Source organism: Oryzias latipes, chromosome 11 (assembly GCF_002234675.1).
Source record: "Oryzias latipes chromosome 11, ASM223467v1".
Lineage (NCBI taxonomy): Eukaryota > Metazoa > Chordata > Actinopteri > Beloniformes > Adrianichthyidae > Oryzias > Oryzias latipes.
Genome location: NC_019869.2, coordinates 25418521 through 25672894, shown reverse-complemented (window position 1 = coordinate 25672894; position 254374 = coordinate 25418521). Strand labels below are relative to the sequence as shown.

The window sequence follows — 254374 nt, the reverse complement described above, 5'->3', positions numbered from 1 at the left end:
GCCAGGCCTTTCTAACGGCTGATGAATAAATCCACATTGTTGCAGCTCCTATGGAAACTAATCCTAAATACTACATCAGGAAATGATGTCATTTCTAATTCAACAGTAAATAAAGTTTGTAGTGAGATTTGACTTAAAGTTAGTAAAAACACCAACAAAACAATCATCTGATAAAATATGTAATAATAACCAATGATTAGATCCCAACATGTTTATATTTCTGAATTTATAAAACATTTAAAAAAGGCATAATAATTTGTTCATTTTGAATTCTTCCAATTTACTTCTAAATAGGTTTGCATGCATTTTAGTAGATCTATAGGTAAAGCACGTTTTATTTATTTTTTGGTCTGTTTTCTGTTTCATTCATCTGAAGATTAAAGAGAAGCACGAAAAGATTTGCTTAACCCTTGTGCTATCCTAGGCACGTTAACGTTGGGAGTTGGGTCATCTGGACCCACTAGACAGTGCGCTGAACCTTTTTTCTTCAATGATTTGTGATCTTCACTGGTGTCCATGGATTACATGAAATCTTTCCACCTTTATCCACCTTTGTCATGGTAGGGAGAACACCTCAATGGAAGGGTGGGGGTCATCTAAGATAGCACATGGGTTAAAAAATGGTGAAATTGTTGAAATTTGTGCTCCCACTTTGTGCTTACAATTACAACAACAGTAAGTTTGTGACTTTTACAGTTTTAAATATAATAATAAATTGATATATTTTCAAAATTTCTTTGCGTTCTTGATCAATCCTCATGTACGTTTGACCTCATTTGACGTTTTCTATGGAAAACGTCAAATGACACATCCCGACTGTCTTGGTTTGTGTGTGCACAATTCTTGATTTGTATTTTATACAATACTTTGTATACACTTGAGTATCAAAAACGTACACATAAAAAATGCAAAAATCCAGAGAGTCTATTTTCTCTCCATATTATCCAGAATCAAAAGAATCCTGTGTTCCTGTAAATGACCTGTGATATCTGTGCAAACAACTGGCTGCAGTTCCCCTGACTGCCTGCAGGGGGCACCGGAAGTCCAAATCTGCTTGAGTAATGTTAATAATAAACTTTATTTGTATAGCACCTGTCAAGATAAAAATCACAAAGTGCTTCACGGTAAAACACAGAAAATAAAAAAATGAAGAAAAAGCTCTTTTAAAAAGATAGGTTATTAGCTGCGTTTTTAAAGAAAACACTGAGTCTGCAGATCTGAGGCTGAGAGGAAGGGAGTTCCAGAGGGATGGGGACACTGCAGCAAAGCTCTGTCACCTTTAGTTTTTAACCGAGTTCTCTGAACAACCTGATCTCAGGGACATATTGGAAGTGTACGGCTGCAAAAGGTCTTTTATGTAGACTGGTGCTTGTGTAACGAGTGTTAAGTTTATTAGTGTAATTCCACCAAATCCATGGTAAACTGCCGTTTTCATACATTTGCACCAGAGTATTTCATCTGTCTGAGGGTACTTGAACTCACCACGAGCACGCTAGCAGGTGCTAATGAACATGCGCACTTAGACTGCTGGGAGCCGTGGCTGAGGTAAGACGTGAATCGCCGAGTGTCCACCCTTATTAGTTTAGTGTGTTACACTCATAACTCACAAAGTTGGGAATCGTGTGGTGTCAATTTTACGTAATTTGTGTTTTTATTTATTTTTGGCTGCTCTATATCAGCAGATCTGCACTGCTTCGCGTGAACTAGTTGAGGTTCGCGCCATTTTTCTTTGATGTTTAAATTAACTTTTCTTTCTTTCTTTTTTGTTCATTTTTCAATTGTTTAAGGGGGAAAAAAATCACACAGAAGAAACTCCAGACAGCATTCTGAATTTGTATTTTCTGTTAACCAGGTACGGTGCAGTTTTCTCTTTTTATCGTGTTCTTTTTGTATTACTTTACATGCTGTGGGGGGAGGTGCTAATAAGCATGAGCACTGAGACTGCTGGGAGCCGTGGCTGAGGGGGAAAAAAATCACACAGAAGAAACTCCAGACAGCATTCTGAATTTGTATTTTCTGTTAACCAGGTACAGATTAAAAGAGTTTGACTCGGCATCCAAGTGTGGTCTCTCATTCGCCTGAACACAACGCAGAGCGGAAAACTCCACCAGTTACATTGGTGCCGTGACCTCTTGGATTCCAGAAGCATCGACGTCATCTCGATCACCGGGAAGATCATCTCATCACTGCTTTTCAAGTTTGTTTGGTTTGGAGTGTTAATATTTTGGACTTAGTGATTTAATTAGGTCGAGTTGAGCATTTTTTTTTCGAATTCTGTAGTGTCTGATATTTTTTCAGTCCTGTTTTATTTTGGTTTCTCGCCATGTTTACGACACATAATCCAGACGTTGATGAATGTGTTTCTGATGGGGCGGTTAATTCGAATGTGGGTTTTGGGAGGGGATGGTTTAAAGATGTTACTGAGACTCCCCAGGTAGGAGCGTTAAGAACGCCGAGGTTGAGCTCTACTCGTGTAAACCCCCCCTTACATGTTACAAACTCACAAGACACAGACAGAGCTGAGCTCAGCATTTTAATATCTGACCTGGCTAATCAGATTGGTCAGTCTATTGCTGCTCAGATTCAGAACAATGTTGGGAGTTCTCCTTCACAGTCCCACAGCAGTTTTCAAACAGCTCCAAGTCATCCTGAGCTGAACCTGTCTGGTGTCAAACTTGTAATGCAGTCTGATGTTAAGGAACCACCAATATACAGAGGTGATGGGAGTGACAAATGCTCAGTTTATGAGTGGGTTCAGATGGTAGAGCTTTTTCTGTCTAAGAAAGAATTTCCAGTTCAACAACAGAAAACTGAAGTTTTAACTAAGTTGTTGGGAAAAGCTAGAGATGTAGTGACAGTGACTTTACGTAATCTTCCATTGACTGACGACTCTCAAACACCTGCTGTTATATTCGACTTATTAAAGCAGCACTTTGGTGAGCTAGCCTACTCTGCTATGCCCATGGCTGACTTTTATGACACCAAGCCACTCCCCACCGAAAGTGTGATGGACTACTGGATCAGGCTGAACAAGGCCATCGACGTTGCTGATGAATGCCTGCGGAGACAAGGTAGAAGTGTGGTGGACCCAGGCAGGGAGGTGTCTATGATGTTCATTAAGTATTGCCCAGACCCAGTCCTTGCAAACAGGCTGAGTTTTAAATCTGCAGAAGAATGGACAACTAGTGAGGTTCAGGAGCGCATCACCATGTTCCAGCGGGAGAGTCGGGCTAGAAACCGCCAGTTCTCCACCTCGCCAAGGGTTGTGACTAGTTACCCCCAATCTGCAGCTGCTGGTGAACATGCATGTGGACCAACAGAAAAAGCAAACATAACTTCCAGTGCTCAACTGTCAAGCATGCAGGCTCTGCAGCAGTCAGTCCCTTTGCTGCCGTCATCTGCCCCACCCACACCACAGTTTTCTTCTGACCCAACAATGAATGCTTCTACCCCTGTCTTGAACCAATCTTTGCATTTGGAGGGTGTACGCTCTCTGACACGGTTATTGGACTGTTTGGTCGCTCACCACACTCCAGCATCATCAGGTTCAGGTCAGCATGCAGCCCCTGATCGCTTTCCAAGATCCTGGAAAATATGCGGTGATGCGGCTCACTCGACTCTTTCACACTGTAGAAGAAACAATCTTTGTCTGGCATGCTTCTCTCCTGGACACTGGAAAAAGAACTGCCCAAGACGGAACCAACTGCCTTTACAGAACCGTACTCAGACCTGTGCTAACCAGACCCAGCCTTCGGGAAACTAGGACACTCACGCTCGGAGAGGGGCAGTGTGAGTGATGAACCAAAAACCCTCATTGCTGAAACAGATCTTGAGCTTGTCTATGTCAACGCATGCTCCATCGCTCCAGAGGGATACCAAGTTGTAGTTCAAAAGACAACAGAGGTTCCAGCCTTTAGCGAGTTATTCTATGCCCAGGTTCAGGTTGACAATGTTGAACTGAGAGGCATGATTGATTCAGGGTCTATGGCTTGCACAGTGAGTGAAGGAGCAGTATACAAACTGTTGGAGGCAGGAGCAAAGATTGGAGATCCAAAGTCGGCAGAGCAAGTTCTTCTGGTCGGTTGTGGCGGTAAGCAGACTCATCCAAGGTGTATATATGACTTTACGCTCACTATCTATGGGATGAGGTGCATTGTTCCTGTCTTGGTTGTTCCTGGCCAGAGAGATGACCCAGTGATGAAAGTCTTCCGGGAATTCCCGGAAATCCGGGTTTTTGAGCAAACCGAACGTACTTTCCGGGAAATAAAGACCTGATCTCTACGGACAAATCGCTTTCCGGATTAAAAAATGGTCTGAAATCAGCTAATTTTAGCTTTATTTTCTATATTTCTCCGCAGATCGCTTCCTCTATGGTCGTGGCCATCTCTCGTCTTCCCGGCCTAATTGACCAATGACGGGACGTTTTAGTTGCTTTCGGATGCGTCGACGGGTCTGATTGGCTCTGTCTGCACCACGTGGTCAGCGTGACTTGCTTCCCTAGAGACCAAAACTGGCGGACCCACGCTAAACTTTCACAAACACATCTGAAGAGTTTGCGATCAAATTTGTGTTAAAATAATGGCAGGCATCGTCATTATTGAGCGTGGTCACGACCTCAGTTGTGAGAAGACGATAAAAAACAAATTGAAGTGGTCTTGGCTGGAAAAAAAAGATTTTTAAGGTAGTGTAGGTCAAATACTTTTTTGTGTAAAATAATCTCAAAACCACATTTTGAAATAATTTCAATTTTAGTTTTGAGTTTCAGTTTTTATTTTGAATACATTTCTTTATCTAATTTATTTGTATTTCCTAATTACCACGATTTAGTTCAGTATAGTTGACATTAATTATAAGTATTTGATGGTTTGGACCCGCACTCCCTTAAAAAATAATGTTTACAATGTTTAGCTTAGTTTGTATGTTTGTTTTGATATTTCCCAGATTACTTAGTATTGGTGTTAAAGAATTGATGTATTATGTTATAGAATTATAGTTTAAAGCAGATCCCGTATTTTGATGTAATTATAGTTTGAGAAAACAGTGCAAGTGGATGTTGTACATCAGTCATTTCTAAAGCAGAAATAATGTATAAATAACTGAGGTATTTTCATAGAATATCATAGTTACTGGTGTTCTTTTTGCCATTTGGGGCTTTGATGTTACTATATTTTAGCAATTGTATGTTTTGCAGCTTTAAGGAAAAGCGTAGATTGTAGGATTGTGTTACTTTGAGCAATTTTCCAAATTCTTTTTTAGGACCAGCAAGTCTTTAATGGAGAGTCAAACTAGGGGTTTGAATGACAAATCATGATGCTCCAATTAGTCTTAGTTTCTTGATAAAGAAGTGAATAACTAGCTGCCAGAATGCACCAGAATGCATCTAAGACCACGTATTTTTCCAAAATTTCGCTCTGTGCCCGCCATATCGCTCAAAGAAAAGTTCAGGGATTTTTTCCTGACTTTCATCACTGTGACCTCATTATTGGTTCAAACGTTCTGAAGAAGTTGATGAGTGTTCTTAAGAATGACAGTGGGTTTTGGAAACATGTTTCCAACGACTGCAAACACTCTCTTCCTGAATATGAACATTTCCTTGACATGATGTCCTGTTCAGTGAGATGGAGGGGGGCGGACGCTCCTTCCCTCATTGGAACAGTAAGGTTGCCTCGTGCAGTTACTCTTCTTCCACAAAAGGAACATTTGGTGTGGGGGAAACTCCCAACCTTCTCTCCTGTTTCACCAGGCAGCACCATCCTGGTAGAGCCCTGCTCTTCTAGAGCCAGACCCAGGAACATGTTGGTGGGACGTCTCGTCACCAATGTATGGGGACAGATGGGTTCCTTTGAAGATTACCAACCCTCTTACCAGACCGGTCATTCTCAGACGAAATTCCAAAGTTGCTGATGTCTCGACGTGTGTTGCCATTGAGGATTTCAGCCTGAGCCAGAATCATTGCACCAGTGAGGTTCGAGATTGAGAATCCCAACCTAGACCATCTGTCTCACAAAATGACCTTAAAGCCAAGCTGAATGAACTGGGATTGAGGGAGCTTGACATCGACTCCTGTCAGGCTAGCTCTCGCTCAAAGGAGAAACTCGTGGAACTGATAGAGCAGTATGAAGACATCTTCTCACGTCATCCCCTGGATTGTGGTGAGGCACAGGGTTTTGTTCATCGCATCCACCTGACAGACGAACGACCCTTTCGCATGCCATATCGCAGGGTGCCTCCAGCTCATTACCAAAAGCTACGTCAGGTTCTGACAGATATGGAAGAGAAGGGAATCATCCGCAAATCAGTTAGCGAATATGCATCTCCTCTGGTCATGGTCTGGAAGAAGGATGGAAACTTACGTATCTGTACGGATTTCAGATGGCTGAACGCACGGACACTAAAGGATGCACACCCGCTCCCTCACCAGGCTGACTGTCTAGCAGCTCTAGGCGGCAATACGTTTTTCAGCACAATGGACTTGACATCAGGGTTTTATAACGTCCCCATGTGTGAAGAAGACAAGCACTACACCGCTTTCACTACCCCTGTTGGGCTATACGAGTACAACAGAATGCCCCAAGGACTCTGTAATAGCCCTGCATCATTCATGCGCATGATGTTGAATATCTTTGGAGACCTCAACTTTACCAGTCTACTCTGTTATTTGGATGATCTGCTAGTTTTTGCTTCAACTGAGGAAGAAGCTCTTCAAAGACTGCATGTTGTTTTCCAGAAGCTGAGGGATAACCATCTCAAGCTGAGTCCAAAGAAATGCCATCTTCTGCGCAGATCTGTCAAATTCTTGGGACATTTTATTGACCAAGAGGGAGTATCTGTGGATCCTTCCAGAGTGGCTATGATCTCCAACATGCCCAAAGAGTCTCTGATGGATGTTGATGGTTCTACCCCCTCCGTAAAAAAACTGAAGTCCTTCTTGGGGATGGTGTTTTTTTATCAGAGTTTCATCCCTCGGTGTTCAGCTATTGCAAAACCTCTGTTCGCTCTCACGGCTGGACAGAAGCGGAAGAGCAAACACCCTCAAATGAGAAGAGGAGTCGGGACATTCAGGAAATTGACTGAAGCGGACTGGACTCCAGCTTGTGATGAGGCTTTTGAGAAGCTAAAGAGTGCTCTCTTGAACTGTGCTGTGATGGCCCACCCAGATTTCAACAGGCCCTTTATTCTCTCTGTTGATGCATCCTTAGACGGCCTTGGTGCAGTTTTATCTCAGCTCCCTGTTGGTGAAGATAAAGCCCGTCCAGTTGCATTTGCTAGTAAAACCTTAAGCAAATCGCAACAACGATACCCTGCTCACAGACTCGAGTTCATGGCCCTGAAGTGGAGCATCACAGAGAAATTCAGTCACTGGCTTAAGGGGCACAAATTCACAGTATGGACCGATAACAATCCTTTGGTCCACGTGCTCACCAAACCAAAGTTGGATGCTTACGAACAACGGTGGGTGGCGAAGCTTTCAGCCTACGACTTTGACCTGAAATACATCCCAGGTCCTAAAAATGTTGTGGCTGATGCTTTAAGCCGTGAACCTTTTGCCTCACCCGTCAGTGACAGACTCTTGAAGGAACCATACAGCAGATTGATCCAGGAAGCTGATGGGGCTGAGGTTAACATGGTGCAAGATGCTTTCAGACTCGGTCTCCAACATAACCAGGAAGTTCAGCTCTTGCACACCACCATCGTTCCCACCCCAAACTCAGTTCATTCTCCGGAGGTTAAGGCAGTTTTCCAGCACCATGATCACTGGCAAAGAGGTGCAGAAACTCAAGCTGTTTGTCTCCTTCAACATGTGCAATCACTGCAGCACACCGATCCTGAGCCTTTGCCGTCTTTCACCTTGAGTGAAATGGAGGACAGTCAACGACGGGATGTCACAGTCTCAAAGCTGCTGCCATTTCTCATCCGCAAAGTGCGCCCCTCGAGACGTGAAAGGTCTGGATTTAATCCCAGCCAACTAACTCTGTTGAAATCCTGGGAGAGACTCGTGGTCAGAGATGGACTTCTGTATAGGGAAACTAAAGATCCAGCAACCAAGATGAAGAGGCTCCAGTTTGTCCTACCCACTGATCTCAGGAAGAAGGCCTTGGAAGGTGTCCATGATTTAGCTGGTCATCAGGGCCAGGCTAGGACTCTCCATCTTTCTAGGCAGCGGTTCTTTTGGCCATATATGGAAAGAGACGTCTCTGAATATGTCCGGTGTTGCCCACGTTGTGTTCTTGCCAAGACTCCAGAACCAGCCGCGCGTGCTCCGCTAGAGAGCATAAGGACCACTGCTCCTATGGAGCTAGTCTGTATTGACTTTTGGTCAGCGGAGGACAAGAACAAGCGTTCTGTGGAAGTGTTAGTTGTAACCGATCACTTCACGAAGATGGCCCATGCTTTTCCTTGTCGCAACCAGTCAGCGAAACAAGTTGCCAAAAAGCTCTGGGATTATGTGTTTTGCATTTATGGCTTCCCTGAGCGCATCCATTCTGACCAGGGGGCCAATTTTGAAAGCGAACTGTTGTCTGAACTCCTGCGTCTGTCAGGTGTGGCTAAGTCTCACACCACTGCCTACCACCCTATGGGCAACGGAGGAACAGAGCGTTTCAACCGCACATTAGGCAACATGATCAGAGCACTCCCTTTAAGAACAAAGCAGGAGTGGGCTCAGCAAATCCAGACATTGACGTTTGCTTATAATGCCACTGTCCATGAGACTACAGGGTTTGCCCCTTTTTATCTAATGTTTGGTCGTGTTCCCCGTCTTCCTGTTGATATAGTGTTCCGGTCAGTTCTTCATGACTCTGATGTGACTGATTTCACCACCTATTCAGCCACACTTCTCACAAACCTTGCAGAGGCTGCAAAAGTGGCACAGCAGCACGCCGTGCATCAGCAAAAACATCAGGCAAAGGGGTACAACAAAAAAATCAAGGGTGTTGCCCTCCAGATTGGCGACAGAGTGCTCCTAGCCAATAGAGGTGAACGTGGCAAGAAGAAACTGGCTGACAAATGGGAACCTACAGTCTACACTGTTGTGGCCTGTCAACCACAAATTCATGTCTACAAAATACAGGATTCGAACGGACGCTGCAAAGTTGTCCACAGGAATCTGCTGCTTGATGTAAGCTTCCTTCCTGTTGTTGAGTCACAACATCTTGGTGTTGGAGCAACTTCGGAGGGGTGTGATACAGAAAGCGTGGATCTGAGTGACCTGAATAGCCTCCTACATGATTCTCCGGAAGAGCGGACCGCTACTTGGGTTTCGTCTGGGTGTGACAACAGCATCATCGGTGGTTCAGTGAAAACTAGTCTGGGATCAGATGCGTCTGGTTCCCACAGTGTTTTGGGGGACCTTGAAGAGGATATTACCCCTGATCTCCCACCAGTCGTTGCCGGTGCTGATGGTGACTCACCAAGAGCTGATGTGACCAGTCCTCTGACTGACACTAGTCCCTTACTTGACTCAGGACACGAAGAATCCAACAGTGACTATAGATCTGTACCACCAGTGAGTTCAGCCCATGTTCCAGGGTACTTTGTTTCTAGAACGGGTCGCGTAGTTAAACCTGTGACCAGATTTATAGAAGTCATGATGCAGGAACCTGTGTGGGTGTGACTTACAGTTTAGTTGGGTCTTTTTCTTTTCATCTGCTGTTGATGTTTGTGTATTATGACATTTGGTTATTAATTTATTTTGACCAGTGTAATTAGGGATGTAGGCTGCATCTCTGTATTCTAAAAGGGTTAACAGACTTGATCAACCTGTTTACTTCTTTTAATCTGTTAAATCAGATAGTTTCTCTAAACTGATTCAAGAATTTGATTCTTGCGAAATTGGTCTCTGTTTCTTTGCACGAACCTGGTTCTCTGCCGATGTGTTGTGAATATTTGGTGGAATTCTAGGAGGGGTGAATGTAACGAGTGTTAAGTTTATTAGTGTAATTCCACCAAATCCATGGTAAACTGCCGTTTTCATACATTTGCACCAGAGTATTTCATCTGTCTGAGGGTACTTGAACTCACCACGAGCACGCTAGCAGGTGCTAATGAACATGCGCACTTAGACTGCTGGGAGCCGTGGCTGAGGTAAGACGTGAATCGCCGAGTGTCCACCCTTATTAGTTTTATTTCTTTGTAAATTGTTCATTAGTGTGTTACACTCATAACTCACAAAGTTGGGAATCGTGTGGTGTCAATTTTACGTAATTTGTGTTTTTATTTATTTTTGGCTGCTCTATATCAGCAGATCTGCACTGCTTCGCGTGAACTAGTTGAGGTTCGCGCCATTTTTCTTTGATGTTTAAATTAACTTTTCTTTCTTTCTTTTTTGTTCATTTTTCAATTGTTTAAGGGGGAAAAAAATCACACAGAAGAAACTCCAGACAGCATTCTGAATTTGTATTTTCTGTTAACCAGGTACGGTGCAGTTTTCTCTTTTTATCGTGTTCTTTTTGTATTACTTTACATGCTGTGGGGGGAGGTGCTAATAAGCATGAGCACTGAGACTGCTGGGAGCCGTGGCTGAGGGGGAAAAAAATCACACAGAAGAAACTCCAGACAGCATTCTGAATTTGTATTTTCTGTTAACCAGGTACAGATTAAAAGAGTTTGACTCGGCATCCAAGTGTGGTCTCTCATTCGCCTGAACACAACGCAGAGCGGAAAACTCCACCAGTTACACTTGGCTATTGAGAGCTGTGTATGCTAAACCAGGATTTTAAAATGCACTCAATAGCGGATGGGGAGCCAGTGCAGCTGGATTAACAACAGGGGTGACGTGTGAAAACGTGGATGAATTAGTAAAAAGCCTTGCAGCAGTGTTCTGAGCAACCTGGAGCCGTTCTAGAGACTTTTTCTTAAACATGTGAAGATGGAGTTGCAGTATTCAAGACAAGACGAGATGATATAAAAGCGTGGATGAGCATCTACAACTCAGAACGCAACACAATTGGACTCAGTTTAGCAATGTTTTTAAGCTGATAAAAACAAGAGCGAACAAGTGACCCGACATGAGAGTCAAGGAATAAAACCGGGTCTAGAGTCACCCCGAGGTTCCTGACAGACGGCTTGATGGAGAAGGCAAGAGGACTGAACCACTGGACTATCTGGGGGAGGCAACTGTCATCAGCACAGACTAGAACCTCAGTTTTAGCTTCATTTACACTGCAAATTTTGTCAATCTACCTAAGATTATCAATCTTAAAACTAGCTGTAAAATCTTATTGATCTTAATTTTAGATAAAAACAGCAGCACGTGTAAGATTATTACACTTGTTTTAAGAAAAATATGCATTACCTGTCTTGATCAGTTTGTAAATCTAGAAAGTAGTCATTTTACATGCAAAACAAGAAAAAAACACTGCAAGCCTGATTTAAGGACAGGAAAACGTCCTAATTTAAGTTTATTAAACTTGTTTTAAGACAAAAATATGCATTACCTTTCTTGATCAGTTTGTAAATTTAGAAATTAATCATTTTCCATGCAAAACAAGAAAAAATACTGCAGACCTGATTTAAGCACAGGTTAAGGTCTTAAGTTTATTTTAGATGTAACCATATTATCTGATATCCAAAAATGTACGTGAATACTGATGTTCAATAGCTCATCCAATATTTATAGGATAAACAATGGATAAGTATTTTTGTTTTTTACTGCAATATCGTCATCAACATATTTGATCAAAACACTGATTTTGAAATGATATGATAACCAAGCTTGTTTTCAGCATTTATAAACGTAAGCAAGATTAGGTATAGCTAGTTCATAAGCAAGAAGGTCTCTGTTAAAACAGTGTTTCATAAACCTGGCTTCATGACAATGTTGTCTGTCTTGTCAACAATCCATTGTTACCACAAAATCTTTTGTGTAGGTCCAAAAGTGAGTATTGTTTTATTCGCAGAAATGATAATTAGTGACCTTTCACATACATATTTGTTAATATTGAGAACAAGCCACTTCACTCTAACAGCATGGTTATCTGATTTAAATTTAAATTATAAACAGTACTTTGCAATCCACAGATGATGCAATCATAATTCTACCGCGCTTGGTTTGGGTAATACCAACTATTTTGTGCAAAGATCTATTTTGAATCGAAAGATTGTACAAATCAGACAATGATTATCTTCCTTAATCAAAGAAGTTATTTGTTATATCAACCAAGGTTTACGTAGAATAGTTGATCTTTTAAAATATGTATTTTTCATGTTTTTTCGTAATTTTTCAATGGAACATTCCGGCGGGTACAAGCAAAAATGGAAAAGTCCATTGTGACCAAATGAAGGGGGATTAATATGTTCAGAAGACTTGCTTAAGATAAACTACTAGAGCCAACACGTTATATGCTGTTTTATAACTTATTTATTTTCATAATGATGGCATAAGGAAGTGTAACACAAAAAAATGAATTTTATTTATTGCATTTTTGGGATACCCTTTGAGTATTTTTATATTGTGACCGACCCAGCGCCATCTTGTTACATTTGCGACGTACATCTGATGATCCAGAACATGACGAGGACGAACAGGAAAAACAATTAGGAATATAATATTCGGCGGACAAGATAAAAGGAGGTAAGCTATATTAAATTATATGACATAGAATAAATCACCATTACGCTCCACGCAGCTGGTAAAGATTATAAAGTGGGTTTAAACATCTTGAGAAGCAGGCTAACGGAGCAACTAGCTAGCTTGCGCTAGCACTATTTTAGCTACTCCGTCACTTTTTTGTAAGTATCCTGTATACATCATAAATATACTTTAAAATACAATTAATGAGATTTTGGTTCTGTTTAAATATGTTAAATTAATTTTTTGTTTAGTAAAAATGTATTTCAGTGTTAAGAAGTATGCTATTGTAGTAAGCTAACTTGAGTTATTGCTAGCCCAATACTGCTCAACTGTAACTCAGTTTTATGCTAGGGTTACTAGATTGGGCAGTTTCCCACCCAAATTGGCCAATTTGAAAGACTGTTTGTCATGTATGCTTGATGATCTTAAAGTTAGAATGAAAACTTGCTGTTATTAACAATTGTGACTTTAACATTTTTAAGTTTGAGAGTTACTATTGTTGGCAGAAATTAAAACACAATTTTTGATCACTTCTAGTGAATAAGGATAGTATGCAAGTACAAGCTAGGCATTATAAAACTCTGCAGGAAATGTACAAAAAGTAGAAGCCCAAGCTGATCTTAACAGTTTTTTGATCTGGAGTTTCAGGCCAAACGAGCTTACATTGATTGTGGAGCCATAAGAGGAGATACCAGAGCTTCATCCATCGTGGATGTTTATCCAGAGAACTGCATCATGTAAGTATTATGTAAAAAGTATAAAGTAAAATTTTAAATGTATATATATTTTTCATCACTTGGTTTGTCATTGCAGGTGCCTAGAGAAATGCATAGAGTCCTTGCTCCCCACTATGATGAATTCATTGAGGAAGTCAGAATGTGATGGGAGGATTGCTGCGCCAGGGTCATTTTACAGAGTATGAAAGAAGGCAATAAAGCCACCAATCAACAGGGATAAAAGTAAGTTTATGCCTTTTTGATACATGTAGTTAGATGCGTGAATGCTTCTTCTCAGAAAACACTAGGTTCTATGTGTTTCTTCTTCAAGAAGTAAAATTTAATTTATTGTGTTTCAGTGGAAGCCAACTTTGCTCTGGTGAAGGCCCTTCCCATTCTCTTTCCCCAAGTGGCACCTCCATCAAAGAAACTGGGGTGTGCTAGTGAAGCTTTACTGCATGTTCAGGAGGTAAATTTTTATTTTTGCCCTAAGCAGATACATAAAGAAATTACTACATTGGAGATACTAAAGGAAAAACGTTTTTTCTGCTTTATAGTCAACAGAAGATCCAAACGTCTTCATCCAGAAGAGAGGTCTGTCAAGTCCAGTCTTGGTGTTAAAAATTGTAAAAACTGCTTTGGTTCCTTCATCGTGAAGATTTAAACATCTCCTCTCCTGCAGATTTTGGGACTTTGCTGCATGTAAAATGGAAATTTTACTTTCACCGTAACCCTTGTGCTATCCTAGGCACTTTAACGTTGGGAGTTGGGTCATCTAGACCCACTAGACAGTGCTCTGAACCGATTTGTGATCTTCACTGGTGTCCATGGATTACATGAAATCTTTCCACCTTTATCCACCTTTGTCATGGTAGGGAGAACACGTCAATGTAAGGGGGGGGTCATCTAAGATAGCAAAAAAAAAAAAAAGACAGCACAAGGGTTAAAAGAAGGCTTTGGACCAGTTCAGTAACTTTTCTTCTAAACCTGGTGAGACTGTTCTGATGTGTCTCAGTCAGGAGTGGCCTGACATGAGGAATCCAGCATGTGTGCAGGCTCTGAATGCACTTACTCAGCTTAAGTCCACTCCTGGATATGCTCTCTCAATGCTTGAACGGATTCCTTTAATGGTTGCCATGGTTCTTGTTGATGCTGCAGCTTTTCCTACTTGTTTGTTAGTGAGCTTGGATGCAGCTTTCTGTGAACAACCAGCTTGTTTGACCGAGCCATTTTTGAGGCTTTGCCTGTGAAGGGTGTCACCATGACGCCATACTGACCAGACTGAGAGACCATATAAAGGGCCTATGTCATGCTTTTCTTAAGATTTTCAGAGTAAACTATATCTATAGACATGATAATTTATTACCTTTGGAACAGTAAAGAACATTTTTTTAAATAAAGTGTTAGCCTAGAGGTGGGGCTGGCAGTGCAGACTCTTCCTGGAAGCACTGGTCAATGTCAGCTCGTGAGAACCCACTCGTTTTTCATGTATTGGGAGGGGCTGTTGCTCTGAGAGCATGTTTCTATGTGTGAGTATTAAATACACTTAAAAGCTATAAAAGTTGATTTTGCATGATATAGGCCCTTTAAAGGTTCAGGAAGCATTTGCTGGTGTTCTGAACACATTATCTGATACCGTTAGTTTGCTACACTGACTTTACAATATTCTAGCTATCTGAAAAACAACATTTTTGGTTTTCATTAATGTAATACTTACAAGTACAAGAAAATTACTGCTTTATAATCTATGTTAAATAACGCTAACTAATAAACAAAATGATTATATCATTTTTTTTTGTCTTCATCAGGCTCACGTGAACATGAGAGTTTTGAACATGGAAGCCCGAAATGCATAGACTTTCATTTGGACGTGCGTTGCCGAGGGCAGTGACTCATCAGTCTTTACCAAAGACTACTCTTCCTGGGGTCCACATTTTAGGAGATACTTGTTTTACAAATTAAGTTACCTTTTCGAGAACCAGCAGAGAATAGCCTCTTCTCTGCTGTTTTCAATTACAAATATTATTTTCTGCAGCAAACATAAATCAGCCGACACAAAGCATAAACAGGCACCGACAGGCTGGGAACTCCTGCCAGAAGAAAGATGACCGCATAGATCCAGGATGGGTATGTCACCGATGTCAAAGCTGGGAACACTTCCTGCAAAAAATACAATAAAATTAAAGGAATGAAAAATGTTCTGGAATTTGTTCGTCAATGGTGGTACACCATTGCTTTTATTGTGGGCTAATATGCCAGAGAAACAATGTAAGCAAAGATGAGCAGAAAACAACGTACAGAGCCGGCATCCCAGACCAAATAGGTGAGCGTTTCTTGAGCTTGAGTCACCAGGTAGAAAACCAGAATGACCAGGACAGTTAAAGGACTTATGACTCTCCAGGTAACCTGCCAGAAGATGTTTGGCTTATGCCCAACCATAAAGGCAATGTCCTCATTGAATCTGGAACAAAAGAAGGGACAATTCTCATGTCAAGACCAAAAGAAAACTGTAGTCAGTAACTTGGAACTGGAACAAACCTGTCTATGCCATAGATGTAAACGACAGCTATCATCTCAAACAACCCAATGGTCAGCAGTGGAATAGATCCAGCAAAGTTGTCAAAAAGAGCAACCCAGTGGATTCCTGAACGCTGCGCAAACAGGAGGCTGATGATGAAGGAAACCACGCAGGTAAGTCCTGAAATGGATACACAAGGATCAAGGGAGGTTTGTGTAACAAATGTAGGGGGAACATTTCCAAAAGCAGTTGAGTTACCCGTCAAAGCCTCTGGGGGAAAATTCTTTGGGATCAATTTCAGGTCCTTTAAGGGGACCACCACTCCCTCGATGTTGCCAAACAGAGATGAGAGTCCCAGACAGAGAAGCATGACAAAGAAGAGAACAGACCAGACGGGGGAGCCGGGCATCTTGGTGATGGCCTCGGTGAAAACTATAAACGCCAGACCTGTTCCCTCCACTCCCTGAACAAACAAGCACAGAACAGTCGAAAGGAGAGAACAAAGACCGCATCGGGGGGGCGTATGCCCTCATCAGAAAGATCACCTCACTCAAAAGGATCTGCAGGTCACAGGTTTGGATGTCCAGACCAGGAAGGACATCAGGATAGGAAACATTCAGACTGCTTAAGGTTGCATCATAGCTGCTTGAAGTGATGTTCATCTCAGGAAGATCAAAGGCGTTTGTCAAAGTCATGATATTGCTGAGGAAACAAGTAAGGAAAATTATGAAAGGTCATGACCCAATGGTTGCCATCTTGTTGAGCGGTAGACACTTGTTAGAATGACAGACCTGGTTATTAAAGTGTACGTAGAAAGCTGTACTTACTCACTGATACAGGTGTCGAATTTCTCAGTGGCTCTGAATCCGATTATGGAGTATGTGACAGTTGCAGCATAGACTGAAGTGAGGCCAGTTACAACAGACAGAATCACAGCATCCTGCACACAGTTGTTGCTGAAACAGAAAATATTTCAAATAGTCAGGGATTCCTGTCAGTCTGGGTGAAGGGAAAATGTCAGGTTTCCAAATGAACAGTCTCTTACTGAACAGGGTTGTAGCTTGAGAAGGAGATGAGTCCTCCCCATGCCAGACCAAATGCATAAAAAACCTGGGCACCTGCATCTAGCCAAGTTGAGGGTTTTATCAACTCCTTCACCTGTTCAAGAAGAACATTTAGCTCTAAATCCAGCTGTGGGGTTTTTCTTTATCCATGCTTGAAGCTTACGTCAGGTATAAAAAGGAACTTGATTCCGTTCACAGCGCCTGGAAGAGTCAGTCCTCTGATCAGGAAGATGGCCAATACAATGTAAGGCAGGATGGCTGTAACATAGACCGCCTGCGGTGATGACACCAAACATCGGTTAGAGGCAAAACCTGAGCATGTTTCCTTACGCTGTGAGGTTTCAGTTGTCTTTTATTTGGAGATCTGGGTCCATAGATTCCTAATCAATAGATCAATTGGCTGGGCTGCACAATGTTGTAGTGGTTAGTGTTCTTGTATCACATCGAGGAGGCCCTTTTTCAAATTCTGACTTTGCTTTGTGGCGTTTGCATGTTCTTGTCGTGCATTCTATCTCTGGAATGCACACCGGTTTCCTCCCACACTCCAGTAAGGTTCATAGGTTGATTGGTGACTAAATTGTCCCAAGGGATGAATGTGAGTGTAACTGGCACTGTAATGACTGACAAACTGTCCAGAATAGACCCTGCCTTCATCCAACAGCAGCTGGGATAGACTCAGGCAAATCTGTGACCCCAAAAGGGATCCATTGGGTTTGAAAATGGATGGATGGACCAATAAGCCTCTTGGCTGTGAAGACAGCTTCCATGACACACCTATGAACTACTCCCTCTTATGACATGGTTCTGGACATTCCTCTTTTAAGTTATTTATGTTCTAAAGGTGGAAGATGACCGACATAACACTTCAGTGGCCTAATGGACAAGGCACTGGACTCCTAGGCCAGTTATTGGGGGCTTAAGTCCCTTCTGAGGTGCTTCAGCTGTAGCAGGCATTAAGGATTACATACATTGACCTTCTTGCTGGTGAAAGCGATGGATCATTACTGATGCGTGAAAGTGAAAATTGGGACAGAAACTTATTCCTTCAGTACTTTTATCAACACTTTGCATCATGAACCTTTGCATTCCAAAACTTCTCTGTTATTAAAAAGATCCAAATTAATCCTAAATTGCTGCTCGAGCGGTATTTTGTGTTTTCTGCATAATTTTGCCAAACACAGCCTTCTCAACAGCGTACCTGAAGTTACAACTGTGCAATAATCCAAGCCAACAGTTCAACATATGTCCTACAAGTAAACCGAGAAGCTTAGATCTTCTCAACATTTTCTGTAAATCGTGTGGTACAGTCTGTCACAGTGCAGAATAGACCAAGTCAAAAACAGACAGGCATTGAAGCATCAATGACTTTCTAGAATGAAGTATCCTAGTTAGCACTCTGAAGCCAGAGCAAAGCATCTGCACAGATCAAACACTGACCCTGACAGGATTTGAACAAGCAACTTTTTGTTCAGGAGTCCTGTAGCCAGACGTGCTACCATTACACCAAAGAGCCCATAGAAGCAATTTGATTTCTACATGGTTACACACATTCCATTGGACAGAGTTTGATCCTATTTTATCTGTTTCTTTAGTACATTCTAGCATTTCAAGCTCACTACATAATAGACATGTTTAGGTTAATGTTGACATATTCTAAGGGTCAGAATCCCACTGACGTTCTGACTTGTGAGGCCTTTCCACACCCATGTCGGTCAGTGTTGTTCCTTTGATCTCTGTTATACTGTATGACAAGGTCTTTTCATCTATAGTTCATCTCAGTGGTTCTTATTGGCCTTTATTTTCAGGGTCTTTACAACTGTCTAACTGGCTTTTCAACTAGGAACTGCTGACTGTTGCGGTCTGTCTTGGCCGTGCCTTTTTCCTTAAGTGGTACAAGTCAGCATCAAAAAAGAAAAAGGTCACATTTGAAAAGCAGTCGTTGAATTGTTGGCCTTCTGTAAGTAAGTCTCCAAGATGAAAGAAGACAAAGAGCCAAGAAGTTGATTTCAAATAGAGAAGTGGTGCTCTTGTTCACTCCAAATCAGAGCAGCAAGGAAATTTACCCTGTCAGGGGCATCTTTGACACATCAAGGGCATTGACTGGATGACTACTATTGTTTGCAACCATCTATGAGCTGATGTTGGATGAAAAGCTACCCCTGATGTATGCTTTTGTGTGAACAATACCACACTAGCTGCATTGCCATTGTCCAGATTTGCTTCTACGCATTTAATTATTAGCATAAATGGCGTATACTTATGTGGCGTTTTTCTACCTACAAGGCCCAAAGCGTTACAGTCACAGACCCATTCACCCAGTCACACACATTCACACACAAGTTGAACTTTGACCTATCACGGATTCAGGTGTAATAGTGACGAATGGGTAGCGTCCTTTTCAAAACACAGAAGTGCCAACCGTTAGAAAATTGATCATGAAGGACCAATTAATAATTGCAGTTTGTGCCCAGTGCTTAGCGCTCTTGCCTTACAGCAAGAAGCCCCCCGGTTTAAGTCCGTGCAAGGGGACCTTTCTGTGTGGAGTTTGCATGTTCCCCCTGTGCATGCGTGGGTTTTCTTTGGGAACTCTGGCTTCCTCCCACCGTCCAAAAACATGCTTCACAGGTTAATTGGTTACTGTAAATGTTCCCTAGATGTGAATGTGAGTGCCCTGCTACAGACTGATGACCTGTCCAAGATGTTCTCTGTCTTTCTCCATGTGTGGCCGGGATAGGCTCCGGCAGCCCCGTGACCCCAAAAGGGCCAAAACGGGTTTAGAAGATGTATGAGTTTGTGCCCTGCTGGAATTTTATGACAGCAAGTCATCCATTTATCAGAATGTGTTAGTATCGGGCTGCGACAGTCCAGGGTCAACATCAAATATGCTAAAAGTGTGTTCAAGAATGCATGTTTAGCACATTCTTGAACGTGCATCCCATGCCCAGTGTATATGTAGTATGAAGGTGATGGTTCTTGACTCCAACTGTACTTGTCGACAGCATCCAGCAAGTGGCAACATGTCCTTCTTTTTAAAGCAGGCAGCCATATTTCACACTATTCACTCATTTGTGAGGTTTGTTGTCAGTATCTTTGATAGCTTTCTCACTTATTGTGCTACATGAAAGTGTTCACTGTGCACGAGATTGTGCCAGAATCCTAAACCAAGAGCATCAGAAGACATGGGTCATGTGACTGAGATCTGCTCAACATATGCTATCCTGAACAGCTATTAGCTTCATCAAAATGACTGATGTGAACAAACTATTTCAAACCTTTCCTGAAGTGCTGATCCCCCTGATACAGCAGATGGCCACAACAGTCCAAGCAGCCAACAAACAGATCACAATGGGTGGATGGAGGCCTCCAGAGTCAGCTATTGAGGCGGTGCTATTCAGAGAAACTCTGTAGAAGTAGTAATCCACAGTGGAGCTCCTTTGGCACTCTGAGACAAACTCTGGAGTCAAATACGCAAATATACATAATTACTAATACATTAAACAGGAAACAGTTGGGTGTCAGTTTCCATATAAATACCTGTTTTGCTGTCATTAAGGGGACACTGTGTCCATGGCAGTGGCTCTTGAAATGAGTTGAAGAGATACCACAGAATCCAGCCGATCAACGTGTTGTAGTACAGTCCGACTAAAAAGGACACCAACATCGACGCAATACCTGGGAGGCAGTATTACAAAGTGAACACCTGTGAGAAACACCTTTTGTTTTTTAGTCATGGCAACTCACCTACTCCAGTCAGGTAGGGGCTGATTGCCCTCCACACCCCCACACTGCCTTTTCTCAGGCGCTGACCAATGGCAAATTCCAGCAGAAGGAGAGGCATACCTTCCAATACTAGCAGGATCAGGTAGGGGATCAGAAAGGCTCCTGAAAATAAAAAATATACAGCACTGCACATGAGTTTTACGCAGGTGTGGAAAAAATAATGTAAAGAGTGAACGCTGTCAGAAATGGAACTTTGAATCATTTATCCTCAAAAAATCAAAAATCTCATTTATATTTTTTTGTGTACACTTTGACTTAAAACAGCATCAGTTCTTCCTAGGACACTAGCTCACAGTTTTTGAAGGAACCCGGTTTTTAGGGTGTTCCAAACATCTTGAGTAACTCCAGAACTAAGTCATGTTGGTAGACTGCTATGTCTACAATCTTCAATGTTTCTTTGTGCTTCTTTCAAAAGCTTGGAGAGCACATGTTGAAAGCCTAGTCTGCTTTAACCCTTGTGCTATCCTAGGCACTTTAACATCGGGAGTTGGGTCATCTAGACCCACTAGACAGTGCGCTGAACCTTTTTTCTTCAATGATTTGTGATCTTCACTGGTGTCCATGGATTACATGAAATCTTTCCACCTTTATCCACCTTTGTCATGGTAGGGATAACGCGTCAATGGTCATCTTGACCCCGTAGGACAGCACAAGGGGTACACAAAGGGATGATGGGAGGTGAAGGAAGGCTTACTCCACTCTAGCAGTCTCACCTTCAACTCAGAGGGGAATTTTTAATCAACTCCTGCCACTCTGCAGAAACTATGACCTAGAAAACAACACAGGTTCTTTTGGCTAAAAACAGCATAATTATCATTAAAAGCCCACTGGGAACGCTTTATCAAGAGTGGATTGTTGTAGTAGACCGCTCTCTGAGACTATTCTTCCTGATAAGAAACCGAAATATCTCAACACTATTGTCCTCCAAGACTATAAAGAGCAGACTGTACCTCTTCAGGAATGGTCCATTTTTATCTCTTCTTATGGCACTAACTATAAATAGCTATTTACAGTGGCTGATAGTAACTAGCTTGATTCACACTTTGATTTGATTTGATTTGATTTATTGGTTCATTTTAAGCATTATTTGTAAACAATACAACAAAAAAATCCCACAGATAAAGAACTCATTTCAGAAATAAAGAAATGCATTGATAAACACAAAAAAAGAAAAATTACTGTAAACGTAAGCAGAAAATCACAGTGTAAGCACTCAGAATCATGAATAGAAATTTTTGCAGTGATGCAAACAAGACACACTTAGGTCACATTTGATTAATTAAATATGGTGATTGTTAAATAAATTCAAGTAGAGTTTGATTTACTGTTTAAAAGAGAGTCAGAGGAAAGGAACTTATATAATCCCACCCCTACTGAGGTAATTCATTTTATATGTTTGCACAGTTCTGATCAGGTCAAGTGCAGATCTTTCATCAAGTAACTTTTGGATTATCCTCAGAACATATTCTTTCATAATTTCAGTAAATATTATGAATCACACGTCATTTAATAGAAATGTTAGATTTAGAATTAGAAGACGGATCACTTTAATACAGAAATCATTGATACACATTGAAGATCAAGTAAAGAAAATTGATAGCTTATTGAATGTAATCAGAAACACCATCTAGTAATTTCAGGGAACATTGTTAACCTTCACTCATTGATTAACAAAGATGATCTCATTGGTTGTCATCAGAAAAACATGTATTATTTTACAATGTTAAGGTTCACACATCCATGTTTGTTGATCTTTAACTCCTCTTATCTTCATACTGTGTGACACTAAGTATTCTTTATACATTTTCTTGAATACAAAGTTTGAGCTCTTGAATTTTCTCCTTCTGATCAGGGAAGTGTAAAAAGTTCAGAAAAATTGACATGATTTTACATTAAAAGTACGGTGGCCCTGACGTACAAATCACATCAACAAATCACTTGGCGGAGTTGGTTTGATTTGATCTGAATTTAGAATGATCAGAAACTGTTTGTTTGTTTGGCAGGTGGTTTGAGGTGTGTGTGTCTGCAGAAAAATTGTCTTTACTGAATGTTTTGGTTACAGTATTGTTACATTTTGAACACTAAACCTTAGATTCATGTGTTATTTTTAACACCTTCATCAATGAAAAGCTTTTATGGATACAAATAATCTTAGTTTTTAAATGTCTTTTTTAGGTAAGATTAGGAAATTGTGTTTTGTAGAAAGAATCCTTTTATTATTTATTTAAGAAAGAAATTTGTCCATATTTATTGATTTTTTAATGTAATATTACTGTAAAAAACAACGAAACATTGTTTTAGCAGTCGAACAGTTATTAATTCGTTTGATTGGACTAGATGTTGTGCCATCGAACACTGAAGACAACAGTAATGTGCAAAAAAATCCCCTAAAAAGACATTATGGCGCAGCTGCAACCGATCATAAGGCGTCCACAGAGAGCATGGCACTAATATAAATGCAGTCATATTTCTAAACATAAAACTGACAGCATGTTGGCTTTAATGTGGACACACGTTTGCACCGCAGCATTCTTCTTCTTCAAATCTGATGACAACAGGAAACGCTGCTGTTGACTTATTCTTTTAAATCATTTCTTATTTAACCTAAACACCAGCGCATCTGAAAGCCGAGTAGTATTATTTGTTATCCTGTAATATCCTTTGTTTATAGACTATTTTTATATTGTCTTATACCATTTATATTGCTTTGGACCCTGTTGAAACTGGTAAAATAATTGATCTTAGATTAATAGGGTCTATGCAAAGCTTCAGCTGATTAGCCCTGATGCGTTTGAAAGATTTATTTTATCCTGCAGCAATTTATTGCTGAACATCAGATTGAGCCTGAGAGAAACGCTGCTGCCTCTAAAGGACCACAACAAAACCATGAGTACTGTACATGCAACTCAGTGACAGATGCATTAGCACGCTCTTTCATGCATGAAAGAGTAACAGATTCAACTTTTTGTTTAGCTGTAGGCACAGTCATTTACTTTAAGGTAAGATGGTCCAGTTCCCCGTTGAGATATTTTTTAGTACTTTTGGCCTTTTGGCACCTCTCCAACAATGACATAAAATACACACAACCAAAGCAAAGCTCCTGCAGGTTTCTAATGAGCATGTTGACATGTTTGGATTATTAATCAATCAATTACCTCCTCCATGGCTTTGGCACAAGTAGGGGAATCGCCACACATTTCCCAGCCCAATGCAAAAGCCCACGCAGGTCAGAATGTACTGGGCTTTGTTGTCCCACTGGGGACGGTCCTTGGCCTCCTTATCCATCTTCTCCAGATCAGTGTAGCTCGGGATCCGCAGATCCAAGTCAGGGTTTGGTAGCACCAGTCTCATGGTGACATGTGCAGTGAAGCTTGGCTGCAGCAGTGCATGGGGTTTAAATGTGCACACACCGGAACACTGAGCTCAGCTATCTCCACACAAATTTATGATCTTTTACTACTGTCCCCACAGGCCATAGATTAACCAGCGGCTCGTATTTATTAATTGGCTTCCTATGCAAAAAGGAAGATAGACTAAACCTCTGTTTCATAGGAAAGTTCAGAGCAAAGGTTGCTTTTTTAATGATTATCTATTTGAATCTGTCCAGCTGCTTAAAAGGAAAACCTTCAAACCCATAAAACATTTGTGGCCGAAGCTGCTTTATACAATTTTTTAAATATTTTTTTAGTTAGACGGCCTGAAACAAAAACAAACCAAAAAAGGTTGGGTTTTTTTAGTGACACAACTTTGGGTTGTTATTTAAATAGGATACTATCTAAAATGTATGTAGTACATGAACTCAGAAATGTTTACAATGAAAAGAGGTGCATGAAGGACATTTATGATGTAGGAGAAATACTGTAATTAGAAAAATGGACAATCTCTGAGAAATCACAACATTTTTTGTGAGTTTAGATTCTGTGAAGAGATGAGACTAAAGTTAGACACAGTGATGCTAAATATTTGACAAATTCAAAATTCATTTTTTTTCTTTTAATACTTGTTAATGGATCCGCAACTGAAGTTCTTTGGGGAGAGGAGAATCACTACTTTTTCTACTTTTTCTTTTATCTAATAATCTCCCTACGGCTAATTTAGTCATTTTGGAATATGTTCATAAATTAATCTTTTTCTGTAGGCCCACTGATATTTATTTATTTATGTATTTATTATTTATCAGGACAGCAGAAGCATTGCTGCAATGCACCAGTATTAGCTCAAAGGCTGTTTTTTTCATCCGTAGTCTCGTAGCATAATACGTTAGTAAAACATTCTAAATAGTTAGCATGTTAGCTCACTGCTACCAAACAGCAAACCTCTCAAATGTGGCAGCAGCTAACTGCCCCATCCACTTACAAAGGTGCTCTGCACAGTTAAAATAAGTGGATCAACAAAGAGGGTTTTTTTTAAGGAAATTTTAATTTGAAAAAAAAAAACGGCAATATACAGATAATGTTTGTGACACATAGTAAAAACAATTGTTTCTCTGGTTTAGACATAACATTCCCTCTTCGATGCGGACAAACAAAACAGTAATGACAGTTTTACCTGAGGCTGAAGAGTAATGTGGCACTGTCTGACATAACCGGAAATCACAAACAGTTTATTTATCCCACAAGGTTTCAGGTTTTCAATATTGAACAGTAAGCAACAAACATGAAGCTAAAATACATTTTATTAAAAAATACATAAAGAAAACATAAATTGTTCTTCCTGTACAAAAATCAGTCAGTTATTTTGTGTTTGTGCATTTCCAACAATTTTTCTTTTTGTTAAACGATGTTACAAAATCAATCTGTTCATTTGTTTCAATGCAGGACGTTTATTCATGACAATGTTCTGGGGTTTTTTAATCAAATCTGGAACTTTTTTGATCTGCTTTTCCTCTTCCAATACTAAAAGCTGAAAAAATAGCAACAAACAAAATTCACTTCACGTTAAATACTAAAGGCTGTGCTGTGTCTGAAACTTTTGCTCATTCATTTTTATTTTGGAAGTGATTGTGTCCAATGTGTCATCTCTGTAATCCTTCTTCTTCTTACAACATTTATTTTGTATTAACTTGAAAAGGGCATAGAAGGGGATGCATAAACAGGGGATGCCAGCCAGGATGACGATGATGGCGTAGATCCAGGACGGATAAGCACGCTCTTCCAGGGCAGGAAAGTTCTCCTACATGGTGAGAGGACAACGGTAAGAAGACAGCTGAGTCCATTTTCAGAGAAAAACAGGGAATGATCTGCACCTGATTGGGAGCATATTTAGTAAAAATGTTGCGGCGAGCGCACTCACCGACTTCTGGTCCCACACCAAATATGTGGGAGCCTCTGTGACCTCCGTAACAAAGTAGAAAATGAGGATGAAGATCATGATGACGGGGCTAACCACCCTCCACGTCACTTGCCAGAAAATATTTGGTTTGTGGCCGATCATAAACTCAATGTCCTTGTTAAACCTGTTCGGAAGCAATGAAAGAAGAGGCATAATGTGTCTGAGTGTGCTTAGGAACACCCATAAAAAATAACCTTGTCACTTTATCAGATACAGAACATTAAACGGGTTAAAGATCACTTTGGTTCCTGCTTTCAGGATAATTTCACCAAAAGTTTTACAATACTTTTACAATACTACTGGACTAACTTGTAATGTAACAGCAACCAACTCAGTAATATTTGTAGATCAAAATATACTTTTGGTTAAAAAAATTGACTTATGCAATCTGAGTTTACATCAGCTTTGTTTTCATAAAAGTTTTACAACCAATAAAAGAGAGCTTTTCCTCTGTGCCAAACTATGACTTTAAAAAAAGACCTTTATGTTTTTTGAGATAGATATAACATTTTAGGGTTATAATTTTGTAATAAAAACATGTTTTGAGTCCATATTTTAATGTTTCTGAGTGGATCGTTCTTTAGTTATGGAGCCCATTAAACCTTTGATGTAAGAAATCTCAGCAGGTAATGAGTGAAGCAAACGGTTAGTTTTCCTGAGCATTTAATTATTAAATGAAAGTATATCAAGGGTGCTACTTATGATATAAACTTACAACCTTCCAGGTTTATCAAAATGTTAAAGTAGTGGATTTTTGGTCAAGAAAGACGGTTTGTTTTCTGTTCTTAAAGGATTTTTATTCTGGGCAGCAGTGGATGCAGTTTATATCTGCCAGAAACAACATATGAGTTTAAAAGTTTTTTGTTATTTACCGAGGGCACGTTCATGATCAGTAAGTCTGTGTTTTTAATCAACTCCACTATCCAGTCAGGGAGTCTTTCACTGGCCAGACGTCTGTCAAAGAAAGACGTTTGACTGGGGTAACATAGATCTGTGTTCAGTAGGATGTATAGCATCCACTGTCTTATCCACTTTATTTCACAGGCTAAATATTTCTTTCTAGCATGAGTATACTTAAGTCTCAACAGCTTACCTGTCCACACCGTAGATGTAGATGACTGAAATCATCTCACAAAGCGCTATGACCAGCAGAGGAATGGAACCTGCAAAGTTATCAAAAAGAGCCAGCCAGTAGTTTCCTGATTGGAGGGCAAATATGAGTCCAAGACCAAGGGAGATAAAGCAGGTTATGCCTGTAAGAAAACACATGCGAGGCTTTGTTGTCACATTTACAAGCTGGCTCAAAATATTTCACTTCATGCTTTCAGACATTTTCTAAACCTGCTTAACCCTTTAACACCGGAGATGTTGCTGGAGACATCTAAGTAAGAACTACCGTAAGTCTTCCACCATTTCTGCGATTAACTCAGCTGATTCTGACACGGAGAAAAGCGGCTTTTCATTTACGGTTTGCACAAAACCGCTTTTCCGTAGGACAGTCATCTGTTTTACACTAATTGTGTAAACAACGTTACTATTGTAAAGTGTTGCATATCAGCACAAGACTACTTTTCTGCGCTTCAGAATCCACTGGACATACGTTAAATGCGTAAACGGTTAAAGAGTTACGGTAGTCAAAGGATTTGAACCAGAGGTCCCCAAATCCAGGACTTGAGGGCCGGTGTCCTACACGTTTTCCAACCGACCTGCTATTGAAGCTCCTTACTTGCAAAACACACCTGATCCAGGTAATCAGCAGCAGATAAGGCGGAGTTTCTGGAAAACCCGCAGTAGGCCGGGTATGACACTCCTGATGTAAACAATGAATGGCGCTAAAGCTCCAGTGTTAAAGGGTAAATTCCTTTCGGGGTCACGGGTTGTTGGAGCCTATCCCAGCTCCTGCAAGGTAGACTCTGAATGTTCACCAGTCTGTCACAAACCTTGTTCATTTTTAGTCAGTAGATAAAGAAGAATTACCAGTAAAAACTTCTTTAGGCCAAGTCTTGGGTAACACCCTGAGCTCCTGCAAAGGCGCCACTACTCCCTCGATGTTGCCAAACATGGTTGATAGGCCGAGACAAAAAAGCATGATGAAGAAGAGGACTGCCCAAAGAGGCGAAACTGGCATCCGGATGATGGCTTCTGTGAAGACGATAAAAGCCAACCCTGTGCCCTCAACGCCCTGCGGAAGCAAAGGTTTTAGACAATCCTTCTCATGAAGGTATTTTCTTCAACTTTGACAGAAATGAGCTGACCTGGCTGAGGAAAAACTGCAAGTCACACGTCTGCAGGTTCAATCCTTGGATGATGTCTGGACTGGTCTGGTTGAGGTGAGTCAGAACCTCGTTGTAGTTGCTTTCTGTGATGTTGTCCTCCGGGTAGTTAAAGGCGTTCATCAGCTTCAGAATGTTGCTGGTAAGTACAAACATCAGTTTAGCCTCTGCCTGCTGTACCCGTCGTCAATATGCGTGGCTGTAAAGTGTTGTGTCAAATCCGAAACTCACTTTCCGGTGCACTCGTCAAACTTTTCCGTAGCCCTGAAGCCAATGATGGAGTAGATCACGGTTGCAGAGTAGACGGAGGTGCAGCCATTGATGATGGAGATGAGAACTGCGTCCATTTCACAGTTGTTGCTGTAGGGACATTTCCATTTGATGTAAAGTGTGACTCCTTGAATTGAGCTCACTGTCTTCATGCACAACATTTTACTCACTGGACAGAGTTATAGCTGGAAAAGGAGATGAGGCCTCCAAAAGCCAAGGAGAAGGAGTAGAAAACCTGAGCCCCAGCATCTAGCCAGGTTGCTGGATTCATCAACTCGTTGACCTAAAACATGAATAAAAGAAAAATGATATTTAACATCTGTAGACTTTGCTGATGGGGATGAATGAGTCACTAGTTTTTGGTGAATTTTCTTGAGTCAGACTCAGTTTGGAAGAGAAGCATTAAGAAAATGGCTGCTGCTAGATAAGTTAGATGGCATGAATGTGTTTCACATCAGTTGGTTTTATTGCCTGCTGTGTATACCGGTGCTGTTTATGACACGTGAAGTAGGATAATGGTGTATCCTTAAGGTGCACTGAGTTGCCGTTTTCTTTATCAGCTTTTATTGGTCTTGTGCTGAAGGTTTATGGCGGATGGATAAATACGCTATCTTTTGTCTTTCGTGATGGTTATCTCACGTTTCTGCACACCTCAGGACACCGCGTGTTCAGACAGGTGGAGCTGTGGAGAAAACCTGACATTTCTGAAAACCTTCTGCCTCACACTTTTAGATAATATTAACACTACAGACAGAGTGAGGTTACGGAACGTCACAAAATGCTTCTTATGCCCCTTTAAACAGACGCATCTGAAAGTATGGGTGGAGATGGATGTGATGTGTTGCTGTGGTTACATACAGTCAAAATATCGACAAACATTCATTAGTTATCAAAATCCTATCACACTTTTTTGTACACAAAGTTGCAGCTTTGGGTAAATCTATGTGAGAACAGTGCCTACATCTGGCGTGAAGAGGTACTTTATTCCATCTGTAGAGCCTTTGAGAGTCAGTCCTCTGATGAGGAAGATGGTGAGGACCACGTAGGGCAGAGTCGATGTGACGTATACAGCCTGAGAAAGACGAGAGAACCGTATTATCCAGAGATGAATACTTAACACCAGCAGGTATACTTGAGGGACACCAGCTGCTTTGGAGATTTCATACCTTTCCAGTTGTCTCGATGCCGCGGATGCAGCAGACGTAGAGTAGAGTCCAGGCAGCCACCAGGGACAGAACCATCCACCACTGCAGGCCTCCAGCCTCCTCAATGGCTGTGGAGGTGTTCAGAGTCTCTCTGTACCAGAAGTAGTCAACAGTGGAGCTACGCTCACACTCCTCCAACAACCCTGCAATGACAGCAACAGTTTAAGTCTAAAATGACAATCATTTAGAAAAAAATCCCTTGTGGTATCCTTGTTCCATTTCATTTTTTTTATAATGTGAATTTATGATATCTGGGTTTTAAATCAGGGTTTAATTCCGAGGGGTTACAATGAGCTTCATCCATTGTGGGTCCTTCGGCAAGACTCTTCACGCTGCTGACTAACCAAGGTGGCCACAAGGGGGTCTAAGTCTGGTCTCCCTGTGCCAGTCCCCAGCCTGGGTTGTATCAGGAAGGGCATCCGGTGTAAAAACCTGCAGGAATGTTCTTCCTTGTTGTTCATGTGGTAGATTGTTGGACATTGTGTTGGTTTTGGCCTTGACTCTTCGCAGACAGAAGAACAGTGAAATGATATCCTTTTAAACTCAAATTCCAGCCCAAAAAAAATAAAAATCTGCTTCTGTGCTGCTTAAAGAAACTTTCTGCTCTTGACCTCATGACTACGCCGTCATTTGTAAGTCCGTAAAAGAACCACAAACCCATCCAAAAAGATCTAGACCTGGCAACGTACCTGTTCTGTTTGCGTTGAGCGGACACTGGCTCCATGGCAGAGGATTTTGGAAGGAGTTGAAGAGATACCACATGATCCAGGCCATGATGGTGTTGTAGTACAAACCCACCAGAAAGGACACAAGCAGAGAGGCAATTCCTGTAAAGATCAGCGGTTTAGTTCAGCGTGGCGTTTGGCTGGATGTCATCTTGAACAGAGGATTTAAGGTGGATCCAAAGAGTACCCAAACATTTTTAAGGCAGAGAAACCAGCATCTGAACCACGATCATTTCCTGGAACTTGATCTACAGAGTAAACTTTTTTATACAACTATGGCAAATATGAAACCATCCTTGAACATCAAACTTCGTGGACCATCATGGTAGCTTAATGTACATTCTTTTTATTTCACCCACCGACTCCGGTCAGGTAGGGGTTTATGGACCTCCATACCCCCACGCTGCCTTTCCTCAGACGCTGACCAATGGCAAACTCCAAGTGCAGCAGCGGAATGCCCTCCAGAACCAGCAGGATGAGGAACGGGATCATGAACGCCCCTGGAAAAACCACATTCATGTTTGTGCCGAGTCAGCAAAAGGGTTAGTGACAGAATGTTTGACATGATGCGATCAAAAGTTGACTTTTGACTTTCATCTTGAAACAATGAGTTGATTCTCACTCTGAAAAGTTAAAGTAAACACATTAAAATAGATGTTTTTAACCTCTTCAGACCTGGCATCCTCATGTGTTGACATCACATTCTGCTTCACTGGAGCCCTACATATGTTAGGTCACTTATTAGCTTTGGGTCCTATAAGGTTAAAATAATTTTCTTTCAAGCATTAATATTCATATTCCATTGTTAGAAACTTGCTTCTGAAAAGTAATGTTTTTTTCTTTTTTTTTCTCTAACAAACCTGAGTCTGAAATCAGAAGATTTCCAGATGCTGTGAGGGTTAAAGATGGAATTGTATGAAAGTACACACTCTGCTTTGTTGTCATGCCAAAAACAACACAGAATCCTCACATTTTGGTTGAAAATACACTAAACAGAACCATGTTGCAGCGTAACAGTTTCACAGAGGAGCTGCACACTTTGCTTTTTTTTTCTTTCTTCAGTTTGGTTTAAGAAGATGGAACTGGAAAATAAACAGCAACATTTTTTTTACATGAATCTGGCGTCATAACATATGACCGCTACTCCTTCAATAATCTGCGTGCCCATAAAATCTCTGATCACTGCAGATATTTTCCATGTTGATGAATGGCCTCTTATCTTCTCACTCCACTCTTACGGCATTAATGAGTTTTCCTATTTATAGCAGGAAATATTATGACCACAATCATGATGTCACGGTTTCCTTGAAGCCTTTAACATATTTTTTTTTTGCAAAAAGAGAACATTTCAGGTCAAGAAATTATGATTTTTCTTCATTTATGTTCTTTTGGTAGTCATCTCCTTCATCTATCCCTGCTCACCTCCTCCATGGCTCTGACACAGGTAGGGGAACCTCCAGACGTTTCCCAGCCCCACGCAGAAGCCCACGCAGGTCAGGAGATACTGGACCTTGTTGTCCCACTTGGGTCTGTCCCCAGCCTCCTCCTTCTCCATCCTCTCCAAGTCTTTGTGGCTGGGAATTCGGTCATCCAGCCCGGGGTTTGGGAGCTTTAGCTTCATGGTGGCTCCAAGTTTTGCTCTGAAAGTTTGATGGTTTGGTTCTGCAGATGTGCAGCTGGTCCTTCTTCTTCGTTGCAGACAGGGGCAGCAGCTCTCAGAGGCCTCCCTTCCTCTCTGAGTCCTCTACCTGGTCTGTGCTTGCTGGGGAGGGACTGTGGGATTGTCACTGCGACCTGTGGCCCCTCCGCTGCTGCTATCGGCATCTCATTGGTCCCTGGCTATGCTGCAGAGTCAGCAGCTTGGAGTGGTAAAGGCACAACCTCCTTGATAATGGTTCTCCCTCTGAGGAGGTGCTGTCGCCTGCTGTCTTTAAAAAACACATTAAAAAACAGCAATCAAATGTATTTGCGTCAATTAAACCTACATTTTTTTCTCACATTTATTAGTAAATGTTTTCCTACTTTATATTACAAACATGGGTGAAGTACTGCCAAAGTAAAATACATATAAAATATATTAGTTGTTACAGTGAAGAATAAAAAAATCAATTTTGCATTAATAAATACTGTGTCGTTGTTGAATATTTAAAAAAAGTTTCAGTTTGTATGAAACTTTGCTTTGAAAAAAGAGTTTTTTCACGTTTTATCAAAGAAACACAAACAAATCCACCTTTGGAGCAGAAACTGAAACTCTGATGTTTGTGTGAAATAAGTGAATGGTTAAAAAGATAAGAAGTGGTTTGGTTGATAATACCTGTGTGGTTAGAAGTCAACGCCCTTTCAATCAGCTGTAAATAATCTCAGCACGTTGGGACTTTTATTGTCTTTTGCAGTTGTGACGCTCAACATTCCTGTGGAGCAGATCCAAACAAAGCTCACGCTAACATCATGTTGGGTTTTAGAGTTCTGAGGCAGAATCCCAACATTCATTGTTAAAAAAGAGAGCTTTATCCCTTGTGCTATCCTAGATGACCCCCCCCTTACATTGACGTGTTCTCCCTACCATGACAAAGGTGGATGAAGGTGGAAAGATTTCATGTAATCCATGGACACCAGTGAAGATCACAAATCATTGAAGAAAAAAGGTTCAGAGCACTGTCTAGTGGGTCTAGATGACCCAACTCCCAACGTTAAAGTGCCTAGGATAACACAAGGGTTAAAAGCTGTGACGTCTCCATCAAACCAGCAGGGAAGCCCTTTGAACGTCAGGAGAAAGCTCCACGTTTAGTCGTAACCTTTCACAAAAATCTGTGACCGATGGTTGTTATCGGTCAGAATACACACAAACTCATGATTTCTTCTAGTGTTTGACTAAACCTGAAGTCTCCCCTCCAGCTGGATTTCCTGCAGTTTCTTTGGAGGCAGAATTAATCATTTCAAGATGGTTTTGAGGCCCAGTGAACACTCACTGAACCCTCAAAGCACTGAAACGGAGACTTTCACAGTTCATAGTCCTCCATCAAAATGCCAGTTCTGGTGGTTTCAGCAACTCTGAAGCTGTAGCTGGATGAACGAATTTGCAGGGAAAATCTGTCAGGAGTTAGGTGAAGCTTAGGTGGAAGTTTGCAAAATTGCTGAGCATATAGTGACTAGTTATGCAGCTGGATTATTATAAAAAATCTGTTAATCTGAAATTATCATCGAAGACCCTGAATTAACACATCTCAGTTTTTTAACTCTAAGAAACTCTATGTTTGAAGAAACAATTTACACTTTATTAGGTCCAACTTGTTAGTACTAGGTTGGCCTCCTTTTTTACCCTCAGAGAATCATTAGACCAAACAAGGTTTTTCTAATCTTCTATTGTCCAGTTTTGGTGATTCTATGTGAATTGTAGCCTCAGTTTTCTGTTCTGACAGGAGTGACACCCAGTGTGGTTTTCTGCTGCTGTAGCCCATCTCCATTCTGATGCTCAGTTTGAACTGCAGCAGATCGTCTTGACCATGTCTTCAAGCATAATGCATTGATTGCCATCTGATTGGCTGATTAGACATTTGCATTAACAAGCAGGTGTGCCTAATGAAGTGGCCGTATGTTAACGTCCCCCTCAAGTTAACCTTCATCCTTAACAATCCAGGACTGATCGCTAACGTTTTTTTCAAACTAAAGTGAAGAACCTGCTTTATGGCCTTCATTATCAAGAGCTCGTGCGGCTGATAGTTCTGGCTGTCGTCACTGCAGAGATCCTGAGGCTGATAGGGAAATGCTGAATGTCCCGTCAGGTGGAGAACATGAGAGATCACCATGAGTCAGCCCAACCTGTGGATCTGTGGGAATAAATCAGTCAGATCTCCTGTTGTCTTTTACCTTCACGGGGGACGTTCAGTTTCTACATCCAAATTTGTAAAGAAATGTGCACTTTTCTATTTTTTTTCTTCATTTATTTAACTTGTCCTGTCCAACAGCTGGGCAGACAGATGAGAGCTGAGGGCCTCTTGTGTTGGACATATTTTACTTTAACAAGAGGGGTTATTAATCTTCAGACAAACCAGAGGTATGTCTGAATAAACCCCTTTTGTAATTGAGGCCAAACTTTATTCATTTCAATCATGTCTGAAAATCTTTAGTGTTGGACCGGACGGAAAAGGAAAGAGGGGAAGAAGAGTGAGGGATGTTAGAGAGAGGGGGGGGGGGGGGGGGGTTGGAGGGTGATAATAGGAGGGGGGGGATAAGACCATGAAGCAGCATAGAGCAGACAGGTTTACTGGTTGTTTATCATTACGGTAAGGTTCAAATGTAGTACAAAAAGGGCGGGGCCTGTTCACACACACACTCAAATGTTATCAACACACCTGTTAGCTGCAAAAATGTCCACATGTCAACATGTACACTAAACAGATAGTGTTCACACGCATACTTATGCCTTAAAACCAACTAGTGTGAAATATTTCAGTCATTCAGTCATGCAAACTATTAGTGCAAAGGTGAGCTAACACCTGTGCTCAGGTGAGTGTTTATGTTCTTCTAAAATGGATGGTGGAACGTGAAAAGAAGGAGAAGGATCGCCCAGCCACCCCCACACCCAGACCCCCGCCGCAGCAGCAGCGGCAGCCGGAGCCCCCCACCGCCACACGGCAGCAGGCAGGGGACAACCGCCCCCCGGGCAACCAAATCCGCCACCCAGGCCAGGACCAGCAGGACCGCTGCGAGGCCCCCAGAGCCAGAGAGCAGGGAAGCACGGGGGAAAGAGAGCGGCGCCCCAGCCCAACCAGGAGAGCAGCCCCCCTGCCGCACCGGAAGAGCCCAACGCAGGGCCCCACCCGAGAAGGGCACCCACAGCCCTAGACGAGCACCCCATCACCACCCAAGAGTTCCGGGCATCCCCCCGCCCAGAAGGGGTGTTATAAATATGGCCCGACCAGGCTCGGCCACTGTTGGAAGTTTGGCGGGGCCCAGCGCCCAGGGGCAAGGACCAGAACCCACCCCCAGGGACACGGACACCCCCGGCTCAGGTGTAATGTGAACCCCCCCCCCCCGAGCGGAGAGAGCACCGCCGGGCCCAGGAGACCGGCACCCAGGGGACACGGCAGCCGCCGCCAAGGGACCCGTACCCCCCACCAGGGAAGGGGTAGGGGACAGATGGTCCTAGGTCCCACCTTCCTTGCAAAATGTGTGTGTGCGTGTATGTGTGTTTGTGAGGGTGTGTGTGTGCATGTGTGTGTGTTATATATTGGAGTGTATATTTTGAGGGGGAAGGGGTGTGTGTACTAAGGGGGATGCAGTTAAAATTGGCGGGTAGGGCACTGTGGGGACATCTCCTGATTACTCACAGTGATGTCCCCTCACCCTCCCCACCAAGGGGCCCTAAATGTCTAAGGTGCGGTTAAAATTGGCAGGTAGGGTGCTAAGAGGACATGTGCTGCTTGCCTGCAGTGATGTCCAAGCACCAAGCACCCCCCCTACCAAGGGCCCTACATGTCTAAGGTGCAAATAAAACCGAAAGAGGGGGGGCCCACTCCATACGGCAACCATAGGAGGGGGGCCACTGGGGGACCATGGAAGATATTCACTTCCTGTGACGTCATTTCCGGGTGAGCTATTCCCAGTGCTATTCCCAGTGCTAGCTCTGTGACTGCTGTCCTCTTGTTTGGCATTAGCCTTACTACTATTGCTTACTCTAAGGGTTATCTGGGTTAATATTCACATCTAGTACCTTTTATTAGCGAATTCACCACTGTTAAACCGCTTGCTGTTCACTTTTCTCATTTTGCTAAATAAACCACTTCTCTTTACTTAAACACCGCTAGCCTTAGCTTAGAACCTAGTATGGCCACCACCACTCCTTCCGCCTCTCCTCCTCTCTCCTGCCCCATGTGCCATATGTTTAGTGATGATCCTGCCTACTTTAGTGAAGATAGCGGTAGGTGTGTTAAGTGTAGTCTTGTGTTAGACTTGGAGGCCAGGCTGGAGCAGTTAGAAGCGCGGCTCCGCACAGTGGAAGCTAAGCCGGCTAGCCAGGTCGTTACTCGTAGCGCGGGCCGCGCTACCAGGGCTAACTTAGTTAGCACCCCAGCGCCCTCCCAACAGCCGGGAGACAGTCAGGGGTTTGTACCGGTTGGGAGGAAACATAATAGTGCTAAACGCAAAAACTTAGAGCACCCGAGACTCCACGTTAGTAATAGGTTCTCCCCCCTCAGCGACACACCCGCTGAACACTCAACTCTGGTTATAGGCTCTTCTGAAGTTAGAAACGTGGAGCTCCCAGCGGCTACTGTCAGGTGTTATCCGGGGGCCAGAGTTGGTGACATCGAGGGGAACCTTAGGATGTTAGCTCAGAGTAAGTCCAGGTTCCGTCGAGTCGTGATTCACGCAGGCGGTAATGATGCCCGACGGAGACAGTCAGAGGTGGTTAAGTTAAACGTAACTTCGGTGTGTAAACTGGCTAAGACGATGTCCGACACTGTAATTTTCTCTGGTCCCCTGCCGAACTTAGTCAATGATGAAATGTACAGCCGCTTTTCATCATTTAACCGCTGGCTTTCTAGATGGTGCCCAGAAAACGGCGTTGGTTTTGTGGATAACTGGAGCGCGTTTTGGGGGAAGCCCGGTCTCATGCGGAGAGACGGCGTCCATCCCACTCGGGACGGTGCCGCTCTTCTTTCTAGAAACATTTCTGCTAGCCTTAGTCTGTTAACCTGACAATCCAGAGACGAGACCCGGGCGCAGAGCAGCAGTGTAAAACGCTCCTCTGAGCCTCCCTTAGGGTTAGTGCCGGTGCAAAACCCATGCAGGGAAAGTCAAGCAGGTCCTAGCTTTAGCTTATGTGCTGAAAGACAAATGAAAGGAGCGCGTCATAGAAACCTTACAGTGACAGACAGCAGTTCTCACAAGCAGAATTATGATGTCATTAAATGCGGTTTATTAAACATTCGATCCATTTCCTCCAAGTCCCTCTTAGTCAACGAGTTAATTACTGATAACAATCTTAGTCTTTTAGCCTTAACAGAAACTTGGCTCCATCAGGATGACTATGTTAGATTGAATGAAGCAACCCCCCCCACTTATGCTAACTATCAGAAATCCAGGATTTCAGGGAAAGGAGGTGGTTTGGCAGTAATATCACAGTCTAGCTTACTTCTCAGCCCTAAAGTTAAAAATGCTTATAATTCATTTGAAAGCATCATATTGTCTTTAAGTCACCCAAACAGGAAAACTCGAAAACCTGTTTTACTCATAATTATTTATCGCCCCCCCGGCCCATATTCAGAATTTTTAACTGAGTTTTCTGACTTCCTATCGACTATTGTCTTAGATTCTGATCAAATTATAATATTAGGGGATTTTAATATTCATGTTGATGACCCCAGTGACTGCCTAGGAAAGGCTTTTGCAGCTTTATTAGATGATGTTGGTTTCACCCAAAGTGTGAATGAACCCACTCACTGTCATAAGCACACCCTGGACCTTGTTCTAACCCATGGGATAGAGATCAGCCAGCTGAGTGTCCTTCCTCTTAACCCCATCATTTCTGATCACTTTCTGATTACCTTCCAGTCTACACTGGAACATCCTTCTGCCCCAGTGAATAAGAAACAGCTTAGAAGAATCTTAACTGACCGTTCTGTGTCTGAGTTTAAACACACAGTTCAGCCAGTACTTAGTGATATTCTGAGAAAATACTCTGAGACCAGCTCCCATAGCATCAGTCCTAGTATAAATGACCACTTTGTTAATGATGCCTTACAAGCCCTCAGGAGTACACTCGATGTTGTTGCCCCCCTGAAACCTAAGTTCGTTAGATAAAACCGAGTAGCACCGTGGTTTAACGCTGAAACTCGTTCTCTTAAACGAGAAACCCGTAAGTTGGAAAGAGAATGGCGCCGCTCCGGTTCAGAGCAGTCTCTGGATATCTGGAAACATAGCCTATTAAATTATAAAAAAGCTCTGCGTAGAGCTAGAAGCCAGTACTATTCAACCTTAATATCAGAGAATGGAAACAATCCAAGATTTCTTTTTAGCACTATAGCTAAATTAACTCGCAGTCAGAGCTCAGTAGAACCACATGTTCCTGTTTCTTTCAGCTCTGATGATTTTCTTACATTTTTCGATAGTAAAATCTCAAATATTAGACATAAGTTAAATCAAGTTATTCCTACTATCAGCCCAGAACAGGCTGAAGCGGTAGAAATGGAGGCATCCATAGAAACCTCTGTAACATTAGACTGCTTTACTGCTGTGGATCAAGCGGAAATAACATCAATTATTACGTCCTCCAAATCCTCAACGTGTCTGTTAGACCCAATTCCCACTAGACTTTTTAAAGAAACTTTTCCCCTAATTAATGATCCCATATTAACAATGATAAATGCCTCTCTGGAAACGGGTTACGTGCCACAGTCTTTTAAATATGCCGTTGTTAAACCTCTTCTGAAAAAGCCCAGTTTGGATCCTAGCATCTTGGCCAACTATAGACCGATATCAAACCTGCCCTTTATTTCTAAAATCCTAGAAAGAGTTGTAGTTAAGCAGCTTTACTGCCACCTACAGGACAATAGCCACTTTGAAGACTTTCAGTCGGGGTTTAGACCTCACCACAGTACGGAAACTGCACTAGTTAGAGTCTCTAATGACTTGTTATTGGCCTCAGAAAAGGGACTACTTTCTATTCTGGTCCTGTTGGACCTCAGTGCAGCCTTTGACACTATCGACCACGGTATTTTACTCCATAGATTAGAGCAGGACATAGGGATCAGAGGATCTGCTCTCCAGTGGTTTAAATCCTATCTGTCTGATAGGTATCAGTTCGTTAATGTAAATGGCCATTCCCCTCAGTGCACTCGAGTCAACTATGGAGTCCCACAGGGCTCAGTCTTGGGACCGATCCTGTTTACGCTTTATATGTTACCCCTAGGAAACATAATCAGGAAACACAGCATTAATTTTCATTGTTATGCCGACGATACGCAGTTGTATTTATCCATGAAGCCTGACCAGAATGACCAGATAGAGAAACTGAACGCCTGCATCAGTGACATCAAGACCTGGATGACAATTAATTACCTCCTCTTGAACCCAGAAAAAACTGAGGTCATTATACTTGGTCCTAAAAACCTCAGAGATGCTCTGTCTGCTCAGATAGTCTCCCTGGATGGTATAAGTATAGCCCCCAATTCCACAGTTAGAAACCTTGGGGTTTTATTTGACCAGGATTTATCATTTAAGGCTCACATATCTCAGGCATGTAGAACTGCCTTTTTTCACCTGCGGAATATTGCTAAGATCAGAAATATACTTTCTAAGAGTGATGCTGAAAAACTCATCCATGCATTTGTTACGTCGAGGCTGGATTACTGTAACTCCTTGTTAGCAGCGTGTCCTAAGAGTTCCTTAAGAAGTCTCCAGCTTGTTCAGAACGCAGCTGCTAGATTGTTAGCTGGAACCAGCAGAAGAGATCACATCACTCCTGTGTTAGTTTCACTTCACTGGATCCCAGTTGATTCTAGAATTAAGTTCAAGATCCTCCTGTTAACCTATAAGGCCTTACATGGAATGGCCCCGTCCTATATTAAGGACCTCATAGTCCCTTACCAACCAATCAGAACACTTCGCTCGCAAAATGCAGGACTGCTTGTGGTTCCTAGAATTAGTAAAAGTACGGTTGGAGGTAGAGCGTTTAGCCACCAAGCCCCTGTCTTATGGAATAAACTCCCAGCTCATATAAGAGAGGCCGACTCAGTTTCTACATTCAAAGCTAGACTGAAAACATTCCTCTTTGGACAGGCTTATTGTCAGACTAGTTAGTATTCAGAGATTATTTAACTTAATGTTAATTTGTTTAAATTAAACTTAATAATAACTATTTCTTTTAAAAGGCTGCTAGAAGTTGAAGCTGGGGTAACTATGGTGCTCTGGGGTTCTGTCCTCTTTCCTTTTTTACTTCTACCCTTCCTCTCCTCTATTCTTGATCATAATTTATCATTTAGTTCTCCATGCCTCTGTTTGGTGCAGTGCGATTCATGTATTGTCCCTCTTTTCCTCTCCCCTCCTGGGGAGTGGGAGTGCTTCCAGACTCCAGTTGACTCATCCGTGCTCCAGTTCCTGACCGTTTACCTCGCCTTTGCTCCTGCTCCTACACCTGGCTGTGGATCCTGCCTCTGGCTCATCTCTGGCTCGTCTCTGCTCTGTACCTGACCGTTTACCTCGTCTCTGCTCCTGCTCCTACACCTGGCTGTGGTTCCTGTCTCCGGCTCGACTCGCGCCTTTGACTGTCCCGATAACCACGGCTGGATGAAGCTCGTCTGCTGGACTTTTATATATGTAGTTGTAGATTTAGATAAGTTAATTCTTCTCTAAGATTTCTGGTAAATCGCCTGTCCGTTCTGGGGGAGGATCCCTCCTTCATGTGGGCACCCCTGAGGTTTCTTCGTTTTTTCCGGAATCCGGTTTTTTTGGGAGTTTTTCCTTACCGCGAAGGGGGGTCTAAGGGCAGGGATGCCAGTATAGCTTAGTCAGTTTGTTAGTTCATTTTAGTATTTTTCTATTGAACTCTTTGTATTCGTGATCCTTTTGATTTCATGTTTTACTTCGAAGCCCATAGAGACGACTGTTGTTGTGATTTTGGGCTGTACAAATAAAATTGAATTGAATTGAATTGAATTGAATTAGCCCCCCCCAAGGCGCATCGCAGGCTGAACCCACCACCCCTTCACCCTAATATGAGGTTATATGAGGAAGGGGGTAGGTTGGGGATATGAGAAATGAGCACTTTTCTAAATATTAAAGACTTTACCTCAAAGGGACAGATGATAAACCCAGGTTATAAAGGAAGGAAGCGGTCCGTTCTGCTTTCACCACGTTCATTTTTTACAGTCTTTATTTTGGTTTTCAGACAGAACCTCCGCCATTCTCCTCCTGTCTCCAGATCAGGCAGCTGCTGGTGGAACAACAACAAACAGGCTAATAACGTCGTTTATGGTTCATTCATTTGGAGCGCACGAAGCTTGGAGTCAGAGTCACAATGACTCAAGTGTTCTGCCTCCAGGCCATAAAAACACTTGCTGATTCAGAGGAGAATTGATAAATATTTAGACGGGTCGTAAGGATTTACCGAATGCTTTGTCTTATATAACAGGCTCCGCCCACTTCTAGCTTGAGTTAGTCACCAATATCATATCCTTTTTTCATATCATAAATTTTTTTCTCATTAAACTTTACATAATGTTCTGAAGAAAAGTAGAACTTTTGTCATTTTCCTTGATGATTGGGTCTGGTTTCATAAAAGTTCACTTCTTCTCTGATTCACTTCTTAAAGCTCAAAGTAAAGCAGATAAATCCTGATGAGGAAGAGGAACAGAAATAACCTTCTCAGCTCATCACTGATGATGAAGAACAATGATAAACACCAGCTCTTCACAGTTCGCAACAAAAAAACACATTTCAGAACTTATAACTTAGAAACATTTTTATTGAGAACAGAAATGATTTAAAAAAAACTGTTATTAAATGAAATATTTACAAATGTTATCTTCACTTTTTATCTCCTGGACATATCTGTTTCCCTCTGACCTGAACAGAAATGGTACATTTTAAACGTCAGGTTTCTTGTTTCTCCTGTTTTCTTTTGGGTTTTCGGGTTTCTGATTTTTGTTATTTATCAAAGGTTTTTACCACAGGTTCATCTCCAGCGTTTGGATCCTCATCCAACCACAAATCCTCACATCTTCTCCTCTAAAGAACCGTCGCTTTGCATTCATCTGGTTCTGCGTCAGTGTTACAGACACCCAGTGTCAGCTCTACGTTGATGTGTCCTTCACCATTCACTCCTGTTTTACATCAACCTTTTCCTATTTCCTTTTTAGCCTTTTTAGTTTGTGGAAACTTTTTTTTTAAATTCCTAAACCCAAAAAACTTTAAAATGATGTTTAACATTTTTTATAATAAAGAACTGGTTCATTTTTTCTCAGTGGCTTTGATGCAGTTCTTACTGCAGTATTACAGTTTACGCCACTGCTGAAGGCTTTCCTAAAAACAATCAGTGCAAACTGCAAAACATGGCAGCTGACCGACAAGAGATTCACTATCAAAATGGAAAGTCAATCAGACAAAAGCAAGTCAGCAGCTCAAAATGTGTAGTTCATGCTTCTAAAGCAAATCACTTAATCAAAATGGATCATCTTCAAAAGCAAGTATGTATGTCAGTGACAGTGTCAGTGTCATGTCAAGTCCAGCATCTTTGGAAAACCAAGTCCAAAGGTTTGAACATGTTTCTATTGGGACAGATTTCTCGGGAAGTGATTCCCAATGTCATGTCGAATGAAGACAGCCATGGAGGACATTTGGAAAACTACAATTCAGTCCAAATCAAGACACTGAACAAAGACTTTGGCTGCAGTCAAACGGGGAGAATGCATCATTCTTATTCTACCTCTTTAGTTTGTCTTGCAATCCTTTTTGAATGTGCAGGAAAACAAACAAATGTAAACATACCAAAGACTTACAATAATGCAATGTATTACTATTTTCTTTAGTATTACACTACTGTGTCACAAAAATCTGAGCTACAGTAGTAAATTGTGAGTCTACGTGGAAAAGGTTAGCAGGTCATGTCCCAATGGAAAAGTTTGCAAACCCCCCCCCCCGGTAACACGGGCTCCCAACTAAGATGTTATGAACTCCCCCACCACACGGAAAGTGAGTCGCCGGATCTGAAGTACAGGATCCTCCCAGCCGCCCTCGCACCAGGCGCCGGCCGAGGTCATGGCAGGGTCCAGCGTGACCACCACCCTCCTGGTGTGTTCATATGCCAAGGGGGTGCAGTTAACATTGGTGGAGTGGGTCAAAACAGAGGCCTCTGTCCTCCAAAAACGGCATCCCATCATCAATAACTCATCAAAAACCCTTCTGAAAAATTGCGGATGCTTTGAAAAACATTTATTAATGAACTTTAGGATATTGCCCAACATTAATAGTTTTTTCTGTTCATTCTATCATAGACTGTATCATAGTGTACTTTATAACACACATTAGGAGTGTCGCTCTGTCACTTGGTGCCTTAAAACCAGGAGTCCGTGTTTCCTCCTTCATCAGTAAAGTGATAGAGGGCATCTTCTTCCAGAAGAGGCCGGTTTCATCCATCACTCCTTCATCCAGATGATATTTATCCTCCGCGATTATCTTCTTCAGCGTGTCAGGATATTTTGCGGCCGCTCATTTCACCATGCAGGGTCATGAACTTATAGTGATTCAAGGACCGGTGGAAATATCTGTGAAATCCCCTTTAGCAGGAAGCCGACGGGCTGACGTGGTCTTCATCTCCGCTCCCCTCCTCCCCCACAGCACCTAATTGGGACACAAAAGTCTGATATCGACATCTTGAACTGAGTTTCTGAGTCACGTGACAAAGAAATCTGCAAACATGTGAAATGCAAATACGCGGGGAACACAGTTTAATCAGTTTTGACAACTCTGATAATAACAAATTAATAATGATTATTAGCAAGTCCAAAGAGAGCATTGTGCAGAGACTTGTATTTCATCTACTGCTTCGTGTCCAAAAGCCTTTGCTATTTCAAGAGATGAACATGAAACAGCCACATGGTTGCATCCTAATGACTGAAGGTTGTGGAGGTTGCAGTAACGGTTGTGCAAAAATGCACCAAAGCGACTGAGAAAAACTGTAAAAGCTTTGTGTGAACTTAAATAAAGCTGCTGTTTTTAAATCATTAAATTCAGATTTAAACAAATAAAAGTCATCAAAACAAACAAAGCTTTTAATCTGAAGCACATAAAGGTATCTGGAGCCATAAATCTGCCAAATCAACTTTACCTGGCAGCACTGACTCACTCCTGTGGGGGTGAATGTTTGACAGAAAGGCCTGCATAGTGCGATGACACATCAGGGTTTTATAGAGTTTCTTCCTGAGGCTTTACAGCATGAAGGAGATAATCATTCAGTCCATTTCTACATATTATGTTTTTTTACAGCTAAATAAGATTCCCTGCATTTTTATCCCTCCTAAAGGAGATGTTTGAGATGTTCACCATGACAGGAAGTCTGCATGAGGAGCTGCTGGGACTTCCTGTTGTTGGAAAGCATCCTTTCTGATGGTGTCTTTCAAAAAACAAACATTTTCCATAAACCTCATCTTCACCTTTGATCGGACAAATCCTAGTAAAACATGTAAAACCTGATATCAGCACCTGAACATAAATATAGTTAAAATCTATTAAAAAACATTGATTTCTTTACCTTAAGAGCAAAACTGTGTGTAATATCAAAGTTCAAGTTAGAGACGAGTGGAACGGCCTGTCATGTTAAATTTCTGTAACAGAGATGGAAGTTAAATTAAGACAGAAAGATACAAATCATCACAAAATGAAGAAAAAGGCATTTCCTGTGACGGGCTGTTCAAAGGTTGCAGGAATAGCTGCCAACTTGAAGAAATTAGTCAAATACTCAGCAGCTTTGCTGGACTTTGTCTCCTGTCACTTGCTGTAAATTTGCTGTTACACAATCCAGGTCCAGGAGGAACTTCTGACTCCATAAACGATGCCATTAAAATGACACATTTAACCCCAAACATGATGTTCTGAAAAAACATTTGAACTGTGTTCTTTAGTCTTTGACCTTTGCTCCTGTTTTCTCCACTGAAGATGCGTTCCTGTTTAGATAAGACAACAGTCCAGGTTGATGTCAGCGTGTGACAACACGACCCTTTGCTCTTGGAGCTGAGAGCCAAAGCAGATTCTGGATGGAGATGCATCTCAGCGCTTTTTCTGTAGACCAGGAGAAAAGTTCAGGCCTCAAAGTTCACAAGTCTGCTTCTCTAACCACACCGACTGATGATCAGGACATCAGGGATCTCTGGAGAACAAACAGAAAGTGTCTCTCCAGGCCTCAGACTGAAGAATGGAAACTTCAGGGAGAAAGAAACTTTCTGCACTCTGGTAGTTTTTGACAAATGTGCAAAAACTGTTTTTGTGTATCGATGGAAAATAAGGTTTTTTGTCTAAGCTGGTTCAAATTTTTCCTTCTTACATCCAAACTTGTACTTTAAGCAGACAAAAGTGCATGTGCCTTATGACTTCTGTCCACCAGAGAGAGCTGTTGGTAAGGGCCAGAGTTGGGAGAAATCAAGAGTACAGTTTTACAAAAATTACAGATTTTATGCTGGTGTCTGGATTCGGTCAAGAGTTGAATGAACAACTTTCTCCAACTATGAAGCTAAAACTGAGGTTCTAGTCTGTGCTGATGACAGTTGCCTCCCCAGATAGTCCAGTGGTTCAGTCCTCTTGCCTTCTCCATCAAGCCGTCTGTCAGGAACCTCGGGGTGACTCTAGACCCGGTTTTATTCCTTGACTCTCATGTCGGGTCACTTGTTCGCTCTTGTTTTTATCAGATAAAGAAACATGACAGAAGTAATTTGCTGAAAAATCCTCTAAATCAGGGGTGTCAAACTCATTTTCACTGAGGGCCACATCAGCATAGTGCTTACAGTTGCATATAAAACATATGTTTGCTTGTTACTTTAGCATAAATCCTTTTAAACTTTGTACGCTTGTTAAAACCCACATAACTCCATTAATGAAGGATCAAACTGTCCAAGTGTATAAAGAAAAATAACATAAAACTGAGCAAGAAAGAACATGTATTACACGTGTAACATTTTACAAAAAAATGCTGCACACAGCCTTGAATCCAACTGATGGTTTGATGACAACAATTTGTCTGCATACAGATCTGCAAACAATGAATAATTACAACAGCAGCTACACATAAATAATATGTAATCAAATAGAGAAAAAAATTTATTTTAAAAAAAGCTTTTATGCTCTCGGGGGCTACATAAAATGACATGGGGGACCACATTTGGCCCTCGGACTTTGAGTTTGACACCCGATCTAGACTGACGATCAAGCGTCTGCAATGCGCTCAAATAACCACAAGATGTCGCTATTGTTTAATATAGAAAACATTATTTGGATTTGCAGGTAAGATTGCAGAAAACATTTAAATTAAGTTGAAATAAATTTCTCACAAAAGTGTTTAATGAGATAATATATTTTGCTAGCCCATGCTCCCATGCTGTTTTGGTCATTTAAAAAATAAATGTAGGGGAGTTGAAAAGTAAAAGAAATGCAGATTATCTTTTACCATGCGGCTCTTCTGGCCTTGATGTATTTTATTTATGAACATTTTGTAGGACTGTGATTAATATGACTGTCAATGATTTGAAGAGTGGATTAGTGGAGGTCAGAACGGAGCTGGTAGAGCCGGAGACGGAGATCTGAGGGGAGGGGTGGAGATGAGGGGGGTAGAGTCAGGAGGAGGAGGTGGAGGGGGGAGGATTTACTGGGACTCAGACAGACCGCAGACCGGCTGTCCCGAGCCGCGCTGATCCCCCGCTCCACCTGCGCGCCCGGGCTTGACAGGAGAGACCGAACCAGAAGGACGCGGTGAGTCCACAGCGCGCGCAGCGAAGCCTCATCCCGCGCGCACAGACGCGCCATCCAGCCGGAGCTCCCGACGCGCTCGGGACGCACGCTCGGGGCGGCAGGGATCCGCGTCCAGCGCCCTCAGCGCCCCTCCGCTGTGCATGGACGCGCCATGGCCACGCTCGTCTGCAGGGTTCAGTTCTTAGATGACACCGATCCGTTCAACAGCACCAACTTCCCGGAGCCCACGCGCCCGCCGCTCTACACCTTCAGGGAGGACATCCCCCTCATCAACCAGCTCGCGGGCATCCACCGGCTCCTCAAGGCTCCTCACAAGGTAGGACACCCCCCCCCCCCCCTCTAAGGCTCTGGATTCCATAACCATCATCAGGTCCTATTCTGAGACCTGAGCCGTCATCTCCAAGAACCGCAGCCAGAACCTCCTCTGCTGGAGGTCACGTGACCTCTTGCACCCTGAGACCTTTCCCTTCTTTAGCGTAAAAAAGTGAATCTCTGCCCCCGGCCTTGTCTGTAAGTTTATTTGGAGGTGCGGGTGGGGGGTGGGGTGGGGGGGGTTGTTTACCATAGAAACAGGTGGCTGCAAACAAATGAGTGCAACCTGACGCCTCCTTTATTTACATCAGACCCAGAAAAGGTTTCAGCAGAAGCTTCAGGAGAAACCAACTTCATCCAGGGGCGTCTCACCCTGAAGAGGGATTCAGGAGGACATGATCTTCTACATCCGTGTGCAGATGAAAGCACAAGGATTTGCAGAAATAAGGGGGACGTGCTGAAAAAAAATGAATTTTTAAGTGCAGGCCCTCAGCAAAGTGGTTTTTCCAAACCAGCAGATCTTTCTCTGCCCGATCTTTAAAAACCACAAAACAAACGAAAAATGTCCCACTGCACAGAAAAGCTTATGATTACAAGCTGCACGCGGACAGATGGCCGAGCCGGCATTTGTGTTTGCAATTTACTTTCCATTAGGAGGAAGACTGTGCGTAATGGCAACTGGATATCAGGCTGAGATTATAGGGATGAATTGGTTTGGTTGCAGATTTGCCGTCAGAGCATCCACATCCAGACACTGTTGTGTCTCAGGGTTTGGTGTTGGGATCTTATAGGAAAATGTGAGAATGATCATGATCATTCTTTTCACAGTTTTTTTCTTTCTTTGCTTTAAAGCTGTTTTTCCTCTCTGGGAAAAGTTTGCCATGTTATTATGTTATGATGGTGGAGCTCATGTATGGCTGGGCTGCTTGTAAAGTATAGGTCACTTCTCCCAGAATTCCTGTGGCAATGGCACGGATCCCTGCAACACTTTGGGAGCTGTGGTTTTCCTGACCTCTCCCTCCACCTCCTCTTCTGCCCTCCAGACCATGCAGCAGTTCAGACACACACGTCTGTCTCAGGATCTACAGAAAGACATTTCTGCTTCCTGGTTAGTTTGGTTCAGATTCGGGTTCATGGTCTGCTTTGACGGCAGAAAGCTAGCATGGCACAGACAAAAGAGGTAACTGCTTGAGAATGAGGGCCGTGGCTCTCCTGCAAGTGAACCCTGGTGTGATTTACTGTAGGTTCAATGCACTAGACCCAAGACAGGAAGTGGAGCAAAAACAACAAACTGTAAACACTAGAGATGCAACACTGCTCAAAATAAAACCAAACGATACGTCTACGGATCAATACGCAGTTATGAACGACGTTTTATTATTATTCAGTACAATAATGATGATGTGCTTCTCTGTAGGTTGTTTGCTATCGTTAGCTATTTGCTCATTTTTATTAGCCACACCAGCCAGATCCCTAGAATCAGAGCAGCAGAGCTAGTGCTAGCACTGCTGGCTAAAGCTGAAGACAACAGAGACAGTCATGGAGGGCGGAGTCAAGAGCAATAGCTCTGTAGCCGAGAGGCAAGTGTTTGAGAACGTGCTGTCTACTTAGAGATCTGCATTGTGGAGGTACTGTATTTGTATTTTACAAACACATACATACACACAAACACCCACACACAAAAAGTGCGTCGTCTGCAGCTTTGCTACACGTCCAACACGAGCAGCATCTCCAGCTTCACCATCCTGCTGTGACGTAAAAGTGGGATAACCGAGCAGGAAACACTACAAACAGGAGTCTATCACAGAGGCCTTTCAGTTAATACCTCCTAGAAACACAAAAAAGTCCTACACTATAGGGATGTTTAAGTGCTTTCTTTATTATACTCATGTTTAATGAACATTTAATTCAATCTAGTTTTATTTATGTAGCCCAATATTACAACATGGTTGTCTCAATGGGCATCATTAATTGTATAAAAAATGCAATCATTCATATAATACAAACAAAATACTAAACTTAACCTAAACAGACTAAAATAAACTGGGGTTTGTGACCAAATCCTGTCAAATGTTCTGCCTTTCTCCTTCATGGACTCATTTCTCAGATTTTGGGAGTTGAAACCCGCACAATGAACTGGCATTTTGCAAAAATGTGTTCAAATGCATGCAGTGCAGCAGTGACTTGACCTCACCAAGATGGCGGTGCTCTCCTCCCAGGAGGAACCACGTGATGTCTCCTCTAGCGATATAACTCATTGCACACAACAGCATAGTCCGCTAGCTTGATGCTAACGTATAATGGAGTTTCCCATAGGACAACTAATGCTAACGCCATGTCGACCTAAACATACACTGCTGACCAGCTTTATATACTCACAGGCATGAATTTTCCAATCTCTTTTAAGGGATTTTTTTAAAGTAGCCATCTGTGGTCTAGATCAGTGTTTTTCAACCAGTGTGCCGTGGGAGATGGTCAGGTGTGCCGTGGAGAATTACCCATTCACTGATCCAAAAACATTTCCCATCTCCAGGATATCAGCTCTGTGTTCATCCAAACAGGTCCTGATAAAACACTGAGTAGTTAGGAATATGACAGATCATAAAATAATTTTTTCTTTGTGTTTATTTGATTCTATTAAAGACATTTTGAGAAGAATGACGGTACCGCGATTTAGCCGTAGTTTCAGCTGTTTTAGGAAAAGTCCCGCCCCTTTAACTGTCTCCACCAATCATTCTTGGAGGCTTAATCACATGTCATCAGTCTGACCAATCAGAAGTGGTTAAAGTCTTCACTTCCTTGTTCTGATTCTGTTCATAAAGTCTCTCAGTTCTAACAAAAATACCAGCTAAAGCTCGTCTTTAGTGGTGTAGCTTTCCACAGAATCCGGTATCAGACCGTGGAACAAGTGAATAAAACAATGAAGCTCAGAGAAGCGATCTGCGGCAGTTTTCGCACTACATCTCCCATGATGCATTGGGTTAAAGTGACAGCATCTCAGCGTAAAATGAGTCTTCCCTGTTAAACGTCTTGAACCACAACGAACACACATCAAACAGTTTGAAATCTTCTTGATGAAATCAGAGGTCAACAGTTTAGTTCTCCTTCCAGGTTTGTGTTCATTAACAGCCAAACATCCCAGAGTTTGGTCCAAGTCATCTTTCTAACTGAAACACTTTTCTAATAACGTCTGGATTATTTTAGATGTTAGAAGAAGTAATAACAACATTTAAGAAACAGGATTAAGGAGAAGAGGCCAACAGACACAATTAAACTAAATTCAAACGATTTAATTATCTAAAAAGAAATAAAACATTTTTGTTCAAATTTTCAAAGACTTCATCTTTGATTAAGACAAAAGAAAAACTAATAAAACTTCAACATGTTCACTTTTTGAGTAGCTACAATAAACATAAATATAATGTTGGTTTTATACAACATATTGTGATCATATTGTTAAAAAAATTGCAGTTGCCTTTGCACCAACATTGAAATAATATTTTAAAAAAATCAGTATTTAGAAAGAATATATTTGTTGTTTTTGTGAGATTACATAAAATTGTCTTTTAATAAACTTAAGGGAAAAACAACTACCAGGATAAAATTTCATATAATTAGTTGAAAATTATTACTGAAAACTAAAAACTTTTATTACATCTTTTAGAAAAATAGCCACAATTTCCAGCTTTTTATGACACAATTGCCACAAAAATGCATGTGAGATTGTGGAGGGACTGTACATCAAGACAGACTATGAGTTTCTCCTTCTTTCATTTTGGGATGCTGGTGTGTTGTGGGATTTTTGTCAAGGATAAAGTGTGCCTTGGCTCAAAAAAGGTTGAAAAACACTGGACTAAATCACAGAATATCTTGGCCATCAGAACCTAATTATATTTGGTGGAAAAGCTTCTTTTTTTTTAAATAGTCCTCATAACGTAGTGTACTGAGAGACATCAGTCCCTATAAAGCATAAAAACAAACAAACACACACACACACACATTATTAATGTGTAGAAAAATAAATAAACCCATGAAAACCTATATGACTAAAACTGCTAAACAACGATTTTCTTTTCATTTCTGAGGCTGCACCTAAAGTTCATCAAAGATTTCAATGGAACTGTAAAAGGGAAACAATATGTCAGGTCAAGGATTTCCTCTACAATCACATTTAATAGTGCCAGGAACCCCCCTGTCCATCTGCTCTTCAGAGCGCCTGTCATGAGGGTTTTCCTACTGTTGATCACTAGCGGTTGTTTGTGCATGGAAGTAATTACACCCCCTCATTCTCCAAACCTGTTGTCCTTCATTCCTACTTCCATTAAACCATTGTGACCAAATCTAAACCGTCTACATCCATTTAACCAAGAGTTTCAGGAAGAGACGCCCTCAAGGAACACGCTGCTAACAGTTGGTTTTACAGAGAAATTCGGTGTTCAGAACGTATTGTTTGAAGGTTTTTCTGTGTGATCTATGGCTGCGTGTGCAGGAAACTGAAATGAAGGTCAGTGGAGCAGATGGGGAGGTGATGATTTAAAGGAAACGAAGAAAGCTTAAGGGAAAAAAACAGAGTAAGGTGAAAGATTCTTGCAAATGCTAAATAATTTCAGGAGGATGGGGAGGAAATTCTTGTCATTATTTGTTCTGAAAAATTAGGGTTAGTGGGGCAGGGAATGATTAAACCCCCCACTGCCCCCCTCCCCGGTTTGCTCCAGTTGGAGGTTTGCTGGAACATAAATAAAATTTGAATAACAAAGACAGTGACTCTTGGATGACAGCAGGTGGATGTTTCTGACTGTTGCTGCTTTTATGCTGAAAATCCAGTTTGTTGCTCTTTTAAAGGCAATGAAGTGAATTTTTGATTCTGGATTAATTCTAGGAAGGTCGTTTCCTTTATAACAAACAAAAAAAGGTCAAATCTGATGCCCCTTTTTAGGTATTATTACCTAAAGAGGTATTATTAAAATTATTAGGTATTATTAAAACAGAATCATAAAAATGTTCTTTCTCTAAGCAGACCATTAATGACTTCAACCAGCAACTTCCAGGAACAACTAAAAGTATTTTTCCCCCCATAACTTTATCTTTTATGTGTATTCCCTCACTAGACTGCTTGATTTGCATTAGAATTTGTCTCCTCACTTAGTCCACTTCCTTTGACAGGTGTAAAACTCACCTGAACCCTGTCTGGGGCCAAACCCGTGAACCTGTTAAAAGCTTCCAACAGCACTGCAACAGACCAGTGACCTGTTCAGGGTTAACCCAACAGTATCTGGGTTAGGCTCTGGGACCCCGAAAGGGGTTAAGTGGGTTTAAAAGATGGAGTATTTCCAGCAAATTCTGAAGCAGAGAAACACAACGTTGTCATTACAATATCAGGCGGCCACAGGGCGGTGGCAGCCAGATCACTGGCCGGCAACAGTTCTGACTCAACGATGTTTTAATGTCTCTGGACGGCGGCTATCCATATCAAGTGCCACTGACCGCCAGCCACCTGGTAGCCCAGTGGTATATAAAAAGTGGCAAACATCATAATCTTTAGACAACATTTTCTGACAATCGGACGGTGGCAGTGGGATGGCAACACGGGGTAAGGGGGGTGGCTGGAGGGTGACAGTCTTCAGACTGTCAATCAGCTGAATATCATGGTAAATGGTGTATACTTATATAGCACCTTTCTTCCTACAAGGACAAAGCGCTTTCCAGTCACGGACCCATTCCCCCAGTCACCCAGTCACACACACATTCACTCACTGGTGGCGGTTCTGCTGCCAAACACAGGCGCCCGCCGACCACCAGAGGCAAGGTGGGGTTCAGTGTCTTGCCCAAGGACACTGCGACTCATGGGCGTGCAAGGCGGGAATCGAACCTGCAACCTTACGATCATTGGTCGACTGCTCTACCGCTGCACCACAGCCGCCCTAATATCAGAGGATTTTGGAGATCTTGGGGACCCTCCTATCAGTCAATTATCGCACTGCTGCTTTCCTGCCACCCACCTGATGCTGTTGTGGAATCGGGTAAGCTCCAAATGTGCCTGGGCACCCGATGTCAACAAATCGACCTGCCGGATTCGCTGAAAAAACTTGCATTTAGGTGGTGGCGTTGTGGCATTTTGGGATATGCGACCTAAGTTTAACCCTAGTTCTATCTTAGATGACCCCCCCCCCCCCTTCCATTGGCGTGTTCTCCCTACCATGACAAAGGTGGATAAAGGTGGAAAGATTTCATGTAATCCACGGACACCAGTGAAGATCACAAATCATTGAAGAAAAAAGGTTCAGAGCACTGTCTAGTGGGTCTAGATGACCCAACTCCTAATGTTAAAGTGCCTAGGATAGCACAAGGGTTACACAGCCACAATAGAGGAGTGAAAAAGCCACATGTGCAGACCCCTGAGCTTGGTGGGTCAACCCAACAAGTTAATCTCTTTCTGTAATGTGACTGAAAATAAATCTGACAGAGGAGTTACGTTTTTGTTCCAACAGGTTGCAGCTAAAGAAGAAAAAAAAACTTAGATTAGGATTCAGAGTCCTTTAAAGGTGAAAAATTAAATAAATAACTACACTGATGAGTAGAAAAGAACTATTTAGTCGTTAAATGTTTCCTAAACCAAACATTTTGATGTTTACTTTTGATGCTGACTAAATCCACTGCTGTACTTTGGAATAAAATATTGTTTTGCCATTGCTGTGCCCCACTGGACGCTCAGCCTCCTCGGACACTCCCTCTCTTTGGCCTCAGGGTGCATTCTGCCTCAGAGCAGGGTAAATATAGCCGGGTTATATTTGTGTCATGAGTCGTCCTGACGGGCCGTCTCGCTGCTTCCAGCGAAAAGGGAGAGACAGCAGCAGCAGGCGTGTGATCTGCGGTTTGTGCGGCACCGAAAGTGACATCAAGCCTCTTGAACGGAGGATCAGGAGGACATTTGGCAGCGCAGCAAAGGCTGAGCTTTGTTATTCCCTATTATATCACTAAGCTGTTAAATGCCAGTCTGTGAATCAGGGATGTTATTCCCTCAGAACGTGTGACCCTGAAAACGTCTGTGTCAGTCTGTGCAGATTTATGACGGGCAGCTGGCCTGAACCTCAACAGGGTTTCTCATTACGCAGCACACAGGGACCCGACCCCGCGAACTAACAAACAGGTGTAATGTTCATAATGTCGGTGAAACTAGGAAGCAACAAATGAAAGCAACAATGAAACGTTTCTTTAAAAAAAAGTAGGCATTTTAATGGGCTAATGCGTTTTTATGTATTATATTTTTGCATTTCAGTCTTAAGATCTTGTCTGAATTTTACAAACATCATTGGTTTATTCCTTCCTAATTATTGTTTCATGTTCAGCTGATTCATTAAAGTCCCACTCTGATCATCTTTTGATTTATTTTCAAAGCGTTCCCATTGGTCTTTTAATCATGATGAGGCCATTTTAGCCAAAAATCCAAGAACATAGTTTCTGGATAGCAGGAGAAATTCACCTCTGAATTGTGGGCGGAGGGGAGGGGCTTCCCCACCCTCTCCCTGTAGTTGAGAGCTCTCTGTTTACATTCCCTCCCTGTAGCTTACAGCCGCTCACATCCCCAACCTAACATTACCACTTCAAACAAAAATGGTGATCGCTATTGGAGCTCTCAAGCCGTCCAGTTCTGATCCAGATTCCAGCTCAGAGCAGGAAAACAAAGACGTTCATGGATCCATGTGCCTGCAGGTGGATGATCAGAATGGAGCGGAGCAAGGAGACTGTAGCCCCATCAAGTGTATTTTCTACGTCACAAATAGGATCTGTTTCAAACTGTATTTTTTCATCTGCTCCTGATTAATAACAATTTCAATAAAGAAATACTGAGAAATGCAGTTTTAACCATAAATTCTTTCCATTATGAAAAAAATGCTCCAAGAACAAGTTAAGAACACCTGAGACACTATTTTCATGGGAGTGGGTCTTTAAGGTTTCATTCCCTCAGCTGCTCTGTAATGCTTAAAGCAGATCCAGACTGCAGACGCTTTTTTCTGTATCTGTCCTCACATGTTTAAAGTCATAAACTAGATTAATGTTGCAGACAGTAATCCCTTTGAAACTGTAACAAGTATCTGAATACTCGGATATTTATGATCTGTTCCTGAAAATTTAAGTACAAATATTTGTGACGTCTAAAATTGCTGATTCGAGACCTTTATAAATACAGTTTTCTGTAAGAAACTTCAAACGTTGTGGTTATTGCTCCAAAACTGCAAAATAATGTTGGATTTTCAGCATATAAACCAAACAAACTGTTTGAACTAATGTCACCAGAATAAAAAAAATGTCTGTCTGTAAAACTGTAGATTATTTTTGTACATATAGAAAAGAGAAGTTCACTTAACTAAAATAAGTCCTGGTAAAAAACTCGTTTTTTTAAACATAGTCCACAATTTGAACCAAAAATATAATGAATGTTTACTGCAGAATATTAGGAAAGTGTGTTGATCAAAAATGTGACGTCATGTGAGGAGAAGCTCATAGTGTCTATAAAGCGTTCATCTAAAGTTGTGGAGATTTTTTGTTTTTTCCACTAAAGATAAAAAGTCAGTTTATGAAACATGTTCTTCAGAAACCCTGTTGTCAGTTTAGATGAAAGGACTGTGAGGGTTTTCTGTTTGCTCCTCTTTGATTTTGATTTATTTATTATTCATTTCTCTCTTTCTGAATCGGATTGCAGCCTAAGTAATGATCCACAGTCGCCTGAAAGAGTGTGAATAAAAAAAGAATCCCTGTCTTGATGTGTGGCCTCCTCTTCCTTCTCTTCCACAGCTCGATGACTGCACACTTCAGCTCTCCCACAATGGGACCTATCTGGATCTGGAGTCCTCCCTGGCCGAGCAAAGGGACGAGCTGGAGGGCTTTCAGCCCGACGACACTGGGTGAGGCTGGCTCACATGCTCCCCTTTAACCCCCCATTAAGAAGGGGAGGTCCTGCGCCCTGCTCACACACACATTTTCAGAGTTTCTTCATTCAAATGAGAATCCTAAACTGCTGGACTTGAATTTCTTGGACGCAGAAGTTCGTGGAAAGAATGAGGAGTTGTGGAAAGCAGGTCAGATGTGTCCTTCTTTCCACTGCAAGGATTCTTCTGTCAAACTACTTTAATAAAAAAATATTTATTTATCATTTTTATTATTCCATCAAAGACAGTTGGGTTTAAAATGTTAATTTGAATCTTGACTTTAGTGTTTTGAGAGGAAAGTGGATGAAAAAGGGGTTTTGGTTTGGTTCTGTGAGGAGGATTTTCTGGAACTCCGAGGACTCCTGCTCCTCACCGCGGAGCAGCCGGTCTAAATGGGTTTAGGGCGAGCTGTATCTGATCCTTGCTTTAACACTTTAACGTTATAAATAGATCCACTGCTAAGCATCAGCCTCACGCTGGATCACAGGCGGCCTGCTGCTGCGTTTCAGACACTTTCTAACAATCAAAGCTCCATTTGTGATGTTTTGAAGGGACAAAAAAAAATGCTTCTGTTGTGTGTTAGGATTGTCAGGGTGCTGGATTCACACGTAAATCCCAGAGTTTAAAGCAAAGGGTGAACTTGATATAGAACTGACCTGATAAGAGCTGTCATCATTTTGTTTCTCCTTTAGTTCATGGTTTTGGTCACGTTCACATTTATACCAGTTCCTTCCAAAAGCCCAGTCTCCTGCATGTTGGTTCCTTGATCCACTGGTTCTTGACAGACTGATGGTACTGAACAGGATTTCTGAACGAAGGAACATTCCTAGATGGACACCCACTGACCTCTGATGAAACTGCAGATATGTCTAATCTCTCTTGCTTTAAAAAAAAAAGAATCTGTTAATAATAATGGTGTATTTCAAACAATTTTCTAAACTTCCATCCATCTATTTTTTAAGAAATTATATTCCTTTAGGGGTCACAGAGCTGCCAGAGTAACACAATCACTCTCACACATACTAACATTCTCACCTTGGGACACTTTAGATCAGGAGTGCCCAACGCCAGACATGGAGGGTCCAACGTGTTTTCCATTTATCCTGCCATTGAAGCTCCTTATTGGCTAAACACACCTGATCCAGGTAATCTGCAGCAGATAAGGCAGGGTGTCTGGAAAGCTAGCAGGAGGCCCTCGAGACAAGGAGTTGGGCTGCCCTGATTTAGAAGAACCAATGAACCTATGAAGCATGTTTTTGGACCGTGGGAGGAAGCTAGATTCACAAGACAAAATCCAGGCATGCACGGATTAAAACCATAGCCATCTCACTGTAAGGCGACAGCACCAACCACTACGCCATCGTGTTGCCCTCATTGAAAGCAGAAAGCCATATTCCTTTTACCCTCGTTTGTATTCAAATGTAGGCTCTTATTGTGGCGCTAGACGTCTCACTTGATGGTCAAACAAACCAAAACAATAGATCTGCACAAAAAATTGCAAATTTATCGTTATTGTGATATCAAGTTGTAATTGATCCTTTATTTATCCCACAATAAAAGAAAATTCTCTCCACATTTTGGCCTATCCCCTGGGGGGGAGCGGTGAGCTGCACGCTAGCCGCACTCGGGGGGGCAACAGCTGGCTGGGGAGAGCGGGGATTGATCTGCCGACCCTTCGGTTATTGGACGACCTGCTCCACCGCCTGAGCTAAACTGCCGCCCGAAAATGGGGGCTGAAAATATGAATAATGCAAAAGTCAGTGAAAATTGAAACAAATGGTTACCTTAAATGTGCTTAAACAATCTTATGGCAGCTTGAAGCATTTAACGAATCATATAAATCCATTTATGGATTTGGCCAATTGGATGGACTCCTTCACATCATTGACCAATCAGATGGATGCCTTTACATCCATTACCTATCAGATGTACTTCTTTTATGTTACATATTTGCCTCCTATGGAGACGAGGGTCATTTGTATCACAAGTCATATTGTCATTGCAATATTGATCACTAATATAGTTTAGCCCTAATGCACACCTTTCAGTTAAAATCTGGTGTATTTTAGCGGGGTGTTTGGACAGGTTACTGGTGTACCCACTCTTAGATCTATGTTTTTTTTTTTACATCTAAGACAGCAGCGCTTTCTGCATCTACTCTGGAAAAGTACAGACACACTTTGGACCTTTTTGCTCGCAGTTGTGGTGCCATCTGCATGTGTTTGGGGTCACTTGCCAGCAGAGTGATACCTGTGTTTCAGTGAGAGTGTGTGGGTAGCCCCTCCCTTTCACACTGGATTGGAGCAGCAAAGGAAAGCAGTGAGGAGAGGGAGGAGAAATAAAGCCTCTTCTTTTAAAATGTCAGCGCTGTTGCCATGCTGCTGCACCGGCACATTGAAGCAAAACTGATAATGTTAAAACTTAAATTAATGAAGTGATACCGGTACATTACGGTTCTCTTGGCTCTCATGGTCTCATGGCTCTCATGGCTCTCATGATTCTCAAAGTATGACTTTTGCGGCTCTTACACCTCTCATAGCTATCATAGTCTCATGACTCTCATGACTTTCGTAGCTCTCATTGTTGTCATGATTCTCATTTTTCTCATGGTTCTCAAGGTACTCATGACTGTCATGGTTCTCATGGTTCTCATTGCTCTCACGGCTCTCACGGTTCTCACAGTCTCATGACTCTCATGGCTTTCGTAGCTCTCATGGTTCTCATGTCTCTCACAGTTTTCAAGGTACCCATGACTTTAATGACTCTCATGGTTCTCATGGCTTTCATGGTTCTCATTGAAGGCTGGGTAGCTCGGTTGGTAGGGTAAAAGGATTGACACGCGGTAAACCAGGGTTCAATTCCTGGGGGGGGGGGGGGGTTGAACAAGCAAGCAATTGAATTGGTGAGCAGTTAACACCACCCAGTAAGGGGCCCTTGGGCAAGCCCCTTAACGCTACTGCCTACCAGCATGAATGTGCATGAACGATCCCGGTGATGGTCAGAGGAACCGTGGATGTGAACTGGCAGCCACGCCTCTACCATCACCAAGTATGAATGAAGAGTGAATGAATAATTGACACACTGTAAGCGCTTTGAGCGTCTGGAAAAGCACAGATAAATCCAATCCATTATTATTATGGTTCTCATTACTCTCATGAATTTCATGGCTCTCACAGCTCCCATGGTTCTCATAGCTCTCATAGTCTCATGACTCTCATTGTTTATGTGGTTCTTATGGGATTGTGGCTCTTGTGGTTTCATGACCCCCTCTGCACTCTTGGCTCTCATGGTTTTCAAGGTACTTATGACCTTCATCGCTCTCATTCTTCTCTTGACTTTCATGGCTCTCATTGTTTTTGTGGTTTTTATGGCTCTCATGACTCTCATGGCTCTCGTGATTCTCATGATTCTCATGATTCTCATGGCTCTCATGATTCTCATGGCTCTCATGATTATCATGGCTCTCATGATTCTCATGATTCTCATGGCTCTCATGATTCTCATGGCTCTCATGATTCTCATGGCTCTCATGATTCTCATGGCTCTCGTGATTCTCATGATTCTCATGATTCTCATGGCTCTCATGGATCTCACTGCTCTCACGGTTCTCATGGCTCATAGTCTCATGACTCTAATGGCTTTCGTAGCTCTCATGGTTGTCATGGCTCTTATGTCTCTCATGGTTCTCAAGGTACCCATGACTTTCATGGCTCTCATTGTTCTCGTGGTTCCTCGTGGCTCTTCTGGCTCTAATGGTTCTCATGGGTTTTGTGGCCATCTCTCTTGATCTCATTAATCTCACAGACCGAGGACAGTATTTGAGCTGCCCTCGGCCTGTGGAACTGCAGTAAGGGGGTACTTACTGTAGTCCTCATGTTTTAATCAGTTTGTCCTTATTTATGTTAAACGATGGAAAACCACAGAAACTTTTTTTATTTTGCTCGTGATTTTATGAAGTGATTTACTGTGTATCATCAGTTTGGTCTCCTACAGAAACCAAGTCTGACTGTCATTAACGTCTTTGTCACACATTTAGAGACAAAAAATCTTTGTTGTTTGTCATCTTCCTGACAGATTGTGTTTATGTTTTATCTGTTTCTCAGCAGAAAATGAGAAATAAGAAATGCTTCTTTGTTTGGGTCTAAGTGTTCCTCTCTGTACGGGTTTCTTTCTGAGTGTGTTACAGATAAAGTCACCAGGAGAACACAAAGACTAAAGGATGAATGCGGGTTCTCTGTATAGTCGTAACACTAAACCCCCATGTCTGTGTTTCTCACTGTTCTCTACCTTAACATCTGTGTGTGTGTGTGTGGTCCTGAATTTGTGTGTAGATGTGCATATGTTAGTGGCTGTGCTTCTGTGTATGTGTCTGTGCATGTGTGTGTCCCTGTTTGTGTGACGTGGGAATACCTGCGACTGTGTGTTTCTGTGTGTGTGTGCCTTTCTGTACTGTGTGTGTTGTTGCCTCATTGCATCAGTGTGTATTCATCTTTGTATGTACAGTGTGTGTGCTCTTAGAAGTCTTGTGTGTAAATGTGTGTTGATTCTATGGCCTGACCTTTACCCTACATCATTGTTGTTACCAGAGTTTATCTGCATTTTCTGGATCAACAGACATGAATTATTTTACAGTTTTATTACCCTTATTGTTTCTTGTCTTGCTGGTTGTTGGTTGATTGTGTTTATTTTTTGCGTCCTGCTCAGGTCCAGGGGGAGGAAGCACAGTGTCATTCTACGGACTCAGCTGACGGTGCGCGTGCACGCCTGCATCGGTGAGTATGGCGCCCTCAGACAGACACGCAACACCTTTGTATCTCTCAGACATCAGCAGCTGTTAGTGTGTCTTTTGATTTTTTTGATTTGAAATGGTTTATTTCAAGCAATTAAGTAGAAATAATACACAACAGCAATATAAACATCAGTTATACATTCATACAGTAACTAATCAAACTTAGGATAATTAGACTTCACTCAGAGCTGCGACCTCCCACTCCCACACAGATTTAACCGAGGCGTCAAACTTCTCTGTATATAAAGATGCTCCCTTATCTCTCAGTAAGCGGTTGTGTGACTGTGATAATGAACTGCAAAAGAAAAGACAGTGAAGATCATCAACACCTCTGCTTCCATCCTGATAAGTCTGTGGCATTTAGGAAAATCTCACAAAAATCTGAAATGTTGTCATTTTAAAAACTTTTTAAAGTCATTCTTCAGCTTTTCTTTGTTCTTTTCCTAGTTTCATTTGAACAGTAAAGAGCCTTTTAAGCATGAGACAACCCAACAATAAACTTCCAGATTGAAGCACGGCTGAGAACCGAATACTATTTAAACCAATTAAAACCCTGTTATCATGATGGGGGGGTGCAGTGGAAGGGCCGTCCACCTCTGATCCGAAGATTGCAGGTTTGATTCCCGCCTTGGCAGCCCATGTGTCAAAGTGTCCTTGGGCAAGACCCTGAACTTCACACTGCCTCTGGTGGAAGGTTGGCGCCAGTGTTCAGCAGCGGAGTGTGAATATGTGTGTGCGGGGGTGAATGGGCCCGTGACAGTAAAGCGCCTTGGGCTTTCGAGGAAGGTAGAAAAGCGCTATACAAGTATACGCCATTTACCATTTACCACTCATCTTTATTCTATACCATATTGAAGCTAAAGAAGGAATTTTTGCACATTAAAATGGTTTTCCACAAATGGATTTAGCTTAGCATCTTTCAGCTGTAATTCTGCGTTAACACCAAATGCAACGTATGCAACAAACACACATCCGCTGAATCAGTGTGACATCTGTCAAAATTTCTTGTCCAAAAGACTGTTCGTAAACCTGACACCCCTGAGGTGAATTCCTGTGTGGGAGGAGCTACAGCTGGTCTTTATTTTAACGCCTCATTGTTACATTATGGAAGGCACGGATGAGGTGGAGAGATCAGGTTAATTTATTCTAAAAAGTTCCACAAAAGCATCGGTTACCGTGTCTTCATGTCTGAGTTCATGAGATTGTTCAGAGACTCTCAGAATGGTGAGCTTCATCATCTACTGCAGGAGCTGCGTCTGAACGACGGACGCTTTCAGCAGTACTTCTGTCTCTCTGTGACCCAGTTTGATGAATTGCTGTCCCGCATTAGTCCAAGGAAGGAAAAAATACAAAGAAGAATACAACTTTTTATTATTGTCTCCATGCAAATAAGAAAATATCATAAGGTTCAGAAGAAGAACGATCAGATTCTCCTCCATGTTTCCTGATTGGTTGATGGGATACTAATATTCATGTTCAGATATGTGAACTCTGGAAACATTGTAGCAGAATTTTGGCGGCTCCGCGTTGGTGTGGCGTCTGAAAAGCAGTGCTGTTTGGAGAATGCACCGCAGGTCTGATGCGCAGATGGCATTCAGTGTAAATGCAGGATGAAAGTTTGACCAAAATTCCACATCTGAACTATCTTTGCTAACAAGCAGTCATTGGTTGTGTCCAAATTCCTCTATAGTGCACCTTACAGTACATTTGGCCTGTTGTCAGGGTGTCTGAATCTACAATTCCAAAATTCAGTTCCCTAGAAATTTACCAGCAGTCTCTGCAAAATAGTCTGAATATAGACCACAATGCATTGCGTTTGAACAATTTATCATCTGAAAAAATTGTATTTCAGTTTATGTTTTCTAAATCATATACATTTTCATCATCAGAACCCAGTGGATTCATGATTAGTGGTTGGTTTTTACTTCAGGAAGTGGATAACGTCACATTTGCCGTAAAAAAAAAAAAAGTAGTGATCATGGTGTCCGAGTCGCTATTACATGCAGGGTACTAGATAGTCCCTCGCTAGATTGTTTTTTATGGACGGGAGGGAATTCCGACACAAACACAGATTTCTTAATTTACAGAAAATACAAAATAAAAGCAGTTGTTCTGATCTGCCTGTGAACGCTGAAGGAATTATTCAATCAGCCAATCTCTGAAAGATCTGAGGAACCACCTCAGAGGAACGATGGTAAAGTTCCAGCTGAACTTAGATCAGGAGGATAAATCGTTCAGGAAACTCTCCGATCGGGTTTAAATTGAAGTCTTTTAAAGAAACAGAGACATTTTGTGTCCTAAGTTGACTTCCTTTGGACGCTGCGTCTGTGTCCTTGTCTCCAGCAAAAGGATCTTACTTGTCCTTCCTGGGTGGGAGTTTCTCATTGAGGTCCCTCCATGACTCGTCTGCATGGTCGACATTCTTCATGCCAATGATAGCTCAGCTAATTCTGGATCCCACAGGGAAGGCCTGTGATTGGCTGAAAATGTGACGAGGTGGAAGTTCTTTGGATGTCAGGGAGAAAAACACATTTAATTTCTGAGGTTTTACCTTCAGCTTTTCCTTTTCTGTTTGTCATTCAACATTTAAGGTGGTCTGATTTTAAGGTTTTTGGGCCACTTCTTACATTTTTAGATTTCTTTTCTAACAGGAAACAAATGTTTTTCAGTATAAAATGTAACTTTTTTATACATATAAAAAGATGACCTCACAGTTGTTCTTTGGCGCCTTAGCAGAAAGAAAACCTTTTAAAAACACTTCATAATTCTTCCTGTACACGTTCATCATTTTATTGAACTTCTTGTCTTTTGGGTTTTTGGTTGGTCCTGTTGTGGTCCGTGTGCAGAGAAATTCAGTTTGAATGTTTGAATCTGCTGGGACCTCAGAGGAGGCCCTTCAGAGGACCCGGGACATTCTGACCCGGGTCCTCTGAGACTGTCCTCCCAGAGGAGCTGGGTGACGGAGGTGAAGGAGACGTTTACCTTGATGCTGATGGTTCTTCTACTTTTACTCTAAAAGAACCGAGGGATAAAAATGATGTAATTCATGTCTTCATTAGGCAATCCTGAGGAATTCTGTCGTTTTTAAGCTCATGATGACGTTAGATGAGTGTTTTTTTTCCCCCTCAGTCGTCCGGCTGCTCAAAGCTCCGCCCTGTAATTTGCATAATGGAAGCAGAAGTGAGTGAACATGTAAATGGATGCAGACATTCTGCTGAATCAAACAGCTTTAAAAGGTGCACAGAGATCTGCTGCCCATTTACTTTTTAAATCCCCCCCAGGACTGTTGATCAGATTTTCAACATAAGAATCTGTCACACAATTTGATGCAAAGAAGACTGAGCGTCACTGACGGGTGGAGGGGTGTAAGTGATGTGTTTGTGGGGGCTTTGTGTGGAATTTTTCACATTTAACCTGCAAACACGACACAGTCAAAGGTGAGAAGGATTTTCCCGCCGTCCAGTGATGCTTTCTTAAATCTACAAAGGTGAAAAAAGGTTAGCAGGGCTGTGAGAGTCGTGACTCTGTGGGGAATTTCTCCACACCAGCGTGGAAGGATCCAGTTACTCGCCATCTTTAGATGAAAGCAGCCCTGTTGTGTTTGTGTGACTGTGTGCGTGTTTGTGTGTGTTATTGAGGTAATGAGTTGTTCTGTTGTGATGAAAGGAAAGACAGCATCAGCTAATCCGTTAGCACAAAGACTGCTCTGCACTCAAAGGAATGAAACATTAGATTTTTAAAAAAGGATTGTCAACCGGACCCACAAAACTATTTTGTTTAAATTTGAGAAAAAGTGGATGACTAAAATTTAACAAACTGTCCTGAATAAGTACTACAGTACCCAGTTATAGTAAGTTTACATAGTGCTATTATGTAAAATGTTAATTTAACATGTCCCCTGCCTTCCCCCACACGAGGCCGGGATAGGCTCCAGCAGCCCCTTGGCCCGAAAGAGACAAATGGATTAGAAGAGGAATGAATAAAAAAATCAACACAATATTGTTTTTAAATTCAACATAATATATTTAACGTAATAATGAGTAAATTCAACATAATGATTAATACACATCCTGAAAGCCGGCGCTGCTATGGTCTCTCTGAGGGACAGGAGGACAAAGAGGCAGCAAAAGAAACAGGAACGGTCCAAAAGCAGAGCCATTCATGGGAAATACTGGACGAGCCAGGTGTTGAAGCCACACCTTCATGGAACAAAGCTGACACCTGAGTTCCAAGACACCTGCTGAGATAAGAACCAACCAGGACTCGCTGTAGGATTCAGAAGGGATCCTGGAGCGACCTCTGCCTCGCTGGGCGTCATGGCTGAAGAGGTGGAAGGTGGTGTCATACGCTCAGCGTGCTGCTCTACCTCCACCCGCGTGACACGTGTGTTTGCTGAAACGCGTTAAAGGGCAGAAATCCATACATTCTTCTAGTCAAAGATGCTCAGGGTCCATTTACTTGCTATAAAACCTTAAAATCCGTCTGAGGCGGTAAAAATATACACCTTGAATCCATCTGAGGGGGTAAATATTGACACCCTTAAATCAGTCTGGGGGGGTATCCCCTCAGACTTTATGAGTGGAGAGCTGCCGTTGCTGCTCAGAATCCGTTTGGTGGTTTAGTCCTCAAATCCAAAACGTTGCTCTCTGCCACTCTTGAATATTGGCTTTGCAGTACTTGTATAGTGCCAAAATAATTGTGCCCGTGTATCTGAAGTAGCAGAACACAAGTTGCACTTCGATTCTATTGGACCACCTTCAGCCTGCAATTAAAATATGTTTCATTCAATTCTAAATCATTTCAGAAATTAAATGGATATTGGGTTTGCTGAATAGGCCGCCAATAACTTTTGCTATGATAAAGACTTTATCATAGCAAAAGTACCAATGTACATTACTTCATCATGATGTAATGTACATTTGTCACATTTATTAACCTCTAAAGCACATGTGTCAAACTCAAGGCCCGGGGGCCAAATGTGGCCCTCCATGTCATTTTATGTGGCCCGTGAGAGCATAAAAGTTTTTCATTCCTTAAAATAAAAATTGGTGCGTATTTATTCATATCTAGGGGGAATCAGACTTGAAATATTGCATTGGGCAACTATACATTAGGACTTAAACACTGTCCATATAACCTAACCTGACAGAATCAAATGTAAAAGGATTTATGCTAAAGTAAAAGGCAAACATGTGTTTCTATGCAACTGGAATTTGACACCCCTACTCTAAAGCCATCATAACTGTATAAGCAACAGTAAAACCACATTTATGTTAGTAAATATTGTAATGACTGACCGCCACTACAGTATGCACATAATTAAAGCATTACATTCAATAGAAACCATCACCGTTACTTAACTAATCAGGGCTGATGACAAGACGCCACCAGGGAAAATAACAGTAATGAGAAACTGAGGTTGTGCTCAACGTCACATTCAGCAAGTCCAGCATGGCCAGCTGAGCTCCCGATGAGAAAACGGTCAGACCCCCCAACAGAATGTGCTGACTTTGATGACGTCATGGCACCATGAGACGTCATGGTCGTGTCAACCACACAAGTAAGCTTTAAATATTGAGCACCATTGAGTTAAATTTGAATAAATCTTGATAGAGTTTAATACTTTCTAGTTGAATCAACTCCAAAATGACATTTAAGTTGTGTAACAGTTTTTTTGAGTTTACAGTGTGCAGAGAGGAGGGGCTGCATCTTAAGGTGAGCGCAGGTTTGCCTTGCAGTTCCTTTGGCCACCTTAAGAGACATCATGAAAATAGAACGTACCAATGTCGTGTGTGCGGTAAGTGTGAAGTATTTCTAATGAAAGTTAGAAGCACTACTGACTGTGCGCACAAATGTAGTACGCACGGGGTGTGCACACAAACTAAACACACATTCAGATTTCCAACAGTCAGGCAAGGAGCATCTTCAACAGAAGATGTCAAATGCTGCCGCTCTGCTAATCGGCCCATTAGGCCTAAACCTGAAGAAAGATGGCAGAGGAAGAGACAGACAGGAAACCATCCTCTCCAACAGAAATCCTAGACAGAGAAACAATCCTAGAGAACTCGGGCCTCAGTCCTAACAATAGTTAAGATTAAAGGTATAGTCGTGTGCCCCCCACCCCCCCTAAAAGATGGTGCCCACCCAAATGTCTGGCTTGTTTAAATGATCTCCTCTTCTGGACAGACCTCCTCACACGGCTGCAGGAGGAGGAACCTCCTGCACTGGTACCTTAAACAGACGGCATAAATAAACTGATAACAAATGTAAATAAAGTGAGAGTGTGTGTGTTTGTGTGTGTGTTTGTAGGTGTGTGGGCTTAAAATAAGCACAGAAGACAAAACAGATCTGTTCAGCTCACAGAAATGTTGTTTGAGATAATTCATGAAAAGAATAAAAATAGAAACTTAAAGTAAACAACTGTGGGGGGAAAAGTGTACAGCGGCTATCAGCATCTGAGCTGTTTGATCTTGATTAAAACATAATGTGAGAGAAGATTTCAGATTCCCAGAGGGTTAGACCTCCCCCCAGCCATCTGACACGGTAATGAGACAAGTTCAGATGAAGCTTTGGCATCTTTTTCAAAAGTGGCTTCAATCTCCGGCATTAACTGGGCTCTTTCTGAGAATCCAGGGGGATAAAGGTGATGCTTGCTGACAGGTAATGAGCGGCGCTGCCGGTGGAGCTGCAGGTCCTGCATGGAGCTCACACTCTCTCCTCAGATTTAAATCTCAGTTGTTCCTGCAGTGAAGGAGCCTACCAAGCAAACCAGCAGCTTTGTAGCAAGACGATTCATGTGAAGTCTACCATGTGAACCCCCCCCCCCCCCCCCATTCTATTCCTGGTCCCTTTAGCTGACTGTAGACACAGATATTTGGAGGTTTTGCTGGAACACGCAGACTGAAGTGGATGCTCACTGGTCTACTAGACCCGCTGCTATCGATGGCGCTTGCTGATGTGGTGGGGGGGGGGGGGGGGGGGGGGCACAGTGGCAGCAGACTGATGAAGATGCTGCAGAGCAGGCTTTGAATGCACTGTGCTGTGCTGGGGAGATAAGGCAGCCGTTTGCTCGTGGGACAACAGTGATGGTGCAGTCAGATGCTGCCGTCTGGTTTCTGTCGTTTCTTCCAACCATAAACCCCGTTCGTCTTTGATGAATGTGTGTTTCTTTTCTGTTTTTTTTGTGTTTTTTTTTAACGCCAGCTCCGCTTCGTCTGCTTTCCCTGACTCTGCTTCATTGTTCTCCAGGGTTTTGGTTGAAAGAGTTTTGGCGTGTGACGCTTCAGAAGACTTCAGAGTCTAAAGGATTATTTAGCTCATGTGATGTTTGACAGGTTTAGACCCATCACTCATCGACGTTTATCCCCCCAGAGCCGTAATACCATTCATTCCTCGTGTTTATAGTTCCTTTGTTTCCTTTTTTCACTAATACTCTGAAAGCTAAACATAAACACTTTATGCTTCTCTATCGGTTTTTATGATTCAGGGAAAAGCGAAAGGAATGTGTCTGGAATAGCTTCCCCTCCACCCGGACGGGTGCCCACATGGGTCACGCTTTAGTTACTGCGGTGGGAGATGGAGAGATGACCTGACGAGGCTTTAGGGAAGGAGGCGTGGACGTGCCGACATAACTCCTCAGCAGCAGGAATCACTAAAACACATCCGCTGTGAGGAACAGGCGCACTGACTTTACAGGTCAGCAGGGGTTCAGTTTCATTATTTTCTGGAAATAACTCAGCAGCTGGATTTTCCACCTGAGATGTAAATAAAAACACTGGAAATTCTGGCTCAGAGTCTCCGTTTCTCATCTCAGAGATTTTTGATGGGAATAGGGTCAGAGGAGACGTTTAATGGAAGAGGAGACGTTTAATGGATTGGAAGCCCTGGTCAAACTGGAATTCAAAGTTCAGTGTTTTCTGGAGCATTTCTTGTTACTTCCTCTAAATCGTCTCCACCAGATTTTGTTGAAGACTGAAGAAGGTTCACAAACTTTACAGTCGGTGCCGTCTGGCAGGTCACATTCTCCCGGTGTCCACTAAACTTAGGGTGTGTTCAGACTGGACTTAAAGTGAACCAGAGTTCATTTCCCATTATAATCTGGAACAAATTGTCAGTCTGAATACACCCAAGCAAACCTTGGTCCGGGCCCAGGAACTAGTCTCTGACCCATCTTTGGAGGTGGTCTCGGTTCGTTTCCTTTTGGACCGAACTCCGGTTTGCTCTGAGATTCTTCCGTCTGAATACAATCCATCCTCGGAGCCGAACAACTGGACCAAAATGGCCACCGTAGCCAAAATCAACAGAGTAGAAATGAAACAACAGATGAGCTGCAGACAAATATAAAGCAATGACGGAATCCAACTGTTCACTTTTTACAACGTTTATTTTAACACCACTGGATATTCCTCCCACATGCTTTTCTGTGTCTCATGATGCCTTCGGCACTGCAGTGACGTCATTCTAAAAGCGACCTTGTAGTTTCCTTGACACATTTCTCTTAACCACAATGCCATAACACCACAAAGATGAGACACAGCAACTCATTGAAATGCGGTCAGATGAATGCAGGATCATTAGAACAATTTTTAACGTAATTCAAGTTCTTTTCACTGTTTTCCCCACAATCTATATGTCATAAACACTTATCAGCGTACCTTCATATGTCTCCTCATCACTGCAGTTGCTAGCATCCTCTGAGTTAGAGCTCAGTAACCGCCTTGCAGCAGGTCTCTACTGTATCAAAGGAACAAGGAAACAGTGCTGTTGATGTTCAAAGCTGGTAATTGAAATATAAACTTTTATTAGATTACTGTCCCGATAAGAATTGTAAAGCGCAGAATGTCCATCTCTCTCGTCTTCTCTGGCCAATGACTGCAGAGATCTCTAGTCACCTGGTTTTGTTTACAAGCTTTGGCCTGGAACAGAATGGTTTGCTTGACAGCAGTCTGAATACAGACCAAGGTTCAGGACTCGATCCAGAACAGAGGATTTTTCCAGTCTTATGAGTCCGTTTTAAACAGACGGTAGCAGACGTTCTCCAGCTCAACAGCCGCACCAGTGAGCCCGTTCCCGTGCCTCACCAAGTATCTAATTGGATTTATGGAGTCATTTTGTGAATTGATCAGATTTTTTGTGTGATCTTGTCAACAGATAATCCTGTGTCTTTTTTCGAACAAGGACGTCAGACTTCCAGTTTCAGCGGGATTCTTTTTCCAGCGGAGCGGCAGTTGCTCCCTGTGGATGTGGCTGGGTTTTCCCCAGGCTCTCGTTACGCTGACAAACATGCAGAGGCCAACTGTTGTGCTGAGGCCCAACATGCTGCCGTTTGCGGCGGTTTGGTCAGCCGAGTTTGTGTGAGTTTATTGGAAGTGGTGTACAGATACACCAGCGTGTAAGCATCTCCTGTGGACGCTTTCACAAACCCCCAGCTGATCCCGATTAATCCGTTTTGAGACTAATTCATGACCCAATGAAGCACAAACAGGACAACCCGCTTTTGGCATCTTTTTCAGCCACAGGGTTGTAGGTTGGATGTTTTTGGGGTTGTGAAGAAAGAGACAGAGAAAGGCTTCCAGAGAAATGGTAAATCACTTAAAGCAGGAACACAAGGGAAAAACAAAGAAAGGAGGAAATGCACCTGCCAGACGAGGCTGTTAAAGTGGACCAGCAGCTGTGAATGTTTGGCCCCGTTGGACTTCTAAATTACTGGTATCAACGCAAAAAGAGGAATGTGTTGGCAGTGTTTTCAAATCCAGGTGACAGAACTGATTGAGGCTTTCCTACATTCACCAAGGCCACATCCACATGTGTTTTCAGTGGCGTTACGCGGCCTGTTTTTTTGTCTGTAAGCAGCTTACGGGACACAAACACACAGATTCTATTCTTAGTGGGACTTTGCATATAGACTTTCATTCGTCTGAACAGGCTTACTCCACCCTGAACATATACAGCTGATCTCTAACCCCAACCTGGACCTGATTTCAAACCACAGCTTACTGTAGAGTTCACTGCTCCTGTCCTTCCAGCTCCTGAAGGCTGAAAACATCGGAACCATTGATGAGAACTGGAGCGAGTCAGTGTGATGTCATCCACAGAACATAGTTTACTTCCAGCTCCAATCAAAATAAGTCGATTCAGTCGCCATTTTTACGCGAGGGGAAAGCTGCCATGTTGGAGCCAGACGACGTCAATAAGCAGTGATTGGTCCGAGTTGGTCTGAGTCATTGTTTCACTCAGTCCAATTCTTCTTTACAGTCAATGGTCTGACTCCAGGTGCACTGGTTCACTAAAGGGACATACATTGAGATACCTGGAAATTAGGTGTCTTGGGTTATCCATCTCTGCTCTAAAACCAAAGCAGACATGTTTCATTCTTGACATCAATCCTCACAGCGTTTGACCTCGTCCAGGTTATACCAGCAAAGGTCATAAAGGTACTAGAAGTATACTCACTAAAGCCCAAAGCTCTATAGGTATTCTAACGAAGCCATTGCATCTGATGCACACTAACCGTCACCATGGTAACCTCCATTCACACCTCTGACAAAAACACACACACAACTGTTGACCTTTTCTTCGCATCAGACCCAGCCTGTGGTCGTCCCAGACAGCTGTCAAAAGCATCTGCAGGCGCACGGACGCTGTCAAACCCTTAAGCTGCACTAATGAGGAGCGCAGAAGCTCTGTTCTGCCACAGGAGGGAACAAGGTGTTTGTCACCATGACGGATCAACATTGTGTCTAATGAGGCCTGAAAAATATCAGAGCCACTAAACAGGAACATCGTTTGCATGGATCCCTATTTGCCTGCCAGTGCGTATATCTCAGTATGCAGCTCTTTGTGGCGTGGTTTATGTCCTGCATCGCTGCCAGCTGTGTCAGGAAACACACAACATGGGAGGAGGATAACAGGCGTGCATCCAATGAGTGATTTCTGTGTCCTAATCCACTCACATCCTCCACTCTCCCTTCTGTTTACTGACTCCGCTCTGGTTTCATCCCTTTTCCTCTGTGTTTGCCTTTCTGACTTGTTTGGGTTTCATGCCTGCTTTTGTCAGCCTTCTTCTCTCGTCTGCCGACACGAGAAAAGCAGGTTCTCTTTGAAGTTCTTTGGCTTCATTCCACAGGAAGAAAGAGTTCAGTGCTTCAAATGCCAACGAGCAACAAGCTACAGCCCAGAACGTAGAAATGCAAGCGCCTTCTAACCAAACTATTATTGCTTTGCATTTTTCCTGTTTGCACATGCTCAGTGGATGCCGTTAGTTAGCGGAGGCACCAGCGGTGAGCGTGAGAAGTGGACAGGAGTGAGAGTGCGTGAGTGAGACCCACAGACAATGAGTGGGGGAAGAACAGAGGAGAACACTGGGCACTTGTCTCACACACATTTGTATGCGGGATTGAACGTCGCAAAATTTCCCACATTTAATGGAAAAAAGGAACAAAAGAAAGCTTTTCTTTTCAATAACCTGCTAAAACAGAAGCAACAATGGGCAGGAAGCCTTCTGCATGCTATGGTTAATCGGTGATGCATCAAGGCAGCGTCGTTTTGAATAGGAGAGGCAGGATGGAGTCTACTAACTTTATACTAAGAACACAGTCAGACATGGCACAGGAAGGGAACCAAATGAAAAATAAAAGTATGCTGTTTGGATGCTGTTCAGTCATAATCTGTGCTTGAATGTGGAGCAGAGAAGGTCAAGGTCATTTGACCTCTGAGCGACAAAAAGAAAAGCTGAGATCTATTCAGATGTGGTGGGATTATGCTAAGGTCAAAGGCCACGGGGCAGTCTCCTCCCTTAGCATTGGTGCATTTTAAAGAGCTTGCATGTTGTGGTAAACGGCAGCTGCAGTCCAGCCTGGAGATGTCCTAAAGCAGCTCCGTGGAAAAACAGCATAGACGGGAATAAATGTGGGACACACATGCCTGCGAAACGCCCAGTTCATCACAGCTGCCCTTAAGGGGGAATAATGGACAGACCTGTACGGGACACGCATGTGGCTAGGTGTCAAGGTCAAAGACCGCTCAGTGGATTTCCACTGGTCCATCTGCGGGTTTCTTTGCTGTGTTGTGTGGGGAGTCCATTCCCCGTGGCTCCCAGAAGAGTGGTTTATACTGCCACCCCTATGGCGAGAAGTTCGTCCTGCTCTCCTCGCTCATCCAAAACCAAATCAATCAGTCTCTCCTTCCTCACTTCTAAAATGCATGTTTTCTGTCATATTTTTGTTACTTCCAGAATTTAACGTGACAGGGTTCTACGCTGTGTTAAAGTCTGTTATCCTGTACGTACATCACCTTAAATATAAAAAAAAGATTTATTTTAAAATGACAAAGGACGCTTTTGTTTTAAAACCCAAACCTGTTTCCTGCTTCTCCAGCTTTTTATTGCAAAATTGATGAGCCAATAGAATGGAAATAGGACTAATTAACAACACATTGGAAACACAATTCAATTGAGATGGACCGCAGACAGACCGCAGACGGGCTGCAGACAGATCGCAGACGGACAGACTACAGACGGACTGCAGACCGACTGCAGACAGACTGCTGACGGACCGCAGACCGACTGCAGACAGACCGCAGACGGACCGCAAACCGACTACAGACAGACTGCAGACGGACTGCAGTTCGACTGCAGACGGCTGCAGACAGACTGCAAACGGACTGCAGACAGACCACAGACTGACAGCAGTTGGACTGCAGACAGACCTCAGACACGCCGCAGACGGGCTGTAGACAGACAGACTATGGATGGACCGCAGAGAGACGGACCACAGACAGACTACAGACAGACCGCAGACGGACTGCAGACAGACCGCAGACGGAGCGCAGACCGACCGCAGATGGACCGCAGACCGACTGCAGACAGACTGCAGACCGACTGCAGACAGACCGCAGACAGACTGCAGACGGGCTGCAGACAGACTGCAGACCGACCGCAGACGGACCGCAGACGGACCGCAGACCAACTGCAGACAGACCGCAGACGGACCGCAGTTCAACTGCAGTTGAGCTGCAGACAGACCGCAGACGGACTGCAGACGAACCGCAGACAGACTGCAGACGGACTGCAGAAGAGACCAGTCCTAAACCTGTTGAGAGAAAAGGCTCATGTTCTTTTATACGGGCGTGCTGCGAGCGGCAGGTCGTAGAAATCACTTTAGGCAACACGAAAGAGTGAAGTCATTGAAATGCAGGCGTGTCGTACAGACAATAATTTGTTTTTAACCCCCCCAAATCTTGCAAACTTTGTAAGGAGTCCGCTTTGTGCGCTCCTTACATGCAGCATGACTGTTGGAAAACGATGAAATCAGACAGAGTGTAGTTTGTGTGGACAACAGGCCACCTACCTATCACGTGCACGCCATGCGTGCGCAGCATTTGTCCTCAGTCAGTAAGTGCACCTTAGTAAAGGAAACCTTACGACAGCATCATACATGCATGAAACTTTAGCTTATGAATACCACAATACACTTGTATGGGTCAAGCCCCGTACAGTTGCATGTGATTAAGGCTTAAGGTAGTCACATGTCATACAAAAGGCCACGCCCCATCTAGTGTGTTATTTTGATGTCAAACATAAAATCAAAGTCACGTCTACATTGGTGTGACTGTAATCTGATTTGTGATTGTATTCATCACATTTGTTTTCATGTCCATGCATTAAATATTAAGAGTTTGAGCCATATTCACATTCAGATGAAAATAACAATCACGATCAACATTTAGACCTAAGGCTCAACGTCATGTATATGTATTTAGAGTCCTCCAGCACCCCCCTGAACACTGAGACCCCCAGGCAGTGTCACGAACTGGTGGTGGAGGACCCAAATGCAGGAGACCAAGCTAGGTGACAGGCAGTGGCGCCTCCAGAAATTTTTCATGGGGGTGGCCGGTAGGGGGCCACATTAAATCTTGGGGTGGCACACAAAAACCATGAGCTAAATTTTTTAAATTCATTCTACTAAACGTAGTAAAACAACCTTTAGAAAACCAACAGAAAGTTAAATGCCTACTGATTTTTTTCTAGAACATTAACTTATAGTTGATACTACTATAAATTCTAGTAGATATCATTAGGCCAGTGTTTTTCAACCATTTTTGAGCAACGGCACACTTTAACCTTGACAAAAATCCCGCGGCAAACCAGCAAAAAAAAAATGTAAAACTTTTTTTTTTTTAAAAAGGAGAAACTCATTGTCTGTATTGATCTACAGTCCCTCTGCAATCTCACATACATTTTTGTGATAATTGTGGCAGAAAAAGCTGATGGAATAAAAGTTAAGTGAAAAGATTCAAAAACTGTTTGATGTGTTCGTTGTTGTTACAAAACGTTAAGAGGATAGACTCATTGTGCGCTGAGATGCTGTCACTTTAACCCAATGCATCATGGGAGATGTAAACAGCCGCCAAACACAAAAAGACTAGCGTCTCTGAGCTTCATTGTTTTGTTCACTTTGTTCACGGTCTGATACCAGATTCTGTGGAAAGCTACACCGCTAAAGATGAGCTTTATCTAGTACTTTTCTTGGAACTGAGCGGCTTTATGAGCAGAATCAGAACAAGGAAGTGAAGACTTGAACCACTTCTGATTGGTCAGACTGATGACATGTGATTAAGCCTCCTAGAATGATTGGTGGAGACAGTAAAAGGGGCGGGACCTTTCAGAAAACAGTTAAAACTGCAGCTAAATCGCGGTACCGCCATTCTTATCAAAATGTTTTTAATATAATCCAATAAAAACAAAGAAAAAATTATTTACGATCATTCATATTCCTAATTTCAAAGTGTTTTATCAGGGGCTGTTTGGATGAACACAGAGCTGATATCCTGGAGATGGAAAATGTTTTAGACCAGTTAATGAGGGCAATTTCCCACGTCACACTGGTGCGCTGCGGCACACTGGTTGAAAAACACTGCATTAATTCTAACTTCACCAGTTGGTCCAGGAACAGGTGGAAGACTTTTTGCTGAGTTCTGCCTTGTTTCTCTGAGCAATGATGCTGACTGTCCCTCATCAGATGCCGTCTCATCTTTGTCTTCCTCATTCTCTTCTGTCATTCATGCTGCTCTGTCTCATCTTCCTCCTCCTCACTACTCTTCTGTTGCTCCCCTTCCATCTATTTCGCTCCTTCGGCTGTACTTTTCTTCTTAAAATAAGAATATATGTTGAATTTCTCTTCATTCTCTGAAAATTGACTGATTGTGTGCGCATGTGTGTGTGTGTGTGTGTGCGTGCGTGCAGAAACCGGTGCTCGCGCGATGCAGGAAGAGAGGGGGGAGAGCGCGTGTGAGTGTGTGAGCGCATACACACGCGGTCAGTCGCCGTTTTGGACTTAAGGAAACAGTAATACAGAAAGTTCACCTTTAGTAACTGATACTGGTTCCTTTGTCTAACCGGCCCGGAGGCTCTGGGGGTTCGAACGCGGAAGTGAACCCCACGTCTTATACATCTTCTGCGTCCCACGGCTCGTCTTTAGATGTCTGCGCACTCAAAGGCAGCTGGGAGGGGAGGAGGTGTGGGCCTGTTTAGGTGATCAGAGCGACTTGCCCGCTTGCTGGCTGTGCATTTGGGATGAAATGCACAACTGATCCTACGACAGCTTATAGTGGCTAGTGGGGTGGGGTGGCCACTGGGGTGACCAGGTGTCGGAGAGGGGTGGCCGTGGCCACCCCTGGTGGCGCCACCGATGACAGGAACTAAAACATTTAATAGGCAAACTGAAATATGACAAAACTATGAGGAGAAACAAAACTGTGACAAAACAGAGCAGATGACCTGACAAGGAAGAACAGAAACCAAGACACTTAAATAGGCTGAGGGTAATTAACTGAACTGAAGACAGCTGTGGATCATGAACCTGAAGGTGGAGTGACTGACAAATAGAAAACCAAAAACATGACCAAGAACAAAACCACTGATTCCTTAAAGGCAGAAAGTAGAGGGAACTTCAGCAGCCGGCGTGTCCCCAGCGGCTGACCTGTGCTGTGGTGCTGCATTATTATCCAAACATGTTTGCAAAAGTAAACTTCTGATGAACTTGCAGGAGTGTTAAAAGCTTTAGGCTAAATTTGTCCCTGAGCATGAACGCAGCATGAACCCGCCATGCTGGCTTCCAACTGTAAACTTGATGCCTGGTGCTCCTATATTTAGTGCGATAACACAGAGAGGGAAGGACTTCCAGGGACTGAATGAAGCTCCTGCGTTTGCTGACACAGCTTACCTCCTCAAACGCCTTCATTTTAGAAGACCACCCCTGAAAACCCAGATTACCAAACGCTCCAGACGGCTGTGAAGAAGCCTCGTTTTTTTCTGTTGTTTTTTAGTTGCAATGAAATCCTTCAAAACCCAGAGTCAGCAGCTTCTGCATGAGTGGACTTAAGTGCAGGATGAGCAGCTGCTCCTGTTACTGAATGAAAAGCATTGCTCTGGGTCCACTTTATGAAGTAAACCGATCTAAGAAATCGTGTTTTATCGAAACTAAAGTATGCAGGCGCTAAACATCTGTGACTAATGGATATAAGACAGATTTATTTAGATGTAAGGCTCCTCTGTGATACAGACATAGATACTTCTGTCATGCGTTTTATGCTTAGTGAAGTCAAACTACATAAAAAAATGTGAGATTTACTATTTTTGCAGTATCATTTGTTTGGACAGAATTGCCCAGATGAGTTAATAGATAATGGCAGTAAATGTTCTGATCCATCAGAAAAAACTCTTTTCAGCTGCTTTTAGCAAAAATAGAAATCCAAACTTCAGATGTTTTGATTTTTTTCCAAGCAGAAATGTAAAGTTTTAAAGTTTGTAGACTTTTATTGTCATGTCAGGAAACTGTATTTTCCACTCAAAAAAAATGAAAGAGGAGAATTTGAAAATAAAAACTGTTAAAGTTGTGAGAAGGATTGGATCAGCTGGTTTCTCAATGCTAAAACAAGAGAAATGAGGTTCTAAATCTGATTGAAGCTCATTTATGTAATAAATTACCTAAAATCTGGGATTTTTTTTGTTCTATTTTCGCTCTTCTTAACGTTGTGACTCAGCATTTGCATTTTTATCAAGTCTTAAGTTCTTTTTCTCTCCCAAAGGAGCAATTGTTTTATCTATGAAATGATCCAAAGTGACCATTTTGGCTCAAACCTGCATTAGATTTTCCTTTTTTAAAGAAATATTTATTTTATTTTGAAAGTGAAGATCCGCTCAAACTAGAGAATAAACCGGGTTCCTGTCACTGCACATAACATTCAAGCATATCAGAGAGTTTAAAGGCAGAACGGAGCAGCAGCTGCAACTTCAGGTGTTTCCCAAAGTGCCCCGAAGTCGGTCTGTGACTGCATCCTGTGTGAAGTGTGTTTGCTGTTTGGACAGTGTGTAAACGGCGGCATAAATGTTGAGGGATTAGTCAAAGCTGAAGGGTCAACCTGTTAATCCCATTATGGCAGGAGGGGAAGGAGGGATCTGACAGGAAGCCTTTGCACTGCTCAGCTCCAGACTTTCATGTTTTACACTTTGGTTTTCTTCCTTAAGGTTTTTCTAACTTATTTATGCAGGTAATGACATTCTCTAACAGAAAGGTTAAACGTCTTTCTGAGGTCATAAAAAGGGCTAGAAGTTGATTGAACTAAATGATGTTGCTCATCTTTGAAGTCAGAGTGCTTCTTGTCCGTTTGTTTGGGATTATTTCCTCTTTTTTGCGTCTTGCTTTGAGGCAGAGGATCTTTTTATTGCGGTGCATGTGAGGCTGCGGTTTGAGCAGTGTGGAGGAGAACTTTCAGTTCTTTTTTAAGTCAAAACAAAGCAGTAAAAGTGGCCCGTAAATGAAACCTGTCCGTCTGCAGGCACTCGCTTAGGGCTTCGTGCACATGTTGGCGAACGGACAGACTGCAGGAAGTCCTCCCACAGAAATCCCCAGCTTTTCTGTCAAACGCCAGGAAAAGCAGAGTGACCACTCAAAGACACGTCGGCTGATCTCTGAATAAACCTGTGTGGAGACTCTCCTCGCCTCTTCTCAGACACTTTTGTGCCGAATTTAGGAGCTGAAAGAAAAGGAGCAGAATCAGTCAGGCCCATTTTCCAGAGTAGAAGTGGTTATTTTTGGGTTTGAAGCGACTGGAATGGTTACGATTTGTTCCAGCAGTGAACTCATCAAACACTGTTGACAGTGCAGAGGGATGAGATGTTACAGAGTGTAATACGTTTAGGGGGTTGAGGTTGCACCTGTGCACTAAAAAGACATCAAAATAAACTTTTACATTTTTTTAACTTGTCCTGTCCAACAGCTGGGCAAATAGATGAGAGCTCAAGGCCTCTTGTGTTGGACATATTTTACTTTAACAAGAGGGGTTATTAATCTTCAGACAAACCAGAGGTATGTCTGAATAAACCCCTTTTGTAATCGAGCCCAAACTTTATTCATTTTAATCATATTTGAAACTCTTTTGTGTTGGACCGGACGGAAAATGAGAGGAGGGAAGAAGAGAGAGGGATGTTGGGGGGGGGGCGTGGACCATGAAGCAGCATAAAGCAACAAGTATCTGGATGTTTATCATTACGGTGAGGTTGAGATGTAATACAAGTCTATAAGGGCGGGGCCTGTCCACAAACACACCCAAATGTTATAAACATACCTGTTGGCTGCAAAAATGTCCACATGTCAACATGTACACAATGCAGATAGTGTTCACGCACGCATACTTATGCCTTTAAACCAACTAGTGTGTTTCAGTCATTCAATCATGCAAACTATTAGTGCAAAGGTGAGCTAACACCTGTGCTCAGGTGAGTGTTTATGTTCTTCTAAAATGGATGGTGAAATGTGAAAAGAAGGAGGGAGAGTTCCCAGTCATCCCTACACCAAGACCCCCACCACAGCAGCAGCGGCAGCCGGAATCCTCCATCACCACACGGCAGCAGATAGAGAACAACCGCCCCCCAGGCCAGGGCCAGCAGGACAGCCACAGGGGCCCCCAGAGCCAAAGAGCAGGGAGGCATGGAGGGGGACAGAGAGTGCAAGCTCCGGCTCAACCAGGAGAGCAGCCCCCCCGCCGTGCTGTGGCGGCCCAACACGGGACCCTGCCTCAGAAGAGCGCCCACAGCCCCAGACGAGCACTTCACCTCCACCCAGGAGTTCTGGGCATCCCCCCGCCCCAACCCCATGTACGAGCCAGGACCCCCCCAAAGGGAGACCACCCGGCCCACAGTTGGTCCTGGAAGGAGCAAGGCAGGGGCCAGCCACCCCTGCCCAGTAGGAGGACACCCAGGGGAAGAAGGGGTCCACAAGAAGTGTTGTAAACATGGCCTGACCAGGCTCAGCCATAGTTGGAAATTTGGCGAAGCCCACCTTCCCCACCAAGGGGCCCTAAATGTCTACGGTGCAGTTAACATTGGGGGGAAGGGCGCTAACAGGACATCTGCTGCTTGCTGGCAGTGATGTCAAAATAAACTTTAAGAAAGTTTATTTGATTTAGGAACAATAGTTCCCACCAGAAAAATGAAGTTTCAGGAAGAACTGCTGTGCTTTTATTTTCAAGAGTTGATGTGATTCTCCCCATTGTCTGTAAATAACGAGAGTGACTCCTCCTTCCAAACAGGAAGTACCCGCTGGCTTCAAGAAGCCAAAATCCCATAGACTTCAATAGAGAAATAAATAGCTGTAACTCAGTCATTCTATTGGTCAGAAGAACCATTCTTGATATAAAACCTTTTTTTAAACATGTTCTTAAAAATCCTTTTTTTGTGTAGGTCACAGTTGTTCATGTAAGCAAGCCAATCAGATTCCTAAATAAAACTAGGTGGAGCCTGCTGGCCCCCAGGTCCAACCTTCAAAACGTTGGACAGATTTTCCCGAGCCTGCTTTTAAAGGGAAGGGGGTGTGGCCTTTCGACAAGCTCACTTCTGCTTGGTGAGAGTGTTTGTCATAGAAACTCGAACCGACTCAGACCAGCTTACTGACATTGTCTGGTTTCAACATGGCAGTCCCCGTATCACACAAAAATGCCAACTGAATTGCCTTAATTTGGTTAAAGCCGGAAGTAAAGCCTTTTCTATGGGTGACGTCACACTCACTGAGTCCAGGTCTCTGATACAGTCTATGGTTCAGCCCCATTTGGGGTGGGGGTGGGGTTCTCTGTGACATGGTTTTCATTAGTGATCATGATGCTGAGGTCACCGATCGTCTTAGACCGTTGACCACTTGACATTTCTGTTGTGTTTAAACTGTTTAATGGGATCAGTTAAGCCCCTAAAACATAGGGTTTGAGTCCTCCAATCAGGTTTCAGGAAGTATTTTCCATTTGGCCTAAAGATCTGACCTTTAGGGCCTGTTTGCATGAAAATGTGCCAATTTACCAACTGTACACACAGAATATGAGGTCTGTTAAATTGGCAAAAAGATGCCTTTGATTTCCCTTTGGTGTCCTTTTGAGAAACTTGTAGCTTTTTCAGGCTAAACATGAAGCCGAGAAAGATTTCTCAACCGAGAGGTGCATCATGGGACCACAAAAGGGCCTACAGCCATTGTTTCTGGGAAGAGGAGAAGAAGACATGATGAAGGGCGGAGGACAGATCCTCTCATCTGTTGGTTAGAGCAGGTTTCCCTCTGTGGAACCTGGAGGTCTTATTAGTCATCTGTCCTCTGCGTTTTTTCCTCCACAGACTCTTTCAGCACCACCGCCATAGAATGTCTTAGATGGAGATCAGCGTTAACTTCATCTTCCTCCTTTTTCTGCTCCATCGGCTGTAGTCCACAACATCCATTTGCATTAATAAAGCTTTGTGTTTTCGGGAAATCACTTTAAGTGTTTATTTTGAACATTTGATGGATAATCTTTGTTTCGCCGTGTGTGAACCTCATAATATCGATGATCAATCATTCTTTGTAAATCTGTGGCAAACATTTCCTGATTTTCAGATAAAACTCAAACTAAAGGCTGAATTTATGATTGAATGTCTTGGGGATTTAAAGGTCAATAAATCAACCCGTCACCCCAGTTAGTGTCTGTGGCTTCAAGTAGTTATTTTTTTAGAATTCAATGTTTTCTGTAGGAATTGTTTTGCCTTCTGTTTGACTTTTCTTGCAGATGATAACATTTTGTGCGGAGAAGGACACTAGAGCAGGAGCTTTTCCAACATCTCGTCTAAAATCAGAACTTTGGTTTCTAACCTGCACCAGGAATCGTGCAGATCGGAATTTACTTTAGTATCAAAGTGTAAACCACAAATCAGGAATAAAGTTTCAGCCTCTGATTCGGAAGCAGTGAAACGTCATTTGTCGGTGGGGGCTGAAAATTTATCACGACTCCCCCAGATCTGAAGAGCCGGCATTCTTCCGGCCCTGCTAATACATCCCGTTTGAGGCTTGTCGCTGCTGCTGACTTGCTTCTGATGCACTGCAGACCTTGGGTACGGTTGCCGTGGCAGCGCCTCTGGCGGCCTTAGATGAAGGTGGCGTGTAACGGCGTAGAGGCTCTTCAGGAGGCCACTTCATTTCCAGGAACACCTAAAGGGAAACCAGGAAAATTTCTGTTTGGACACAGGAGGGAAACTTTAAATGTGTTTTAGAGCTTTATCTGACAGGTGACCCCCTTAACCCCCCAGCCCCATAATTCAATTCAATTCAAGTTTATTTGTATAGCCCAAATTCACAACAACAGTTGTCTCAATGGGCTTCGTACCGGTAATTGTAAGGTAAACATACAATCAAAAAAGGATCATAAATGCATAAAATTCAATGGGAGAATGCTAAACTTTAACTAAACAGACTAAACTAAACTGGCATCCCTGCCCTTAGACCCCCCTTCGCGGTACGGAATAACTCCTAAAAAACCATAACAGTCACGCAGCAGCTTTTTGGGAGGATTTGGGGAATGCATGGGTTACATTGCAGTTTTTTATTTTGTGAGTGAAGCTTTGCTGATCTGAAATGAGGGAGAGACGGAGACTGGCCTTCCTCCTGGGTCTGACTTGGAGTGATGATGAAGGTCGCCCTGTTTTCCCCATCGCACCCCCCTCCCTGCCCCAGGGCCACAGAGAGGGACTGGATTTCTGCTCATTTCCACCAACAAACATCAGAAGCTCTTCCATTAATTTCTGTGACCCTCATTGTTTTTATTTCATGCTCCTTTTACGTCCTCTACCTTCATCGCGTCGGGAACAGCCTCGATGGGAGGAATGAGCGCACAGCCGTTGGACCTGAGTGGTCCCCGTGTCGTGACCTGAATACCTCGCCGCTGAAACGCCGCCAACAGCTCGTTAACATTCCACTTCGCCTCGAATCACGACTCAGACGTGCGCGTTTGCTCCTGCTTGTGTGAGTGTGCGTGAGGCATCACGCACGTGTTGATCTGTGAGGAAGCTTAGGGGCGGAGCCTGTCATCCACTCCATTGGGTCTCACACTCTCAGATATCAATCAAATGGTTTTCTTCTAGATCTCCAGACTTGTAGTCATGTTTTACTACTGTAACATCTGTCTATCAGCAAACTGTGGCAGAAATGCCACTACCTACATGGACTGACGTGGGAATCGTGTCCACTGTGAAGGCGTCATGAGTCTGTCTGTGTGCGTCTGATAAACCAAAGCTTTGTGTCTGACAGCTGAGGCGTATTTTTTGAGCAAAGTAAATAAAAAAACTGTTATTCAAAGAGACCCTAGTTATGTCACGTTTAGTAAAAAAATTGTTGTTGTTTTACATTGACAGAAAAATCCACGTTTGTCTTTGTTTCTGCAGAAAAACTCTACAACTGCAGTGGGCGGGACTTAAGGAGGGCGCTGTTCTCCTTGAAGCAGATTTTTCAGGTAACACACGTGCAGCTGCACAAAAACATGTCTTTTTGCCTGAAAACATGTCTGAGAATCCTCAGATGCAGAAATCGCAGGCACTAATGGTGGCGGCTGCGTTCTCCTGTGATGACAGGGATCTCCATCAACGTGGCCTTTCTCCATCTGCCTTTTGCACTGCAGCTCGTCTGCAGGACTCTGTTTCTGCAAATGGGTATGCAAATCCTGCAGTGAAGTCTGCTGCAGGAAGAGAACCTCTTCCTGTAAAAAACAGAAGCTAAAGCTTCTAACAAACCAGGAAAATGCTTTTCTGTTCAGCTGCTTTAGCTGAAAGCTGATCCACGTTCTTCTCATGGAAGCTTGAGATGAGTTTGTGCTTTTACTGTTAGAAACAATGCACAGAGTCCTGCACACTACTGCCACCATCTGGTGGTCAAACGGAAACTACGGTTTCTGTTTGAAGAAGGGATTTGGTTTCTGTTCATTTTGAAAGTTAAATTGATAATAATGTCCTCTGAATTTCAAATAATACAACTGCATTTTAACAGAAAGGGCTAAAATGTGTCGATATTTACACAATCCTTAAATAAGAACTTTAAACAGAAACCATTAAAGTCCCTCTCTGACCATGATTTGATCTATGGTCAAATCGTTCTCAGTGGTCTTTTCATCATGATGATGCTGTTTTTAACCAAAATCAATAAAATCTGTGTCGTTTTCTAGGACATAGTTTCTGCAGAGCAGCAGGAGTTCATCAGAAATTCACCTCTTAGCTGTTGGCGCGACTGTTGGCACAGAAGTAACCCTCCATCCCATAATCTCTATTCTCTCCCACTAGTTTAAAGCCCCTCACACCCCCAACCTAACATTAGCGGTGCAACAGAAACGGCGATCAATATCAGATCTATCCAGCCGTACAGTTTAGATCCAGATTCCAGCTCAGACCAGGAAAACTAAGACGTTCATGGATCTATTTGTCTGACAGTGGATCATCAGAATGGAGCAGAGCAGGAAGACTGTAGCCCCGCCCATTTCAGTTTCTACATCATAACTGAGAGATTTTTCCAGCACCATTTTTTTTTGTCTGCTCCAAACCCGATTTAGAAATAGTCAGAAACGTACTTTCATCTTTAATTTTTTCATATATGTCCGTCATGAGAAACATGCTAAAATGCCTAAAAACGGTTAGCTACACAAAGAGAAGTCAGCTCTGGATAACAAAGCACTGTATTTACTGCAGAACTTCTGGTCTGTTATGTCTTGAAATCTGTGGAAACACATGAAAATCATTCGTAAGTCCGCTTTTTACTCTACAAAAAAAGACAATAAGGGTTATCTCTGGCAGTAATTACATCCAACCAATTATTCAGAAAGTTAAAAAGAATGAAATTCAAAGATTTAGTTAATAAAAGTGTTTTAAAAATGAATGCAGAATTGTTTTCCACTCAATATACAAAGAAGCTTTAAAAAGACAAAGTCCTTAGAGTTTAAAAGGATGTGAGATCAGACCAAAAACTGTCAAGGGTTGTCCCCGCACACCTGCTTGAGGATCCGGTCTCTCACACCTGTTCAGCATCCAATCAGTGAACCTATTTTAGTCCATCGCGCCGTCCAGCCTTTGTCGGTTCGTCTGCTTTAATGAAGGACTCACTGACCATGACCATGCCCAAGCCCATGCCCATGCCCATGCCCATGCCCATGCCCAAGCCCAAGCCCAAGCCCAAGCCCAAGCCCAAGCCCAAGCCCAAGCCCAAGCCCAAGCCTCCAGAACCAAAGCCACCAGAACCCACAATCAACCCCCAAAGAACCAAGACCAACACCAAAAACCAAAGCCAACATCAAAGACCAATGCCAAAGATCCAAAGCCCAACCCCTTTTCATCCTACAATAAAATTCACTAAATCAAACTACGTCCCTGTCTGCATTTTTGGGTCCAGCTACTCCAATCCTAACAAAAAACAAAAGAAAAATGTTTTTCAATTCAAGGAGTCAAGACAAAGAACAAGCTAAAATAATCAAGTAAAGAAACTAAATCACAAATCACCTTCAGCTGCTTCACAAATACAGTCAATAAACCCTGCTGCTTCATTGACTATGACTTAGAAACTCAGAAAAGTCCAAACATGAAACATCTGGAAAACAGATTCATTTGATTGAAAGGTTTGAACTGCTAAACACGGGGATGGAGGGGTGATGATAAGGGCTTGTGTTCCTGCAGTCAGGGACTTCTCTGCCTAGTCCAGTTCTAAAGAGCTGAAGAACATGAGGATGGTTGTTGTTTCACCTGCTGGTTTCGCCCCGTCTTTCTATCAGCTGCTAAATGTTTTCCCTTTATTATTTAACGATTTGTCTGCATTTGTGTTTCCTAAACTCCTCAGGATGACAAAGATCTGGTCCATGAGTTTGTGATGGCTGAAGGTCTGACGTGTCTCATCAAGGTGGGAGCAGAAGCCGACCAGAACTATCAGAACTACATTCTGAGAGGTACCATCATTTTCAGAAACCTTTACAAAAAGAATCGACTGAATGTTTCAAGAAAATCTTTTCCTAACTTTTTCATTATTGAAATCTTTTAGTATTCTTATTTTCTAAATATTTATGATTTTTATTTCAAAACATCTATTTTCACATTTGATTGATCACATGACAGTTAATGTGTCTGTTCAGACGTCGTGAAACGTTGAGGTGTTACTCAGCAGGATTTTCTGCTGCGTCATGGTAGCTCTCACAGCAGTCATTGCTCATTGATCATAATCTTCCTCATTAGCTTTGAGTTTGGAGGTTTTATGGTAAATAAAGCGCTTCATGAGAGGAATCGTAAACCTTGTGGCTCTTTTACCCCTCCACTGTGCCTCTTTTGCCCCTCCATTGTGCCTCTTTTGCCCCTCCACTGGGGCACAAAAATGCCACAAGCAAAGAAAACAGACAAGTCAAAGTTTAATCAACCCACTCACAAACACTTGAAACACAGTACACAACATGCTGAAAGGGTTTTGACTACATTACCCACAATGCTCCAACAAACCATCTAGCACTGTGGCTGCGTATTTTATCAAAGTCGTACTAAAGCATTTGGAAAGCTTTTTTAACATCACAGAAAATCGTTTCCAAGGTGGAATATCAATTTTGAAAAAAACGAAATGATTTTAAGTTTAGTTTATGGTCCATTAATACGGGTAGGGTCACTAGGTTAGCTCTGGATTAATACGGGTAGGGTCACTAGGTTAGCTCTGGATTAATACGGGTAGGGTCACTAGGTTAGCTCTGGTTTAGTTATAGTTTGCCAGGTTTATAAATGTATTTCTATGGTGAACCAATAAAAGGTACAATTACCTGTGTTTTGTTCTTTTTAAATCACATTAAACTAACTTCAACTTCATTTGCTGAAGTGAGATGTGGCACAGGGTGTCTTTTAGTTTGAAAGGTAGTTAAAGGAACCTCTGTCCAACAGTTATCAACTATTTTAAATTTGGGGGGAAAAAAGCATATTTCTTTTTCTTTATGCCCAAAAAAATAATCATTTTTATGGATCTGAACAGCTACCTGTGAAACAGCCTCCAGAGAACCTTAGAGCCACAGAGGCTGTTCATGTTTTCAAACATGTTTGACCTCTGTGCTATGAAATATTTTTATGTTTTCAGACTTTGTTTTTCAGGAAGATGGTTTTTATGAAATCTTTTTCGGTGTTTCTACACCCCCACTTTTCTTTGAAGTTTTTTTTATTTGATCTTTGTTTATGCTTTTATGTATTTTTAAAATACTGGTTTAACTGCAGAGGTTTACTCAAACAGATCCTCCACACCACTGACTAACCCTTTTCTGTGACCGGGGGTCAAAGCAGTGGGTGGTGTCGGGGGGGGGGTCCTCTGTTTGAGTGTGGGGGGGTCACTGTTGTGGTCTATAAATTCATTTTCTCATTTTGTCATAAGAAATCTCTATCTATGTTTCTATTCCAAATTTAATCTATGTCATATTAAGATGTTGAGGGTTGATTGTGTGTGTACTTGGTGAGGTATTGTAATTTAAAAAATATATTTTTTTTAAATCTGAAAGTCTTTGTTTTGCTACTCAAGTTCAAAATATGCTTTTTTTTTGAAAAGCGCTTTGTGTTTTTCAGGTATGAAAAGTGTTTTATAAATAGAGTTTGATGTAGTTTGAACCATTGGCACTGGTTCTAGCGTGGAAGAGGCTGTGATCTGTGTGTCTCTCTCCGTTCTCACACATCCTCAGCTCTGGGGCAGATCATGCTGTACGTGGACGGCATGAACGGAGTCATCAGCCACCCCGAGACCATCCAGTGGCTCTACACGCTGGTCGGCTCAAAGGTAGAGGCCAGCAAAAACACACACATTGCTAGTTTTGTTTTCCTCCTGAGCTGTGTCTGTGTTAATCAAGTTTGTCAGTGGCAGCGTGATCTGCGTCAGGCTCCGTAAACGGCTCCGTAAACAAACCCAGTTCCTGCAGAGTGCAGCCTCTGATGGAGACGTGTTAAAGAGTCAACCTGACCATAATCACAGCTCCTCTCACAGCAGCCCTACATTAAACCAGACCGCTTTAGAAATGTTATCATTTACGGCAGAACCGTTCCCACAGTTTGACAGAGAAAACTTTATTTATGTGACATAAAAACAGCAACAAAATCTGGCTTTCCTGCGTCTCCACAGAGCAGAGGTTCCCCTTCCCCACGATTCGGTTCAACTGTGTCACATAAAGTTTTAAACCAGGAATTGTGGCGTCGCTCGTCTCCACTGCATTTCAATGGGAATTCTGCAGGTTATGACAATCTGCAGGCAGAAATTCCTTCTGTTTGTCTTTAAAGCCCCACTCCCATCATCGTCAATAGTCAATATCTATTGTCAAGGTGTTCCTAGTGGTCTTTTAATTATGATTATGTTGTTTTTAAAAACAAACATAAAAGTAAAAACCTGTGTCGTTTTCCAAGACAGATTCTGCAGAGCAGCGGAAGTTCATTAGAAAGTTGTGGTCAACGCCGCCTCCCCTTCCCTTCCCCCATTTGTTTACGTGCTCTCCTGCTAGCTTACCTTCACCCAACCTAGCATTAGTGGTTCAACAAAAATGGTGATCAATATCAGATCTATTTATACAGTTTAGATCCAGATTCCAGGTATTCAAAGACGTTCATGGATCTATTTGTCTGACAGTGGATGATCAGAATCAGCAGGGAGACTGTGGGCCGCTGACAGCAGCACCAAGATTTTCCCAATTGAATTTTTTTTTTCTCCTAATTCACAACACTTTGAATAAAGAAATATTCAGAAATGCAATTTTAAGGATAGTTTTGATCAAATATGAGAACAATGACATGTTAAAAACACCATTTTTATAGGCATGGGTCTTTATAGCATCAATTCCAGACTCGTATAAATAGAACCTATAGGTGGAACAGAAAACCAGTTAACAAACTGCTGTAACTTTGGTTTAAGGGACAGATTCCTCTGGACATGCATGAGGACACATGCATGCATCCCACTGTGATTGTGTAGACTCAGTTGTGTCGTTGTCTGCAGTTTCGGTTGGTGGTGAAAACGGCTCTGAAGCTGCTGCTGGTGTTTGTGGAGTACTCAGAGTCCAACGCGGCGCTGCTCATTCAGGCCATCGCCTCCGTGGACACGAAGGGAGGTCAGAACGCCGAACGATGCTCTGATGTTGACTCTGGAAGTGTGGGAAACGGATTTGCTCTTTTTCCCTGTGAATTTCAACTAAATCTAGGCTGCAAACCGTGGTCCAATGCCATGGAGATCCTACATGAGAAGGATGGGGTGGACACGGAGTTGCTGGTCTACGCCATGACCCTCATTAATAAGGTGAGCCAACGAAGGCCTTGAGACTCCATTTGTTCCAGTTAAGGTGGTGCTGCTTCAGTTCTGACAGTTTAGCCATGAATTGTGGCTGCATGGCGCCGTTGTTGCTGCAGACTTTGGCGGCACTACCGGATCAGGACTCCTTCTATGACACGGTGGACAGCTTGGAGGAGCAAGGCATGGAGGCGGTCACCCAGAGGCACCTGGGGAGGAGAGGCACCGACCTGGACCTGGTTGAGCAGCTCAACATTTATGAGGTTGGCTGACGCTTGAGTTTGCTTCCACTTCACTGCAGCTGAAATCCTGACGGCGCTTTGCATCCCCCCCTTAGATGACCCTACGGCACGAAGATGGGGACGACTGCCAGCCCCCATCCACAGGTCGCCGGGACCGCCAGCGGGCCAGCCTCGGGGGAGGGGACAAACATCAAGGTCTGGAGAGGAGACGGAGCCGGCGGGCATCTCTTGGTCGATCGGGTCAGGCTTCTCCGTGCAGCCCAGCGTCACCGAGAGCCGGCTTTCATCCCTTCAGCGGACACACGGTTGAAGACCTGAGTGAAAGGTGAGAGTCCAGCAGGGTGTGACTAGCCGTGGGGTTTCCTGACGTGACCAGCACGGTTAGATGAGCCGTGGGGTTTCCTGACGTGACCAGCACGGTTAGATGAGCCGTGGGGTTTCCTGACGTGACAAGCAGGGTTTGATGAGCCGTGGGGTTTCCTGACGTGACCAGCAAGGTTTGATGAGCCGTGGGGTTTCCTGACGTGACCAGCACGGTTTGATGAGCCGTGGGGTTTCCTGACGTGACCAGCAAGGTTTGATGAGCCATGGGGTTTCCTGACGTGACCAGCAGGGTTTGATGAGCCATGGGGTTTCCTGACGTGACCAGCAGGGTTTGATGAGCCGTGGGGTTTCCTGACGTGACAAGCAGGGTTTGATGAGCCATGGGGTTTCCTGACGTGACCAGCAGGGTTTGATGAGCCATGGGGTTTCCTGACGTGACCAGCAGGGTTTGATGAGCCATGGGGTTTCCTGACGTGACCAGCAGGGTTTGATGAGCCGTGGGGTTTCCTGACGTGACCAGCACGGTTTGATGAGCCGTGGGGTTTCCTGACGTGACCAGCAAGGTTTGATGAGCCATGGGGTTTCCTGACGTGACCAGCAGGGTTTGATGAGCCATGGGGTTTCCTGACGTGACCAGCAGGGTTTGATGAGCCGTGGGGTTTCCTGACGTGACCAGCAGGGTTTGATGAGCCATGGGGTTTCCTGACGTGACCAGCAGGGTTTGATGAGCCATGGGGTTTCCTGACGTGACCAGCAGGGTTTGATGAGCCATGGGGTTTCCTGACGTGACCAGCAGGGTTTGATGAGCCATGGGGTTTCCTGACGTGACCAGCAAGGTTTGATGAGCCATGGGGTTTCCTGACGTGACCAGCAGGGTTTGATGAGCCATGGGGTTTCCTGACGTGACCAGCAGGGTTTGATGAGCCGTGGGGTTTCCTGACGTGACAAGCAGGGTTTGATGAGCCGTGGGGTTTCCTGACGTGACCAGCAGGGTTTGATGAGCCATGGGGTTTCCTGACGTGACCAGCAGGGTTTGATGAGCCATGGGGTTTCCTGACGTGACCAGCAGGGTTTGATGAGCCGTGGGGTTTCCTGACGTGACCAGCACGGTTTGATGAGCCGTGGGGTTTCCTGACGTGACCAGCAAGGTTTGATGAGCCATGGGGTTTCCTGACGTGACCAGCAGGGTTTGATGAGCCATGGGGTTTCCTGACGTGACCAGCAGGGTTTGATGAGCCGTGGGGTTTCCTGACGTGACCAGCAGGGTGTGCTGTCTCGGGAGCAGAGAGGCAGAGAGTCCTCTAGTATCTGTCTTGTCTGCTGGTTCCTGCTCCAGATCAGAAAGAGGTTCCTTCCTCCTAAGTTCAAAGAGCTTCTCCTCGTCCCTCCTTTACCTCTTAACTCTGCGCTGAAGCTGCCAGTGGCGGCGGGGTTCTGTCTGCAGAAGTTTTTTGTCTGATTCTTCAATGCACTGCAGTGTGCTTTGTTACACAAAAAATGTTGCTTTCTTTCTGTCCCGCTGTGTGATCTTCCTCCTTAGCGTCTCTTCATCCTCTCTCTGTCACACAATCGACCGAAGCTCCACGTTGCAGATGCTCTAAAATAACACAACTCTATATCTGTCCTTTTTAGTAAGAGCTGTTTAAATCTTTCAAATATTTGTGCACACACCATAAACACAAGATATATTTAAAGTTGATCCACTGACTCTTCCTGAGGTATGATGGGAAACAAACATCAAGATTCACTAAAATCGTTTGCTTAGTGGCTTTAAGTCCATTTTTCAGCATTTACTCTTTATTTTTTTCTCTTTTGACTGAAAGAAAATGTGATTTTAACATGTTCTTATAACGTTTTTCTGAGGATGAAGGACATATATAAAGAAATGTAAGCTTAAAATTGCATTTATGAGATTTCCTGCTGTTGGAAAAAGCATGTAGTACAAACTAATGCCACAGTCTCCCAGCTCTGCTCCATTCTGATCATCCACTGTCAGACAAATAGATCCATGAACGTCTTTGTTTTCCTCGTCTGAGCTGATCTGGATCTTAACTGTACGACTGGATAGCTCTGATATTGCTCGTCTTTTTTGTTCCACTGCTAATGTTAACAAAGAGATCATGGGAAATCAGTGGAGGCTTACTTTCATGCCAGCAGTCCTGTCCACAACTTAGAGCTGAATTTCTAATGCACTCCTGCTGGTCAGCGGAAAAGATGTCCTAGAACCAAGATGTCCTAGAAAACGACACAGGGTTTTTGGATTTTGTCTAAAAACAGCATAACCATAATTAAAAGACTACTGAAAACACATTTGAATTGGTTAAAAAATGATCTGAATGCGTCTTTAATGTTGTTGGATATTTTTCTGTTAATCTTTGTAACAGGCAGTGTTGCCAGATTGGGCGGTTTTCCGCCAATTTGGCGGATTTGGTTCTAAATTTGCGGATAAAAATGGCTTTGGGCGGGTATGCATAATTTGGGCGGTTTTTGGGTCGGTTCGGCGGGTTTTTCCCCCTAATGAATATATAACAGTGGATTACGTTAGGCCGTGTGGCTGTTTGAGTCTCATGTATTGAAGCTCCGTGAACGTATCAGGCAGAGATGTTAATGGGCTCTGTCATCTAACCTGTTGTTGGGGGTGTGCAACGCCCGCCCCTCCTCTTAGAAATTGTGTTCTTTAAAGGATGATACCGCTGCTGCGTGTGGGAGGAGCTACCAGCTAAAGTTATGGTCTGATCGCTACATGGAGCAACGTGTTTATCAATGCATGGTGGACACGGAGAATGTGGAGAGATCAAGTTTATTATTTTGAAGAGTTCTGCATGGTAATCATGTTTCCATGTTTGAGTTCATAAAATCATCCCAGAAAAAGTCTCTGCTTCAACTCCCGCAGTAAAAGCTGGGTCTAAACCTGACGCCCGTTCTTCCATCTCTCTGACAGAGTTGAAGCCAAAGCCCCTCCCCCGCCTCTCTACCTGTTCACCTGTTCATATCCTTTGCAGCTGAGAGTTGTTTTCCCCCGCGCTCATCACAGAGAGCGCTAAATACGGTCATCATAGCAGCAGGTTGACACGATAGTCGGGACGCGTCAGCGCAAGAGCAGCACAAGGATGAGAGAGCCGCACGCAGGTTAGAGCGGGGATAGAGAGGGTTAAGAAAAAGAATGGAAGAAGGCCGGTCCGCTGAAGAAATATTCAATACTGTACTCATTTTATTATTAGTCTGAACTACCTTTTATTTAGAAAAATCTTTTATTTTGCTAAATCAGTCCAGTACGAAAAAAACATCAACAACAGCTGTGTATTTTTTTTTTAAATATATATATCGATCGATCGATATATACAGATTATACAATGATACACACAAACCTATCACGTCCGTCCGTCCGTCCCCCCCCCCCTTGGGCGGTTTTTGGTTGGGTCTGGCGGTTTTTAGATGACTTTTGGGCTGGAAAACTGTGACTCTGTCTGGCAACACTGGTAACAGGAAGCACAAGCTGTCAGACCAGCAGCATCTAGCAGGGCTGCAGTTCTCCTACTCTTTCTCCCAGCTCAAAATTAAAACTAGTTTAAGTTCTGTGGCAGATTGGGTGAAACTCACCGTCATGTCAGGATATCAACTCTCTGTTCATCCAAACAGGACCAGGTTTCACCTAGAGTAGTTAGCAATATTAAAAAACCTGAAGTGTGTTTATTATTTAAGACGCTTTTGCTAAGAATGACTGTAAATTGTTTATAAAAACTAAAGAGTTTCTCTTTCTTCACATGTTCAGATGATGATGCTCCTCGTGGTTTTTATCAAGGGAAAACAGAACCTTGGTATGAAAGCAGCGAACGGCCTACCTTGCTTTTTTTCCCCATTTTCCCGTGATAACGACATCTACCGTCTTGTGATCCGGAATAAACAGGTTTTTGCTCTGTTGATAACACACTAAGTTCTCATGCATCAGTCTGTAACCGTGTAGACGCTCTGGTCATACTGAACTACAGCCGCCGGCGCCTCTTCAGCCAGACCAACCCCCTCCTCAAATGACCATGACTGATCAGGACGCTGTTTCTGACCGACAGCATCAGCACAATCTCCGCCTGACTTAGGCCACGATTAAATTGATCAATCAGAAATTGATCAGTTCTTCTGGTGTTTGATATTTTCTCTGATAAACTGCTCTGTTTTGACGAAAACAAGTATGTTCTTCATTATTAGGGCCACTATAAAACTAGAAAATTAATAAATGTATGAGAACACAGTTGTAAAATTATGAGAGATTTTAACAAGGAAAAGCCAGGCTTTTCCAAAAATACAGTTGGTGGTGTAAGTCTCCATCAATGCAGTCATTTGTGTTTTTTATGATAGGAATCTATGTACCAAAAGGTATTTTTACTGCCAACAACAAAAACAGAAATCCTCTCCTTCTGGGTCAAGAATCTTCTGGAGGTTCTGAAGAGGTCCAGTTTCCTGCAGTCTTTTCAATGTCCTTATGCTTTTCTCCAGCGATTCAATGTTGACTCACTAAAAGATTTTTATTTCCTTATTTGAAAAGCCAATGGTGAAAAGGACAGTTCACGTCTCTCAGACTGAATTTGTTGTTAATATTTTCTTAGAAAGCTGACTATTTATATAAAACTTTAATCTAGTCATCTCTCAACTTAGACCTTGTGAAATTATAGTTTTATTATTGTAAAAGAGTTTATTCTTGTAAAAGTACACATTTTTTCTTCTGACTTTATTCTTGTAAATGTATTGTTTTTTTTATTTTAATGATGATCCTAATATTTTGTCCTTATCTTGTTATCATGACTTATCTAAATAGGTTATTTTGTGATAACATAATGAAGCCATAATCTCAAAAACACAGGAAAAAAAGACGTTCTCGACGTCTGTACCTTGGCTGAGAAAAGGTCTAGAAAGAGTGATGGAATAGATAAAAACTTCTGATTTGAACATGTCCTCCTCCCACACAGCTGCCAGGAATATAAAATGAATCCGCAGACCTAAAGGATGCTTAAATCCAGACGCTTATTTTGGTGTAGAATCAGACTTTTGACTGGAGTCCGTGCAGAATTGCTCTCTACTGCCTCCAGTGTTTTTTTTGAGAAACTGCAGCATTTGGGTCTTCCTGATTTGGATCAATCTGACAACATTTATGTCTTTTTAGTTCAAATAATTCATTTTAGCATAAGGTCTGAACCCCACTGTCAGGTTTTTCTGCCTCCTCAGCTCAGACTCAGCACACGTGTCAGAGACGTTTCGACATGCGTGTTTGGCGTCTCCTTCGTCTGGTGCCTGGCTGTACCTCAGACCTGTGAAACCTGTTCCGTTGTTGCTCCGATGGTTTTCCCGCTCTAAGCTTCATCGTCAGGCATCGTCCTGGTCTCAACCTCCATTCTTTGCTCCTCCTGCACTGCCTTCATTCCATGTGCTTGCTTCTCATATGTTTCGCTTCATCTCTCCCTCCATCCTGCCCTGAAACCTTCCACCCTTCTGTGCATGACCCCCACCTCCATAGAGAGGAGGAGGAGGAGGAGGAGGAGACTCCTGTGACTGAGTCAGATTCGGATGAGCAGGAGGGGGCTCATCAGATCACCTCCAGGTATTTTAGGGTGGTGTAGCTACGATGGATTGTTGTGTTGTGTGTGTCTGTTGTTACACTGTGATGTTGGTTTGTGTTTTTTCTTATAAAGTCCAAACTGGGGGGGCAAATACTTCTCTGTGAGTGACCCATCTGTTGACCCCTGTGTTTGTAGCCCCCCCAGACCCCCTCCACCCACCGCTCACAGAACGAGCCATCGCTCCATCACCTCCAGGAAGGAGAAAGAGCAGAAGAGCAGGACCCCTTCGCCCCCAGCAGCCCCACCCTCACCATCTAAACCCCCCTGCAGCCCCCCAGCCCACCGCTCCCTGCTATCTACCTTACTGGCACGGAAGCGGTCCATCGTCACCGTTCCAGCCACCACGGAGGTCAGTCCTCCTCTGCGCGGCAGCTCCCGCCCCTCCCCGGACCGCCTGCCCTACCTGCCCCACTCCCCCTTCCACCTCTTCTCATACGATCTTGAGGAGGAGGCGTCCGCTTCGGCCCAGACCAAACGCAGCACGGAGTCGGCATCTCCAAGGTCAGCCGGCCAGCCGGGCTTTGAGGAAACTTCTGAGCATCTTCCTTCTCACTTCTCCTGTTTTGAGCGATTCTCTTCTCACCTCCTGCCTGGATGTGTCACGTTTTCACCTCCTCTGTTCTTCACCAGCTTCTCACCTCGAGTCTGTCGACACTTTCTCTTCACCTGCTCTGTGTTCACAGATCTGCTCTCCGCCCACATCCCCACACCTGCCACTCCTCTGAGATCAGTCTTCCTCACATCTTCTCCTTTAGAGTCTGTTTTGAAATGTTTCCTCCTCTTGTTCTTTGATCTCCTCCAACATCTGAGCTTCATCTTTGTTCAAATTCTGTTTTTCAGGCTCATCACAGCAAACATTTGTAACCCGACATGTTCTAATGGGTTTCTACTTCCACAGAACCTCTACAGAAATTCTGGTTATGCTGGCGTGAAAATAATCAGCTGCTGCTTCCACTTCTCAAGCAAACAGAGCTCCAATACCGATGCCATTAATGTTAGGTTGGGGGGTAAGGGGCTGTAAGCTAGCATGTTAACAGAAAGCGGAGAAAGAGGTGATGAAACTAGAAATATGTGGATGAAGACTCTTTCATCCAGGTTGATTCCATCATAGTAGTAGGTTTAGGGGCTGTCATCTGGACTTCGTTTTTAAAGTTAGACAAAAACTGGTTCATCCAAAGTACAAAATTCCTAGCTACAAACAGAGTAATGTTGTGTACTCTATCCACTGCAAAGAGAACTGCAAGGAACAGTATATAGGAGAGACCAAACAACCTCTACACAAGCGGCTTTACCAACATCACAGAACCAACCCAAGTGGACCTGAGTCTGCAGTACATCTCCACCTGAAGGCCACAAACCACTTGTTCAAGGACAGTGAAGTCCGAATTCTAGCCAGAGAGAAAGGATGGTTTGAGTGAGGAGTGAAAGAAGCCATCTTTGTCAAGAAGGATAAACCTTCTCTTAATAAGAATGGTTAATTCTTCCATCCATCTACAGCAGTGTTCTGAAACCCAAAAAACCGAACCAGTTCCACCTGGGTCCTTAACAGCTGAAAGAGATGACCAGTTTGGGGAGGGAGTCACTTGCTCCCCAACCCCCAGCTGAGGACAAAGGACTCTTAACAACCCGAAACCATGTAGGCTAAGTTGACGATACTTTTTTTTTTTTTTCGTATACTTTATTTATCCCTCAATGGGGAAATTCTTCTCCGCATTTGACCCATCCCCTGGGGGAGCGGTGAGCTGCAACTGAACTGCGCTCGGGAGGCGGTAGCGTTAAGGGCCTTGCCTAAGGACCCTCACTGAGTGATGTTAACTGCTCACCATTGATATGGTAATTGCCCCCAGTACCATTGTTTCTTCCCCTCCGGGAATTGAACCCTGGATTCCTGCATGGTAGCTGCTCACCTTACCAACCGAGCTACTCAGCCATCCAGTTTCAGGTCTGACTCCTCCCCTATGAGCGCATATATGCCAGCTCTTAGACCAGCTAATTCAGAGTTGACAAAGCCTCTTGGATAAGAGGTGAAACATCTTCTAACTATAAAAACTAAGTTCAGATGACAGCCCCTAAAGCTACTACTAAGATATGTCCTAGAAAACGACACTGATTTTTAAATTTTGGCTAAAAACGGCATCATAATAATTAAAAGTCTACTGGGATCTTATAGAAAATAGATCAAAGGGGGATCGGAGTGGGACTTTTAGCAAAAGTTCTCAGATTTAGAGTGAGGATCTTGTCTGGACGTTTTCCAGAATAAACGCCACACATGGTTTGTGAATAAGATCCTCCTGTGCTGCACCAGCAGCATTCCTGCTGCGTAACTGCGGGGTCTCACTCGATTCACGCCACGCTGGATGTGGTGTCATGTGACCTCTGGGTCTAATCAGCTCTTTTTTCTCGTTGGTGTAATCTTCTGCAGGAACGGAGATCCTGCGTCTCACACCTCGTTCAGCTCGCCAAGCACGCCCACCAGCTCCAGGTGAGAGGACTGGATGGAGCGCCGCTCCTGCTCTGAAACAAAGACAAGTCCTTCATGTCTGCTTGTGTGTTTCAGACCGGCTCTGGGAGGACTGCTGTCATCCTCCTACAGGCAGCACCAGGAGTCTCTGGCTGCTGAGCGAGAGCGCCGCCGTGTGGAGCGAGAGGAGCGACTGCTCAGGATAGAGAGAGAGGAGAGAAACAAGCACAGGTGGAGTTTCGCTCCAATTCCTTCATACAAACTAATTTAGCCACTTTTTTAAGAAGGAAGTTATTGAACCATCTGTGGGGTCTAAAACAAACAGAATTACAGAAACTAGAGCTGAAGATTTGGTGATGATTTACAGATCAAGATCAAGATTTCACAGATTAGAGCATAATTCTCATTATTTTATAAAGTATATTTGAACGGTTGCTATACGTTTGTATTTTTTCTGGATGAATGAAAATTAAACTAATATGTATTTAATCATCATCATGTATACGTTTATTAAGAACAGGAGATCAGAATCAAATAAACAGAACAGATGAAAACACAGAAAGATTTTGAAAGAAAGAAGTGGTATTAATAATTTTAAACAATAATACTGACTAAAGTCAACTTCCTGTTTAACTTCAGTAGTAAACAAAACTTCAATTTATCTGTTGTTCTGGATCATTTTGGAACAAATCCTGACAATTTTCTCCAAAGTCTTTCCATCCTCAACGTTTCTGACTACAGCTGCAGTAGATCGACGACAAGAAGGCAGTTAATAAAGACACATAAAAATACGTTATGGTATGACTTGCTAACAGACAGCCACATGACATAACAGTGTTGATGACGAGATCTTTGTCATTTTTATAATAATATTTATTAACATTCATTTTAGCTCTTTATTACAGTTGTCCATTACATTTAAATCAGTTTTTTCAGAACTTATTTCAGTAGACGGACCAAAAACACTATTTCACTATATCATCTAAAACATAATTTTAGATGAGAATTTTCACTTTATTCTGAAGATTTCTTTACTTCTGGTGACAGTAGTTCATACCTTTAATTTTAATATTTTTAGTGTGATAATTTCGTTGTGTGAATTGTATTTTTACAAGGGCTGGGTTGACAAAATGGATTAATCAATCTGAATTGTTCCCAGCTTAATTAATCCATAATCGATCCATAAAAGTATAAAGGGATATTTTATGCCTTTTCCGGTGACCTGACGCCAAACAACGTCTGCTAGCTTGATGCTATGGTATAATGGAATTCTCCATTGGACCGCTAATGCCAACACTTGTTCGACATAAACATACATTGCTGACTAAATGAACAGTTCTATAATCTTACAGGTAGGAAATTTTCAAAATTACTTGGAATCATTGTTTTAGTTACCATTTCTGGTTGAAAGCACCGTTTGTTGCTCTAATCTTCTGAAAAAAAGTGTAATGCAATAGCGCGAGCTCCACCTACTGGCTAAACTGAAACGCTCTCCAGGAGAGGCAGAACATTTATTTTTATAATAGGAATTAGTTTACAATATTAAGGATCTGTGCATTTTTGTTGGAGCATATCTTTTTTACAATATTAAAGTATATAAACTAAATCAAATTGATATGAATTTCTTCAAAACCTAAATAGATTATTGTTGTATTTCTATACAAACATGTCTTAATGTGTAAACGGTGTAAATTCAACATTCATTGAATCAAAGCAATTCTGAAAATTATTATTGATACCCAGCCCTAATTTCTACTATACTCTATATTTATAAAGATTTTGAATCAGCAATCTTGGATGTCACTAATAATTGTACATGAGCTTTTGGGAAAAGATTGGAAATATCTGAGTTTTTAGATACTCAGCCCTGCATTACAGCAACACTTTACTTTTAGTAGACACAGACACTAACGTTTTTTTGTTTTTTTTGTATGTAGAATCACCTTTTTTTTCAGCAGACTCCTGGCACAGTCAAACTCTCGATGGTTTAAAAGCAGGTTTGTGGCAAATGGAGTTTTTTAAACCAGGCTTGGTTTACAAAACTGACCCTCAAAAAGCATTTCAAACAAACAGCTGAGTTTCTGTCTGTGAAAAATAAACTGCATCCACTGCTGCCTGGTATTATGTCCTTAACAAAAAAGATGCTGTCATCCTTCCCAGGTAAAATCCACATGAAACAACCAGCCATGCTGCCGTTCTGCCCCGTGTGGCTGGCTTGGTTAAGTTTTCTTGACATCAAAAGCTCAGAAACTTTACAATTTTTTATGTACGATTAAAATTAAGGTTTCTTAGATGGGAACCTTAGAACCATGACAACTATAAATGCATTTAATAATTTCAATATATTTTATTTAAAAAAAACAAAAATCATGACAGACTTTTTTGAAAACAGCAGAGTTTAGGAAGGAGGGAAGCTACGAGTCACTTTTAAAAGCAACTGAGACCATATTTAAACCTCAAGACGGCCACGCCTTTGAGCAAAACACAATATTTGGTTTACAAGGTCATTTAAAAAACTCCACTGCTTCACTTTTAAAGCTGTTTCTGTTTTTTCCACTTTCTAACTGTGTCAGGGTCATTTTCTATGTTTCATTAGTAAAACATCAGTTATTTTTTATGAGCTATGAAAGGAAAACAACTGTTTTTGTTTCCTTTGTTGCTTCCTGCGTGCCCAGCATGTGCTCGATTCCTCCTGGCAGGTGGACAGGAGAGCCCGCTGGTGCACAGCAGATTGTTAACCTGAAGCCTTGTTTCTCTTTGTGTCTGACAGCCGCGACTATGTGGATAAAATGGAAGAGGCCAGACTTGCGCGAGAGGAGAGGTGAGTGAGTAACCCTGTGGGAACGCCATGGGACCGCCGCTTTGGGAAGTGTAATTGTTTTCAGGTTAGAGCGGCGCTCAGGGCTGCCAGGCGCTTTGCGGGACAGGGGGGTGGGGGGCTGATCTGATTTTCTCCTCCTTTAAGGATCTGTGCTTCAGCTTGTTCTCGCCGCCAAGTGTCTGATAGGTTTGGCAACGCGCCATGGGAAAACCTGATTGTGGGCTGTGTGGAGCTGTAAACGCACGGCTGATCTCTGAGGCATGTGCGCTCGCGTACGAATATTCATGAGGTCTGATGCTGGGCTGATGCGACTCAGAGGAAGCAGGAAGTTTAGTGGAAAGGGTATGCAAGGTCATGTTCGCTTTGGGGCTGATCACGCTGAGTCAATTGAGGAAAAGAGTGAGCGTTGGATTTGCTGTCCTCCAGCATTTTCAGCCTTTATTTAGTGCCTTGATTGTTTTTTTGTCTTTCATTCAAAAGTTTTAAAACACAACCGAAGCAGGAAAACTACCAAAAGGTTGCTGAATGAAGAACAGGCACCAGTAAGGAAGGAACAGAGATTGATTTAATAAAAAAAGAACAATCTTTGGACTGTCAGTAGTGTATATTTGTTTACAGTAAATATATGTTTTACAGCTCAGAAAATCAGAAAACTTCCCCTTTTATTGGTGAGGTTTTTTGGATGGTGTGATACTCTGATGATGTGCTATTTTATTTAACATCATCCCAATTTTTGTCTTTTAGTCTGGTAGTCTTTACATAACATTTGTTTGTTTTTTTCATCATAGTATTGTTTGGATGTAAAGTTTCATTTCAGTGATGTTTTTTTGGTTTTTTTTGTAAACTTATTAGTGATTATTGTCTGTTTGTTGTCCTGTGTAAAGAAACATGGGTTGGGTTAGCGTGTGGCATCCATAGTATGTTTGTGAGTCTGCGACTCCAAGCAAATCCCAGAATAATTTTCTGAATCTTTCTGGAGATCATCAAAGCATTTTTGGATTTGACTGAAGGAATTAGTAAAGTGCAACGAGCCTAATAATCGAAACCAACATTTTTTTGAAAACACTGACTAAAAACTGTTCAGTTATTATGTTTACTCATTTCCAGCACAATAAAACATGGTTGCTAGTTAAAGTTTTTGTATCAAATTGCATTTTTTTTAAAGACCGTCTCCTCTCTGTAATCTTATTATGTTTGATTGGATCAAAAGGGTTTGATGAGGCCACTCACTAAACCTGATAGCAGGGAGTTTTGCATACAGAATCTGCTCCCCAGAGACCTGCTTCTGCCCCTGGACTTCTACCACACATCTCTTTAATCTGGATGTAGAAGGACGTGGGCTGTGCAGAACCGTGCAGCACACACTCCCTTTGGCTTTCAGTTCATGCAGATGAACCCCAACAAGCTGGTGTGTGTTGGGGTCTGTTTCCTTGAGAGCCCTGAAGTGGCTTGATCCTAATGAAGGTTGAACAGAAGCTCCAGTCATTTGCAGTTTGGTGGGAAAGAGGAGGGGTTTGAGGAAAGAGGCGAGCCGAATCAGTGCCCCCAGTCTCTGTGCTGGCCTGCAGGTTGAATGGATGATAGCTGGATTACAGTGTAGCGGAGCGAGGAAGACCAAGGGAAGAGGAAGCTGATGGGCAAGCATCTTGAACAGGTTTTGTCTGAATAACTTGTAATCTGTAGCCTCTCGACAATCAAACCAACATTCACTTTTCCTGATTTCTACTTTCTTTCCTCCTGCTGCTTTCCTTTCATGGTCTGTAAAATTGTCTTCTCTTGTCTAAATCGCACAGATTGGATGCGTGAACTGATGATGTTTTGACCTGATCAATCAGGAAGAGAGGAGGGTGGTAACCTTTGGGAATAGAATGCAGAGAGCTTTGTGGACAAAAACTGAGTAAAGTAGTGAAGTTGGGGGTATTATAATGTGGGGGAAGTAACTGCAACACAGATAAATAGTTGGGTTGAATGGTAAACATTATTGGAGCCTTGGCAGACATTAGAGACTTGTTTTGGGGGAGCTGTTAGGATGAAGACCAACACAGAGAAAACTCAAATTAAATGTGTATTTGTTCTTGTCTTCTTTTGTTGCTGCTCCTCAGGTATAAGAACGTGGAGCGCTTGGCCGCAGAGGAGTATGAGAAGGAGCGTGTCCGAGGGTCAAGGACTCGCCCTGACCTCAACCTAAGCTTTGAGCCCTCCGAGGCCTGGCCTTCATCGCCGCGCAGCAGCACCCCATCTTCCTTCGCCTCGCAGGAGGACGCAGAGGCAGAGGTGGAGGCGGTGACGCCAGTCGCGCTCTCTGAGACGGGTACGATTCATGTGGTCCATGTGGGATTAACAAAACCAGGAAATGATTCAATATTTAGGGTAATTACAACATGTAGATGGGCATAGTAGTAACCTCTGTTTGATCCAGTTCACTAGATAAATGTTTAAGTTCTAAAACAACATTAACCTTTCCTCATCAAACTCATCATTTAATGTTAAACAATGCAACACATGCAGCCGGCCTAAAAACGGCATTTGTTGCATTTTAGGACTTTAAAAAAAAAATACACTTTCTGAAACATTTTAAGAATTAAGTATTAAAAAAATCATTTAGTCGTCTTCAACTTTTTTCCTCCTTTGACTCGGCTAAATTAGCATTTAGCATCTAACATAAGCAGCTTTAGCAATGGATTGATTTTTTTTTTTTTAGCAATGCTGAGCATTATTTATTAATATTTTCTTAAGATAGATACAAATTTAGCATAGAAAAATTAACTTTCAGCCTTTTCTACATTTTTTTTCACTCTTTTCTCATTTGGTTTGGCTACATTAGCATCTTTTTCCTAACATTAGCTGCTATTTTTTAGCGCTGTCGTTTGTAAGACATTTTATGCCCAGCGACAGTTGTTCATTAATTCTGGTTTGTGGGCGGGACTATTGGCTCGGAGCAACCCCTGCCCCCCTACCCGTCGCTGAGCCTATGGTTCCATGGCCCATTGGCGCCGCAAAAATAATGGCGAGCAATATTGGATAAATCCAGCCGCACAGTTAGTGAGCCACAGTGCTTTACAAGTGTACGCCTTTTACTTACAGCCTTGGTCACAGCTCCCCTTTTGTGTGGACAGGAGCTGTCTGCAGGTGAAAAATACTCAAACCTGTACGAGACACAGAGGTAGCCCGCCTGAAATATCAATGTAGTAGATCGCTCTGTGATTCTGTAGAGCAAAACATTATCATGAACAGTTTTTCTGTGGGTTTGCTCTGACAGGTGGTAGCAAATAATTATACGTCATGTAAGGGTAAAGTAAGGCACACACGTCACACGGCTTTTTCTGTTTTCCAATCCCTCAAATTCTGTCAACTGCACAAGGAGCCCGTTAGTGCTGTTTATGTGATAAGGGGGCCCCTTAGGCGCCCTGTGTGCGGTCAGTAAGGAGCTAGTCCTTGCACCCGGAAAACAACTAGAGTAAGGACACCGTCAGCAGCCTCCTCCGTCATGAGCGCGTCATTCACGAGCCTTAAGGGAACTGGGAGACATCCCTGCGCTCCTCTTAGGATGCAGCAGCTCCTCTCTACGGACCTGGAAACCCAAAAACCTACAGCACCTGTACGGATCAATCCAAGTATGGGTGCATGTGACCAAGACTTAAGTAACACTCAAAGTCATTCTGTCTTTTACGGTATTCACTCTCTGTTTTTTTTTTTTTTTACTTATGAGACTTAAGAGAAAAAGAGAAGAGACTATTCAGGAGGTCAAAATTGGACACATACGGGTCAGGATAATCAAAGAGGGCATCAGATGTAAGGTTTAACTTGAGCGATGCATCCGTGTTGAAGCCTTTGGCCTCTTTTCAGGCTTTGAACTCTGCCAGTTAGATTGCTGAAGAGTTTTAATGAAAACCAGAAGGCTGCTAGTTTGACTCCCAACAGTGCATCCCCCAGCAATCATTCTTAAGTTGTTTCACTTTGCATCTTATCATTGAAATTAGCGTGCAGTTTTGGACTAAAAGAGGAAGAAAGGATACAGACTGGAGAAAAGGAGGAAAGACCATTGGGGAGGGAAGAAAAATGGAAAAAAAATATTCACACAGAGAGGAAATGAGTGCAAAGGTCAGATTGGCTTTTGAAAGGGCTTTTGATGCCAACACATCTTGTGTAAGAAAACAGCCTTGCTTTGCAGTGGCTGTGAGGCAGGGGTGGAGGTGGCGTAGCTCACAGACGGGTGTATTTGAGGCCCGGGGTGTTGTGTTTTTCTAACCCTGCCTGCGTTAGTGCACGCACTGTGCTGGTGTGTTCCATCTGCACGACTGTTTTCACCCAAACAGGAACTGAATTCTCAATTTCCAGTCTTACAACAACCAGGCTTTCTGTCCCAAATGTGAATTTGCTCAGCCTGAACAGAGATGGCTTTAAATCAAACGGGGTTCCAGGCTAAAATGAGAACATTTGCAGCTCTGATGAGGAAGGATCTGTGCATGCAGTGATATAACATGAACTTTCTCCTGAAAGGGAAAGCCACAGATTCAAGCGACGGCGGCGGAGTGGAAGCGGAGGACAGAGAGGAAGAGCCCGCTGCTGAAGAGGAGGACGAACACAAAGAAGAGGAGGGAGAACAGGAGGAAGCGGCAGCAGAGAAGGAAGAGGAGGAAGCTGAGGAGCAGGAGCCGCAGAAGCAGAGAGAAGAGGAGGTGGAGGAGGACAGTGGCATCCTGAGTGATAAGGAGCGACAGAATGAGGAAGTAAACGAGAAAGACAACTGCTCAGCGTCCAGCATCTCCTCTGCCAGCAGCACTTTAGAGCGAGAGGAGAGGGGAACCGGGGAGAATGGTTGGTACATGTTTCACGACGCTTGATAAAGTCCATCTTTGTTCCTCTTTAGCTCCTTGGCTGTACGTTTGTCTGGCTGGAAGCTTGTTGACCTTTTGACCTTCTCTCCTCCTTTAGGCCCCCCAGGCCTAAAGGAAGCAGAAGTCAGCGACAGTTGCAACAAACTCCTCAACAGCAAACTCTTCATGCTGGACATGCTCTACTCCCAAAACAAGAAACCATGCGAGGAGGAGGAGGAGGAAGAGGAGGAGGTGGAGAAGGAGAAGGAGAAAGGAGAAGGTGAGGACAGAGAGACAGACCAGGATGCCAGCGGAGAACGCGGCGACGGGGAAAACAAGAAGGACGACAAGTCAGACCATCGCGGGAGCATCCGTCAGATTGCCGAGCGGTTCGGAGACCTGATCAAGGACGCCGGCTTGCCCCACCCCCACCCGGACGACCCGGTCAATGAGCTCCCTCCGCCCCCCGCGCCCAAGAAAGAGTCGGACACCATCTGGGACCAGCTCATGTCCAGCCCCCGAGAGCTGCGCATCGGAGACGCCAACTTCACCGACCTGACGGATGAGGACGACAAGGACATTCTGGACGCTGTTCTGATGGGAGGATGCAGTGACCTCCCACCCCCGCCGCCCCCTCTACCCTTCATCCCACGCTTTCCACCACCTCCACCAGTGCTAGGCATCTGCCCCTTGCCCCCTCCTTTGATGGGCAGCATGAGGCCTCCACCTCCACCGTCCTTTAGCTCTCCGATGCCAGGGCTGGCCCCCCAGGAGCAGCCTCTGTTCAACAAAAAGAAGAAGACCATCCGACTCTTCTGGAGTGAAGTAAGTCCCAGCGCTCCTGTCTTGCCTTCTTCCCCTCTGAGTATCCGTGAGATCGTTCCAGAACGACGAAATGATTGAAACTCCTAGTTCCATTCAAACGACCTTCATCTTCAAGCAGGAAGTCCTGTAGAGACCGTTGGTTCCTCTGTGCTCACCAGGTAGCAGACCATCCGGTTGAGCTGCCCAAAGGGGCTTTGAGCTCCATTTCAGGACTAAAGAGACATCTACAATGACGGCTCGCATTCCTATTGCTGCTGAACTGTCACGCTGCTTTCATTTCTGCCTTTTTATTGTAGGAAATGGGAGTTTATTGCATTCCGCTGCATAACGCAGTTCCTCCATCTTCTGTTTCTAATCAGGTTCGGCCCACAGACTGTCAGTACAGGGACTACAAACGAGGGGGAGACTCATTCTGGTCCAAACTGGACACAGTCAAGCTGGACACAGCCAAACTGGAGAACCTGTTTGAGACCAAGTCAAAGGAGATATCAGTTACAAAGGTAAACATCCGACTGGAAATGATTCAGAGTTTCCTAGAGTTTGCTAAATCCATCCCAGAGAAGGTCGCTCTTGTGAAATGTCTGCATTCCTAAAGTTAGAGTCCAGATGCTTTTCCTGCAGAAGGAGTGTGGAGTGAAGCACAATGTTTTACCGAGAAGAATTTTAACAGAATAAAAAGGTTCTGATGGACCAAAGGATGAACAGAGACGTCCAGTAGTCCAAGTAATGGACCCTGAAGGAAACAGGGGTGGGAGAAACAGACAGACAATAACATTAAGAAAGAATTTACAAATAGAAAGAAGTGAATCATTTAAAATGTTTCTAACTGTAAAATTATTTAAGGTGTACAAAGATGTGACAAAGTAAAACATGCAAAAAGTCCTAAAAAGCAATATTTTTGTGAACATCACTAAAAAGAGAGGAGGGCTGCACTGTGGTATAGTGGTTGGAACTCACTCAGCCACTACCTACATTTTGCACATTTACACATATGAAATTTCAGTCTTTCATGATACATGCGTCATAATTCAGCAGCTGGACTACAGTCCAGCATCATCGGGACCCTGAACAGGACCAATATTTAAAATTAGACCCTGAAATAAATGTATAATTTTCAGTGCATACAGTCAGGTGCTTAACCAGCTCTTTAAGATCCAAACTCTCAAATATTACATTTGGATTTGGATCACAGTATTGAGGCATCCAGTTGACCAAACAAACCTGATCCAAATAAAGCTGGGAATGCTGGGAAATAGGCTGTATGTCTTAACCATATATCGGGGAGGGTATTTGATAAACACATTTCTGAGACCTCTATCTCAGTAGCATGAGCCAAATCTTCTTTAAAACATGTAATGTACCTTGGACTTTTGTTTTTAGCACTGTAACTCATCATCAGTCCACTAGGGGCAGTAGAAGGGCTTTTCCTGCTCATTTCAAAATGGCCGCTTCCGTGAACACTTTTGGTGGGAGAGAGTTTGGCAAATTTTAAAAAAAAACCTTTGGTGAGCATCATTGGGTAAATTGGGTGATTCTTTTCCTGAACAGAAGATTGCCAAATCATTTAACATATCATAATTGAAACTCTATCTGTATCTCATAATAAAGGATTTTGCTAAATGTTCTGGATTCCATCTAAAGGCTTAAAAACATCTTATTTCCAAAGACTTTGAATTTCCTGTTTTTGGATGTAATGGACTCTACAGGGTCAAGGACCGGGTTAGGCAGCTTGGATTTGCTGTAGATGTTCCTTCTGTGGTCTTCTTTGGTATTTTTAATCTAGAAAACAGCAGCTGATGGCAAACGTCAGGAGATCATCGTTTTGGACTCCAAGAGAAGCAACGCCATCAACATCGGGCTGACGGTCCTGCCGCCGCCTCGAACCATCAAGACAGCCATCCTCAACTTTGACGAATACGCTCTCAACAAGGAAGGCATAGAGGTACGGGGTTTAGAGGGGAAATGAAAACACGCCCTCACTGTTGCTCATTTGAACCTGAACTGTCCCCCCCCCCCCAGAAACTCCTGACAATGATCCCAACGGAGGAGGAGAAGCAGAAGATCCAAGAGGCCCAGTTGGCCAATCCGGATGTGCCGTTGGGTTCTGCAGAGCAGTTTCTCCTCACTCTGTCCTCCATCAGTGAGCTCTCTGCCAGACTCCACCTCTGGGCCTTTAAGATGGACCAAGAAGCTACGGAAAAGGTCGGTCCAGGCCTTCACACCTTATCACTGTTTGAAAAACAAAAGCAGAACATGAAGCAGGAGAAAACTCAGAGTCTGAGTGAAACTGCTCTGCATGAGCACTCTCCCAGCCCCCCACACAACATCCTCTAAACTTCAATGGAGTTACATCATCTCAAACATGCACGCTTATTAGCAGCACATTGTTATTGGTGGACCGGTATTGCCCTGACAAAGAATTCAGACCAGGAGGAGAGGTTTCCGAGGCAGAACCTCAGATCCTGAACTCTGAGGGTCACGCCGTTCTTCAGGCCTGGAAGCATCTTCATACGCTTCCTCTTTTCCAATGAAAGGCAGCGTTCCTCCCTCCTGACCCGAGCCTCTGGAGCCATCTGCTTCAGGAGGGTTTATTACAGGACAACAAACCCACAACCTCCTGCTGCGCAAAACAAAGACTTCACTTAATGTTCTACATGCAAGCAGACAGCTTGAAGCAACATCTCATCTCCTTAATCGAGAGCAGATGATCTGTGGTTGGAGGCTGGGTGCACCTGCTCGCTATGCCAATGTTTTTTCAGCCCTATAGACCTCTGCTCCTGATTAATGGTTACTGTTTGCTCATGGGCCTTTAGGAAGTGGTGGAGCCACTGCAAGATCTGAAGGAGGGGATGGAGCAACTGGAGAAAAACAAAACTCTGCGCTACATCCTCTCCACCCTGCTCTCCATTGGAAACTTCCTCAACGGCACCAATGTGAGTCCGGACTGCTTTGTTTACTGCAGCACATGCTGCTCACGGCGCTGACATGCATTCATGGGGTTTTTCAAGGCCAAAGGCTTTGAGCTGACCTACCTGGAGAAGGTTCCAGAAGTGAAGGACACGGTTCACAAGCAGTCGCTGCTCCACCATGTCTGCACGGTGGTGGTGGAAAACTTCCCCCAGAGCACCGACCTGTACTCAGAGATCGGAGCGATCACCCGCTCAGCAAAGGTACGACGACGGGCGGCAGCTCCACACCCAAGAAACCATCAGAAGCCCACCCCTCCAGTCTGTAGATGGAAGTGCTTTTCATGGTGTTTCTGGGAAATCTTCTGTTCAGGTGGATTTCGACCAGCTGCAGGAAAACCTGTGCCAGATGGAGCGGCGCTGCAAAGCCTCATGGGACCATCTGAAAGTCATTGCCAAGCATGAGATGAAGCCTCAGCTAAAACAGAAGATGTCCGACTTCCTTAAAGACTGCGCCGAGAGGATCATTATCCTGAAGACGGTTCACCGAAGGATCATCAACAGGTACATCCGCCCCCACACAGGACGTTTCTTCTGTTCCATTCATAAACAAAACCCTATCAAAGAGAAGAAGGCAGCTGGCGTTCTGATGGACAGATCCGTCAGAGGTGAAATCACAAACAGACATCACTCCACTGTGGATGATGATGATGATTGTGTGACTATGATGCAGCGCAGTGAGGAAAGGAAGTCTGGCTGTGATTAGTTGTTGCAGAGGAGCATTAAGTTCTTTGGCACAAAATGAGGAACCTCTGTCTGAACAGCTTTAGCAGGTTTTGACAGGAGGTGCAGATACTTTTGACTTTGGAGTGTCTCACTTTAAAGTCAGAATACTGTTAAATAAACTAACACTTCCCCAAATTATTTGCTCTGAAATATCTGTGGATAAAACCAGCTCAGTGGCCTTGAACATGGCCCCCCTGCTTGACACGCAGCATTAAGGGGCGTCAAACTTCCTAAAGGTTTTCTGAGCACAGCTGTGTCTGCAGCTCACTGCTCCCCCAGGGGAGGGGTCACAGCTGTCACTCACCGAAGTGTGTAACAGCTAAGGCAGTGGTTCTCAACATGGATGTAATACCTCCATGCCCCCCCAGGGAGGCGCGCCCCATAGTTTGAGAACATTCAAAGTGAATGATACTTAAAGGATCATTCAGTTTGTAGATGTCTTCCCTGCCAGGATGCTTTCTCAAATATTTCCCAGACAGCAGTGATCAATACGACTGGCTGACAGATCCATTTAACGCAGCAGCAGCTGCTGGTTTAAGATCTGCTGAGGAGGATCAGTCCATTGAAATCACTCAGACTCCACCCTGAGGAGGAGGTTTACAGCACAGACACTGAACTCTGTGTGGAAAGGGAGCCTCCACCCATGGGGCAGAAGGCTGGGGGCATTCTGCTTCCATTCTCCGTCCTCTCTTTGGCAGATTTTCTGCTGTTGCCACTTTGAAAACAAAGAACAGAGCAGGGCTCAATAATGAGCAGGACTTGAGAGTAACAAACCTGCAACCTCGTTTTGAAAAGATGTGTGGCACAAAGTGAACACATTGCAGCCTTTAACACAACTTTGTGTTTCTTTTTACACATAGGTTTAATGTTATTGTTCTTACAACGTAAATTATTGAATTTTTTTTCTAGTTTCTAGCAGTAGGAATTTTTAAGATTTTGATATGGTATTAAAGTTTGACATGTTTAGCTTATTTTGTCACAGTTTTTTGTTGTTTTTTGTTGGGGGGGGGGGGGGGGGGGTTCTACTCCCTAGGAGGGAACAACAGAAAAAGTTGAGCTAATGGGACTTTAAAGCTTAGTCTGAATTTCTTCTCTTGGCCTCCTCCCTATTGCCCCATGTAGAGGTATTTGAAGCTGTAGTCTTGTAAGAACTTTTTTTAACACAAATGACTCTGCATTTTTTCTCTGCTCCTGTTTCATAAAGATGTGAACCATGTAATCATCAGAAAAGCCATTTTAATCCTATAAAATTTGTTTTGCACACTGTTTGATTCGATGTATGTGTGCCTGTGCAGGTTCCACTCCTTCCTGCTGTACCTCGGCCATCCTCCCTACAGCGTCAGAGAGATCAGCGTCAACAGGTTCAGCAAAATCCTGAGCGAGTTTGCGCTGGAGTACCGAACCACCCGCGAGCGCGTGCTGCAGCAGAAGCAGAAGCGAGCCGACCACCGCGAACGCAACAAGACCCGAGGAAAGATGATCATGGACGTAAACGCTCCTGTGAGCATCTCATGCAGACGATCTTTGAGCAGCTGCGTCTCTTCCTTTTTCCTTCAGTCTGCTCTCTAACTCGCGCTCTTCCTCTCCCCTGTAGTCTGATGATGAAGAAGAGCGTGAGGTATCCATATGTGTGCCAGCTTGCCTGCATGTGTGTGTGTGTGTGTGTGTGTGTGTGTGTGAGTGCATGGAGACACTAACAGTATTGCATCATTTGGAGTTTTTCCTGAGCAAGTGCAGCTGTGACCTCCACAGGTTGGAGGATGTGAAGGATGACTCATCTTGAGAGTGTTTTTGGTTAAGTTTAAAACGCTGCTCTGCCAGGTTTCTGATCCTCTGCTCTGGTCTCTTCTCAGCATTCTGGTCCCGGCGGCTCAAGCAGCAGCAGCGGCGCCCCCAGTGGCACCCAGGAGGTGGAGCAGCCTCAGGGGCTGGGCCACGCCGAGGACGCCGCAGAGCACGAGCACATGACAGCAGTGCTGAGGAGCAGCCTGAGCGGCAGCGCCGATAGAGAGGGCGGAGTGCCGGGTCTGCGCACCAGAACCAGGTCCCGGCCTGGACGAGGAGGTGAAGGAGATGAAATCTCTCTGAGAGCGGCTGTGGCGTTCAGGCGCTGAAGCTCGTGTCACCTGTCTGTGCAGGGCGCAGCATGCAGGCGTGGACTCCACCCGCAGAGGACGCTCAGACATGTGGAGACGATGCTGCAGACGAGATCATGGAGCGGATCGTCCGGTCTGCCACACAGGGTCCAGGAACCAGAACACAGCCCAGAGAGCGCAGGAGGTCCAGGGCCAACCGGAAATCATGTACGACATAAGAGAAACCTCCTCTTCACAGCAGTGCAAAAAGTTGTAGACGGTGTGACCACATCAGCAGGGAGAACAAAACACAACCAGCAGGGAGCAGCAGTTCCTGCTGCAAATGAGCACAAAGCGTCTTAAAGCCCCACTCCTGCCTTCTGTTTTAATTATGTTATGCCAGGGTTCGTCCCAGCAGGAATCCCCTGCAAAAGTTTGGGATTGTGAAAGTACAATCTTAGGTCCGTGAAAAGTTTGTGAAAACTGACTGAAAATTTTAATATTTGGGATGCAAAAATACATGAAAAAAATAAGAGTTTAAGGAGATTCGTATTGAAATTTGGGCAGAAGTCCAACTCCAGCCTGTTTTTAAGTTCAGACATGCTTTTGTAGTTCTTAAAAATATTAGAACAAAAATCATGAAAAATGAAAGCGAAGATCAATCGTGTTATTTTTTTGTATTGAATGCAGTACGCTTCCGTGCATCACTGCAGTTTCCTCCACACCAACACAAGCGGTTGTTGACACGGCGGCTGCTATTTCATTTTAACGCCAAGGCAGGCAGACGTGGACGCATCAATGTGTGTCTCGGTTTGATTTAGCTGCACCGACTACAATAGTCTGACTAAAAAATCTTAATTTTTAGTTTTGTAAATTCTGGGAAAGGTTATGGAAAACCATTGCTAATATAGTGTTTGAACCCTGTTACGCCGTTTTTAGTCAAAATCTTTTAATATAACTGTTGTTTTCTAGGACATAGTTTCTGCAGAGCGGCATGAGTTCATTAGAAGTTCACCTCTGGGTTCTGCCCCACCCCTGTTCCTCAGAGCTCGCAGCTTGCGGCCGCCGCAGCGTGTTTACTTTGTCACAAATAAGATCTTTCTTTAAAATGCCTTTTTTCGTCTGCTCCTGATTCACAAAGATTTTAACAAAGAAATCCTCAGATATGCAATTACAAGCTTATTCTTCATTAAGTGTGTGCTCTACATCAGAAAAAACGCCCCGAGAACACGTTAAAAACACCCAGAGGCACCAATTTCATCAGAGTGGATCTTTATGTTAATTACAGTGGATTCTGAAGCAGCTTTGTGCTGATGTGCCACATCTTACAGTAGTAAAGTGATGTCAATCAGCTGGTTCTGACGCAGAGAAAAGGGTTTTTAAAAACCTCTTTTGGCACAACGCCGCTTTTCTTCATTGGATTTACATTATTTGCGTTAACAGTCGAAGAGTTACGGTATTCCAAAGAGCGAGGTGTATTTTGCTGTCACTGGTGTTAAAGGGTTAAAAGCAGACTATAACTATGTTTCCTTTTGACAAAGATTCTGAGTCTTATTGCATGGATCGAAAAAAAAACCAGGTGGTCATTTGAAGAACTGCAACATTTTGTCAAATTGGAAAATGCGTAGCTGTGGACACACTGGGCATGTAATCAAAAACGCACTAGACGCAGGTTCTGTTTTTAACCCACGGTTATCACACTGGAAAAACAGGGAGGGGCTTCTCTGTCTACTGTTTATTAGCGCACGTTGACCGTTGAAAGAGGCTTGGTGCCTCTTTGTTCTCAGCTCTTTGACAATAAACGATGATGTCATAGAATTCCAGCCGAGAACACAAGTATTCATTTCTCCTCCGTGATCAATGTTCAAACAGTTGGCACTTCTGTGCATTAAAAGGGACGCCTTCCATACGTCATTACCAAATCAAGTCCCTGATTGGTCAAAGTTTCACATGCTTTAACTTGAATGCGCGTTCAGTGGCTGCATGTTTTGTACATAGAGCCTGGAAACAATCACAGAAACGCCAGAGTTCTGAACGTGGCAGCACAAAACGCACAGTTATACAGGTTTCCATAAACTCTGCACTGGAAGTGGTCCCTTAAATGTGAGTTGCAGAGAGCTGTGTGAATGTAGCTTTAGGAGGAGGTTTGGTTGAAACATTCCTGAAAAACTGATCCGTCTGTTCTTCTGACAGTGAGACGGACTCTGAAGAACGGCCTCAGCCCAGAGGAAGCGCTGGCTTTAGGCCTGACCGATTCTCCAGAGACGTAAACGGCGTTGGGAGAGCCGTCAGCGCATTCACCTCACTGTAGAACTGTAGTCCGGGAGCTTCTTCAGGCGTTCCTCCAGCTGCTCATCGGCTTCCAGCGGAGACGCCGCTCACAGGAGAACATCTGTTCCTGGAGGAACCAAACCTCCCTGGAAAAACCCTTCTACTACATTAGAGAACGCAGGTTTATGCACTAAAATGTTGATGTCTGATCACATACTTCAGATGAATCTGAGGGGATACTTGATCTAAGCTGTGAATCTTTGTTGTGAAAAAGATAAATGAAAAAGAAGGATTGTCTTCTGCTCATCTGAAGAAAGGTGGTTTTGGTCTGGAAGGGAAAGGTCTCCTGCCTGATGAGTGCCTTTCCTTCACTAGAGGCCGCGCTGCAGCCTCTCCACGCCTCTCTCTGGGTTTTCGGATCTTCTAAGCTGCAGCGCTGTGATGAATTTTGTCAGTATTTATTCTCAGAACTCTGGCATTTTGCACCTTAACTGACATTTGTACTGAAGCAACTGGTGGAAGCCATGAGAAGGGAGGAAGCTTTCATGTCAGAGAAACTCTGTAAAGTGTAAAAAAAAAAGACAAACTTTGAGGAAAAAGGAACGTTCTATTGAGGGATGTGTTGTTCAGACTTCAGGTAGGAACTCTTGTTGCTTTCATGTGTGTGTTTTTAGTACAGGTGTGTATTATTTTTGTAGACTTGTACATAGAAAGAATGGCTTTTTGTGAATTTCTTCGTGAGCGCTGTGTTTTTGTAAGTGCTGCTCCTGACAGACGGGGGGCAGTGTTTGGACTTCTGATTGTGTGGTCACATGGTACTCTGGAACTGACCCCCCCCCTTACTGCACAGCATAATGTGGGACATAAACGCCCCCTTCACTTGAAATGCCGTGTTCTCACTCTCTGCAATAAAACACAAACTTGTGAGTGACAGAGTTCTGTGTTCTGTGGGAGGGGAAGTGGGCGTGGCTGTGACGGCTGACCTTTGAATCCGTGACCTGAATGACTTCCTCTGGCTTTCCTGGCTGCCAGTCTGCGCCTGCAGTACCGGCTCACATGGCCAAGTCCATGAGTCTGCTGTGGGGGGCTGGATCCCCCCCCTGCTGGCGTGTCATGATCACCCTGGAGGAAAAGAGGCTGCAGGGATACAAACGGAAACTCCTGTCCTTCCAGAAAGGGGAGCATAAATCCCAGGAAGTCCTGGAAGTCAACCCAAGAGGGCAGGTAGGTGAAGCACGCACCTGGTGAGCACAAGATGGTGACCCACACCCTGCATCAGCCTGCTTCTGCTGCAGGACTGTGTTTTTTACTCAATGAGCTGGAAAAGACTGAAACTTAAAACAACAGTTCTGGGATTTGACTTAACAGCTGACAGGACTAAGAAATGAACAGTTTAACCCTTGCGCCATGAGATGAGTCGTCGTGGTAAAGTTTAGCCGTTTTACTGGACTCTTTCAGTGAAGAGGGAGTAAAAACTAAAATACAAAGGAAATAATAAAAATCAATGTACAGATTCCAACTTCCTTGTAATAAGTAGCAATACTTCAATTTAACATGTAATTAAACAATAAATCACACTTACGACATTTGTGTGTCAATCTTAACTGCAGATGGCATTAGATGAAGAGAACCTGTGATCCATGTGCCTTTCTTTCCCTTTCTGGCTTCTACAGGAAGTGACCTCACTAACTTAAATTAACTTTATGAATTAACTTTATTAACAATGACAACATGTCTTTTCAAAGAGAAACACATAAGTGGGGTATAACAGCCATCCTTTTTTTTTTTTTTTTTTTTTTTCTTAACTTGTCCTGTCCAACAGCTAGGCAGGCAGATGAGAGCTGAGGGCCTCTTGTGTTGGACATATTTTACTTTAACAAGAGGGGTTATTTATCTTCAGACAAACCAAAGGTATGACTGAACAAACCCCTTTTGTAATTGAGGCTAAACTATTCATTTCAACCATGATTGAAAATCTTTGGTGTTGGACCGGACGGAAAAGGAAAGAAGGGAAGAAGAGGGAGGGATGTCAGGGGGGGGGAATGATAGTAAGAGGGGGGGGGGGGTAAGACCATGAAGCAGCATAGAGCAGACAGGCTTACTGGTTGTTTATCATTACGGTACGGTTCAAATGTAGTACAAAAAGGGCGGGGCCTGTTCACACACACTCAAATATTATCAACACACCTGCTAGCTGCAAGAAATGTCCACATGTCAACATGCACACAAAACAGATAGTGTTCACGAACGCCCCCCCCCCTACATTGACGTGTTCTCCCTACCATGACAAAGGTGGATAAAGGTGGAAAGATTTCATGTAATCCATGGACACCAGTGAAGATCACAAATCATTGAAGAAAAAAGGTTCAGAGCACTGTCTGGTGGGTCTAGATGACCCAACTCCCAATGGTAAAGTGCCTAGGATAGCACAAGGGTTACATGAAAGATTGTAAGAGAACAACATTAGCATTAACATTAAAGAGCCTACATTAAGTTTTTCTTAAGCCTTTCATAGTAAACAATATCCATCGATAATAATATCAGAATCAGAAGTACTTTACTGATCCCACACATGGGAAATTTGTCCGTTACCATAGCAGTAAACATAAGAGAAAGTAACATCAAATAAAATAAACAATAATATAAAAAAATGTAGCAGAAATGTAAACAAATAAGGTGGTTTCATTTAAAGACTATTAGATAGATAATAGATGATGACTTTATTAATCCCACAATGGGGAAATTTCATATATCTGTGGCAGCAAAAAACGACATTCAGAAATAATCGATATAACATCAAAAAAGGACATTAAGATGACATTCATATTAAATTATTAAGAATATTAAATTAGTAAAAATTATAATTACAATTATTATTGAAATTATTATCGAAAATGAGATTCATAATAAATAAATATTAAATACTACTACTAATAATAATAATAATAAAATATATACAAAAAATATGTGGTGAACTGCAAATGCTCGATTCCTTGCTCGATGCTGTTGACAATTTTTTTTTTTTTAAATTGTAAATTGTACAAATTGTAAAAACAGCAACAACTGAAACAAAAGTAAATGAATCAATGGGTAAAAGAAAGAAAAAACACCCCTGGGACCGTGGAGTGTCACTGTAACACGGTGTTGTACAGTCTGATGGCTGTGGGGAGGAATGACCTGCAGTAGCTCCTTCTTGCACTGAGGGGGCAACAGCCTTGTGCTGAAGGAGCTGGTCAGCGCCTCTACAGTTTGGTGTAGGGGGTGGGAGGGGTTATCCATGATGGATGTTAGCTTAGCCAACATCCTCCTGTCCGCCACCTCCTCCATGGACTCTAGTGTGCAGACCAGCACACTAGTTAACCAGTTTGTTAAGCCTCCTCCTGTCTCTGTCTGTACTGCCCCCCGCCCAGCACACAACTCCATAAAGGACCACTGAGGCCCCCACAGTGTCATAAAAGGTCCTGAGCAGCTGTCTGCACACGCCAAAAGACCTCAGTCTCCTCAGCAGGTGAAGGCGACTCTGGCCCCTCCTGTACAGAGCATCCGTGTTGTTGGACCAGTCCAGTCTGTTGTTCAGGTGAACACCCAGATATTTAAAAGTGTCCACGACCTCAATGTCTGAACCCTGGATGTTCACCAGTGAGTGTGGTGTAGGGGAAACTCCTGAAGTCCAGGACCAGCTCTCTTGTCTTGCTGGTGTTTAGCAGCAGGTGGTTGCTTCACACCAGCCCGCAAAGTCAGAGATGACCCCCCTGTACTCCTGCTCGTCCCCCCCTGATACACAGCCCACAATGGCACTGTCATCTGAGAACTTCTGCAGATGACAGTGGTGGGAGTCGTGGGTGTAGTCTGATGTGTACAGGGTGAACAGGAATGGGGAGAGCACAGTCCCCTGAGGTGCCCCTGTGCTGCAGACCACCACATCAGACACACAGCCTCACAAACTGTGGCCTGTCTGTGAGGTAGTTGATGGTCCAAGCAACCAGATGTTGGTCCACACCTGCAACCTCCAGCTTCCTCCTCAGTAGTGATGGCTGGATGGTGTTGAAAGCACTGGAGAAATAAAAAAACATGACTCTCACAGGGCTCCCAGGGGCCTCCAGGTGAGACAGGGCCCGTTGCTGCAGGTAGATGATGGCGTCATCCACCCCGATGCCTGGTCGATATGCAAACTGTAGCGGGTCCAGTGCTGAGCTCACCTGAGTGTGGAGATGGCTGAGGATGATCCTCTCCATAGCCTTCATCAGGTGGGAAGTCAAGGCGACAGGTCTGAAGTGGTTCGGTCCTGTGGGACGAGGTACCTTTGGAACCGGAACCAGGCAGGAAGTCCTCCAGAGGACTGGTACCTTATCCAGTCTGAGGCTCATATTAAATCTGAACAGCCCCCCCTCACAGAGCTGGTCTGCACACTACCTGAGGAGCCTGGAGGTGATGCTGTCAGGGCCTGTTGCCTTCCTGGCCTTTGTTCTCCTTAACTCCATCCTAACCTGATTCAGGGTGAGGCAGAGGGGGGTTGGAGGGTTGGTGGGCGGTGGCTGGTCTGGTGCTGTGAGTCGTTGGGGGGGTCCCTTTGCTTCTGTTGGAGGAAGGGCAGAGTGGACTGTTTGGTGCTGAGGTGGTAACAGCTGGAGCTGGGAGGAGACGCCTGAGCTGGAAAGGTGTGAAGAGGGGGCCGTGTGGGTGGAGACTGGGGGCTGGGCAGAATCAAATCTGTTAAAGAACAGGTTCAGTTCATTTGCCCAGGCTTGGTCACCTGTGACCTGGCGACCATTTCCAGCCTCAGCATGTCCTGAGATGTGTTTTAGACCCCTCCACACATCACGGATGTTGTTCTGTTCCAGGCGCTGCTCCAGCTTCTTCCTGTTGCAGTCCTTGCACTTCCTGATCTTATATTTCAGGTCCCTCTGTACTCTGCGTAGCTCCTCCTTGTCCCCAGAGAGAAAAGCCCTCTTCTTTTCATTTAGGAGGGTCTTCAGCTCAGGAGTGACCCAGGGCTTGTTGTTGGAAAAACACTGCACTGATTTTGTTGGCACTGTGTTTTCCACACAAACATTACATAGTCCGTGATGCAGTCAGTGAGACTGTCAATGTCCTCCCCGTGTGGACTGCAGAGTACGTCCCAGTCTGTGGTGCTAAAACAGTCCCTTAGTCGCTCTGTTACTTCCTCAGTCCAGATCTTCACCGTTTTAATCTGTGGTTTCTGCTGTTTCACCACTGCAGTGTACGCAGAGGAGAGATGGACCAGGTTGTGGTCAGAGCGTCTTAAAGGGGGGAGGGGGGCAGAAATATGCATTCTTGACATTAGCATAGAAAAGGTCCAGAGTTTTCTGTCCCTCGTATGACAGTTCACATACTGGGTGAAGTTGGACACGGTGGCAGAGAGGGGGGGTGCATGCATGGTTAGAGTCCCCAGAGATCAGGATCAGGTCCTGTGGGTGTTGTGTCTGCAGCTGGGACACGGTGCTGTGCACGCGCTCACAAGCGACAGCAGCATTAACAAACAGTTAACAATGTGCAAAAGTCATCTGCTACACTGTGAGTTATTTTAGAGTGTAATTGTGTTGGGTAGGAAGGATTTCGGTATCGGACAGTTTTGGAGCGTCTGATCCTCCTAGAGAAGGAGCTCTGCTGTTTGTCCAGAACTGGGTGGAGAGGATGCTCTGGGTTGTCCATGATTGAAAGGAGTCTGTTCAGGGACCTCCTCTCCATCACTGCTTCAAATGATTCCAGTTTGGAGCCAATGACAGAAGCCGCTTTCCTGATCAGCTTGTTCAGTCTGTTGGTGTCACTGACTGCAATGCTGCTTCCCCAGCAGACCACAGAGGAGACCAAGGTGCTGGCTCCACAGACTGGTATAGATCTCCAGCATCTTGCTGCACACATTGAAAGACCTCAGCTTCCATAGGAAGTAGAGTCTGCTGCAGGCCTTTTTGTACAGAGCAGTACTGTGGCTCCTCCAGCTCAGCCTGCTGTCGATAGTCACTCCCAGGTATTTATAATCCTCCACCACCTCCACATCCCTGCCCAGGATGCAGAGAGGCTGCCAGACAGTCCCTTTCCTTCTGAAGTCCCTGGTCTTGTCCATTTTGAGCAGCAGGTGATTCTCTCCAGCCCGCTCCACAAATCCGTCCATTAGCCTCCTATAATCTTCCTCCTGTCCACTGCTTATACACCCCACAACCACAGAGTCATCAGAGAATGTCTGTAAGTGGCTTAACTTGGAGATGTGCTGAAAATCTGAGTTGTACAAGGTGAACAGGAATGGAGAGAGCACAGTGTCTATATTACCTACAGAACACTAAAGAACATTTTTTAAATAAAATACGAGTTATTTTACGAGTTAATTTTCCAACAAGTAGAAGTCAATCTCTGAGGCTTTTGTTACCTGTTGTTTTACATGTTGTGTTATATTTTTGTTACCTGTTCTGTTACATGTTCTGTTACATGTTGTGTTACATTTTTGTTACCTGTTGTTTTACATGTTGTGTTATATTTTTGTTACCTGTTCTGTTACATGTTCTGTTACATGTTGTGTTACATTTTTGTTACCTGTTGTTTTACATGTGTTATATTTTTGTTTCCTGTTGTGTTGCGTGTTTTGCTACAGCACAGATTTTTGGTGTACCCCCTGCAGCACTGAAGAACAGTAACAGAACTGCATCATCAGCAGATCTGCAAACTTTTTCTCCTGATTGTTTACGTCCTTATTGATGACATCATCATTCCAGCTCTGAATCCTGATTCTGAGCTTTTCTGGCTTTTAAGTTCAGGTCAGGTTTTCACTGAGACTCTGATGAACTGACAGAGGGATGTTTCATCAGCCGTGCTGTGTGCTGAGAGTTGCATGGAAAAGCTTGTGGAGCTTTGGTGTTTCTGCTCCTGAACCGCTCATTCGGTCTTCTCTGTGTCTGTCCTGCAGCTTCCTGCCTTCAGGCATGGAGACGTGGTTGTGAATGAGTCCACCGCTGCATGTTTATACTTGGAGGTAAATGTAAGGAGCTCACAGACACCTGTCCACCTTTGTCCGTAGGAAAAACCGTCTGTGTTTTGCTGTGATGACAGAATCGGTTCCAGTCTCAGGGGAACCGGCTGATCCCTGACTCTCCTGCAGAACAGGCCCTCGTGTTCCAGCGCATGATGGAGGGTCTCACCCTCACAGACAGACTCAGTAAGCTTCACTCTCAGAAAGCAGCAGAAGGCTGCAGCAGCAGCAGCTGACGCTGCATGTCCCGTCTCAGACTCAGTCATCTACTACGACCTGCTGGTGCCTGAAGAGGAGCGGCACGACTCCGCCCTGAAGAGGAGCAAGGAGACTCTGAGCACCGAGCTCCAGCTCTGGGAGGGCTACCTGCAGAACGTATGGAGCATCAGCAATCACACACCTGTCTCCCTCCGTTTGACAGCGTCTGCTCTGTTTCCTGCATGAAGGTGGCTGCAGGCTCCTACCTGGCTGGGCCGTTCTCCCTGGCAGATGTGGTCGTTTATCCAAACGTTGCGTTTGCGTTCCGCTTTGGGTAGGGGGCTGATTGCTGGATCCAGATCCAGAGGGTTTGTCTGATGTGAAGATTGTGGGTTTTCCTCTTTTAGGCTCTCGGCTGGACGCTTCCCCAAACTGGCCAAGTACTACAGTTTGCTGAAGGAGCGGCCCAGCATCAAAGCCAGCTGGCCTCCACAGTGGATGTCCAGCAGACAGGGTTACGACGTCCTGAAGGATCTGTAGACGACAGGAAGCGGCGCTCTTCATCAGATCCTCATCCGCACGCCTCTTGTAAAGTTAATAAACATGTTTCAAAAAAATCTGCTGTGTGTGTGAACTCATACAGGAAACAAACTATTGGAGTTTGGAGAAAATGTGGCTCAGAATTCACAGATGATAACCGGATTGACCGTCCGATCTGATTACAGTTAAATCTGATTTCCTTTTAAAAGCTTCTATTGAAACACCAAACCAGATTCATGACTAAAATGTTCACATATATAGTGAATGAACTCAACAAACCTAAATTCTTACATTCAAACTGACAGAAAACTTCCTCCGGACACGAATCAAAGGACATCTGATGTTTGTCTTTTAAGACTCGACTTTCAACTTTTGGTGAAGATCAGTTTGAATCAGATTTTTCAAACACTCATGACCACATGAGGCGGTCGTCAGCTTCATGACCACGTGAGGTGGTCGTCAGCTTCATGACCACGTGAGACGGTCGTCAGCTACATGACCACGTGAGGCTGTCGTCAGCTTCATGACCACGTGAGGTGGTCGTCAGCTACATGACCACGTGAGGCGGTCGTCAGCTTCATGACCACGTGAGGCGGTCGTCAGCTTCATGACCACGTGAGGCGGTGGTCAGCTACATGACCACGTGAGGCGGTCGTCAGCTTCATGACCACGTGAGGCTGTCGTCAGCCTCATGACCACGTGAGGCGGTGGTCAGCTACATGACCACGTGAGGCGGTCGTCAGCTTCATGACCACGTGAGGCGGTCGTCAGCTTCATGACCACGTGAGGCGGTCGTCAGCTTCATGACCACGTGAGGCGGTGGTCAGCTTCATGACCACTTGAGGCGGTCGTCAGCTTCATGACCACGTGAGACGGTCGTCAGCTTCATGACCACGTGAGGCGGTTGTCAGCTTCATGACCACGTGAGGCGGTGGTCAGCTTCATGACCACGTGAGGCTGTCGTCAGCCTCATGACCACGTGAGGCGATGGTCAGCTACATGACCACGTGAGGCGGTCGTCAGCTACATGACCACTTGAGGCGGTCGTCAGCTTCATGACCACGTGAGGCGGTCGTCAGCTTCATGACCACGTGAGGCGGTCGTCAGCTTCATGACCACGTGAGGCGGTGGTCAGCTACATGACCACGTGAGGCGGTCGTCAGCTACATGACCACGTGAGGCGGTCGTCAGCCTCATGACCACGTGAGGCGGTCGTCAGCTACATGACCACTTGAGGCGGTCGTCAGCTACATGACCACTTGAGGCGGTCGTCAGCTTCATGACCACGTGAGGCGGTCGTCAGCTACATGACCACTTGAGGCGGTCGTCAGCTTCATGACCACGTGAGGCGGTCGTCAGCTACATGACCACTTGAGGCGGTCGTCAGCTTCATGACCACGTGAGGCGGTCGTCAGCTTCATGACCACGTGAGGCTGTCGTCAGCCTCATGACCACGTGAGGCGGTGGTCAGCTACATGACCACGTGAGGCTGTCGTCAGCTTCATGACCACGTGAGGCGGTCGTCAGCTACATGACCACTTGAGGCGGTCGTCAGCTTCATGACCACGTGAGGCGGTCGTCAGCCTCATGACCACGTGAGGCGGTCGTCAGCTACATGACCACGTGAGGCGGTCGTCAGCTACATGACCACTTGAGGCGGTCGTCAGCTTCATGACCACTTGAGGCGGTCGTCAGCTTCATGACCACGTGAGGCGGTCGTCAGCCTCATGACCACGTGAGGCGGTCGTCAGCTTCATGACCACGTGAGGCGGTCGTCAGCTTCATGACCACGTGAGGCGGTCGTCAGCTTCATGACCACGTGAGGCGGTCGTCAGCTTCATGACCACGTGAGGCGGTGGTCAGCTTCATGACCACGTGAGGCGGTGGTCAGCTTCATGACCACGTGAGGCGGTCGTCAGCTTCATGACCACGTGAGGCGGTGGTCAGCTTCATGACCACGTGAGGCGGTCGTCAGCTTCATGACCACGTGATGCGGTCATCAGCTTCATGACCGTCAGCTTCATGACCACGTGATGCGGTCGTCAGCTTCATGACCACTTGAGGCGGTCGTCAGCTTCATGACCACGTGAGGCGGTCGTCAGCTTCATGACCACGTGATGCGGTCGTCAGCTTCATGACCACTTGAGGCGGTCGTCAGCTTCATGACCACGTGAGGCGGTGGTCAGCTTCATGACCACGTGAGGCGGTCGTCAGCTTCATGACCACGTGAGGCGGTCGTCAGCTTCATGACCTTTGAGGCGGTCGTCAGCTTCATGACCACGTGAGGCGGTCGTCAGCTTCATGACCTTTGAGGCGGTCGTCAGCTTCATGACCACGTGAGACGGTCGTCAGCTTCATGACCACGTGAGGCGGTCGTCAGCTTCATGACCACGTGAGGCGGTCGTCAGCTTCATGACCACGTGAGGCGGTGGTCAGCTTCATGACCACTTGAGGCGGTCGTCAGCTTCATGACCACGTGAGACGGTCGTCAGCTTCATGACCACGTGAGGCGGTTGTCAGCTTCATGACCACGTGAGGCGGTGGTCAGCTTCATGACCACGTGAGGCTGTCGTCAGCCTCATGACCACGTGTGACAGAGCACAAGTCTGTCACGATTTGAGTTAAATAAAGTGTATTTGCTTCTGACAGCATCAGTGGGTGCACACACTGTATAGCTGTAAACTTCCAACAGTTCTTGCAATTCACTTTATTTATTTTCTGTTTTTGGTTGTTTTCTATGTCTTATCTGTTTACTACCTGATTTCATAGGAGTACTTCCTGTATCCTGAATGTCCAGTGGACCCACCTATTGTTTTGGTTTCCTTTGACAGGCCTGTTTTAAATTCAAAATGATTTCTTTTTATTTTGCATTTTTGTTTAAAGAATGTTGTTAAAGTTTGGACTTCTTTGTCTAATTATTGCTTTGGTAATTAGGAAAATGCATGTAATTGTTCTTTTGTTTTTAGGAAATGTTTGATTTTGATTGTTAATTGTGTTTGTTTGGCAAGGGGTGGAGCCAACCACCTATAAAAGAGGACCTCTTTTCAAGATGGAGTCTCTGTCTGGTGATGTCTGGCTGCCATGCTGCTGCACTGTAGGCTGCAGACTTGCCACATTATTTTCAATGGGTGCATTTTTCCCCACATTCTGCCTTACAACTACATAAAGATTGAGAGCACTTTGACTCTTTGTGTGGACAGTAGTTTGTAATTCTGACATATGGTGTCCCAAGTGGGATCAGTGTCTTGGAAGGAGGCCAAATATGGCAAGCCGCAAAGGCCCAAAGAGGAGCTACGCACGTCCCACAATGCGAACCAGAAGTCAAGCGGTGAAGGATGAGGAAGTCGAACCAGACTGGGAAACCGATGACGATGGGCCATCAGCAGAGCGTCCCGGCCCGAGTGGAGATGTGGAGCAGCCTAAGATGGTGGAAATGCTCCAGCAGTTCCTTGGCGCACAGAGGACCAGAGAAGAGGGTTTGTTGGCTGAACTGAAGAACCTGAGGGTGGTTCTCCAATCCCAGAGACAACCTGCATCAGATGTAAGTGACTCTCCACGCGCAGTTAGGAGTGAGGCCTCCTTATTGCCACTCCCAACACCAGCGCCCCCACATCGTCGAACAGATTGCGATGAAGTTGACATGGACATGACAGCTGTACCCTCCATGATGCAACCACCACCCTTCCATCGGAAGGACCCCAAGATGCTACCATATCAGCCGGAGGAAGATATTGAAAATTTTTTACTCCGTTTTGAGAGGATTGCAAAGACTTGGGGTTGGGTGTACACTGAATGGGCATACAGACTTGTACCATTGTTAACAGGAAAGGCTCTAGCAGCCTACTCAGCGATGGATGAGGACCTCTCAGACTCCTATCCTGATATCAAGGAGGCTTTATTGGCCAAATTTAATGTCTCAGCTGAGACCTATAGACAACGTTTCAGAGACACTAATGTCCCACAAGGGGAGTTGCCTACAGAGACCTATCATCGTCTTAGGGGTTTATATCGTCGATGGATAAGGCCTGACCAACGTGGTGTAGAAGATATTGGAGAAATCATCATCTTGGAACAGTTTCTTCGGACCTTACCCCCTGATATACGCACGTGGGTGAAGGAGCATGAACCACCAACTGGGATGGAAGCAGCTAAACTTGCAACACAGTACATTAATGCTCACAGAACAACTGGCCCAAGGACACAGCAGCGGGTCTTTCATCACACCCTTGGAGATGGGCGGCGGCCGGTTGACAAAAGACCAGAGGCTCAGAGAACCGGCAGTGGCGTGAGTAAGACTACACCTCGTGGTGACAATGCAGGACAGGCTTTAATCTGCTATTATTGTCAGCAGCCTGGACATAAAGCTTCTGTGTGTCCTCTTAAAAAGCCCAAAATGTCTGGTTATTGTTGTGTGCCACAAAGGAGTGTTACTAAGTTGCAACATCCATGTTCAGACCCTGCTTCTTCCTACCCAGTGATTGTTAATGGTGTTCATTTAACTGCTTTATTAGACAGCGGCAGTTCCAAGTCTTTGGTAAAGAAATGTTATTTACCAGACCATGTTCTCAATTATAAGAACAAAACTGTTATTGAGTGTGTCCATGGAGATGGCAAAGTATATCCCACTGCTGAAGTTACTTTGGATCTGGATGATCGAGCATTTCTTTTGCAAGTTGCAGTGTTGGACAAAATGCCAGTGGATTGTGTTATTGGGAGGGATTGTCCTCTTTTGTGGGACTTACTTGGGGACAAAAGACAGACCAATGTTGTTGCTGTAGTCACAAGGTCTCAGGTTAAGGCTGGGCTGGAACCTCTTCCAGATCTTCATGGTGATCTTTTTGAGGGCGGCTACAAAGGCCAAAAGAAAACACGGCGTCAACGCCGTCAAGAAAAGCATAGAGGGTCTTTTGAATCTCTTGAACAGAAACCTCAATGTCAGAATTTTGTTTGGGATGTACCAAATGACATTAGACATTTGCAGTTGACTGACACTACTTTGGCTTTTCTGTATAATCAAGTTGAAACTGAAACTGACAATGTCTCTACAGATACAAAATGTGTGTTAGATAACGATATTTTGTATATTCAGGGAGAAACAGGTAAGCGGTTGGTAGTGCCTACTGGATGCAGATCTGTAGTTTTGCACCTAGCTCATACAGTTCCATGGGCAGGACACCTGGGCCATCTAAAAACATATGCAAGATTAGCAAAGCGCTTTTACTGGCCAGGTATGTTTAAAGATGTCAGAGAGTTTTGTGCTTCATGCCCTCAGTGCCAGCTGACCAGTTTAAATAAGGTTAAACAAGCACCGCTACATCCTCTGCCAGTTATTAGTACCCCTTTCCAGCGCATTGCCATGGATATTGTAGGACCCCTGGAGAAAAGCAGTTCTGGAAACAAATATATTCTGGTCATCTGTGATTATGCAACCCGCTTTCCGGAAGCTTTCCCTTTACGTACCATCAAAACGAAGGCAATAATAAATGCTCTTGTTCAGCTTTTTTCTCGTGTAGGAGTGCCGAGCGAAATCCTGACTGATCAAGGTACCAACTTCACCTCCAACCTGATGTTACTACTGCATAAAGAACTGGGCATCAAAGGAATCCGGACAACGCCATATCATCCACAAACTGATGGCCTGGTGGAGAGATTTAATCAGAGTCTCAAGCAGATGTTGCGTAAATTTGTTTCAGAAACTGGACGTGACTGGGATAAATGGTTGCCTTTTCTCCTGTTTGCATACAGAGAAGTTCCCCAGGCTTCCACAGGTTTCTCCCCATTTGAGCTCCTGTACGGGTGGCCAGTCCAGGGACCCTTGGATTTGCTGAGAAAAGAATGGGAAGCAAGTAAGAAACCAGTGGCTGAGGGAATCCTGTCCTATGTACTTCAGATGAGGAATCATTTGGAAAAGTACAGGGACCTGGCACAAGAGAACCTTACCAGAGCCCAAAGAGACCAAAAATCCTGGTATGACAAGAAAGCTCGTCAGCGTGAGTTGGAACCAGGTAAAAAAGTTTTGATACTTTTACCGCTGACGGCAAACAAACTTTTGGCTAAATGGCAGGGTCCATATGAAGTGATTAGACGGGTTGGTCCAGTAACATATGAAATAGCACACCCAGACAAAGGGAAGCACAGTCAAATATATCACGTCAATTTGCTGAAAGAGTGGAAAGACCGTGAGCAACTACAATCTCAACAGACATTAATGGTGTGCAAAATACACGACGATGGTGATGACCCTATTACCTGTATGCCAGATGTTTCTTCTATGCAGCCTCGATTGGATCATCTTTCACTTCAACAGAAACAGGAGATGTTGGATCTACTGGCACAAGTACCTGGCCTGTTCAAGGATGGACCAGGGAGGACTTCGCTAGTCCAACACACCATCCATCTAAAAGATTCTGCACCTATTCGACAGAGGCCTTACAGGATCCCTGAGTGTCTGACACACTCTCTTAAGGAGGAAATCAAGAAAATGACAGACTTGGGGGTCATTGAGCCATCTGAAAGTGAATGGTCTAGTCCAGTGGTAATGGTTCCGAAGAAGGATGGGTCCCAGCGTCTTTGCATTGATTTTAGAAAAGTGAATGCTGTGTCCCGCTTTGATGCATACCCCATGCCTCGTGTTGATGACCTGGTAGAGCGTATCGGAAAAGCCCACTATCTGACCACATTAGACCTATGTAAGGGCTATTGGCAGATTCCATTGGAAGCGGCCTCCAGGCAATACACAGCTTTTCGAACACCAGGGGGTTTATATCAATTCACAGTGATGCCATTTGGGCTCCATGGAGCACCTGCCACTTTTCAGAGACTAATGGATACACTTCTGAGGGGTTGTGAAAGTTACTGTTCTGCCTATCTAGATGATGTGGTGGTTTTTAGCCATTCATGGGAAGATCACAAGAGACATCTTAAAAATGTTCTCACAAACATTGAGAAGGCAGGACTAACACTCAATCCACAGAAATGCGAGTGGGCGAGGATGGAAACCCAGTACCTTGGATTTCAACTGGGCGGTGGCAACATTCGTCCCATGGTTGATAAGGTGGAGGCAATACAGAAGACTGAACGACCCCGCACCAAGAAACAGCTGAGATCTTTTCTTGGACTTGTTGGTTGGTACAGCAGATTCATCCCACATTTTGCAACCATGGCAACACCTCTTACGAATCTCACCCGCAAATCCTCACCAAATCCAATTCGATGGTCAGTTGATTGTGAAAGGTCTTTTGATGCCTTGAAGAATGCCATGTGCTCTTCTCCAGTTTTGTGCAGTCCAGACTTCCAGAAACATTTTTTGGTGCAGGTGGACGCCTCAGACGTTGGACTTGGAGCAGTTCTGACCCAGAAAACTGAAGGACAAGAAAGACCTGTACTGTATCTAAGTCGTAAGCTGCTGCCAAGAGAAACCAGGTACTCGACTGTAGAAAAAGAAGCGCTTGCAATCAAATGGGCCTTGGACAGTTTGAAATATTATCTCTTGGGGCGTGACTTTGATCTGGAGTCAGATCATAGAGCGCTGCAATGGATCCATACTATGAAGGATCACAACCCCAGGATCATGAGATGGTACCTTGCCTTACAACCTTTCAGTTTCAGCATACGCCACAAGCCTGGAAGAAACAACACCTTGGCAGACTACTTATCTAGATTTCCCACAATGGCAGCGCTCGGAGAGGGGGAAAGTAATGTGACAGAGCACAAGTCTGTCACGATTTGAGTTAAATAAAGTGTATTTGCTTCTGACAGCATCAGTGGGTGCACACACTGTATAGCTGTAAACTTCCAACAGTTCTTGCAATTCACTTTATTTATTTTCTGTTTTTGGTTGTTTTCTATGTCTTATCTGTTTACTACCTGATTTCATAGGAGTACTTCCTGTATCCTGAATGTCCAGTGGACCCACCTATTGTTTTGGTTTCCTTTGACAGGCCTGTTTTAAATTCAAAATGATTTCTTTTTATTTTGCATTTTTGTTTAAAGAATGTTGTTAAAGTTTGGACTTCTTTGTCTAATTATTGCTTTGGTAATTAGGAAAATGCATGTAATTGTTCTTTTGTTTTTAGGAAATGTTTGATTTTGATTGTTAATTGTGTTTGTTTGGCAAGGGGTGGAGCCAACCACCTATAAAAGAGGACCTCTTTTCAAGATGGAGTCTCTGTCTGGTGATGTCTGGCTGCCATGCTGCTGCACTGTAGGCTGCAGACTTGCCACATTATTTTCAATGGGTGCATTTTTCCCCACATTCTGCCTTACAACTACATAAAGATTGAGAGCACTTTGACTCTTTGTGTGGACAGTAGTTTGTAATTCTGACACCACGTGAGGCGATGGTCAGCTACATGACCACGTGAGGCGGTCGTCAGCTACATGACCACTTGAGGCGGTCGTCAGCTTCATGACCACGTGAGGCGGTCGTCAGCTTCATGACCACGTGAGGCGGTCGTCAGCTTCATGACCACGTGAGGCGGTGGTCAGCTACATGACCACGTGAGGCGGTCGTCAGCTACATGACCACGTGAGGCGGTCGTCAGCCTCATGACCACGTGAGGCGGTCGTCAGCTACATGACCACTTGAGGCGGTCGTCAGCTACATGACCACTTGAGGCGGTCGTCAGCTACATGACCACGTGAGGCGGTCGTCAGCTACATGACCACTTGAGGCGGTCGTCAGCTTCATGACCACGTGAGGCGGTCGTCAGCTACATGACCACTTGAGGCGGTCGTCAGCTTCATGACCACGTGAGGCGGTCGTCAGCTTCATGACCACGTGAGGCTGTCGTCAGCTTCATGACCACGTGAGGCGGTCGTCAGCCTCATGACCACGTGAGGCTGTCGTCAGCTTCATGACCACGTGAGGCGGTCGTCAGCTACATGACCACTTGAGGCGGTCGTCAGCTTCATGACCACGTGAGGCGGTCGTCAGCCTCATGACCACGTGAGGCGGTCGTCAGCCTCATGACCACGTGAGGCGGTCGTCAGCCTCATGACCACTTGAGGCGGTCGTCAGCTTCATGACCACGTGAGGCGGTCGTCAGCTTCATGACCACGTGAGGCGGTCGTCAGCTTCATGACCACGTGAGGCGGTGGTCAGCTTCATGACCACGTGAGGCGGTGGTCAGCTACATGACCACGTGAGGCGGTCGTCAGCTACATGACCACGTGAGGCGGTCGTCAGCTACATGACCACGTGAGGCGGTCGTCAGCCTCATGACCACGTGAGGCGGTCGTCAGCTACATGACCACTTGAGGCGGTCGTCAGCTACATGACCACTTGAGGCGGTCGTCAGCTTCATGACCACGTGAGGCGGTCGTCAGCTACATGACCACTTGAGGCGGTCGTCAGCTTCATGACCACGTGAGGCGGTCGTCAGCTACATGACCACTTGAGGCGGTCGTCAGCTTCATGACCACGTGAGGCGGTCGTCAGCTACATGACCACTTGAGGCGGTCGTCAGCTTCATGACCACGTGAGGCGGTCGTCAGCTTCATGACCACGTGAGGCGGTCGTCAGCCTCATGACCACGTGAGGCGGTCGTCAGCTTCATGACCACGTGAGGCGGTCGTCAGCTTCATGATCACGTGAGGCGGTCGTCAGCTTCATGACCACGTGAGGCGGTCGTCAGCTTCATGACCACGTGAGGCGGTGGTCAGCTTCATGACCACGTGAGGCGGTGGTCAGCTTCATGACCACGTGAGGCGGTCGTCAGCTTCATGACCATGTGAGGCGGTGGTCAGCTTCATGACCACGTGAGGCGGTCGTCAGCTTCATGACCACGTGATGCGGTCATCAGCTTCATGACCGTCAGCTTCATGACCACGTGATGCGGTCGTCAGCTTCATGACCACTTGAGGCGGTCGTCAGCTTCATGACCACGTGAGGCGGTCGTCAGCTTCATGACCACGTGATGCGGTGGTCAGCTTCATGACCACGTGAGGCGGTCGTCAGCTTCATGACCACGTGAGGCGGTCGTCAGCTTCATGACCACGTGAGGCGGTCGTCAGCTTCATGACCTTTGAGGCGGTCGTCAGCTTCATGACCACGTGAGGCGGTCGTCAGCTTCATGACCTTTGAGGCGGTCGTCAGCTTCATGACCACGTGAGACGGTCGTCAGCTTCATGACCACGTGAGGCGGTCGTCAGCTTCATGACCACGTGAGGCGGTGGTCAGCTTCATGACCACGTGAGGCGGTCGTCAGCTTCATGACCACGTGAGGCGGTGGTCAGCTTCATGACCACGTGAGGCGGTCGTCAGCTTCATGACCACGTGAGGCGGTGGTCAGCTTCATGACCACGTGAGGCGGTGGTCAGCTTCATGACCACGTGAGGCGGTGGTCAGCTTCATGACCACGTGAGACGGTCGTCAGCTTCATGACCACGTGAGGCGGTCGTCAGCTTCATGACCACGTGAGGCGGTGGTCAGCTACATGACCACGTGAGGCGGTCGTCAGCTACATGACCACTTGAGGCGGTCGTCAGCTTCATGACCACGTGAGGCGGTCGTCAGCCTCATGACCACGTGAGACGGTCGTCAGCTTCATGACCACGTGAGGCGGTCGTCAGCTTCATGACCACGTGAGGCGGTGGTCAGCTACATGACCACGTGAGGCGGTCGTCAGCTACATGACCACGTGAGGCGGTCGTCAGCCTCATGACCACGTGAGGCGGTCGTCAGCCACATGACCACTTGAGGCGGTCGTCAGCTACATGACCACTTGAGGCGGTCGTCAGCTTCATGACCACGTGAGGCGGTCGTCAGCTACATGACCACTTGAGGCGGTCGTCAGCTTCATGACCACGTGAGGCGGTCGTCAGCTACATGACCACTTGAGGCGGTCGTCAGCTTCATGACCACGTGAGGCTGTCGTCAGCCTCATGACCACGTGAGGCGGTGGTCAGCTACATGACCACGTGAGGCGGTCGTCAGCTTCATGACCACGTGAGGCTGTCGTCAGCCTCATGACCACGTGAGGCGGTGGTCAGCCACATGACCACGTGAGGCGGTCGTCAGCTACATGACCACTTGAGGCGGTCGTCAGCTTCATGACCACGTGAGGCGGTCGTCAGCCTCATGACCACGTGAGGCGGTGGTCAGCTTCATGACCACGTGAGGCGGTGGTCAGCTTCATGACCACGTGAGGCGGTCGTCAGCTTCATGAACACGTGATGCGGTCATCAGCTTCATGACCGTCAGCTTCATGACCACGTGATGCGGTCGTCAGCTTCATGACCACGTGAGGCGGTCGTCAGCTTCATGACCACGTGAGGCGGTCGTCAGCTTCATGACCACGTGAGGCGGTGGTCAGCTTCATGACCACGTGAGGCGGTGGTCAGCTTCATGACCACGTGAGGCGGTCGTCAGCTTCATGACCACGTGAGGCGGTCGTCAGCTTCATGACCACGTGAGGCGGTGGTCAGCTACATGACCACGTGAGGCGGTCGTCAGCTTCATGACCACGTGAGGCGGTCGTCAGCTTCATGACCACGTGAGGCGGTCGTCAGCTTCATGACCACGTGAGGCGGTGGTCAGCTTCATGACCACGTGAGGCGGTGGTCAGCTTCATGACCACGTGAGGCGGTCGTCAGCTTCATGACCACGTGAGGCGGTGGTCAGCTTCATGACCACGTGAGGCGGTGGTCAGCTTCATGACCACGTGAGGCGGTCGTCAGCTTCATGAACACGTGATGCGGTCATCAGCTTCATGACCGTCAGCTTCATGACCACGTGATGCGGTCGTCAGCTTCATGACCACGTGAGGCGGTCGTCAGCTTCATGACCACGTGAGGCGGTCGTCAGCTTCATGACCACGTGATGCGGTCGTCAGCTTCATGACCACTTGAGGCGGTCGTCAGCTTCATGACCACGTGAGGCGGTGGTCAGCTACATGACCACGTGAGGCGGTCGTCAGCTACATGACCACGTGAGGCGGTCGTCAGCCTCATGACCACGTGAGGCGGTCGTCAGCTTCATGACCACGTGAGGCGGTGGTCAGCTTCATGACCACGTGAGGCGGTCGTCAGCTTCATGAACACGTGATGCGGTCATCAGCTTCATGACCGTCAGCTTCATGACCACGTGATGCGGTCGTCAGCTTCATGACCACTTGAGGCGGTCGTCAGCTTCATGACCACGTGAGGCGGTCGTCAGCTTCATGACCACGTGATGCGGTCGTCAGCTTCATGACCACTTGAGGCGGTCGTCAGCTTCATGACCACGTGAGGCGGTGGTCAGCTTCATGACCACGTGAGGCGGTCGTCAGCTTCATGACCACGTGAGGCGGTCGTCAGCTTCATGACCTTTGAGGCGGTCGTCAGCCTCATGACCACGTGAGGCGGTCGTCAGCTTCATGACCTTTGAGGCGGTCGTCAGCTTCATGACCACGTGAGGCGGTCGTCAGCTTCATGACCACGTGAGGCGGTCGTCAGCTTCATGACCACGTGAGGCGGTGGTCAGCTTCAAGACCACGTGAGGCGGTGGTCAGCTTCATGACCACGTGAGGCGGTCGTCAGCTTCATGACCACGTGATGCGGTCATCAGCTTCATGACCGTCAGCTTCATGACCACGTGATGCGGTCATCAGCTTCATGACCACTTGAGGCGGTCGTCAGCTTCATGACCACGTGAGGCGGTCGTCAGCTTCATGACCATGTGATGCGGTCGTCAGCTTCATGACCACGTGAGGCGGTGGTCAGCTTCAAGACCACGTGAGGCGGTCGTCAGCTTCATGACCACGTGAGGCGGTGGTCAGCTTCATGACCACGTGAGGCGGTCGTCAGCTTCATGACCACGTGATGCGGTCGTCAGCTTCATGACCGTCAGCTTCATGACCACGTGATGCGGTCATCAGCTTCATGACCACTTGAGGCGGTCGTCAGCTTCATGACCACGTGAGGCGGTCGTCAGCTACATGACCACGTGAGGCGGTCGTCAGCTTCATGACCATGTGATGCGGTCGTCAGCTTCATGACCACTTGAGGCGGTCGTCAGCTTCATGACCACGTGAGGCGGTCGTCAGCTACATGACCACGTGAGGCGGTCGTCAGCTTCATGACCATGTGATGCGGTCGTCAGCTTCATGACCACTTGAGGCGGTCGTCAGCTTCATGACCACGTGAGGCGGTCGTCAGCTTCATGACCACGTGAGGCGGTCGTCAGCTTCATGACCTTTGAGGCGGTCGTCAGCTTCATGACCACGTGAGGCGGTCGTCAGCTTCATGACCACGTGAGGCGGTCGTCAGCTTCATGACCTTTGAGGCGGTCGTCAGCTTCATGACCACGTGATGCGGTCGTCAGCTTCATGACCACTTGAGGCGGTCGTCAGCTTCATGACCACGTGAGGCGGTGGTCAGCTTCATGACCACGTGAGGCGGTCGTCAGCTTCATGACCTTTGAGGCTGTCGTCAGCTTCATGACCACGTGAGGCGGTCGTCAGCTTCATGACCTTTGAGGCTGTCGTCAGCTTCATGACCACGTACCATTGTCTCCCGTTTACTCCTAAACCATTAGTGCTGAATCTCCAGCAGTAAAGCTTTTCTTTTTTTGATCAGGAGACAGCAGAAGATTCTTAAAACCAAATGGGATTCTATTTTAGTTTATGGACTTCAAACTTCATGTTTTATATGAGGCATTTGGTTTTTATGCCTCAAATTTTTCGTTTAATTTATATTAGTTTAACTTACCTTTTCCTCTCTGTCGTATTCTTTTTTTCTTTATGTGTGAGAACAGCTCCTTTAGAGGGTTTCTCTAGAATTATCAGGATGCAAAAATACAAAACAAAATAACTGATGATTTTATCAATTAAAATTTATTATAATTTATAATTTATTATAAACTTATTTCATTGTTCATAGACGCTACGACTGCAGGTAAAAATCATTTTCAGAGACAGCAGAATTTGACTAAACGAAGCTGTTTTAGATTATTTTTCGGAACATTTTGTTGAAATAATTAAAAAAAACGTTTTTAAATGCTTGCTGTAGTGCCATTAAGTTTTTTTAAATCCATAAATATATATACATACATATTTAAACTCTACCAACAAAGCTGAGTGTGATACAGAGTGCTAAAACCGAACAGAGAAAAAGAGATAGATAGCAACAAATGAAAAATCTAGATTAAATCTTAAATTTTTTTAAATCACAAACTTGTATAAATGAAGACAAAAAGTAAAAATGTCACCAAACATCCAGGTTTTAAAATAGGTCCCAAGTTTTTAAAACCTTGAAGTTTGCTGAGTTTTTGTTTAGCATTTTTTATCAAATACCTCTAGGGGGCGCGTGACGTCCATGGACCTGAACGCTGGAGGATGCAGCTTCCTCTCCCGGCCAGCAGATGGCGGTGTGTGCGTAGAATTGTATCTAGACAGAGCGCTTTATAAAGCGAGGACATGTTGGAGTCTGCGCACTTGGACTCTCGCCTAAAGCTGCGATCATGGCTGCTAAAAGCATGACTCTGCTGTGGGGCTCCGGCTCCTGCCCCTGCTGGAGGGCCATGATCGCCCTGGAGGAGAAGAACCTGCAGGGCTACAACCACAAGCTGCTCTCCTTCGACAAGATGGAGCACAAATCCCAGCAAGTTCTGGACATCAACCCCAGAGGACAGGTGAGGAGGAGGAGGAGCTCCTGCAAACTCACAGCTCCGTTTAATCTGCTTAGGAGCAGCAGGAACTGTAGAGAACTGTGAGGCTTTAGGGAGGAGGTGAAGCAGGAGGTCCTGGGACATGAGGGGAGCAGGGAGGCGCAGAGGAGACCTGCTGGTGCTGGAATGAAGAAGCTCAGGAGGATTTTAGGGGAACCCAGGAGACAGGAGTGCAGGGAGATGCAACACAGGGTGGAGGTGTCAAAGGTCAAACATAGGCGGCTGGAGGAGTAGCACGACAGGTTGTTAAATTATTGTTCTCATGATGGACGAATTCATAGAAAATTAAACTCAAATTGCATTTCTGAGTATTTCTTTATTCAAATCGTTGTGAACCAGGAGCAGATGGAAGAAAAAGTTTGAAGAAGATTGTGACGTAGAAAACACACTGGGTGGGCGTTAATTCTGGTGTATTCCTCTCTGAGGTGCTAATGCATGCTAGTCTAGATTACTGTCATGCCCTGCTCTCTGCTCTAGGATATTGAACCTTCAACGTGTGCTGAAGAGGACCAGGGGTGGGGGGGGGACATTTTAAAATCGCTGCATTGGCTCCATGTGCGTTTCAGAATTAAACGTCTTTTATTGGTTTATAGATGTTTTCATGGTCTCGGCCCTTCATATTTATCTGATATGATTTTAAAGTATCAGCCCTCGCTGAGGTCCTCTGATGCCGTTTGGTTATTCCAAAAGTTAGAACTAAAACAAATGCGAGGCTTCATTCAGTTACTATGGACCTCGCCTGTGGAACAGCCTCCCAGCATGCCTCAGGGCCGCACAGACTGTTCATGTTTGTAAAGGAAATCAAGACCTACCTTTCTAGCTTTTAGTTAAAATGTAAGAATTTATTTGACATTTTCATTATTTATTTTCTCTTTTGACTAGCATAATTTATTTTAAATTCACACCTATATCTGTCTATTAAGGGTAACTTATGTACTTATTTGGTTATTTATCTATTTTAATTTCATTCCTATTAATACAAAAGGTGTGTCATGTTTTAGCTTGGGGTTGTGAGGAGCTGTAAACTAGTGGGAGAGAGTGTAAACAAAGGCATGATGGGAAATTAGAAGAGGCTTACAGAACAGAACTCAGAAGTGAATTTCTGATGAACTTCTGAAACTGAAACTACACTATTTTACCAAAAGTATTGGCTCATCCATCCAAATGATCAGAATCAGGTGTCCTCATCACTTCTTCTGGTCACAGGTGTATTACATTCATGCAGACTATGTTTTTACAAACATTTGTGAAAGAATGGACCGCTCTCAGGAATTCAGTGACTTCCAGACTGGAACTGTCATAGGACGCCACCTGTACAACACATCTAGTGGTGAAAAGTCCTAAATGTTCCACAGTCAGCTGTCAGCTCTATCAGAACAACATGGAAGAGTTTGGGAACAACAGCAACTCAGCCACCAAGTGGTCGACCACGTAACCTGATGGAGAGGGGTCAGCGGATGCTGAAGCACAAAGAGGTCGCAGACTTCCTGTAGTCAATTGCTGCAGAGCTCCAGACGTCATGTGACCTTCAGATTAGCCTAAGTCCAGCATGCAGAGAGCTTCATGGAATGAGTTTCCATGGCTGAGCAGCTGCATCCAAACACACATCACCAAGTGAATACAAAGCATTGATGCAGTGGTGGAAAGAACAACGCCACTGGACTCTAGAGCAGATGACTGTGCACCAGTGACCAAAGCAAGGTCCATGAAGACATGGAGGACAGAGTCTGCTGTGGATGAACCTGACAGAGTCCTGACCTGAACCCCATAGAACACCTTTAGGATGAGTTAGAGCAGAGACTGAGATCCAGGCCTTCTCCACCAACATCAGTGTGTGACCTCACCAATGACCTTCTGGAAGAATGCTCCAAAACTCCTAGAAACTCTCCTCAACGTTGTGGACAGCCTTAACAGAAGAGTTGAAGCTGTAATGGCTGCAATAGGTGGACCGCCATCATATCGAACTTTATGTGTTTGGAGTAGGACGGCACTTCAGTTCATGTGTGAGTCAAAGCAGGTGAGCGGATACTTTTGGGAATATTGTGTTTGTCCTAGAAAATGACAGGTTTTTGGATTTAGTCTAAAAACAGCAGAGTCATGATTTAAAGACCGCTGGGAACATTTTAGAAAAAGATCAAAAGATTAAGCAAGCATTAGTTGATGACAAATGTAGATTTTTAACATCCACCCTTGAAGATTTTCTGTAGAATCTCTGAGAGAGTTCTGACCCGGTTCTGACAGAGTTGCTTTTTTCAGCTTCCCTCCTTCAAACATGGAGACAACATAGTGAATGACTCGTACGCCATCTGCTTTTACCTGGAGGTGAGACGCCGTCCAGTCGTCATCCACGGGACCAGCAGAACCGCCCGTTTCTTCATTGGGTTTCCTTGTTGCAGAGTCAGTTTCAGAACCAGGGGAACCGGCTGATCCCAGACGCTGCAGAGGAGCGGGCCCTCATGTACCAGCGCATGTTCGAGGGGCAAAGTTTCTACGAGAAACTCAGTAAGACAGACAGAAGCTGCTTATTGCAGTTAAAAACCAAGAATCTGCTTCTCCGGTCAGGAAGACATTTCTGGATTTTTTTAACCAAAACTTTTGGTTTGATTGAAGATCCAGAAGATTTGAAAGTGCTTGAGAGGAAAAAGGGAAAGAACATCTGATCATTTATCATTTTGTGGGTAAATGAGACAAATCGTTGTGTTTTTCTTGTAGATAACGTCATCTACTATGACCTTTTTGTTCCTGAGGAGGAGCGGCACGCCTCCGCTCTGAGCAGAAACAAGGAGGCCCTGAAGGCTGAGCTGGGCCTGTGGGAGGCTCACCTGCAGAAGGTCTGTGATGGACGCCACCACCACCCAGCCTTTGTTTGCTCTGATGTTCTGGAGTTGATCCTGTGTTTCTGAAGCAGAGTCCGGGCTCTTTCCTGGCTGGAAGCTCCTTCTCTCTGGCAGACGTGGTGGTCTTCCCCACCATGGCTTATCTCTTCAGATTTGGGTAAGACAGCCACAGAGACCAGAACTTCCCTCACGTCTTGGCTGGGATTGATTTTTGTTGGGGATTACGCCTTTCTCTCCAGGCTGTCTGAGGGGCGTTACCCCAAACTGGGCGAGTACTACGCCCTCCTGAAGGACCGGCCCAGCATCAAGGCCAGCTGGCCCCCTCACTGGCTGGAGAACCCCAAAGGACACGAGGCTCTGAAGGATTTCTGAGAGAAGGCCTCCTCCTGAGCGTTTGACAACATCATCTCAGCCAACGCTTGAACTGTCCAGTTTCAGCTGTTCTTGTTAAATGCAGTTTTCTAGAGGAACAGAAGATTAAAAGCTTCTTTTTTTCACTTACGCTACCAAATGCCAGCAGCTTTTACAGCAGGTGCTTTGTGCAAAAACATGTGATGACCCCTGACCTGTAAAACTTTATTGCTTTATTATAAAATAAAACAGCAGAAGATGAAAGCCTCTTTCACTCCTGAAGGTGTTCAAGGTTTGACGTGGAGATAAGGAGCAGTTATGGCGCCATCAAAGCCGCCGTGCTCTGCAGAATCCTGCAGCCTTCTGACTGTTTGATGGAGACGCCTTCAGAAACAGGACAGCAGTGCCTCTGCGCTCTGACATTCAAATTAAAAAACAGCAGTTTGCAGTCATTTCCCATAATTCCATGGGGTTGCTCCATCAAAGCAGAGCTTGATTACTCATTTTGATTCATGCAGATAAGTAGAAAGACATCCTGCTTGGTTTATGTGGAGGAAGGTTCTCCATTAAAGTTGAGTCATCTTCAACAACTTCACTGTGAGACAAAGATGACATTGCAAAAATAGCTTTGCCAAGTCATTGGAGTTAATCATTCATTTTTCACCCTTTTCTTGAGCCGAGGTACACATTTTTTCTTTTACAAAAATCTTGAGGCACACCAGCAACCAAAAACAATAAAAAAGAGAAACTCTATTGTCTGTATTGATACACAGTTTCTCCACTATCATGTGCACATTGTTTCCAGCAATTGAGGCACAAAAATTTGAATTTTTTGAGCATTTTTCCGAAAGGTTTTGCTAGTTTTCTATGATTTAATAACTAAATTCATTTTTAGACGTATTTAAGAATGGAGAGTTTTTAAGTTCAGTTTTTAAGAATTTCTGAAAAACACAAAACACTTTTTTTTGTTGGCATATTTACAAACTTTTCTCTTTCTTGAGTAAAATATTCTTCACTTAAATCTATATTTTCAAGGACAAAATATCATTTGAAACTGTTTATGAGTGAGATTTGGGCTCCCGGCCGCTAGGGGGCGACGTGTAGCTGTTGATGAGCCCGTCAGCCCGGGTTCTCAGCCTGCAGTTGTCAGAGGCGCTCGCGGCTGTTTGGGTCTCGAAAAGCTGCGATCATGGCTGCTAAAAGCATGACTCTGCTGTGGGGCTCCGGCTCCTGCCCCTGCTGGAGGGCCATGATCGCCCTGGAGGAGAAGAACCTGCAGGGCTACAACCACAAGCTGCTCTCCTTCGACAAGATGGAGCACAAATCCCAGCAAGTTCTGGACATCAACCCCAGAGGACAGGTGAGGAGGAGGAGGGGGAGGAGGAGGAGGGGGCCTAAGGGACACCTGAGCCAAACAGAGAGACACGAGAGTCTGAACACGCAGAAATTTACTTTGAAAAAAAAAGTTGATGATGTTAAAACTTTTTCTTTTTATAAATAAACAGGTTGAAAAAGGAAACTGATTAAAAACACACTAGGTTGCTAGACGCCTACACAGACACACAACAATACTGTTGGACTATTTTAACAAACGGAGTAACGTTAAACATTAACTTTACTTTATCTAAGATCAGATTAAAGGTTAAGTATTTCTAGACACGTTTCAAGTGCGTCATAGTTGTATAAGTCCGCACTAAAAAACTGCTTATATTATTGATTTAAATCTGATAGAATGTTTAACATTTTTCTAACGGAGGCTTTTATTTTTTCAACCTTTGGCAGGAGCCAAACTTCCTTCCGGGACACGTGATTCACACGCCCCAATCCCGCTGTCGGAGCGGTTTATTTTTTATAATTATTTTAATTTCTTGTTTTTTTTAACTTTATTGTACAAAACGGAAGTACAGTACAAAACACAATTTTACAAAATAAACTTAAAATGTGCCAGGGGAGCATACATGTCACATATATATTACATATACATATATAAATAAATATACATATATTTTACATAAAAACATTCAAGGCTCTACAACTTTCATACAAACATACAGCTTTCTGGTTAAGGCTTTTAGAGATGGTACATTTGTTTGATTAACACGGGTAAAAATAGAAGATGAAGAAAATGTGCATTTATGAAGATGGAATTTACCAAATATAATAATAAGATTAATTATGAGTTTATTATGAGCGGTTTAGATCAGCGGCCCCCAACCTTAGTGACGCCACGGACTGGTATGACGGCACATGTAGTTCTCCCAGGTCGGTCTTTGGGATGGTTTTTTAATTAAGTTATCTCAATGAACACAGACAGTGATGGAAAAGGCACATCTCATCTTAAAATGAAAGGAAATATTAATTAATCGTTGGTTTTTTTAAATTAATAAATTATTGTATTTATTAATTCAATTAAAGAAAACATTTAACAATCACGGCATGTCTGTCGATGACATCAATATCAATGATGAGATGAAGGTAGACAAAAAACAAATATAACTTAAATAAAAATAAGGGTCTATTACAAAAGTTTAAATAAATACATTCTTGTGATTCGTGTAAAGATTTATAGAATAGTATGAGGCGGTTTAGTAATCCATTAATGTGAGGTTTCACCTTTAAGAATTTACAATTATGTACAAAATGCTTTGAAATTACAATCAGTACATTCATCAGAAAGTCCAGATTTTTGTAATCGAATTTTAATAGTATTCCAATTTAAATGTTGGGTTAATGGTGATATTTTTTGATTTGAGACAATTGTGAAAAGAAAACCAAAACTCTTTTACATGCAAACATTCAAAGAAAAGATGTTCCACAGTTTCTAGTACATCATTTCCACAAAAGACCCAAACATCACCATCACAGTTAAAGCCAGTGTGTAAAAAGTACTTTATAGGTCACTTCTTTGCTTTGTGAGGGACAGGATATGATGGATATAATGTTCGTATCCTTTTAGCTTCTGCTGTGCTGTAATTCTGCTAAATATATTTTCTTTTTAACGGGAAAGGTAATATGAATTATTTAAAATCTCTCACATTTGTTTGTTAGTTTTTTGTCTCCCTTCCACATAGAGTGGCCTCATTTCTGAAGAATGTTATTGCAGCATTATTGGCTGAGCTGCAGTTTTAGTAGGAATTGAATGGATTTGATTTTCTTATTATATTCTTTTAATGGGCAAACCAAATTGAATTTTGCACAAAAAAATGTTGTGATCAAGATAATTATCATGTTTGTCCATTAAATTAGAAATCGCCCATGGTTTCCATAATTCTGCTCTCTAAGCCATCAGAATGAGATGAAATGACTCAAGCGTTGCTTCCTGATGTGAAGGTTGAAATCCTGCAGCTGGAGTGTAGTTTCTGCATCTGTCCATTAGGTGGCGACAAAGTTAAAATAAAGCTGACAGAAATATCTAAGTTTGTTGTTTTTGTTTGCGTTTAGTCCAAAGGAAAATAGAAACAAATACGTTTATAAAGTAGAATTGGAGGAAATAGATGTTGCATTCATAGAATTACTTCTACCAGAATTGACCTAAAGAAAGAATAGAAACATGTTGGTAAATAAAAAATGTAAACTGTGAAGTGTTTACAGGAAGTGGGCGTCTGCAGGTGAGTCTCAAAGTTTTTGCAGTTCCTGAAGTTTAATCTGGAAGAAATTCTCCACTTTATCCCAAAAGTCAAGGCGACATCCTGAAAGTTCATGTTAGCTTGGAGGTGTGAGGGGCTGTAAGCTAGCAAGAGAGAATGCAAACAGATGGGTGATGGGAAGTGGAGGCGGGCTTCCTCCACACCAACAGTCCACAACTCAGAGGTGAATTTCTGAAGAACTCCTGCTGCTCTGCAGACACTATGTCCTAGAGAACGACACAGGTTCATCATCATCATCATCATTCAAAGATCACTGGGAAGGCTTTGAAAATCTCCTTTCTTCGTCCTCCAGCTCCCAACCTTTAAACACGGAGACACGCTTGTGAACGAGTCCTACGCCATCTGCTTGTATCTGGAGGTGAGGTGTCCCGCCCATCGCTGCGCAGCTCAAACACTCCTCAGGATCTGCTGTCCTGACTGTCCTCTTTCATCAGAGCCACTTCAAGTCTCAGGGAAACCAGCTGATCCCGGACGGCCCAGAAGAACAAGCTCTGATGTACCAGCGCATGTTTGAGGGCCTCACGTTCTACGAGAAGCTCGGTAAGGCCAGCAGGTTTTACTTCCTGTCACCTGTTCATGTAGGAAGGAACCACGGCTGTAACCTGGAGGTGTGGTTTCCTGAGTTCTAGTCCTTGAACGGGTGAAGCCTGAATGGATGCGTCTGCAGTTCCTTATTTCCCCTTTTTCTCCAGATCCTCTAACGGTCCAGCTGGTTTTCTGATTCCTCTTGTTTCCAGGAAGCGTCATCTACTACGATTGGTACGTCCCTGAAGGAGAGCGGCACGACTCGGCCCTGAAGAGGAACAAGGACGGCCTGGTGGTGGAGCTCGGGCTCTGGGAGGGTTACCTGTCCAAGGTGAGCCCAGCAGAGGCTGGAAGGCGCTCCTGGTGCGGCCACGTCTTCAGACTCTCTGTTCTTGTTTCCAGCAGGGCTCTGGCTCGTTCCTGGCAGGAAAGAGTTTCTCGCTGGCAGACGTGGTGGTTTTCCCCACCGTCGCCTTTCTGTTCCGATTCGGGTGAGACAAAAAGGTTTCTGGGTTCTACACAACAATCGCGCTTCTTCTGAGCTTTGGCTTCCTGTTGTGCAGGCTGTCTGCGGGGCGTTACCCCAAACTGGAGGAGTACTACGCCCTCCTGAAGGACAGGCCCAGCATCAAAGCCAGCTGGCCCCCTCACTGGCTGGAGGGTCCCGAGGAGGAACTGCTGCTGAAAGACATCTGAAAGCGCTTTATTGTTCCCAACTGCTTTAATGATCCAAAACACAGCGATGCAGCTCTGCTTCTTCCTCAGACTGGAAGATTCCTGCTTCCAGCAGCAGTAGATTCATAGAACAAACTGTAAAAGTCCACAGATGCGTCTGTCTTTAGGAAGTTACAGGAACCCGATAAACTGACTGTGACCTCTGTGACCTCTGTGACCTCTGCACAAACGTCGCTCCACCTGCCTGTGTCACCGTGACTCTGCAGGTCTGTCTGGCAGCTGTTATCTGCAGTTCCTGCGCAGACGCAGCTGTGTGCTGGAAGAAAAGCAGTGCAAGAGCAAAACCACCTAGAAGCAGAATATTTTTTTTATAACGAAAAAAACCCAAACATGAGAATTTAGAGCGTCTTTCAATTGAAACTTCTGAAGTACTAAACGTGTTCTGATTGTTTTTCTTCTTTGTGTTGCTTCAAAAGAAAATGCTGTAAGGCTGTCTGTTCTTGATTAAACAATTCCTATAAATTCACTTTTTTTCCTAAATAAAAGCTGAGCAGAAAAAAGATCCTGCTCCTTTGAATGCAAACCTACCAGTTAGAATGATTTTAGTGTTTTGGTTCATTTGCACATGACTTTTGTTGGCTTTGCATTATTTGCTCCACATTCATTCAGCTTTGGTTCAAACGGGGAGGAGTTTGATAAACTCCATGTGGTGCAGCGACCAACAGTTGGCCTCATAAACAACATGTCATGTCAACCTTCAGAAACACCTTTACCTGGCCTTTACTCTGAGCTTCAGGGACGTCCTATTTACAAAATCTCACCCACTGTTGAACTAACTCTTTGCTAAAGTCACATGAGGCTTAGAATAAAGCCGTGAAAAAGAGAATGAAAAGCCTTTGACCTCAGTCCCATTTCTGATCTAGTTTCAACGGCAAAAATCTAAAAACCTGTTGTTTTTTGGACATATTTTGGAGGAGTTGTTGGTAGGACTGTTGGTCTCACAAAAACTATTTTTTTTCATGTACTCCTGATTCACAATGACTTGAATAAAGACATACTCAGCAAAGTAATTTTATCTACATATATCATCAGAAAAATGCCATAAGAACATAGTAAAAACACCAAAATCATCATTTTCATCAGAGTCTGCCTAATAAAAACCGTTCCAGACCATTCACAGATAGGAATTTCCTCACTTTACTGCCAGAAACTGTTGACAGGCTTGGATGTTTATGGATTTATGAATAATTCGTTAATTTCAGTCATAATTTAGTGACATTGGAAGTCAGGTTCTCTGTGACTCTCTCCTTGTGGACTACCATCCCGCTTGTTCGTCAGCAAAACCCAATTCAGTAAATCCTGATTAGCTGGATTGAATCAGACCAGTTTGTGATTGACTGAATACACCTGGGGCCTGTTTCAGAAAGGAGGTTAAGTGTAAACTCTGAGTGCGTTAACCCTGAAATCAGGGAAACCCTGGGTTTTCCGTTTCAGAATGGGAGGTTTGTTAAACCAGAGAAAGCAGAGTAAGTCAAACCCGTTTCTGAAAGAGAGGTAACTTATACTCGGAGTCAGTATCCATGGTTACTTATGCTGTGAACCTAACCTGCTCGGGAGCAGGTTTTATTCTCTAAACTCGAGGTTTCTGCCGGTCCCCTCCCCTTTTTAAAGACGAAGCGGTATTTTTCGCTTTAACCTTCATTGCCCACATTTCCGTCACACAGAGACGGTCTAAGTGACAAGAATGGCTTGTCCTTTTTTGGAGGACCCAAAAGACGAGGAGGCTGCATTAATTCGTAGAGAATTACATTTATGTCGTGCGAGGATTTTGAGACCTAGACTCGATTTTTTTGTCATTTCCCCATACGTTTTTGTTTGAGCGTTACCGTTTTTCGTTGCAGTCAATTACATATAAACAATGAAAACAACATTAGATATGTATTGCTTTGTAGATGTTTCATATGTCAAATATTGTCAACAAACCCTACATCCATGACATGCTCACATTTGACCTGATTGAATTATGTTTTTATACTTCATTTTTAGCTGCTGCCATGTTCTTTTAATTCCTGCAGGATTGCATCTACATGAAAATGAAATCAGGGACATTGAATTAGATTAATGTAACAATTACTTTTTGGAAACACAATTTGCTAGCACTGCTTACTTTCTTAATCCCATATAAACCTATACCACTCGATCAATACAAGGGTAGACAAAAGTTCACTTTTAAAAACACAATTTTGTAGCAGCCCATGCAGTGTCTCATGTTCATGCATTTACTACTGCAGTTACAGTAGTGGGACTGTAGGGGGCATGTGTTCTGCTGTGCAAGATTTATAATAAAGAGACATGTGGAGTGAACAGACGTGTGTGTCTGAGCGCCATAATTTCATTCACATCTACCGACACCGAACCCTGTGAGGCCGGCTACAATTGCATGCATTAATATTAAACTGACCAACGTTTGCAAGAGGGGAAGGTTAACAAAAAAGTCCTCTAAACATTACCGACGTTAAATGTATTTTTCCCCAGATTGGTTCTGTACACTATGCAGCATTTCCTGCAATTACACCAGGAATAACACTTCAAAAGTACACCTAAATTTCGCCATTTTTTATTTCACACCTTACGCTATTTAGAAAGTTATTACAGCCAATATTTTATAACAATGATTTAAATGCAAACTTGAGCAGCTATGTTTTCCCACGCTAACTGTCTCTGTTTTGCAGATGCAGCGGTGTTGCTTTTCTTCCGTAATATGTGCTCATATTCACTGTAACTCTGCAGCAGCACGTCAAGTTCAGCTGGAGAAAAATACGCAGACCTCTTTTTTTCACGGTTGCTATGGTGACTCGTAATATCTGCGCTCCATTGATAATGGCTTCTTATAGTCGCGGTGCGCACACTTAACTCTGAATCAGTCCACTCAGAGTTGATTGACCTAACTCGGATCAGCTTCTCTGAAACAGAAAACTCAGAGTTGTTAATCTCTCGATTGAACAACTCAGAGTTCAAGTTTAACCTCAGAGTTGGTTGAACCTCCTTTCTGAAACAGGCCCCCGATCCAGGTGAGCAGCGAGTACTGAATAAGGGTTTGAAGCCTTTCTGAGTATTCACCTTAAAAACTCTACTCTGGCCACCAGCCCCTTCCAACTGAGTGGGTTCTCATGAGCTGACGTGGACCAGTGAGAACAGCCCCTTTCAGGAAAAGTCTGTGCTGCAAGCCCCACCCCAAGGCTAACACACACACACACACTTTCTCAACAGAGCTAGAGGTGATTGGCTACCCTCCTTCCTTTTCTATGCACATCCATCTTTGAAAAAGTTTGGATGTTTGTTTTCGTGGGAGATATGCAAACACGCTGCTGAGGCCGGTTCTAGGATGATGTCATGAAATGGGCGGCACTCACAAGGAGAGAAAGGCGGAGCCTCAGAGATCGAGTTGTCATACTTCTGTATAAAAAAAAGCTGCAAAAATAACTAATATTTCATGAAAAAACATTCTTTAGTGTGCCAAAGGTAATATATAATAATATATGGATATCGTTTATTATAAAAGGCTCAATAACAGCATGACATAGACAGTTTAACCCTTGTGCTATCCTAGGCATTTTAACATTGGGAGTTGGGTCATCTAGACCCACTCCCAACGATTACATGAAATCTTTCCACCTTCATCCACCTTTGTCATGGTAGGAATGGGTCATCTTGACCCCATAGGATAGCACAAGGGTTAAAAACAGTATCAGAGCAAGAACGGTTCTTCTGACCAATAGAATGACTGAATAACAGCTGTTTACTTCTCTATAGAGGCTTGAAACCAGAAGTACTTCCTGCTTGGAACACCTGTGGGAGGGGTCACTCAGTCCAACTCTCTACAGTCAATGGGCCTGGAAAACAACACCATACCACCGTCCCTCCCCCACCAAATGTCACACTGAGCACAAAGCAATCTGCTCTTCTAGTAACTTGCATACTCAGATTTATAGAAGCAGAAGTGTGATCCATCATGGTTCTGGAGTTTAGTGACACCATTGCAACGATGCTCTGTGAAGCCACAGGCAGAGTAAGGTTGCAGCTGCACACTGTGCTGTTTGTCTTTTCTGTCTGCATTTAGAGCCTTGAGTTTGGGGGTCAAGTTTCAGATCCAGACAAGCATAAACTTTTTCTTCTTTTTTTTTTTACTTCAGATCAGCTTCAGACAGCAGATCAGGGCTCTTAATGATCACATCATAAAAAAATTCTTCAATTGTTCATGAAGAATGACATTATTAGCATGAGCTGAGTCATCTGTAATGGCATCCAGGTGTTGCAATTCAATTCAATTCAATTTTATTTGTATAGCCCAAAATCACAACAACAGTCGTCTCGATGGGCTTCGAAGTAAAACATGAAATCAAAAGGATCACGAATACAAAGAGTTCAATAGAAAAATACTAAAATGAACTAACAAACTGACTAAGCTATACTGGCATCCCTGCCCTTAGACCCCCCTTCGCGGTAAGGAAAACCCCCCAAAAAAAACGGATTCCGGAAAAAACGAAGAAACCTCAGGGGTGCCCACATGAAGGAGGGATCCTCCCCCAGGACGGACAGGCGATTTACCAGAACTCTTAGAGAAGAATTAACTTATCTAAATCTACAACTACATATATAAAAGTCCAGCAGACGAGCTTCATCCAGCCGTGGTTGTGGGGACAGTCAAAGGCGCGAGTCGAGCCGGAGACAGGAACCACAGCCAGGTGTAGGAGCAGGAGCAGAGACGAGGTACTCGGTCAGGTACAGAGCAGAGACGAGCCAGAGATGAGCCAGAGGCAGGATCCACAGCCAGGTGTAGGAGCAGGAGCAAAGGCGAGGTAAACGGTCAGGAACTGGAGCACGGATGAGCCAACTGGAGTCTGGAAGCACTCCCACTCCCCAGGAGGGGAGAGGAAAAGAGGGACAATACATGAACCGCACTGCACCAAACAGAGGCATGGAGAACTAAATAATAAATTATGATCAAGAATAGAGGAGAGGAAGGGTAGAAGTAAAAAAGGAAAGAGGACAGAACCCCAGTGCACCATCGAGGTTGTACTCTGTGCTCACCTCGCTGCCTGCGCTCACTACCCCTCCCCTTTTCCGTCACACACATTTGCTGCTCCTTCTCTAAGACAGGAGCGCATGCAGCTGCAGGGGCGCCAATTCACAGGTTTCATGCTGTTCCAAACTCTGTGATATTGAAATAGATAATAGAAAACCGATAGTGGAGCAATTTTTTTGTTCTTCCAAGCACTGGGATAATGCCCCCCTTTAAATATGTGCTTCTTAAAGTGTACCTTGATCACACTGAATGCTCCAGCTCCAGCACGTCCCCCCACACCCCAGAGCTAAGGGGAGCCAGCACAGCAGCCCAGCCAATCCAGGAGCCCCACCGTCAGACAAAAACCCTCTCACGCACTGAACCCCCACCACGGAGACAGTGCCGGAGTCCCGGCAACAATCCGGCCAAGGAGGAACAAAGGGCAAGGGGAGCCCCCGCCAGGAGCCCCCTCCAGGGCAGGGACCCCGTCCCACCCCAAGGCGCTCCAGGCCAATACCCAACGCCCCGACCGCTCGAGACCTACGTCTGTGCCCAGACGAGAGACACGCCACCGGCCAAGAGTCCTGGGCCACACCCACTCCCAACCCCAGAGGCAGGCCAGGACAACCCATGGCCAACCCGCACTGCGCACCCATGCAACCTCCCCGCAAACCGGGGGAAGCAGCAGAAACCGGTGACCAGTAGAGGCCCCAGACGGTGCCAGAAGACGGTGAGCCTGACGACCAGACTCTATTTGCTGTTAGCAACTATAGAAAATTGGGGTGCCCAGGTGATCCCAAAAAAAGGGCACCTGCTTCAATGGGGATACGGTTCACCCTGCTTAGATGTTGTGGACCCCCTCACCTTCGTGGAAAAGAGCTGCAAGTTCAGGGGCACAGGAACCCCCGGGACGCCACTAATGCTCTGGCAGCAGACAACTCCCCGCCCCACCCAGTCTGGGGGGTGGGACACAGAGAACAACGTGACAATCCCCGTCCCCCTGTGTGTGTGTGTGTGTACTAAAGAGATGGAATTAAAATTTGGCGGACGGGGCGATACAGATTCCTCCATTCTTCAACAGCAGAGTCCCAAACGTGTCCACCACAGGACCCTACGTGAGTGAATTTGTGTATGTTGACAGTGAATATACAATTGTCTGATGTGGAGTCATTAGGATCCAGCCAGGCCAGTTGAAAGAGAAAGACCTGTTGGTGTGTGGAACAGATAACTGTTGGTCCAGTATGTCAACCTTTATTTACAGTGGATGGCGTAATTATTTAACATCTGACAAAGGCCAACCAGAGCAAAACGTAATATAAATGAATTAAGGTTAAAAAAAGCCAATGGAGTTTTAAACTAGCACAAAGACTGAGTATTAGGAATAGTTTTCTCTGCCCTGCAAACACAAATTTGATCTTGTTCAACCAAAAATGACGTCCCCTGCAAACTCCCAGGCAGAGTCAGAGGAAAAAACGCTGGATGAAGTCATCAGCCAGAGCTGACAGACTCAGGAAGACATCTAGTGGGTTTGTTTTATCTCCAAGTCACAAGAATGTCAATCGGATCCCAGAAAAGATGAGAATCACATCTCTTTTCTGCACAGACTGCTTCCCTCAGTCTGCACAGACACAGGCAGCTGTTCACATGGACTCTGTCAGGAGTTCAGTTTTGTTTATTATGTAACTTGTGCTATCTTAGATGACCCCCCCCCCCTTCCATTGACGTGTTCTCCCTACCATGACAAAGGTGGATAAAGGTGGAAAGATTTCATGTAATCCATGGACACCAGTGAAGATCACAAATCATTGAAGAAAAAAGGTTCAGAGCACTGTCTAGTGGGTCTAGATGACCCAACTCCCAATGTTAAAGTGTCTAGGATAGCACAAGGGTTACAAAACGGATCTGGTTTGTTTAGGAATATTCGTATTGCGTATGTGAGTAAAGGTGAATGAAAAGTGCAGAGTCATCATGAGTTTTTAACTAGGGCTGAAACGATTCCTCGAGTTACGTGATTACAAAAATTCGTCGAGGCAAAAACTCTGCCTCGAAGCCTTGTTAAATTCCTATGACGCGCACTATACGCGCGGCGCAGGGATTTGATTGTGTCAAACGGACCGTTTATTCACACGGACCTTTTGAATTTAGTTGGAGTGATGGCGGAAAATAGATCTATAAATAAACGGAAGAAATTGTCTAAAGTGTGGGATCATTACACACTTAATAAAGAAGAGAACAAGGTGCAGTGTCTCTACTGCAAAATAGAGCTGGCATACAGCACATCTTCCATGATTCAGCATCTGAACAGAAGACATCTGCGCGACCGCTGGAACCCCGACGCCTTACCCGCGCGTGCTGCCGGCAGCGAGCGAGGGGCGGCGTCAGCCGCTCCTCGCCCCCTCCGCGGCGACCAGCGCGGGCCGCGGAGGGGGCGCCGAGAGGCAGGGGCTGGGACAGGCGAAAGCTCGCCTTTCGGCGGACCGCGAGGCTTCTTTAAGCATTGCAAAAATAACAAAAGCATTATTTTTACACGAAATATGAACAATGATTTTTTTTTGTTTTTTTTACCAAGGCTGTGTCCCACCAAGGTGGGGTAGCCTAGACAAGGCACACAACTTTAGCTCCCTCTGTCTCTTCCCCAAACCCTCTTCCTTCAGTGTGTGAGTGCGTGTGTGTGTATGTGTATGTGCGTGTGATGAACAATGATAATGATCAAATATGTTTTTCTGATTCTTTTATTTTTAATGGCCTTCCATTTTTGGTGTTGTGCCACCCTTTCAAAGTCCTCTGCCCCCCCCCCCCCCCCCCCACATACAAACCCCTCGGGGGGGCTAGCGGGTCGGGGTCTCCGCTGAGGCAATCAGTGGTTGCCTCGGCCGGTTGGCCTCCTCGGTCCCGTCAAGGCCTGAACAGAGCTCCTCTAGGGCCGGCGTCTGGGGGTGGGGGCCTGGGCTTGCTCCGGGGGGGCGACGCTTTCTGGCTCCTCTCTCTCTGTGTGGGGTGGGTGGTGCCGGGCTTGGGGTGTCGGCGCCTCCGGGGGTGGGGCCCCTGGGCTGGGGGGGGTTTGGGGGACAGCTGTTTGACCACCGGGGCACAGTCGACCAGCTGTCCCCAACTTACCCCCTTCCTCATATAACCTCATATTAGGGTGAGGGGGTGGGGGGTCTAGCCTGCGATGCGCCTTGGGGGGGGGGGGTTACTTGGCAGTGGCCCCCCTCCTATGGTTGCCCCCCTTCTTTCGGTTTTATTTGCACCTTAGACATGTAGGGCCCTTGGTAGGGGGGGTGCTTGGACATCACTGCAAGCAAGCAGCAGATGTCCTCCTGGCACCCTACTAGAGGGCTGCATTGGGATTGGGTCCCGCCGGGTCCCGCGGGACCCAACACAAATCTTGCGGGATCGGGCGGTTTGAATTGTGCTGCGGGCGGGAGCGGGCGGCAAAAAAAACCCCCGCGGGATCAGTGCTGCCATGAATATCTCATGAATATATATTTTAGCGGACTACATTAGGCTGTGCGGCTGTTGGATTCTTATGTACTGAAGCTCCGTGAAGGCACCAGGTAGAGACGCCCAATGGCCTCTGTCATCTAACCTGTTGTTGGGGGTGTGCAACGCCCCGCCCCGCCTCTTACTAAGAGCGCGCTCCAGGCCGTCTGTCTGCGCGCGCACACACGCAGACTTTTAACCGAACAGGATTTGTGAAAATATATTTAATAATTAAGTTGCAAATTACACAAAAGAGGAATGCATGAAAAGATGAGGCTGGAGGAGGGACATGAATCTCTTTAATAATATCAATAAAAATAGGTATTTTTTTCCTGCGGGACGGGAAACGATACAAAATCAATGCATCTCTATTACTGTGCGGGACTAAATTCAATGAGTTTTGCGGGTGCGGGCGGGAGTGGACATACATATTGCGGGTGCGGGCGGGAGTGTAACGCATACGTTGCGGGAGCGGGCGGGATTGGTCAGAAATTCAGCGGGCGCGGGCGGGAGCGGGATGAAGAAAATAGTCCCGCGCAGGGCTCTACACCCTACCTACCAATTTTAACCGCACCTTAGACATTTAGGGCCCCTTGGTGGGGAGGGTGGGGGGACATCACTGTGAGTAATCAGGAGATGTCCCCTTAGTGCCCTACTCGCCAATTTTAACTGCACCCCCCTTAGTACACACACCCCTCCCCCTTCAATATATACATTCCAACATAAACACACACACATGCACACACACACCCTCTCAAACACACATACACGCACACACATTTTGCAAGGAAGGGGGGGACCTGGGTCCATCTTTCCCCTACCCCTTCCCTGGTGGGGGGTGCGGGCCCCTTGGCGATGGCGGCCGTGTCCCTTGGGTGCCGGCTCCCTGGGCCCGGCGGTGCTCTCTCCGCACGGTGGGGGGGTTCATATTACACCTGAGCCGGGGGTGTTCGTGTCCCTGGGGGGTGGGTCCTGGTCCTTGCCCCTGAGCGCTGGGCCCCGCCAAACTTCCAACATGGCCGAGCCTGGTCGGGCCATATTTATAACACCCCTCGTGGGCCACCCTTTTTTCCCCGGGGTTCCCCCCTCCTGGGCGGGGGCGGCAGGCCCCTGCCTTGCTCCTCCCTGGACCAACCGTGGGCCGGGTGGGTGGCTGCCTGGAGTGCGGAGCGGGTCTCCCTTGGGGGGTCCTGGCTCGTACCTGGGGTTGGGGCGGGGGGATGCCCGGAACTCCTGGGTGGTGGTGGGGTGCTCGTCTGGGGCTGTGGGCGTCCTTCTCCGGTGGGGCCCTGCGTTGGGCTCTTCCGGCGCGGCGGGGGGGCTGCTTTCCTGGCTGGGCTGGGGCGGCGCTCTCTTTCCCTCCGCGCCTCCCTGCTCTCTGGCTCTGGGGGCCTCGCGGCGGTCCTGCTGGCACTGGCCTGGGTGGTGGTCTTGGTCGCCCGGGGGGCGGTTGTTCCCTGCCTGTTCCCATGTGGCGTTGGGACAGTGGCGGTTTTTGATATGGGCGATGTGGGCGGTCGCCCAGGGCAGCACGCCATAGGGGGCGGCATTTGCCGTGCCTGATGCGTTACACATAATGTGCTACATACTGAATACAAAGAGGAAGCTTGGAGCTTTTAATTTGAAATTGCTTCAGCAGCCGACACTTAATGCGTTTATCTTAACACATCAGATTATTAAGAATGTCTTCCTCCTATTTCCTCTTCACACTTATGGTACAAAAAAAAAAAAAAAAAAAAAAAAAAAAAAAAAAAAAAAGAATACCTCAGAGAGAAACAACGTCAAACAGGCACATGAAAAGGAATTAGGCAGAACAAACATCCGTGCTCAACCCAATTTCGAAAAAAGCAGGCAATGGAGATTATTTCCCACAATTCTTTGCTCCGACACAGCAGACCCGATGCGCACGTGACCACCGCCCTCTGCTGCAAGACGCTTGCGGCCACACCTCTTTGCGGTAGTCTTTGGAACATAAGTCAAAAAACTCGAGAGGGGAGCGCAACTCGCCGGTGGCTGGCTGAATCACACTAACAGGTGATTGGGATTCTTTTTCTATCTGACAATCAACTCTGGGCCGCAGCTGCGCTTCCCGTCATAGAGACGGAGCCGCGTGTGTCAGAGGGAAGGGGAGGGGGAGGGGGGATGAGCGCAGACCATTTTTTATGGATTGAGTTTTTTTGGAGGATTTATACTGTTGGTGTTGCACAAATTTAGGGAAATGCCAAATATTTTTGGAGTAATCCCACTGATGAGTTCTAAGATTTAGTCTTTAATGTTTTTTAAGACCTAAACATATTAATCACAATAAGTTTTATTTTTTAGATCTAATCCCTCTGTTATGTTTCACAAAGACACACACAGGACGTCACACATTAAGAAATTATTGCTAAAAATGAAGCAGGAGTCCAGCTCTAAAAAAAAATGCTCTAAAAAATGATGAAAGAGCAAAAAAATGGAATTATTTGATATATAATTTCTTATTAATATTTCCAGGCTTTCTTTGTTTTTTGTCCTGCAGCATGTTCATATTTGTATAATTTTGACAGAATATATTTAAATGCATAACAAAATATTACAAGTTATTTAAGGTTTAACTTGAGTTATTCTGGATTAATGTTCCTGTTTTTATTCATATTTATGTTCAAAAAGTTCAGTTTAAAAAGTTTAAAAGTTTAGCTTTAGTGTGTAGTTCAGTAAATCTTTATCTTCTTCGGCTCAAAACCTTAAGCGTGTTTTTAACTTAGGCCCCTGTGTGACTGAATTTGACCCCCCTGTAATACGAGTCTAGAAAAATCATGCATTTTTTGAGTAAAATGGCTAAATAGAAGATAGGGAACACAACAGGATGTTGTCAAATTTTGTATGTGTGCGCGGGGGAGGGGGGGGGGGGGCGCTGGTGGGGTTACTCGCCCAGGGAGTAAGTTAGTGTAGAACCGCCACTGCGTTGGGAGAATTCCGGCTGCCGTATTGCTGCGGCGGGGGTCTGGGTGTGGGGGTTGCTGGGCGCTCCTCCTCCTTCTTTTCACATTCCACCATCCATTTTAGAAGAACATAAACACTCACCTGAGCACAGGTGTTAGCTCACCTTTGCACTTATAGTTTGCATGATTGAATGAATGAAAGATTTCACACTAGTTGGTTTAAAGGCATAGGTATGCGTTCGTGAACACTATCTGTTTTGTGTACATGTTGACATGTGAACATTTCTTGCAGCTAGCAGGTGTGTTGATAATATTTGAGTGTGTGTGAACAGGCCCCGCCCTTTTTGTACTACATTTGAACTGTACCGTAACGATAAACAACCAGTAAACCTGTCTGCTCTATGCTGCTTCATGGTCTTACCCCCCCTCTCACTATCACCCCCCCCCCCCCCCCCCCCCCTCTGACATCCCTCCCTCTTCTTCCCTTCTTTCCTTTTCCGTCCGGTCCAACACCAAAGATTTTCAATCATGGTTGAAATGAATAAAGTTTGGCCTCAATTACAAAAGGGGTTTGTTCAGTCACACCTCTGGTTTGTCTGAAGATTAATAACCCCTCTTGTTAAAGTAAAATATGTCCAACACAAGAGGCCCTCAGCTCTCATCTGTTTGCCTAGCTGTTGGACAGGACAAGTTAAAAAAAAAAAAAAAAAAATCAAATGCTTGTTCATTTTACAACCACATCATTTTTGTTATGCATTATTTGTTTTAGTTGTTCAAAAACACACACAAATCGTTTTATCCGATTACTCGATTAATCGATCGATTAAGTGCGAGATTAATCGATTACAAAAAGAATCAATAGCTGCAGCCCTATTTTTAACTTTGATGCCCGAGATGCCATTTGCAAAATTCACAAACAACGAATAACTAAATAAAATAAAAAAATGTTGACTGACTCATTAGAGGCTCAGCAGAATCAGGAATGAAACATTTAGCTCATGTTCCATCATGGATCTGTGCGCATTGGGATGAGCTCCAAATATGGATCACTTCCTATTCAGAGGAGTGTGAGCACTGAACACGAGCAGCTTTTTAGTGGTGTTCCTCAGGGTTTTGTTCTGGACCCCATCTTATTTATTCTATACATGATCCTTCTTGGCAGACCTATTAGCTAATTTGGTCACATTTATCATCATTTATGTGATGACGACATTCAGATTGATCGTTCCCTTACAATTATCTGTGTTACCTACTTGATTGTTTGGCCGCATCAAAGTGTGGTTACACGACAACCAATTACACTCTAAAACAACAAAGACATTTGCCCCAGAATCTAAAAAACCCTCCATCAAAAGACACCTCAGTTCACTGAGCTTCCCCGTCTCAGGAATCTGAGCTATGAACCTTAACATCCATCAAAGAATACTTGTAAAAACATTTTGATCACACGAGGAACGTGGCTAAACTAAAAACTTTCTCAGTCAGTGAACTCACGCAGCAGAGAAAGCTTTATTTTCCATATTTTCTTTTAGTTTAGCATTAGGCTCCGTTCAGATTCATAAAACAAAGATAAACGGTAATGGAGCTCGTGGTAATGGATGAAGAGGGCATAGGGCGCACACCTAGTTCTTTAGCAATTGGGCTGTACCGCCCCGGGGAAGGTGTAACCAGGTAAACGCAGTGCTGAGATACTTGCCTGAAATTCTCTCAAAGTCGTTCATTTTACCTCAATCTGACCTGGAGTCGTCAATCTGATCATCCATTTTCTTGGCCGTTTGTGATTATTGTTTATTTAAACTTTTTTTTTGCAATTCAGTAGTGATTTGTGCATCAATTACATAATTTTAATGTGATGTGTGCGCTCATACCAGGGATTAAGCAGCACTTGGGTTCTCTTGGCCAGGCTGTACAACCCAGCCTTAGAAACGTGGGTGTCATTTTTGACAAAGATATGTGGGTGCAGCTCTCCAAACAGCTGATCAGGAACTGTTTCGTCCAGTTGAGGAACATTTCTAAGCTTAGGAAAATGGTGTCAAATGAAGAAGTAGAACTTCTTATCCATGCCTTTGTTTCTACACGGCTAGACTATTGTAACAGTCCGTTTTCCTGTCTTTATCAGAAGGAGCTGTCTCGCCTAAAGTTGATCCAGAACTCGGCTGTGAGGATCTTGACCCACACTAAGAGAAGAGATCACATCTCCCATATCCTTAAAGCTCTTCATTGGGTCCCGGTTGTTTACCACTTTCAAAATAAAATCTTAGTGTTGACTTTTTGGGTGGTCAAGCTCCTTCACATATGTGTGATTTGATCGCCCCCTACAGACCATCTCGTGTCACAAAAGACTGAATTTTCATACATAGAAAATGCACAAATGTACATTGTGGCTGTGTGACAGGGCCTTAAGACTTAGACTACTTTAACAATCTTTTTACTTGTTTCCACCGTCTCTGAAACGTCACCAATCTGTCCAAAATTCTGCACCAAGGCTGTTAACTAAGTGAACTCATGCCCTCCCTCAGCTTTTATCACTATATTGGCCCACTGTTAGATTTTACATAGATTTTAGAGCCTTTCATGGACAAACTCTTAAGTATACTTCTGACCTATTAACTCCCTACACTACGTGTCTGGAGGTCCACAGACTGGAGTCTTTTAAGCGGTGAAAAACCTGGTGAGGAGCTCTTGCCATTCAGCCAGTCAATCCCAGATCCCCCCGTCTCTGCACCAGATTAACTCAGTTGAAGATTTTATAACTCAAGTTAAGACATTTTCATTTAGAAGAGCTTTGAACTGGCATTTATCTATTAGTGTTTTCTTTCCTTTTTTTATGTAATTTTTTTTAACTTGTCCTGTCCAACAGCTGAGAGCTGAAGGCCTCTTGTGTTGGACTTATTTTATTTTAACAGGGGTTATTAATCTTATGACAAACCAGAGGTATGTCTGAATAAACCCCTTTTGTAATCGAGGCCAAACTTTATTCATTGTAATCATATTTGAAAATCTTTTGTGTTGGACCAGACGGAAAAGGAAAGGAGGGAAGAAGAGAAAGGGATGTTAGAGAGGGGGGGATAGGAGGGTGATTATAGAAGGGGGGTGGTATAAAACCATGAAGCAGCATAAAGCAACAAACTACTGGATGTTTATCATTACGGTAAGGTTTAGATGTAATACAAATCTCAAAGGGCGGGGCCTGTGCAAACACACACTCAAATGTTATCAACACACCTGCTAGCTGCAAAAATGTCCACATGTCAACATGTACACAATATAGATATTGTTCACACATGCACACTTATGCCTTCAGACCAACTGGTGTGAAATGTTTCATTCATTCAATCACGCCAAATATTAGTGCCAAGGTGAGCTAACACCTGTGCTCAGGTGAGTGTTTATGTTCTTCTAAAATGGATGGTGGCATGTGAAAAGAAGGAGGGAGAGTGCCCAGCCATCCCCACACCAAGACCCCCGCCGCAGCAGCCGCGGCAGCCAGAACCCCCAACGCCACTTGGCAGCAGGCAGAGAAAAACCGCCCCCCGGGGCGATCACATCCGCCAACCAGGCCAGGGCCAGCAGGGCCGCCAGAAGCAGGGCCCCCAGAGCCAGAGAGCAGGGAGGCATGGGGGGAAAGAGAGTGCTGCCCCAGCCCAACCAGGAGAGCAGCCTCCCCGCTGCGCCAGGAAGGCCCAACGCGGGGCCCCGCCCCAGAAGAGTGCCCACAGCCCCAGACGAGCACCCCATCACCAACCAGGAGTTCTGGGCATCCCCCCGCCCCAACCCCAGGTACGAGCCAGGACCCCCCAAAGGAGACCCACTCCGCGCTCCAGGCAGCCACCCGCCCGGCCCACGGTTGGTCCAGAAAGGAGCAAGGCAGGGGCCAGCCGTCCCCACCCAGGAGGGGGTCACCCCGGGGAAAAGGGGGGCCCACGAGGGGTGTTGTAAACATGGCCCTACCAGGCTCGGCTACAGTTGGAAGTTTGGCGAGGCCGAGCACCCGGGGGGAAGGACCAGAACTCACACCTCAGGGACACGGACACCCCCGGCTCAAGGTGTGATGTGATCCCCGGCTCTTGGACTTGCCAGAAAGCTCAGGGATCCCTCTCCCTGCGTGGAGAGAGGGCCGCCAGGCAGCCAGCACCCAGGGGACACGGCCACCGTTTCCAAGGGTCCTGTACCCCCTACCAGGGATGGGGTAAGGGAAAGATGGTCCAAGGTCCCACCTTCCTTGCGAAATGCGTGTGTTTGTGAGGGTGTGTGTGTGCATGTGTGTGTGTTTATGTTGGAATGTATATTTTGAGGGGTGAAAATTAAAATTGGCGGGTAGGGCACTGAGAGGACATCTGTTGCTTGCTGGCAGTGATGTCCAAGCAACCCCCCCTACCAAGGGCCCTACATTTCTAAGGTGCATTCCATACGGCAACCATGGGAGGATTGCAGGCTAAACCCCCCACCCTCTCACCCTAATATGAGATTATATAAGGAAGGGGTAAGTTGGGGACAGCTGGTAGACTGTCCCCTGGTGGTCAAACAGCTGTCCCCCCCCCCCCCCCCCCCCCCCCCCCGGAACAAGTCCAGGCCCCCACCCCCAGGCGCCGGCACTGGGAGAGTTCTGGTCAGGCCTCGACGGGACCGAGGGAGCCAACCGGCCGTGGCAACCGCTGATTGCCTCAGTGAAGACCCAGACCTGTCAAACCCTCAAGGTCCCGTACCGATAGTGCCCCCCCCCCTCCCCACAGAACCCCCCCCCCCCACTCCCCCCACAGGACAGGGCCGCTTGATGGGCTCTATTAGTGTTTTCTTATCATATTAGTTAAGAAAACACAAGTAAACAAAACACAATAAAACATTATTGTGTATTATTGTGCTCGCCTTTCTTGTTTTCACTTTGTGAAACCCTTTTTGAGTTGCTTTCTGTGAAAAATGCTAAAAATAAAGATTTACTCACCTACTTTCTGACTATGAGGTTTATTAATTTTGTGAATGATGGCTATCTTTACCAGAGGAACACGAAATAAGGAAAACAGGAATGTTTTGTGAAGGAATAAGATGAGTAAAAATGTGTGGAAAGACTTTGAATTCAGCAAAGTCATGTGACCATCCAGTGTCTAGAATGTTCTAAGAATGTTCCCTTTGGATTCTTTGGATGTGGAAAAACAACAGTGGTGAACTTTAGGAAACTAACATTTGAATGGATTTGACATTCATTCTAGTTTACTTGTTTGGACACAGATTTAATTTCCACTTGATGATCTGGAAGAAATCCAAGAATCTGGAAAACTTCACTGTTTAGTAGCAGGAATTTCTGTCTGAGTCTCATTGCTGGAAGTTTGGATGAAGATGATCTGGATCCACTTTAGGTCAATGAATCGGATCAATCAGAATGAAACAATGTCAACTATGAATTGGAGCATAACCGCAAATTATGATATAAATCGAATTGTTCTTAAAATGAATCGTGACACTTCTAGTATCTATGATGGATATTAAAGAACATAACAAGGTTTTTAATTGGGTCAACTAAAAACAGTTTTGCTCTATTTGGTTCTGATCTGAGGTTAAGCAACGGACGGCTTCCTGCTCTCCATAGAGGAGTGTTGGGTGTGTTTGCTAAGAGTAAACTGGTGTGTGATTGGACTAACACCACTGAGGGACTTAGAACCACATCATCACTGCAAGTCACATCTACACCACAGAGTTGGTGTACACGTGTAAACCTGACAACAGGAGTCATCTGCTCATTTTTCTGGTTCTGATTACAAGTCAAACTTCGAAGGTGTGAATTCAAAACTACATCAGAAATGGAGCTTCTCCAAGCAGGTTTTTCAGGGAAACCTGAGATGATTTATCCAAACATGCAGGGAAAACCTTCCAATAATCTGCCTGCAAGATCATTTGTTTCCCATCGAAAGCCACGAAGCTCGTGTGAGCTGGACAAAAACTCCCTTCAGCTTTAGGGGACAAATTTCCAATGGCTGTAAAATAATAAAACAACAACAGCTGGGTTGTTATTGATAGTGTTAAAAGACCTTCATCTTAATTCAGTCTTCAGGTTATCCGCCCAAAGTTCCTTCAGGCAGCTGTGCTTTGTCTGCATGAAGCTTCTCTGTGTTTATTTTAGCGGCTCATGTACAGCCAAAACCTGAAAATATAGTCCTTTTTTTGTATTTGTTGAGGTATGTTTGGCTCTGCAGGTGAAGTATGCAAAAAACTATCGAGGTATTTATCCATGGCAACATTCTTGAGGTAGAAGTCATGCAGGGATGACTGCAATGAGGAAGAGGCCACTTTTACTGCTGCAGGAAACACAGATGAGCTGAGGGCTGGAGATCACGGTGGGTGTTGTGCTGCTGTAAAAAGGGGTGGGGCCTTTGCATACCGGTGCAGCAAACCTGAAAGCAGTTTGGCTGCACCGTGCAGGTTGGGTCAAACGTCATGTAGTCATGACTTTGCATAAATCAGAACTTTATAATTCTGCGATGTTTGTTTGGTTTAACGTTTGATTGAAGGCGCAGCCTCTGGAGGTCGACTCAAAACTCACTGCAGACCCACCCAAACTTAAAAGAACTTTAAAAACCTTTTTGAGAAACTTCATCTAAATTGTAATGATCTGCGGTGACAGGTAAAGAAAGACCTGTTGGTGTGTGGAACAGATAACTGTTGGTCCAGTATGTCAACCTTTATTTACAGTGGATGGCGTAATTATTTTACATCTGACAAAGGCCAACCAGAGCAAAACGTAATATAAATGAATTAAGGTTAAAAAAAGCCAATGGAGTTTTAAACTAGCACCAAAACTGAGTATTAGGATTAGTTCCTGTAAACACAAATTTGATCTTGTTCAACCAAAAATGACGTCCCCTGCAAACTCCCACTCAGAGTCAGAGGACAAAACGCTGGATGAAGTCATCAGCCAGAGCTGACAGACTCAGGAAGACAACTAGTGGGTTTGTTTTGTCTCCAAGTCACAAGAATGTCAATCAGATCCCAGAAAAGATGAGAATCACATCTTTTGTCTGCACAGACTGCTTCCCTCAGTCTGCACAGACACTGGCAGCTGTTCACATGGACTCTGTCAGGAGTTCAGTTTTGGTTTATCATTTCAAAAACAGGTCTGGTTTGTTTACCTTCAGTTGCTGTGCAGGACTTCCTTTATTTTGTGTGTGGGTTAAGGTGAATGAAAAGTGCAGAGTCATCGTGAGTTTTCAACTTTGACGCTCAGTACTTCATTTTTGAAATAAGGGTTGGAACTGAAACCGGTTTGGAACTCACTCCCTGTTTTTATTGATCTGCACAATTTATATTGATTAACGATGAAGAAGAAAAAAAAGGGGCCGTCTCTTCATTCCTCCAATCCGGACGTAGTGGGTTGGAGCTGGTTATAAAACAGGAATGTGGATTCGTCTGCACTCACTCCTCCCTCCTTCCTCCTGCTGAACTCCAGGCCTCAGCTGCTGCTCGTCATTTCTGCTACCATGGCCAAGGACATGACTCTGCTGTGGGGCTCTGGCTCTCCCCCCTGCTGGAGGGTGCAGATCGCTCTGGAGGAGAAGAACCTGCAGGGCTACAACCAGAAGCTGCTGTCTTTTGAGAAAGGCGAGCACAAATCCAAGGAGGTTCTGGAGATCAACCCCAGGGGTCAGGTGAGGTCATCTCATGTGCTTTCTTGCAAACTTGTTTTTTCGTTTGTTGCATTGACTTTTTTCTGTCTTCCAGCTCCCTGCTTTCAAACATAAGAACATCATCGTGAATGAGTCCTGCGGCGCCTGCTTTTACCTGGAGGTGAGAACATGATTCTTTCAGTCGGCCTACCCCCATTGTTTTGGAAATGTGGGGGGGGGGGGGGGGGGGGATAGTTTGCATGCTCAACAAAGTCCTGCAGGCAGAAGGAAACCGAAACCCCTCTTTACTGTTGTTCTCCTCATGTCTCCCAACAACAGAACCAGTTCAAGTCTCAGGGGAACCAGCTGATCCCCGAGGGCGCCGCCGAGGTCGGTCTCATGTACCAGCGCATCTTCGAGGGGCAGACTCTCTTCCAGAAACTGGGTATGCTTTGCCTCTTTTTGGTCAAAATAACGTCATTGATCTCTCTGAACCACAAACGCTGTTTTTGCCAGAACATAGAGGCTGTTGTTGCCTCCTGTTTGACTGTCTTCAGGGACAAATGCCTCCTTAGCAACATTAAAAAGCAGCAGCCTGCAACCTTAGAGCTTCTGAGAGTTTGTTCCTTCAGTTTGGTCCCTCAGAAACCTCCTGACATCATCTCCTTTAAGACTTCAAAACACCTGCAGCATTCAGGAGTTCCTCCTGCAGGTCATTAGGTTGCGGCTGGAGAAGAAAAAAGGTCAAATGTTAATCCCACTGAGGATCACCTGACAAGTTTGCTCGTAGATCTGCATGCCATGAGAAACTGCTTCCAACTGTTTGAGCTGAACTTTTGCCTGCAAGCGTCATTGCATAATCACTGGCTAGTCCTGCTGAAGGGAAATGAAAGGAGAGAGGAATGGATTCCACAATGTAGAGCGCTTTCCTTCAGGCCGCCTTCTCCTGAACCTCTGTTCTCTTTCCAGTTGATGTCCTCCTTTACACAAGGAAAGTCCCAGAGGCAGAGAGACACGACTCGGCTGTGAAGAGAAACAGAGAGGCCCTGAAACAGGAAATCCAGATATGGGATGGATATCTGAAGGTGCGTTCTCAGTACAGACCTTATATGAAGTAACTTTACGTTGGTTTTCGATTCAAATGTGGCTTTAAAGGTAAAAGTGCTGGACCATTACTTTGACGGTCACTTCCTCTCAAACTCCATCTCCAGCAGGTTCTGAGAGAGCTTTGAGGAAGTGAGAGCTTCAGACATTTAAATTCTCTTTTCTTTCAGGGATCTGATGGTTACTTGAGTGGAAAGTCCTTTTCTCTCGCTGATGTGATCGTTTACCCAGTTGTTGCTTTTTTCTTCCGACTTGGGTAAGTGCACCGAATCATATTGCTGTTACCATTATTTATGAACCAGAAAGGTCATAACCAGGTCTGATGACCAAAATAAGTAAAAAAAAAAGGATATTGAGGAGCATGAGCAGCGAACAGAGATATAGAATTTAACTGAGCTGCAGCAGAAAAGTGGAACTCCAAATGGTGCATGTGAAGTTCTCACCACATCTCCTCTTCTCCCTTCAGAGGAAACGAGAGCCACTACCCTAACCTGGCAGCTTACTACAACAAACTCAAGGTGAGGCCCAGCATCAAAAAGACCTGGCCTCCAAACTGGCTGGAGGCACCTGGACAGGAGCAGCTGAAAGACCTCTAAGAATCAAACCATCAACCTGCTTCTGTTGTGTTTTTATGTTTAACTACTCCCTCTCACTGTGTAATTCTCTAGCTGCATTTGTCACTGAAACTAGTTTTCGAGATGTGAAAATAATAAATATAAATTGATTTAAATTTCTTTGCTTTGATCATTTCCCTTCTCTGGTGTTTGGTAATTCTAGACGTCATTTCTGTAGTTTAAATTTCAGTCACAGCTGCTCTCCAAATGGCTTCAAACATGAAAATGATAAAAGCCCAATGAGCGCGGAAAGCACCACCTTACTGAGGTTGAGGGTTTGAGAGCCTGAGTCAGTGCAGGGCCTATGCAGTCTGAAGGCAGAAACCTCTGCTTGGATCTTCTGTGGAAGAGTGGTCTTCAGCGACATTCCAGACTGAAAGGGATTCAAACCCCTGTTATAAAACCTGTATGCTCGGGTCTAGGGTCAGGGGTCACTGTCTCTGGTGGTTGGTTCTCTTCCCAACCTCTTGTTCAGCAGCGGAGCCGCCACCAGTTTTGACTGGGTGATTGGGACTGTGACTGCAAAGCGCTTTGGGCCTTGTAGGTAGAAAAGCGTTACATAACTATATGCCATTTACCATTTGGTTCTCCTCCCAACCAAGTCAGGCACAGCTTTAGGAGACGATTGCCCTCCCATAAGCCCTCCACCCACCAATAGGACCACAAGTAGTTGGTGCTCTGTGACCGTAGAATTGATTTCCAACCATCGGGACACTGACTGTCACCTCACTGAGGGGAAGGGTTTCGTGCTACAGACTCAGTAGTACCAGATAGGGATTAATAGGCAGGCCTCCACACACGGTTCGGGCTCTGAACCCCCCCCCCCCCACACACACACACACACAACACACACACAGGGGTTGGACTTTCTTCCACCTTAGAGTTGGTGAGGGCTGGAGGGCTTGGGAGGATTTGCTCATAGCCCCCCAGCTCAGCAGCTGTGCATTGGAGTTCCTTCGGGTGAAAAAGAGCATTGCATTTTGTGTCTTTGGGTTGTTGATAGAACCCTCACGGACTTTGGCTTGAAGGCTGAAGAGCAGAACAGAGTACCCAGTCTTCTGGCAGGCTCCAGGAGGAGTTCTGCAAGCCTCTATTCTTGTGTTGGGAGTCTTCAACACATACCTGAGCAAAGGCAGCAACACCTGGAAGGGCCTAATCGGAAAGAACTGCCTTCCTGATTCAAACCCAAGTGAGGCTTTTTACTGGACAACATGAAGATCATCATTTGAGTATGTGTCCTTTAAGATTGAGTTAAACCAAACTCCTCCCTTACTCTGCATAGTCATGTACAAACCTCCTCAGCACAGCCAAAGTTTCATTGATGATTTCACTGAAATGCTCTCAGTTGTCTGCACAGACTTTGATGGTCTAGTCATTACAGGTGATTTTAATGTTCATGTTGATAATGTCAATGACAGAAATGCAAAAGAGCTCAATGCTGTCCTTGAAACCTTTGATCTAATTCAGCATGTAAGTTGCCCCACCCACAGCAGAGGGCACACTCTGGACCTGCTCATCACAAAGGGGGTTAATATTTACAATGTCAGTGTGGTTGATGTCGCCCTCTCTGATCATTTCTGTGTATTCTTTGACCTGTCTGTTTCTCCCAAACCACCCCCTGGCCCTGCAGTTGTCCAAAGGAGACAAATAAACGAGAGCACTAGGGCACAGTTTGTAGAAATGATAAACCCTGAAAACGCCTCTGGTGCCAATGTTGATGAAATGCTGAATTCTGTAACTTCTAGCATCTTGAATGTTCTGGATGCCATTGCCCCTATGAAGGTTAAATTGAGAAAACATAGACAGAAAGCTCCCTGGAGGAACGATGATCTAGTCAGGGCACAGAAACAACAGTGCCGCAGAGCTGAGCGAAAGTGGCGCAAGTCAAAACTCCAGGTTCATTATGAAATGTATAAGGGGGAGTTGTACGCTTACAACCAGATCTTATGCAGAACAAGAGAAAGGTACTTCTCTGAAATCATTGGAAGTTGCAGCAGCAACTCTTGTGTCCTGTTCACAACAGTAAACAGATTAACTAACCCTCCAACCCAGCTACCAATAGAACTGGTTTGCACACCCAAATGTAATGAGTTTGCTGTATTTTTTAATGACAAGGTTCAGGGCATTAAAAAAGCCATCAACTCCACAACACATATAACTATTGAATGGCCACCTACTCACTCTAAGCTGTCTCACTTTGTACCTGTCACTGACCAACCTGTCCAAGAGACCATCACCCGTCTGAGCTCGTCTACATGCTGCCTTGATGTGTTACCCACTAGATTTCTAGTGTGTTGCCATCAATTACTCAAATAGTTAACATGTCTCTTCAATCTGGAATATTTCCAGAGGCCTTAAAAACTGCAGTCATTAAACCTTTCCTGAAGAAAAGCGGTCTTGATCCCACTGTACTGAATAATTACAGACCTATCTCTAATCTGCCATTTTTAGGAAAAGTCCTTGAAAAAGTTGTCTACCAACAGCTCACTGATTTTCTCTTATTAAACAATTCATTTGATGTTTTCCAGTCAGGTTTTAGACCCCATCATAGCACAGAAACTGCTCTTATCAAGGTAACCAACGACATCCGCCTGAACACTGATGATGCCAAAGTCACTGTCTTAATCCTGCTAGACCTGAGTGCGGCCTTTGATACTGTTGATCATGGGATCCTTTTGCACAGACTCCAAGACTGGGTTGGCATCTCTGGATCTGCCCTAAGTTGGCTCAAGTCTTATCTGGAAGACAGGAAATATTTTGTTGAAATTGGGAGTTGTGTCTCAGACTACATGGGCTTGAATTGTGGTGTGCCCCAGGGATCGATCCTGGGACCCCTTCTGTTCAACCTCTACATGCTGCCACTAGGGCAGTTAATACGCAGTAATAAAATATCACAACTATGTAGATGATACTCAGATCTATGTGTCACTGACAACAGGTGAATATGGGCCGGTGGATTCACTCAGCCACTGCCTCCAACAGATCAGTGCGTGGATGCAGAACAACTTTCTCCAGCTAAACTCAAACAAGACCGAAGTTATTATTTTTGGCCCACAGAAACAAAGAGAAAGTGTCAGCAGCTACCTTCATTCTCTGTATCTTAAACCCTCAAATCAAGTCAGAAATCTAGGGGTAATCATGGACTCTGACCTGAACTTTAACAGCCATATCAAGTCAGTAACATCAGCGGCATTTTACCATCTGAAAAACATTGCCAAAATCAAAAACATAGTGTCAAAGCCAGACCTGGAGATACTTATTCATACATTTTTCTCCAGTAGGTTAGACTACTGTAACGGCTTGCTCACCGGCCTCTCCAAACGAGCTGTAAAACAGCTTCAGTACATCCAGAATGCTGCTGCTCGAGTCCTGACCAGAACCAGGAAGTATGATCACATTAGTCCTGTGCTCAGGTCTCTGCACTGGCTCCCTGTACCTCAAAGAATAGACTTCAAAGCAGCTCTGCTTGTGTACAAGTCTCTCCATGGCCGAGCACCAAAGTACATCTCTGACATGTTAGTGCCATATGAACCATCTCGTACTCTGAGGACCTCAGGGACCGGCCTCCTGTTGATTCCCAGAGTCAGAACTAAACAAGGGGAATCAGCGTTTCAATATTCTGCAGCTAAAATCTGGAACAGCCTCCCTGAAGTCGTAAGACAGGCCTCTTCTGTGTTCATGTTCAAATCTAGACTTAAAACATTTCTGTTTAGCCGTGTATATGACTGAAAGGTCCTATCTGCACTTTTATTTCCTTTCCTTCCTTTTTTAAATCAATTTTCAATTTTTTTTTTCTTTTCTTTTAAAGTAAATTTTACGTTGATTATTTCTATGATGTATTGTGATTTTAATGCATTTTTCTGTTTTGTGAAGCACCTTGAATTACTTTGTGTACGAATTGTGCTATACAAATAAACTTGCCTTGCCTTGCCTAATTTGTCCACAACCAGATCCATGTCTAGGAGCTCCATTAGTCATTGTAGCTCCAGGGCATCCAAAACAAGAGTGTGGTTTAGTAACTTTGTCGTGTCATCTGACCTTCTGGACCCTTGAATAAGGGAAGAGCTTTCAGTCAATCTCCATCTGGTGCTGGATTGTTTTTTCTGATGGAAGAGGTCGGACAGATTCAGGAGACTCGATACTGCTGTCCGAGAGTCTACTGAGAACGTCTGGCTGAGCCTGCAGGGTCTTCAGCTCCCATGTCTGAGAGCACTTTCACCAGGTTCTGAGGGTGGCCAGAGAGATTGGACCATGTGTTGAACCTCCATCGTTATCTCATCCATTTGAACCATTTGATTCTGAAGAAGCAACTCTGCGCCAGCAGTGTGGGCTGTTGACCATGAATGAGGACAAATTTGAGAGGTGAAAAAAAATGCTTTGAGAATCTTCTAAATTCCACCACAACACATTAAACTGAGGAAGCAGAAGCAGAGGACTTAGCTTTGGGCCAGTCCATCACCTGAGCTGAAGTCAAAGAGGCCATCATAAAAGTTGCCCCATAGCGAGGTTTCACGATCCTGGCCATTTCCTGTCTGCAGGAAACCAACTTGTGTCCCTGCTTGACTATGCTGCTCCATGCAGGAGAATCTTCTCCCATTGCTTCTGCTCGTTCTTCATGCTGTCAGGGTTTTGGCCTTCTTGACCACGGATTCATTCATGTCTGGCCTTCAACTGTACCAGTTTTGGATCTCTTGGTGAGATGGATTTCTGTTGTTTATTTCTTTGTTTTAGAGCAAAACAGTTCATTCATCAGAAGGTGTGTGGAATCTGGAATTAGTGAAGTAGGTTCAGTTGTCTTTGCTGTCAGAAAAAACGAGGATAGTCTAAGAATTGGGCCAGGCTAGATGAGGATTGAAAAAGAAGCATATTTTCAAGGCCAGAGTTGATCTTAAAAATGTGTGCTCCGTAGCACTTTTTTTGCTGACAGACTGGTGAATGAAGGCTGGCAAAACCGGTTATACTTCCAGAGAGGGTGGATATGGGTTACAGCTGTGTCAGGAGTCTCTGCTAGTAACCCTGCACACCTGTAGAGAATGACAAACACAATCAGAGAAAGGCCAGAGGAGGGCATAATCATAACAATGATTGGTTCTGTTTCAGATACTTTTCCTTCTGTCATCTGTCTGGAGACTTCTGGTGAAGGTTCTTGTCTGGGTCTTCCTCATCTTCTTATCCTGTCCTGGGCAAAAGAACAGGTGGACTTCATATTTTTGTGTGTGCTTCCAGTTACTATTTCGGTAAAGTGCCTATACCAGAGGTTCTTAACCTTTTTGACATCGGGCCCATTTTTCCAAGTACAAAGTGATTCAAGGTCCACTAAAATTCACGTGAATTTAAATCGATCAATGTTTTGTTTGATTTGTGTTTAAAAATTCCATCAAGTCTTTTCATGTTTTATTAAAGTAAAACCTTGTGGGTAAAAAAATATGATACAATGTGATCATCTCAAAGACATTTATTTTCACACGGAACAGGTAAAGCTGGGTCGTCATACTTAAGACAAAATATAATTCCAAAAATATCTATAAGACATTTTGATAAATAACATTTTGCGGTAATAAAACAAGAACAATTAAAATAAAAGTTTCAAATTAAATAAACTGTGAATGACATTCAAATAAAGTGCTAATAAAAATATTACCTTATAACCTGCTGGTGAACTTAACAAATTAGTAATCTTAATTTTTGTACTAGAAGGTTACTCTTCAAATCTGCCAAAAATGAACAACAACAGCCTGATTTTGTATTAACATGCTACAAATCCCATTTCATTTTCACCTCTTAATGAGACACTTGGGCCTGTCTCCTCAACACGATCAAATCCAGTCTGGGTAGAATGGGGGAAAGGCACACTCTTAATTAACGTTAACGTTATGGACAGAGAGTGTCATAGTTTGGGTTTCTTTTGTCTTGGTTTTTGCTTTATTTCTTGTTCTGTCATGTTTGGTTCTGTTTCCTGTTTTATTTTGAAAGGTGTTCTGTTTTGTCATGTTCCTGAGTTTTACTTCCTTGTCCCTATCTGTCCTGATCTTGTTCACCTGTGTCTTGTCTGCACTGTCTGTATTTAAGTCTCGTCTCTCCCTTCCTCTTGTGCTGGTCCATTAACGTCACTAACGTCTTTGAGGTCTCTTTGTCCCTGACTCCCTTCATGCCATGTTTCATGCTTTCCCACAGTTAGTTTAGTTTTAGTTTTGTTATCCTGCTCTGCAGCGCTTTTTGCTTGTGATTAAACACCTTCCCTTGGAACCGTGTGCCTCCTGCCTCTGCGTCTGGGTCTTACCTGCTCTCATACCCCCCCAACTTTGACAGAATGGACCAGCCAGACTTTTTTCTGGACCCAGCAGAGCGGGACATGCGGCTTCTGGAGGCCTACTGCCTAGAAGCAGAGAGGACCAGGTCCTATTGGGACTTTGACATGCTCCAGTTTTGTACTCCTGCTCTGGAGGGGAGCCATCTTGACTGGAGAGGGAGCCGTCTTGCCATGAGGGGGGGTCGTCCCCTTCAACATTCCCTTCCTGTTCCGGAGGTGGTCCCGGACGCACCACAAACCGCTCCAGTGGTGGTCATGGACGCACCCCGACCCATCCCTGCTCCCAGGAGGGTGCCGGCTGCACCCCAACCCGATCCTGTTCCGGTGGTGGTCCCGGACGCACTACAACCCGCTCCAGTGGTGGTCATGGACGCACCCCGACCCATCCCTGATTCCAGGAGGGTGCCGGCTGCACCCCAACCCGATCCTGTTCCGGTGGTGGTCCCGGACGCACCACAACCCGCTCCAGTGGTGGTCATGGACGCACCCCGACCCGTCCCGGCTCCCAGGGGGGTGCCGGACGCACCCTGACCCGTCTTTGCTTCCATGGGGGTGCCGGACGCACCCCGACTCACCCCTGTTTCCAACGGGGTGCTGGACCCACTCTGGCCCCAGCTCGACGACTGGCCCGACCCGCCGGCCGACTGCTGGCCCGACCCGCCGGCCGACTGCTGGCCCGACCCGCCGGCCGACTGCTGGCCCGACCCGCCGGCCGACTGCTGGCCCGACCCGCCAGAGCTCGACTCTATGCCCGACCCGCCTCAGCTTGACTCTATGCCCGACCCGCCAGAGCTCGACTCCATGCCCGACCCGCCAGAGCTCGACTCCATGCCCGACCCGCCAGAGCTCGACTCCATGCCCGACCCGCCAGAGCTCGACTCCATGACTCCTGCCTCGCCGGACCGCTCGGCCTCCCGGCCGTCCTCCGGACCTGCCTCGCCGGACCGCTAGGCCCCCCGGCCGTCCTCCGGACCTGCCTCGCCGGTCGGCACGGCCCCCCGGCCGTCCTCCGGACCTGCCTCGCTGGACGGCTGGGCCCCCGGCGGTCCTCCGGACTCTTCTCGGCCTTGCTGGCGTGCCTAGCCCCGCCTCCCTGTACTGTGTTGCCTGTCAAAGTTAGTCTCACGGGCCCCCTCCTCCTTAGTGGACTGTTCGAACTTCGGAGCGTTTCCTTGAGGGTGGGGTACTGTCATGGTTTGGGTTTCTTTTGTCTGGGTTTTTGCTTTATTTCTTGTTCTGTCATGTAACCGTGTGCCTCCTGCCTCTGCGTCTGGGTCCTACCTGCTCTCATACCCCCCCAACCCTGACAGAGAGCACATTTTAGTACGTCTTACCATTAATCCGATCACCTAGCGTCAGCCCGGGAAACTGCAGCAGCGCGAGATGTCAGCAATACAAGGCGCCCCCCTTCCCCCGCTACACTGGCTCGATAGGAACAATGGCTACGTTCACACTGCAGGCTGAAACGACCCAATTCGGATTTTTTTGCCCCTATGCGACATGTATCTGATCTTTTCATGACAGTCTGAACGACACAGATCCAATCTTTTGAAATGTGACCCAGGCCACTTGGGTATGTGGTTCTGAATCCGATACGTATCCGATCTTTTCAAATGCGACCTCTGTCTGAACGGCCAGGCCACATAATTCTGACCCTTTACGTCATTGATACGCTACAAAAGTCATCATTCTGCGTTGAATTAGGCGGGAACAAGAACATAAACATCAACCATGGCGGATGATGCATTTGAGACCAGTTAGTGGAAGGGAAGTGAGGTCACCTATTGGATTCATATTTGGGGTGACAGCTCTATTCAGGCCAAACTCCAGGGCTCTTATCGCAACCGGGCGGTTTTTGAAAACATTTCCTGTGAAATGGTCGATCGTGGATACAGACGATTCTGGCTCCAATGCCAGCGAAAAATAAAAAGCCTCCGAGCCAAATACAAGGAGGTAAAGACTGGAACAAGCAAAGTGGCTGTCAACGTATCACCTGTCCATTTTACGATGAGCTGATTTTTGTTGGGGATTACGCCTTTCTCTCCAGGCTGTCTGCGGGGCGTTACCCCAAACTGGGCGAGTACTACGCCCTCTTGAAGGACCGGCCCGGCATCAAGGCCAGCTGGCCCCCTCACTGGTTGGAGAACTCCAAAGGACACAAGGCTCTGAAGGATTTCTGAGAGTAGGCCTCCTCCTGAGCGTTTGCTCTCCGTCCTGCAGCGTTTGACGGCATCATCTCAGCCAAACAGACCGAGTTTCAGGGGTTGTTGTTCTTTTTAAATGCAGTTTTCTAGAGGAACAGTCTTCTGCAGAAGATTGAAAGCTTCTTTTTTTTACTTGACAAACGCTACCAAATGCCAGCAGCTTTTAAAGCGTGTTAAGAATAGTTAGAAAACTCCCTTTTAACTTTTTATTACACTAATGGTTCAAACTTAATTCATTAAGCACGTATTATCACCTCAAAATTATATTACATTTGAAGACAGCACAAGTTTCTTCCCACCCTCCCTTTTTTCTGTGCATGTGTGATCCGCTAAGCATCCGTGAAGGCCTCAGAGTTATTTTCATTTTAGCCTTGAAGCCCCTCTCCAGTAGCAACCTGTGGGTGTGATTTTCACACCATTGTCCAGTGTATGATCTTCTGAATATGCAAATGCAGGGTTCTTAAACCAAGCCCATCTCACTGCCACCGTGTGTGCGGACTTTGAATGCATCATGTTCATCTGTCTGTCCCCTTCATACAAAATGTCTGTGCTGTTTGTACGAAGTAAAACTTCCTCGAAAAGATAAGTATTTGTCTCTGAGTCATTTTTAATTCGTTTCTGTGTGCAGGAAACTGTGGGTACGAACCTTAAAACCTTTGTTTACAGTCCTATCTAGAAAAAACAGTTTCCTCACACAGCAGGTGCTTCGTACAAAAACATGTGATGACCCCAGACCTGCAAAACTTTATTGCTTTATTATAAAATAAAACAACAGAAGATGAAAGCCTCTTTCACTCCTGAAGGTGTTCAAGGTTTGACGTGGAGATAAGGAGCAGTTATGGCGCCATCAAAGCCGACGTGCTCTGCAGAATCCTGCAGACTTCTGCCTGTTTGATGGAGACGCCTTCAGAAACAGGACAGCAGTGCCTCTGCGCTCTGACATTCGAATTGAAAAACAGCAGTTTGCAGTCATTTCCCATAATTCCATGGGGTTGGTCTATCAAAGCAGAACTTGATTACTCATTTTGATTCATGCAGATAAGTATGGAAGCGATTATGTAGCATATATAAAAAGCAAAGTCAAAACAAGAAATGCTTTTTCATTTTCAAAATGAAGCTGCATTTTTTGACTCAAAAATATAATGAAAAAGCAATCCACCAAAATGCTTTTTCATTTCCTTCCTCAACACAGCTTATTCTGTCACTTAATTAAAATTAAAATGAAAATGGTATTTGACATTTCATTTTCAAGACGTTCTCTGGTAAATGTGTAGCATAATTCATTTAGAAATGTCTAATTTGACCATTAAAATGGATTAATAGAAATGCTTTTTAATTTTCAAAATGAAGCTGCATTTTTTGACTCAAAATTAAAAAGAAAAAGCAATATTTCAAAATGCTTTATCATTTTATACTTCAACACAGCTTATTCTGTCACTTAATTAAAATGATAAATAAAATGGTATTTGACATTTCATTTTCAAAAAGGTCCATGGTAAATGTGTACCAAAATTCATTTAGAAATGTCTCATTTGACAATTAAAATGGATTAACAGAAATGCTTTTTAATTTTCAAAATGTAGCTGCATTTTTTGACTCAAAATTAAAAAGAAAAAGCAATATTTCAAAATGCTTTTTCATTTTATACCTAAAACCGCTTATTCTGTGTCATAATTCAAACGAAAATGCAAAGAGGGGATTGCATTTGCATTTTAACATCCACCCCGCGCACCTTGTCACAATATTCAATTCGAAAAAGCATTAGCAGAGGGGAGGCGGGGCGATGACGTCACTGCTTTCTCCGTGTGTCCGGCTGCTGACTGACGCACACACACGCACCAAGAGCAGACTGTGTTAGCGGCAGAGACGAGGGTTTTGTGATGGTTGTGAACTTCTGATGAGTTTCCACAGCTTCTCAGGACTAAGTAGCAGCATGTCCGCCTTCTGCGGTCCTCCTCCTGACGCACCGCGGACAAGCTTTGTTCTTCGGACCGCCAGCTGCCTTTGCACAGCGGAGCGCGAAGCTCCTGATGATCGCTGAAGGCGGAAATGCTGCTGCGATCTCAGAAACCATCATATGAATTTGTGTTTCCAGTGGTGTCCAGAACAAAATAAAGACTGATGTAATTCACAGATATTTACACATTTATCTGCAGCTTTGCGGTGAATTTGCTGTTTGATTTATTAAGATCCAGGAATCCAGGTTTGAGCAGGCCAGGTCCAGCGGTTTTTGAACAGGACCCGGTTTTAGGTGATCTTAATGTGAAAAATGCAGCAGAATGTTCCTTCAGCTCCCTCGTGAATCAGAAGCTGTGAATCGTAAGCCAACTTTAGCGTCGTCTGACCGCACGGATTTAAAAACATATAATCGAGCAGAGCAGGCCGTAAAATATTAGCATAACTGTAATAAAAGCACATTATGAAGATAGTCTCCCGCAGCTTCGCGCTGAGTGAGTGTTTTGGTCCAATCAGCAACGTTTAGCATGGAGAAATCTGCTGTCTGATGATGGGGCTCCAGCTGTCATCAAACAGTAAATTCACCGCGAAGCTGCAGATAAATGTGTAAATATCTGTGAATTACATCAGTCTTTATTTTGTTCTGGACACCACTGGAAACACAAATTCATATGATGGTTTCTCAGATCGCAACAGCATTTCCGCCTTCAGCGATCGTCGGGAGCTTCGCGCTCCGCTGTGCAAAGGCAGCTGGCGGTCCGAAGAACAAAGCTTGTCCGCGGTGCGTCAGGAGGAGGACCGCAGAAGGCGGACATGCTGCTACTTAGTCCTGAGAAGCTGTGGAAACTCATCAGAAGTTCACAACCATCACAAAACCCTCGTCTCTGCCGCTAACACAGTCTGCTCTTGGTGCGTGTGTGTGCGTCAGTCAGCAGCCGGACACACAGAGAGAGCAGTGACGTCATCGCCCCGCCTCCCCTCTGCTAATGCTTTTTCGAATTGAATATTGTGACAAGTTGCGCGGGGTGGATGTTAAAATGCAAATGCAATCCCCTCTTTGCATTTTCATTTTAATTATGACACAGAATAAGTGGTTTTTAAGTATAAAATGAAAAAGCATTTTGAAATATTGCTTTTTCTTTTTAATTTTGAGTCAAAAAATGCAGCTACATTTTGAAAATTAAAAAGCATTTCTGTTAATCCATTTTAATTGTCAAATGAGACATTTCTAAATGAATTTTGGTACACATTTACCATGGACCTTTTTGAAAATGAAATGTCAAATACCATTTTATTTATCATTTTAATTAAGTGACAGAATAAGCTGTGTTGAAGTATAAAATGATAAAGCATTTTGAAATATTGCTTTTTCTTTTTAATTTTGAGTCAAAAAATGCAGCTTCATTTTGAAAATTAAAAAGCATTTCTATTAATCCATTTTAATGGTCAAATTAGACATTTCTAAATGAATTATGCTACACATTTACCAGAGAACGTCTTGAAAATGAAATGTCAAATACCATTTTCATTTTAATTTTAATTAAGTGACAGAATAAGCTGTGTTGAGGAAGGAAATGAAAAAGCATTTTGGTGGTTTGCTTTTTCATTATATTTTTGAGTCAAAAAATGCAGCTTCATTTTGAAAATGAAAAAGCATTTCTTGTTTTGACTTTGCTTTTTATTTATGCTACATAATCGCTTCCATAGATAAGTAGAAAGACATCCTGCTTGGTTTATGTGGAGGAAGGTTCTCCATTAAAGTTGAGTCATCTTCAACAGCTTCACTGTGAGGCAAAGATGACATTGCAAAAATATGGCTTTGCTAAGTCATTGGAGTTAGTTTTTAAAAAAAGGCTCAAAAATAGTGATTTTTCACCCTTTTTTGAGCCGAGGTACACATTTTTTCCTTTACAAAAATCCTGAAGCACACCAGCAACCAAAAAGAATAAAAAAGAGAGACTCTATTGTCTGTATTGATATACAGTTTCTCCACCATCCATCATGTGCACATTTTTCCCAGCAATGGAGGCACAAAAAATGTAAATTTTCAGCTGTTTTTTTAAAAGTTGTGCTAGTTTTCCATAATTTAATAACTAAATTCATTTTTAGATTTATTTAAGGATGGAGAGTTTTTAAGAATTTCTGAAAAACACTAAACACTTTTTTTGTTGGCATATTTACAAACTTTTCTCTTTCTTGAGTAAAATATTCTTCACTTAAATCTATATTTTCAAGGACAAAATATCATTTGAAACTGTTTATGAGTGAGATTTGGGCTCCCGGCCGCTAGGGGGCGACGTGTAGCTGTTGATAAGCCCGTCAGCCCGGGTTCTCAGCCTGCAGTTGTCAGAGGCGCTCGCGGCTGTCTGGGTCTCGAAAAGCTGCGATCATGGCTGCTAAAAGCATGACTCTGCTGTGGGGCTCCGGCTCCTGCCCCTGCTGGAGGGCCATGATCGCCCTGGAGGAGAAGAACCTGCAGGGCTACAACCACAAGCTGCTCTCCTTCGACAAGATGGAGCACAAATCCCAGCAAGTTCTGGACATCAACCCCAGAGGACAGGTGAGGTGGGGGGCTAAGGGGACACCTGAGCCAAACCCAAGAGACACGAGAGTCTGAACACGCAGATCAGAGCAGCTGCAGAGGTTTGCGTGTGCGGAGCTTTAAGGTTTTAGTTGAATAATTTATTTACTTTGACAAAAAAAAAAAAAAAAACCGTTGTTGTCTTTTTTAAAAATAAACAGGGTTAAAAAGGAAACTGATTAAAAACACACGTGGTTGCTAGACCCCTGATATAAGCAAACACAACACTGTTGGACTATTTTAACAAACGGAGTAACGTTAAACATTAACTTTACTTTATCTAGAATAAGATTAAAGGTTAAGTATTTCTAGACACGTTTCAATCCCAGTAAAGGTAAGTCATAGCTGTGTAAGTCAGTGTTACGGGTCCCGAGTGCGGCGACCACAATAACAAAAAGAATTGTGTCTCTGTGAAAATATAAAACGAGTCTCAGAGCAGAAACGACACGAGCACTCTTTCATTCTCCAAATCACTTCTCTTTAAATGTTTCAACACATTTACATTTTAAATTCAGTGCATGTAATTGTCCAATGTACAATCTGACCTCTAAATCAAGTCTAAATTAAATATCTGACGAATATCTCACATCAGTAATTACTCTGTTTTCAAATACATTACATTTCAAATTTCAAAACTAAACAAAAGAATCACATAAGTTTAATGGACATTGCACTGTTAGAAATATAAACTTATAATAATAATAAAAGAACAATAAAACTGTAAACTTTCATCATTTTACAACTGTTACAAAAGTAATTGTTTCTGTTGCTTTTAAACATGTTTAAAGTCACGTCAGGAATCTTAAAAAATTAATAAAACAAACACAGTAATGGATCCAACTAGTTAGCATAGTTGCTATGGCAATACAAGCTCATTTAGCGCGAGCTAACAACATCCTGTCTTGTGAAAACAAGCTAGCGCGATAACACCCGCTACTTCCGGTCCGGCTTTTCCCGCCGCAACTCGCCGAAACTGAATTAAACTTCCCCAGTTTACATCAAAATTACAAATTGAACAACACTGAAAATCATCTGGGAAGTAGACCAAAGCTTAGGGCTTACATCTGCTGGGTTTAAACCACATACTAACCTGTGAAAATATAAAACGAGTCTCAGAGCAGAAACGACACGAGCACTCTTTCATTCTCCAAATCACTTCTGACGGAAACAGGAAGTTGATCCGTCTTCGGCCACTTGGAGGCGCTGCGAGTGTCAAAGGTTCCGCCTACCAGACTCATAATATAGTTCCTTTTTATCTTCTTTTTTTTCACAGACTATTTTTAATAAATGCATTCAAAAATAATTATTTTAATTACTACAAAATAATAATAATAATAATGGTTTTTAATTTTTAAATAAATACCAAATGTGGATGCACATATTTGGGTGCACCACATGCTCCCCAACAACAAAAGTGGCTCCTGACACTTGACTTAAAACTGTTAAACTTTAAACACATATAACACTAAAGTCTCTTGTCAACTGGCTTGTCCATGTCTCTTTCAGTGTTCTCTGAAGTTCAAAAGCATGTAACTGGATATGGAAAAGGTAAGTATGGGTTAAAGAGTTGAGAGTAAAGATGAGGGTACAGCATAAAAGGATATGATATTGGCTGAGTTCTCTCAGCATGCTCTGTAGGACGAGGCAAGTATGCTGGCTGGACATTCATGGAGTTCACCGTGGGATGAGGTAAGTATGCTGGCTGTCCCAGGGATGGGTAAGTGAAGATAGTGTTTGGTCGTCTCTCCCTAGTGGATCTTCGGTAACGGACTGGTGACTCAGCTGACGAATTTAGCTCCAGCTCTGCACATGTATTGGGTGCTGGTTCAGGTCTTGCCTCTGCTGGATCCTCTTCGTGATGGAGTCGCTGTTCTTCCTGACTACCATCAGGTCCAAGATCTGTATCTTGCCTTCCATCAGTGTGTTCCTCTTCAGTGACGACTGTGTCTTCTCTTTGTTCAGGCTGGATGTTAACCTTTTCTCTCAAAGTTGTCCCGATCGGTCTTAAGTGTTGTGACACATTGTGAAATTGTCGGGATGAGTGCTGGTTTTCATGTTGTGGTTGACGGTTAGGTACTCGGAACCAGTAGGTAGGTATATCATCCTCTGATTCACTTGCTTCAGGGCTCTGAGGTTGATCAGATGTTTTTGATCTGTCTGGTGTCTTTCCGTTTTTCTTTTGTGGCTTGGTTGTTGAGTCTTGGACTATGTCTACTGGCAGGTCATTTACTTGTAACAACAAGTTTCTGTGGAGGGTGCGAATGGGACGACCTCCTGCTTCTGGACTCACTTTATAGACTGGGTTATCTCCAATCTGCTCCCGCACAATGTAAATTGCACTCTCCCAGTAGGGTCTCAGTTTGCCAGGTCCACCCCTTTCACTCAGATTACGTACGAGTACTCTGTCTCCAGCTTGCAGTGTCACTCCCTTGCATCGTTTATCATAGTTCGCTTTACCTTTGGAACTTGAGTGTTGGCTGTTTGCACTTGCGATTCGATAAGCCTCAGTCATCTTTACTTTCCATTTCTGGGCATATCCTTGTGGCGTTTCTTCTGCTTCTTCGGTCCTGAGGCCAAAGAGGATGTCAATTGGTAGACGAGGATGTCTGCCATATAACAGGTAATACGGGGAGAAACCTGTCGCTTCATGTTTTGTGCAATTATAAGCATGTAGAACATGTGGCAGATGATCTTTCCAGCACTGTTTCTCTTTTTCACCCAATGTCCGAAGCATCTGTAGCAAAGTGCGGTTTAATCTTTCGGCTGGGTTGCCCTGTGGGTGGTAAGGTGATGTTCTCGAATGACCCACACCAGCGAGCTGTCGGAGGGATTTGAACAGTTCGTTTTCAAATTCCCGACCTTGATCGTGATGGAGTTTGGATGGATATCCAAATCTGGGGATGAAATCATTAAAGAGTCGATCTGCTGCAGTCTTGGCTGCCTTGTTCTTGGTGGCATACGCTTGTGCGAACCTTGTGAAGTGGTCCACCACAATCAAAATGTACTCGAACCCACCTTTGCAGGACTCTAAATGCAGAAAGTCTATACTGACAAGTTCAAGTGGCTCACTGGATGTTAAGCTGCCCATAGGTGCTCTCTCGTGTGTTGTTGGCTTTTTCTGTTTTATGCACGGACACTTCCTGGTGATGTACTCCTCAATCTCTTTCTTCATGAAAGGCCAGTAGAATCGTTCTCGGGCGAGGTTTAACACTTTCTCCACTCCAACATGGCCCACGTTGTTATGAAGATGGATCAGAGCTGTCTGTTTGTAAACAGCCGGTAGAACTAGTTGTTTTCGTTCTGTCGTCTTTCTGTAGAGAAGGCCATTTTCTATGTGCAACCGACTCCACTCTCTCAATAGTCTTTTTGTGTTGATGTCCACTTTTTCTCTGTCGTTATCTGTAGGTGTCTTGCCTCTTTCTTTCATCTCTAAGACTTTGCCGATAGCTGGATCTGCTCTTTGTTCTTGAATTAGGCTTTCATGACTGATGGTTCGCAGAGGCTCTTTAAAAGAGTGGCTTGGTGAGGCAAGGGTGAGGGCAGCTATCCAAGGCACATCTCCACACTTTGCTCTTCTGCTCCCTTCCCAGACTGCACCAACTGCTTCTTCAGGTAACTCCTCTGAACACTCTTTCATGAAGGTCTCAATGTCAAAAGGGCAACGTGACAACACGTCTGCATCAATGTTGGCTTTTCCTGGCCGATATTTTATATCGAAATGGAAATCTGCCAGTTGTCCCACCCAACGATGTCCGACTGCATTAAGTTTTGCTGTGCTTAGGACATATGTTAGGGGATTGTTGTCCGTAAAGATAGTGAAGTGGGGTGCATAGAAAAGATAGTCTTTAAACTTGTCGCAGACGGCCCACTTGAGGGCTAGAAACTCTAGTTTTCCACTATGCAAATGGTAGTTTTGTTCAGCCGGTGTTAGTGTGCGTGACCCGTACCCTATCACCCTCATTTTGTTGTCCTGGTTTTGATAAAGGACTGCCCCGAGGCCTTTCTGGGAAGCGTCAGTGTGTAATATGAAGGGGCGGGTAAAATCTGGGTATGCCAACACTGGTGGCTGGGTTAACATGTCAATCAGGCGTTCCAGGATCTCTTGGTGTTTGTCATCCCATTGTACTGGGGCACGGGAAGATGGTTGTGGATGTTTACCTCGGCCTCTGGTTGGTTTGAGCTGTGCTGTGTCTGGTTTTATCTGGAGTAGGTCGTATAGAGGCTTGGCGATTCGTGAGAAGTCCTGCACGTATGTCCGATAATAACTGAGAAATCCAAGGAGTTGTCTGACATCTCCAACAGTTCGCGGTCTTTTATGTTTGAGTGCCTGCACAGCCTCGATGTCTTTTGGGTCCACTCTTACTCCTTCTGCAGACACTAAACGGCCAACATATCGAACCTCTTTACGGAACAGCTTGCACTTTTCTGGCTTTAGCTTCACTCCATGGCGTTGTAAGGCTTGCAGAACTTTACGAAGCACCTGAACATGTTCCTCAAAAGACTTTGCAAAACAAAGGACATCATCGAGGTAGGGAATGCAACACTCATCCCGGAGTGTGTCAAGCATCTCCTCCATGCTTCGTTGGAAAGCTGCAGGTGCGTTTGACAGCCCGAAGGGTATCCTCACCCACTCATAAAGGCCCCAAGGCGTGGTAAATGCAGTCATGTATCTTGACCCTTCAGCAATGAAACCCTGATGGTAGGCCTTACCCTGATCCAGGATTGAAAACCAACTGTAGCCTCCAAGTGAGTCTGTGAGGTCTTGGATGCGGGGGAGGGGGTGTCTGTCTGGAACTGTTTTACTGTTTAGAAGGCGATAATCAATACAAAGCCGTAATGACCCATCTTTCTTCCTTACGCAGATGACAGGGGCTGCATAAGGGGACTGGGACTTTACAATCCATCCTTTCACTAACAGTTCTTGAATGTACTCCTTTACTTCCTTATAAAGAGGTCTTGGGATGGAGGCATAGGCCCTTTGTACTGGAGTGTCATCTTTCAACCTGATTTCCATCTTTAGTGAAGGGATACACCCAATGTCGTTGCTGTCGCGGGAGAACGCCTCACACTCTTCCTCCAGCACCTTTTCAATTATTTGTTGTTGGTCTGAACTCAGGTGACTTAGGTCGACAGGTGGCAACCAGGGCTCAGCAGAGGATTTGTTTACTTCCACTGCATTTGCTGCAACTTGGGCGAGATGGGTTAGGGGCTGCTCTGATGTCTCTGGTTGGATGACTTTAGCAACATTTTGGATGGTACCCATGATTGTTTTCCTTGGCAGAATTATTTCATGTTTTGAGTGATTGGAAATGGGGATCTTTACATAGGGTCTTTGGGGGTTGTTGACCTCTAAAAGTCCTTCACCCACGCTTAACTGTCTTAGCATATTGGTCTCCTCTGCAGGTTCATACAGCACCAGGGGGTCAGAGATGTCAAAGCTCTGGGGGACTCTGCACCATAGTTGAACTGCTTTCCCAGCAGGGATAGTTACATTGTCTCTGCCAGTTCTTACTGTGGCTGGGCCTCCATCAGTACTTTTTGGTGTTTGAATGAAGTTCACCATAGCAACTACCTGTTCTTCATCCATTCCCAAGGCCTGACGAAGGAGGCTGTATAGAACTGTGCTGGCTTCTTCATCAGACTCCTGTCTTTCAATAATTGCTCCAAGCACATTAGCTCCCACTAATGGCTGGGGTAGTGACAATCTACTAACGAGGAATGGTGCTTGCACAGTGAGATTAGGATCTTCGTGACCAGCGAGTGTGACTGTGAGTTCTACCCACCCGTCGTAGGGGACTGTTTGGCCATTGACGGCGTAAACTTCAAACCCATCGTTAAGAAGTTCTTGTAGTGGTCTCACTGAATAGCTGGGGATATACTTCTTGGCCCAGTGTTGGTCTACCATACTCACTTGTGAACCAGAGTCAAATAATACTGTTGCAGGATAACCACTGATCAAACACTTTAAAAGACTTTTCTTACCGACAAGGGGAACTTTACATCTTGTGATGTTTTGATTGGAGTTCTCATAGGGTTTCCTCTGATGGTGTTGAGGGAGTTTTCTTGACTGTTTATTCTTGTGTCTTGCATGCAGTTTTGCAGGAGGAGGTTTTACTGGCTGGGACTGGAGCTCTGGACCGGTCTCTGGCTGTCCCTCGACAGAGGCCGATTCACGTTTCCCTGAAACTTGGTCCGCTTTAAGCATCCAATTGCTCGATGCCCTGATTCACCACACACAAAACAATGGCAACAGTCCTGCAGGTTTTGCTCACTGCATTTTGGGCAGCGGAATGTTCTTTTCAATGGGGTTGTAGTTTGGCGAGCAAAGGGTTGAGGAGCTTGACAGTATTGCGACTGAGAAGGCGAAGGTGTAGTGGCATGAGTCTGGGCTTGGGTCGGTGGTGATGGGGCATAGTGGTATGGCCATGTGGCCTTTGATTCCATCAAACTAGCCACCAGGTTGGTTAATGTCTCTACTTGGTCTGTGAGTTGTTTGATTGTTTGTGCCGTTTGTTGATCTTTGGTTATTTTTGTTTCTTTTGTCTCAATTACTGCACTTTGAGCTTGTGCGGTTCTCTGGCGGGGTACTTGGCCTAATCTCCGCTGATGTTCTTTTTCATCGCTGATTATCTTAGTGACTTCGCTAAGTATCTCTTCATCTGTGATGTTATGATTTGAAGTAAGGGGTCTTAGTCTTAAGCGCAAGTCTGCATATTTAACTCCCAGGCCTTGGTAGACTGTGTGAAGGAACACTTCCTGAATTGTCTTGGGGTCATAGGAAATGTCAGAGGCGGTCTGTTTTGACTGAAAGATTAATTTCTGCTTGAGTCCAATCATGCGATACAAAAACTGTTGAGGTGATTCATGTTCGGCTTGTTTGGCACACATTAACTCCTGAAACATCTCCGTTGTAGCTTTTTCTCCAAGGTGAGACCTTAGGAAGCATTGTAGTTCTGAAAGAGATAGTTCATCCTTGTGCATGAGCATGTCCCTGAAGGTACCAGGCTTTACAATTCTCAGTACACCTCTAACAATCTCCGCTTCAGAAAACCCTTCTATAGCTCCTTCGCTGATCTGTTTGGTGAGGCTGTTGTAGCTAATGTCAGAGCTGCTGTCTCCGATCTGTCCTCCAAACACCTTGAATTCTCTCCGAGGCAGGTAGGAAAGGTCTCTCAGAGTTACGGGTCTTTCTGGACTTTGTTGTGGTCTGTTTTGGGACTGTGAGTGACTGTGATGACTTGGTGTTGTGGCAGGTTGTGATGCTGTAACTTCACATTGCCTTAGCCTCTCAATCATTTCCTCACACATTCTCCTTAGTTCTTCTGTTGATTGTCCTTCTGTGTTAGTATTTGTGCTAAAGTGTCTGTCCGGAGAGTCTGGTAATGTGTTAGGCCGCAGTGAGCTGGGTATGGCATGTGTTTCAGCCTTGGCGGATGCATCCGCTGGAGGTTCTGGATCATTAGTTTGAATAGCTTGGCTTATTAGGTCATTCAACATGAGCAGGTGGCTCATCCCCTCATCCTCAAGGTCCAGCAGGCTGTCTGATTGTATATAAGAGGTGATGTAGTCCATGCAGCTTTCCTTGTCATGTTGACTGAATTGTGTGGAGTCACTATTGTCTGTAGCGATGCTTCTTGCCAGATCAAAGAGATTTGTGGTGGAGAGTGTGAATAAGCGTCCTCTAATTTCCCACACTAGTTCTTTGCGTACTGTTGACATGTTGTCAATGACGGGTTCTGTATTCTTCTTCGGTGCGCTCTGTTATAGTTTTCTGTGACGTATGTGTTTACTTCCTTTCAGCAGTGCAGCTCCTTTCTGAGGTGAAGATCCTTTGCTCCCTGATCTCCCTCCTTGGACACTCACCGACTGACTTGACTTGAATGGTGGTCCGGTCTCGGAAGTCTCTTGGTTCAGTTATCACTGGATCTGCTCCTCAACAACTGAAGAGGAGAGATCCCGGACGAGCCCCCACAGTTTGTTACGGGTCCCGAGTGCGGCGACCACAATAACAAAAAGAATTGTGTCTCTGTGAAAATATAAAACGAGTCTCAGAGCAGAAACGACACGAGCACTCTTTCATTCTCCAAATCACTTCTCTTTAAATGTTTCAACACATTTACATTTTAAATTCAGTGCATGTAATTGTCCAATGTACAATCTGACCTCTAAATCAAGTCTAAATTAAATATCTGACGAATATCTCACATCAGTAATTACTCTGTTTTCAAATACATTACATTTCAAATTTCAAAACTAAACAAAAGAATCACATAAGTTTAATGGACATTGCACTGTTAGAAATATAAACTTATAATAATAATAAAAGAACAATAAAACTGTAAACTTTCATCATTTTACAACTGTTACAAAAGTAATTGTTTCTGTTGCTTTTAAACATGTTTAAAGTCACGTCAGGAATCTTAAAAAATTAATAAAACAAACACAGTAATGGATCCAACTAGTTAGCATAGTTGCTATGGCAATACAAGCTCATTTAGCGCGAGCTAACAACATCCTGTCTTGTGAAAACAAGCTAGCGCGATAACACCCGCTACTTCCGGTCCGGCTTTTCCCGCCGCAACTCGCCGAAACTGAATTAAACTTCCCCAGTTTACATCAAAATTACAAATTGAACAACACTGAAAATCATCTGGGAAGTAGACCAAAGCTTAGGGCTTACATCTGCTGGGTTTAAACCACATACTAACCTGTGAAAATATAAAACGAGTCTCAGAGCAGAAACGACACGAGCACTCTTTCATTCTCCAAATCACTTCTGACGGAAACAGGAAGTTGATCCGTCTTCGGCCACTTGGAGGCGCTGCGAGTGTCAAAGGTTCCGCCTACCAGACTCATAATATAGTTCCTTTTTATCTTCTTTTTTTTCACAGACTATTTTTAATAAATGCATTCAAAAATAATTATTTTAATTACTACAAAATAATAATAATAATAATAATGGTTTTTAATTTTTAAATAAATACCAAATGTGGATGCACATATTTGGGTGCACCACACGCTCCCCAACAACAAAAGTGGCTCCTGACACTTGACTTAAAACTGTTAAACTTTAAACACATATAACACTAAAGTCTCTTGTCAACTGGCTTGTCCATGTCTCTTTCAGTGTTCTCTGAAGTTCAAAAGCATGTAACTGGATATGGAAAAGGTAAGTATGGGTTAAAGAGTTGAGAGTAAAGATGAGGGTACAGCATAAAAGGATATGATATTGGCTGAGTTCTCTCAGCATGCTCTGTAGGACGAGGCAAGTATGCTGGCTGGACATTCATGGAGTTCACCGTGGGATGAGGTAAGTATGCTGGCTGTCCCAGGGATGGGTAAGTGAAGATAGTGTTTGGTCGTCTCTCCCTAGTGGATCTTCGGTAACGGACTGGTGACTCAGCTGACGAATTTAGCTCCAGCTCTGCACATGTATTGGGTGCTGGTTCAGGTCTTGCCTCTGCTGGATCCTCTTCGTGATGGAGTCGCTGTTCTTCCTGACTACCATCAGGTCCAAGATCTGTATCTTGCCTTCCATCAGTGTGTTCCTCTTCAGTGACGACTGTGTCTTCTCTTTGTTCAGGCTGGATGTTAACCTTTTCTCTCAAAGTTGTCCCGATCGGTCTTAAGTGTTGTGACACATTGTGAAATTGTCGGGATGAGTGCTGGTTTTCATGTTGTGGTTGACGGTTAGGTACTCGGAACCAGTAGGTAAGTATATCATCCTCTGATTCACTTGCTTCAGGGCTCTGAGGTTGATCAGATGTTTTACAACAAACAAAAACAAGCTAGCGCGATAACACCCGCTACTTCCGGTCCGGCTTTTCCCGCCGAAACTCGCCGAAACTGAATTAAACTTCCCCAGTTTACATCAAAATTACAAATTGAACAACACTGAAAATCATCTGGGAAGTAGACCAAAGCTTAGGGCTTACATCTGCTGGGTTTAAACCACATACTAACCTGTGAAAATATAAAACGAGTCTCAGAGCAGAAACGACACGAGCACTCTTTCATTCTCCAAATCACTTCTGACGGAAACAGGAAGTTGATCCGTCTTCGGCCACTTGGAGGCGCTGCGAGTGTCAAAGGTTCCGCCTACCAGACTCATAATATAGTTCCTTTTTATCTTCTTTTTTTTCACAGACTATTTTTAATAAATGCATTCAAAAATAATTATTTTAATTACTACAAAATAATAATAATAATAATAATGGTTTTTAATTTTTAAATAAATACCAAATGTGGATGCACATATTTGGGTGCACCACATCAGCACTAAAAAACTGCTCATATGCTATTGATTTAAATCTGATAGAATGTTAAACATTTTTCTAACGGAGGCTTTTATTTTCTAAACCTTTCCGAGGAGCCAAACTTTCTTCCGGGACACGTGATTCACAACCTTTTATTTTTTATGTATTTATTTTTTATTAATAATAAACTTTATTGCACATTATGCCATTTACAAGGAAGACACCTTTAGGTATGCAATAAAAATACAACTGCAAAAGTCAAATACACATATGTAGAAAAGAAATAACAATAAACACGTGATTCACAACCCTAACCCCGCTGAAGGAGCGGTTTATTATTTATTTATTTTAATTTTTTGTTGATGTTTTTTTTTTAAATTTATTGTACAAAACGGAAGTACAGTACAAAACACAATTTTATAAAATAAACAATAAAAAATGTGCCAAGTGAAGGGAGCGTACATATTACATGCATTTTACATGATACATTGAGGTTCTACAACTTTCATACAAACGTACAGCTTTCTGGTTAAGGCTTTTAGAGATGGTACATTTGTTTGATTAACACGGGGAAAACATAGAAGATGAAGAAAATGTGCATTTATGAAGATGGAATTTACCAAACTTGAGTCCAAGTTTTTATTATGAAAGCCAAAAATAACATTCAGATTTCCGAGTGAAGTAGGAGGAGCGATTTAGACGCGTGACCGCTATGACGGCACATGTAGTTCTCCCAGATGATCCCAAAGACCGATCTGGCAGATCGGTCTTTGGGATGGTTTTTTATTTATTTATCTCAATGAACACATAAACAGTGATGAAAAAGGCACATCTCATCATAAAATGAAAGGAAAAATTAACCTTGAAGTTCTTTAGTCCAATGCAGGGCTCCAGACTGCGAGCAATTGGTCGCATTTTGCGACCAAAATTTGAGAGTGTGCGACTGAATTTTACATCCAGTCGCACATGCGCGACCAGTAAATTTGCTTCCCCCACCCTTCGTATTTTTTTATACATCAAACGTGGAAGGGGCACGTCAATGATCAATGAAATAATCAATGAGACGCAAGCCACACGGACGCAGGCAGACACACACACTCGCGCACATACTCATGAAACGCGAGCACGTACACTCTCGCGTGATGCCTGTGTGCGAGGCGGCCACTGCGTGTGAGAAGAATAGGCAAAGCCACTGTGAGTGGCTAAAATGCGTGGAGGGGGAGGGGCCTAGAGATAATCGAGTGCGCGTAAACATCTGTGGGAAGGAAACGGAGACAAATGTCACAACCTGATATGTGCGTCTAAGCTATGAGCAAGCGAACTATTGATTCGTTCTTCCGACCTGCGGCTAGTGTACCAGTGCAAGAGTGTACAGCAGGGGTCTCAAACTCGCGGCCGCAGGCTATTTGCGGCCCCCAAGATGATATTTTGCGGTCCCCGCCTTAATATGAAGGTTTAATGTTACTGCAGCCCGCCAGTTTTAATGAATGACACTTTTTCATTGTCGTGCGCGAAGCTGACCAACCAATCACAGTGGAGTATATGACACTTGGGGGCGTGACAATGACAGGGTTTGAAAGCAGGAAACCTGACAGCCCCCTCCCTCCCCGGGCCACATTAAGAAGTTCCTTACTTTCCTTTAGAACGTATCTATTCGCTCGTAATTTTCTAAATACATGCAGTCCGTGCTGAACTTTTCTCTGGGCCGCACAGAACCGGAGGAAGGTTTAGGTTTTGTTTACGGCGGCGCATCAAACGGTTATGCACGGCCGTTACGGCAGCACATCGCTCCCGCGGGAGTCGGGTCAGCTGAGGAGAATAAATGTCCCACACCTGCATGCGTGACAGCTAACGGGGCTTGAACTTTAAACACGTGCGAGCAAAAACAACATTAGTTTTAGACACACTGAAAATACGTGGGGAAAATGCAACGATCGACGTGTTTGAGATGAACCGGCGGCTCGCCTAGATCGTTGGGGAGACCGGGGGGGTGGGGGGGGAAAGCGAATCTGCAGCAAGACTGAAGGAGAACAGGAAATTGGAATTGTCCTTAACATTCAATTTAGTTTTAATATTCTTCTCCCCCTTAGTATGATCTGTGTTATTATATATTTTATGATTATTTTAATGTTTTGTGATGTATGTAGCCTTTTTTTAATGAATTGGTATTTTAAATTATTTTAATTAATCACTCCACTACAAAAACCATCAGGACACATGTCCCATAATGCATTGTTTTGTAGTCTGTAGAGCAGCTTTCAGTCAGTTAAGTTTCCAGCTGTGTCCGGGTAGGTTTGCCCCTTGCTCCCACCCCTTTCTCGATTGACAGTTGATGTTGGAGCAAAAACAAAAATATACGTCACACACCAGGTGATCTGCGCAGCGTTGAGTTCACCTGGGTGATCTCAAACACGCTTATTGTGCATCTTGGCTGCACCTATTTGGTGTCACGAAGATAAATTTGTACTGTCATGACAGCGATGCTTTTGTTTTGTTGCATCTTCAAAAGTGCAGAATAAAATGTGACACTGAATTTGAAACAGCACATTGTAATTTCTGCATCTATTATTAAAGCACTTATTAGTAATACAGTGGAAATTAGTAGATTTGGTTAGAATGTTGATTTACGGTATGCGCCCCTAAATTTTCTGGTTGCGCCCCTAAAATTTTCAGTTAGGGGCCACAGTGCTCCTAGTGAAAAAAGTTAGTCTGGAGCCCTGCAATGTCGGTTTTTTAAACGAATAAATTCCATCTGGGAATTTAATTTATTTATTTTTTGTTTTGTTTTTTATTGAAGCAAATAATTAACAAACAATCTCGGCATGTCTGTCAATGACATCAATATCAATGATGAAATAAATGTAGACAGAAAACAAATATAACTTAAAAAAATCAAGGGGCTATTACAAAAGTTTAAATAAATCAAATAAATTAAGTGTCTGTTCATTCTTGTGATTCATGTAAAGATTTATAGAACAGTTTAAGACGGTTTAATAATCCATTAATGTGAGGTTTCACCTTTAAGAATTTACAATTATGTACAAAATGCTTTGAAATTACAATCAGTACATTCATCAGAAAGTCCAGATTTTTGTAATCGAATTTTAATAGTATTCCAATTTAAATGTTGGGTTAATGGTGATATTTTTTGATTTGAGACAATTATGAAAAGAAAACCAAAACTCTTTTACATGCAAACATTCAAAGAAAAGATGTTCCACAGTTTCTACATCATTTCCACAAAAGACCCAAACATCACCATCCCAGTTAAAGCCAGTGTGTAAAAAGTACTTTATAGGTCACTTCTTTGCTTCGTGAGGGACAGGATATGATGGATATAATGTTTGTATCCTTTTAGCTTCTGCTGTGCTGTAATTCTGCTAAATCCATTTTCTTTTTAACGGGGAAAGGTATATTTAATATCTCTCAAACATTTGTTTGTTAGTTTTTTGTCATAAACCATTTCTGAAGAATGTTGTTGCAGCATTATTGGCTGAGCTGCAGTTTTAGTGGGAATTGAATGGATTTGATTTTCTTATTTTACACCATGGTCCGGTTGAATACTCGATTCTGATTGGCTGCTGGGTATGCATGACTCCTACAAATACTTGGGTGTGCACCTTGACCACAAACTGGACTGGTCGGAGCAGGCTCATGCTCTGTATAAGAAAGGGCAGAGTAGACTGTTCTTTCTGAGAAAGCTGAGGTCCTTTGATGTATGTACTGACATGTTGCTCCTCTTTTATCAGTCGGTTGTGGCGAGTGCTGTCTTCTATGGGGTTGTATGCTGGGGTGGCAGTATGACCACAAGGGATTGTGTAGCATGTATGTCTTACATGAACTTTACAAAGTTGGTTTTAATTAATTTGGGCTAGTTTGGTTCGACTCATGGAGGAATGTGAATGTTTAAAAACAACAGACAAGACTTGAGTTGCTAATGTAAATGTATTTACAATATACAGTGAATACAAAAATCACAATATATACAACAAAGGATTTTTTTTTTAGTCCAGAGGATGTTTTCTGTTGTTTTGTCTTTCTAGTTCTTAAGGCGTCCGTTAGGCCTTATGAAAGAGTTTTTATAGTTCTCTTTTGGAAAAACGAAAGAAAGAAACACTCCAGCTGATTTGTTGGATGAGAAGGGGGTTAGTTCCTACCGCACTGGCAGTGAAGAGGGCAGAATCCAAGTCAGGATCGGGGCTCCTTTTTAGCTCGCCATCTGCAGAGGATTTATCCTCTTTTTTCCTTCTGGGAGTGGTAAAAAACTCCCTGATAAACAATTCTGTCCAGTGCTCAGGTTGAGCATCCAGTAAATTGGTCTGCAAGACGACCAGTCTTGCGACCTGGCCTGTTAAAACAGGGTCAATAAATAAATAATAATTTCCTTTGATCAAAAGAAAGCATATTCCCACAACCTCCTTAATTAACATAATAAACAAATGCATATGCAATTCATAATCAAGAGGAAATTACAAAATTATTTTAAGTGCATAATCGATAGTTGTACAACATTTCCAAATTCTATTTCAATGTAGATGATCATCAATTTCATTTCAACGAGTACTCACAATTTATATTTCAACATTATTTATCAAGCAGAAAAATAGTTCATTTTAACCACATCCAATTATAAAAAACAATTCATTTAAACTGGCGCCCGCGCCAGCTGTCTCAATCATGGCTGCACTCACCAGTTCACTTTTTGTTCAATTGTGCAGATTTAAATCCCGGCTTCAGATGATGAACGCCGATCTGCAGCAGCGGTACACAGCCCAGCTCCCTCGTACTTGCAACCTGTCAGTGCTTTGACAGGTCTCCCAAGAACGAAAGCCACGTCAACACTGAACTTATAGTCTCGCGGTATTTGCACAGCGCAAGGGAACCGGCAAATTTAAAGTGACAGTGCAGAATTTTACTAGGAGCGACAGCGCAGTATGATTTAAAGTGATAGCGCAGAATTTCATCGGGGTTACACCCTCCCCACTTTAGTTCATGCGCGTCCGCGTCGCATATCAATACAATGCCTAAGATGAGTCTGCTGCAATGGCTTGATCCAAAGCACTCGAATAAGCTTTTGACACGTTCTGAAGTAGTGTTTGTATAACAGAAATAAGCGGATTTCCCAACACTGAATACTTAAGCCTACTTGGCTGTCGACGTTGCCGAGTAGATCGTCTGGGTGTTAAATCTTCCCCTATAGGATCACAAGGCATAACGGTAGTGTTGGGGTTAGCTACTTCTGGTGATGACTCAGATTGAACAGCATCTCCAACCTCAGACTCCAGAGACAACCCGACATCAGGTAAGGTTATGGACACGTCGGTAGGCAAGTCTTCTTCCACAGGAACTTCCGCAGGTTGTTCAGACTCGTTACTGGCAAGATTAGAGGGATCACCTTCAGGCATCAGTACGGGTTCTGCAACCTCAGGCAAGTTAGCCCCTTTTGCCCCCATAGATGAAGGAACCATGGTTGTGCTTTTGAGTTGAGGATCAGCAGAAGAGCCTACTGCTGTTGATGGGAAGATGCAGCAATCCAAGCTTCCTGGTGCAAGCTGTGGCTGCCCTGAAGGTTGTGGCACTCGGAACCTTACTGGCGACGGAACCAAACCTTCTGAAAGGACAGACTCAGCATCTTCTTCCGGAAGATCGACAGAATCAGACTGAAGTTTGGACTGACTTCGTGATTTTGGTCTGACTGGAGAGGTTTCTGCATTGGAAGATTGAACAGGACTTGATGGAAGAAACCCACAGGGTAAAAGTAAGTCTCGATGAAGTGTGCGGCTCGGCCCATCCTTTGTCTCAGGTTTTATGGTGTAGACAGGGAGGTTGCCAGCACGTTTGGTCACCACATAGACGTCATGCTCCCATTTATCTTCCAGCTTGTGCTTCCCACGTAGCCGAACATTTCGAACCAGAACTCTGTCTCCAACCTCCAAACTACAGGGTATTACCCTCTGGTCAAAGCGACGTTTGTTTTTCTCATTAGACTTGAGTGAATGCTGTGAAGCCAGCTTGTAACTCTCCTCTAGGCGTGAACGAAGATTTTTTACATATTCTGAATGGGAAACACTAGGAGGGTCACGAACAGGTAAACCAAAAGCCAAGTCAACAGGGAGTCGAGGGGAACGACCAAAAAGAAGTTCATAAGGCGTGAACCCTGTGACCTCATTCCTTGTGCAGTTATAAGCATGCACTAAAGGTTTCACGTACTCCCTCCATTTGGACTTTTGTTTAGCCTCTAATGTCCCCAACATGTTCAAGAGCGTTCGGTTAAAACGTTCCACCGGGTTACCACGAGGATGATAGGGAGTAGTTCTGGTTTTAGTTATCCCAGCAACTTCACAAAGCTCTTTAATCAACTTTGACTCAAAGTCTGGGCCTTGATCAGAGTGCAGGCGCTCTGGGATGCCATAATGGACTATGAACTCTTCCCACAGACACTTTGCAACTGTTTTGGCTTTCTGATTTGGGGTAGGTATGGCAACAGAGAACTTTGTGAAATGATCCGTGAGAACCAGGATGTCTTTAGTATTGGCACTGTCCGGTTCCAGTGACAAAAAATCCATGCACAGAAGTTCAAGAGGACGACACGTTCTTATGTTCACCAATGGAGCGGCTCTTTCAGGTAAGGCTTTCCGCCTAACACACCGGTCACAGGTTTTAATTGTCTGATCCACACCCGCTGCCATCCTGGGCCAGAAGAACCGTTGACGCACCAAATCAAGGGTGCGCTCAACGCCCATGTGCCCCATATCGTTATGCAAGGCCTTTAGCACAGCAGGACGCAAATTTGGAGGCAGAACCAACTGGAGAACATAAGTGTCCTCTTGGCGTCGCTTCCGATACAATATGCCATCATCCAGCTCCAACCGGTTCCACTCCCGTAAAAGAAAAGTCAGCTCTGGAAGCTCCTCCCTAACTAGAGGGGGGATTTTTTCACCAGTGATCAGTTGATGAATCACTTCCCGGATGGCTGCATCAGCTTGCTGCTCAGCTTTTATAGCTTCACGGGACAGGGGTGGAATAAGTGGAAACCCATAGAAATCCTCTTCATAAATGTCTGGAACAGCTCCAGTAGTCACTGATAAAGACTCAATCAGGGCGACATTGCAGAGAGGAGAATCGGATTTTGTTCTCAGCAGACAACTATTACAGATGGCATCTACAACATCAGGAGGAAGTTCTCCCACGTCGCCGGTCTGACATTGCTGCTCAGTTAGGTGCTGAACCAGCTCTGGTTCTTGGCAGGCTTGGTCCTCATCTACTACCCCCTGACTTACGTCTTGACCTCAGCTAAGCTTGATGCTCTTGATAAATCCTCTCCTAGCTAGCTCGCCAAGTTTTTACTATGTAGCATGTATGTCTTACATGAACTTTACAAAGTTGGTTTTGATTAATTTGGGCTAGTTTGGTTCGACTCATGGAGGAATGTGAATGTTTAAAAACAACAGACAAGACTTGAGTTGCTAATGTAAATGTATTTACAATATACAGTGAATACAAAAATCACAATATATACAACAAAGGATTTTTTTTTTAGTCCAGTGGATGTTTTCTGTTGTTTTGTCTTTCTAGTTCTTAAGGCGTCCGTTAGGCCTTATGAAAGAGTTTTTATAGTTCTCTTTTGGAAAAACGAAAGAAAGAGACACTCCGGCTGATTTGTTGGATGAGAAGGGGGTTAGTTCCTACCGCACTGGCAGTGAAGAGGGCAGAATCCAAGTCAGGATCGGGGCTCCTTTTTAGCTCGCCATCTGCAGAGGATTTATCCTCTTTTTTCCTTCTGGGAGTGGTAAAAAACTCCCTGATAAACAATTCTGTCCAGTGCTCAGGTTGAGCATCCAGTAAATTGGTCTGCAAGACGACCAGTCTTGCGACCTGGCCTGTTAAAACAGGGTCAATAAATAAATAATAATTTCCTTTGATCAAAAGAAAGCATATTCCCACAACCTCCTTAATTAACATAATAAACAAATGCATATGCAATTCATAATCAAGAGGAAATTACAAAATTATTTTAAGTGCATAATCGATAGTTGTACAACATTTCCAAATTCTATTTCAATGTAGATGATCATCAATTTCATTTCAACGAGTACTCACAATTTATATTTCAACATTATTTATCAAGCAGAAAAATAGTTCATTTTAACCACATCCAATTATAAAAAACAATTCATTTAAACTGGCGCCCGCGCCAGCTGTCTCAATCATGGCTGCACTCACCAGTTCACTTTTTGTTCAATTGTGCAGATTTAAATCCCGGCTTCAGATGATGAACGCCGATCTGCAGCAGCGGTACACAGCCCAGCTCCCTCGTACTTGCAACCTGTCAGTGCTTTGACAGGTCTCCCAAGAACGAAAGCCACGTCAACACTGAACTTATAGTCTCGCGGTATTTGCACAGCGCAAGGGAACCGGCAAATTTAAAGTGACAGTGCAGAATTTTACTAGGAGCGACAGCGCAGTATGATTTAAAGTGATAGCGCAGAATTTCATCGGGGTTACAATTGCACTCGATTGGACAAACTGATTAAGAGATGTGCATCTGTGATCGGGAGGAGGGTGGACTCTCTGGGATCTGTGCTGCAGAAGAGAATGAGGGCCTTGACTCAGAGCATCCTGGACAATCCCAGACATCCCTTGCACAACACGATGTCTGGTCAGAGGAGCTCACGGAGTAATAGGCTCCTTTCACTGCGCTGCAGGACAGAACGCTTTAAGAACTCATTTGTCCCTACAGCTATCAGGCTGTTTAATGAACCTGCCTGATATGAACTGATATTATTTTGTGAACTGTCTTTTTACTGTTGTTTGTTGTGTGTGGTTGTGTGTTTTGCTACCGGACACCTGAATTTCTCCTTTGGGAGATTAATAAAGTTTATATCTATCTATCTATATCTATTAAAACCTGATAACCGCACGGTGAAAAAAGAAGTTCCGGTCAGCTAGCTTAAATGTTTTGTATCACTGCGCCGGCTTCTTTAAAACAACCTTTAGCTTCATCATCTGGACAAAAATAAGCGGTAAGAGGAGAACTTTCTCTCTGAACTGATGCTTTATTCAACCCATCGGAAAGATCAGCATACATATATCGCTGAATCTTGACTGCAGCGGTGGTGCTGCGAGACGCAGACTATGTGGTCCGCATCACGTAACATATAGTCCGCTTTTTGTGAGAAAAGCTATCCAAATCGGGAAAAAAACAAGAATTAAGGACTAAAACCTGGTTAATATGTATCGCTTTTGTAAGTGACCATGGTATAAGCGGGTTAATGGCCTTCGAAGTGTGCATTATTACTTTTTAACGCACTTCGCGGAAGCAACCGTCCGACGCGAGGTTCAGGCTTCCACGGCGTGCTTTAAAAAGTAATAAATGCACATTTCGTCGGCCATTAACCCTTAAATATTCTTTTAATGGGCAGACCAAATTATGTTTTACAAAAAAAATCATCAAGATGATCAAATGATCAAGATAATTACCATGTTTGTCCATTAAATGAGAAATCGCCCAAACTCCTTTTTCCAACCAATTGCTTACAAACAAAGACTTTGGTTTATTACATTAATCCATAAAGGTGAATTGTGCAGAGAGGAATTATGTTTGAATATTAAATACCAAAATAGAAAAAACATGTTTGTGATACGCAGATAATTTTACAGGCAGTTTAGTCAACGTAAAATACAACCAACTCCTCCTATTTATTGAAAAACAGCCCTGGGAAGAGTAAACCAGAGAGGATTTTGATTTGAAATAATTGAATGTAACCATCTTAGTTTAAGAAGCCCATTTATAACTGGAAGATCTATAGCAGGGGTCGGGAACCTATGGCTCGCGAGCCATATATGGCTCTTTTGATGGTCACATGTGGCTCGCAGACAAATCCTTAATTATACTTTTTTTTTTCATTAGACCAGTCCTTCTCGGGCGCGATGCGATGCCAGAGGCGCGCAGTAGTAGCGGTGCTTGGAGGGAAAACTATCAGTTTACTGTTATCTATTATTTCACAGAGTTTGTACCACCCGGAAACCTGTGAATTGCCGTGCCTAAAACTGCGCGATACTGTCTCTGACGAAGAGCGCGCAGTATCGGGGACGGGATGTGTGAGGGAGAAAGCCGGGGGGGGCGGCAGCAGGTGAACCGCGCAGGGATGGTAAAAACGTAAAACCACTGCCCGTCACTCACTGCAGTGTCTGAGTGTGTGTTTGTCTCCAGGTCTGTCTCACATCTACAGAACATTCAGACCTACGATGGCGTTTAAAGTCTCAACGCCTGCATGAAGCAGAAACTCACCACGTATCAACCAGACTAGACCATCAGCAAAACTACCACGAGAAATACTCATCATTAATTAGCATAACAATGTTATTAAAAAAGAATCCACAGACTTATTGTACTTTAAAAGTGTTGAAATTACGTCAAATGCACACATTCACTTGTATATTTAGTTTTAAATATATTGTAGTGGACTGAGTTAGACTGGGTGGCTGTTGGGCCTCGTTAAAAGTTCTGGAGTTCATGGAACGCATCGATCAAGCAGAGATCTGATTGGCCCTCAGTTCTGTCGCTCAGCATGTTGTTAGGTAATTTTGACCAATGGGGTTCAGCAATGGGCCGAATAAGGGAAATGGGAGGGCTAGAGCGGCAGTGAGGGAATATAAACTAGGGAAAAGCGCTCTCGTCTCGGCAGGAGAGATTCAGGAGTTGCTGAATTAATTTGACGGCGTTTGTTGCGCTCTGCAGTAACCAGAATAAAGAAACTTAAAAGAATTTAAGTCTCTGTGCTTCATTGTGGGAAAGAGACGCTACATTATTGTATGGCTCTTTTGAAATTACATTTAAAAATTTGTGGCATTCATGGCTCTCTCGGCCAAAAAGGTTCCCGACCCCTGCTCTATAGCATCTAGAGCTGCCTTTGTTCCCATTTAACACTGTTGTCACGCTGGAAAAACTACAGATCATTGTCACCATGACGGGTTTCACGTGTTAAAAGCTGTTAATTTAAACTCCCAGGTCACATCCATCAATGCAGATTGTGGAAAATGCCTTTAATTTTGATTTGATTTGATTTGAAATGGTTTATTTCAAGCAATCAAATAGGAATAATGCACAACAATACAATCATCAGTTATACATTCATACACTAATCAAACTTAGTATAATTAGACATATTAATAAATATTGCTTGAAAGGGAGTGGAAGGAAGCGAACTTATATAATCCCACCCCTGTTCTACTGTAACCATTTTATTACATGATTTATCAATATCCGGTTCATAACTTTTATCAGACAGAATTAAGAATCTTGAAATATCAATAAGTTTAATTATCATCGTTGTCATGAAAGAAACTGCTGTCAAACTGGAAACGGATCAATCCAGACTGCAGGCTTTTCATATTCTTCATTCTGATATGGAGACATGGTTTCCGTCATTCTCCCCCTAAGCCATCAGAATGAGATGAAATGACTCAAGCGTTGCTTCCTGATTTGAAGGTTGAAATCCTGCAGCTCAGACGTTTTGAACTCTGGAGTGTAGTTTCTGTATCTGTCCGGTAGGTGGCGACAAAGTTAAACTAAAGCTGACAGAAATGTCTAAGTTTGTGGTTTCATGTTTGCGTTTAGTCCAAAGGAAAATAGAAACAAATACGTTGCATTCATAGAATGACTTTTACCAGAATTGACCTGAAGCTCCCAGCATCCATGTAAGCAGAAAGAATAGAAACATGTTGGTAAATAAAAAATGTAAACTGTGAAGTTTTACTAACTTGAAAGAGTGTTCAGGAAGTGGGCGTCTGCAGGTGAGTCTCAAAGCTTTTTCAGTTCCTGAAATTTAATCTTGAAGAAATTCTCCACTTTATCCCAAAAGTTAAGGCGACATCCTGAAAGTTTTCTGAATTTCTGGTTAATTTCCATTTAGAAATCTGTGATGGGAGCTCAGAGCTGTGCATTCGGGGATTTCTTTTAATTCTTCCTTGAAGGTGTTGGAGCCATTACAGTAAACTTAATGGACAGTGAGTGCGTTTCAGCAAACGGCTGAATGATGTGGTAACATCCGGACTCTGAACAGCTAAAGGTCTGATAAGTAGGGCAGAATGTTTCCTCCATCTTGCAGCTCGTTTTCCATGGATGGTTTTGCTGTTACAGCGGAACAGTTTGCAAACATTCAGGTCCTTAATCCTTTAGAGAAAAACAAGGATTTTTCATCAAAGTATTAAAAAACAACCCCCCGGATGCTTTTGTTTCAGGGGAGAACGTTTAAATATCAGTTTGGATTTGACACTTGAGGAAAATGGTGTTTTGAACATGTCCTGTGGGATTTTTCTCATGATGGAGGACAAATGGAAAGAAAATTAAAATAGTTGTGAATCAGGAGCAGACAAAAAACATTTTAAAAAGAGCTTATTTGTGATGTAGAAATACACTGGGTGGACTTCAGTTCTGATCACTAAGGGCCAGTTGTTCAGAAAGTTTAATCTGGATCAAAATGATCCGGATTTGGAAATCTGATTTTTTCCTCTGCAGGATCAGGTAATCCGTCTTACTTTTATGCCGGTTTTTCAAAGCAACATTGGACTGGATCCCCCTGATCCAGATACACAGTTTTCAAGATTACCAAATCCAGATTACCTGTGCTCTAAATGGGACAACATATCACAACACGGGCTACCAGCTATGTGAAGAACTGGTGGAAGAGCCAACATGGGGTCACTGTGAGAGTTTGTTATTCTGAGACAAAACACAAAAATAACAAACATCCACTTCCATTCATAATTTCCTTTATGACCCCTCATCTGAGTCACAAAAAATAAAAACAAATATACATTAACAAATACATTGTGGATATTTTGAAAACGTCTTAAATAAAATGGCTAAATGTCCGATAGTTAACAAAATAAAGAATGTTCAGAGAGTTTTTTAATCTGAGGAGGAGAGACCAGCATTTCCAAGCTCTGCTTTTAGGAGGCGGATCTGCAGTTCTACTTTGGTTGTTTTTACTTTATTGAATAGTTTAACTGGTAGCCTATGTCTACTGTATCTACTTCATCCCTGTTACAACGGTTACACAAGTCAAGTGCAAAATATAAATACAAGTATAAACACTAAATGAAACAAATGTATTATTTGACCAATTTTAAAGTTTTTCTACATTTCCCTCCTGGAATCCACCTTTAAATCCTACCCCCTGTTGGGATCAGGATAATCCAGTTTGTTTGGATCAAAGTTATCCAAATCCTCCTGACAAGTTTTGAACAACACAAACTGAAGGTTTGATCCAGATTAGAACTAGGATTGGATTCTGTGATCTAATCTGATTTCAGTTTCCTTCTTTCCCTTTTGAACAATCCATTTTCAAGATTTGATCCAATCTGATCACCAAAATCCGATCAGCTTACCTTTGAACAACTGGCCCTAATAGATCCATGAACGTCTTTGTTTTCCTGGTCTGAGCGGGAATCTGGATCTAAACTGGACGGATGGATAGATCCATCATTGCTCGCCATTTTAGTTCATGTTAGCTTGGAGGTGTGAGGGGCTGTAAGCTAGCAATAGAGAATGCAAACAGATGGGTGATGGGAATTGGAGAAGGGCTTCCTCCGCACCAACAGTCCCGCCCACAACTCAGGTGAATTTCTGAAGAACTCCTGCTGCTCTGCAGACACTATGTCCTAGAGAACGACACAGGTTCATCATCATCATCATCATTCAAAGATCACTGGGAAGGCTTTGAAAATCTCCTTTCTTCGTCCTCCAGCTCCCAACCTTTAAACACGGAGACACGGTTGTGAACGAGTCCTACGCCATCTGCTTGTATCTGGAGGTGAGGTGTCCCGCCCATCGCTGCGCAGCTCAAACACTCCTCAGGATCTGCTGTCCTGACTGTCCTCTTTCATCAGAGCCACTTCAAGTCTCAGGGAAACCAGCTGATCCCGGACGGCCCAGAAGAACAAGCTCTGATGTACCAGCGCATGTTTGAGGGCCTCACGTTCTACGAGAAGCTCGGTAAGGCCAGCAGGTTTTACTTCCTGTCACCTGTTCATGTAGGAAGGAACCACGGCTGTAACCAGGAGGTGTGGTTTCCTGAGTTCTAGTCCTTGAACGGGTGAAGCCTGAATGGATGCGTCTGCAGTTCCTTATTTCCCCTTTTTCTCCAGATCCTCTAACGGTCCAGCTGGTTTTCTGATTCCTCTTGTTTCCAGGAAGCGTCATCTACTACGATTGGTACGTCCCTGAAGGAGAGCGGCACGACTCGGCCCTGAAGAGGAACAAGGACGGCCTGGTGGTGGAGCTCGGGCTCTGGGAGGGTTACCTGTCCAAGGTGAGCCCAGCAGAGGCTGGAAGGCGCTCCTGGTGCGGCCACGTCTTCAGACTCTCTGTTCTTGTTTCCAGCAGGGCTCTGGCTCGTTCCTGGCAGGAAAGAGTTTCTCGCTGGCAGACGTGGTGGTTTTCCCCACCGTCGCCTTTCTGTTCCGATTCGGGTGAGACAAAAAGGTTTCTGGGTTCTACACAACAATCGCGCTTCTTCTGAGCTTTGGCTTCCTGTTGTGCAGGCTGTCTGCGGGGCGTTACCCCAAACTGGAGGAGTACTACGCCCTCCTGAAGGACAGGCCCAGCATCAAAGCCAGCTGGCCCCCTCACTGGCTGGAGGGTCCCGAGGAGGAACTGCTGCTGAAAGACATCTGAAAGCGCTTTATTGTTCCCAACTGCTTTAATGATCCAAAACACAGCGATGCAGCTCTGCTTCTTCCTCAGACTGGAAGATTCCTGCTTCCAGCAGCAGTAGATTCATAGAACAAACTGTAAAAGTCCACAGATGCGTCTGTCTTTAGGAAGTTACAGGAACCCGATAAACTGACTGTGACCTCTGTGACCTCTGTGACCTCTGCACAAACGTCGCTCCACCTGCCTGTGTCACCGTGACTCTGCAGGTCTGTCTGGCAGCTGTTATCTGCAGTTCCTGCGCAGACGCAGCTGTGTGCTGGAAGAAAAGCAGTGCAAGAGCAAAACCACCTAGAAGCAGAATATTTGTCAAGAAGACACATTGATAATGAAAAAAAACAAAGAAACATGAGCGTGTGCGTGAATTTAGAGCTTCTTTTATCTGAAACTTCTGAAGCGCTAGACGTTTTCGTTTTTTTTCCCTTTGTGTTGCTGTAAAAGAAAATGCTGTAACTCTGTTTGTTCCTGATTAAACAATTCCTATAAATTCACTTTTTTTCACAAATAAAAGCTGAGCAGAAAAAAAGATCCTGCTTCTTTGAATGCAAACCCACCAGTTAGAATGATTTCAGCATTTTGGTTCATTTGCACATGACTTTTGTTGGCTTTGCATTATTTGCTCCACATTCATTCAGCTTTGGTTCAAACGGGGAGGAGTTTGATAAACTCCATGTGGTGCAGTGACCAACAGTTGGCCTCATAAACAACATTTCATGTCAACCTTCAGAAACACCTTTACCTGGCCTTTACTCTGAGCTTCAGGGACGTCCTATTTGCATAATCTCACCCACTGTTGAACTAACTCTTTGCTAAAGTCACGTGAGGCTTAGAATAAAGCCATGAAGAAAAGACTGAAAAGTCTTTGACCTCAGTCCCATTTCTGATCTAGTTTCTACGGCAAAAATCTAAAAACCTGTTGTTTTTTGGACATATTTTCTGCAGAGCAGCAGGAGTTCATTCTGAGTTGTTGGCAGGACTGTTGGTGTCATAAAACCATCATAAAACTGCAGCAGTGGTGGAGTGGTAGGGCGGTCGACCCATGATCGTAAGGTTGCAGGTTCAATTCCCGCCTTGCACGCCCATGAGTCAAAGTGTCCTTGGGCAAGACACTGAACCCCACCTTGCCTCTGGTGGAAGTTTGGTGCCAGTGTTTGGCAGCAGAGCGGCCACCAGTGTGTGAATGTGACTGTAGAAGCGCTTCCTTGTAGGTAGAAAAGCGCTATATAAGTACACCAGTTACCATTTTTTTCTTCTACTCCTGATTCACAAATACTTGAATAAAGACATACTCAGCAGTGTAACTTTATCCAAATATATCATCAGAAAAATGCCATAAGAACATAGTAGAAACACCAAAATCATCATTTTCATCAGAGTGGGTCAGTCTGCCAAATAAAAACCGTTCCAGACCATTCACAGATAAGAATTTACTCACTTTCCTGCCATAAACTGTTAACAGGCTTGGATGTTTATGGACTTATGAATAATTTGTTAATTTCAGTCATAATTTAGTGTCATTGGAAGTCAGGTTCTCTGTGACTCTCCTGGTGGGCTACCATCCCGCTTGTTCGTCAGCAAAACCCAATTCAGTAAATCCTGATTAGCTAGATTGAATCAGACCAGGTTGTCATTAACTGAAGACACCTGATCCAAGTGAGCAGCGAGTACTGAAGAAGGGTTTGAAGCATTTCTGAGTATTCCTCTAAAAACCTCTACTCTGGCAACGAGCCCCTTCCAACTGAGTGGGTTCTCATGAGCTGACGTGGACCAGTGATATTTCTGCCACCACGTTGCACACAAAACTTTCTAAATTGAACACACAACTTTCTATGTTTTTTGCTCAAAAATTATTATTTTTGCTTTCAAAAACGTTTTTTGTGTTTGCAAAACACATTTTTTCGCGTGCGTTGGTCAAATCTCGCTTTTGTCCTATCTTTGATTTTGCTGACTACTTTGAGTTCGACTTAGCGTGATATGACTGCCACTGACATCGCCAAAAAGAAATTCGCATGCATTGTGTGTCATCTCACTTTTTTCCTATCTTTGCTGAGTTGAGTTTCGGTTTGACGTGACAAGCTGCCATCAAACAGCTGCTGATTGGTCCAGATTCTAACCAATCAAATCGCCAAATGAATCTAACATGGTGTCTGCCGCCGAGGCTCAGAGGCTGAACCAGCTCGTTTTACCCTCATTTTTGGATTTTTGGATGAAGACGTTTTCATTTTTTTAAATATAATTTTTACAATAATTCATACTTTCTGTTTTTTTAGCATTAGTTCATTTTTATTAAGTCAGATTTTTGAATTTATGGCTGAGGATCTCCTGAAACTGTCATGTTTATCTGCTGACATTAAATCAACAGGCCTGTGTGTGATCTGTGAATCCTGCAAAGCAAAATATTAGTGAAAAGTGTGATTTTCTTTAAGGTCTGTTAAAACAAAACAATAAAAGATTTAAAGCACATATTATTTAATGCTGCACACGTGTTTGGGATCAGATTAACAGCAATAATAAGCAGAAGAATGATGGCTCACCACAGTAAACTCAATGTATATAACACAGAAAAGGCATTTTTTGAATTTTATTATCATTTATGTTTTAGAACTTGTGAGCATTTGTCCAAAGTTAAAAAATATTAGTCATAAAAAATGCTATTTTCTCTTAATATTTCAACCATTTTTGACTAAAATAAAACAGTAGTTCAGATACAAATCTTAAAAAGTGTTGCTTCCCTGCTGGACGGAGTCAGAGCTCGGACGTTTTTTTCTGCTACAAACATTTTAGACACGTTCATCACTGACAGTTTCAACTGACATGAATAAAGACTAAACTCTGTTTGGTTTTAGCTGCTTTGCTGCTCTTTCTGGGTTTTACTCTGAGAGAAATGTATGAAGGTAAAAATGTGTCAAAAAGAACGCACTTGTAGATTAGATTTGAGATCTTGTAATATAGAATGAGAATACTTGTGCATCAAAAATCTGCATCTGTGTGTAAAACTCTTCTGCTGTGAACTGACAAATTTCCAATTGCATGTGTTCATTTAGAGTTACAACTTCAAATCTGTGATTACAACTGCTCAAATGTGCTTCTGCGTGTGCTCGAATCTGCTGCTGCAAATCACAAGTGCGCTACAACTGCGCTCTGAATTCTGACACATTCCTTGCGAAAAACTTGTGTCAAAAGTGATCTGTGTCCGAAAATGGGACTAGGGGGGGAGGGAGGGTAAGAGGAGGCGGAGTCAACCAATCAGAGTGCAGGATTCAGAGAACTTGGTAAAGTTAGAAAGGACTTCACAGATTCGGACTTCCTGCTTCAATAACTCTTCTGATAAAGGTTCAAATGTGGCAGCAACAGTCTCTCAATCATTTTATATTAACACAGAGAGTGAACTAAAAATGCATTTCTAAAGAAAAACTTAGTTTTTTTTCTGCATTTTAATTAGAAATGATCTCTTCGTGCTTTAAATGCAGACATGCAGCAAGACGGCTGCGAACGGACCGTCAGCAGGAAGATCCTCTTTGTTGTAGCAGGACAACATGGCCAGGGCTATTGAGCAGCTTTATTATAAATCATATGGATTAAAATTTGAAAGAAAAAATATATTAGATAAGATGAACGCGTTTTCCGCGACGTTCCAGGTGACGGCACGGGGGGTGGCGGACTCAGCCCGCTGAGCGACGGCTGGGTATGCGCGAGCGACAGGCGTGCTCAGCGGGATCCTCGCTTCTTCTTTCCTTCGCGGATCTCGGCGTCTGGCCGCGGTGTCACTGGGTACGCGACCAGCCGTCGCTCAGCGGGCTGAGTCCGCCACAGCCGCGCTTCGCCGTGCCGTCGCCTGGAACGTCGCGGAGAAAGCGTTTATCTAATATATTTTTTTTCAAATGTTTATCCATATGATTTATAATAAAGCTGCTCAGCTTTATTATAAATCATATGGATTAAAATTTGAAAGAAAAAATATATTAGATAAGATGAACGCCTTTTCCGCGACGTTCCAGGTGACGGCACGGGGGGTGGCGGACTCAGCCCGCTGAGCGACGGCTGGGTATGCGCGAGCGACAGGCGTGCTCAGCGGGATCCTCGCTTCTTCTTTCCTTCGCGGATCTCGGCGTCTGGCCGCGGTGTCACTGGGTACGCGACCAGCCGTCGCTCAGCGGGCTGAGTCCGCCACAGCCGCGCTTCGCCGTGCCGTCGCCTGGAACGTCGCGGAGAAAGCGTTTATCTAATATATTTTTTTTCAAATGTTTATCCATATGATTTATAATAAAGCTGCTCAATAGCCCTGGCCATGTTGTCCTGCTACAACAAAGAGGATCTTCCTGCTGACGGTCCGTTCGCAGCCGTCTCGCTGCATGTCTGCATTTAAAGCACGAAGAGATCATTTCTAATTAAAATGCAGAAAAAACAGAAAAAAAACTAAGTTCTTCTTTAGAAATGCATTTTTAGTTCACTCTCTGTGTTCATACAAAATGATTGAGAGACTGTTGCTGTCACATTTGAACCTTTATCAGAAGAGTTATTGAAGCAGGAAGTCTGAATCTGTGAAGTCCTTTCTAACTTTACCAAGTTCTCTGAATCTTGCACTCTGATGGGTTGACTCCGCCTCCTCGTACCCTCCCTCCCCCCCTAGTCCCATTTTCTATGGAGTTATTTCAGTCTCAATAATCAGAAATGCACACAACCGGTTTCACAAATACACACGCTCCGATTCACAAATGTCATTTTATGCAAACGTGAAAAATAAATTCGGAAATACACACCCTGTGTTTCACAAACACACACATTGTGTTTCACACATGCACACTAAATGTTTTACAAATGCACAATGAGTGTTTCTCACAAATGTGCACACTGTTTTTCACAAAAACATTTTAGAAATTCACAATAAATATATCAGAAATGCACAGTAAGTGCTTCACAAACGTGATTTTTAGGTACACATGTGATGTGAACTCACAGATCATTCGAATTGCAGAATGTGCATTCAAAATCCCGTTCTCGTTTGTGAATCTCCCCGTGTGTGTGAGATTTTTCTACGGTGAATATTGAGACTCATCTGACGGAGCGGGTCGACTAATCTCACCATTGGCTAGTGAATCTGTCAATCAAACTCATCGGCAAAGCAGGCGGGTTCGCTTTTAGCCAATCGTATGGCCCCTTACACTTTCTCTACGCTTTCTGCAGGTGGCAAAAGCCCCGCCCATATTTGATTCTGTACCAGTCGGTCGTTAGCGTGTTAGCCCTAGCATGGCTTGTCGGTTTATTGCCTTCGGTTGTCAAAAATGACTGGCTTGTGCAACTTTTCAGTGGACCTGGAAGCAAGGCAACAGTGGTTGAATGCAGTTGACATTGAATCGAACTCTGTACTGGTCATGAGATTTACAATGAACGTTTCACTCGGGATCGTTTGTACGTTATTCTCTTAGCTTTCATGCTAGCGTCATTTCAACACTCAGACACGGTTTGGATCATATGAAGGTGGAGGAGAAAAATCTGCAACTTCCACAGAAGGTTTTGTGGAGAAACTGGCATCACTTTGCTCCGTACCACGCAGTGGGACTACATTACCTCAAGTTCATCTCACTGTCAATCACAGATACCCAATACACCCCCCCTGCTCAGCCCGAAGTCACTTTGCTGGACCTTAATTTTACTTTTTTAATAACTCAAATGTCATTGATTTTATATTGTAACCATATACATATACACCTCTTGGCCAGGTCACCCTTGCAAAAAAGATCCTCATCTCTCTGGGTTTTATAGCTGGTTAAATACTACACAACAAAAGATGGTCATAGAACAACAAAGTGCAAACATTCACCCTTTATTGCAGAGTAAAATTCAGAGAAAACATGGACAGATTAAAACATCAAAATTTAAGCAAATGTGGGATCTCTACTGATTTGAATTTTATTTAAACTGGAACTAATTTTCATAACTTCCTTACATACAATGAAGTCCCTTGAACAATACAGCAGTATTGATTTGAACTCTGTCTTGCTCCCCTCAGTCTCTCTTCTTCTGTATGTAATTATGTGGCCTAAATTAAGTTCTAAACAAACGGGACAGTAAAGATGTAATTCCACTCCCAAACGGTCTGAATTAAACAATGGGTTGATGTCGTCTTGCAGTTCTAACATTTGTGGACCCAAAAGAGGACTGTCCCATACCGGGACATTGATCCCAGGATGAGGTTCAGTCATGGATCCACTCTCCTCCCATTCAATCTCTGGAACCAGCATACCCTGACAAAAAAAAGAAAAAAAAAGAAAAACTGTTTATGAACAGCACTGTTTTTTTTTTGTGTTTTAGATTATGTAGGAACAGACACCCACTAATAATAACTTATATTGTTGCTGGCAGGCAGACCTCATATCTCCATAACTGATTATAATTTGCAAATAAGTGATCCTTAACAAAGTAGTGACATTAGTACATATGATGGCTCATAATGCCATGCATTGTGATGCATTTTGAACTTGCAGATGTGCTATTCTTCCTACAAACAAACAATTTAGGGAAATTGTTTGCACCACACAACAATAATACTTTTCATTCATTTTTGATGAAAATTCCTTGTAGTCATTATGATTTCATCATACTGTTCTTGATACTTTCCACTTTAGTCGAACTGCACACAAATCAGTTGTCCAGTACAGTGAGATTAAATAAAGCAGTGTTTTTCAACCAGTGTGTGTGCCGCGGCACAATAGTGTGCCGTGGGAGATGGTCAAGTGTGCCGTGGGGAATTGCCCTACTTCACTGATCTAAAACCATTTCCCATCTCCAGGAAATCAGCTCTTTGTTCATTCAAACAGGCCCTGATAAAACACTGAGTAGTTAAGAATATGAGAGATCTTAAAATGACTTTTTCTTTGTGTTTATTTAATTCTATAAAATACATTTTGATAAGGTTGACGGTACCGCGATTTAGCTGCAGCTATAACCGTGTAAGGAAAAGTCGCGCCCCTTTAACTGTCTCCGCCAATCATTCTTGAAGGCTTAATCACATGTCATCAGTCTGACCAATCAGAAGTGGTTTAAGTCTTCACTTCCTTGTTCTTAATTCTGCTGGTAAAGTCTCTCAGTTCTAACAAAAAATACCAGCTAAAGCTCGTCTTTAGCGGTGTAACTTTCCACACTTTCCTCAGACCGTGGAACAAATGAACAAAGGTTGAAAAACACTGAAATAAAGCACTTACCCGGGGATCAGAAACAGGGTTCTGGGTCAAGCCCAACTGCCACAGCTGATTTGGTGTCATGCTTTGCTCCGTCCTGATTGGATGGCTGTCCCACGCGTCACTAAACACATCCAAACTGGCCTGAATGCGTGGTAGGAAAATATAGTGGCAGCAGAATACGTGATGTTACTGATATTGAGCAAGTCTTGGTCCTCAGGAGTGCAGGATGTTGTAGTATAAACCAGTAACAGTCATGAAGACATCACACCAGAGGGGCTCAATCCTGTATTTGGAAAAAAGCAAAAAGAAATATTATATTGTCAGATTTATTTTTAATACATCATTCACTTTTATGTATATATTAAAGCGTCTAAAACTAGGTTCAACTCACCGTTGATTGTGTGTACACTTTTGCTGCAATGAAGCTGTTTGTGTCAGTTCTACGTACTGTGAGCATTTACTTGGCTATGCCCACGTTTTCTCCTCCGTGATCTCCTCTAACCCTGACAATAACATGAAAATCATGTCTCAAACACATAATTACAAAAACATCGCCAATACGGTACACATCAATTTAAAATGTAATGTTCTTATGTATGATGCCAATAAGTAGAATTTCTAGGTTAGATAAATTGCAGGAGTGGGTTACATTTTCTCTGGGGGAAAAATTGAGGTGAGAGAGACTGTTAAGGGGGGGTAAAATGTTATTCATGAGGGGAAAGTTTTAGAGTTGCCTTTGTTTTCAGAGTAGTCTAAAAAAGTTATTTTATTTTTGTACAAATAACCAAGTGCTTATACTGCCTGATATGTGAATGAAATATTTCTTTATGAATAACATGAATACCTCAGAGGAAAGCCATAAACGTTCACAGCGTCACTGAAGAAGGCCAAGTCTGCACAGTTGTTCTCTGCTATCTTCAGGTACAAGATCTATGGAATACAAGTACAAAAACTTTCAACTGACAGATATTTACAGGGGCAAAAATGCTAAATTCCCAATTGACAGGTAAAACAGTAATACAATAAGATGATAAAATATGAAATAGAAGGGTATTTAATAATCCCTGAGGACATTTTTTAAAAATGGCCATCTTAAAAAAACACATAAACACACATGCATTACAAATAGAAATATCACAAAATAAAAAGATTGATAAAAAAAGGTAAATAATTGGAAAATCAGTGGGTAAAATTAAAAGAAATTACTTGTAAGATGCCCTGCCAGAGAGTTGCATTGCCTGATGTCAGGAGGAACAAAAGATTGTCACGCTGTCACGCTTCAGTAATTCCTGGAGAATAAATAAAAACACGACAAACATGGATTAGATCATTTAGCTGTCTGAGATTAAATTACATCATTTTCAAATATTTGAAAGGGGAATTTTTTTAAAACACTCTTGCTATGATAACTTGAGCTTGTAGTAAAGAACACCTTTAAAAAAAATCAGAGACAAGACACTGATCACAGGAAGCCTGTGTGTAATATTTACAGTAACTTCTACTCAAATCACTGTTGACAGCATATTTCTCCCATCCACCCTTTCTGTGACTACTTATCGACTACAAAACAGCCTAAAAACATAATGTTTGGGATTCTTGTCATTTCTTCATTGGAAGTAAAGATACGGGGAATTTAGTTGCTGTCACTCTGACACAATCTCACAGGGCTTTTCAGCACAATACGGGTTCTAACGTTAGAAACTTAAGTTAATGAGGCTTCTTTCATTCAAGCGTGGATTCACGTCTGTTATATTTAAAAAATGCCGTTTTCATGAATGTCATATGAATTAACTTTGTTGCACAATCCACCCCATCTTAAAGTCTGGGTTGTGAAAAGACTGTGTCTAACTTTAACCCGGATCGCGTTTACATAAAGGCAGCACACGGAACAGCTAACTAGTTAGCATAGCATAGCATCAGTGTTTAAACAAATCCCCTACTGTGTCCGAATTACTGCCCTAACCCCTATATAGTGCACTATATAGTGCGGTCGCCATTTTGTAGTGCTGTCCGAATCTACAGTTCAAAAATCATGTGCACTAGAAATTTCCCAGAATTCTCTACGAAAAACCAGTGTGGATCGATGCTCACTCGATCGGCGAATATTGCCCAGAATGCACTGCGTTCATACCAGAATGCATTGCGTGTGACCCACAATACACTGCGTTTGAATTATTCGAAGATGGCGGACGGTTGCGCTAGAAAGAGGACTTAAAAATGTAAGTATATTTAAAAGTATCTTGTATATGTTGTAAAATATATTTGTAAATACGTAAGATGAAGTGTTTAATATGTTATATTCCTCAATCGACAACCTACATTGTTTTGAAGCTCATCAATTTCGGTAATGCTAAAGCTAACGCTAGCGCGAATTAGCATTGAAGGCTAAAAACAAACGCTGTTGATAGTACATCAAAAAGCAGTGAGTTCTAACCGTAGTCATAAGTTAACACATTTTTAAAATGTGTTTATATGTAGGGACAGACGAGGATGAGGAAAATTTGATCCATCTGTGGATGGAGAAAGATAGCCTGTTTGTTATCAGGCAAGCTCGTGCCGGATGGGAGTGAGAGACACTTAATCAGATTTGTATTTATTTATCATTAAACTGTAATCGTTGTCATGTTGGGGTAAAGGTTGTTGTTGAAAGAGGAGAGGAGGAAAGAGCACGAAGGGACAAAGAGTGACAGGAGAGTCTGTTAAGGTTACCTGAGTTTAAAATATTGTTCACAAAATGTAACGTCGTCGTTGTTTTTGCAATTTGTTTAATAAATGCATGAACAAAAATGAATTATTTACATGTATTATTTAAATCTGAGATATTTTTAACAATCTCAAAATATAAATATAAAATGTACATATTTACATTTTTGTTTTATATGTTAACATTTATACATCTTAACAATAATCCTGGTCTTCTAGAGTCATGTGTGTCACAGTTGGAGCTGAAAGGAATGCAGAGATCTGTCCTCGCAGACGGACGCCACTTTACCCGTCCTATGGTTCCTGCTGTGGCTCAACATCTGTGGCTCCCAGCAGTCCCCTTCTCTGATGCACAGATTGTGCAGAACTGAACCTTTGCAATGATTTTCATTGCAAAGGTTGGTTTTACTTCCAGTGCTCCCAGAAATATTGCTCTCCTCCTCATCTTCATAATGCCAAATGCTCTCTCCACCACAGAGCGTGCCTTGGCGTGGTGCTGGTTGTAACGGGCCTGAACCGCATTCCTCATGGGTTCCCTGTTGGGTGTCAGCAGCGTGATGGGATGAGCAATGCAGGGATACCCACCATCACCCAAAAGGATCTTTCAGGTGGGTAATGTTTGATTTACATAAATTGGGCTTTTACGTAGAACCTGTGAACTGTGGACTGATCCTTGATTCCCAACAAAAATCTCTCTAAATTTGGCATTAGAGTCACATACAGCCTGCAGTTGAATGGAATAAAAAAGCTTCCTGTTAAAATAACAAGCTGCACTTTCTTTTAGGGCCTTTATTCTTCAGTGGCAGCCATCAATGCTCCCCACGACCTTTTGGAAGGTGAAAGAACAAGCAAGCTGCTATAAAACCAGAGTTGACTAATGGCAGTTCATTCCCACTGGATGCTGGGTGACCCTGCTCATCAGCTGGAGGATGCGGTCTGCCGTCCTGTACACACTGTCGCTCACAGTGGACCGTGGCATGTCAAAGGCCCTGGCTACCACACTGTATGATGTGCCACATGCCAGCCAGAAAAGAAACACCAGGACCTCAGTCTCCTGTGCCCCCCCGGAGTGTGAGGAACCCGAAGCTGCTCCACCAGATGCTCAATGGTCCTGCGGGTCAACCGATCTGCGGGTCTGCCGGTCTGGTTTTGTGTCGGACTGACCGTCAGCGTGAAGGGCCACGACAGACACCTTTATGTTGGCAAAGCAGTAGAGACGTGGAAGACCCTGTAAAATAGAAAAATAATTATTTCATTGAGAAAATTAAATATGATTTTTTTGAATGTTTCATTTTATTCTGATGTCTTACATTTTAGTTTATGACGTATTTATAAATGCTGGAAAATCTCGTGTTTTTTTTTGGCTGGGTTTTTGGATTTTTTATATAAATATTTAAAAATTAAAGTATTTTTGTTTAAAACAAGTGATATGGTTTGACTCTGAATAAAAAATACTAAACTTTGATCTCACAAGTGTTTCATGTAGTTAGACTATACAGTTCATAGTCCAGTGTTGAAAAAGAATGTTAAAGTCTTACCCAGCAGACTGTAACCTTGAGCACAATTAGTAACAAATGCTTAAATTGAACTATTAAAAAAACTTTATGTTTAACTCACAAGTTGTTCATGTCTGGCCAGGGCATCCAGAGGAAATCTGAGACGTCTGCTTCTCCTTGCCGTCCTGTGATGGTGCATATCTGCTCGTTTTTGGTTTAATCCCATGAAAAACGGTTGAATTATTGCCAGGAACACGGACAGATTCATATATAAAGCTATTTTCAGTAAGGTAGAAGAGAAAACTACAGAAAAAAAATGCCTCCTGGCAAGAGCCCGTAAATCGTTCAGCGGCACAAAAATAAATATTGCCATGGAGTAATAACATGGGGGTTTATTTATCAACAAATACATAAAATCACCAATTTGTTTGTAATTTTATTATTTATAAATCAGCCACATTTTCCATGATCAGAACACAGCATATTCATAAATAGTCTTCATAAAATGTTCATATTTATTATATTTTTAATTTGACAAATGGGTGTCATTCTCCGCGTTAAATAGAAGTAGTTCCCCTCCAGACCAGGTGGTGGCGGTAATGCGCCACTTTGTTTCCGTGCCAAGCGCCATTTAAAAACACCCGAAAGAGAAAACTAGTGAGCACGGGTGTCCGAATTGCTTTGAAAATTCAGAGAACTATATAGAGAACTATATAGTGCCGCACTATATAGGGTTTTAGTAGTTAGGGGGGTAATTCGGACACAGCCCCCGTCTCTAAATCAATACTTTTTATTAAACTTTCTGTGCTGCTGTAAATCCGGCATGCTTTTCCCCTTAGTTCTATCTGAATCATGGTAGAACCTACAGATCATTGGCTACAGGCGCTAGCTTGAACCGAACCGGCTTGAAGTTCACTCACAAAGGCAGACACAACTTGAGTCGAAAGCCGGCTAGTTTCGAGGCCCCTGGTTGGTTGTAGTTACTCGTGTTGTGTGAAGAGCTGGTAAAACTTGACAAAACCATAAGTCCTCCCCCGCTTTAAAACCATTAAAAAAATATGACCGCACAGGCAAAGCAAAGCTAAGCTAATTAGCGGTGGGGGTACTCTGCAAACGACTCGGCTGAAATGTTTATAAAGCATTCACACATGTCACTTGGCTAAGGAGAACGCTTCAACTTAGTATTCAATAACATTACAGGACGTACAACGAAGGAATGATCAAAAAAAATGCATTACTTACGGGCTGAGACTGATCCCGTTCGGAAGACCTCTCCGCCATGTTTGCCGCCCGCGTCCTTTCAACTGCTGTGCTGAACAGCTCCCTCCCTCGTCAGTTGAGAGTGAAGAGTGTAAGGGGCCATTCGATTGGCTAAAAGCGAACCCGCCTGCTTTGCCGATGAGTTTGATTGACAGATTCACTAGCCAATGGTGAGATTAGTTGACCCGCTCCGTCAGATGAGTCTCAATATTCACCGTAGAAAAATCTCTCACACACACGGGGAGATTCACAAACGAGAACGGGATTTTGAATGCACATTCTGCAATTCGAATGATCTGTGAGTTCACATCACATGTGTAACTAAAAATCATGTTTGTGAAGCACCTACTGTGCATTTCTGATACATTTATTGTGAATGTCTAAAATGTTTTTGTGAAAAACAGTGTGCACATTTGTGAGAAACACTTATTGTGCATTTGTAAAACATTTAGTGTGCATGTGTGAAACACAATCTGTGTGTTTGTGAAACACAGGGTGTGTATTTCCGAATTTATTTTTCACGTTTGCATAGAATGACATTTGTGAATCGGAGCGTGTGTATTTGTGAAACCGGTTGTGTGCATTTCTGATTATTGAGACTGAAATAACTCCATAATTTTCGGACACAGATCACTTTTGACACAAGTTTTTCGCAAGGAATGTGTCAGAATTCAGAGCGCAGTTGTAGCGCACTTGTGATTTGCACCAGCAGATTCGAGCACACGCAGAAGCACATTTGAGCAGTTGTAATCACAGATTTGAAGTTGTAACTCTAAATGAACACATGCAAATGGAAATTTGTCAGTTCACAGCAGAAGAGTTTTACACACAGATGCAGATTTTTGATGCACAAGTATTCTCATTCTATATTACAAGATCTCAAATCAAATCTATAAGTGCGTTCTTTTTGACACATTTTTACCTTCATAGAAACGGGCCAGAATCGTTGAAAACGGCAGAACCCTGTACGAACAGAACGGACACAAAGTCTAAAGTCCATGTCTGCCTCGGCGTACCCAGTGTTGCCAGATAGAGTCAGTTTTCCAGGCCAAAAGTCATCTGAAAACCGCCAGACTCAGCCAAAAACCGCCCAACGGGGGGGGGGGGGGGGGGGGGGGGGTCACGTGACAAGTTTTTTTGTGTGTATGTGTGTGTGTATATATATATATATATATATGTGTATATATATATATATATATGTATATATATATATATATATATATATATATATATATATATATATATATATATATATATATATATATATATATATATATATATATATATATAATGAGTAAAGTATTGAATATTTCTTCAGTGGACCGCCTTCTTCCATTAATTTTCTTAACCCGCTCTATCCCTGCTATATCCTTCGTGCGGCGTTTTCATCTTTGTGCTGTGCTGGAGCGGGGGAGGGGCTTTGGCTTCAAACTGTCAGAGATGCAAACACGGGCGTCAGATTAAGACGCAGCTTTCACTGCGGAAGTTGAAGCAGAGATTTTCTCTGGGATGATTTTATGAACTCAAACATGGAAACATGATTACCAAATAGAACTCTTCAAAATAAACTTGATCTCTCCACATTCTCTGTGTCTACCATGCATTGATGTAAACAGATATCGCTACATGCAGCGATCAGACCATAACTGTAGCTCCGCCCACACGCGGCCGCGGTATCATCCTTTAAAGAACACAATTTCTAAGAGGAGGGACGTTGCACCCCCCAACAGGTTCTAATGACAGAGCCCATTATCGTCTCTGCCTGGTGCGTACACGGAGCTTCAGTACATAAGACTCCAACAGGCACACAGCCTAACGTAGTCCGTTATTATATATTCATGAGGGGAAAAACCCGCCGAACTCCCCTTAAAACCGCCCAAAGTATGCATACCCGCCCAAAGCCATTTTTACCCGCAAATTTAGAACCAAAACCGCCCAATTGGGCGGAAAAGCACCCAATCTGGCAACACTGGGCGTACCGTCAATATGAGACAGAAACACTTGATTGGTTAGAATCTGGACCAATCAGCAGCTGTTTGATGGCAGCTTGGTCACGTCCAATGAGTTATATCACTAGAGGAGACATCACGTGATTCCTCATGGGAGGAGAGCACCGCCATCTTGGTGAGGTCAACTTACTGCTGCAGTGAATGCATGTGAACACATTTTTTGCATAATACCAGTTCATTGTTTGGGTTTCAACTGCCAAAATCAGAGAAATGAGTCCATGAAGGAGGAAGGTATATCATTTCACAGGTAAGTATTTTAATTCTTTTCTTTTAATGCTGCAGGGGCTTCATTAATCATACACATGTTGACATGCATGATGCTGCAGGGCTGTTATCAACATGCTGCATGATGTACGGATAATTTTCTGTCGACAAATGTACATTTTATTTTGCTAAACGTGTATACAGCATACTAGGCTATTATAGTAATATAGATTTATACATTTCTGACTCAGTGCCTGAACTTTTCTTGCAGGTTTCCAAAGGATTCAGACTTAAGGAAAAAGTGGATCTTAGCAATAAAAAGAGCTAACCCAGATGGATCACTGTGGTACCAACTAGCAATACAGTCTGGATATGTTCAGAACATTTTGTGGAAACACATTTTGACAAGAGGCCAGACTGTTTGCTTGAAACCCGACACCATAACACCTGTGTTACACAAATTGATCACTCACATGAATCAGTGTAAATCTATTGTTTTTCTTTGTTGTTTTTTTTAGGATAAATCTATTGTTTACTTTTGTACTTCTTTTGAATATTTATTTTATTATTATTATTATTATTAATAGACTTATTTTTTATTGTTTATTTACTTATTATTTATGTATTGTAATTATTTATTGTTTGCATTGACTTACTATTGATTTAATATTATTATTACTATGATTATTATTATTATTAATAGACTTGTTTTTATTATTATTTATTGACTTATTATTTATTTATTGTTATTATTTATTGTTTGTATTGATTCACTATTGATTTATTATTATTTGTATATTATTGACTTATTGTTGGGTTTTTCTAAATAATTTAAATTACATGTCAAAGAGGTCTAGAACTTCTAAATGTTTAGAAATTATTTTTAAAAATTCTTTGTAAGAATTTTTTTTATTTGTAAGAACCCTGCAACAATGCATTTTCATTAAAGTTTGAGCTTTTAAGGCTGACTGTTTCTCTTCTTTAACAACAACAAATGATGTATCTATATATATATTATATATAAATATAATGTATTTACATATATTTATAAATATATATATATATAAATGTAAAAATATATATAGTATATAAAAGCTACTTAAACACCTCTAAAAGCAATAGAAATCATTGCCATGTGGGCGTCGTCGACCTCACCAAGATGGCGTCGCGCTCCGCCACCGTCGGCCAGGCTTCTAAAACGGGCGTGTCTCCTCTAGTGATATAACTCATTGGTCACGTCAAACCGAAACTTAACTCAGCAAAGATAGGAAAAAAGTGAGATGACACACAACGCATGCAAATTTCTTTTTTGCTATGTCAGTGGCAGTCATATCACGCTAAGTCGCGCTCAAAGTAGTCAGCAAAATCACAGAAAAAGACAAAAGCGAGATTTGACACAACGCACGCAAAAAACTTTAGGAAAGCAAAAAAAAAAAAATTTGAAAGCAAAAAAAATTTTGAGCAAAAGAATTAGAAAGTTTTGTGTTCAACGTGGTGGCAGAAATATCTCTCCATAAGGAACCGCCTGTCATGGTGGGGGGGTGGCCCGAGAGCCGGTTGGACCCAGACGCAGAGGCGGAGGCATGAGGATCAGGGCTAGTGGGTTTTAATACACAAAAAAACAAACAAAAAGCGCTGCAGAGCAGGATGACAAAAACCAAACGAAAACTCACTGTGGCGTGGCGAGGAACAAGGGACTTGACAGCAAGACATGAACACCAAGACTGAGTTAATGGACCAGCACAGGAGGAAGGCAGAGACGAGACTTAAATACAGACAGGGCAGACAAGACACAGGTGAAAACGATCAGGGCTGATGGGGACCAAAGGAAGTAAAACTCAAGAAACAAGACAAGACAGGACCTTACAAAATAAAACAGGAAACAGAAAACAAGACGAAAAACAAGACAGCAAACTCAAAACCATGACACCGCCCTTTCCAGAAGGAGTCTGTGCTGCAAGCCCTACCCCCAGGCTAACACAAATACCCACTTTCTAAACAGAGCTAGCGGTGATTGGCTACAATCTTTCCTATTGTATGCACATCCATCTCTGAAAAAGTTTGGATGTTTGTTTTTAGGGGAGATATGCAGACACGCTGCTGAGGCCGGTTCTAGGATGATGTCATGAAATGGGCGGCACCCACAAGGAGAGAAACGCGGAGCCTCAGAAATCAAGTCGTCATAATCGTGTGTAAAAAAAATAGCTGCAAAAATAACTAATATTTCATTAAAAATCATTCTTTAGTGTGCCAAAGGTAATATATAATAACATAAGGATATAGTTTATTATAAAAGGCTCAATAATAGAAGGATATAGGTTGTTTAACCCTTGTGCTATCCTAGGCATTTTAACATTGGCAATTGTGTCATCTTACGACGGAGTATTAGGGCCACAAAAAAAAAAAAAATAGAGCCACCAAAAAAAAAAAAAAAAGTAAAATTACGAGATTTTATCTCGTAAATTTAGGAGATAAAAACTCGTAAATTTAGGAGATAAAAACTCGTAATTTTAGGAGATTACAGTGGAAGTGAGCATGCAGAGCAGCAGGTGAACGCCGTGCAGCCGCAGAGAAGACCGACTAAACTTTGTTGAACAGGTGAGCTGAATGTTTATTGATAACGTTCCAAATGTCTGGAAGGTCATTTGTTTGATTTCCGATTCATTAAAGTTTTATTTATTGATGGTTGGTTTGCAGGATCTCTGCAGCCCGATGAAGCCGTCGTCGGTGTCCCTGCAGCTGTTTGCTTGAATCCTTTCTTCCTCCACCAAAGACAAGACTCTACGTCTTTGTGACGCTTCCGTCACACAAAAGGAGGAGCACTTTTTTTGGCATTTTCAACGTTCCAAAGCCAATATAAAACACTATTTTCATTCCTCTTTATTGTTTTATGCTGAAACGGGACATTTCATCTGCAGGAGGGGGCGTTTGTAAGACTGTTTACTTCCGCATTGGTGTTGGGATGACAGGTTCATGACGTAATGAGACAAATGAACTTCAGGATATGTGAATGAAAAGGACAATAAAGGCTGCAGCGATTGTCTACACCCAAACGTGTCTCTGAGCTCCTTATTTTACATATTAAACTCCGCTTTACTGACACTGAACCCCGGAAAGACTGCTACACGGAAACTAATCTGATTTTGAGTCGCCAAAAGGTTCAGAATCTCTTTGTTTTACACCTATAATAATCCGGAAATGAAGCTTCACAAAAGGCTCCACATACTTCATCTTCAAGCTAGGTTCCGATAAACGGACAACTTCGGTGTTTTTTCCTTAATCTACGACTTTTTTCTCGTAAATTTATGAGATTTTAAGTCGTAAATTTATGAGATAAAAAGTCGTAAATTTACGAGTTTTTATCTCCTAAATTTACGAGATAAAATCTCGTAATTTTACTTTTTTTTTTTTTGGTGGCTCTAATTTTTTTTTTTTTTTGGTGGCCCTAATACTCCGTCGTATCATCTAGACCCACTAGACTCTGAACCTTTTTTCTTCAATGATCTGTGATCTTCACTGGTGTCCATGGATAACATGAAATCTTTCCACCTTCATCCACCTTTGTCATGGTAGGAATGGGTCGTCTTGACCCCATAGGATAACACAAGGGTTAAAAACAGTATCAGAGCAAGAATGGTTCTTCTGACCAATAGAATGACTGAGTAACAGCTGGTTATTTATCTATAGAGGTCTATGGGAATTTGGCTCCTGAAACTAGAAGTACTTCCTGCTTGGAATGCCAGTGGGAGGGGTTACTCAGTCCCGTTCTCTTATACAGTCAACGGGCCAAGCCTTGCTCCTGGAAAACAACGCCATACCACCGTCCCTCCCCCACCAAATGTCACACTGAGCACAAAACGGTCTGTTTTTCTAGTAACTTGCATACTCAGATTTATAGAAGCAGAAGTGTGATCCATCATGGTTCTGGAGTTTAGTGACACCATTGCAACGATGCTCTGTGAAGCCACAGGCAGAGTAAGGTTGCAGCTGCACTGTGCTGTTTGTCTTTTCTGTCTGCATTTACAGCCTTGAGTTTGGGGGTCAAGTGTCAAATTCAGATGAGCATAAACTTTTTCTTTATTTTTTTTACTTCATATCAGCTTCAGACAGCAGATCTGGGCTGAAGGGCTCTTGTATTGGACAGATTTTACTGTTACAGCATGGCATAATGGATCAGACAAGCAGAGTATATTTGTATAAACTCCTTTTTGTATTTGAGGCTAAACTTTATAATGATCATATTTATATGCATACAAAAGAGAGAGATAGAGTGGAATATTACAAATGGGGGATAAAGGGTTAAGATGGGGGGCAGTCGATAATACAAAGTCAAAACAGAAGCGAGTTATAAGCGAACTGCCGGACTCAGAAGAAGATTTGTACCTCCAAGCAGGAGGCGGCTTTTGAATGAACAGTCCTGAGAAAACGTGCAAACAATCATGTGAATTTGTGTTACCAGTCGTTTCCAGACAAAATAAAGGCTGATGGTTATTCTAGTTTAAGTTCATCCACGGCTAAATGTTAGCACACATCAGCCTAATCCCTGCGCTCACTACCCCTCCCCTTTTCTGTCACACACATTTGCTGCTCCTTCTCTAAGGCAGGAGCGTGTGAAGCTGCAGGGGCGCCAATTCACAGGTTTCAAGCTTTTCAAGCAGGTAGGTTGAATGATTGTGTGCCTCTCAGAGTGAACCTTGATCACACTGAATTCTCCAGCAAAGGCAGGAGGCACGGCCCCACACCCCTGAGCCAGGGGCAGACAGCGCAGCAGCCCAGCCAATCCAGGACCCCCACCGTCAGACCACCTGCGAGCAACCACCCTCTCATGCACTGGACCCCCACCACGGAGACAGTGCCAGAGCCCAAGACCCAGCAACCACCTGGCTGAGGAGGAACAAAGGGCAGGGGGAGCCCCTGCCAGGAGCCCCCTCCAGGGCAGGGACCCCATCCCACCCCAAGCCGCTCCGGGCCAATACCCAATGCCCCGACCGCTCGAGACCTACGTATGTGCCCAGTCGAGAGACACGCCACCGGCTGAGAGTCCTGAGCTACAGGACTCTCTGACAGGACAGGACAACCCGATGCAAATTCCTCCATTCCTCAATTTGTGATCTCCCAAAAGTGTCCACCACAGAACACTACGTGAGTGTATTTGCGTATGTTGATGGTGAATATACACTTTTCTGATGTGGAGTCATCAGGATCCAGCCCAGCTAGTTAAAAGAGAAAGACCTGTTGGTGTCTGGAACAGATAACTGTTGGTCCAGTATGTCAACCTTTATTTACAGTGGATGTCGTAATTATTTTACATTTGGCAAAGGGAACCAACCAGAGGAAAACGTTACATATCTGATTTAATTTGATCTTGTTCAACCAAAAATGAAATCCCCTACAAACTCCCACTCAGAGTCAGAGGAGAAAACGCTGGATGAAGTCATCTGCCAGAGCTGACAGACTCAGGAAGACAACTAGCGGGTTTGTTTTATCTCCAAGTCACAAGAATGTCAATCAAATCCCAGAAAAGATGAGAATCACATCTCTTTTCTGCACAGACTGCTTCCCTCAGTCTGCACAGACACAGGCAGCTGTTCACATGGACTCTGTCAGGAGTTCAGTTTTGTTTATCATTTAAAAAACAGGTCTGGTTTGTTTAGGAATTCTGGTATTGTGTGTGTGTGATTAAAGGTGAAAGAAAAGTGCAGAGTCATCATGAGCTTTCAATTTTGATGCCCGACATGCCACTTGCAAAATTCACAAACAATGAATAACTAAATAAAAAAAAAATGAGGACTGACTCATTAGAGGCTCAGCAGAATCAGGAATGAAACATTTAGCTCATGTTCCATCATGGATCCGTGCGCATTGGGATGAGCTCCAAATATGTATTACTTCCTATTCAGAGGAGTGGGAGCACTGAACATGAGCAGCTTTTTAGTGGTATTCCTCAGGGTTCTGTTCTGGACCCCATCTTATTTATTCTCTACATGATCCTTCTTGGCAGACCTATTAGCTAATTTGGTCACATTTATCATTATTTATGTGATGACGACATTCAGATTGATCGTTCCCTTATAATTATCTGTGTTACCTACTTGATTGTTTGGCCGCATCAAAGTGTGGTTACATGACAACCAATTACGCTCTAAAACAACAGACATTTGCCCCAGAATCTAAAAAACCCTCCATCAAAAGAAACCTCAGTTCACTGAGCTTCTCCGTCTCAGGAATCTGAGCTATGAACCTTAACATCCATCAAAGAATACTTGTAAAAACGTTTTGATCACATGAGGAACGTGGCTAAACTAAAAGCTTTCTCAGTCAGTGAACTCATGCAGCAGAGAAAGCTTTATTTTCCATATTTTCTTTTAGTTTGTCATAAGGCTCCGTTCAGATTCATAAAACAAAGATCTCCATAGAAAATTTGGGGTATTAAACTACCCCTAACGGAGCTCACAGGTGGAAGCTGGGGAGGAGGGTGGGGTGACGAACGCAGAGCTCGTGGTAATGAATGTGTCTCTCCCACACCTGGTTCTTTAGTAGGATGCAAAACAGGTGATTTAATTGGCCTGTACTTCCCCGGGGGAGGTGTAACCAGGTAAATGCACTGCTGAGGTGCCTGCCTGAAAATCTCTCAAAGTCGTTCATTTTACCTCGATCTGACCTGGAACTGATCATCCATTTTCGTGGCCGTTTGTGATTATTGTTTTTATTTAAACATTGTTTTTTGCAATTCACCAGTGATTTGTGCTTCAATTACATAATTTAACATGATGTGTGCGCTCATACCAGGGATTGAGCAGCACTTGGGTTCTCTCGGCCAGGCTGTCCAACCCAGCCTTAGAAACGTGGGTGTCATTTTTGACAAAGATATGTGGGTGCAGCTCTCCAAACAGCTGATCAGGAACTGTTTTGTCCAGTTGAGGAACATTTCTAAGCTTAGGAAAATGGTGTCAAATGAAGATGTAGAACTTCTTATCCATGCCTTTGTTTCTACACGGCTAGACTATTGTAACAGTCCGTTTTCCTGTCTGAATCAGAACGAGCTTTCTCGCAAGATCTCGTTGATCCAGAACTCAGCTGTGAGGATCTTGACCCGCACTAAGAGAAGAGATCACATCTCCCTTATCCTTAAAGCTCTTCATTGGCTCCCGGTAGCTTACTGCTTTTAATATAAAATCTTAGTGTTGACTTTTAGGGTGGGCAAGCTCCTTCACATTTGCATGGTTTGATCGCCCCCTACAGACCATCTCTTGCACTGAGGTCTGTGGATCAGAGCCTGTTGATGGTCCATCACACGGTTCTGGACCAGAGGAGACAGATCCTTCCAGGCTGTGGAACCTAAACTCTGGAATATACGGAGCCCGTGTCCTGACATTAAGATATTAAAATTGATCTTGTTCCCACAGATTATTATCTTGTTCCCACAGATTATTATCTCGTTCGCACGAAATACTATTCCGTTTCCACAAGATACTATTGCGTTCCCTCGAAATACTATTCCATTCCCTCGAAATGATTAACTCGTGCGAACGCAATAATTATTTCGTTCGAACGCAATAATTAATCCATTCGAACGCAATAATTATTCACGTCATAAGTCATACACGAGGATATGCTCTCTGTACGCCGGCAAAAGCCGCTTTCAGTGGTAACTTCCGTGTCTCTGTGACCCACATTCGTTCAAAAAAGGAACATGAAAAAAAATAATGATCACTTTATTACTGTCTCAATGAATATAAGAAAAATATCAAAAGATTTATGATAACTAGGCTGCTTTGTCATACGATAGCTCCTGCTAGCCTACTACTAGCACCGCCGCAGAGCTCTTTGATGTATGCCGGCATTTGGGCAACTGGCTGGTCGGTTGACAGACAACTGATATTGTAGTTTAGGGTCAAATAGGAATAATAATATTCAGGACTTGTCTTTTATTAACTTTAGCAGTCAGTTGCTTTACATTCGAAGGCTATTAGGCTACATGCTAACTGACTAGCCGATCATTTATCCTGTTATTAATTTACTTCATAGATTTACAGCAGATACCTTCACATTTCTGTCTGTTTCTCATTACATTGAAGACACGGAGGATGTTTAGAGAACAGATTTATTTATTTTAAAAAGCACAAAAGCGTTCACGTTCATTCACATCATCCTGATGGTACGCCCTCCTTCATCTTGCTGCAAAAGCCGCTTCCTGCCGCTACTTCCGTATCTCTGTGAGCATTCAATAGGGGTAAAAATAAAAGCAACAATGGTCGATCTGTTATTGTCTCGATGAAAATCTGAAAAATATCATATTAAGCTGGCTGCTTCACCTAATGCACTTACCTTTAGCTCGTAGCATAACAACAATAGCAGTACGTCATGTTTCCCAGCATGCTTTGCAGCCAATCAATGGCCAATCACCGTGTCCCTGTAACCGAGGTGTAACAACAAGACCAATTTCGTATGACAAAGCAGCCTAGTTATCATAAATCTTTTGATATTTTTCTTATATTCATTGAGACAGTAATAAAGTGATCATTGTTTTTTTTCATGTTCCTTTTTTGAATGTGGGTCACAGAGACACGGAAGTTACTGCTGAAAGCGGCTTTTGCCGGCGTACAGAAAGCATATCCGTGTACGACGGAGTTTTAGGGCCACGGTGAAGAAAAAAAATCTGGCCAACGTGACACAAAGTTTCGAGAAAAAACTTGTCGTGTCGAGATAAAAGTCGAAATAAAGTTTCAAGATTAAAGTCGCAATGTTGCGCGAGAGAAGTGAAGCTGAGTCTTTCAGGAGTTTTCAGTGTTATGGCTAATGTTAGTGAGCTAGTGGCTTTGTACTTCAGAGTTTACGACAGAGTTTTACGGCCACAAAAAAAAGTAATTTTATTAGGAGATAAAAACTCGTAAATTTACGGGGGAAAAAATCATAGATTAACAAGGAGAAAACACCGTTTTCTGTTTATCGGAGCCTAGCTTGAAGATGAAATATGTGGAGCCTTTTGTGAAGCTTTATTTCCGGATTATATGTTTAAAACAAAGAGATTCTGAACCTTTTGGCTACTCAAAATCAGATAATTGTCAGTGGAGCCGTCTTTCCGGGGTTCGGTGTCAGTAAAGCGGACTTTCATAAGTAAAATAAGGAGCTCAGAGAAACGTTTGGGTGTAGAGGACCGCTGCAGCCTTTATTCTCCTTTTCATTCACATAACCTGAAGTTCATCTGTCATGAATCTGTCATCGTAACACCAATGCGGAAGTAAACAGTGTTACATACGCCCACTCCTGCAGATGAAGCGTCCTGTTTCAGCATAAAACAACAAAGATGAAAGAAAGTAGTCCGTTATATTAGCATTAGAACGCTGAAAATGCCAAAAAAGTGCTCCTCCTTTGGACGGCAGCGTCACACAGACGTAGTGGTCTTTGGTGGAGGAAGAAAGGATTGAAGTGGAAAGCTGCAGGGATACCGACGGCTTCATCGGGCTGCAGAGATCCTGCATAACCACCCATCAATGAATACAACTTTAATAAATTGAACAAATGAGCTTCCAGACATTTGAAATGTTATCAATACATTCAGATCACCTGTTCCACAAGTTTAGTCGGTCTGCTCTGTTGATGCGCGTCATTCACCTGCTGCTCCGCATGCTCACTTCCACTGTCTTAATCGCGTAAATTTACGACTTAAAATTTTGTCAATTTATGAGTTTTTTCTCCTAAATTTACGAGTTTTTATCTCTTAAATTTACGAGTTAACATGACACTGAATACTCCTGAAAGACTGGCAACATTGCAACTTTAATCTCAAAACTTTATTTCGGCTTTTATCTCGACACTACGAGTTTTTTCTCGAAACTTTGTGTCGAGTTTTTTCTCGTCATGGCGACATTAATCTCGTCATGACGAGAAAAAAACTCGTCACGTTGGCCAGAATTTCTTTTCCTCACCGTGGCCCTAAAACTCCGTCGTATATCCGTGTGTATGACTTATGACGTGAATAATTATTGCGTTCAAACGTATTAATTATTGCGTTCGAACGAAATAATTATTGCGTTCGCACGAGTTAACCATTTCGAGGGAATGGAATAGTATTTTGAGGGAACGGAATAGTATTTCGAGGGAATGCAATAGTATCTTGTGGGAACGGAATAATATTTCGTGCGAACGAGATAATAATCTGTGGGAACAAGATATTAATCTGTGGGAACAAGATATATTTTAATATCTTAATGTCAGGACACATGCTCCGTAGGAATAAGCTCCCGTAGTCCCTACGTTTTCTGGGTTCTATGAAGTCTTTTAAAAGTCAACTAAAAACTTAGTTTCAGTTAAAGTACTTTAACTGAAACAGTTTTTATTTGGGCTTGGGATGATTATTGTACGTGGTTTATGCTTTCTGTATTCTAACTCAGGTTAAGACTTTTTATTTAGAAGAGCTTTGAACTGAAATTTATCTATTAGTGTTTTCTTATCATATTAAATAAGAAAACACAAATAAACAAAACACAATAAAACATTGTTGTGTATTATTGTGCTCGCCTTTCTTGTTTTCACTTTGTGAAACCCTTTTTGAGTTGCTTTCTGTGAAAAATGCTAAAAATAAAGAATTAATCACGTACTTTCTGACTATGAAGTTTAGTTATTTTTGAATGATGGCTAACTTTGCCAGAGGAACGGTAAGTTTGAGGCTAAGGAAGTTGATAACCTCAGCTTTTGGTTCCAGAAATGGAAGTATGTTTCAGGGTAGGTCAAGTTCCCATAGCAACTCGTGCTCTGAACATAACCTGGTCGGGAGCAGGTTTAGTTGAAGCTTAGTTTGTTTTCAGAGAGGTGAAGCAGCATGGCGTGTCCATTTGAAGATGATTTAGTGGATGAAGAAGCTCAGATAATACTTTTTCCACAGTGAGAGGGGGATAAGACCACATATGGATGTTGGAAAAAGAATTATTTTACTTTGATCTAACTTAATTATTTGTTTCAGTTAAAATAAATCATTTTTTTGTAAGTCGGTTTAAAAATTACACGTAGTTTTAAGACAGTTATTTTACTTTCATTCAAATTAATTCAATTGAGTAGGTGTAACTTTGGTGCTGCTGTTAGATCGGCACCGCAAAGGATTCTGGGATATCATTCCCTTTGCCTGTCTGGACGGATTTGGGTTTAAGTGTGGGTTTTTGACCAAATGTGTTTAACTGTATAGCTGTTTTACTGTGTTTCGCTGAGTTATTTTGCCCTACTGAGCTTACGTCTCTGCACCATGAGTGAGAGTGAAGGAGAGGATGATTAGTTCATATAGCACCACTACAATTTAGGCTTTAACGACAATGATGATAAATTCTTTAACGAATTTTTGCACCCCCCCCCCCCCCCGTCTTTTATATTGTTATAGAAATGAGCATATCTGCCCGCTCAAACTTAGACATTTGAGAGTTCAAGAAATATAATTAATTAAGATGGAAAAAAGATTAATTCAATTGGAGTAATATAACATTTAGTTAGATAAATACGTAAATTTGAGTTGTATAAAACAATTATTGAGTTTTATAGACGTAAGAAATTAGGTTGAATAAATTTAACTCAATTTTTTGTTACCAATAGAAGTAATAGTTTTATATATTTATATACAGTGATCCCTCGCTATAACGCGGTTTACTTTTCACGGTTTCGCTACTTCACGGATTTGCATCGTGCATTGTATTCTGCATTCTGATTGGCTAAAAAGTCACTCCGCTTCTTCTCTACCTGTGCGTCAATAACGTTGCAGTTTAATATGTACACATAAGTAAATCAGCTTGCCAAATTGACAACACGTACGTGCAAATCATCTTGCAATTTCGAGTTTCTCTAAAACCCATAGAAAAAAGAGCGACAACAACTGCCTATCACTATGTTCTTCTCCTGAACAAACACAGCTGCACCGAGGGCTTCAAAAGAAGAAAACACTGCAGAGCGGAGTCAGGATGCAGCGGCACAGTCTGAAAAACAGTGAAATACACCTGAGTCACTATTTGTCCGACTGTACTTTGTATTTTTTCATAATCATTTAAAATTTTCTCCCGTTTAATCCAAAACTCGGGTTGCGGTGGGCGGGCTAATCTCCGCGATTTGAAGCCTTCTGTTCACATTGATGATTAAAATTATTATTTGACAGTACAGTACAGATGGTATTTGTTGAAAAAACGTTTCTAAAGTACTTTTATTTGTGAAACAAATGCTTGAGCCTGTAAAATGGTTTGTTTTTTCTTTTCAATGTATAATAGAGGATTTAATTGTATAATAATTGTAAAAAAAAAATAGAGGATTCTACTTCACGGATTTTGCCTATCACGGGTTCTTTTTGGAACGGAACCCTCGCGAAAAACAAGGGTTTACTGTATATATATATATGCATGCATGCGCGTCACAAGGAAAATGCTTCCTGGAATACCCCCCAGGTTATCCGCCCAAAGTTCCTTCAGGCAGCTGTGCTTTGACTGCATGAAGCTTCTCTGTTTATTTTAGCAGCTCATATACAGCCAAAACCTGAAAATAGTCATTTTTTGTATTTGTTGAGGTATGTTTGGCTCTGCAGGTGGAGAAGTATGCAAAAAACTATCGAGGTATTAATCCATTTCAACATTCTTGAGGTAGAAGTCACGCAGGGATGACTGCAATGAGGAAGAGGCCACGTTTACTGCTGCAGGAAACACAAATGAGCTGAGGGCGTGAGATCACGGTGGGTGTCGTGCTGCTGTAAAAAGGGGTGGGGCCTTTGCATACCTGACTTGTATCATTTGACTGGCTGAACCTGAAAGCAGTTTGGCTGCACCTTGCAGGTTTGTCAAATGTCATGTAGTCATGACTTTGCATAAATCAGAACTTTGTAATTCTGCGATTCTGGAGGTCGACTCAAAACTCACCCCAGACCCACCCAAACTTAAATGAACTCTTTTTGAGAAACTTCATCTAAATTGTAATGATCTGCGGTGACAGATAAAGAAAGACCTGTTGGTGTGTGGAACAGATAACTGTTGGTCCAGTATGTCAACCTTTATTTACAGTGGATGGCGTAATTATTTTACATTTGACAAAGGCCAACCAGAGCAAAACGTTATTTAACTGAATTAAGGTTTGAAAAAGAGCCAATGGACTTTTAAATGAGTATGAAGGATTGTTTTCTCTGCTCTGCAAACACAAATTTGATCTTGTTCAACCAAAAATGACGTCCCCTACAAACTCCCACTCAGAGTCAGAGGAGAAAACGCTGGATGAAGTCATCTGCCAGAGCTGACAGACTCAGGAAGACAACTAGTGGGTTTGTTTTATCTCCAAGTCACAAGAATGTCAATCAAATCCCAGAAAAGATGAGAATCACATCTCTTTTCTGCACAGACTGCTTCCCTCAGTCTGCACAGACACAGGCAGCTGTTCACATGGACTCTGTCAGGAGTTCAGTTTTGGTTTATCATTTCAAAAACAGGTCTGGTTTGTTTACCTTCAGTTGCTGTGCACGACTTCCTTTATTTTGTGTGTGGGTTAAGGTGAATGAAAAGTGCAGAGTCATCGTGAGTTTTCAACTTTGACGCTCAGTACTTCATTTTTGAAATAAGGGTTGGAACTCAAACCGGTTTGGAACTCAGTCTCTGTTTTGATTTGCACAATTTTCATTGATTAACAATAAAGAAGAAGAAAAAGGGGCCGTCTCTTCTTTCCTCTTCTCCGGATGTGGTGGGTTGGAGCTGGTTATAAAACCAGGAATGTGGATCCGTCTGCACTCACTCCTCCCTCCTTCCTCCTGCTGAACTCCAGGCCTCAGCTGCTGCTCGTCATTTCTGTTACCATGGCCAAGGACATGACTCTGCTGTGGGCATCCGGCTCTCCCCCCTGCTGGGGGGTGCAGATCGCTCTGGAGGAGAAGAACCTGCAGGGCTACAACCAGAAGCTGCTGTCTGTTGCGAAAGGGGAGCAAAAATCCAAGGAGGTTCTGGAGATCAACCCCAGGGGTCAGGTGAGGTCATCTCATGTGCTTTCTTGCAAACTTGTTTTTTCGTTTGTTGCATTGACTTTATTCTGTCTTCCAGTTCCCTGCTTTCAAACACAAGAACACCATCGTGAATGAGTCCTGTGCCATCTGCTTTTACCTGGAGGTGAGAACATGATTCTTTCAGTCAGCCGACCCCCATTGTTTTGGAAATGTGAGGGGGGGGGGGGTAGTTTGCATGCTCAAAAAAGTCCCGCAGGCAGAAGGAAACCGAAACCCCTCTTAACTGTTGCTCTCCTCGTGTCTCCCAACAACAGAACCAGTTCAAGTCTCAGGGGAACCAGCTGATCCCTGAGGGCGCCGCCGAGGTCGGTCTCATGTACCAGCGCATCTTTGAGGGGCAGATTCTTGGCCAGAAAATAGGTATGCTTTGCCTCTTTTTTGGTCATAAAAAGTCGTTCAGAGGCTGTTGTTGCCTCCAGTTTGACTGTCTTCAGGGACAAATGCCTCCTTAGCAACATTAAAAAGCAGCAGCCTGCAACCTTAGATCTTCTGAGAGTTTGTTCCTTCAGTTTGGTCCCTCAGAAACCTCCTGACATCATCTCCTTTAAGACTTCAAAACACCTGCAGCATTCAGGAGTTCCTCCTGCAGGTCATTAGGTTGCGGCTGGAGAAGAAAAAGGGTCAAATGTTAATTGCACTCAGGATCACCTGACGAGTTTGCTCGTAGATCTGCATTCCATGAGAAGCTGCTTCCAACTGTTTGAGTGTTGCATAATCACTGGCTAGTCCTGCTGAAGAGAAATGAAAGGAGAGAGGAATGGATTCCACAGTGTAGAGCGCTTTCTTTCAGGCCGCCTTCTCCTGAACCTCAGTTCTCTTTCCAGCTGATGTCGTCCGTTACACAAAGAAAGTCCCAGAGGCAGAGAGACACGACTCGGCTGTGAAGAGAAACAGAGAGGCCCTGAAACAGGAAATCCAGACATGGGATGGATATCTGAAGGTGCGTTCTCATTACAGACCTTATATGAAGTAACTTTACGTTGGTATTTGATTCAAATGTGGCTTTAAAGGAAAAAAGTGCTGGACCATTACTTTGACGGTCACTTCCTCTCAAACTCCATCTCCAGCAGGTTCTGAGAGAGCTTTGAGGAAGTGAGAGCTTCAGACATTTAAATTCTCTTTTCTTTCAGGGATCTGATGGTTACTTGAGTGGAAAGTCCTTTTCTCTCGCTGATGTGATCGTTTACCCAGTTGTTGCTTTTTTCTTCCGACTTGGGTAAGTGCACTGAATCATATTGCTGTTGCCATTATTTATGAACCAGAAAGGTCATAACCAGGTCTGATGACCAAAATAAGTTAAAAAAAAAGGATATTGAGGAGCATGAGCAGCGAACAGAGATATAGAATTTAACTGAGCTGCAGCAGAAAAGTGGAACTCCAAATGGTGCATGTGAAGTTCTCACCACATCTCCTCTTCTCCCTTCAGAGCAAACGAGAGCCACTACCCTAACCTGGCAGCTTACTACAACAAACTCAAGGTGAGGCCCAGCATCAAAAAGACCTGGCCTCAATACTGGCTGGAGGCACCTGGACAGGAGCAGCTGAAAGACCTCTAAGAATCAAACCATCAACCTGCTTCTATTGTGTTTTTGTTTAAACACTCCGTCTCACTGTGTAATTCTCTGGCTGCATTTGTCACTGAACTAGATTTTGAGATGTGAAAATAATAAATATAAATTGATTTAAATTTCTTTGCTTTGATCATTTCCCTTCTCTGGTGTTTGGTAATTCTAGACGTCATTTCTGTAGTTTAAATTTCAGTCACAGCTGCTCTCCAAATGGCTTCAAACATGAAAATGATAAAAGCCTGATGAGCGCGGAAAGCACCACCTTACTGAGGTTGAGGGTTTGAGAGCCTGAGTCAGTGCAGGGCCTATGCAGTCTGAAGGCAGAAACCTCTGCCTGGATCTTCTGTGGAAGAGTGGTTTTCAGCGATATTCCAGACTGAAAGGGGTTCAAACCCCTGTTATAAAACCTGTATGCTCGGGTCAGGGGTCACTGTCTCTGGTGGTTGGTTCTCTTCCCAACCCAGTCAGGGACAGCTTTAGGAGACGAGTGCCCTCCCATAAGCCCTCCACCCACCAATAGGACCACAAGTAGTTGGTGCTCTGTGACCACAGAGCTGAACTCCAACCATCAGGACACTGACTGTCACCTCACTGAGGGGAAGGGTTTCGTGCTACAGACTCAGTAGTACCAGATGGGGATTAATAGGCTGGCCTCCACACACGGTTCAACCAACCCCCACAACACACACACAGGGGTTGGACTTTCTTCCACCTTAGAGTTGGTGAGGGCTGGAGGGCTTGGGAGGATTTGCTCATAGCCCCCAGCTCAGCAGCTGTGCATTGGAGTTCCTTCGGGTGAAAAAGAGCATTGCATTTTGTGTCTTTGGGTTGTTGATAGAACCCTCACGGACTTTGGCTTGAAGGCCTCATCCATCTCATCCATTTGAACCATCTGATTCTGAAGAAGCAACTCTCCGCCAGCAGTGTGGGCTGTTGACCATGAATGAGGACAATTTTGAGAAGTGAAAAGAACGCTTTGAGAATCTTCTAAATTCCACCACAACACATTAAACTGAGGAAGCAGAAGCAGAGGCTTTGGGCCAGTCCATCACCTGAGCTGAAGTCAAAGAGGCCATCATAAAAGTTGTCCCATAGCGAGGTTTCACGATCCTGGCCATTTCCTGTCTGCAGGAAACCAACCTGTGTCCCTGCTTGACTATGCTGCTCCATGCAGGAGAATCTTCTCCCATAGCTTCTGCTCGTTCTTCATGTTGTCAGGGTTTTGGCCTTCTTGACCACGGATTCATTCATGTCTGGCCTTCAACTGTACCAGTTTTGGATCTCTTGGTGGGATGGATTTCTGTTGTTTATTTCTTTGTTTTGGAGCAAAACAGTTTATTCATCAGAAGGTGTTTGGAATCTGGAATTAGTGAAGTAGGTTCAGTTTTCTTTGCTGTCAGAAAAAACGAGGATAGTCTAAGAATTGGGCCAGGCTAGATGAGGATTGAAAAAGAAGCATATTTTCAAGGCCAGAGTTGATGTTAAAAATGTGTGCTCCGTAGCACTTTTTTTGCTGACAGACTGGTGAATGAAGGCTGGCAAAACCGGTTATACTTCCAGAGAGGGTGGATATGGGTTACAGCTGTGTCAGGAGTCTCTGCTAGTAACCCTGCACACCTGTAGAGAATAACCAACACAATCAGAGAAAGGCCAGAGGAGGGCATAATCATAACAATGATTGGTTCTGTTTCAGATACTTTTCCTTCTGTCATCTGTCTGGAGACTTCTGGTGAAGGTTCTTGTCTGGGTCTTCCTCATCTTCTTATCCTGTCCTGGGCAAAAGAACAGCTGGACTTCATATTTTTGTGTGTGCCTCCAGTTACTATTTCGGTAAAGTGCCTATACCAGAGGTTCTTAACCTTTTTGACACCTGGGCCCATTTTTCCAAGTACAAAGTGATTCAAGGCCCACTAAAAGTCACATGTTAATTCAAATCAATCCATGTCTTGTTTGATTTGTGTTTAATAATTCCATCATGTCCTTTTATGTTTTATTAAAGTAAAACCTTGTGGGTAAAAACATATGATACAATGTGATCATCTCAAAGACATTTATTTTCACACGAAACAGGTAAAGCTGGGTCGTCATACTTAACAAAAATTATAATTCCAAAAATATCTATAAGACATTTTGATAAATAACATGTTGTGGAAATACAACAAGCACACTTAAAATAAAAGTTTCAAAGTTTCAAATTAAATAAACTGTAAATGACATTCAAATAAAGTGCTAATGAAAATATTACCTTATAACCTGCTGGTGAACTTGACAAATTAGTCATCTTAATTTTTGTACTAGAAATTAACTCTTCAAATCAGCCACAAATGAACAATAACAGCCTGGTTTTTGTATTAACATGCTGCAAATCCCATTTCATTTTCACCTCTTAATGAGACACGTGGGCCTGTCTCCTCAACGTGATCAAATCCAGTCTGGGTAGAATGGGGGAAAGGCGCACTCTTAATTAACGTTAACGTTAAGAACAGAGAGCACATTTTAGTAGGTCTTAATCCGATCACCTAGCGTCAACATAACACCTGTCCATTTTACCAAGAGCTAAACCTGATTTTGGAGGATAAGCCCAGCGTTCAGCCACTAGAACTGTTGGACAGCCGTCTTCGGCCAAGGGGAGCCATAGGAGGAGACAGTGGCGGTTCTACCCTGAATTACTCCCCGGGCGAGACCCTCCTCTGGCGCCCCCCCCAATAGAGTCACTTTGTCCATTTATTGTAACTGAAAATACAGTTAGGAAATATTTAATAAACACAAATAATCTGAAATAAATATTATAAACTACAAATCACACAAATAATACACTAGAATAAATGTAACTGCAGCACTAGAACAGAAAACACTAACTAAAACCTAACCTTTGTGGCCTTCCTGATGCAAGCTTGTCAATAACGTCATCATATGAAATCTGCTCCCCCCCTGAATGATTGATACTAACAACAGCAGGTTAGTGAGTTGCTCCTGAGACATTGGTGATCTCAGGTATGACTTGATCAACTGGAGTTTTGAAAAGCTAACAGCAGCAGCAGCAGCAGCAGCAGCATCAGCAGCAGCAGCAGCAGCAGCAGCAGCAGCAGCAGCAGCAGCATCAGCAGCAGCAGCAGCAGCAGCAGCAGCAGCAGCAGCAGCAGCATGCTACCATCACAGCTTATTTAACATTATGAACTAATATACAACAATAAAACACAACAAAAACTTTGTGTTACAGCAGAGCAGACAGACACACGAATCATAACTAATGTAACAAGTTAAGGCAGAGCAAACATTTAAGAATAAATATCTTAAAAATGACGTTATTTGCAATATTTGGGCCTACTTCAGTTTTGGTCATGATAGACCAAACAAGAGATTTTTCCTCTGCAACGTTGTTGTTGTTGTAGGGCAGGTAGCATTCGAATTTAGAAAACGTGCATGTAGCTATGCGATAATACCCTTTTCTTTGTCTCTTTTCTCCTCTTCTTCTCTTTTCTTTCTAAATTGGGCACCAGCTTTGACCTTTTTTCTCCATATTTCAGATGTTTCTGCATTTAGCATAAATGTCCTGACATAGGTATCAAGTCTGTCGACTAAACCAACTGTCATCTAAGTGAAGAATTTTTTTTGTTTTCCCATTTTTTATTTGGGCATTTCACACAAAAATAACCAAAAAAGCATGATTTTTTTATACCTTTTTTATACCCGCAGCCCCCCCCCCCGTTCGTCATACATTTCCAGAAGGAGCGCGTGCAGCTGCACCCAGGGGCGCCAATTCACTACATGGCGGCGCAATTTTTATTTTTATTTTTTCATCAAGCACTGAGCCGCGGCCCGCGACCGTTGCCCCCCTGGAAGTAGATCTAGCCAGGTTTGCGCATGCTTGCGCTCCGTGCTCACCTCTCAGCCTGCATCCTTCACCCCGCGCCCCCTCCCTTCTCCTTCTTCACCCCGCGCCCCCTCCCTTCTCCTTCTCACACACATTTGCGTCTACTTCTCAAAGACAGGAGAGAGCGCAGCTGCGGGGCGGGGGCCCCGCCAGGTTTCAGGCTGTTACAAACTCTGTGATATAAGTAAACCAATAGTGATGCATAAAGTATTTTACAAGAGCTGAGCCGCTGGCGCCGCCCCTCCGTCATTTTTCCGCCCCGGGCGATCGCCCGTATGGCCCGTGCCTAAAACCGCTACTGGGAGGAGATCCCAGGTCCTGCAGCTGTCGCAGCCAGCCTGGCTAGGCCTGGCTCTGTCACGCTCTTCTTGCGACAGATTTAATCGAAGGAGCTCACAAACATTAGCGATATTATCAGAATCAGAATCAGAAAAAGCTTTATTGCCAGGTTCAGTAGAGCGTACTTTACAGAGCGAGGAATTTGACTTGGTGCATAGTGCAATTAAGAATAAGTTCAAAATTAAGTTAACAACAACAACAGACTATATACAGTGGAGAGAGGTGGATGCAGACTATATACAGCAGAGTAGGGTGAAGTAAAGTGGGAGCGCAGGTTGGCTGGGATGGTGGGGCCTGTAAGTGGCAGCGATAGACCTTTGGTGGTGGGGGTACTGTTCAGCAGGCTGACTGCAGTGGGGAAGAAGCTGTTCTTGTGGCGCGAGGTCCTGGTCCTGATGGACCGGAGCCTCTTGCCAGAGGGGAGGGGCAGAAACAGTTCATGTCCTGGATGAGAGGGGTTGGCTACAATCCTGGCTGCCCGCCTCCGGGTCCTGGAGATGTGCAGCTCCTGGAGAGACGGGAGGTGGCAGCCGATCACCTTCTCTGCTGAGTGGATGACACGCTGCAGCTTGGCCTTGTCTCTGGCCGTGGCCGCAGCGAACCAGACTGTGATGGAGGACGTGAGGGTGGATTCGATGATGGCAGTGTGGAAGTTAACCAGCATTTTTTCAGGGAGGTGAAACTTCTTCAGCTGCCTCAGGAAGTACATCCTTTGCTGAGCCTTCTTAGTAGCCGCGTTTACATGGGCAAAAGTAATCGGAATGAACGCCTGATGATCGGAAAGAAAATGCGTCAGGTAAACGCGCCATTCGGAATACTCTGCCCTGATCAGACTCGTTCGGATCAAAATTTCTTTCCGATCGAGATAGGTGGGTTATACCGATTGTTTTTCCGATCGTTTAGCATGGAAACGGTCATTCCGATCGTGTGTCACTATAGACCTTTTTCGCAAAACCGGAAACACGTCATCAGAGTGTAAACCTAGTTCCGGTTTGTGCTTCGCTGGAGAGGAATGGCAGAGCCTCGAGTGTTTTCAAAGAGCCTGAGTTGTGTTCCGAGGTTCATCAGCGCCGATGTGGTGAAGAGTGTCAAGATGCATTCGTCCACTAAAGGAAACAAATTGGACAAGGGATATAAATTCTTCCACGAAGAGTTTATCCACCATTACCAAGGTAAGCTTCAGCTAGCTTTAGCCATAGCCGCATCACCGGTTATAACTCTGTTTACGTCAACTGTAAATCCTGGCGTTATTAATTTGTAATATAAGGTATAACACATCGCAGTGAATATGTTGTGTGCATGTTTAAGTGAAAAGGCATGAGATAAACATAACAACAAAAAATTTGCTGAAGCTGTAAATAAGAAATGTTAAGTTGCCCGTTTGCGTCTTCATTCTTTTTGCTGCGGTGTCGGCACTTTCTTCACTTACTATTAGTACTATTTTTCTAAAAGTATGGTGACCAGACGTCCTCTTTTCCTGGACATGTCCTCTTTTCAATTCAATTCAATTCAATTCAATTTTATTTGTATAGCCCAAAATCACAACAACAGTCGTCTCGATGGGCTTCGAAGTAAAACATGAAATCAAAAGGATCACGAATACAAAGAGTTCAATAGAAAAATACTAAAATGAACTAACAAACTGACTAAGCTATACTGGCATCCCTGCCCTTAGACCCCCCTTCGCGGTAAGTAAAAACTCCCAAAAAAAACGGATTCCGGAAAAAACGAAGAAACCTCAGGGGTGCCCACATGAAGGAGGGATCCTCCCCCAGGACGGACAGGCGATTTACCAGAACTCTTAGAGAAGAATTAACTTATCTAAATCTACAACTACATATATAAAAGTCCAGCAGACGAGCTTCATCCAGCCGTGGTTGTGGGGACAGTCAAAGGCGCGAGTCGAGCCGGAGACAGGAACCACAGCCAGGTGTAGGAGCAGGAGCAAAGGCGAGGTAAACGGGCAGGAACTGGAGCACGGATGAGGCAACTGGAGTCTGGAAGCACTCCCACTCCCCAGGAGGGGAGAGGAAAAGAGGGACAATACATGAATCGCTCTGCACCAAACAGAGGCATGGAGAACAAATGATGAATTATGATCAAGAATAGAGGAGAGGAAGGGTAGAAGTAAAAAAGGAAAGAGGACAGAACCCCAGTGCACCATAGTTACCCCAGCTTCAACTTCTAGCAGCCTTTTAAAAGAAATAGTTATTATTAAGTTTAATTTAAACAAATTAACATTAAGTTAAATAGTCTCTTAACTAGTCTGACAATAAGCCTGTCCAAAGAGGAATGTTTTCAGTCTAACTTTGAATGTAGAAACTGAGTCGGCCTCTCTTGCATGAGCTGGGAGTTTATTCCACAAGACAGGGGCTTGGTGGCTAAACGCTCTACCTCCAACCGTACTTTTACTAATTCTAGGAACCACAAGCAGTCCTGCATTTTGGGAGTGAAGTGTTCTGATTGGATGGTAAGGGACTATGAGGTCCTTAATATAGGACGGGGCCATTCCATGTAAGGCCTTATAGGTTAACAGGAGGATCTTGAACTTGATTCTAGAATCAACTGGGATCCAGTGAAGTGAAACTAACACAGGAGTGATGTGATCTCTTCTGCTGGTTCCTGCTAACAATCTAGCTGCTGCGTTCTGAACAAGCTGGAGACTTCTTAAGGAACTCTTAGGACACGCTGCTAACAAGGAGTTACAGTAATCCAGCCTCGACGTAACAAATGCATGGATGAGTTTTTCAGCATCAATCTTAGAAAGTATATTTCTGATCTTAGCAATATTCCGCAGGTGAAAAAAGGCAGTTCTACATGCCTGAGATATGTGAGCCTTCAATGATAAATCCTGGTCAAGTAAAACCCCAAGGTTTCTAACTGTGGAATTGGGGGCTATACTTATACCATCCAGGGAGACTATCTGAGCAGACAGAGCATCTCTGAGGTTTTTAGATACCTATATTATAAAATAACATTGAACATAGATGAAATGTAATCATATTTGCTTTATGTATGCAGCTTTGAACACCAATTACTCTCGATGAAATATCTCACAAACTCACTTCACTCCTCTTTTTTACAAACTCAAATCTGGTCACCCTACTGAAAGTTATAGTTTCATGTTACATTGATGTAGCAACATAAGTATGTCTTCATTGTAACCTATTTAATGTATTGTGTCTAGATATCACTGGATGCAGAAAGTGCCAACCTGAAAGCTTTCTCCTGCAGTTGTGCGGCTGCTAAAAAATTCTGCAATCACATAGTTGCCATCCTGTTCCAGACCGCATATTATTCACAGCTGGGTCAGCAGGCTGTTCCACCCCCCCTGGCCTGCACAAGTGGCTTTCAAAGATGGCACAGACCAAGAACACAGGTGGATTTGTGATCAAATTGTCATGATTTAAGAACCGATGTGTATCCATACCAACTGTAAATTATTATAAAAACACCCCCATTAGTGACTACAGACTAATTGCTTTTTGCCTTTTACTTATAAGAGAATCCATCCTGAACCGGTTAGTGAGCTGGTGGTGCAAAAGCCCAAAACAGTTGGCAGGGACGGTCTGAGGTCCACACTGTACAAGGCATTTACAGGTGATTCACTTAACTTTTTGTTGCTTTGTGAGCAATTTAAGTTTTTTTTTTTTTTTAATGTTATGACTAACCAAATTATGGTCACAGCAGATATAATGAATTAAATTTAAATGTAGTTATGCACTCATGTCTAACTTTTTTGTGTGACCAATAATCTTGTGTTTTTCTTGTGTAGGACCACTGCCACATCCATATATGATGGCATCTGGAAGCAGATTATGCCAGGTGCAGCCCCAACCTCTCATGGCTGTGTTGGATGGGGTTTTTGAGATGGAATGAAAGAGAACTTGGATAAATATTATTATGGCAAATGCATGAATGCATACCTTAAGTTACACTTGTCTTTAACAATCAGTTCAGCCTTCTGTCTTACTGTTAATGATCTGTAATGTTATTTTTTATTGTAAATGTTTGATGTTATTTGTGTTGTGATTAATCAGTTGATGTTACGCATAACAAAAAATTAAATGAGGCACAATTTTGACCAAAATTGTTTTATTTGTTCATCTAATTTTTTTTGTTAAGTCAAAGTCACATTTCAACAGAAAAATATTAAGAATATAACAATTATATTTAATTAGATTTCAAGAATATGTGGAAACACTAATTTTTTTCCATACTATTTGCACATTATACATTATTTACATACCAAACATTAATTCACTCTTCAAAACAAAAAAGTCCATGATAATTTACCAAACCACGGCAGTTTAGTCAGATCTGATTCCCACTGCCCATTAGTGTGAGCGGCACGGGAGAGTCCCTGATGTGAAAGGACTTTATCCTACTGATCACTCTTTCCACTATAATTCTGAGGCGGGTAATGGCTTGGGTTTGTTCCGTTCCCTCCTTGCTGATGGAGCTGAACGCTTAAAAGGTGGAATGATGATCTGTGTTTACATTAAAACTATGTCCTTCCTCTCTTCAGATCGCCTGTATCCATTCGGGTTTCAGGTTTGGATCCACAGGAAAATAATGAAATGAAAGGCCGGGCTGTTTTGGTTGGAAAACGAACAGCCTGGAACACAACTGAGACTGCAACTCTTCGACTTGCCATTCTTCACATCTGCCGCTATGCTAACAGGAAGTTGTTTTACACGTCAGTGACGTACTTCCGGTCGAAAAATGCGGAAGTGTGAAAAAGGTCTATTGCTCTGGTTTACGTCATGCATAGATGGTGTTTCGCTGAGAGAAAGCTTTGGAGCGCATACAGGACCGATAAGCTGCTCTGCGGACGCCCCGCGTAAAGTGCCGCTCCGCTCTCGCCCCGCTGGCTCTCCCCTCTCTTACACCCCTCACGAGAGAGATGCGGGGGGGATCCGTGCCCACTGACATCTGGAACCGGCACCCGAGCTCTGCGATTTATTAATGTGTTTGAGGGGAGGGTGTTTTGTTACGTGTGCGTTTTGTTGTTTTGTTATGTGTGAGCCGAACCGCCGCTCTGGGTTAGCGGCTGCCGTCCTGGGGCAGTGTGTGTGTGAGCTTTCCAGAGCAGAAATGCCTCTCAGTCCTTAGAAACTGTTCAAAATATCACATGGAATTGTGTTTCCAGTTGTGCCCTGACAAAATAAAGGCAGTTATTCCCACACATTTACGTGCAGCCAAGCTGCAGATTGCAGCGTTTCCCGCATGGTTAGTCCTGGATTTTGTGTCCATCAAAAGGCTAATGTTGTTAGCCCGTGTTGTTAGCCTCTCCTAACACCGGGCTCTACCAGCTCCGTACTTCTTTCGCAAAAAAAGCACTGACCACGCGGATTAAATATGAAATGATGAGCGAACAGGCACTTCATAACATTAATAAAAGCCCGTTTGGAAGATCGCCTCGTATATTACCGAGCTGCTGCATAAACATTTGTGACAGCAAAGGTTTGTTTACAACGGGACACATTTCCCTTCCGGGTTTTCGACACTACTGCGCATGCCCAAATGATTTATTCCGACCGAAAGTGTGACCCATGTGAACGTTTCTTCTAATCGGAAAAAGGTTTTCTGATCCCATGTGCACGGGTGAATTGTAACCCGACCATTGACCCGATCAAGATATTTTGCCCATGTAACCGCGGCTAGTGATGGAGCTGATGTTCTGCTCCCACTTGAGGTCCTGGCTGATGATGGTTCCCAGGAAGCAGAAGGACTCCACAGAGGTCACCGGGGAGTCACAGAGGATGACAGGGGGGAGGGGGGGCTGGGGCCTTCCTAAAGTCCACTGTCATCTCCACTGTCTTTAGAGCATTAAGCTCCAGGTTGTTAGCGCTGCACCATGACACCAGCCTGGCTATCTCACTCCTGCAGGCTCCTGTATCTCACTCCTGTAGGCTGTAGACTCATCTCCGTCAGAGATGAGGCCGATGAGTGTGGTGTCGTCAGCAAACTTCAGGAGTTTGACAGACAGGTGACCAGCTGTGCAGCTGTTTGTGTACAGGGAGAATAACAGGGGTGAAAGGACACAGCCCTGGGGGGATCCGGTGCTTGTGGTCCGGGTATCCGAGACGAGCTTCCCCAGCCTCACATACTGCTGTCTGTCCGTCAGGAAGTCTGTGATCCACCTGCAGGCAGGTGGAGTCAGGCACATTCATCTGGGAGAGTTTGTCATGGAGCAGGGATGGAACTATTGTGTTGAACACGGAGCTGGAGTCAACAAACAGGATCCTGGCGTAGGATCCTAAAGACTCCAGATGATGGAGGATGAAGTTGAGGGCCATGTTTACAGCATCGTCTACCGATCTGTTGGCTCTGTAGGCAAATTGCAGGGGGTCCAGGAGGGGGTCTGTAATGTCTGGCTTCATTGTCTCTTGTGTACCTCCTTAGGCGGCTGCTCAAGGCTATAGGAGCCTTTGTTTGGCAGTTTCCAGTGCTTCAGGAATGGGCATGGCTGTATCTTTTAGGGTACTTGCTTTCTCATTGTACCTCTTTGAGCCTCTGTCAGCTTACTCACATCCTTCCGAGTTGCCTTGATTTTGGCCTCTAACCGTTGCTTCCATGGTGGGTACTGTTTTCTCCCATGGTTGCTCTTATAGCCAAGCATCTCCAAAATCACTGCTGCTGAAGTGTAAACCAGTTCATTGGTTTCTGTGATTGTTGTGGTAGGGATTGCCGTCAATGCTTCATTCACAGCTTCCAGGAGACTTTCAGGCGGTCCATCACTTAACCGTTGTAGCTGGTGTCGGGGTTGGTTTCAGGTCAGTTGCTGCCTCGCTCAGCATATCTGTGGTTGATGGGGCTGTCCACCCAATCTAAGGGTGGGAGTGTGGTATAACCTCTTCTCTGACCTGCTAATCTGGCTCTCCCGTGATATTGCCATTGTATTGTATTGCTTCAATCTCAAGTTGTGACAGGAGTTGTCGCTTGTGGATGTTCGAGCATTAGGCTACCAGTTGTTTGTCAGTTTTATATATATATATATATATATATATATATATATATATATATATATATATATATATATATATATATATAACCATGCAACACAAAACATGACTTCAACTCTGTGAATACATTAATGAGCTGCACGATTAAAAGCCACACTTTTTCTCGAGAACTTTGAATACTGTTACTTTATGATTTACCAGTTTATGCTTGCAACTACAGTACCTGAAGAGTCCAGTCACCGCACATGAATCTTTACATTTGCTTTCATTCATTCTCTATTCAAAGTTGGGGTTTTTACCGCCCTCCCTTTACTGTGTTGCTGGACAGGAGTTTGAAATAAAACATAAAGGAGAGAAACGAAGAATTGGCATGACTTAGATATAAAAAAAATGTTTTATAGCAAACTGAGAGACCATTTGTCTCCATCAATCCGTCAATGAAATGCAGTGTAAGTGCATCCTGTATTTGGTCGTTCTAAGCAGTTTCCCACCTTTCACATTAATGTTAATCATTAAGAAATGAACACTGATCACTTATCTTACAACTGGTTAATATTATTAGATGATCTTTTGGTCATAAGCATGTTTGAATTTGTTTCTAAAAATATTTTTAAAGAATGGTTTAACCAGTGTTTAAAAAATCTTATGAATTAAAGTTTGTAGCATTTAAAAATTGAGTAAAAGCAGAGAAACCTCTTTTTCTAGAGACTTCACCTTTGTCCACAGAGCATGGTTACACATATATGGAGGCCAAAGGCTAAACAAAAAGATATTACATAACCAAGACTCTGATGGCCAGAGAAAAAAGTGAAGACTGAAACATTTTTGGTAAATATGGAAAATCTATGAATGAGCCTGGCATGCTTTTAGCAGAACTCTGTTTGGTTCTGTGCAGGAAAGTGAACCCACACACACTCTGAGGAAATACTCAAAGGACCCATTAGACGGCAGCCACAGGAAGACGCCCTGACGGTGCGTTTGCATCATCCAGTAGCAACAACTGAAATGTTTTATGATGTGAGTTTATGACTGCTCCCCAAAAATGTCCCTGGAGAAAAGCTCCTTTTGTTACAAAGATTATTTTGTATTAAAGGAGTTTTTCTGAAGCTTTATCAGGTGTAGGGCCAAAACCTGACAAACAAATGATAAAAAAATCTATTTTTTCCAATGCAATGTTGACACAGGCAGGAGACCAAACCCTTTTTCAGTTCAGCCGCTTGTGCATAGCAATAGTGTTTGTTGTTGAAATGGGATAGGCAGTGTCAGTTACCTTCAGCAGGTCTTGTTTTTTTACTGTGATAAATGAGTAGGAGTGGCCGCCTTCTCTGTGTGCAGAGTTGAATGAAAAGTGCAGAGTCATCAGCCCAGTTAAGCATATGGGCTATAGGCAGCATGATTTTGCAGAATTAGGAGGAAGTCAGACAAGTCATGTGGGGATCTTTTTCTTCTCTTTTCTTTTTTTAAAAAATTCTTTTGGAGTTTTGAATGAAACAGTGACAGAATCCTGAATGCAGCACTAAAACGACTCTTTATCTGCTGCTTTTTCTTTGAAATGCAGGAGTTTGTTGGAGTTCTGTGTTTGACAGAAGCTGCAGTTGGAGAATCAGAGGTGGAGTTAACCACAGAGGGTTGTGTAACTCTTCAGGAAAAGTGTGGTTTAGCCAGTTTGGACCTCGTTAATCTTCCTGAGGGATCTCACAGATCTGTGCTGAAAACAATAGAAGGAAGAAAAAAAAGGGGCCGTCTCTTCACTCCTCCAATCCGGACGTAGTGGGTTGGAGCTGGTTATAAAACCAGGAATGTGGATTCGTCTGCACTCACTCCTCCCTCCTTCCTCCTGCTGAACTCCAGGCCTCAGCTGCTGCTCGTCATTTCTGTTACCATGGCCAAGGACATGACTCTGCTGTGGGGCTCTGGCTCTCCCCCCTGCTGGAGGGTGCAGATCGCTCTGGAGGAGAAGAACCTGCAGGGCTACAACCAGAAGCTGCTGTCTTTTGAGAAAGGCGAGCACAAATCCAAGGAGGTTCTGGAGATCAACCCCAGGGGTCAGGTGAGATCATCTCATGCGCGTCACCTGAGTGCGTTTGCATGAGCTGTGTTTATATCTGCTGTTCTTCATCCTCCAGCTTCCTGCCTTTAAACATGGAAAGATCATCCTGAACGAGTCCTACGCCGCCTGCTTGTACCTGGAGGTGAGAACTTGGCTCAAACCTCCACCACTGACATGAAGAGGAGGGTTTCTTCAACAACACCCTGCAAACAGATGCAAACATGAGCTAACTGTTGCTCTCTTCATGTCTCCCAACAACAGAACCAGTTCAAGTCTCAGGGGACCCAGCTGATCCCTGAGGGCGCCGCCGAGGTCGGCCTCATGTACCAGCTCATCTTCGAGGCACAGCCTCTCGCCCAGAAAATAGGTATGCTTCTCTGTCCAAACACCACAGAGCCTAACGCTGACAGATTGGTCTAAAGTGGAGGATCGGTGGTCTTTCTTCCAGGTGAGGTTCTTTACTACAACTGGAAGGTTCCAGAAGGGGAGAGGCACGATTCTGCCGTGCAGAGGAATAAAGAGGCCCTGAAAGAGGAGATGAAAATATGGGAGGGACACCTGCAGGTAAGGCCGGAGAGCAACACAAATTCCAAACTTTTGATCCTTTCAAATGAATCAAACGTAGCACCAGAGTGGGAGTGGCACCAAAAGCGGTAACAATAAATGGTCCAGTCAAGTTAAGCTGTGGTTTTGTGTTTATGTGCGCTCACTTCCTGTCAATCCCAGCTTGTTTGTTTGTGGTTTGAATGTTTGTTGTGCTTCAGCTGCCAAACAAATGTACACAGATCAGCTGATTTTACAAGCTCCGGTCATTTGCATGTGTGTGTTTTTATCCAAAAGGCCTCACCCAAAGACTTATGGGAAGTTTTCCCATCACGCATGATTAATGATCGGACACTAACATGAAATATGACATCAAAACAGGTGGATTCCACTGAATACAAACACTGATTTTCTGTCTTTTTTTTTTTTGCTTTATTATTTTTGTACCTTTTAAAATTCCACCAATGTTTGTTGATTTTTTTTTTTTTTTTTTTTTTTTAAATCTTGATTATTTCTGAAAAAAAGACACACAAACACAATAACGTCTGTGACTTAGGAGAAACAGGAAGAATACATGACACTTATAGATAGAAACTTTATTGATCTCTGAAGGGAGAAATTCAAAAGCCAGCAGTTCATATCAGGGAGGTTCATTGAACAGCCTGATAGCTGAAGGGACAAATGAGTTCCTAAAGCGCTCTGTCCTGCAGCGCAGTGAAAGGAGCCTATTACTCTGTACTCCTCTGTTCATCCATAAAAATGTCTGGGATCGTCCAGAGATTTATCCCAGTTTGGTAAATTTAAATGTTAAAAGGCCCTAAAACGACTAAATTCCTGGAGTTTGCAGTGAAGCTGTTGCCTTCAGGAAAGTGACCTGCCTACACTTGGTTTCATTTTCAAAGCGGAAGTTGCCCATTTGCTGCGACACAGTTTAGGAAACAGGCTGCGTGCGTGTTTGCACAACTGTGGTTACAAACCCACGGCAGCGTCTTCTGCTCTCGAACCGGTGAACTCCGGGGAAGTTTCTGATGCGCGCAGCCCGAGTTTGCGTCTATGCTCATGCTGTTCTTGGTGTGTTTTAGGTTTTTGAGTTGTAGCAATCATTTCTTCTTCTTTCAGGGATGTGGTGATTTCCTGGTTGGAAAGTCTTTTTCTTTGGCTGACGTGATTATTTTCCCAGTTTTTGCTTATTTCATACGAAACGGGTAAGTTCCCCTAACCGCTTAGTTTTTCACTTATTTGAAAGAGCTCGATGTTAAAGTTTCACCACATCTCTGCTGCCTTCAGAGGGAGTGAGGAGCGTTACCCCAACGTGGCAGCTTACTACAAAAAGCTGAGGGACAGACCCAGCATCAAGAAAACATGGCCTCCCACCTGGATTGATGGGCCTGGAATGGGAACACTGAAGGACATCTGAAATGCTTCGCCATTTCTCTTTCCAACCACTCCAAGTCTTTGTGTTTTTCAAAACCTATCGGCATATCGGCTTACGAATTTTGATTTTGTGCTGTGAACAAAATAAATGGGAACAAAATGTAAACATACTTGTTTGTTTCTGGGTCATTTCTTTTAAAAAAAAAGAAACACTTAAAAGGGCTGTTTTAATGTCTGATGGGTTCAAACAATCTTCAAAAATACTTTTGTTATGTTACTTTAAAGGTTGATTAAAAAGCTTTGTGTACATTTTTTTGTGAAATGAGGATTTATCTTAGGCTCCAGCAGGGCGTCGCACTTCCTGTTTGCAGCTTGTCCGTAGAGATGCATGAACAGGAACATTTATCCCCTTGATGCCGGAATTTATTTCCAGCTATGAAAACAAACAAAACAAAAAAAAAATCACTCATCTTTTTGCTTTTATGTTGATGCTAAATGAAGGTGAATTTGGAGCTGAGGTAGTTTGATGCATATTTTAAGCTGTTAGCTCTTGGCCGAGCTGAGTTTCTCCTCGATGGAAAGCCAGATATTTCAGCTGAAGGAAACGACCAGGCTGCAGAGCCGGAGTTAAACGCCGGGAGAGAAGACGGAGGTACAAGCCATGTTTACATCCGTTATTATGGGAAACGTCCGCTCTCTCTCTCTAACAAGCTAGGTGAGCTGAGGGTGCTCATGCGTCTGCAGCGGGTGTACCGTGAGAGCAGCCTGCTGTTTCACCGAGATGTGGCTCAACCAGGAAACGACAAACTCTGTGGTCTCAGTTAACCATTGTGCTATCCTATGACCCCACCCTTACATTGACGTGTTCTCCCTACCATGACAAAGGTGGATAAAGGTAGAAAGATTTCATGTAATCCATGGACACCAGTGAAGATCACAAATCATTGAAGAAAAAAGGTTCAGAGCACTGTCTAGTGGGTCTAGATGACCCAACTCCCAATGGTAAAGTGCCTAGGATAGCACGAGGGTTTTGCTGGATTCACGCTGGTGCGGGCGGACCGGAGCGCGGCGCAGAGCTGAAAGAAGAAAGGCGGTGGTCTGGCGGTGTTCGTGAATGACAGATGGTGTAACCCGAACCACATCACTGTGTGTGAAAGAACAGCACTGCAGCAAGGACATTGAACTGGTGGCAGTCAGCGTTCGGCCGTACTACCTTCCACGGGAGTTCTCCCATGTGCTGGTGGTGACTGTTTACGTCCCTCCGTCGGCTGACGCTGCTGTCGCTTGTGAGTGCGTGCACAGCACCGTGTCCCAGCTGCAGACACAACACCCACAGGACCTGATCCTGATTTCTGGGGACTTTAACCATGCATGCACCCCCCCTCTCTGCCACCCTGTCCAACTTCACCCAGTATGTGAACTGTCATACGAGGGACATAAAACTCTGGACCTTTTCTATGCTAATGTCAAGAATGCATATGCTTCTGCCCCCCTCCCCCCCTTTAGGACGCTCTGACCAGAACCTGGTCCATCTCTCCTCTGCACCTACACTCCAGTGGTGAAACAGCAGAAACCACAGATTAAAACGGTGAAGATCTGGACTGAGGAGGTAACAGAGCGACTAAGGGACTGTTTTAGCACCACAGACTGGGACGTTCTCTGCAGTCCACACGGGGAGGACATTGACAGTCTCACTGACTGCATCACGGACTATGTAATGTTTGTGTGGAAAACACAGTGCAAACAAAATCAGTGCAGTGTTTTTCCAACAATAAGCCCTGGGTCACTCCTGAGCTGAAGACCCTCCTAAATGAAAAGAAGAGGGCTTTTCTCTCTGGGGACAAGAGAGAAAAGACAAGACCAGCTCTGTGAGGGCTGCACACTGGAGTCCATGGAGGAGGTGGCGGACAGGAGGATGTTGGCTAAGCTAGCATCCATCATGGATACCCCCTCCCACCCCCTGCACCAAACTGTAGAGGCACTGACCAGCCATCAGACTGTACAACACCTTGTTACAGTGACACTCCACGGACCCACGGGTGTTTCTTCTTTCACTCATTTATTCATTTACTTTTGTTGCAGTTGTTGCTGTTTTCAATTGTTTTTGTTCCTGAACGGTTGTTTGTTTTGGTGTGTACTTTATTACTTACTTATTTTTGTATTAAAAGAAAAAAAAAAGTTTTACATGTTTTTTACAGTGGATCACATGTTTTTTACACTTTCGCAGCTGTCTTTATTTAATATGAATGTTGTTTTTGATGTCCTTTTTTTGATGTTATTTCTGAATGTCGTTGTTGCTGCCACAGATAAATGAATTTCCCCATCGTGGGATTAATAAAGTCATCTAATCTAATCTAATTTGCACCAATAGGGTTCATCTTTAAACCAAAATAGAGACATTATTTTTGTTCTTCTACCTTTTATCAAAAGAGAGGAACCATTTTATATTCTTCAAGAACAATTTTAGGTATAAATAACATATTTAATGCAGATTAACTTAAATTTAAATAATTTCAAAGTAAGATGTAACAGGTGAATCCAGCAGAAATGACCAGTGTCCAAACAACGAACAATACACTTTCCTTCCACAGGAGGTCAGTCTTCTCTTTTCTAGGAGGTGTCTTTGGAGCAAAACATCTGCAGTTTGAGCTCATTTTTCATTTTGCAGATTGATGAACTTTGGCCTTATTTCACACACGTTGCTTTTTTCTAATGTTTGCACACAAAATTAAACTTACTAAATTCCCAGTAAATTCCTTTTTTTTGTATGGTTTTCCTGTTTTAAATCTCTGCTGATTTAAATTTTCTGCTTAAAATCTCCTGAAAATTTCATCTTTATATCTCGTTGAAAGCTGATATTTGCATTTATCCCAGTTCCAGCTGTAAAACGTTTCTTTTGCAACAGTTTGTACATTTTTTTTTATACAAACACACTTTTAACTTGATGTCATTTGTTCCATCCTGCAGTAGTTCTGGACTGAAGGACCAGATGGTTTTCACAATTCTTCTTTCTTACTGCGCCTTTGAGCAAAAATTTGATCCCAGCCACAAACTCAGAAACTCAGATCTCGCTGAAAATGAATTTTGGACATATTAAAGACCCCCCCCCCTTAAAGAAAAGTATGACATCAAAGCAAAACCATACAAAAATGAATGGGGCCAAAATCTATGGGGCTAAAAAACTGAATTTTGCTACACATTTAACAGAGAACTTTTTGAAAATTAACTGTCAAATACCATTTTCATTATCATTTGAATTAATTGACAGAATAAGTAGTGTTGAAGAAGAGAATGAAAAAGCATTTCAGTCAGACAACTCTTGCAGAAGAATATTTATTTCACAACATCTTTATATTTTCACATCTTTTGGTTGGCATTCACAATTAGATTCACAACTTCGGTTTGGCATAAGGCTCCGTTCAATTCCTTGAGATAATTCTTTTTCCTTACACTTTCGGGTAACAAAAACCCCCAACACCAAGATCATCCAGAAGAAGAAAATGTGAATGTATAATCAGTGTGTAAATAAGATGAGGTGTGTTTTCGGCGGCATTCCATTTTCACTTCATTTCATTTTCCGGTATGACTGCTATGTGTTTACCCGGTACCATTGACCGTTTGGCCGCTCCCGTTCGAGAACCACTCTACGAAGGGAACATGCTATCTAGTGTACCTGCTATGTGTTTACCCGGTACCATTGACCGTTTGGCCGCTCCCGTTCGAGAACCACTCTACGAAGGGAACATGGTATCTAGTGTATCTGCTATGTGTTTACCCGGTACCATTGACCGTTTGGCCGCTCCCGTTCGAGAACCACTCTACGAAGGGAACATGGTATCTAGTGTATCTGCTATGTGTTTACCCGGCACCATTGACCGTTTGGGCCGCTCCCGTTCGAGAACCACTCTACGAAGGGAACATGCTATCTAGTGTATCTGCTATGTGTTTACCCGGCACCATTGACCGTTTGGGCCGTTCCCGTTTGAGAACCACTCTACTAAGGGAACATGCTTTCTAGTGTACCTACTATGTGTTTACCCGGCACCATTGCCCGTTTGGCCGCTCCCGTTCGAGAACCACTCTACGAAGGGAACATGCTATCTAGTGTATCTGCTATGTGTTTACCCGGTACCATTGACCGTTTGGCCGCTCCCGTTCGAGAACCACTCTACGAAGGGAACATGCTATCTAGTGTATCTGCTATGTGTTTACCCCGGCACCATTGACCGTTGGGCCGCTCCCGTTCGAGAACCACTCTACGAAGGGAACATGCTATCTAGTGTATCTGCTATGTGTTTACCCCGGCACCATTGACCGTTGGGCCGCTCCCGTTCACCAGGGGAACATACTATCTGAAGAGAGAGAGAGAAGACTGGAGGAGAACAAACGAGATTACACAACCTGATTCAATTTAAACACCATGCATTTTATACTCATCATTCGCGGCTTCCACTTGAAGAAGGACTTCTCTTAAGATTATTATTTTCCTTACGCTTTAGGGTAACAAAACCCCCAACACCAAGATCGTCCAGAAGAAAAAATGTGAATGTATAATCAGTGTGTAAATAAGATGAGGTGTGTTTTCGGCGGCATTCCATTTTCACTTCATTTCATTTCATTTTCCAGTATGACTGCTATGTGTTTACCCGGCACCATTGACCGTTGGGCCGCTCCCGTTCGAGAACCACTCTACGAAGGGAACATGCTATCTAGTGTTTCTGCTATGTGTTTACCCGGTACCATTGACCGTTTGGCCGCTCCCGTTTGAGAACCACTCTACGAAGGGAACATGCTATCTAGTGTATCTGCTATGTGTTTACCCGGCACCATTGACCGTTTGGGCCGCTCCCGTTCGAGAACCACTCTACGAAGGGAACATGCTATCTAGTGTATCTGCTATGTGTTTACCCGGCACCATTGACTGTTTGGGC

At 43.7% G+C, this 254374-nt stretch overlaps 10 protein-coding genes and 1 long non-coding RNA gene across 20 annotated transcripts; 9 read left to right on the top strand and 2 right to left on the bottom strand.

The window, feature by feature from the left end:
- The first annotated feature begins 12456 nt into the window (after window positions 1-12456).
- On the top strand, window positions 12457-15179 carry LOC105355161. The gene is made up of 6 exons (XR_002874185.1): window positions 12457-12571; window positions 13214-13308; window positions 13385-13530; window positions 13647-13756; window positions 13845-13881; window positions 15096-15179. It is a non-coding gene; the product is annotated as an uncharacterized LOC105355161 (long non-coding RNA).
- A 112-nt stretch (window positions 15180-15291) lies between these two features.
- LOC101168797 (sodium-dependent neutral amino acid transporter B(0)AT1) lies at window positions 15292-24251 on the bottom strand. Its single transcript, XM_004074401.4, has 12 exons — window positions 23805-24251; window positions 20611-20751; window positions 20404-20541; window positions 20142-20323; window positions 17033-17143; window positions 16851-16963; window positions 16633-16761; window positions 16351-16507; window positions 16064-16268; window positions 15826-15985; window positions 15586-15748; window positions 15292-15447 (listed from the first exon to the last, which is right to left on the bottom strand). The coding sequence occupies exons 1-12, from the start codon at window positions 23998-24000 to the stop codon at window positions 15310-15312; spliced, it is 1833 nt and encodes a 610-aa protein (XP_004074449.1). The 5' UTR covers window positions 24001-24251; the 3' UTR covers window positions 15292-15309.
- A 798-nt stretch (window positions 24252-25049) lies between these two features.
- On the bottom strand, window positions 25050-32236 carry LOC101171425 (sodium-dependent neutral amino acid transporter B(0)AT1). Its single transcript, XM_004074411.4, has 12 exons — window positions 31876-32236; window positions 30813-30953; window positions 30418-30555; window positions 29690-29871; window positions 29485-29595; window positions 28694-28806; window positions 28485-28613; window positions 28236-28392; window positions 27958-28162; window positions 27074-27233; window positions 25942-26104; window positions 25050-25821 (listed from the first exon to the last, which is right to left on the bottom strand). Exons 1-12 carry the CDS (start codon window positions 32072-32074, stop codon window positions 25594-25596), a joined length of 1926 nt encoding a protein of 641 aa, XP_004074459.1. The 5' UTR covers window positions 32075-32236; the 3' UTR covers window positions 25050-25593.
- Window positions 32237-46609: 14373 nt separating this feature from the next.
- On the top strand, window positions 46610-115589 carry LOC101171180 (FH1/FH2 domain-containing protein 3). Of its 6 annotated transcripts, none has more exons than XM_023960230.1 (29): window positions 46611-47224; window positions 56014-56123; window positions 60852-60919; window positions 83660-83727; window positions 86088-86193; window positions 87940-88034; window positions 89238-89349; window positions 89440-89534; window positions 89645-89788; window positions 89863-90092; window positions 95598-95681; window positions 95773-96201; window positions 98123-98182; window positions 98258-98392; window positions 100932-100982; window positions 103085-103293; window positions 105483-105800; window positions 105918-106624; window positions 106984-107124; window positions 108408-108566; window positions 108644-108826; window positions 109438-109557; window positions 109633-109794; window positions 109904-110094; window positions 111612-111816; window positions 111911-111934; window positions 112170-112380; window positions 112455-112619; window positions 114585-115589. In XM_023960230.1, the coding sequence occupies exons 1-29, from the start codon at window positions 47060-47062 to the stop codon at window positions 114659-114661; spliced, it is 4824 nt and encodes a 1607-aa protein (XP_023815998.1). In that variant the 5' UTR covers window positions 46611-47059; the 3' UTR covers window positions 114662-115589. The 6 variants fall into 6 exon arrangements, with proteins under 6 accessions (XP_023815999.1, XP_023815998.1, XP_023816000.1 ...); XM_023960232.1 differs by having other exon boundaries at window positions 46612-47224; window positions 95836-96201; XM_023960231.1 differs by lacking the exon at window positions 111911-111934 and having other exon boundaries at window positions 46610-47224.
- LOC101168556 (glutathione S-transferase A) lies at window positions 115545-122459 on the top strand. Of its 2 annotated transcripts, none has more exons than XM_004074400.3 (6): window positions 115545-115886; window positions 121582-121647; window positions 121725-121830; window positions 121901-122019; window positions 122091-122176; window positions 122250-122459. In XM_004074400.3, the coding sequence occupies exons 1-6, from the start codon at window positions 115665-115667 to the stop codon at window positions 122380-122382; spliced, it is 732 nt and encodes a 243-aa protein (XP_004074448.1). In that variant the 5' UTR covers window positions 115545-115664; the 3' UTR covers window positions 122383-122459. The 2 variants fall into 2 exon arrangements, with proteins under 2 accessions (XP_004074448.1, XP_011479656.1); XM_011481354.3 differs by having other exon boundaries at window positions 115652-115886; window positions 121582-121653.
- A 14317-nt stretch (window positions 122460-136776) lies between these two features.
- Window positions 136777-140481, top strand: LOC101168304 (glutathione S-transferase A). Of its 2 annotated transcripts, none has more exons than XM_023960229.1 (6): window positions 136777-136993; window positions 139286-139351; window positions 139426-139531; window positions 139742-139860; window positions 139938-140023; window positions 140106-140481. In XM_023960229.1, the coding sequence occupies exons 1-6, from the start codon at window positions 136823-136825 to the stop codon at window positions 140236-140238; spliced, it is 681 nt and encodes a 226-aa protein (XP_023815997.1). In that variant the 5' UTR covers window positions 136777-136822; the 3' UTR covers window positions 140239-140481. The 2 variants fall into 2 exon arrangements, with proteins under 2 accessions (XP_023815997.1, XP_004074447.1); XM_004074399.4 differs by having other exon boundaries at window positions 139935-140023.
- An 851-nt stretch (window positions 140482-141332) lies between these two features.
- On the top strand, window positions 141333-145647 carry LOC101168055 (glutathione S-transferase A). 2 transcript variants are annotated; one of them, XM_004074398.4, is made up of 6 exons: window positions 141333-141577; window positions 144157-144222; window positions 144299-144404; window positions 144602-144720; window positions 144792-144880; window positions 144953-145647. In XM_004074398.4, the coding sequence occupies exons 1-6, from the start codon at window positions 141407-141409 to the stop codon at window positions 145083-145085; spliced, it is 684 nt and encodes a 227-aa protein (XP_004074446.1). In that variant the 5' UTR covers window positions 141333-141406; the 3' UTR covers window positions 145086-145647. The 2 variants fall into 2 exon arrangements, with proteins under 2 accessions (XP_004074446.1, XP_011479655.1); XM_011481353.3 differs by having other exon boundaries at window positions 141334-141577; window positions 144795-144880.
- An 18273-nt stretch (window positions 145648-163920) lies between these two features.
- LOC101169583 (glutathione S-transferase A) lies at window positions 163921-165965 on the top strand. The gene is made up of 6 exons (XM_023960228.1): window positions 163921-164170; window positions 164244-164309; window positions 164468-164573; window positions 165098-165213; window positions 165403-165488; window positions 165699-165965. The coding sequence occupies exons 1-6, from the start codon at window positions 164003-164005 to the stop codon at window positions 165826-165828; spliced, it is 672 nt and encodes a 223-aa protein (XP_023815996.1). The 5' UTR covers window positions 163921-164002; the 3' UTR covers window positions 165829-165965.
- Window positions 165966-178621: 12656 nt separating this feature from the next.
- Window positions 178622-204395, top strand: LOC101168100 (glutathione S-transferase A-like). 2 transcript variants are annotated; one of them, XM_023960227.1, is made up of 6 exons: window positions 178622-178876; window positions 202905-202970; window positions 203047-203152; window positions 203350-203468; window positions 203543-203628; window positions 203701-204395. In XM_023960227.1, exons 1-6 carry the CDS (start codon window positions 178706-178708, stop codon window positions 203831-203833), a joined length of 681 nt encoding a protein of 226 aa, XP_023815995.1. In that variant the 5' UTR covers window positions 178622-178705; the 3' UTR covers window positions 203834-204395. The 2 variants fall into 2 exon arrangements, with proteins under 2 accessions (XP_023815995.1, XP_023815994.1); XM_023960226.1 differs by having other exon boundaries at window positions 178631-178876; window positions 203540-203628.
- A 28050-nt stretch (window positions 204396-232445) lies between these two features.
- On the top strand, window positions 232446-234414 carry LOC101167806 (glutathione S-transferase A). Its single transcript, XM_004074397.4, has 6 exons — window positions 232446-232691; window positions 232765-232830; window positions 232982-233087; window positions 233552-233667; window positions 233858-233943; window positions 234154-234414. The coding sequence occupies exons 1-6, from the start codon at window positions 232524-232526 to the stop codon at window positions 234281-234283; spliced, it is 672 nt and encodes a 223-aa protein (XP_004074445.2). The 5' UTR covers window positions 232446-232523; the 3' UTR covers window positions 234284-234414.
- A 12745-nt stretch (window positions 234415-247159) lies between these two features.
- Window positions 247160-249613, top strand: LOC101167553 (glutathione S-transferase A). Its single transcript, XM_004074396.4, has 6 exons — window positions 247160-247526; window positions 247603-247668; window positions 247788-247893; window positions 247975-248090; window positions 249189-249274; window positions 249357-249613. The coding sequence occupies exons 1-6, from the start codon at window positions 247359-247361 to the stop codon at window positions 249484-249486; spliced, it is 672 nt and encodes a 223-aa protein (XP_004074444.1). The 5' UTR covers window positions 247160-247358; the 3' UTR covers window positions 249487-249613.
- Window positions 249614-254374: the final 4761 nt, after the last annotated feature.

Bases quoted from the DNA above. Each gene is read 5' to 3' on its own strand.
- LOC101171180 (XM_023960230.1), top strand. From the start codon at position 47,060: ATGGCCACGCTCGTCTGCAGGGTTCAGTTCTTAGATGACACCGATCCG. The intron at 86,194-87,939 runs GTACCATCATTT...ACACATCCTCAG, and splicing joins TCAGAACTACATTCTGAGAG to CTCTGGGGCAGATCATGCTG. The intron at 96,202-98,122 runs GTCAGCCGGCCA...AATCTTCTGCAG, and splicing joins ACGGAGTCGGCATCTCCAAG to GAACGGAGATCCTGCGTCTC.
- LOC101167806 (XM_004074397.4), top strand. From the start codon at position 232,524: ATGGCCAAGGACATGACTCTGCTGTGGGCATCCGGCTCTCCCCCCTGC. The intron at 232,831-232,981 runs GTGAGAACATGA...TCCCAACAACAG, and splicing joins CCATCTGCTTTTACCTGGAG to AACCAGTTCAAGTCTCAGGG. The intron at 233,944-234,153 runs GTAAGTGCACTG...TTCTCCCTTCAG, and splicing joins GCTTTTTTCTTCCGACTTGG to AGCAAACGAGAGCCACTACC.
- LOC101168556 (XM_011481354.3), top strand. From the start codon at position 115,665: ATGACTTCCTCTGGCTTTCCTGGCTGCCAGTCTGCGCCTGCAGTACCG. The intron at 115,887-121,581 runs GTAGGTGAAGCA...TCTGTCCTGCAG, and splicing joins AAGTCAACCCAAGAGGGCAG to CTTCCTGCCTTCAGGCATGG. The intron at 122,177-122,249 runs GTAGGGGGCTGA...TTCCTCTTTTAG, and splicing joins GCGTTTGCGTTCCGCTTTGG to GCTCTCGGCTGGACGCTTCC.
- LOC101168055 (XM_004074398.4), top strand. From the start codon at position 141,407: ATGGCTGCTAAAAGCATGACTCTGCTGTGGGGCTCCGGCTCCTGCCCC. The intron at 144,223-144,298 runs GTGAGGTGTCCC...CTCTTTCATCAG, and splicing joins CCATCTGCTTGTATCTGGAG to AGCCACTTCAAGTCTCAGGG. The intron at 144,721-144,791 runs GTGAGCCCAGCA...TCTTGTTTCCAG, and splicing joins GGGAGGGTTACCTGTCCAAG to CAGGGCTCTGGCTCGTTCCT.
- LOC101168304 (XM_004074399.4), top strand. From the start codon at position 136,823: ATGGCTGCTAAAAGCATGACTCTGCTGTGGGGCTCCGGCTCCTGCCCC. The intron at 136,994-139,285 runs GTGAGGAGGAGG...TGCTTTTTTCAG, and splicing joins ACATCAACCCCAGAGGACAG to CTTCCCTCCTTCAAACATGG. The intron at 139,352-139,425 runs GTGAGACGCCGT...TCCTTGTTGCAG, and splicing joins CCATCTGCTTTTACCTGGAG to AGTCAGTTTCAGAACCAGGG.
- LOC101171425 (XM_004074411.4), bottom strand. From the start codon at position 32,074: ATGAAGCTAAAGCTCCCAAACCCCGGGCTGGATGACCGAATTCCCAGC. The intron at 30,954-31,875 runs GTGAGCAGGGAT...TGGTTTTTCCAG, and splicing joins GTGTCAGAGCCATGGAGGAG to GGGCGTTCATGATCCCGTTC. The intron at 29,596-29,689 runs GTATGAAATCTC...CGTCTTTCTCAG, and splicing joins GCATCGAGACAACTGGAAAG to GCTGTATACGTCACATCGAC.
- LOC101167553 (XM_004074396.4), top strand. From the start codon at position 247,359: ATGGCCAAGGACATGACTCTGCTGTGGGGCTCTGGCTCTCCCCCCTGC. The intron at 247,527-247,602 runs GTGAGATCATCT...TTCATCCTCCAG, and splicing joins AGATCAACCCCAGGGGTCAG to CTTCCTGCCTTTAAACATGG. The intron at 248,091-249,188 runs GTAAGGCCGGAG...TTCTTCTTTCAG, and splicing joins TATGGGAGGGACACCTGCAG to GGATGTGGTGATTTCCTGGT.
- LOC101168100 (XM_023960226.1), top strand. From the start codon at position 178,706: ATGGCTGCTAAAAGCATGACTCTGCTGTGGGGCTCCGGCTCCTGCCCC. The intron at 203,153-203,349 runs GTAAGGCCAGCA...TCTTGTTTCCAG, and splicing joins CACGTTCTACGAGAAGCTCG to GAAGCGTCATCTACTACGAT. The intron at 203,469-203,539 runs GTGAGCCCAGCA...TCTTGTTTCCAG, and splicing joins GGGAGGGTTACCTGTCCAAG to CAGGGCTCTGGCTCGTTCCT.
- LOC101169583 (XM_023960228.1), top strand. From the start codon at position 164,003: ATGGCCAAGGACATGACTCTGCTGTGGGGCTCTGGCTCTCCCCCCTGC. The intron at 164,171-164,243 runs GTGAGGTCATCT...TCTGTCTTCCAG, and splicing joins AGATCAACCCCAGGGGTCAG to CTCCCTGCTTTCAAACATAA. The intron at 165,489-165,698 runs GTAAGTGCACCG...TTCTCCCTTCAG, and splicing joins GCTTTTTTCTTCCGACTTGG to AGGAAACGAGAGCCACTACC.
- LOC101168797 (XM_004074401.4), bottom strand. From the start codon at position 24,000: ATGAGACTGGTGCTACCAAACCCTGACTTGGATCTGCGGATCCCGAGC. The intron at 16,269-16,350 runs GTGATCTTTCTG...TTGTTTGTTCAG, and splicing joins TGCAGATCCTTTTGAGTGAG to GGAGTGGAGGGAACAGGTCT. The intron at 15,749-15,825 runs GTTTGTTCCAGT...CTTTTGTTCCAG, and splicing joins TACATCTATGGCATAGACAG to ATTCAATGAGGACATTGCCT.